Source organism: Aquila chrysaetos, chromosome 3 (assembly GCF_900496995.4).
Source record: "Aquila chrysaetos chrysaetos chromosome 3, bAquChr1.4, whole genome shotgun sequence".
Taxonomy (NCBI): Eukaryota; Metazoa; Chordata; class Aves; order Accipitriformes; family Accipitridae; genus Aquila; species Aquila chrysaetos.
In genome coordinates this window covers 58,419,909-58,708,266 of record NC_044006.1, presented here as the reverse complement: position 1 = coordinate 58,708,266, position 288,358 = coordinate 58,419,909, and the positions used below count along the sequence as shown (strand labels likewise).

The 288,358-nt window shown below is 38.5% G+C and overlaps 3 protein-coding genes across 9 annotated transcripts in view; 2 read left to right on the top strand and 1 right to left on the bottom strand.

Annotated features, from left to right (window-relative positions):
- Positions 1 to 106,583, top strand: part of DNAJC1 (DnaJ heat shock protein family (Hsp40) member C1) — a 114,386-nt gene extending 7,803 nt beyond the window's left edge. The window contains exons 2-12 of the mRNA XM_030009927.2: positions 32,719 to 32,820; positions 33,641 to 33,687; positions 40,264 to 40,429; positions 41,325 to 41,422; positions 42,476 to 42,569; positions 52,498 to 52,588; positions 62,324 to 62,490; positions 90,956 to 91,075; positions 104,251 to 104,299; positions 104,791 to 105,272; positions 106,367 to 106,583. Coding sequence (XP_029865787.1) covers positions 32,719 to 32,820; positions 33,641 to 33,687; positions 40,264 to 40,429; positions 41,325 to 41,422; positions 42,476 to 42,569; positions 52,498 to 52,588; positions 62,324 to 62,490; positions 90,956 to 91,075; positions 104,251 to 104,299; positions 104,791 to 105,272; positions 106,367 to 106,435 — 1,485 coding nt within the window. The 3' untranslated portion in view covers positions 106,436 to 106,583. The remainder of the gene's footprint in view (positions 1 to 32,718; positions 32,821 to 33,640; positions 33,688 to 40,263; positions 40,430 to 41,324; positions 41,423 to 42,475; positions 42,570 to 52,497; positions 52,589 to 62,323; positions 62,491 to 90,955; positions 91,076 to 104,250; positions 104,300 to 104,790; positions 105,273 to 106,366) is intronic.
- Positions 106,584 to 112,646: 6,063 nt separating this feature from the next.
- MLLT10 (MLLT10 histone lysine methyltransferase DOT1L cofactor) lies at positions 112,647 to 245,601 on the bottom strand. 7 transcript variants are annotated; one of them, XM_041122678.1, is made up of 21 exons: positions 245,583 to 245,601; positions 244,817 to 244,985; positions 240,992 to 241,071; positions 224,420 to 224,474; positions 211,053 to 211,162; positions 204,679 to 204,782; positions 202,068 to 202,161; positions 199,959 to 200,054; positions 186,703 to 186,798; positions 179,110 to 179,365; positions 176,653 to 177,219; positions 150,365 to 150,543; positions 133,431 to 133,548; positions 132,044 to 132,116; positions 127,357 to 127,511; positions 125,293 to 125,481; positions 124,792 to 124,880; positions 124,305 to 124,666; positions 117,514 to 117,616; positions 116,517 to 116,729; positions 112,647 to 114,291 (listed from the first exon to the last, which is right to left on the bottom strand). In XM_041122678.1, the coding sequence occupies exons 2-21, from the start codon at positions 244,983 to 244,985 to the stop codon at positions 114,223 to 114,225; spliced, it is 3,177 nt and encodes a 1,058-aa protein (XP_040978612.1). In that variant the 5' UTR covers positions 245,583 to 245,601; the 3' UTR covers positions 112,647 to 114,222. The 7 variants fall into 7 exon arrangements, with proteins under 7 accessions (XP_040978612.1, XP_029865780.1, XP_029865782.1 ...); XM_030009920.2 differs by lacking the exon at positions 245,583 to 245,601 and adding an exon at positions 245,073 to 245,359; XM_030009922.2 differs by lacking the exon at positions 245,583 to 245,601 and having other exon boundaries at positions 112,647 to 114,274; positions 244,817 to 245,358.
- Positions 245,602 to 260,730: 15,129 nt separating this feature from the next.
- On the top strand, positions 260,731 to 268,144 carry SKIDA1 (SKI/DACH domain containing 1). The gene is given in 3 exon segments (XM_030009926.2): positions 260,731 to 263,838; positions 263,841 to 263,969; positions 263,971 to 268,144. Coding segments are annotated over 3 exon segments (2,547 nt in total). The 5' UTR covers positions 260,731 to 263,190; the 3' UTR covers positions 265,741 to 268,144.
- The last annotated feature ends 20,214 nt before the right edge of the window (positions 268,145 to 288,358 follow it).

Below are 288,358 nucleotides of genomic sequence, written 5' to 3'. Positions count from 1 at the left end.
GAAACTGCTGTGTTTGGGAACCCAAGAGAACTAACAGTATACAAAGTGCTGTGAAAAGGATAAAACAAGCAGTCTTGAATTTTTTTTTTTTCCTGTCTGCAGCAGCAATAATGTTTCAGCTCTTCCTCTCTATACTTACCACCTCATTAATCCTCTAAGGATGTGTCCATAACAGCTTGATCTTCAAATTGCAGAAATAAAAAATGGGCTATTTTTCTTCCCAGAAGTTCTGTGTTTGACCTGTAATTCATTGAAGGGAGTGACCAATTTATTGGTGAGGAATGGTAGGTAACCTGTGCTGGTGGTCTCTGGTGCTTACACAAGGCTGTATGTTTTATGCTTGTTTCAAATTCATCTTCTTTGCTGAAGTTCTCATGGATGTGCCTATGTTGGTATCTAAAACAGCCATATAATTAATCTAACATACAGTTTTGTAAATGACTTGCTAGTGGGCTTTTTACTACTTGACTGCTGTGGATTGTGGTCGTCATGTTTGTCTGTAAAGTTGTGTAAAGAAAAATCTTAGAGGCAGCCTTAATTTCCTTCTCTTGAATGATAAACCTTTTATACTCCATCTAGAGTCATTTTACAATTAAGATTAACGTGGTTTTCTAATCAGATCTAGAGAAGACTATAGCTTTAAGGGAGACATTTGGAGGTATCTAGGTGCTATTTTAACTTTAAGTACTTGGTAAAATTTAAAAAATAAAATGAAAATTCAGCATATAAAATGTTCCCTAGTTGGGTTGGTGTTACTTGTGTTCTCAGCAGAGCCAGTAACAAAGAGCCTGTGGTGCTGTTGTGCAGCTGAGTCAGTTAAGAATGAGAGTATAAGCGATAACAAAGGGTTTTTCATCTATAAGAATAGGTCTGATATTAAAATGAATAAAAGGAGGAAACTAATGTATATCTGGAATGTTTCGGTTTTCCACAGCATCCTAATGGGCTAAAGAAATTAATGCGGCATATGAAAATCTGCAGTTTTGCTTTTGATGTGCTTGTTAGTGTTTGTGCTTTTGCTTAGCCATATGCTGTGCCTGTTTAAAACTTTTGTTTCTCTCAATTTTGGGTTCTTAAACAGTAGTAATTCCCCCCCCCCCCCCCCCCCGCAGCCTAAAATTGTTGTTTTGCCCTCAATTATGAGGAGATTTGGGGTTTCTGTGTCTCTTGCTTCTTGTTCGTTTGTCCATCAGCCTTGTTTAGATGTTACTAGCTCTGTATACAAGTGATTTGTAAACAATCTTATGTACGTGGCAATGTGTTATACATGTGGTGTATGTTACAGTTATGCAAACAATAACACAGTTTGAATGTAACACTTTAAAGCAGGATTGTGTATTACTGGGCTCTCATCTGATGGATCACTTAAGTGCAAATTTCTTAAATGACCTGGCTTGCTGGCCTTACAAACTGTTCTTCCTGATGTCAAACAAACGAGCAGTGGATTGAGAAGAAAATTCATAAACAGTCTTTCATCTCTGCAAGATCAGAAATTCTTCCTTCTCAGTGTTAATCTGGAAAACTTGTGGAGAAAACCAGAAGGTGCATAGGAGCTGTTAAAATAAAGTCACTCTGCAATCTTTCTCTGACTAAAGAGAGAAGGAAGAACTAGGGGAGTCTTGCTTTTATACATGGGCTGTCATTCTGAAATGCTGCCGTCTCCAACACTGTAAAGTGCTTTTGCTTGTTGAAGGAAGCATTCGGTGCTGATGAGGACATAAGAAAGCTGTGAAGTAGCCTTATTGCACTGATTTGGGGTGAATAGCTTCTCCTTTAAGGGCAATAATTGTTTTTACCTACCCCTGAAAATAATTGCGAATGATTCTGTAGTCTGATTGGTCAATGTTTTATTAAATTTCGAACTGATTTAAAGTAGCTTTTATATTTAATAATCACCATTTCATAGTCAATGATTCCTATAGTGTTCTTTTATGGGGTATAAATGCTGTGATGGGAGAGTAGAAGAGCTGTATGCCATTTAATTTTGTGGCAGTTTACAGTCATATTAGTAATTGCTTTACTGGATGTTGTGTCTAACAGTGGCTACTACAATGTTACAGTAGGAAAAAAAGAAAGTCTGTAAAATTTCATCCTATATGGAAGCCTCTTCCCATTTCCTACTAGGAATTATTTAAAATCTTATTCAGTGGAAAGGAAGTCTTATTCAATTCAAGCACTTCTTTCAGTTGATTAAATATTTGAAATAAACTTGTTTTCCAACCTGAGTCTACTTATCTGTTGAATAGAAAGTATTTCTTCTTCTGCCAATTTGTAACCTGTGTGGTTTGTAGTTTCTGTTCTACTGAATGTTTTCCTCTTTCTATTTCTCCTTCAGTAGCTTTTCAATATTACAAGCTAACCGAGCAACATTCAAAACAAAGTAGTGAATTAGAATGTTGGACTGTATCTGTTGAGAGTAGTATTTCAACAGTTGAAATACAGATTGAGGGTATCAGCCACTTGTTTCTTGCAACTTAGAGTGGTGAAAGAAAAAAACCTCTTTTGTACAAAACTTATGTACTATATTTAAAGATTAGGTATAACTGACTTACATTCATGTTTAGTTACATAGTACAGAGCTCCCATGCTGGAATGCATCAGTAGTCCATTTAGTAAATCTTTTTGGTCTTTGTGTTTTCTGTTTGAGTAATACTAGGAGCTTAAACAGAAAGCTGTGCTAATTTGCGGGGAGGGGGGAATCCTCTGCTGGACAGATAGACACTAACCTATCAATGAGTTACTGACTAATTTCCTCAATCATGATGATTTATGCCTTTCACACACTTATACTTACCTTTCTTACCTACAAATGGGTATGATTTATAGACACCTTAATTTTCTGATGGATTTGTGGACCACTAGTTAGTGAACTTAGATTTAAGGACAATAGCTGAAGTAGATCAGTAGCTTACTTGGTTTCCAGGGCCCTGTGATTCATTGGTTGAAAATCACTATCTATCTCCATGTAGTTATATATTCTTTTGATCATTGTCTCTGTACAGGTAGATACTCTTTTGGTCACTGGAGATACCTACTTCTGATTTCTTTTTAAATTGTTATCTTTTCCTGAGTCGTGTCATGCAGCATGGCTTCTGAAGAGGATTTATTTTTTGCATAAATATGTATCAGTTAAGAAATAATGTGATTTTTTTTTTTTAAATGTTACTTGCAATTGAGAATACTGAACACCCTTGCCTTGTCTTGATTGCAACTGTTTAATAATAGTCTTGTATTGTGTCTCAAGCAATGGATCCTGGTGCCTGTGAGGCCCTGTTTCCACTCCTTGGTCATCTTGGTCTCCAGTTAGGGCACCTTTCCAAGTCACCCACAAGCTCCTTGGATGCCTTCAAGGAGTGCTGGATGCTGTCAATGTGCTCTCACTGGTTTCCACCCTGGTTTCTTTTTATTTATATACTTCTCTATAACCCTTGCACTTTTCTTAAATAAAAATAATAAAACAAGTGGCAATAGATGGTGTTACTTGAGGAGAGCATGTGAACCTAGCCATGTTTTGTGGTCCATTTGCCCCCTGTACCTCTTGGCCTCCACAGTTTTTGATCAGTAATGTTAAAAGATGCATTCCTGGTGGTGCCTTTCAGTCAGCTGGTGCTATACAGTGGGTTTGGAGAATGGTTAGCAATGTGTCTTGGATCATTTAATGATTTGTAATTGCCAGCTCCAAGCTCTGCTCTGTGTAGGCATGGTTTAGTTTAAGGCAACAATCTTACCTACATTGAATCTTCTCTCTCATTTTTTTTGTCACATCACTTGGTTTGGCATTCCCTCGCTAGTGTCTGGTATGTACCCAAAACGTATAGTGTCACCTATGAACTGTGAGATTTCACTGCATGCTCTGCTCTTCAGGTTGTCATTCAAAGTGCTGAATAAAGCCAGTCCCAGGACCAATCCCACAGCAGGAGACCTTTCAGCTGCCTATTCTCTGCCCTGAAAATTAGCCATTAAACCTTGCTTTTTGTATCCTGTTCGCTAATTTTCTATTTGTAAGACTCTCTCCTCCCATCCTGTGGCAAGTTAATTTCTTTGATAACCTTTGGTGTGGAAGCTAGCCAGAAGCTTTTTCAAAATTGGACTGTACTGTGTCTGTTGGACCTCCTCTCTCTGTCCTCACTGATGCACACCAATGACTCAGCTGGGTTGGTGAGGCGGGGTTTCTCTTTGCAGAAGCCATGCAACATCTTGTCCAAGAGACCACATTTATCCCTGCCTGCAGTGACTTTATTTTTATAGCCCCTACTGCCTTTAGTAAGGATGGATGACAAACTTTCTGGTCTGCAATGCCCAGGATCTCTTCTGGGGTTTTTTTGTGTGGATGGGAATCACATTAGCAGCCTGCCCAGTCCCTGCTGGCAGTTTTTTGCAGTACTGGGTTAACTTCCTCACCTGCAGGTGTGCAGCTTTGTATGTGAATTTGATTCGGCAATCTCAGGTGAAAGCCATGGTCCTGGTGACTTCTTAGCATTGAATTTATCCATTTGGAGTAATGTGTCTGTATATTTATTTCAAGTTGAATTAATTTCTCTTGACCTGTCTACTGCAAAGAATGTGTTGGTGTGGGAATCTCTTGAACATTTCTAACAGAAAGGACTGATTAAATGAATTATTAAATTGCACGGCTGTAGCTTTATTCCTGAATGAAACTTTTGATACTTTCATCATCAAGCAGGCTGTAGGTAGCATCCTGGTTTTGATTACATTTAAAGAAATAAAAAGGTTTTGAAAATCAAATAAATTGCCATTCTAGTTTGCTTGGACAAATACAAAAGTCCATATTAACAAGTTAGAAAGAAGTAGTCAACGTGGGTTTTTAGCTATACATTCCACGAAGTCTACTGGAACTGTCACAAAATCCACCATGTTGCTATTGTAGTTATTGATCATTAATTAGAAAGAAGAATAGCTGCTGTTACACAGTTTTCCTGTTCTACTAACTGCTACAGATGTATGATTAAGCACATTTTATAGGAGCTTAGGCCTCTAACTGAGATATCCAGAAGGAGTTCAGGTATATATCATCTGCTTCTGGTCACTTTGCTTTAGTAACTAGCATTAGCTCTGTAACATCTCAGTCTTGGACAATAGTTCTCTTTTCAGAAGGTAAAATGGAGGACTTGGGTTTGTATTACTACTTGAGTTAAGACTAAGCAGAGTTGGTTTGTGTCTGTGTCGTCCCCCCCTCCCCTCCTTTTGACTTATGGTTCCTTTATACCATAGTAATTTTGTGGATTTATTCATTCCCCAGCAAAGTTCTTACTGTGATGTATTTAAGTTTATTGTTTTGGAAACAATGAGATTATTTTACTCTAGTTATCCTAATTTTGATGGTACTACTTACTAGCAATGTCTTTGCTCATTCCTATTGGTTTAAGCAAGATTTTGGTATTGCTTTGTTTCAGTTATATAAATCACTATGAAAATGTCAAATCTTGTGTTTTCTATCGAATGCTAATACTGTGAGGAGAAAGACATGACAGGGTTTTATGAAATGCCCTCACTTTTAGAAGTTTTTAAAAGATAGAAACTTGCCAAAATAAATTTTGTAGCAGGGAACTTGTTTGAAATTCAGGAACTTTAAGTGAACATATTAAAGCTAAAAGTTGTATTGAATAAAATGTATTGAATTGCAAGGCTTTAGTTCTCTAACGTACAATCAGTTTTCTTTTTCTGCTAGAGTTGATCTGTTTATTGTTGAGGGACCTGATAAACTTATACTTCTAGGTACTATCTAAAGTAATTAAACCCTGTATCTAATCCTACCTGTTGCTTCCATGCTGTGCATGTGCTTTGACCAATGTCAAGAGACGTGAATTCAGGGTAGACTTTGGCTCTTCGCTAACATCTACATATCTGAAGTGATGCACTGAGAAATCAAGTTTTAGAACCCCCAAAAAAAGAGCAACTAGATAAAAGTATGGGATAATGAAAGATTAAATCAGACTTCATTTTCTGGGAAGTCTAGTTTTGTAGGTATGATGTATTGGGTGCAGAGTTCAGATGGATAATTTCATAGGAGAGGTGGTGGTGGTGAATATTTCCTATTCTGAGCTACCTTAACAGTTGGACCTAGGATTGTCCTATGTAGGCTCCGATTTGTCATAGCGTGACAGCAAATTGCAATATATAGGTGCAATTAGACAATATTTAGTGTTGCAGCTGATTTTTGCCACGTCTTAGCTTTATCTTGATTTTTGTGTAAAACCATAATGTTTAATTCTATCAGTCTCTGAAGATGTAAGTTTGAGTAGACTGTATTTAAATCCAAAATGTTTAGGTAATACTATATTCTCCCCATAAAAGGGATAGAGTTTGAGAAATGCACTTGAAGTAAAAATCATACCCTAACAATAGAGAACTTTAATCTTGATATTACACTTCCTATTTTAAACCATGATGTTTTAAAGTTTTCAGCACAAAACGTGTTTGCATTCATTTTGTAGTATTTGAAGTCTAGAAAATAAATTTGGACACTTTGTTTAAAAAGTGCTTTTGCATAGTTTGCCATTTTGCATTGCAGAATGTTGACTTCTCTGGTAAATATGTTTGTGAATATAAATGCTGCTTAAAGACTGCTTTTTTTTTTTTTTTTTCCCCTTCTTTTTTAAAGAAAACTTGTCTGGTATTTAGAGAACTGTTAACAAGGGCATGGTATCTTCTTAAATTTGCGACCTAAAGAAAGCAGAAGGCTGTAAAAAGTGAGTTTCTTCACTTCTGAAATATCGAAGATGCATTCCCGTAGCTTTTGTGCTCTTTTCTAACAGATTAACTTGAAGACACTGTCATTGAATTAACGGTATCCCATTATTATCAGGGTATTGGTTATCCTGTCTGCTGTCATGAGATATGAGAGCCTTACATGACAGCTGGTTAGACGTGATCAGATTGATATTATGGCCAGCAAAGACAGTACTGGACTGGGATGGTTTCTGAAATTGATTCCTCAGTCAAGATAGAATTGTGTCTTGATCAGGTATTCAATATTTTGCAGTCCAGCTAAGATAAATATACAGAGTATTTCCCATTCCAGCTGCAGAAGAACTTGCTATTAGCATAAAACCCAACACCCCTCCCAACTTGCACAAGGGTTGCTTGTGGAGTCCCAGACTGTTTGGCTGTAAGCCTTAAACAAGTACATATATTGCAGTCATTGCCATTCTTCATCTGAGTATCAGGTTTGCAGGACAATTTAGTAAGATAATTATTTTGGTTATTCTTAAGGGGTAGCTTGCTCAAGCAGAGGTGCCTTTTAGACTCTCCACTGGTAAGGGGAGAGCGGATAAAAAAAAAGCATGCACAAAAAACCCACTCCCCGCCCCCCCCCCCCCCCCCCCCCCCCCGCCAATTTCTTTTAACAGATTTGGGTATGAAGGTAAGAATGGCTAAAGGGATGGTATCTGGTATAAGTTGGCAAAGCTGGAAAATAAGATTTAAACTTTCATGGTAAAAACTTGGCCTTTTGTCCTGTTATGTAATGAGACCAGTATGCCATTTAAAGATGAGATGGTATGAGTCCTGAAGCGGTGGTCAAAAGAAGAAGGAAAGACTCCCTGAAGGACATTAATTTCTCAGATACCCTAAGAATAAAACATGAAAGAAAACCAGTGTGTTGTGAAATGTGGGACTTAACTGATTCCCCCACTCCCTAATATTTGCTGGGGTTTTGTGTGACTAAATTAATATGCAAGTTGCTAATTTCTATGCTAGGCTATGGTAATAGTATTTGAGGTAATTGTTCAGTCTAGAAAATGCTGTTCTGACTCTCAGCCCAATGCTTGTGCTCTGGGATCTATGGAGCGTCAGTAGTAACAGATTCATACGCTGGCAGTAGGCACCTTAAAAACAGGACTCATTTTCACAAGGACCTGTCTTGTAATGATTTGGTTGAAGAAAAACATCATTACAAGAGATGAAAAAATGCTCTAGATGAGTTATACTAGTGTAAGATCTATCACTTGACTAAGTGAGTTACAGTGTGGGATAGCACTTTGCTGAGTCCCAACACACTGGCGAGAGGAAAGAAAGCAAGAGAATGTAGTGGAGCCAGCTTGTGCTTGAAATGGCAGGTTACTCCAGGGAAGTTTCTTATGGTCAGTTTGATAATTGCCTAACAGGCTCGAGCTCTTTTGTATTAAATTTTTAGGGTAAATATTGAATTGGTGATTTTAGCAAGAATTATTGCATGTGCTCTGGTATAAATGTTCTGAAATTGTGTTTTGTTTCAAGCATCAGTAATCTGGAAAAGGTACTGCAGTTGCTTATATAGCCCAAGGAAAGGAGCCAATCTTCAAAAGAATCGTTGCTGATCTTTTGATGAAATTTTAAGTTGCGTCTTGCTTATTATGCTGTTCTTCGATATTTTTGTTTGTTTGTTTTTGTTTAAGTTGGACCTTGGTAGTTTTATTTGGATAAAGTATGAAAGCCTACCCCATTTTCTAACAAAGCCGGGTCCTGACAATGTGTTGGATGAGTTGATCTTTAATCTCTAGGCTATAGCCTTCCTTCTAGAGTCCTAGTGAAATTCCCATCTTGACAAAGGAGGGCAAAGGCAGGTTTCCTTCCAGCTACTACTAGAATGAGACACCTGTGGCCCAAAAGAGGAAGCAGAAACTTGCCGTAGACTTCCTGTGTATTTTGTTTTAGTTGCTCTTCATTATTTCCTTTACCTGGAAAAGATGCAAACAAATCCTCAAAATGAATGACCAATGCTGATTTTTTTTTTTTTTTTTTTTTTTTTTTCCTTCTACATCTCTCTCCTCCTCTCCAGGCTTCACAGCAGATCTGTTTAGACCTGCCTATCAGGGCTTCATTTTCTAGATTAATATTTGGCAACAGGTTTACAGTTTTCACTAGCTATTAGCAAACTGAGCATCATGGAGATTCCCTCCCCCCAACTAAATCCCTGTCTTCAAATTGTCAGTCCTAGAATAACGATGGAGGACAAGACAGTTACCTAAATGGCTTCTTGTTCTTTGCTATGCCTAAAGCTTTTTTTTTTTTTTTTTTTTTTTTCTCCTCTCTCCACTAAGACAGCATTGTTGCTGGGACTGCACTGAGTGTTTTTCTTTAATGAGGGCAGTATATAGGGTCCCTGGTGGCCACAGCTGAGAATTGCTGAGCTGACTGTGATGCTTGAGTATTGTTAGGGCTTTGTAAATACTTCTTAGGAACCTTCTGCATTGCAGTTCACGGAGGTTGTCCATGCAGCTCCTGGATCTAATAACAATTCTCTCTTCTTTGATGACACTTTCCATGGCTTTTGTGCTAGAATTTTTTGCTGTTCTAATTTTCAGAGGCTGAAAGAGTGAAGAGTCTGACAGTCTTCTGTGTCCTGCTCGAGTATATACTGTACTTTGTCTTCCGATTCCTGTTTTTCCTTTTTTTGTGCCCTCATTAAGAACTATAGTTATCAATCAGGTATACTATACAGGGATATCTGTAACTTTTAAAACACCCTTTCTCTGGTTACTTTTTCTTATCAGTGTATTTGACACATCCTTTTGAGAGATCTGCAATCAGCTTGAACTACATGTAATCATGTTCGAGAAGAAAAACTAAGGATTTTCTTTTTTTTTTTTTTTTTTTTTTTAAATCTCCAATGTCTTCTACTTCTGTCTGTCACTCAATCTTCAGTCCTGGAGGTCATCTTTTCTCTTCGTTGTATGGTTGGCTTGTTTGTTTTTAAAAGTATTCCTCCTGTCATCAAATTTTACCGTGGCTTTCACTGCTCATCATAAATTCAGTCCTTTCTTTCAGCTCAGGAGCTAAAGTGGTTGTATGCACCCTGGTTAACTTACATTTCAATTACCTCAGGAACAGCCTCTTTGTCTAATCCCTATGCTTTCTGTAACTAAAATGACTGTCTAAAATAGGTTTTGGCTTTTCAGTTGGACCTCGAGATTGAATTGCCAAGCAACAGGCAGTTAGTGTTGCCTTGAGCTTAAAGCTGCATGTGGCTTTAGGCTGCATGTTACAGTCCCTCCGTATATTCCCTTTTTTTATTCTTGCCTTTTTTAAAAATCCTCACATACTTTTGTTGTTGTTGCGGTTTTGTGTTGTTTTTTTCTTTTCTTTGCTTGTTCACTGATCTCTAGGCCCTTTTTGTTCGGTTTTTGGTCTCTTCTTACTTGTGTAATTTTTGAAGATCCATTTTTACTTTTGCATGTCAGTATCAGTCCTATTCTTCCTTTCCCAGCATTGCAGAAGAAATAATTGTGCTAAGTTTCATAATATATATTTTTATTATTTGTGGTTTTCTTAAGTAATTCTCAAACAAATAGTTGATGTGATCTCAATTTCAATATGTAGGTGTTATACCAATGATGATTTTGAAGGAGGATTTTTCACAACTGTGTTTGAAAATTGCTGGTCTAGAAACAAAGTGTCTTTGGATGAGCAGGTTGGGTTCCAGGCCAAGCAGACACAGAAGTTGGATCTTTCAGACTGACCTTTTCCAGCTGGAAAGTTTGGTTGTCTGGAGGTTGCTTAGCCAATGGCAAAGTTTTAGCAGACTGCTTTGTGTGAGCCTGCTTTTCAGCAGAGAGCTGGCTCTGCTAAGTTAGAAGTAGGTAAGCGGCTACCCAGTACTTAACACAGTGCAGATTTAACCTGCAGACTGGTAGACACAGGATTTGATAGAAATAGTTCAATAGTTCTTTCCTTACCAATGAAGTATTGATAAGGCATAAAATATCTCTGGTATAGAGAATATTTTTTTTTCTGTTAATTTTAATCTGATAACTATTCCTTTTTCCATTTTTAAATTTCTGTAACAGAATTTGAATTCTTAAGCTCCATTGGAGGTACTAGTCACTGTTCTGTCTAACAGGACAACAACCAAGAAGTCTTTGTACTTTATCTTCTGCCATGGGCAAAATACCCAATTGGAATAACTGCTGAAGAGAAAGTATAGTGAAATAAGATTGTGTGCATGGAAGAGCAGATAGAAGCAGTTAATGCAATTTCACTGTATGTATGCCAGGAGGTTTATTTTAGAGGCATTCCTAGTCATGGTGAAGACCTTGTGGGGTTTCTGTAATTTGAAGTATTGTATATGGGAGTGATGGGTGACTGTGGGAGTAGTTGTACCATAAGTCACTCAAGACATTGAAATTGAAGTAATCAAGGTCCTGCAGCCTGACTCCATTCTGCTGTTACTTTATTAGTTCTTCCTATTTATTTGATGTAGACAAACCCTCCCAGTTTTTTGGTGTGTTGTGTGCTTGTTTCCCCATAGGTCACTTCTGATTGTAGAGCTTTAAGACTTCTCCTGACACAACAAATGTCCACAGTTGATTACAGCTGTGGAGCACAAAGGGAGATACTGACATAGCTGCATACTTGCTGCATTAGACACTGCTGAAGAGATGGGCTGCTCTTTCGCCCTTTCTTTTGACATACTGCCAATAGGCAACACTAAGTCTGAGGAGACGTTTGTGCTGTTCATTCTAATTATGTTATAGAATTCCTCCTAACTGCCAAATTCAATATTTTTTAAGTGTTAAGTGTTACATATATTACTGCTTAAAAATTCTTTTATTGTGATACCTTTTTGTTCTAAATATAATGTTGGGGAATATGGATGTAGATTTTTATTCTGTGCAATTTGAAGTAAAAATGAACCTTACAAAAAGATACTTGAAACCATTGCTGAATTTATTGTGTGAGGCTTCGTAGTGCTCTGGAGTAGATATACCAGAACTTCAATGAAAAGAACCATAAGGATTTTCAGTATTCAGTATTTGTAGTTGTCTCTATACTATACTGATCATTTAATCTGATTATTGAGATTTCACATTTTTAAGTTCAGTTATGGTTTCTTACCACTTGATGGCAGTGAAGGAGCTAGTGTTGCCAGGCAAAGGTTCAGGGCAAGAACCCATTATGAATAACAAAAGAGGAGGTACAAAGGAAGCCTCTGACATTTAATATTGTTCACATTTCTAGGTGATATTACATATACCACAAATGACAGTAGAGGAAGAAAAGCCTCTAGATGGAGCTTCAGTACTTCCAATGGGGGAGAGATTTTTATACTCAAGTGGTTTGCTCCTATTTATAATAATTATTTCAAACAACAACTTTCCCATTTAGGAATGGAATGATACCAGACATAATCAATAAGTAATATCAGTGCTTCTGCTATTATAAACATACTATACTTCTTGAAAAGCATGCAATTCTGGCATTTTTCTCATACCTTCTGTTCAAATCCTACAGCATCTCAACATTCTTAGGAATTCTCAGGTATTGTTAGAAATGTGCAACGTAGATTAAGGATCAGCATAATTATTCAAGCTTTTTAAAAAAAAGATAATTGGATTTTACTGGTGGGATAAAAAGAGAAACTTGAAAAATACTATTCAAATTGGAAACTGCCCTGCAGTATTTATTGTTTTGCACGGTCTAGTCCCAGTGAAGAAGTGTTTGTTGTAACATTAAATATTACAATGCACGGACGTGTGTTTGAGGCACTTTATTAGTGAAGGTTCTTTTGCACTTCCTACACCCATGTACACCTCTTGCCAAGCTGGTATGGGGAAATGAACCATATAATGGCCCTGCTATAGTAATTGGCTCCACATGGGTGGACTCTAGTGCACAGACAAAACCTTATTTGAAGTAATTGGTGCTTTGTGTAGGTACAAGGGTCTGTACATGCAGATTTATTTTGGATCCTGGGTCAAACCTTGGCATTAGTAAAGGTTTCAATTTCATGCAGTGTCTTTGACATGTAAGTGATTTTGAATGAGTATCAAAAACATCCATGCAGATGATAGCAAGCAACTTGATTGAACTTGTTTGTTAAAAATACACATAGCTAATATTTTGCAGTTATATTTTTGATTGAATACTAAATAAAGAACTTGGCTTGCTAAGTTTTGTGAATATACAGCCTGTTACTAATTTTAGAAAATATCAAAAAAGCAAATTATAAGTTTCCATAATTATGAAATATCTTGATCATTAGTAACATTATTCTATAATAGTTCTATAACAGGCAGTACTACATAAACTCACAGTTGAAAAGAAGTGAAAATTTACTGGAGTTATCAAATATTTACTTTGGTTTCAGATGCCATTCTTATTTTTAAAAAGAATTTAAGCGTATTTTTTCCAGTATTAGCTGGCATCTGTTAGCCTAATTGACAGATTGCTGTTGCTGGTTTAATATAATGGCAGCCAGAGCATACTTATTGGGCAAAATTCAAGTTTATCTTATCAAATAAGTATCAAATATGTATTCTGTCTAGTGCTAAAAAGAAAGGGTTAGAAGACAGAGTTGAAGATATTGCAGTATTTAGAATGATCGTTTCAGCCAGTGGAGGCTCATTTGCTGGAAATGCCCTTGTGAGGTTGTAGCATTTCTTCATCTATGGCATTAGTTTGTTGTGTGGCATAAAATGGTATTGAAATGAGTTTCTTGTCAATGCTGTTTTGACTAAGGTTTGTTAGAAAACAACGAAATTTTACTTCATTACGTGATATGGGTTGGCTGCATTTATTTTAATGTCAGTGGAAAATCTTAGCTACTGTGGTGCAATGCAATTTTAAGAGAACCTAGTGCAAGCTTTTCCAGCTGCTACTATTTGATTTAAAGGAATTTGAAAGGTACAAAGAAAATTATCACGGCATTTGGAACATGAAATCAATTTGTTTTAGGAAGTTAGTGTTAATCTTGCTCTGTTTGCTTGCCAGGCTGAACAGCATAATTGCCAAAATTCAGATATGGGAAGAATATGTATATTTGTGCAAAATAAATTTTATTCCTCTAGGTGACTGCTGAGAATTTTAGCAAATGTAACTTTAAAAAAAAACTGGTTGGTTTGTTTGTTTTTTTGGTTTTGGGTTGTTTTTGGTTTGGTTTGGTTTGGTTTTTTTACCCAAGTTGAAAACTTATCTAGCTGGTGGGCAATTTATTCATTCAGGGATTTATGTTATATGACTGCATACAATTGTTAAACCTTGTGTTCAAGAAATCACTTTTTATAAAAGAGGGGGGGAAAAAAAAGGCTGTGGGTGTAATGTAACTCTCACTTCCTGGAGGGTAACTAGTTTGTACTAAGTAGTTTCTATATTAATCAGTGCAGTAGTAGCAATTCCCCAGAAGCAATGTGTTGTTTTTATTTCTCCTTATCTGGTTAAGAGTTGCAGATAATAGTAAAGGTCTCAATTTCTAGGTTTCGTCTCTGTTAGTCAGCAAATTCATATGGAACTTTTAAAAATCCTTTGGCTTTTTTTCTTTTACTGTGCTAACACTTGGGGTCATTTTTGCCCTGAAATTGTCTCTTAGTTATATCTTTATATTAACTTTATCATTAAAACTTTGAGTTTCTTTAATGGCATTACAGAAATGTTGATGGCATTCTTATTTATCCTTGACTGTGGAGCAAATCTCAAATGGTTACTTCCTGTTTGGGTTGAAGGAACAAGTGAATTCTTGGAAAAGGCATAAAATTGCACAAATTAGCAACCAATATATTGAGTAAATTTCCTTGAATATTCCTGGATTCGCTACTGATGTGTGTTTTGAACAAAAAATTAATGCTGTATATGTAGGTAATAACTAAATAACTTTGTCATTTAAAAGTAAAAATGTAAAAATGCCCTACCAGAACTGAAGACTTGATACTATTGTGGAGTTCATTTTTTACCATGGCTTACTTTTTAACAGTGATGGAAGAGTCACTAATTAAAACTACTGAATTAGTGAAAATAATCAGAAGTTTCCTTTCTGTGGAGAGTTCTTATAAACAATTTTATTTTACTTTATTAAAGTCATAGAATCATAGAAAAAAAGCTGATAGAACTGCTCATATAAAACTGTGTAATGATTCACATTTCTTGTTGTAATGTTTAGTGAGAGCAGAATAAATAAGTATGAAGAACTTAAAATTGCTCATAGAATTAACTCTTCATGTTTTTGTTTTATTTTGCCATAAAAGAGCCTTTCAGAATTTGAATTTCATTGTGTTGCAACTCATTAATGCAGTGAGCAGCAAGTTTTTTGTTTGTGTGCCCTTATTGGATATTCACCTAAATTTCATACCCAATTAAAGATTTCTGGAGATCATTCAGTAAAGAAAGCAAAAAAAAATTTTTCCTTTTTTGTTGTTTTATCACTAAAGCTTTTTTACTTCTTACGTATGGTTTTGTTTGTACCTTATGTTAATAATAACGATTAACTGAACAAATATTCTTGACTTGTAGTCTTTTAAAAATATTTTTCTTTTCACTTTTTTGTACAAATATTGATATAGAAATATGGAAACTAATTATAGTTGTATCTTGGTGGACCATATCCAAGTTTCCTTTTGTTGTTTCTCATTTTTGAGAGTTGTTTCTCTCCCCTAGATCCCTGCTTGGTCTTATCTAACATTATTAGTTGAAAAGAGGCAGGTGGTAGTGAAGACTTGTTAAAGTCTTTCAGGTGAAGGAACATTACATAAAGTATGTATGCATATAGATTATAACCTATGTGTTGTGTGTAAAGTCCATCTAAATTAAGATGATTATGGAAATTTTCCTCATTTCAGTTTTTCATGGAACGCTTGCTATGCTAAGAATCCTTTATAAACAAGACTCTTTCATGCAACTCTAGATCAATATAAACAGAAAGGTTTTCTTTGGTAAGATAAACTGTTCTCCATATGTAAAGTTGTCTTGCTTGTAAAGATGCCTGTAATTTTTCAGTTCATATTTAAGTCTGACTCTAGATCTATAAATATTATTGAATAAAAACTTGGTGTGCCTGTCAGTTTATTTGGGAGCATAATTCTACCAGTGTTCAGGCAGCAGTCACATTTAACTCCCATGTAAATACATGCATGAGTCCAAGGATTCCTGGAAACTTGAGGAGTTGGAATTTTAATCTTTAAAACTGTTTTTAATTGCATGCAAATTTTGATTGCCCCATGTGGGAATAGTATAGTTCTATATTTTAAGTTATTATTTTATTTTTACATAGTGCAGGAAAATGACATCAAATATAAAATACATGAAATATTGTTTAAAAAATACAAATACTTAGATTCTTGTTCTTTTTTTCTTTCTTTAAGAAAAGACTTGGATTATTCATATTTATTCAGCTTGATGGAGTTTGTCTTCCAGGGTATATAAGGCTTTTTAATTCTCAGACAAATATTTTACATTAAATGTGGTGATAAAATGAGATAAAGGTGATACAAAAGTATTGCAAGTACATCTTGCAAGTATGTCTTATATTGATAAATGCTAGCAATGCCATTCACATAAGCAAAACAGTTCTGGATTATTTATAACTTCTGAAAATGTGCCTCACAAATTGTATTTCAGCAAGATTCCAAGTAATTTGGATAAAGAATGGTTGCAGTCATTTGTGGTCTGAAAGTAGACATCTCCATTTGTGCTTCTGGAGAACCCATGTGTACAGAAGTTCTACTCAATTATTAAGGAGGAACTTTGTTGTACCATAGCAGAATTGGTAATTAAAATGCTTAGCCAGTTTCTTGTGTGGCTGCCACTATTTTTAGAATCTCATTACTTTCATTATACTTGAGAGATTTTGCAAGGTGCTGGGTCTTGTTCTTCTTTGTCTTAGATGGTAAAAATACATATGCCTTGCAGAAAGTGCTTGGTAAATACTTCTGGGTTTTTGAGACAAAACATACACTTTCCTGTGAGAGAATCAGTTGCCTGGACACTGCGTGTTTCAGAGCTGTCCGTCTACACCTGGGCTCATCTGCTTGTGCTACATGCAGTCTCCTTCCCCTTCCTAATTGATGCACTTAGTTTACTGATTTCTCCCTGCCCTTCTAAAATGATATTGCATATGCTGGCTTTTAGTTCTGTGTGGATACCAGTCTACTATTGCATATCTCTCACAAACGTTACACTTTTATTGTTTTAAGGAATAATCCATTTTATGTTACATTTGTGTTAAGATTTGTAATTTGAAACGGGCAAGCTGATAACTAGTCAGATCATTCTGCAATTTAGTGGAGCCTGTTAGAATCAAAATGATTCTTCAGAGAGCTGGGGTTTATTTGAAGGGGGGGGGGGGGGGGCGGGGAGAGCACTGCTTGTGAGTTAGTATTATAAAGCAGGTCTGCATTGCTTATGCAAATATTTTTTTCCTTTTTGAATCTACTTGTTTCTCTGTCTTTTTGTACAACAGGCATGTACCTTACTATTGCTTTTAAAGACTAGTAACAAATTTCCAGGACTGCATACTGTAAAATTAGGGAATGTCAGTTTTCAGAATGTCTCAAATCTTAATTTGGTTTCTTTGTGCTTGTTCATTGTGATGATTTTTAATTCACTACATTATATTCTACAGGGTCTTTACTTATTCAGGCTCAGGGAGAGATCTGGCCCCAGTGCAGCTTCAGGCTTATGTATTGAAAGAGACTGTTGTCTGTAAAAACTGTTTAACCTGTAGATGTTGAGGGTATGTAGAGAGTGGGGGAGAAGATTGCAGGGGAAAAAAAAAATGGTTTCATGGGCAAGCTAGTCAGACGAAAAGTGCCCTTGAGGATTGGGTTCTGTTCCTCTCTCTGCCACAGAATTCCTGTGTGATGCTAGGCAAGTCGTTTAAACGAAACTTTTCCCAAGTGGTGACTAATTGATTTGAGTGCTCTGCAATTCTGGTTGCATAATTTGAGATACTAGGGGTTTATATGCAGAAATGCTGAGGGTTTGCAGCTGCAGCTGAAGTCGATTAAAGTCTGTGCCCTGAATGTATGGAATGTTGTTTGATACTGAGCACTTGGCAAAATCATATCTGAGATAAAATTAGCACCTGAGATTACTGCAGATTTTACCTTAATCTGTGCCTCATTTTGCAATCTATAAAAAAAGGAAAGTAATGCACGCTTGTCTCAAGATATTATAATGGTGAATAATATTATTGATGAACTCTGATGCCATTGTGCTGGGCTTAAAACAAATAACCATGGCTTCAAAACGCGTTTGAACAGCATGCAGCTAAGAGCAGATGAGGCCACACATGAACAAATGTGTGGAGAAAAATACTGAATAGCTGCTCACTGGGTAAGCAGTCATCTTCTATATGTTGTATAGAGACAGAGTGGCAGGAGTAACGACGACAGATTGTAGTTCCTTTTCAGCGAATCACCGAGTTCTTCCCAAATCTCCTTTACCTGTTCAGAAGACTCATTATTGTCTGTAGCATGTATTATCTTTATCATGTTTCTGTTATCCCTTAATTTTTAAACTTACAGTTTATATTTTAGACTTAATTAAACTCAAATCTTATCTTTTAACAATCTCATTTTTTTAAGAATAGCTTCTCTTGCTACTTTAAAAAAAAAAGGTACCATCCTCTCTCTTGAGTCAAAGAACAAAAATAGAACTAGACCAAAAATTTTTACCCTTTTGGTCTGTTTGCCAACAGTATGCTCTTTGTCGACGTTGCCACAGGGTGTACAGCTTCCACTGCTGGCATCTGCCTAAAGTTGGCTGAGGGTTTGTGTGGGACTAATTGGAAGAGAGGAGCTAGACAAGGACTAATTTTAGTTCCTTTCTTCCTGCTTCCTCAGTTTCTTCACCCTGCAGTAAATATTTCTTTTATTTTGTCCAGGGGTACTTACTGCGATGTATTTTTTCAGAAATAATTTTGCAATATTTCTGCCACCACTGTTTTGTGTTTGGGTTTTTTTTTTTTTCCTTCCAAAAAAGACAAGTTATGAGAGGAAGAAATTGCATCTGAATCCTTTTTAATTTCTTGGATTTGATTCCCTGGCTGGGTTATGAGACAGAGGGAAATGTGGCTTTGGCCTATTATTGATGCTTGTAGGCTTTTCAGTAACAGAATGCTTTTTTCCATGTAGTAGCTCGCAGACTTGCAGTTTCAGTCCTTTTGTCGCCACCTGTGTCAAAATACTAACTATATTCTTACTTGTCTGTTGATCTTTGTTTTAGTCTTGATTTTATAACTTGAAAACTTGAGGGAGAACCCACGTTAGGATTTACGTTTCCTTCATTTAAGTCCTGTGATCACAAAACTTTTCCTGTAGCTTTTGCATTTGAAATACTCTACATTTGTCAATGTTTCTACTTGAGGCAGTAGGACCACAGTTTTTATCTTCTGACTTTCACTGTTATCTTTGATGCTGATAATCCTGTAATCCCATGTTGAGAGGCAAGTAAATGAATTGGTAATAGCCACTATCTTCTGCAGTCAGTTGGCTGAAACAGATTTCTGGTAGCATAGTTAATGAGATGTAACCTGTGCCAAGTTTTTATTGCTGCTCACTCAACTGCTGATTCTTCTTTTTCACAGGCATAGAAGGAAGCATACTTTTCCCCTTTATTTCGGTCTTTTCTCCTTTTGCAGTGTTTGTGTTGCTACCAGCTCTGCTCACTCAACTTTGTAGTTCCTGCAGTTGGCTATTGCACTCTGTCCTTCTCTGTAATGCTTCCAGACTGAGGAGCTATCCTTAAAATACAGGTGTCATAAAAAATTCCTCTTATATGTTACTTCTGCTTGTGATGGGGAGATGAAGGTGGGGATGGAGGAAGCAAGAGATCTCCTCTTTTCAGCTGTCCAGTTCCTACTCTGCTGTCGTGACTTGAGAATAGGTCTCTCTGGGTGGATGAGAGTTGATGGGAGGCAAATACACTCCATATAACTGCTGCCTTTTAATACCAGTGGCTGAAGAACTGACCTTACATTTGCCCCTTTACTTATTTTTCTCTCATGAGCAGGGAGCATTCCCCAATCTGTTTCACTTGTGACTTCAGAGGGAATATTGGGTAAGAGCTATTATTGTGCCTCTCTTAGCCCTCTGATGGTGGTGGCAGGCTACTTAGCTTCCCAGCAAAAAAGGCTTGTTTTTGCTGAATTATTTTTACGTCTGTGTAAGGGGAGAAGCAGGCACACACATGTGTGTGATACCCACCGCCTTTCGTAGTGATGAGGTTGTTGGGTGTTGCACTCACCTAACTGAAGAATGCTTAAAGTAGATCAGGAGAAGTGTTTACCTCACGCTCATCTTCTCAGCTTTTCCTCCTTGTGCAGACCTGCCCTCTGTCTCTTCTAGACTTGTCTGGGTTTTCAGAGCATCTGGTTCAGCTGCAGCCTTGCTGTGGATATTGCTGTGAGAGCAGAAGCTTGGCATGTGCTGCCTCTACCAGCTGTTCCCTAGGCTGCTGCTTAGGGGAATGCCCTGTTGTAAGGGTCTCCCCATTTGGGTAGAGTCTGTCTTCTGCTCTTCTTCCCACTCTTGCAGGCCAAGAGGGAGGCAGTTGATGGATCAGTATGATTTACTCCCCTCCTTCCCTGATGCAAACAATACCTCCAAGGTAGCACTGGAAGAGAAGAGCAGTAACTGCTTGCAGGGAATGGCTTTATGAAAAGCAGGGAAGTGATCTTTCTGCCTCTCAGTTGGGCCTACATGGTTCAGTTCAAATGTTTTGATTTGAAAAACATAGAGGGCAATTCACAGAACAGCATGCCACTGTGTATAACAGTATCTGCCCACAGCTGCCATAAATCTTGAGGTGTAATTGTCTTAAGGATTATTTGGCTCATTCTCACTAGAAATAATGTCAGATAAGCATTTTTAGTTACTATAATACCAGTTTTCCATAAAAAAAATGCTAGTGAATGGGAAGGGCTGTCTTCAAGTCCGTTCCATCAGAAGTCATTGCATATATGTGGAATTTTTAACATGGGCATGATTTTTTAAATTTCATTTTATTTAGCTTTCAGTTGCTTATAAATTAATTTTCTGTGTGAATTTTAATTGATGGTTCCTAATGCTAAACATAATTTCTTTATCCAGGTACCTTTGAACATTGGCTGGCTAATTTATGGCTCATACAGACTCGGGCAGGTTTGGTGAATAGTCTTTTGGGATGTTAGTGTCCCCTGCCTTCTGCCCTGGCCCTTAATCAGATTTACCATGGTTTATGCCATCAAACTGTGACTTGAGGTGGTCAGGCAATGCTCATCGTTTCAGCTGACTTTGTTAGGAGTGTGATAACTTTTAGCAAAGTGGTGGGCCATAGTAATAGGTAATCTGTTAAGGTTATTGGAGTTTAACTGAGATGTTTGTTAAGTTTCAGGCTGGGTTGTGTCTTACATGCAGAAATTTTGCTGACGCTGGCATCTGTACTACAGAGAGTGATGGAGGGCATTCCTATATTCTTCAAGGAGGCTATGTACTAACTCAGCAGTGAATTACTATATAGGTAGTGGCATGTTACAACCTCCCTGAGGTCTTCTGAGTCCCAAGGTAGTAATAGCTCATTAAAATGGTAGTTAATGAGTATAAAGGGATCATTATGCGACTCTCCTACATGGCGGGTAGGGCTAAATCCTAACTAGTTTAGTAGAAAGTATTCTAAATAAAGAGGGAATGAATTTGATAAATGCTGCTGGTAGTTCTTTATAAACCTAGCTATTTAAAGCAATGCATTTGAAAAAACACTGACAGAAATACATTTTGAATAAATTAATACACGTTTGTAAATGTGTTTTAGGGCTTTCAGAGGTATTAGTATCCTATACAAACTCAAAGTTATCTTAACATGGTTTGTAATGAAGCATCTTTGGTTAAATATATGCAGCATTTTGCCACTTCTGATCAGTTGGGTTTGAAGTTATTAAAAAAACCAAATTCTTTTCTTCCCTATTTACTTAAATTTGGTTTGGTTTTTTTGTTTTGTTTTGTCTTGTTTTTTTAAGATCTCGAGATTTGTAGACATTTTCTGTTACATATGCCAAAAATAAAGGGTGGAACAATTTTTCCTTGAGGGAGGAGGAGAGTAATGTTCTGCTAATATGACTTCATTTGTGGAAAACATAACCACCTCACACATGAGATTTTCTTTTTTATACCTTTCATTTAACTACAGTTATTTTCTGGAGAAAAGTATTAAGGATTTATCCAAACTGAACAATGTGGATTTTGTAGCAGTGAGATGAAAAACATCTTGATCTTAGTAAATGCTTCATGTCTTCTTCCAGGTTCTAGAAAGACAAACAAACAAATGCAAGAATGCAGACTCAGGTACACCTAGATCTCAAAGCTCAAGTTCAGTGGACAGGGCTATTTTTAAGTGTCCTTAAACTAAGAAGAATAACATTACTTCTACAAAATGAGTCCTTCAGAAATATTATAGTATGGTACAGAAGCTGGGTAAACAGTAGGAAAAAGAGAGTGGAAGCAAATATAAAATATATTAAATGAATATATATAAGTATATTGTAAACATAAATATATATAAGATTTTGAGAGAGGTGCTCCTCCTTTCTGTCATAAATGAAGAAATTATAACTGCTGTGCCTGGATATGGTTTACTACAGCAGCTCTACCATATCCTCATTTAGGTGTTTGTTGCAGGAATTAAGTATGTATTTATAATGAACCAAATACAGACCCCATTTGTAAAGGTATAGTATAATTTTTAAAAAGTTTTATTGATACTTGTAGAAATTCCTGCTTGCTTTTCTTGGTCAGTTTAGTCCTTATTTTCATCTGACATTCTCAAGGAACCTTGCTGATCATATCTATTCCGTATTATCTTTCAAGGCTAAAGCTTATAACGGATGGAGGAAGTATTCTAAACTCAAATTATGTGGATGACTTATTAGTGATCATCTACTACAGGATGACTTTCTTAGTAGTTCAGAGTAAATGCTGTGTAACAGTAAAAATAAGCCTAATGCCTAGCAGTCCAAGTCCTGGAGCAGGGCCCCATGGGACTTCAAATTCATAGTAAAGAAGTGTTTCTGCTGCCTCTTGATACTTGCCACTCCTTTCAAAGCCCTTTTAGATTTTGTGAAAATCTCATTGACTCTTTCTTTTTTGGCATGAGCATCTGTCATCTTCAGTGTGACGAGAATACTGTCTTTCAGCCAGGACCTTTTAAACTACATAAACAGATGCAGTACATCCAGTTGGAATATTTTCAGAGTTATTATTAAATTGATCATCAAAAGGATATTTAAATTCTCAAATACAGGACTGTTAGTGACCTACTCTACCCTGCTGTGACAGAACCAGTTAAATCTAAGTCACGCCTGATAAGTGTATGTAAGACCTGCTTGTAAAGGAGACTTCAGCAGTCTGTTCCAGTGATATGCTAGTGATGCTTCTAGGAAGTTTTCCCGGTAGCTTTACTTGAATCTTCCTGTGCTGTTATCTGACTGTTACGGCTTAGCCCTGATAGATCAGACAAGGCAATTATTCCACTTTTCTTTACAGCTATCTCTTACATATTTGAAGATGTTATTTCCTTGTGCCAGCTGCCTTTTCTTTAGTCTTAGGTCATTCTTGTTCTTTCAGTTTCCCTGAAGAAGTCACTATTTTTTTCCTCCTAGACCTCTTATTCAGATTTTTTTGCTTATCTTCTGAACAGGCTTATAGCTTTCTTTAACTGTATTGTTTGAACTGGACGCAGTAATCTGCTGAGGTCTTACAATTGCTGTGTGAAATGGCATGGTTGCTTGTTGCCATACTGCTCATGTCACAGTGGGCTGTGCTGCACAGAAAGGCAACATCATGTCACTGGCTCATGCTCAGCTTGTGATTCACTGATCACTTCTGCCTAACTGCTTTTTTCTATTCTTTGTTTGTGTAGTTGATGAATTCTGTCCAGATGTAGACCATGAGTCTTTCACTTAGGAAATAATGTCATATTTTTTTACAGCAATTCTCCAATTTGTCTGGACCTTTTAAAATTCTAATTCTCTTTGACAGCATCTTTGTGGGTTTTCCCAAGTTAGTGTTAACTACCAGTTTAATAGTGATTCTGTAATTCAACTTGTTGGTTAAAATACTGAATAGCAGTGAGCCTGGGACAGACCTCATAAAATCCTGTTTAATACACCTTTTCATTTTTGACAGTTAGATCCTTTAACTATTTAAGGTATGATTTATTTTGTTTCCAGTTTGTTTTGTGCCTGCAAGAGAAGCTCCATGATACCGATGTTTTTCTCATTTGTTTAAAAAACATTGTGCATTAAAAACATTACTTAAGGTATTAAATATCACTGTCTATTCATTCAAGGCTTATGTAACAGCTTTTATGTAACTGTGTTCTTAAAATGCTTTGTGAAGTTGAGCAACAATTAAAATATAAATTAGAGCATTGTATAAGCGTATAGGACTGCTGGGGACATACACTTATTTACACATGTTTTTGTATTAGCGTGTGTGTGTGTATATGAAAATATATATGATGGATGTGTGTGGGTGTATGGGCATATAAATTGGTGTCCTTCACTGCTGATAGGGCTGAGGAAGTTGCTAATAAATAGCTAATGTTTATTCTGAAAGTTGATGCCTGCGAGGATTATTCACCATGTAAATGTTGTGCTGATTCATGAGATAACGGGTAAATTTTTGAAAACTTCTGTGCTGGAGTTAATTGTTCTCTGTTGGCTTCTTATATGGATTTATAATATTTTCTTATCAGCCATACATCCTATATCCAGTCTCTCATATGCCCTTTCCTCATTTACTGGACATCAGAAGGGAGGGTAACCTTTCAAAAATATGAAAAGGCTTAGAGCTTACAAGACAACTAAAGATGTAGTCACAAAAGTGACAGCAACAGTTCAGGTGACACAGGAATTCAGTAATTAGTAGCCCAAGTGTTTGCGGAGGGGGGGTATTTTTTTTTTAATTTATTTTGCTCTCTGGTTTTCTTTAAGACCTAAGTCTGTGGTCATTAGTAATCTCATTCCAAAAAATTACACTTAAATTGAGATCTGGGAAGCAGTTATTTGAAAAGACAGGCTAGGTGTGTAGGAGTGTGTGGGTCAGTAATGTCAGTTCTGGTGGAAGGGTGTAATGAGAACAGGATAAGCAAGAGGAGGAGGTAAAGGCCTGGTATGGATGTAGCCTTGCTGATTCTCTGATTTCCTTTAATTCCTTACCCTCTGGAAAGAAGTTGAAAGCATACTAAAGCTGAAATGTAGCAAGAAAACTATATAAACAGTCAAATAGCAGCATATTTTGGCCATTATGTTGTAGGAAGGGTTGGAACTTGTCAGATCCAACACCCCAAAATCTTCAGTGCCTTATACTGATGCTCCACAGTGGTGGGTGTGGACTGCATTCAGCTATCCTTGGGTATAGTGTCACCTCTCTTGTAAATCAGGGGGCTGTGCTATCTAGCAGCAAAGGCATTGAGCAAGAAATGCACTGCAGGAGACGCCACATTTTGTTTTCCCTGTCAATGTGGACTGTAAAAGCAGTGGTCTTTCTCTGTAGCAATTTAGGTCCTGTGAATATGTTGCAGGATCAGGAATTTTGTAGGTAATATTTTTTTAACTGGGAGCTGTAGACTGGAAATCACTGATGCAATAGGCAGATTTTCAAGAGAACTCCCTAGAAACAACTTTCTTTAGCCTATAAGGGAATACACACAGGTATATATAAATATGTACAACTATCTATACTATAAAAAATATATAACATTATATAAATATGTAAACACTAAATGTAATATGTAAAAAATGGAATAAAAATAAGTATGTAATAGTGTTCCTGGAAAAGCATGTGAAATAAATACAGGATACATACTCATTCCTTCCTTTTGAACTACCAGAATGAAAAACTAAATGGAAATAAACTATAACAGTAGGCAGGATTTCAAATTAGTCAGTGTTGGCTTGAATAATGTCATTAGTTGTTGTTTGATTGCTTTTCTCCAATTTGAATTTGAAGAGTAATTCTAAAAATGTTGAGAGTTGGTGAGTGTTCTTAGCATCTAGGAGACAAAGCTCATGTTAAATTATAACTTCTGGTTATCCATGACAGTGTTCTCTTGGGCAATCTAATTTTTCCTAAATAATCAGTTTCTGAAAATCTAAGTAAAAAAGGTAAAAGGCTAAAATATTTTCAACAGAAGAAAAAAATTACATTTAAATACTGTTGTTCAAATTGGTCAAGAAAACCTAAGCCTGTGTAATTGTGCACGTGTGCTGAGGAGAACACTTTTTTGGTTTCTCAAGCATGAGGCAGCAGAATTTTCATTCATTTGGCACACTAGGCTGAAAACAGAGTCTTCTTTCATTTGACACACTCCCCTGGAAACAAACATGCCAGTGAAGGGATTGTGCCAGTTATCAGAAGCTCACAGGAATACATTGTGCTGGTTTGTATTCATTTTCATTTCATGAATTGCTTTAAAACTTAGCAACATAAAAAAGCATTAAAACACCTTTTTAGCATTATTTTTAGTTCCTACGTATTTCCCTGCTGTGCTGTTATTCAGTTTAAATCAACGGAATGTTGTGACACACATGGCTCAGTTTGCAGCAGAACAGGATCTCTCCTCTTGCCTGGGTATACTTGGAGCAGTCATCTGTAGAGAAGCAGCAAATTTGAGTTTAACTCATTTTACATCCTTGAAAAAGATGACTGTCTTAGAAAGAAACTCAATAAAAATTAAGGGTAAATTGAACAAAGGCTATGCAGCAAGAAATTTAGGCCAAAACCCAGCTGGCATCTGTTAACTATAAAAGTTCACAGATAATGCTTGGTCTTTTGGGAGACACTTGCTTTTCTTTTCCTACAGCTATATTCTTCAGGATTGTCAGCAGGTCCTTCCCACCTCTGGAATTTGCTACAAGACTCTATTTCCCTCATGGATGTTTTTCCAAGTGCAAACTTGGCAAACTCAGGTGTACTTCTTGGAATTAATTTGGTCATGGGAACTTAAATTAGGACCAGGTTGCAGTGGATGCATGTGAAGCAAATATGGGAGTGGTATTTTAATCAAGTTTGATGTGGGTGAAGATTCATTTACTTCCTAGTCTTGTGCTGTTGCTGCTGTTAGAGGAGCAACCATGTTAGACATGGGTATGTTTGCTTTATGTAGCTGTTGCTTTTCCTCCTGGTGCTATTGAGCAATTTTTGTGTGTAGAAACAGCATGCAGGTGTGATTCCACCCCCCCCCCCCCCCCAAAATTACTTTCTGAAAAGGTGTTCGAGGAAACAGGGATGCTTGTGATTGTGCACAGAAGATACGAATTGTGACATTTAAGGCTATTGGTACTGATGGTGGGAATTTTATTGTTTGTTTCTAAGAGAGTCTCATTTACTTTTTTAAATTTTTTTTTTTTTTTTTAAAAGGGTACAAAGTCTAGAGCAAATGCGAGCCATTGAATTACACAGTTTTGGTGGTAAGCTGCCAGAGTCATAATGGCCTTCAAGCAGTTTGAAGAGGTATGTGTCAGCCTATGCTGAACCAAAGTGGAGATGAGAATCGTGTTGGAAGAAGGGTCACAGCTATATGGTTTCCATCCTAAGAATTATGTAGAGAAGGGTTATGGAGCAACAGTGGTTGCTGTTCTGTACCCATATGAGAATGAGACACTTAGGAGGCGTCACACTGTGTTCCTTGATGTTGCTTAAGGAATGAGGACTGTGGATATTTAATTGTTGGCCTACAGTCATGTTTGTTTAGTCTCTGACACTGATGGATATTAGTCTTCTGTGGACTTCACAGGAAAACAACCAGGTAGAAGGTAGCAATGTTGACAGGATGTTTAACAGACAGCTGTAGCTTCTGTCCAGTTATCTGCCCCTGCTTGTTTTGTGAATTTTTGTGGGACAGCCTGTGCATCCTGCAGTTTCAAATCACAGAAGGAAAGTATCTGATTGTGAATTTATACAGCTTACTTTTTGTTTCTTTTTCTGTACCATTCTGCTTCAACTTGTATACCTGATGGTTACCAAAAGGAAAGTAGTGACTTTATACCCCTTCTTCTACACAAAAATTCTGAATGGAATATTTTGTTGAAGAAACCATATACATTTGAATTGCTTTTGAATAAAAAACCAAACCCAAACACAAGAGTTATATAAGTTTGATTTATAATTTGGGAAGACTGAAAAAGGCCTCATGAAGGTCTGCCTGTGCTGAGGTTATTTAAGATTCACAGTTGAAATACAGTCATCTGGTGCTCTGTGCAATTGTCACTTTTGGTTGCCACATAGCTTCAGTAACATGCTGTGGAAAATTCTACACAGTTATTCAGCAGCACTGTAATGAAAGAAATATACTGATGTCATTCTCTTTTCACCCATTAACAAGTGATTGGACAAACTGCAAGTAAATAGAAATGTGATTTCTATCCGCCTACTTGGTCCTCTGGACCATGTGCCTTCCCATTGCTAATAAAGATAATGCCACCTATTTGAAGACATCGGCAGGCATATTTAAAACCCAAGATGAATTGAGCACATTTAGTGTGTTAGAAGCAGTTGCTAAATTGTAAGTAACTAAGTCTTGTTGTATAACTGCATTGCACTCAGGGGAACAATTTAGGTTTTGAATTGTATATGTTGGTAAGTGAAAACTATGTAGACATTGATTATTTTTTTCCCCTTGACCTAATCACTGTTTGCCTATGGCAATATCTGATATGTTATGTGTTCACCAAGAATTGTCTTGGGACCACAATGAGGCTTTTTTTTAGCTTCATTAGTAATCATAGTTACATTAGGAATAGAAGGCAATGTAGTAATATACTTGTATTGTACTACACCAGTTTTTCTATTTATTGTAAAGGTGGAAGTGAACTCTGTAGGTGGGAATTTGTATAGACAGAGGAGGAGACCACATTTGAATCTGTGTCCATTTTCAGCAAGGATTTAATTAAAAAAAAAAAAAGGAAGGCAAATGCCTGTTTAGAGTATTTATTTTTTTGTGTAGTGAAAAAATCCTTTGTTTCTCCTTATGTATTTGTAGTCTAATGATAGAACTTTTTTTGGTAATACTAGAGAATATGAAAATGATGCTGAATAAAATAAAATTTAATAATGTGTTTTTCATTGTCTGAATTGAACAAGCTGCCAAAAGTAAATGACATAAATAGTGAGAAGAATGTTTCCACTTCTCCCCCACCCTGGGAACCGGATGTGTATCACTCTTTAGACAAAAATTAAAAATTCTAACAGAGTACCTTAAGAAATGTGTTTAACTTTTGACATATTGTTGATTCCTTCAAATGGTAATTTTTTTTTGTGTGCTAAAATACTTGTTTGTAGTGTCAAGGATTATGCGAAAAAGTGTAAAAGATTGAACTTTTAACTTCTACCTAGAGGTCATGTAACTAGACACATGGACACTCTGCTTGTACAATAAAGTGTTAGCAATTAAAAAATTCCTACATCAATACTTGCATATTTGCATGCATAAGAAGCCAAACTGTGGCCTACCTAAATATAGACTTGCAGTTTCATATTTGAGAACTAATTCTAGCACAAAACACCTTTTCCTCCATTGACTTGTCTACTATGTGCATTTTTTTCTAGCTATGCAGCTGACAGTTGAGCAGTTTTTATTTTAGCTTAGAGCATTCATTTTGTATTATCTTTTAATATAAGTGCTTATATTATGCTTTGTTTTTCAAAATATACACAATGGAGTATTGCCTTTTTTCTTCCTCAACAGCAGTGACTCATATGAAAATGGACTTAGATGCTGCATGTGGAAGTATGTGCTGTTGTTGCAGTGAGACTAGTTCTCAACTTGTAAGTTAACTGGAAACAGGTGTGTAGGGAGATGTTCAACTTTGGAAGTATGATGGGACAACACTGCTTTGAAAAGATAGTTATCAAGAAATAGGGTGATGCTTTTGATGTTTGTATCCACATGAGGGAGACAGTGTGACAGGCTCGTTTGCCTTAATTGGTGGCAAAACTTGCCAACCTGAAGCACAGTGTTGGAGAAATCACTGAATGCACTAGCTGTCTAATGTTGCCAGCTCCTTCTGCTGTTAACTGATATGCCTATACAGATTTTATTTTTCCCTCCTTAAATGTAACTGAGATCGAGATTTCTGAATTGTAAACGAAGCCATCCAACACATCTTCTGAGCTTTTTCTTTAAAACAAACAAAACCTTAGTGTGGTTATGGCTTTCTGTCTCTAATCTTCGGACTTCTGCCCTAGTATGTAAAATAGTATATCAATCTGTAGAAAACACTGACTCTTAACTCAGTGCTTTGTTGCTCAGCCTTTATGGAAATGTTACTGAAGGTGGCTAACAGAATCAGTTAGCTTATAAATGAAAGTCTCTTAGAACAGCTGACTTCAGTATGGTAGATGTTTCTTCATTAGTTTGAAAATAATCATTCTTTGTAACTTATTTAGGGTCAAACACTGCTAGGAAGTTCTGTAGTGATGAGAGGCTTTTCTAAAAAACCAACCACTTTTGTTCAGGGCAGCTCTTAGAGGATCTGGAACCTTGCCTGAAGATGCCTAACATTACCCATAGGTAGTATTAATTAGCAAAAAGTTTGGAACATACAACATATTCCTGTGTTGTGTTTGACAGTACTGTGAAGAACCGATTAGCAGGCAGACTTATTGTTGCTTTAGAAATTTATATGGACCAATTGTAATTAAATAATTTACAGCAACATCCCATATTTAATTACTTATCGGTATTACTGTCCCCTTTTCAACCTTTTAGGGGCTTAATTACAATTAGCTGATATGTTCATAAAGATCACTTTCATGGTTCAGCTAAAACTGTGGCCAGTAAACTCTTTCCTGATTTTTATTTGGTATAGTAGTGTTGAAATATTGTATTCTGTTTTGAAGACAAGCCCACATTGTTTATGAAGTGGCTGACTGGGTTGGTGGATGAGGGGAAACAAAACAATCTCTAAATTATTTCTGGTAACTAAGATGAACACTCTGGTTTTGTGAATTTATAATTTTTTGTTTCAACTTCTCAATGTGAAGCAACGTAAATATTTAAGGAGCTTTATTCTTTCAGAGTTGACTTGGGATCTCTTGCTTTGCTTAAGCATGAAACAGGTAAACTGTCTTTTGTCCAGATCTTTTACACAAATAATCATGCTGCTCCCAAATAAAACTAAGGTTTAAATTGTTTGGATACAACTGAAAGCACTGTAACTTTTTTTTGCTTGTTTGTTGTTTGAAGTAAGTGGAAGAATACTGTGGGACAACTCTTTAATACGCTTTTATCAGGTTTTTAACTCTTCATCGGGAGTGTTCCAAAAATAATACCGAGCACATCTATATGCGTGGTAGAGAAGGAATAAGCTGTGGTTTATCGCAAATACACGGTCTGGAGGTACTCGTTCTTGAAGTTGTCATGGTCTCAATCCCTAATTTTTAAAAGATTTATTTACTTTGCATTTTCACATTTATTTCATATAATTGTATTAAGTCTACATCTCAAGAATTTAATGTTTCTTTGTGCTTAGAATAGATATTTCATCACTGTCTCTTCCTTCCCTTTAACCAAGAGTTAAGAATAAACCTATAAAACAATGTCAATATGAAGCAACTCACTGGCAGTAATCAAGCTGGAAGCAAGCTGGTACTTAACCAGAGGAATTCTGCTTTGGTGTGCACACACCTTAGAAGTAGCTGTTGGAAAATTTAAAAATGAAAAAATGCATATGTGGTCTTTTCAGGAGAAATCTTCCCTGTGAGTAATAAAAGCACCTTCCTTTGACAGACAAGAGACTATGGAAACTTTGATCTTGCATTAGGGGATAATACCAGCTTCCTTAAAATACAATTTCAAAGTTGAATTTTCTCAAATTCTGCATTTTTCCCTACTTTATCCTTTTCCCCTTCTCTTCCAGTCTTTCTGTAATATTCACTTCTGGCCCAAATTTGTATACAGCATTATTATAACCTCATGTTATAAAACTGAAAATTTTGAAATGAAAATAATGATTTGTAATAAAAAGCCTGACAGACTAATTACAGTATTGCATTAATTATTATCTTATTTCAGCTCTGTTCCTCTCACAGCTAATTCAGATCTGCGTTTTGGTGTTTTTTAATTCCTATTGACACTGTAATTTTGAGAGAGAGAATATACTGGGGAACAATATATATAAAATTAAGAAACAAAAATTGTCAGATAAACAGTTGATTTCTAAAATGTTGCCTTGGACATGTTAATAATAGAATGTAAGTAGTTCTGTTTAAATGTGATACTTTGTGGATCTTCTGGTGAGTGTAACACCTATATACTTTATAATACAACTCAAATCTTTCATTTCTGGATATCTTTATAGCATGTACTAAATAGCGGTCATTAATTCAGAAATTTGTGCATTGTGCAGCTGAGTTGGTACATCATTTTTTTGCATTTTACGATCTGAGTTTTATTTTTTTCTCCCAAAATATGTGCAATTCTTATAATGATTAAGGTATAGATTGATGTCAGTGCTACAGTATACCTTCAAGACTGCAATTTGAAGCTACTTTAGAAAAATACAATTCTTCAGACATGGTGAAGCTGAAGTTGAATGGAAGTCCTATTAGTGGTGAATTACATGTAAATATTAATAAGGGAAGAGTTCATAGCAAGTCCTGAGTTTGGGAAATTGAGCATGATAATTTGCTGAAATGACATCTGTCTTGAAGATATGCAGATGCAATAATTTTCAGTTTTTATTTGAACTTTTAAATGGTGCAGAAGGTGCCTGGGTTAGTTTTTAAGCAAAAAAGTGTTTGGAAGTTTGGCAAATATAATTGTAATGGATGTATGGTAATGAAGGAAGTTAAAATGAAAGGTGAATTGGACTGAATGACTGTTCAGGCATTTAGGCTAGGCTAGTTGCACGGCTTGGTTGTTAGACGTCTCAAATTACGTTGCCTTAGTTCCTGCACTTGGTTGGCTGTCTTCACATCTTAACAAAGTTCTGGGAATTAGTTTCTGACAGTTTGCTTTGTTTTCCTTTTTCAGGATGCTTCAGCTGCAGACATTCGGAAAGCATATCGAAAGCTTTCACTGGTTTTACACCCAGACAAGAATAAAGATGAAAATGCAGAAACACAGTTTAGGCAAGTAAGTGCAATGTGTGGCAATAAAAGTTCTAGGGAAAATAGAATCAGAATTTTTTATGATTATGTCATTTTAGTAAGAACAATGGTATACCTTCGAAATTACCAAGTTGAACACTGAATTACATTTTTCCTGATGTAGCTAGATTAAAAACAAGTACACTTTTTTGGAATTAACTTGTTTGAATAACTCAGATTTAGTGTTTACCTGTATATTAAAAATAATTTGAAGATAATACTTAGACTTACACTCTGAGGAGGAAAATACAGTTTGCACTTTAGATAAGACTGTTTATAAATAGCCTTTTCAAAAGCAATAGGGAAAATTTCTGTTCAGTTCTCAGTGTAAGTCATATGTAGGCATAATTTAATGAAAATAATTCATTTTAGTTTTTGACTTTTCACCTTTTGAATCTTTACAGAGTGAAACCGCAACTGTTTTAATTAGCTCTACCTTTAAAAATATACTTCTGATGACTACATACAGGCTACTTAATTTCAGTAAGATCTTTAGGATGAAACAAATGATACCTTTTGTTTTTAAGGTGGAGGTGAGACAAGACTTAGTTTGACAGATATGAGGAGGGGAAAAAAGTCTTTTGTAGGAGTTGCTTGTTTGTGTATCTGATGAAACTTTGTATATGAATATGTCACTGTTTCTCTTACATACTGAGTTTGCTTCTTAGTGTTGTAGGGAAAAGTGAAAACTAGCAAAGGTCATTAGTTGGCAAATGTAAAATATGATACTACTATTCAAACTTTTTAAACTCAATCCTAAAGTAAACTCTTTTGTGTGTGTTTTCCTTTTTCTGTTTTTGTTTTAGTTGGTGGCTATCTATGAGGTTTTAAAGGATGAAGAAAGGAGGCAGAGGTGAGTTAATTTGCAAAGGTTCTTAAACAAAGCATGTTGAAGTCCTGTTTGACTTAACTGTAACTCTTCAGTGATTTTTTGCATAATTTAAGTTTGTAATTCCTATGTAGCTGTTTAACTAAAGATTGTATGTGTATTAAAGGGGAAGCTGGTGTGTGTTTTTGTGTGATATGCTGGTTATTCTCCTTTAAAACTAGTATTTTGAAAGAACTTTAAAAGCTAGCTGTTAGTTGGAGCAATTTTTTTAACACTTAACAATATATCACTTTTTATTGAGTTGTGTCAATTATCATTGCTTGTTTTATTAAAGCTGTGGTTGAAAATGTAGGTCACTGATTCAACTGTCCATTGTATCTCACGATATCAATAAAAGGCTTGTTGCATGATAGAGATAATTTCCATTTCCAGTGTGTCTCACGATATCAATAAAAGGCTTGTTGCATGATAGAGATAATTTCCAGTGTGTCGTCTTCAACATTGTTTTCTGTTGTTTAGTTCACTGTTTTTTCTTTCAGATGTATATCTATACTGTAAACTTTGATAAACATAGCATAATTTTTTTTTAGTAAATGATAGCTGTCCTTGCTGGTTCAGGAGCAGGTCCAGCAGTACCTGAAGGGGATAGGATTAAGAACTGAAAACCAGGGGCTGATTTGCTTTCTGGAAGACTATTCTGAACCTTTTTTTTCTTTTTCTTTTCTTTTTTTTTTTTTTTTTTTTTTTCCTTCTTTTAAGCAGATGACCATTTAAACTAATGATTATCAGGAAAACTGGGACACTGAAAGAGTTTTGTGTTGGGGTTGAAGTTTTAGTAAATCATCTTTTGGCTTACAAGTCTTTAAACAGGGCTTCACAAAGACATTTCTTGAAGGGTTTTTGGCTTTGTAGATGTCTTGGTAGGAGTTCAGGTTTTATAGTACAGATTATCTACGTTTTGATAATCCTCTCTTGAAGTGTCATGAAAATGTACTTCATAGAAGTACTTTTGGAAATTTATATATTTTTTTTGTTTCATGTCTCACAAGAGAATTTCATTGTGAAGTTCTAGTCAAGGGAAGTTTAAAAAAAAAATTGTTAGTTAAGTGGTTTCAGACCACTTGAAAAGTGAGTTATCCCCAAAATTTCACCACCTTTTTGTTTATAATGTTGTTTACATACAATTTGTGGTATTGCCTCTCTGGAACTTTAGTTGCAGCATAGAACTTCTAGGAATTTCCTTGCAGCTGTAATAGCAGCTTTTTGCATGGAACAGTGATGCAGTAGCTTGTAAAAATTGTTTTTAAGCCTTGTATACATTACGAATGTGACTAACTTACCCAACTTGTTTGTGAGAATATTGTTAATTAGTGCAGCATAGTGATTACAAATGAGAACTTAAAGTAGCAGTAGATAGTTCTAGCTTAGATTGATTTCATTGTCAATAACTTATTTTGTACATAGACAATGTTGTATTTTTCTTGCACAGTGTGGTTGATACTGCTTCTACAGTTGATTAAATAGAAATGTAGTGGATTAAATAGTGTTTACCTTCAGAGAATTTTCTGGAAATAATACGCAGAGTTTAGAAATAACGTGTAGAGTAGCAGACATATATGGCCTCATTGCTTTGAGAAAACCTTTATTGATCAGATTTATTACACAGTCTAATGATAAACTCTCAGTTGAGCTTGTAAATGGAGGGTGGTCTGTCCTGTATCCTGTAAGGCATTGTTGTAGCATGTCTTTAAAACAAGTCTTAAGTAAGTGTGCTAGGAGCGGCTCCCCCTGTAGTATTGTTTCTGTTGTAAGGTAACTCACGGGTTTCTTGCAACCGTATGGCAAAGGAAAGGGGGGAGTCGTCACTTTTGGGGATCTTCCTACTTTAGATGTTGATATTTGGCTATGTGTTGAGTGAGGTGATGGACCTAATGGAAGAGGCTCAAAGTTTACTGTTATGTGCATGCACTGGGGAGAAACTATGCTGCACCCTTTGTCTCTCAGGGCTTATCAACTCAGTTTTATCCTGATTCCAGAGATACTTATTTGGGTCTGCTGTAACAAGGCTTTCTGCCAGATTTCACCCCCCACGGCAGTGTGGTAGTTTTTATTTCTGAAGTAACTCAAAGACCTGATGGGATGAGATGGAAATTAGTTTCATTTCTTACAAATTAGTTGGTGAGTAATTCTGGCAGTTTAGCTGGGAATCCTTTCACAACTGGATGCCTAAATGGTTTGAAGCATGGGATTACACAACATAAAGAAGTGAGCTGCAGGCTTCTGCTTCTGTACAGTGAAGTCAGTTGTACCTGCTTCTTACTGTTCATCTCAAAAGTGATGTAATCCAGCATTGGTCCTGGTATGCGTACAGAGAGTGGAACCGGTAAAGGCAGGAACAAGGTCCTGCACTGTATAAGTGAGTGATTAACTCATTTTGAAACAATAAAACTGGGTCTAATTACACCCTTCCTCCATGTCTTGGTGAATGTCAGAGGTGTTAATTGTTTGTGTGCGTGTGCAGAAAGAGCATTCTAAAAAGGCAGATCTGTTGGCCAGCTATATGTAATTACTTTTCTAAAGCTTCTGTATTTTCATATTTATCAGTGAATTTTTACTTTATCTGATAGCAGAAGCCTTTCTTAAAATATTATAGTTTCTCTACTGACAATTATAATACAGGGCTTTATAATTAAAATGTGGTTTGCTTTTTTGAGAAAGTTATATAGTTGCTGGTGAAGTATACTAATATTATTAGTACTACTGCAGAATATAGTAATCTTACTGTGTTAGTACTTTTCTTTTACACACTGATACATAATCAAAACATTCTGATAGTCTAACATTAAACATACATGCAGCATTGTTTAATGTAGCAGTGTTTAACATTAAATTAAACATACATGGAGCAGAACATAATATTTTATGTTTTGTATACACACTGCAGAGTGTGTGAAATTCTACAGAAAAGTTTATCTTTAGGGTATGTAGAGATAGGTGCATTTTCTGAAATACACTTTAGGGCATTTATTGGTAAATCAGCTTGATGATGATAAATTTTATTAGCCTTTGATTATTTTTAATTTATGAAAAAGTAGATAGTTTTAGGCATTTCTATTAATTATAATTAGGCAAAAATCTTAGATTTTAATTTCATTGTTTGTTACCATTTTAAGGAGCCTTTTTTACCTACCAGGCCTATCCTCTATAACAATATGGGCTTGATTACAGGAAGCATTTGCAAAGGAATCAAGATATACTTGTTTAGAGTAAGAAAGGTGTTTATCTTAGCTCTCATTATAATTAAATGTCTGTATTCATAGGTATAAATTGTTCTGGCTGATGTTGCACTGGATGTCTTTGACAGCTTGAGGAAAAAAGACCCCAAAATAAAAAATGCCAGTGCAGTCTTCCCGTAGTTTAGAATAGACCTCATTAATTCAAGGTTATAGTATATAGACTATATCAGATCTCTGAAATTATTTGAAATATGAAATGCAATGGCTCTTTTAAATGGAAAAGTAAATTATATTAAAATAGATGATACTGTAATTAGCTACTACAGTTAATGGATATTTTTTTTTTCTTGCAATGTAGTTGATTCTACAAAGCTCCAAAAACTTATTTCATGAAACTTTACAGAAGAATGAAATTTTAGTAATCTTGCAATTGGTTATGTTAGTACAAGACTAACAAGTCTTGTATAGAATCTTGCGTTTTAAAATAAAGATTCAACTTAAGTTATAAATGGCGATTTTTTTGTCTTTTTGTTTCTGTACTGGTGCTTTGGGGTTTTTTAGCTTGCTGACTGCTACATTTCAGATACAACTCACAGGCATACTCATATGTCAAAGGCTTGGTGCATTCTGTGTACATATGTCCGAGGAAAAAATACTGCAGATGTATTTTTCCTTTTTTGGCTTGGTTTTTTTTTTTTTTTTTTTTTTTTTTGCTTACATAGGGTAACAATTAATATAGGTTGCCAAAAGAAGAATGCTTTGTAATTAAATTTTGAATGTAGTTCTTGATGCACATGGATGAACTGTCTTTCATAGTTAATATAGGCTTCTATAAAGAAATTCTCTAATGAGAAACTTGCTTTTAATTAAACCACATCCTAAATTTGGAAATCAAGATTTAAAAATTATGGGAAGCTTCTGAGTTTCAGTAGGATCATTTTCCAGTTGAAAACCTAAAAATCATTGATATCTTTATTTTTCAAATACAGAGCTTAATTACTATTGAAAGCAGTGATCTATCTTTTAACAGTATATATTCTAAAAAGTGGGTTATAATAGAAGCTATCTTCCCTTAAAATGGCCAGTCGTGTGAGTCATAATGCTCATTGATAGTAAAATCAATAGAGCATTGATTCTGAGACTTAATCCTTGGAGACTGTTGTTCAGAACAGCGGACATAGCCTAGTAAATACAGAGTGCTGTTTAAAGTGTTTAATGCAAGAGACTCTGCTGTCTTAATTTATTTTTTCTTAACAGATAATTTATAATAGAACATGGTTGCCAAATGTTAGTTTGCAATCTTGTTTTACATATTACTATATTATTACCATTAGCATATATGGACCTTATTTAATCAGGAGCCACATTTTCAATACATCAATTAAGAAGCCTTAGTGCGTAAGAAAGTCGAATGCTTAATAAATTTATAGTAGTATTAAAAAAAATTATTCTTGATTCTACATATATTTCTCTGAGGCTTTCAAAGGAAGAGCATCTTTTGTGAAATCTTATCAACCTAATTTATTTTTTAAATGGTTTTGTTTCTAAAATATTTTCATGTATTCTAACAATAAAATGCTTAGCAAATGCATTATTTTTTAAATGCTAAAACTTCTACTTATTTCTTAAACAAAAAGTAGTTGTTTACATTTTGAAGTAACACCTTAAGCAATTTTTCTGAACAGAGTTTGTGTTAAGGCATTAGTAGTTAATTTGTTCTGACTTACTGGGAAAGGGAAAAAGTTATTACTTCAAATTTTACAATAATGGATATTAATCTTAGTATTCTCATAATAGTAATGGAAGATAGAATCTTGTAATATGAATTTTACTTCTGGTAGCATTGAGAACACTGCAAAATCCTGAAGTGTTAAATCTTTTGCACAGAAGTAATAGTGCCAACTTGAACAAATGTTTTATCAGAAGTCAGCTTTTCTAGATGTGCTGAATTAAAGTATATTTTTTTTAATTGAAAAACATTGCCTCTTTCTGCTTAAAAAAATGAATTTGCTTGTGGAAATTTTTTTTAGTACATCTCTAAGGTATCAATTTAATAACTATCAAAGTAGCTAGTGCAGTTGTTGCATTTAAATTGATTTACATGTCAAGACTGGCAGTTTAGCAGCTGCGCTATTATTCCTGGATTGGTCAATTTACTTGAGAAAAACCTACTACTGAGTTCTACTGACCTGCATGACAATATAGGCCCTATTTCTATTCCTGTAATTAGGCCTGCGACTAACTCAGAATATTTTTAATTAAAATATTTTGGTCAATGTGTTGCACCAAATTAGGCCTTTCAGTGCAGATTTAATTCTGGAAATGGTGTGATTAGAATGTGTAATGAGTTGTGTTCAATTTAAGATTAACAGGTTGTGCATCTTGAACATACAGGTTTTTGAGTTTACTGTAGAGATTTTTGTTTGAAACTTTACTCTGAAAAGTTAACAAATAGAAAAATCTGTTTTGCATGTTTGTGGTTTGTTTATTTTGAAGTTGATGGTAACATACTGTAAATAAAAGAACCCAGACATACTAAGAAATTTCAAGACATTTGTGTGAAGAAAAACTGTCAAATTGTCATAAAATTGTTTTTGTACAGTTAGTAGTGTTAGTAAAAATTAAACAGTTTTAAAACAGATTGATTTTGGAGACAGCTTTTCAAATAGAAAATCAGAATTGTCTAGCTGTGGTGAACTTGGTTTTCTAACGTCAAAATCAAGCCTTTAACTTAACATCCATTCTGTGTCAGGTATGAATTTTAAGTCTGGCAGCGTTTTTACCTAATGGATATTGTGCTACTAAAGGACAAAACAAAAGCAAAAATCCCTCTCCCCTCCCCCAACACTTGTGCTTTTAATTTGTAAAGAAAGATGTCTATTGTTTGAGACTTTTGTTCTTTGCTACTTATTTAGTAGTTTGTTGTTTGTTATTTACTTCTATCATGGAGACCTGCCCACTGCTTACAAGGCAGGTAGAACACATATACATTTCTAGAAGTCTGTTATTTCAGCAGTGAATGAACTGGGGAGGTGGGGGTGGGGGATGAAGTTGGTGTTGTAGGAGCAATCAAATTACTTTTTTTTTTTTTTTTTCTTTTTTCTTCCCCCTCTCTTGCAAAAGACTAGATACATTTCCCCAGCGTTTGGTTCTGGATTCTGTTAGTTTCCAGATGCAAGCCTAGCAGCTGACAAAACAAGGCATTGCTCTATTAAAAAAAAGAAAAAAGAATTACTAAATGATCTTTTGTGTGTTTATTATTCAAGCAGTCTGTGGATTATCATTTGTTTTGTTTTATAATTGGATGGTTTGGCTTATTTCATTTTTAGCTCTCCATGAAAGCCTGTTATATTTGCTACTGTAGGTATGATGATATTCTGATCAATGGACTACCAGATTGGCGACAGCCTGTATTCTACTACAGGCGGGTGAGAAAAATGAGCAATGCTGAGCTGGCATTACTCTTGTTCATTATACTCACAGTGGGTCATTATGCTGTGGTTTGGTCAATCTACCTGGAAAAACAGCTGGTAAGTATTGGTAATAAATCAAACTTGCTTCAATTATTAGTATTGAATTTCCTGCAAAAGTTTGCATATTATAGGGATCTGTACCACTTCCCCTGTTTTGAATTTGGATTTTTCATATTTTAAAAGGATTATATTTAAAATGGTGATAATTATAGAATGAGATATTCAACATATCAGAAATAGTAATCTAAAAACTAATTTTTCTAGAATTGGTAATAAATAGCAGGAGATGGTTCTTTGGTTTTTAACTGGAAGGAGGAAGAGGAGTAAAAACTCTTCTATCATCTATTAATGCAGAATCATATGCTACTGTAGTTATGTCTATGGTTTTCCTAAATGTTGTTTAAAAATAATCAGTTTTTATTCATTTAAAAGTCATACTGGCTTTGCCTTTGTTCTTAGCTAAATGCTTTTTTTGGTTTGGTTTTTGTTAACAGGATAGGCGTTGGTAAGCAGCATAAACCACGTTATTTTTAAAATTTTTTTTATTTTTTGTCATATAAAAATTTGTTGCACTTAGTAGACTAGGAAAAAACCTAAGCACAATTTGAAAAATATTCATACATTAGCATCTATTTACTTTTTTTATTTTCCACTGCATTATTGAAGTTGATGAATGAGAAAGGAGGCAAGTTGAATGCTTTCTCCTCTTAGAAAACTTTGATTGCTATGGAGATACACATGAGTGACAGAACTGGACTTCATGTGTGTTTAAAGACTGGATACCATGGCAACAGTTATTGTTAAGATAGATCATTTTACTTAATCATGTAGGACCCCTAGATACATTTGCATAAATGCTACTCTACTGTTTACCCTTCACAGAAGAGTCCCAGTAACATTTGTGGTTTACATGTTAATGATAACCTGTAACCGTAGTTCTTTCTACATCAAGGATGAACTGCTTAGCAGAAAAAAGAGGGAGAAGAAGAAAAAAACGGGTGGCAGGAGTACAGATGAAGCCAAACTTGCTGCTCTAGACAAAAATGAAAGGTGGGAAGGAACTCTCTTGTTTTCTGCATTTTAAAACATTGTATCAGCTAGTGGTTTAGTTTATCATACTCTCCTTGCATCTTTGAAATATTTTATGAGAAAAATAACTGTATTTGTAGTAACAGCCATTGCTGATATCAAGTGTGCCTGTGTAGATGCATTTTCAGGTTTTCATTTGTAAATAAATGCGTGGTGTTCATTCAGCAGATCAACAATAATTGAAAGATTAAGGCTGAATTAATGGTATGTGGCTTATAGAAGGGTACTATTTCTGCAAGTTGATTTTAGAAGATTTTAAAACTTTTTCCATCTTTGAAGATTTTTGCCTTTGATTGCAATTAACAAATTTCAATTTATTTAAGCTTTAGTTTATTACCATACCAAGCAAGGAGTTTTAATGGGGTTTTAATGCTTGTCTGATTTAATGCTTTTTATCTGATTAACTTAAAAACAAGTGTGTTGGTAAAGGCTTCTAACACCATTGTTTGTTAAGAAACACATAGGGAAATAGTGACTTTCAGGACACTCCAAAAGATACCACCATTTCTTCTATTGATTCATAGAAAGAAATAAAGGGTTTAAATAGTTCACACAGCAGGGGCATGAACTGGATCAATGCAGGATGGAGATCAGAGACCATTCTGCCTGTCGTCTTTCCTGATGACATCAGTGAGTAATGCTCCAGTGAACTGCAAATGACATTAATTTTTATGTATTGTTTTGTTTATGCTACAGTCTTCATATCTGGTTGTCAGCACTTTTGAACACTTGGTTGAGGCTTGAGGGGTTTTTCTGGGTTTGGTTTTTTTTAAATTGAAGTGATAATGTGGCTTAGAAATTTATTTTCTTGAAGAAGAGCCCCTTTTAAAATACAGCAATGATTAGAAGTTAGATGTTAGATATTTTGAATTAAATATTCAAAATCTGTCTTTAATATTATGTAGTTACACATTTTTATAGGCGTTGGCAAGTGCTAATCATCTTAAAGGATAACGGGAAAGTTCTGACTTTATGTGGCAGTAATGAAAAACTTACAATTTTATTTGACTGCAGAGTACTGGACAAACCACAGTGGCATGACTTACTTCCATGCAAGTTGGGAATATGGTTCTGTCTCACTGTGAAAGCTTTACCTCAGCTATTCCAGGTAATAGTAATGATTTTAAGTTATAAGTTATATCACTTTATTTTTCTTGATCATGTTGTTATGCATAATCAGATGTATAGCACCTGTTCTTAGGAATTTTTTGGCTCAAGCACACACTCTGTGTGTGTGTGTATATATATATATGCACACACATGTATATATAAAAAAAATTACTCTTTGGAGGCAAATTTAATATCATAAGTTCATCAAAATATGAATATTTTAAATGGTTATTAATCTTAATGTGTAAGTAATTCAGCACCACTTCCTGTTAGGCAAAACTACAAGTATAAATGATGGGAGAGGGGTGATATATATACATCTAATCAGGAATAGCAATGTCTTTTAAGCGATCTGTTAACAAAAGTATTTTTATCTCAGATAGGCAAATCTATGTTTTCATAGCAAATATTAATGTCATTTACATTTGGGGGAACAGTGAAATTACTTTTTCTGATTAGGTAAGCTTTTTTTTTTAGTCACTGGATAATGATATAAATTGATACCTGAAATTACTAAGGTAAAGTAACAAAGGTATGTTTGTAACTGATAAACATAAATGTGGCAGACTTGCCCACAGTTGTGGGTTTTTTAATCCAATACTATAAACTGTAAAATTTAGCTGATATTCAGCCAGTGTAAGTATTATCAGATGAGTTATCAGAATAACTTTTTTAATATCACATGCTCTTTCTTTTAACTTCCTTTGAATACACCCATTTGTTTTTAATACCCTTGTCACTGCTAATGAATATGGATCAGGGAATGCAAGGTGGATTTTACTTTGGTCTACCGAAATATTGAGTATTAATTCTGAAGTATAGATAGTATAAACGGCATCAATGTTCAATTTCTGTCTGTGTTCAAGCGGGAAAAAGCATATAATTTGCAGTTAGCAAAAAGCTTGTAAAAGTTATAAATTCAATAAAGTCTGGTCTTTCAGCATCTGTTTTTATAGCCTTTAACTTTTCCTACAAAGAGATGCAAAAGTTAATATCTCTTCCTCTTTTAAAAGTTTCATCAGAACTGTGTGGCTATTTTAATAAAGAAACCTCTCTTTCTGCAAGTTTTTAAAGCAAAAATGATGATGCTAATTAAATCAACTGTTGTATCCAAATTAAGCTTTGATGTTCATCCCTCATTGAGGTGAGTCAGATGGAAAAGAATTAAGTTCAGCAATTGCTGTTGCTGCATTTTTGAAGCTTTCTTAATAATTATAGTACTTTCCTTTTGCCTTAATTGCAAAATATTCAAAATATTACAGAATATAGTAAGATTCATGAAAATCTTTCTAAGCTGTCATTTTCTCATTTTTGTGATTCTAAGATAGTCTGTTAAGAAGTCAGTATAACAGGTTTCAGATTTGCTGTTCAAAAAGCAGCTCCTATGTCTGCCAGAATAGGCAGAAAAGATGAATACAACAGAAGTGATGTTTCGTGCTCTGTAGACACATAGCCAATACCTCTTGTGGTGGATTTTAAATCCATTAAATTAAGGGTAGTGGGGAAAAAAAGCTATCCAATAACTGGTGGAAAGTTGGAGACTAGCAAGTGGGGATTTGGTGGCAGGGGAAGCATGATGTAGAGGAATTCAGAGCAGGAAGGCTTTGGAACAAGGAGGAAGCAAAGAGATGGGGTTCTAGAGTAAATTGCCCCGTATGTAAATTACACTACTGCTTAACTCCAGGGTTTGTTTTGTTGTTGTTTAAGATGACTTGCCAATTATGTAAGTTAAAATGCAATAAAATATAAGTAATCTTCAATATTAGGAATATTCATGATTTCAGGTAACTGAAATAAATTACTATAGCTTATTAGTTAACAATACTTAAAGAAGTATTACCTCTTCTGAAGAGCATAAGAGCAGCAGTGACGTCATGTTGGAGGTGTTTTCTGAAATGATAGTGCAAAAGGTACCTTGTATGTTGTAGCTAGCTGGACAGACACACCTCTGGGCTCTTTTTGAGTTATATTTAAAGTTTTAGCAAGTTCTGCCTTAATTGCAATTATCAACATATAAGTAAAGCTACTTTTTTTGCCATATGATTATACCCTGGTACAGAGATCCCGTTTTGCATATAAGTGCTTTTCTCTTCAATAATACACTAACATAGGCTTGAGATTTCAGAGTATTTCAGGCTTCTAGTGTAAGCAGAATCACTAGGGCAGCTTATCTAGAAGATAAGACTCCTACAGATACAGAGTAGTGTTATTTGTACTAGTTACACATGCAAATTAATTAACAAGGTGTTACAGTGGTTGACATAAGGATGGCTGCTACAGATTTTAGTTGTTTATTGAGGTAATCTAAATGATTTCTTCAGTCATTTAAGAGCCAACAAATTATTTTCAAAGTTGGCTGTCATTCATCTGCAACTAATGCAATTGTAGATTAACTTCTAAAAATGCATCCATATTTAAATGAACCCCATTTGCGACAGAAAAGGGTAAGAGTTAGCAATACTTTTAATTAAATGTTGCTTCTGCCACTGAGTTTTTCAAAGCCCTGTCAGTGAAATAGCTGAACTGCTTCCTCAAATTAAGGAAACAAAACCACATGCCTGTGTACACAAGTTCTTCCTCAAAGGAAACTTTATTAAAAAAACAAACAAACCAAGAAACGACAAACACAGAAACAAACCAACAACAACAACAAAAAACCCCAACAAAACAAACAAAAAAAAAAAACCACAAGGAGAGTTCAATTTAAACTTTTTGCCAGTTCTTGTATTGATTCCTAAAAGGAAAAACCTAGCATCCATCTCGCCTCCCATTAGTTAATGTGAATATTCCACTTACAACAGCTCTGTCTGAGGATTCGGTTGCTGAGCTTCTGCCCATGCCTGGCTCTCATTTATCCAATTGAGTGTCTTTCTCCTACTTCCCCTCCTCCTTCAAAATGTCAGATTTCAGAAGGAGGCACTTAAAATAATTAAGGTGGGCCTTTACTGAAGAAAAATGCTTTGTTTGCATGCCCTTGTGATGGCCTATGCCATTTTATTGTAGTCTGCATTTTATGTCAAGAAACTGGAAGAAAAATGGGTGAGAGGAGGATGAGAGAAACTAAAAAATGATTTTTTTTTTTTTTTTAAACTGTTGACAATTGTATTTTGAGAGAGACTACATAGGTCCTTATATCCATGCATTTAGTTTAGTTAAATTTGGGGGTGAAAACAGCATCTTTACGCTTGTTTGAAGAAGTGAAAGGAAAAGAATACATAAAATGTATCATAAATCAAATATCTGTGGTGTGAAATAAACATTAAGTGGAGTGTAAATTACATTGACTATTACCAAGTTTAATTCTTATAATGTAGGCTCAAGAAAAAGATAGAAAAAGAATGCAAATTGTTTCTAAGGTCATTTATAGTTTACTCTTTCATGAGAATGACCTGGAAGAAGGCTATATATTTAAAAAAATAAATAAAAGAAAAAGGGGGAAAAAAAAAAAAGAAACAAAACTCCATTAAAATGCTTATTGGAACTGAAAATTGTTCTTACAAAGAAATAAACCAGCTAAATATAGTGTGCAAGAATTTCAGTTGAAATGGTGAATGTAATACAGCATAGACAGTTGTGTTAAGTGTACTTTTCTTTTGTGGGAGAACAGTCATATGTAGATTGCAGTTTATTCCCAAAGCAGCTGACTAGAGTTTTTTCTTTGGATGTGCAGACATATAACTTCAGAAAAGTGGTCTGTCTTAAATATGTTAATTATTCTTCACAAAATATTTCCTTCAGAAAACTGAAGATAGGAGTGTTCGTTAGTATTCCTGTCAACTACTTTTCTTCCACCTTGATGTGGTGAAGCTTAGCAATGAATGTCTTTACACCAATTTCATTAATGCCAGTCAGTGCTAGGAGATTTTATTAGTTAAATTATAAGCCTGCTGTTGTCCTGAGGGTAATGAAGCAGAAAGCATTTTTGTTTGTTTCAGACAGAAATGGATTCTTGTTAAGAAAATAAAGTTTCCTATTATCTTGTATCTATAGTAGTGTAGGTGTAGTGCATATACCCCAGCAGTGAACTGTTGGAAGAACTTCTGGTGGCTTGCCAGTAATGAGAAGGCAGTTCAAGCTCAATACGTCGTTGCACTGGATATAACCTAGTGAGATTATCAACAAAGCTTTCAATTACAATTGAAACTTTTGTTTATAAAGACCTTTGTGTAGCACGAAGTGAATTAAAACAAAAAGGCCAGTAATTTATTTTTATGTAGACTACCAGATGGTAATTACTGTAGCTGATTTAGTAGCCTGGAATAGATTCAAACTAGTGACCCAGAGGTGTTTAATTTCTTGGCATTTTTTCCTCAGGTTTTCTTTTAATCCATGATTACATTTCAACACCTGTTTAGAGATGGTTCAGCTTTGGCCGTAAACGGATTGGCAATGTGTCATTAAACTGAAGAGGCTTTGCCAGCAGGGCATCTCCTTTGGCAAAGTTAGCTTTTAAGCAAGATTTGATTAGGTCAGCAAACATTTATGTGGGTTATTTTTGTCTTCACATATGACTTTATATAAAATCATCATGTGAGATTAAAATAAAATTTATTGCATTTAATAACATATGCCTTAAAAAAAGAGGGTTTTTTTAAAGGGATTTATTCAGGTCAGTAAGGTTAAATATCTCCTTAATTCCCAGCTTTACAGGGTTTTGACGTGTTCTGACTTACTGTACAGCACCAATGTTGATATAAGTTGTGGGGAGCGAGCAATTGCAGGATGTGTGGCACGAGTGATTACCCATTTGCTCTGTTTCTTGCTATTTTGCAGCTGTTGGGAGAACCGAAGTAGGGATGAAGCTCTTGACCCTGAGGTCAATAAGAAGCTTAGAAGCAGGTCAGAGGAGAGTGGACAGTAAAACAAGTATTCTGGGTGTATACAAGTGAGCAAAAATAATTTGTGTCTAACAGGGTACCGTCTGAGGCTCTGGAGACAAAATGGGCTTTGCTGCATAGTAAAAGTTTTAAGTAAACATAAGACATTGAAGAAATTTGCCTTTAATTGCCTGCTGTTCTGTGGCAGCCAATTTTGTTCAGCTCCTTCAAATCACTTACTGTATGCCTGCGTATCCCAGCACACACGTTAGAGGAGTGTAGCTCCAAGAGTAGCTCATGTGTAGGAGGCGATACTGGCTCTCAATTAATGATACTGTTCTGTTGTGGTATGAGGTCTTACGGGGTGTGAATGGGTCCCAGGGAGGCCTTGCAGCATTGGCCTCAGTTCTCCCTTCTGTCTGCCTTTGTTTCACCACTGTGGATGTGGAATACCCAGCAGATACTGCAGTAGCACAGCCTGCTGCTGGTCAGTCACCCAGTGCCTCCGAGGCTTGGGAGCTACGCTTCAACTGCCCACAGGCTATACACAGCTGAAGAGCCTGGCCACGCTTGGTGTTATTCCAAGGTCAAAGCATGATTTTCTGTTTATAAAGGAGGAAGTAATGCAAGTCATATTTATTTATTAGTTTGCCCTTGAGTAAACACGTAAAAATGCCAAAGAGAAATATCAGTCATAATGTTTAACTTTTTTTTTTAACATTATTTCTTACCGTATTACTAGTTTACAAACTCATCAAAAGAGTGTTTTTGCTGTGGTATAATGGCTGGCATTTTTATTGAGTAGAAATAGCAAATTGAAGGTCAGATGTTGCAGTAATTTTAATTTGACTCCTTTTTCTCTCTTTTTTTTTGTACAAGTGGTACAAAAACACTGTAGTCAAAAAGACAAAAAATTAGTTCAGGAACTTCATACAAAAATTTCTCTTTAAGTCTGTAGATTGATTTAATAAGAATTAATGCAAAGAAAATTATTTCAGCATACTGATTTTAAGTATGCTTGTGGGAAAGTTTCCAGTTAACTGTAAATTCTGAGGAGATGCATTTTGTTTGTATCAGTCCCTCACCCAGGTCACTAAAATGTGAAGCTGATTATGTCACAAAATCTGGAATGAAAATTCACATATGGCCAATATAGCAAGTTGTTTCCAATGATTGCCTTATTTCTCCTAATCTCTAGTCTTTCTGAGGTAGACTAGAAAGCCAGGAAGATTAACTGGAGGGGAAAAAAAAAAAATTCACAAAGCAAACAAACATGCAAAACCATATCACCCTCCCCAAAAGTCACGGAGAGGCCGGAGTGACTAACTCTTACTCAAAACTGAAATTTTTAGTTCCAGAATTAGTACAATTTGAATAAATACTGTATCTGTTGATTTAAAAATAACAAACAAAATAAAAAAACACACACACACCCAACCCCCAACCAATACCCCAGACCCCCAAACAAACAAAGAAAAAAACCCTTAAAAGTCCAGGATCAAGACTTTCTGTACTTCTGCATAACTCAACTTCAGCTTTGGCTTGGCAACCTCAAATTTATTGACACGAGACAATACTGATATAAAGAGGAACTGAAATACAAGAATTTTTCAGTATTTGTGGTTCTTATTTGTGGTTAAAATATTGAAATTATGTTAATTAAGTGTTTGTTGGGTTTTTTTTTTTGGTTGGTTGGTTTTTTTTATTCTGCAACACTTTGAAAGTTTTGGTTAAATATGAGGGAAATCACAAGAATATCCTATATGTGGCAGTTGAAATATAATTTAGAAACACTAATAGCAGGATTTTGCATTTCTAATACACTTTTTTTCATTCTGTTCCTTTTTAGAAAATGTATATTTAAAATCATATATAATAAATGAGTATATATTAGCCCTCTTCATTATTCTTTTTGCTTAACTATGAGCATGTTGCTGCTTTAATGGTGAAGAAAAGTAATATATTTGTGTTGATGTTCTTTTTTGAAAACTTCTCAAACTCCTGCAAATGAGAACAAAGTATTTCTGATTAGGTAAGCTGGAGCTTTTACTTAGAACAGTTCCAAGCTGTGTATTTGTGTCTTTCCTCTGTCCCTTTCTACTCCCTGAAGGGACAAAAATGTTGCTTTTCTTATGTTTATTACCTATTGAAGGTGAGGTATACATCAGGTATGAAATTTTGATGTTGCACATGTTTTCAGTTGTTTGGGGAAAGATCCTCTAAAAGAAAAATCATTACTGAATCTTGGGGAAGGAGCAGTAGATTGGAAGAGGCTGTATCTATATTGCCAGTGTTTTTAGGGCCCTAAAATGTTTGTATTGAAGCAAAATGACTGCTTAAATTTATCACTTTGGAAAAGTAAAAAATCTGAACACAAATCTGTTTTGAAATACTCTTACTACCAAAACTGAATATGCTTGAAAATGAATAGTCCTGTTCAGACTGATACTACTGAAAACTAAAGAAGAGTAAATTGAAATGTGCTTATTTATGTTAGGGCAGGAGTCGTCTTCTATTTTAAACTCTTTTCCAGTGTTTTTTCATTTTGATTTATAAGGTCTAATACCCATATAGTTTGTGTCTGTGGCTAAAATCTTTACTCAGGTATGTCTTTTAATTTCTCTTTGCAACCTGTAGAGCCTTTTCTTATGCTTTTGAAAATCAAATCCCTCCCACAAATCTTCAAAATCCATTTTGATTAAATTCTTTGGTTGTTTTTTTTCTTTGCTTTATTTCATATGTATACATTTTTATGTGCGCTTTAAAATGTGCAGTCTCCCCTTTTTTTGTGATTATGGTATCAGCCATAATAAACTGTGATTAATAAGATAAAAGAGTAATGTTGCCTTTGTTACCTGCATATATTACTCCATTTGCAGTGATAATCCATTTTATATCTATAAAGCAACAATACTACTAAATTTCATTTACGTGCTTCTGACTAGTTTTCTTTGTTGTTCAGCTATTGTGTCTCATTTTCATCTGAGCCACATTTCCAATTGTTCTGTGATTGACATGCTGGAGAGATTGACAGTTACCCCCTAGTGTCTGCTGTCTGGAGATCCCACAAGCAATAATGGATTTTACACCAGAATTTAGCATCAAATATTGGCTTTCAGTGTCAAATGGGTTAAATGTAAATGCTGGTTAATTGTAGCCATTTTGAAATCATAGCCTTAAACAAAGGCATTTTTTGGATATCAGTATGTCTGAGTCCTGCGTATGCCACACAGCCCAAATGTCTCAAACTTACAGCAGAAGTTAAGCATTACACTTATGGCTGTTTCTGTTTCTTAATGAAGCAAGTAGTCCAAATCTGGAGAGTACAAGGACGGTTTCCGTATGTGGTAGGGAATTCATATTTTGGGTAAACCAAAAAGAGAACCAATGTTGATCCTAATTTTGTAATTCAATGTTCTAACACAGAAACTGAATGTTTCCTCAAAGCCTTTGTATCTGCTGTTAATGGTAGTTCTCCTCTACCTACACATGTTTTTTTTAGCCCCAATTGTACTAAAATGACCAAATCCCCCCTTCCCCACTCCCAAAACCAAAACTTTAAGCATGTGAGATGCTCTCATCTGTTACATTCCAGCAGCAAAAAGTTATGTAAACTCTTTAAAATTTCTTCTGTGCGCAGTGATCTACATAAACCTGGCAGAGGAACATAACTTCCCATTTTCCATACCCAAATGTAGAGACAAATAGGGAGTAAGAAGAGGTATTTTGGAAGGAGATGAAACCTTACTGAACTTTTGTGGGAATTTTTCGGAGTTGTTCTTCAGGCATGCTGACTTATATCAGTGAGATGTCTCCAAAACATTAAGAAGTTCTGCTCAGAGCGGGATCATCATTCTGTCCTATGTTTTCCCACCTCCCTCAAGTATCTTTGAAGGGGTAGGTGCCAGTATAATGCAAATAACAACTGTTGTGTCGTAGTATCTTTGCAGGAAGCAATGTTTTTGGATGACTTCTACCATTACAGGCAGCAGCAATGACTGCTTAACTCAGTTTTTATTTTCAAAATTTATTAAGATGTCATATTTCATTTTTAATGAGACCAGATTTTGTTCAATTTTTATGGGATTATAGTTGAAAATATAAAAATATTTACTGATGTTTTACAGTACATTGTACATTAAAATTTAAATCACCCTTTATATGTAAAAAGTGGGACTGTTAATGTAATAATAAGAATAAAAATGTTTTTGACTGTAAAGAACTAAAATTAGGTTTATCTAATGCTATAATTAATATCAATTTAGTACAGTACATGTTCTTCATGCTTGGAAATGAAAAATAATAATTTGTCTATTTCAGCATTTCTATTATAGATTTATTGTTTTTGAATGAGTATAGAAATCTCTTAAACTGGTAAGTGAGAGTAAGAAAACTCTCCATACCTCTTACTTCAGCAGTCTGGTTGTTCATATTGGAAAGTTTTCAATGCAAATCTATAATTACTAATTCATCAGATTTTGGAAATGTGTACCTTATTGTGAGATTTGTGGCAGGACTTCTAGTTTTATGTGTAAATTTGACAAATAGATTTCAGATTAGAATCTAGTCTAATCCTTGGAGAAAAAAACTTAATATATATTTTCAAAGTTTTAATAGCAATGTAGAAGTTGATTTAAAAGGGGGGGGGGCAGGGAGCAAGTTGGATTTTGGAACTTGCAGTTAGTGTTGTAATGAGTTTACACTAAGACAACTACTGCCTAGCAATTGCCTTTGTTTGTCCCTGCACACACTACTCTAATTAAAAACTTTTCTTTCTTCCTTGAACTTCTAGATTGCTGATATGAGCAAAGTGGGTATATGGCCTCTTACAAAGCTGTAGGTAGCGATCAGAAATGTTTTTCTAACCATTTTGCTTTTCAGGTTGTCAATGATCATTATAGCCTGTAATATCAATGCTATTACATTTGAACCTTTATTACACAAAAATTCTACATTCTAAACAAATACTTTTATGCTGAAAATTGCTGTAACTCAAGGAAACAAGTTATCTTAATTTTTTTTGCAAGGTTAATTGAGAACTTAAAATAGAGCCATTGCAATAACTTGTTTGTATAAGGATGCTAATGCCATTGCAACATTTTCTTAAAGGATGCCAGACAATTATATGTAGAATATAAAGAAACAAAAATGAAGGCGAAAGAAGATGCCCTGGCTAAGGCTGAACTTGAAACACTGCAGAGTGAGTTTTTACCACTGTCTTAATAAACAAAGATGTAATATGATATACCTACTACACAGGATGTATATGAACAAATATTTTCATAATTTTCTAAAATACATGCTTTAGGTATTTCTGTACTGCTGTTAAATTTAAATAAGCTTTTAATTTTGTGACTAATTTTGCAGGAGGCTGCTGGTTTGTTCCTATATAAGCATAAAACACCAGGTGATAGTTATATCATAGCAACAAAAGCATACTTTGCTAGAAATGTTGCTTTACAGGAGGGGGAAATCTCAAATGTATAGATCTTGAAGCATACATTTTTAAAGTGACCTCTTGCATTTTGAGCATTCTTGTATTCTCTTTGTCTGTAAATATTTTTTAAAAATAATGTTTAATAATTCTTCTGTGCATATTGAGTTGATTTTTGTGTTAGAAATTGAACATAATTTGAATTTCCAAAAGCATGGATGCAGACTTTGGAGATGGATTCATGCTATTGTTGAAATAAATGCCTTAAAGTCTTTGCCTTTTCTGGTCTTTTATGAGAGGGTAATTAGCATTTCCCTTAATAAAGTATTCAGAATAATTATAGGTGACTTTTCCTTTTCTTCTTTCAGTTGTTTACTTTTGACAATGATTAAACCTACCCTCTTCTGAAGACAATTTTAAAAGTTTTTTTTTGTCTGTGTTTGGATGTGTGCTTGCTTTATTTACTGTACTTAAGTGCATGCTTTTAAGTTCCTTTATTCTGACAAGTGCATTGAGTGCCCTATAATAATTTACTAGCTTTGAGTATGCATAAGCCTTTAGGCATTTAAAATACAGCTGCATTATATATATTTACAAATAGCTTAATTTTGTAAAATCAGCAAAGAGATCCAGTTTCAGTGATAATTCCCAACTTATCTGTAAGTGAATCTATTTTGAGAAAATGGATAATATTCAGCACCTCAGTGAGCATTGTGGACCCAGGCCAAATCTAGCAAAAATAGTGCATTTAATGCTTGTTAGGGAGGCTTGCCATTATATTTGAGATGCCTACCACAAAATGGGCCCTGGAAAAGGGTCTTGACTCAGGTTATTAAGAACTTGTTAAATTGTCAGATAGTAACATACTGCCATTGTTCAAAATAGCTGGCATACACTCTTCATTGAAATCTGTGAACTACTGTTTTAAAAGGACTAGTTTTTGAAAACAGAAGTGCAAGTGAAAGTATCAAGTCATTAAAATTGTAGTGTGCCCCTTCCTGTGTTTCACTGAAAGACCACATGTGAACTTTCCGGTATTTCTCCTCCGCCAGGTGTCACATGAGAGTCACTTTTTTGTGTTACCTCCAGTAGCAGTGCCCACATGTGAGAGGTGCAGGTGTGGCACACGTCCCCCTCCAGGTCACCCCTGACCTCTCAGAGAAGCACCACCCTGTCCCCTGTCATGCTACTGGGTGCGACATGGCGTGGGACCCCCGTGTCTGCCAGCTGACGCGAGGGCACTCGTGCGACCAGCGGCCAGTCTTTACCAGACTCACTGGCTGGCATCCTGCCCTCCCTTGGTAGGCTTGCTGGCAGGGAGCAAGAGGGAGGATTGAGAGTCACCACCTGTAATTAGCAGAGTTTGAAATTTGGCATGGAAGTAATTTGGTCAGCCATAGCAGTGCTATTGCTGGGCAGCACGTGAGCTGTCAGTTACTTATTTTTAAAAGAAGATAGACTCCCAAGAGAAGAACAAGAGATACATCTATGTTACTATAGGCAAAAAAAATTATGTAATTTTTTCCTGAAGCTTGCATGCAAAGTGTCTGTTAAATTTGCTTATTTCGTTATATTGTTCTGTGTTGTCACTTCACAATTAGCATAGAAAGGTTGTAAATCACCAAATGTGCATATTGTTTGTCCCCATTCTTCTTAATTTTAGAGACCATCCGTGGAATGCAAGTTCATAATAACAGTTCCATCTATCTAACTGAGTAAATGTATCTCCTGCGGATTAGCAATAGCTGTTTTACAGTGCTTGTTTTTTCATGACCTAATTGGTAGTTTATCCCCATGTCTATCTGCTTTCCTGCTGAAATTGTGCTGTATTCTGTAGGCGGCTTGAACTAAAACCAGAGAAAGGTACTGGAGGCAGAAAATATAATTTGCAAAGTGGGAAAGAGAGGACAGTATTGAGATATCATTAAAGTGCTATATTTGTTAAGGAGTGTGAAAAAGTAATTTCTTGGTAGGTCAATATTACACACAATTTTGATTTATTTTTCTGTCACTTTTGCAGTGTTTCTTATCACTTCTCAGTACATTCAAAACTGTTACTACTACCTTAGTAAAATATAGCAACTTTACAACTTTACCTTACAAAACTATAGCAACTTACAATACAGACCTTATGTTTCTAGGAAATGTGGTTTTGTGTGGAATTGCAGATAACTGGGTGTTTTATGTAAAAAAACAAAAACAAAAACCCCACCCCCCCCCCCAAACCAAAAAAAACCCAAACAAACCAAAACAAACCCCAATTTGCCTTACATTTTCTGATGCCCTTTTCACATGTAGATATCAGAACACAAAACTTATCTTAAAATTAAAGTGCTTTAATTAATAAACTTTCTTCTAACTTCTCCCTCTCCTGTAGTGTCACGCATGCATATAATCCCTGCATCAGGAAACGATTCTGTAACAGAGAGCCCTGTTCTTTATAGTCATGGAATGTAAAAGAGAGTATGTATTAACTGAACTGAGTAGTCATTAAACTGAGAAGACTTAGGCATATATTGTCAGGACAGATGAGTCTGCCAGTTTTTAAACTGAAATTGCAAACTTTGAGTAGTTATAACGACAAATTCTACCAGCTCTACTGGTCATCTTCTGGCATGGAGTACTTCTTTCAACCACATCCATTTGGGGGGAAAACACATCTGTTTTTCTTTCTTTATACTTAGCCTTGGTAGTTCTCTTACTTTCTGTTCTTCTTATGTTTGTTTTCCCTGACCTTCAATATGAAGACTTAAATTTATTTTTAAAATATGTCTTTTTAAAGAAATAGCACATGCTAGATATTGCAGGTGAACTTTTCACTGGCATCCCAGTTACCAAACATATTTGCATTGTAAATCTAGAATTCTTGCCCTGATGTACAAGGCATCTGGAACAATCCATGGCAAGAAACTATTTTGTTTCTGGTTATAAATGATGTTGAATAGTACTTATTTGGGGGGGCGGGTCTTCATCCCCCATCTTCAAGCTTTAACTGAAACACGAAGTTACTAGCCCTATGGCTGCATGACTAGCCTTCTTTCTGTATTGGGCCTTTATGATGGTATTTATAGTGGTATTTATATCTCTGTATAGGGCTTTATAATAAGACATGCCTTCCTTACCTGAGTGCCTGCCATGAAAAATCCAGAGTGGTAGTGAAACCTTTAACACATTTGATTAAGTTTGGTTAGGCTTGGTGGTTCTCCCTTTCCAGACAGCTTGGAACATAGCATGTTGCTTGGGTAGCTTTTTATATTTTATCATGAAACTTAGGGATAGAAGACATCATTAGACCATTTCGTATAATGGGTTTATTTCAGACCCTTACAAGCGAAACTCAGTGAAAAATACTGATTCTCATGACTTGTCTTGTATGGCTTGTACCAGTGATGCACTTTAGCTTTTAGCATCTTGTTATGCAAGTTACAGTATTGATCAGAAAACCTTGAGATACCTTCTGTTCTTCATGGTTTTCTTTATATAAAGCATTTCTTCAGCCCTTAATTTCTGTGGATTTTCTGTACTCTATTTAGTTTTCCAATGTAGCTGTAAGTATTGAACCCTGGGTTTGTATACAGTGTTCTAGCGTTTGTCATCTTCGATTATAAAAATCATGTTTCTTCTCCTATTACTGTTCTGTTTACAGAATCACAAGTTCCCTTAGTTCCCATTGCTCTGATAGCTCATTTCAGATCGCTTGTCCACCATAACTGCAAGCTCTTACATGAAAGGTTCCTTGCGCACAGTCACTCCTAAGTGCAGATAAGGCCTAAGGTCCTTAACCGTGTAATGTTCAAAAATACTTCTGATTTGATTGGTTCCAGACTACCAGCCAGTCCATATTCCTACTTCTTCCTGTATTTCCCTCTTCACTATAAACCATTTTGACCACATTTATGTAATCTAGCACTATACTGAAGGTAACTTTACATTTACTTCCAAATAATTGACAAATACCTTGGATAATTGTGTTTAGTATTAATCCCTGCCAAAATGCAGTGTTCACATTCGGGCTCAGTAATGATTTGCTGACAGGCAGGTTCAGAGAAAATTAGTTCATATAATACATGCTTTTTTGGTTGGTGTGGGTGTGAATGTTCTGATCACTTAATTGTTACCTCTGAAACCTAATTATGGCAAACTAAGTATCATCTGTTTCACTGATTGTTTTGGCAGGCCTGCTGAAAGGATTTTGAACCTGCAAGCTTGTGTGCTTTTTCCAGTTGTTTCAACTAGGCTATATGATGCCTCTCCCTACGAAACTTGCTTCAGATTTTATGGAAAATATTCCACTAACATACACTGTTATGAGGCTCATCTGAAAGAGGCATGCATGTTTCATTATAAGTTTGTTGGAAGGCATTAGCTCTCAAATATTGGAGGTTTATTTCTAACCCTTTCATGTTATGGGGATTAGAAATTTGGGGGCAAGAGGAAGTTTTGGGAAGGTTAGATACTCAGAGAAACACATGAAAGACATCAAACTCTACAGCTTATGAGAAGTTTTTTTGTAGTTGAGAATATATTCATCACTGAGCATGTTTTTTAGTCAGTGTGCTCAAAAATAAACTAGCCTCTAGGTCTCAGTACAGCAGATGTATTTATCTGTCTCTGACTTGCGATGCATTCATATAAAACTATTGATTTTATTATGAGTACAGAAATGTATATGTTTAAAACATACGAATGTTTGCCCCATATTTGCATTAATATTGAATATAGTTTGCTCCGTTTTTTCAATAGACTGTCAAAACCTTAGTACAATTTTTCCCAGACTTTTGGGTTTAATGTATTCTATCTGGTGGTGGTGTACATGCAAGTGAATTTTTCTCTGTCATGTTTTAAACAAATTTTAATGCTGTAAATGCTTTTATTGTCTTTCATAGTTATGTAGGTAAGTGAACAATGTTGAAAGAAAGGGAGATCTCAGTGCAGTATCTTCCTGACTTTGCAAAAAGGTGATTGCTGTCTACCTCTGCATGTGGTCATATTTCTTGCTTATCAACGCATGAGATACCAGTCAGTCTGTCCCTTTTCTTTCTGTAATTTTTTTCAAGGCATCAGTGTCTCTTTTGACCATGTTTTCTGTGAAGTCTCTGATTTCTTGTTTATGCTTAAAGCTTAGAAGCCTTGCAGAGAGAAGGAGCTCCAGCTTGATGTGTCATATTTTCTTTGCAGCACTTGTTTTTGTTTTCTTTTGCTTCTTTCAAGATGAAGTGGTCATTTTTTTCTGTGAAAAATTCTCTGAATTCTTTACATTTACATCAACTGCTAGGTAAAATCACTATGTACTTTTCTGAAAACTTTAAAATATTGACCTCTGATATTTATTATGGAAAAAGCACCACTGTTTTATTACATGGCACTCGATCCAAAATGCTAGCTGATCCCTTATCTTCTCAAAATGACAGCTGATATATCTTAAAGCAAATAACCACTAGCCAGATACTATTAATTCTGCCACTGATAAACTTAATTTATTAACAAGGTGGAAGGACTAACAAGGAAGGTCAAAGTATCTGATTATGTGCAAGTAATTCATCAAACTTCAAAACCCAGATCATGGCACCATAAACTAGTAAAATGTATAGCCAGTACTGGAATAGTATCGGAAGCCTTTAGAAACAAAGTACTGTACTTTAAGAGAGTTAGCTAATTGTTATCTGTTAAAGTCTAGGGATCCCAGTGATAGGTATGTTTATAAGCTGTTCAAACATAGGGGACAAATTATATCTCCTTTTTAACTCTTAAGTTGTTAAATACACAGTCAAATTTAGTCTTCTGGTAAAGAACTTGATAGTTCTAAAGGTGGAAAATACTCATAGAAAATTAGTATCCTTGCAGTATGAATTCAGCAAATGATAAAATTTCTTCTGCTACAGAAGGACTAGAACTCTGTAGAAGTCTTAAGTCATGTAAAATACTGATCATTTTACATTGGAGTGGTAGATACCAGTTTCCATAGTGCTTACGATCTTCGATTATCCATTTACTTTCTGCTGTTGTGTGTTTGTTTTTAATCTATTTAGTAAACTAGAAAAGTTACTACACTGTAATTTGGCAATTACAATACATAATGTTCCCAGAAAATAGTAGTGAGAGTAAGTTACTCATTTACCCTATTGAGCTTGAAGTCAGGTGCTGGTTTCACCAGGACTGTTTCCACTGCGTTTAGTTGTATGAGCATCAGTAACTCTGGTCATAGTTAAGGTCCGCTGGATATTGGTGCCCACATAGGGCATAGTGGTCTGATTGGGTCTCCAGTGGACACTGAGTAGGCTGTCACAAAACTGGGAGGAGCCTCTGAAATATTTTTCTGTGTGTTTTTCCTGCATTTCAGTTAGGTTTATACAGAACAATATTAGAACGATATTTGAGACTGAAGGAGAAAAATGCATTTTAAAAGCCTGTTCTATTATAGTGGATGGCCACATAGTCTAAACCCAGCACCATTAGAAGATGACACTAAGTATTAAAGGAACACTTGGGTTTCAAAACTGAGTCACAGCTGCAGTTGTCGCTACTGTCAGCACCATCGAACACGTCCTTGCTTTAGGTTGTGGTGGTGGTGGCAGCACTGGCTTCCTGGCTGTCTGTCAAGCCTTAGCAGATGTAGGGTTCAGCTGTCTAGACATCATCTACTATTTGGAAAACCTGATCCTTATTCTCTTCAGGGGAAAGCACCATGTCAGGTTGGAAGTGTCTTTTGGGCTGCCAGTTGAATTGCTGATAATTAAAAGATAGCATGAAAGAGAGAGGTTTTCTTCCTAGGTATATGCTGTGGACTTCTGTTGTTTGGGTGAAATAATTTCAGTGATCTGTTTTGCTTTGTCCTTCACCTGAGAGAATGACAGTGCTTGGCTGCCTTAAGGCTTTGTAGTGTACATCATTACTTCTGAACATAACTTCTGAACTTCCCCTATCTAAAATCCTTTATGAAGTTACCATTAAACCACTGTTATGTGCTTTCCTATTCTAAAAAGTAGTTTTCAAAAATTCTGAGGTGAAACTGGGTTCTCAATGGGTTTTTGGGAGCCCTATGTCAAGGGTGCTGTGACTTCAACTCTTTTTTTTTTTTTTTTTTTTTAATCCTGGTTGAGTGCTTGTTTGAGGTTGTACAGCCATCTTCTCTAGGTGGGATCTCTCATTCCTTTGATAGTCAGCAAACAGCAGGGTATGTTATCTATGTTAGGTCTTCCTCTCACTTAAGTGCCTGAAGAAAGCCTAGATACCGTCTTTGATACCTCATTTTAAAGTGGGGTGCAGTGTCTTCTGAAAATACTGTTACAAAATTACTCCTAAAATTACAGGAAGAGCCTAGATGACCTATTTGCAGGCTAGGCTTTTCATTTTTAAATGTTAGATGCATTCAGGCTTTAACTATTTCCGTATTTGTAGAAGGAAAATTAGTAAACAGTAGCTGATGGGGTGCAAGATACAGGAAAATCCGACTGTCTTGGTATGTCTCCACTGTTAAGTAATTTCAAGTGAACACACTCACTGTGCTTGATTATTTTGCAGGATTGAAATACAGTAGTGGAAATTGTCATTTAAGATAACTTCTAGAATATTTTTGCCAGTATATGTGTTTGCAGTAAATAGCTGTTGAAGCCATTTTTACTTATCCTTGCAGATCTTAACTCTGACTCCAGAAGCTATTATGTATGCCAACTTTGGACAAAAATGAGATAATGGATAATATGTGTGATTTGATTATAAAAATTAATTTTTGAAATAGACAAAAAGAATTTTGCACCAGTATTGTCTTTAATAACATCTGAACAATGAGAGAAATGCTGATTAATGCTTTTGGGCTTTCTTTAGTTTTGTTTTTTGGGAGTATATGTAATTTCATTATATTTACTGTGCATACCTATAGAAGGTTGCTAAAAAAATTCCAAATACAAGCTTTTACTTAATATTTCATTTACTGAGAGTAATTTGACAGTTACAAGCAAAGTTAGAGATTTTTCACAAAAGCAGGTCTCTGCACAATGTACGTTTAAAAGTTTAAAAGATTATTAGTCATTCTGTTAACTTTCAAGATCTGTATGAATTTCTTGTTCTTCTTGAACTTGTGAAAGGTGCTACAAAACTGTTCATTCTCCATTTATTGTTTTCTTAAATATTCAGTTCCTAGGAGTTTGTCAAGTCTGTGGAGTCTTTTCACTGTGCTGTTTCTGCACATACTGTTACGAAAAGGAATTCTGCATCAGAGTCTGTAGGGAACAGTCCTTCTGTCCTCTTTAGGAATTTTTTTAAGGAGGTTTTCATGAAAAACAGACATTTCTCCTCCAATGCTCAGAAAAGTATCAGGGCATGGTTGCAGAGGCAGATAGGCTGAACTAATGGCCCACTGCTGCTGAGAAGTGTGGTTCTCTTTTTCCTTGCCCACCACCCTTAAACATCTTGGATTTTTTTCTTTTCATTTGAGCGCAAAGGAGTAATTTTCTACTAGATTAGTGAATTGAATTAGCTTGCTAAGTGGGTGGATGACTGTTGAAGCACAAATAGAAGAGAGGCACACATAAGCACACAGTGGAGAGTGGAAAGGTGGAGGCAGAGTATTACTTTCCTCTTTTGGCTGCAGCCAGCCATTGATCAACTCTTTCGGTTTGGTAGCATCCTTAGGAGCATCCAATTATTGAGAGTACAGCATATTTTTAAAACAATGAGGAAAAAACAAGAGACTCCCACTTGGCATACCTGAGGTTTCTGGATGCTTTCCGAGTGTTCAAGTTTCTTTTTCTGATCCTTATCCTCTTGTCTTTCCTAAAGTTCTGGCAATTTTCAGTTAATCTTAAATCTTTTGAGATCATCTTATATAGCGGATATGTTTCCAGTTGCTGGGGTTTAGGTGGTGGTGGTTGTTGTTGTTGTCCCTCCCTCCTGTCCCCTAAGTTTGCTGCTCCCATTTAATACCATTTGAAGGCCAGAGAGCACAGAAAACAGTGATCAGTTTGAGAAATTAGGGCCAACATTTAAATCTTCCTAAATGCGTAAGTGCTATAACAGAGCTATTTGTAGTTACGGAAATCTGAGGACAGAGAAACTATCTATTGACTCAGAAGCTTTTACTCAGCACAGCTGACCATAAAGTAATACAAAACTGTCTAAAACTCACCTTTCTACCTTTGCCAGTTTCTTTGAAGCCAGCTGGACTTTTGAAATCTTTTAACAGCTCCTTATGCTTTTGCCTGTACTAATCTTAATTGCCAGGTGGTGTAGCAGTGACCAGAGCTAACTCTGATTTTGAGGGACTCCTCATTTGGCCCTTTAAGGCAAAGTTCAGAGGTGTTAAGTGGGTGTATTGCTATTTATTTTCATAAAAATAAAATTATTATGCAAAACTCTGAATTCTCTTTTTAACAAAGAAATTAAAGCCCCTTCCTCAGTGGAAATTTTAATCTAGCATTAAGAGTTGAGGAGCTAAGCCTGCTTCTGAATTATACTTCTCTGCAGTATTAGTAGCATTACTACTTCTTTTTTGCTTTTGTATAGAGGAGAAGAAGCCTAAAGTCAAGAAACCAAAATCAGAATTCCCTGTATACACTGTTCTGGAGTCAAGTGCGTATATACCATTGTATGATCATGGAGCTTCAATTGAAGAGGTTGAGGAACAGATGGATGATTGGTTGGGAGGCAGGAACAGAACACAAAAAAAGAAGGTAAGTTCAAAATCTTTCATGTTGTTATATATTTTAAATGCTGATTCATTTGCCTGCCTCTTAAGAAAATGGAATATTGCATGTATACCACCACAATATTCATATAGCATTGAAGTCTAGAGAAGTATTAATTGTCAGGCAGAGACATAATGGAAAAGGTTATATCAATGTTCAGTGTAATTTGTGTAATGATACTAGAAATGTTCTAATAGGATGTGGTTGATTAAAATATATGAAAGCTCTCTATGGTTTCTAATATAAATACTATCCTTGTTCACTAAAAATTAGTAGAACATAATGCTGTCAAGTTTTACGAGGCTTGGTTCTTTCTCTTAATTGCAGTTAATAACATTTTGCTTGCAAGAATAGATTCTTCTTTATTAAAAAAAAAAAAAGCAAAGGCAAAAGAAAGAAGAAACCTTTGTTTCTTAACATCCAGGTGTAGTGTCTTTTGATTATGGAAATGCTTATGCACCTTGTGCATTTCGTCTGACTTAGGGAAGGTCCTAACAATTCAGCTTAGGCCTATTGTTAAGGCTCTTTCTACTTAGAGGTAAGAGTTCTTAGTGGCAGTTAGTGTAATTATCTTCTGGTAAATTTTATTAAAACATACTGCCTTGACAATGTATAGTTTTCATCTTAGAACTGAGATACGCAGGTGACACAAGAAATGTTATAAATCGGTCTCCTGACTTGAAAATCTGCCTTGCTTGGAAGACTGAGATGGGAAGAATGTTGTGTTTGGAGTGGAGTTAGGGCAACACATTGACTTCAGTGTCAAAATAGTGGAAGAAATTCCTGCTGTCATTTGTTTGATTCCTCTGTGCTGCAGATTTGCTTACTCCTTAGTTGTTTTTGAGCCTGTGAAAAATACTCCCTTCCATTTTTAGCCAGACCTAAAATTTTTATGAGAACAATTTGAATTTTGCATAACCTGTTTAATCATCTACTGCTATTTGATTCCTAAGCTTCACAACTTCCCAGTTGTCAATTGTCTCTTGCCGTTACTTTTATCTTTCTGTATTATTTAGTACATCTGCATTATATTTACTTTTATTTTTTGGTAACAAATTCGTTCTGCAAATGTGCTTAGCTTTTGACTTCTGTGTAAGGGATTGACTCTCTGAATCCGTAAACACTGGAGCATATTTTCACACGCTTGGAGAAAGTAAGAACTCAGGTCCTTAATTCTATAGATGAGTTGCCTGGGAGTTAAGAGTACAGTCATTGCTTTGTTTACCTTAACTCAAGAAGCACCTGTGGACTGGATTCCTGTTAGTTGCACCTCTGTGAACCAGCTTTGTCTACCAGGCTGTGTGGGCAAATGATTAAAGGAGAAAAGATGTATGTTTGTTTACAGTAGATTGGGTTGGTTGTGTGCTTGACTATCTGGATCCCTAAATTCACTTTCCCCTCTGATGGAAATTAGGTCTGTCTTTGGATTTCCATGAAAATGAAGGAATTGAATAAAACTGTGCCTATTCCATCTATAATTTTGCACCTCCTGCATAGAGTATATAGAAGTTGTGTCTGCAAAGACTGCTAAGAGAACAAGTTGTAGGTGCATCCTTTCAGAAACAGGAGTCACAGAAATTAAAACATATCAAAGAACTGTTATTAAAAGATAAGTAACTTGTTTTTCTACACTTACACCTGGAGGTTCAGTATTGCATCTCATCTCTTTGATTCATGAGTTTATTTTTTGAATTATATTCTGTTACAAATGGGGTTAACATTTTAGGGACAAGCAGGCAATTTGCAGGTATACTGTCTGGATAAAGTGTTTGACCTGAACAAACTGTGATGAGGTGTGCTTCCTTTCCTTGACAGCTAATATGTTACCACAGTGCAACATTGACATTTAATACAGTAGTGGAGAGAAACAGATTCATAAACTGTACAAAGAAATGGAGAATATATGTTACTGGCTGTAGTAGCTTGTAGGAGCCATTTGTATGTCAATATGAGAAAGTCTGTGTCATAGATGTGTAATAAGCTCACTGGGAAAATGTTTGTACCACAAGTGAATTGTTCTGAACTGTCATTCAACACATTTTCCATTTTAGAAAGATGTATTTTCACATCATAGATGTGAACTGGGACAGCATTCCTCTTCTACCTCCCTCTTCTGCTTCTTGCATGGACATGCAATAAAGCGGTGTGTAACATTCACCTCTCAGTTCCGCTTGTCTTAGGCAAAAGTTACTCTTTCATAAATCATTTTGCCATCAGGCTTTGTCTTGGGATTGTCATGCTTCACTCATGAGAAAGCTTGTTAGCTTTTTTTTTTTCTTTTCTTTCATTATAGCTCAGGGATGTGGACCATGTACAGCCAACCAGGCTTGAGAGCAGTTATCTGTGTGGAAAGATCAAAGTAGTTTGATAAAGTAGTATGTTACTATGTTGTCCATCCAGAAATAAGGAAGTGGAGTTGCTGTCCCTGATGTTGGTATCCTGAGCGTAGATGTTTACAATTCATTTCATATTGTTCATGAACTGCTTTGCACTGTTGACATTTGTACTTTAGGAGGTCCCACTAATCCATGGACTAGTGTTTTGGAAGTGCTAGAGTGCCCAGTTTGATAAAAATATAGATTATATTCAATTGTTAGGTTGAAGTTCAGTCCCTATGATTGGTTGGTTTTTGTTTTTTTTTCTACTACATGATGATATTTGAATACTCTGGTCCCTTTCATTTTTGGTAGGGTTTTTTTTTTGGGTTTTTTTTTTTGTTTGTTTTTTGGTTTTTTTTTGAACGCTGGTGTAATGGCTCATGGGCTACTGTCCTTATTAGTCTGTTTACTGATGTTTCTTCCAGTTGGGAAGAGTACATTTGCGCTCTTTGGAAGAGTGAATTTGGAAGTCTAAGGTTATGAATTTAGGTGCATCAAAGCTGTATAAAAGAAAAATTCAGATTTTTATTGTTCCATCTGCAACAGGAATCTGGGTATTTTTTCTTACAGATATTAATCTAGGAAGTAACGTTATCATAGACTAAATAGCTATGTAAAGTAGATTTGCCAACATGGAGAAGATAATGGCTTTCAGAAGTATCTGACTCACCATTGTTTCATTAAGGTTACATACTCTACATTTTATTTGTACAGCAAGTGTGTGGCTTTGGCACTGCGGAAAAATAAAATGACAATTTTCTTCATAAAATAAATATTACTAATTATTGATGATAACTGGAATTCTGTATTTTGTAAAGAAAAAAGGATATTTGTGTTTCTGTCAAGGGTTTGATGGGTTTAAATTTGGTAGTTTCAGAGGCCAGTGTCCTGGGTTTCCAAAAAAAAAAAAAAAACCAAAACCAAAAACCTTTTGTTTGCTAGCCTAGAAAGATGTAAGTTTTTGCTGATCTTTTCAATATGTCTGATAATTCAGGAGGTGTAAGAATAAAGTGCAACTTGGAAGAAGTTAAGCTGTTGGATATTGTAAAAGAATAGAAGAAAAAGATAAATGTTGATGTAAAGAAATTGGTCAAGAAGAATTGGGCAGAGAGGCTGGAATTAAGATTAATCATGATCTGGGAATAGCTTTGGAATAGAATCATAGAGTAGTTTGGGTTGGAAGGGACCTTTAAAGATCATCTAGTCCAACACCCCTGCCATGAGCAGGGACATCTTCAACTAGATCAGGTTGCTCAGAGGTCCAACCTGACCGTGAATGTTACCAGGGATGGAGCATCTACCACCTCTCTGGGCAACCTGTGCCAGTGTTTCACCACCCTCGTGAAAAATTTCTTCCATATATCTAGTCTAAATCTACCCTCTTTTAGTTTAAAACCATTATCCCTTGTCCTTTTGCAACAGGCTCTGCTAAAAAGTTTGTCCCATCTTTCTTATAAGCCCCCTTTAGGTACTGGAAGGCTGCTTTAAGGTCTCCCCAGAGCCTTCTTTTCTCCAGGCTGAACAGCCCCAACTCTCTCAGGCTTTCCTCACAGGAGAGAATGTTCCATCCCTCTGATCATTTTTGTGGCCCTCCTCTGGATGCACCCCAACAGGTCCATGTCTCCCCTGTGCTGAGGGTTCCAGAGCTGGACACAGTGCTCAGGTGGGGTCTCACCAGAGCAGAATAGAGAATCACCTCCCTTGACCTGCTGGCCATGCTTCTTTGATGCAGCCCAGGATACGGTTGGCCTTCAAATAAAATTAATAATTTGCTTCAGTGTTTATTGAAGATGATCTTCAAAGTAAAGGTTAATGAAAATTGCTTGGAAATGAGACCTACCATCTCTAATGGGGAGGTAAAGTTTTAATCTCAAATTCAGAAGACTTTGTAGGCTAGTCCTCACCCCAGAATTCATGTAAAGTATCATCCTTACCGAAGAGCAGACATTGTTCTTTTTAAGAAGGAAAAAAATATATGCAACTGTCACCCTATTAAGTGATCTAACTGTCAGTTCAAAATGAAACAGCAGCAATGTAAAGGTACATGGAAAATAATATAAAATGCAATTCGGAGTACCAGTGTGCGTTTTAGATTGGTCTACTAATTTTAATTGATAGTTGCTTAGAAACATTTGGGTTTTTCCTGTCTGGTGTCTGAATATGATATGGAACATGTTAATGTGCTGTTGATTACTGTTTCCATAGGGTTTAAGTATTGAAGTAGATAAGGAACAGGCTATAGAGAAGAAAACAGCTTCCTTCTTAGGCAAGGTAAAATGATCTACCAAGGAATGTAGAAAAAGGAGTGTTTTCTGATTTTTCATGAGGTTACATAGCTGGCTGAAAATGTGCTTATAGTGTAGTTATTCTTCTGTCTTAGTTTGAGAACACACTGTTTATGTCCCTAAGGGGCTTGTCTTGCTATGTTGTTACTCTTTACTTAAAACTGAATATTAAAAGAAAGTGAGCTATTGGGAGATATTCAGATAATATTCAGTATTACAGAACTGAGAGGTAATCTTTCTGCATTTCTCTGCAGCAGTGATCCATCTACCTTTAGGACTTTTTGTATAGTTTTGATCATTGCACTTTTCAGAAAGAAAGAAAAATTAACAGAAAGACTAGACCAGCAATAAAAAGAAATTTAGAAAATCATATTTATGAGGAAAGGTTAAATAGATGGTGCTTTAGACCAGAAGAGGGAAGCAGTTGGGGAATAACTGGGCGCATGTTTTTTCCAGTCCATTCCAGGCTGTTTTAAGTAAAATAATAATCATTTATCATTACTTACTACCTTTCATAAATTTGGAGAGAAAGAAATATTGAATTTAGTTTGCAGCCAGGATGTTTAAATTGAGATTTGGGAACACATGTCGGGGGAAATGCCTAACTAGAGCATGTTACCTAGACCATTTATGAAACCTTCCTTTGACCATCTATCCTGTTCTTAAACTCCATCTCTTGAAAATAGTGTGAGCAGAGTCAATTGTATTTGAGAGCATGGAAATGAAATAATGAGACTCTTGAGGGGTTTTTTTCTATATAGAAAATCATATACTTACATAGCACTAAATTGCATATTCATATAGCAGTGTTTACACTATACATGCAAACTGCATGATTACGAAGCTGAGAGGAATTACTAAAAGCTCATTCTCATGCTGATAACAAAGCTCTTCAAAGCAAGTACTGAAAAAGTTTATTTCTAAAATTATTTTTGTTTGTATGAATGTTTTGTTTGAATATTTGTACTTCCAGATTAGATCTTCTTTCAAGTTGTTAAGAGGAGATAAGTAGCTTAATTTATTTTGCTTGAGCTTCTGATTTTATTTTTTTTTTTCTTTTATCTGTCACCAAAAATTGACTGGAAAAAGTGTTCCGTGTATGCTTGTTAGGAATTAAGGGAAATTTAGAGGGAATGTTACCATGGGCTTCCTTGTAGGTTGCATTATTTTGTGGCCTGCATATGTTGTTAAGCCACTATTGCATTACTTTGTAGCCATTTAACCCTTTACTGTTGAGCAACCTATTATGAGGAGCGGGAAGAAAAAAGAGCAAACTAGAGGACATGTTTTGTTACATCTGATCTTGTTATGTCCTTTCTAGAAATATTCATGCAAGAATATATATTTACCATTTCTGGAACCATTCTATTGATGAATCATTGCCAAGTAATTTCTCTCCCAGTGGGATTTCTCTCATATTCTTTGTTCTGGTTTGATTTTACATGATTTGTAACACACGTTGTTTTCCTGAGAGTTCATTGTTTATGTGAATAATGTTGTTGTTGCATGAAAATCTTGGCCCTTGAGAAATCAATGGGAGATTTATCGTTGTCTTCAGTGGGAGCAGGATTATAATTCCTTTTGGTTTACAGATTCCTCATCTTCTCCCACTGGAATCTCTTCTTCATTCCATATCATTATTTGACTCATTCATCTCTGAAGATAGAGTTCCAAGTTCTACCTCAATGAGGGGTGAATACTTTTGACCTTTTGATATTTGCTTGCTCTGTAAAGGGGAGATAAAGGTGGAGAAAGACAGTGCCTGATCCCTTCCAGCTGGACCAGATGTATGGATAGAAAATAATGTTTCTCATTATTTTCGTTTTTCATGTTATCCTGCGGCACTTCTTGGCATTTGAGTGTTTTTGATATTGCGGGAGCACCTGGCTTGATTTTACTAAAGCAGGAGTAGTAAAAACTATTTCTGTGCGCAGAGCTTGGGAGGCTTAGATAATGTGGATCTCCTGCATTTGGTACGCTACTTTTTACTCTTAAATTAGGATTAATAAAAATACTGTGAAACTAAAGTATACGTAAGCATTGTTTTTATACGATTTATTGGTAGATGCTGGAAACTGTAGCTACTATTTTTTCCAATTGTTGAACTGTAGGCTGTGGTCATCTTGTACTGAACTCTTTTCTGGTTAAAATGCAGTTTGTGTTTTTATTTTTCTCAGCCTGGGCCATCAAAGCACTGTGTTTCATAGATAGGATATTGATAACCAAGTGAGCTTTTTAATCATGAAGGTTTTATTTAAAAGTTGGCTGTGGAACAACAATATAAAATACCAACTTTAAATGTACCAAAGAGATGTCTCTGCTTTATAACATTAAAAGACAAAATGCTATACAAATGCTAAATTATTATGTTGTTAGTTTAAAAAGTATAGTTTTGACAATTAAATCTTAGTCATCTTATAATCTTGCACATTTTGTAATTGCCAGCTAGCCTGCCACCTGCTCTCTTCTGCCTTGAATCTTTCCACATCTGTGCTGCTTTGAAATCTGAGTATGCTTTTTCTTTAGTAGCAAATAACATGGTGCTTGTTCTAATCAGACGTCATATGACGGATTACCTGAATACAGTTTCCAGGCTTTTAAAAAATGTTAATTCCTTTAAGCAAGCAGTTTGTATCTTAGCAGGATTAAGGTGCTGTGTAAACCAGATGTTTTAATAAATTGGTCTTTAAGGGGAAGGGTTATTCTAAAACTGAAACAGTGTGCTACCTGAGGTCATCTAGTTTTGAAATAACTTTAATTTTCTCTTTCTAAGCAGTGAAACAAATATGATATCTGAAAAGTGTGTCTGTATCCTAAATCTCTTTTATTCCTGGGACAGGTACAAGTAAGCAACTAGCAGTCTGACGTTCTTCATGGTGTCCTGCTAGTGTGCCTCGACCCTGACCCAGAGAGATTGCTATAGGTCGAGAAAGTAAATCATTCTGTGTGCCCATTGAATTTAAGGCTCTATATTGAGACTGCCAGCAACCATACCTGTTAGTGTCAGTTATGAGCTATTCACTAGGAGCTAGTCTAAGCTCATAATACATTTTAACCTGAGCTCCAAACTCTCATCAAATAGTGATGACTTGGAGTCACTATTGATCTGGGCCATATTGAATTTAGTAACCCTGAGGTGAAAATCTCAGTATTCTATTACCAAACTCTTCAGCAATGTAGTGTCACTGAAAAGACACTTCATTTAAAAAAAAAAAAAACCAGCACCCAAACCTCTGTATTAGGGTGGTACTGGAAGTGTTAAGTCAGAAGACTCCAGGCTTTGCTGTGGTTTATTATGCTTTGTGTCACTGCAAATGTTATGGACTCAGCCTGACTAGAATATTGCGTTTTGCATTTTAAAATAACTCTACAGTTTATGTCAAATAAGTAACTCCTACAGTTATCATATTTACATTAGTTATTAGTATTAATGAAAAAGCTACTTTTTTCCTATATACATACCTTTTAAAATAGGTGTTTAAGTCTACCTATATAATATACTAGGGCTCCTGCCTGAGGTCAGTGAACAGGTACAGAGCAATGTATACATGTTTCTTCTGTGTGACAGAATGATATTGATAAAATATTGATGATAACAGTTGGGACAGTGTGGAGAAGGCACCCTTTTGTTACATACTGTGTTTGTGAAGTAGGGAACAGGACTTGATTTACCAAAACAGTACAGGCACCTTAGTTATTCTAAAATGTTTGTGTAATTTTTTTGTCCCATACATATATATTAGTGATTCTATTCCTCCTTCTCTTGCTCTTTGCTAGTCACCAAGTCAGCCTAATGAACAAAAGAAAACTAGAAAAACTTTGCATTTTTCAAGTATAATACTTAACAGCCAATGTTTTTGTTGGTTTTATGGCTAATCTTTTTTGTTTCTTTATGTGACTGTTGAACTAGAGCAGCCTATTTCTAGAAAATTAGTGTATTTAGCATATTTTTAGCCAATTGGTGTATTTTTAAATTTTGTTTAGAAACAATACATATATGTAGTCTTTGAATCATCTTTCCTTAAATGCAGACAATTACCTTCTTTTCAGTCTTCTGTCTTAAATATTTAAGCCTCTATGGACTTAACTTTGGACTTGAATAGCTTTAAGGAGAGAAGAAATGTGACTTTTAAAAAAATACTGTTTTTAATTATTGAGTTTTCCTTGGAGAGGATGACCCACATCTTTAAATCTAGAGTAAGACCTCTCTGCTTTTGAGCTGTGAATATCAAATCATTAGGGTCAGAAGTCTGATTTCATCTGCAGTATTAAACATGCAATGGTTTTAATCCTCAGCTTTTCTTAAGGAAGAATAAAGTTATAGGATGATGATGATATATTCTTTGACTAGCATCTCAAGTTGGTGTTTTCAGTGTTATGGCAGATATACATCAAAGAACAAATTGTATTTGTAAATAAAAAGTGAAGAAAATAAATTCTCCTAGCGATGGATTCAGAGAAGATAGTTGTTATGACTGGGACAAATGCCAGAAGTAGTAAGCATTGAACCAAGAGTTATGGAGTTTTGCCTAAAATAGGTCAGGAATATAAAAAGACTGTGAATAAACACTAACTGAACAACTGCTATGTAAGAATGTGCAATTTGTGTTTCCTTTTCTGCCTTTCTCTCTTCAACCTGTTAGTTAGGTTGGATAGGTTAACAAAGCATAGGAAACTTTATTTCTTTATTTATTCTTGTATTTGCAGAAAGTAATGGTGTATTTATAGAACATGTAATTCAAAAATATTCTGCTCCCAAATGTGCCATGCTCAGGCCGGCTAGAACTAGTTTGGGTGGAGAGGTGTTGTAATCTATGCAAGCAGGAAAGTCATGCTATGAGCCTTTAAGGAGAATATTAAAAAGCATCTAAATGATCCAGAGAAATGATTTGATATGACAGCCAGGGAAAAAGTTTTTTGGAAACAGTATGTTTCACTGCACAACCAAAATTCAGTCTAGATTGCAAAGGAAACAGCCAAAATATATATTTTCCTAAGGACATTTCCTAAAGATAGTAACAATATGTTATATAAACACTTATACACTAGTTAAAAAATTTAAAAAAAAAATCAGCCATGCATATGTATTGAATTAAGGCCATACAGTTGACATTTGCCTGATATTTCCTGATCTTGATTGAGTTTTTAAACTTTCTGTCTAATTAAATATAGTAGCATAGGTTCTTGTCTTGTACAGACAAGAAGAATAATACACTGATTTCAACACCATGCCATAGATGCTGTGGTGTCAAATTCTAGCTTTCAGTAGTTTTTCAACTGAATCTGTATTCCAGAAGTGATTGATGTGACTTGCTGCCATAAGTCAGTTTGACTGCTTTTATATGTGTGTTTTCTGTATGTAGTCCTCAGTTTTTTGAGTCTGTCAGTTGAAAACTACCCAAGAATTCAAGTTAATTGTGCAAAGTGTTAATCTGTGTGGACAAACACATAGGGTTTTTAAAATGCAGTTCTGTGTCTGTACCGGGCATCACTATAACCTCTGTTTAGATACCTGCCTGGGTCCAAACTAGGCTATATGGCTTCTGTTACATTAACTTTCATAACTCAGCTTGGACTTCTTAATTTACCTCAGGTCTTGAGTCCTGTTTCATTTCTGAGATTGACATGATAGTTGTCTATCACAGAAAGACATGGTAGTTGATATAAGAGAAACCTTGTACCTGTGAGGAGAAACAGGAACTTGATCTTTCCCAGTCAACCGTTGAAAATCTGACTCTTGTCATTGGGAGTGTCTCTTGCATCCTGAAGCTGATACCCATTTTACAGAAATTTGCAAGAAGCTGTGCAGTGCCTTTGTAAATACTTGTCTTCATTGCATTGTTTTTGTCTTCCTCTCAGCCTAGGAGAGATGTAGGAAAACATCCAATGTGACTGCTCTGATTTAGCCCAGTTGGGGTCAGGGAGTGGTGGAAATCCTGATTTTCCTTGGCAGTGCTCCCTCCCTGTCACCTCCCCAAACAAAGTTACTCCTGTCTCAACTACAAAATGAAGAGTAGAGAAGTAGAAGGAAGAGACTGTAGTTGCACATAGAAGGGGTAGAAGCTGGAGGAAGGTGTGAAAGCTGGTTAGTCACTGTGACCTTGCCCCACTTTCTCCTGCCCACCCAACAGAAGGGAGAGGGAGCAGTCCAGTGTTGACACAGTGTATCCTTGGAATTTTTCCAATAAATGAGAGGCAAGGGCGATAAATGACCCTGAAATGGGATTTTCACAGGATCCGCAACTTAGGGATCAGAAAGTATTTGCAGTTTATGGCACCAGCTTCTGTAGTGCAGTTCACTGCTGCTCTTTTCGTTTTTTCAATGTAAATTTGAAGTCTGGACTGCTGCAAAACAGTTACTTTTCTTGGTATGAGTTTAGCTATTTTTAAATTGGAGAATGAAGTTAGCTTCAAATAAATCTAGTTTTAATTTGTACATGTAAATAAATATTGATGTTTCTATATCTTATTTTCCAGACAAACCAATTAAAATCTGGTTAGATTCAGCACCTTGTCTTCTTTCACAATGCGCAGTGCTGCTGCTTTCCTTTCCTTCCTGAGGCCATGACTATAGTGGAGTTTGGTCAAATTTATTTATAGAAATTGCCCAGAAATTGTAATCTAGGGTAAACTTCAGCAACTAAAAATAAACTGAACAATGTGAGAGATGTTTGGCTTCTCTTATCCCAGTAAAGATAAATATGTAATCCTGCCTTGCCAAGGAATGATTTAATACTACTGATATAAGTATTTTGCCACTTAAGAATTTTCAGAGAATCTCAGTCTAGTTATTAGCCATTTTCTGTATAGTTTTTGACAGGCAGGATGCAGTCTTGAAAAGATCACCTTTAGTCTTCAAATCCTCAGTTCAGCACACTTAAACATGCAACTGTGTTCCATTTAAATGAAGAGGAGTTGTGTCCATACTTGAAGGTAAGTTGTATTGGGTTTGTGTGGCAAGGTTTTGGTAGCTGGGGGGCTATAGGGGTGGCTTCTGTGAGAAGCTGCGAGAAGCTTCCCCTATGTCCAATAGAGCCAATGCCAGCTTGCTCCAAGACGGACCTGCCGCTGGCCAAGGCCGAGTCCATCAGTGACAGTGGTAGCACCTCTGGGATAATATATTTGAGAAGGGGAAAAAGAAAACTGTGCAACTGCAGCCAGAGAGAGGAGTGAGAATATGTGCGAGAACCAACCCTGCAGACACCAAGGTCAGTGAAGAAGGAGGGGAGGAGATGCTCCAGGTGCCGGAGCAGAGATTCCCCTGCAGCCCGTGGTGGGGAAGACCATGGTGAGGCACGCTGTCCCCCTGTGCCCATGGAGGTCCACGGTGGAGCAGATATCCACCTGCAGCCTGGGGAGGACCCCACGCTGGAGCAGGTGGGTACCCAAAGGAGGCTGTGACCCTGTGGGAAGCCCACGCTGGAGCAGGCTCTGGGCAGGACCTGTGGACCCATGGAGAGAGGAGCCCACGCTGGAGCAGGTTTGCTGGCAGGACTTGAGACCCCACAGGGGACCCACACTGGAGCAGTCTGTGCCTGAGGGACTGCACCCTGTGGATTGGACCCATGCTGGAGCAGTTCATGAAGAACTGCAGCCTGTGGGAAGGACCCATGTTGGAGAAGTTCGAGAACTGTCTCCCATGGGAGGGACCCCATGCTGGAGCAGGAGAAGAGTGTGAGGAGTCCTGCCCCTAAGGAAGAAGGAGCGGCAGAGACAACTTGTGATGAACTGACCGCAACCCCCATTCCCTGTCCCCCTGCACCGCTGCAGGTGGGTAGGTAGAGAACTCAGGAGTGAAGCTGTGCCCGGGAAGAAGTGAGAGGTGGGGGGAAGGTGTTTTAAGATTTGGTTTTATTTCTCATTATCCTACTCTGATTTGATTGGTAATAAATTAAATTAATTTTCCCCATGTCGAGTCTGTTCCACCTGTGACGGTAGCCAGTGAGTAATCTCCCTGTCCTTGTCTTGACCCACAGAGTCTTTCGTTATATTTTCTCTCCCCTGTCCAGCTGAGGAGGGGAGTAGTAGAGTGGCTTTGGTGGGCACCTGGCATCCAGCCAGAGTTAACCCATCACATAAGTACACTTTAAATTGGGATGCAAATTATTTAGACTGAACCATTCTTTATGAAATGCTACTGGATATTTTATTACTTAACCAAACCTGCAGAAGAGGAGAGCACTCTTAATTATGGCACAATATGAGGAATGGTGCATTGCAGTTAAGGTTTGTTTGTCATATTGGTGATGGCATGTCCCCTAATTTCCAAAAGGCAGAATTTCTTAAATATGGTGACTATCCTTGAGATGTAAATTGTGAAGGAGTGGAGGTTCTCCTGTTGTTTGCAATTGAGTATTGTTCTGTGAAAGGAAATTCTGTGTTTTGCTGCAGCCCTTGGACTTTCACAAAGTAAGCATGCCTTTACAGCATGCATTTACTTACAAAAGTAGCAGTTTTGATCTGTTGTATAGCATCAGATTTTTTACATAGACCTCTTTAGGGAACATTACCATTCTGACCATCCAAAGTTCTCCTACTCATGTTCTTTTTTTAATCATGAGATAAACTGTGTGCCTGGATTCATTATTTTGTTAAAACACACACATGTGAATGCAAAAACCCAAAATACTTCAATTTTTACTATTTACTAGGTAATTCACATTGGAAATCTGGATTGCAACAGCTCCATAAAGAAAATAATGTCAACAGAGAATCTGGGTAGTAAGTTAGTAACTTCTAGTGTGTGTGTGTGGCAGGGGGGAGGGGTTAACTATGCTGGTCTTGACTGGATGTCTACCAGTATCAGCAATATGTCGCTGTCTTGGGCTTTTTCTTTATTGTCCTTGTTTGGAAGATTTGCCCAGTAATGAGAAAGTGAGTGTAGGAAGAATGAGACTGACATTAATGGTACATTTTCAAGTGGCCATAAATTATGGGAAGGACAAGCTGTACATATGAGAAAAGCAAAGGCTAACTTTGATTTTTAATTAGCCCAGACTTTGTGGTTATATTTGGGAATTTGACAGGCAGATTCGATGTTTATATGTTAAGCAGTTTAAGTAGTATTGCCCTTATTTTTAATTACACATATACTATTTCATGATAATTAACAATTTTAAAATTTGGGTTTCTTTTGGAAGTGAATTGCTTGAGGTTGCCATCACAGATCTGTGTTTATGAATTTGTGAAAACTTCTCAGATTTCCTCCACCCCTAACGTGTTATTACATGACAACTTGGACTGTTGGAAAACAGAACTGAAAATTTAGTTTGGCATGGGCCATGTACATGATATTTTCCAGGCAGCCCATTTAGGGTCCTAAATGCATATTGTTTCTGTTGCAGGCATATTCTGGTGGGACAGTAGATTTTTTTTTTTTCTTTCCTTTTCTTTTTCCCCCTTCATAGCCAAAATTCACACCTGCCTTGAGCCATGTCAAAACATCTGTTAGGTTGTAGGCTAGATACCGTTCTCTATTTTTGTTGTCTACCAAAGAGAACTTGTATATTGAAACCAAATTTCCCAGTTTTGGTATTCTGATTAGCAGAACTTTATCATCTTTGGACATCTTGTCCACTTGGAGAAGGGTGCTGGATTTTTCCTTTGGGTTTTAACATACTGGTAGACCTAACTTGATGAGCCATACTTAGTATAGAAAAAAATATTTGAATACCTCTGGTGGAGACAATTGCTCTCTAATTGTGCAGTATGTTTGTGCATTTTGGGCATACAGAGTACCTCCTGCATTCGAGTTAAAAATTAAGATTAGAATATCCAGGCTGTTTTAGGGAATTACTGATTACTGGCAGAACAAGATAGCACTGCCAGTGAAAGAATTTAGTTGCATTTGATGTGGAAGGAAGAATGTTATTTAGACATTAACTGTGGTGTTGAAATACTTCTGATGGAAACAGTTGAAACTATATTATGGAGGAAGGCAAGGGACAAAAAAACCCAACTGATTTTGGATAAGCTATTCAAGGTGAATGAAGGTAGAAGAAACAGGTTGCCAGCAACAGACCAAGGTAAAAAAAAAACCAAAAAAACACCAAAAAAACCCAAATTCAAAAGTTATTGAGATAAGGTCTCTATCTTATGATGCCAGGAAGCAAGACAGAAAAGCTGGACAAAGGACAGAAGAGGCAGAAGAGGACAGCACTGCAGAGCAGTCAGTCATCAGGATTAGCTGTGTAGTAATATCTTGTTCATGATGACACAGTCTGTGAGACTGAGGATGGTTTAGTGTATTGAATGTTTTTTAATACCATATGTTAATGTTTTCAAAATACCTGTAACATGCCATGTGATACTGAAGTGGATTAAAGAAGAGTATACAGTCCAATCTATAACAGCCCAATGCTGTTAAATATTTGACACTTGCTTAGTCTGCTTAGTATTTCATGAGACAAATAATAACCTTGCAAGGAAAAACACTCCTTACTAATAAAGACTAATCATATGCTTTAATGTATCTGCATGCCTTTGGGCTCATCTTCTCTGGTGAATTTAGCAGCATGCCCAAAGATTTTTAATGTATCAAGTAATTATGAAAAAAGTTGCCACCTGCAGTCTGTTGAGAACTTACTACCCTATGCGCTTATTTATTGAAGTTTTTGGAAGTTATAAAATTCTTTTCCTAAAGAATCCATTGACCTATGTACTCTAGAAGATTTGCAATTTCATGTTCTCTATCAAATGGAAATACTTTTCAAACTGCATTTAAAAATCCAAATAGAGTGGTGTTTTGAGAGAGAATTAAACGAAAAACATTTATTCTTTTTCTTTGGGAATTTGTCTCCACATTAATGTATCACAGGCCAAACCTAATTATCTATTCAACCTATAGTTTATTTGATCTGCATGCCTGAGTGTCCTACAATCAAATTTACTGAAGAGCTTCTCACTTTTTTTCTGCATTAAAACAATTGCCGTGAAGCAGCTAACAATTAAAAAATAAATGAGTTAACACTTTCTGCTAAGTGCTACCATTTAAGTTGTAATATGCAATTAAAAACTACATTTTAATTTCTGTTCAATTACATTAACTTAAATAGTAATTTTAGTGCTATATTTGTGAACCATTTAATTGTGACATTTTTCCTCTGGCTTGCATGATGGAAAAGTAGATTTTATTTTGAGAATGCGGAAGAAATAACCTTTTTTCCCCCTGTGGTTTGCTGTAATAACAAACAGAAAAAGACAAAATTAGCTGGGTTTTGTGTAAATATGATGGAACAATTTAATTTCAAAAGCCATAAAAATGTCATAATTTGAATTATTTCTCATGTTTTTGAAAATGATCTACTTCATAGGAGGAATATTCAGGTTGCTTTATGGTAGTGTAGGTAGGTACTTGAAACATATTTGGTCCTGTTAATGGCTATAGGTTAAAGAAAGCTTCGTATTAAGTCTAGAATCAAAGCCTAGTAGAACCTGAAGTGTGAAAACATTAATTGTAGAGCAGTGACCTTTTTCAGGTGTGTATTGCTAGAGACAGAAGCTTTTTACTACTTTTTGGCTTTAGCTCCTTTTTTTAAAAAGAAAATGGTATTTGAATTGATGCATTGCAAATAACTAGTTAACGTATTTTTATGTCAATACTAGAAGGAATTTGCTATGGAACAAACTCCATATTAGAATGGATTTTTTTCTCTTCCCCTCTGAACCCAAGTCCCTCCAGGTCTTTTTAGCATACTGAAAATCACTCAGAAGCATTCTCTAACTTCCAGCCTAAACTTATGGTAAATTAACACCTGAGCGCTCATGTTCCACTTCTGTGATGTGTTAGTCTGTTACGTTCATGTAACTGGGTGTAGGGGTGTGAACAGGATCAGAAAACCATTCTGGATTATACAGAACAAAACCTGGCCTAAAAAGCATGTTTGTTTGGGTTTGTATTTCTAAAGCTAGATCCTCCGTGTCTCTGGAAGGACATTATTTCATCCATTTGGTAGTATCTTCTGCTTTTTTGATCTCTGAATAACACTGGAAGTTTATAGTCACCCTTCTGCCAGTAAACCTGGCTCTTTTTATGTCTCTTCCAGTTGATGAGGTTCCAGCTTATGTATAAATGGAAAGGATCATGCGCTTTATTTAATGCTATCCCATTTGTATTAGCAGATTCATAAAGTTCTTAGTTATGCGAATCTTTGCCAAGAAACAGAATGTTAAAATACCGTTGTTTTTTTTTTCTGGTGTCCAATCTTGTTTTGTGAAAATTTGTATTTTAGGGCTGGAATGAACCTTAAAATAACTAGTTGTGTTTCCTCCTGTTAAAGAAGTTCAGGTATTGCAGTGACCTGTGCCTTGAACCTCATTTTGTTGAGGACACAGAAGCTTTGCTACCAAGAAGGGTTCTTAGTATCATTTAATTAGACCATTGCTGGAGAGGTCATCGCAGAACAGTCTTTCTCATAACTCAGTATCTTCCATACAGCAGTGTCAACATGACTGGTGGATCTGCCTAAGAAAAGAGGAAGAGTATAATGTAAGAAAAAATATACTTTTTTCTCCTGGGATTTTCAAAGTTTGATGTGAGCGGGCTAGCAGGAGAAGGATAGCAATAAATTACGTGATGAATATGTACTGAGAGATGTACTAGGAAAACTAGCTCCTGAAATGTCATCCCTCGTACCTCTGAAAACAAAACTCAAATTTGCTAGAAGTGCAACAGCAGATTATAGGAGGCTGTTCCTCTGTGTATATGTTGTGACTGCACGGAGGAGTTGTGGGATTTTGGATGCATTTCTACACTGACTTTGATGGATACCTTTTTTTTTTTTTCCCCTCAAGCCACGTAGAATTTTAAGAAGTGTAATTTTGAAAAATCTTTTATCTTTGTTAAATGATTTCCTAACCTATAAATTACTTATACCTTCACCCAAATTTAACTGTTTTAACAGGACTTTGTGATTCAGGATACAAGAACGTGATTCAGCATGTAAGAATAGGCACAAATGCGAGTGTCCCTCTGAACATCAGGAAACACTTTTTTTACTGTGAAAGTGACTGAGCACTGGCTCAGGTTGCCCAGTGAGGTTGTGGAGTATCGCTCCTTGGAGATACATATTCAAAAGCTGTCTGGTCATGGTCCTCAGCAGCTGGCTGTAGGTGGCCCTGCTTGAGCAAAGTGTTGGACCAGATGACCTCCAGAGGTCCCTTCCAACCTCAACCATTCTGTGATTCTGTACTGTTAAGTGGTATGCATTTACTCATTGACTTTAACTCCATTCTCAAAGAGTGCAAGGGTAATGTCAGTTTTAATTGACTAAAAGAAAGTATTCTGAGAGAAACATCTTATTAATCAAATAGAAGTTATGTCTTTCCTGATCAAGGAAAACTGAAATAGAAATGATTCTTCAAAACACCTCTCATTAAAGAAAGCCGGGGGTAGGAAGTTCATTAGTTAGCTTAGGCTTCTGATACTATTTGAGGACTGTGTAGGGAGTAATTATTCTGTAACTTTAAATGAGGACATTTGCACTCTAATAACTTAGTTCTCAGTTTTGTGTCCTTTTCATATATGCTCATTTTATCTGTGTTTTATGGAATTGTCATTTTTATCTGTGATCTCTTCAAAATTTGTGATCACGAAAGGGCTTCAGTATTTCAGTGAAGGCAATCAATACATGCTGCCTTTATAAGAGGTGACAATAACATCTTTAGAATGTAGACATCCATGGAAGATTTTCTTTTTTTATAAGCTAGTCAAAAAAAGAAAAAATGTGAATAAATTTTTCACAAGTGCCTAAATCACTGAGGGAGTAACTTTTGATTAGAAGTCAATAACTTTTACCTAAAATTATCATTGGTTAGTGTAGGAAATCCAACCGATTTGTTTTGTTTTTCCCAATAGAGAACAATTTTTTTATTTATTTCTTGTGGAGGTAGATTTGCAGACTACTGTATTGCTAGCAGAGCTTTACTTTAAATCTGCTATTTGTGCTGTTGTAACCAACAACAGCAATCGTAGGTGCTGGTGATCTTCTACTCCTGTAGTTCTGAAGAGAGATCACCGAAGAATTCTTCCCCCAAACCCCTCGTAAAAACAAACATGGATGTTGTAATTTGTTATTTCATAGTTCTTTGGTGGGTTTACTGTGGCTGGCTGCCAGGTGCCCACCCAGCTGCTCCCTCACTCCCTCTCCTCAACAGGACTGGAGGAGAAAATAAGGTGAAAAAGCTTGTAGGTCAAGGTAAAGGCATGGAGATCAAGTAATCAATCACTGTCACAGACAAAACAGACTCGACTTGGGGAAAATTCATTTATCGCTAGTTAAAGTAGAGCTGGATGGTGAGAAACAAAGACAAAACCTAAAACACCTTCATCCCACTCCCCTTGAAGTTGAAGGCTTAACTTTACACCTTCTTTCCCAGTTCCTCTCCCTCCTCCCTGGTCCCAGTGGTGCGGAGGGGATGGGGGATGGGGTGTTTGGTCAGACTGTAACAGTTCCTCACTGCTGTTCCTTCCTTCTCATGCTTTTCCCTGCTCTAGTGTGGGACCTCCACAGGCTGCAGTCCTTCAGGATAAACCTGCTCTAGTGTGGGGTCCTCCACAGACTGCATTGGGGATATCTACTCCAACATGGTCTCTTCCGCAGGCTGCCAGGGAATCTCTGCTCCGGTGCCTGGAGCACCTTCTCCCCCTCCTTCTCTGACCTTGGTGTCTGCAGGGCTCTTTCTCACACTTTCCCTCATTCCTCACGCTGCTGTGCAGCCTTTTGCCCTTTCTTAAATATGTTTCCCCAGAAGTGCCACCAGCTTGGCTGATGGGCTCAGCTGTGTCCTAGAGTGGGTCTGCTGGAGTCAGCTGGAGCTGGCTGTGTCCAACACAGGGCAGCCCCTCACCTCCTTCCAGGGAGGCCACCCCTGCTACCAAAATCTTGCCCACAGACACCTGACTAAAAATTCTCACTTTTCCTGTGCTATTTCTAAAGATTTTTTTTAATAAAATACTGAAGTGTTTTCATTCTTTTTACCTCCCCTGTTTTTCCAGGTGATGTAGCTTTAACCAGATGATTGTTCATATCAATGACTAGTCATTAACAAGTCATTAGTTTAGAGCAATTTCAGCTCTATTGACAAGAAAACATTTTTATTAAAGTAATTTAGAGATTTTTTTTTGAGGTGTTCTTGTTCTGCAAAACCTGAAAATTACTGCTCAGCATTGCTTTCTTCTACAGATTCTTTATGAAGAACTGGAGCATTTTCATGGCTCTGAATTCTCGAAGTAGGAATAAATAATGAGTAGGAAAGGGGGGGAAAGATCAGCTCTGAATGGCTTTGTGTAATTTGGGGATTTACATGAAAAAAGGTGGAAAATAGACACAGAGAAAATCTGTAGAAATTACTCAAGGGTTGGAAGTGATATCTACTGATACTTGGAGAGTGACCTTTTAACTTAGCAGGTGCCTTCATGGGAGAAAATACTTGTTATTAAAGGGATTGCTCAGTCTGGGAGGAAGACACAGAAAGGCCAATAGCTAGAAGTGAAAGCCAGAGACGTTGGAATGAATCTAGTATAATAGCAATCATCTTGTGAGCATGTGTCTCATGCAGTGCTTCATTTTTAAGTCACTGTTTGCCACCTTTTCTGTCAGATGACCGATTACTACTGTTATTCAAGTGTCTGCAACTTTCTGAATATTGTCATAACTTAAAAAAATTGTCTTACTGCTTCATGTAGCTGGTTCTTAACTTGATTTATATTTACTTATCAACCTCCTCCCCTGCTTTTTGTCTGTCTGCTAGAACACAAATTTTTCAGTGTTAAGGTATGGCTTATTGTAAGTCTAGGAATAGCCTGGCAGCACCATGTAATACTGCCAAAGGTGGTGGTGGGAGAATCTATTATTCACTCAGGCTTCCTGCTGAGGTTAAGTAAGTGATATATATATATATAGGCACATATAGAAGCACAGCTTAGGAATGAGAAAGCTGAATAATAATTCCTTTTTGACCTGCATTAGCTGTGAAATGTACTTGTAAATACAGATTTTAGTTGATGTTTCTGAATAGATGGCAACTGGTTTTGCTTTCCCTAGAACCTGGGGCAGCTGTTACATTCATGTTACACATTTACAGAACGTACTTGCATTTTGGTTTCTAATATGCTTAAACTCTCAAAGTAAACTTAGATTTTTATTTTTTGTTTTTAATGTTTGAAAATCATCTATTAATATGCAGTTAGGATGGGTTGACAGGCTGCTTGAAGTTTTAAAAAAATTTTGTCAAAAATTGTGAATAGTCAATATGGTAGCCAGTGGAAGAATCTCAAATATACCCATTTTACTGGAATTAAGCTATTCATGTCTCAGGCTGAAAAGTGAAGATAGCTGCTTAATTGGGGGAAAAAAGCTTCAGAAAGGGAAAGGCTTATGCAAAAGAGCATAAGATTTGCAAGTCAAATGCAAATCCAAAATAAGATAAGCCCAAGAACAAAAAATTATTAATAATTATTACTTTTTTCTAAATAAAATAGATGAAGGAACACTGCCAAGGATTTTGTTAAAGTAGTGGATGATCAAAATATAAAGCAGTTTCAAGAAGATGCTAAGGCTAAAAGTCCTTTTCACCCATGTTTACTACAAAGGAGTTTAGGGAATTTTTGACATCATGTATTGAAGGCAAATGGGGAGGGAGGGAGTGTTTTAGATTGAAGCATTCATCTGAAGTTGATAAATAAAAAATTGCTTGGAACAATGATCTTTACCATTAGTTGACTTAAAAAGAACTCTAATATTAAATCCATTTAATATTGCTGTTAATATTTTAGCAATTACTTAAATGAGCCTTGAAATGAGAGATGGAATTAGGATACCAATTTTTGAGCTTCATTGAGGATTCTAGGAAGTATGGACTGGTTAGCATGAATTCCATACTGGGTAATTCCTTGAAATTATGAAATGAATGATAGTATTAGGTGTGCAAATTTTAAAATAGTAGTAAAAAGTCAGTGCGAATTTAAAGAAAAGTTATGCCTTATTATTAGAGCTTTACAATGTACTTGGATTTGATAAAGCTTTTGACATGTTCTGTCAGCAAGACTTCTTAGAGAGACAAAGTAATGATAAGATGAAAGGGAGGATCTTTAATGTTTAGTCAAAGAACAGAAAACAGATACGTTTTTGTTATTGCAAAGTTTCACTAGAGGAGTTTCATGTCTATCTGCAAGTATCTGTTCAGTACTGGAAACGGTCTATAGTGTGGTTAATTGCAAGGGGTGATGCAGAATTATTCAGGGCAGTACTAATTGAAATGTTTGTGAAATCCCCATTCTGAAACAGCCAAGTTCCAGAAAAATCTCTCCTGAGGTGTCCTGTCTTTTCCTATGGACTCTCCTACTGCATAAAAATTGTCTTCAACTGTATGCTTAGAAATTAAAGAAACCACACTGCTTACTGGTAGTGTTGGTGTTTGTTGTTGGTTTGGGTTTTTTGTTTTTTTGTTTTTTGTTTTTTTTTTTTTTCTTTCTCCCTCCTATATTATGTATAGAGCTGTAGAGCAGGGCAGAAATATATTGGACAGAGAAATGGAAAGGTAGCAGGGTATGGTGAGAAGTGAGAAATTGAATGTGTGTAGAAAGCCAGCTTATAATGTTGATTAAGAGCAAAAATGGGATGCGGAGGGTGGACAACTTCATCATTGGCTTTATAACAGAAATGGATGGATTCAACCTCACGCTTAGGAAATCCCAAATTCATGTTAGGGGCAGCTGTGAGGGAAAGAATCTCTCTGTCCTGAAACATTTGCTGCTGCATGTGGTTGAAGACCTCATCCTGAGGCAGATGAAACTTCATGCTTCTGTTCTTAGGTTCTCACCCTTCTCCAAGAGCTGTTGTCTACTTATGTTATGTAAATTGTTTAACATTTTAATGCTTTTAATGCTGAAGGCATTCCTGTGTGAGGAATACTATAGACAAAAATGATTATGGATAGGTTATTATCTTGACAAGCTTACGTTATAAGTGAAGATAATTAGTTGTATCTTCATATTTACATGTAGTTGCTTTGAAAAATTCTAAAATTAATCTCTAATGTTCTTTTAGACCTATGTAATATATTGTTGAAGATTAAATTAAGTTACTGGGACCAGAGGATATGCAACCTAGAGTTCAAAGGAAATTTAAGGATTAAATAATTTGATTAACTGTTTATTTTCTTGGGTGCCTGAGGACTGAAATGGCAAATGTGTCATTCTATTTATTTATTAAGTTGTCAGTGGAATTCAGGGACCTTTACAGGCCTGTACATCTGACATCTCTTTAGGGAAAACTACCAAAAACTGAAATAAAGAATACAATTAGTGAACCAGGTAAATATGACCTGCATGGAGTCCTGAATATTGCTTCGGTAAAGGGAAGTCCTGCCTTAAACCTTCTGGGCTTCATAGAAGGATTAACAAATATGCAGGGAGAAGGTAATCTGATTGATAAAGTCTGCTTGATTTTCCAGAAGGGTTTAACAAGGCTTGTAAGGAAAGAAAGCAGTCATGGGATAAGAGGAAGGATATTTTCCCAGGTAAATAATTAGTTAAAAGATGGGAAATGGAGAGTAGGAATAAATAGCTCTTTCAGATGAGCCTTGAGGTGAGAGAGTTTATCAACGGTAGCGTTATTTGGAATAGTGAAGATGAGAAGAGACACTGAAGAACTGCAGAGTGATCTTATGAGTTTGCTTGAGCAATAAAATGACAGAAAAATTCTCCAGTATGTAAATACAAAGTGATGCAAAAGTTAATATAGTGGATGACTGTCCTAACTTCATGCACAAGATGATGAACTCTGAGCTGCTAGTGATACTTGAGGAGTGAGATCTTAGGAATTACCAGTGCTGGCTTCACTGAAAACATCAGCTTAGGATCATTCCAAAAACCAATGTGAATGTTAGAAATTGTTAAGAAAGGAATAGAGAGCAAAACAGAAGAATCCTTATTCCACTGGATAAACTTATGATTAATCCTGCTGTGTGCAGTTTGGTACCTCATTTCAAAGACGTTCATTATAATGGAATTGCAGGTGGTTTAGAAAAAGGCATCGTGGGCAGTATTATGCATAAAATGGCTTTTACATGAGAGACCAGCTGAGTAGATTAGGACTCTTTAGCCAGGAAGAGACAACTTATAGGGGAATATTATAGAGGAGATTTTGAACAAAGTTGTAAGTGACATGGAGGTCAGTGGACATAGACTATTTGCTGGTTCTTCACTCAAGGCCAAGAGCTAGATGTCATCAAAGCTAGCAGGAGCCAGGTTCAAAACAGACAAAATAAGGTGGTTCCTTATATAATGGGTAGCAGATGTGTGCAACTCCTCATGAAGATGATGTTGCAAATCCAGAATGTTTACATAGTTTCAGGGGAGATTGGAAGAAACATTGAAAAGCAGATTCATTCAGAGTTACTAAATAGATAAAATATATCAGCCTAGAGAAATTCCTTGAGCTGAAAATAGTTGGAGTCTGGGAAAATATTAGGGGAAGTATAAGTAACCTATACGCTTGCCTTCCTTTTGCTCTTGGTATCTGCATATGGTCCCTGTTCTTTCAGAGCAGAGTGGGGCTGGAAACGACGAATGATAAACACAATCTTTCTTGTTATCACAAAGTATGTAGTAAAGTTTTCTGCAGCTGCACTCCCTGAGCACAAATGATGAGCTTACTGGCCTACCTTGACCATTGCTCTGTAACAGCATAGCTGTCTTTGGTTTTGTTGGCTCACTTAATAAAAACGGTACTAGTGGAAGTTGGATTTGAGTAAGAGCTTTGAAGGAGCAAAGGGTTATATGAACATTTGGCTTTGAATATGAGTTCAGATCATTAATACCCTTTAGCAGAACTTTAGAGCTTCACAAGAGATCTTTAGAACTGTAGCATATCCTTAGTGTTCAGCAACAGCTGGATCACAATGCCAGATGTGTATTAGACTTGATAAAACAAGACTGACTTCAGACTTCTTATAGTTAAAGCAAGACATTTTAAGAATATAGAAGAATATTGGAAGAAAAATAAGACATTATGGGAAAGAAATTAAATCAGGAAAATTTCTACATTCTGTTCCTACAGTTACTGGATAGAAACATCGCCTTCTTGTAGGTTAAATGTTTCGTCATTTGTGTAACTCTGGGATTTTACTAGGACCCTTGTTCTACAAATTTTTGCACAGGTATTTTTAAATAGATGCTGCCTCACAGTTTAGTTGCAAGGTCATGGACTAGACATGCTCAAATCAGTGAATCACCAAAATTAGATGAAGCATAGCACAAAGTCCTAGCTAGATTGAAAACATTAGCTGAACTTCCATACAACAGTGATTTTAATTCAATCTACAGTATATTGATGACAGGAAGAAACGGTCTAAAGCTAAAATTTAATCTAAAAAATCCAATTAACTCATATTGTCAAGTCAGTATAAATAACTTTAAAAGTTTCTTTACAAACTCTCAAACAATAGCCACTTCCCAATTTTATCAATAAAAGGGTATATAGTTTTATACTTATTAATGTTAACAGGTCTAAACAAGTCAGACTGTTTTCTTGAAAACAAATGCTTTGTTGTCTAAAAATTTTCTTTTAATGTAATTGAAAATAGAGTTGCTCATATTAAAAAAAAAAAAATCCTAATAGCGTACAGCTCTGTCATGCTGAAAGAGGTGGTATGGAATTGCCAAGTGCAGATGCACATGTAAGAGTGATGCTAAACAATAAACCACATTGATATTTCATTTCTGTAGAAGGTGCATAGTGGTTTGGGTGAACTAATCCTTCAATATTGCCAGCTATGTATAATAAAACATGTTAAAGGATTATTATTTATGGGAATGCTATGAATTTTTTTATATCTAACACTTGTAACTTATTTTCATTTTAAAGACTGTAGACCATAACTCTGTACTTTTAATTTTGTATTCAGTATGGGGAGTTAATCCCAGAATGGGGCTTTTTTGATGCAAAATCTGAATGCTTGTGTAGTAACAACAGCTGTCTCCTCACCATGTGGTGTCTTCCATTGCTTTACTGAAGAGATGAATTTTGGCCCAGTGTTTCAGTAATATTGGACACACATGGTTTTAGGTGACAAAGCAGTATGTTTATGCATTTATTTGACTCTCACAGTTACAGTTGGCTACAGATTAGAATGGGGAGAATACATTCACACCATGACCACCCTCATAGCTGCTTGTAGTAGTTGGATCACAGTAGGCGCTGTTGCATCTAAAGACACAATTAACTGTTGCTGAGGAACTGCAAATTCACAGAAGCTCTTTTACAGCTTTAGCAGTTGAAGGTGGATTTTCTAAAAGCTTTTTCAAAGATTTTTCAAATTTATAAATGTTTTAGATCATCACATTCTAAAATTATTGTCAGCTTGAAATAAGATTAACAAGTTGATATTTTAACGTAGCTAATGAATTCTTGTGCTGTGAATTAGCTATGTAATTAGCTACAGATCTACAGAATGATTGTAGTTTTGTCCATTATTTAGGAAGATAACCTTATGAGTTCTCTAATATTTACAAATTGTTAGTAAACTTGTGAGCACCTAGGAAAGTCAAAGCTTACTGAAAAAGTCTGAAAATAAAACTTACCAGAAAGCTTCCGATGCGTACATCACTGAAAAGATGATCTTGATTTCTGTGTGTAATTGCTTAGATATGCTTTGGATATGGTAAGAGAGAATAGCTGTGAATTTACTATTAAGAAAAAAAAAAACCAAACCAAACCAAACAAACCAACAACAAAAAAAACCCTCCAAAACACCAACAAAATGTCACAAAGTTTTAATACAAATTAAATAAAAAAATTACAGTAAACTGCTTATTAGGGCTAATTTTGAGGTATGAAATTTGACTAATTTTTGAAAAAAGGCTTTTAACCAAAAATCTTAGAAGAATTCATCATTTAAATTAGTGATGAAAATTTTTATAAGTAGAACATTAAGTACTCCAAATCTTCCCTTCTAAAAATCTCTGAGAAATATTTTAGTACAAAATATATATATATATGGAGTACAATATAACAAATAAATAGAGTATATTAACTTGTTTACTACAATAGAATTAATAAGGTGTTATGTGGAGATTTTCTATGCATTTATCGTTTCTTCTGTAGGCCAGAGTGTAATTGTATGATAATGCATGTAATGTATGTGCGAGATCTCTCACATACACACACACACACACACACACACACACACGATTTAAGTGTCTTGCATTTGAGTCATCATAGACAATTCATTTTATACTTGTATTAAAAACTATCCGAATATGAACGTCTGAGGCTTTCAGCATGGAATAAAGGACTACGTGGATCCAAAGTAGGACGATTGATGAAATCCTTGCTACTATTGGCTATTATTTACTGTCTTTTAAGTGGCAGGTTGTATTTATGCCAATTTATCTGCTTCAGGGAACACTCTTGATAGCAGAACAAAGTGAATAAAAGTAGTTTGCTTTGCAAATGAATGCAAATGGTGGAGCCTTTCGGGAAGCCCTTTAACAGGAGCAATGCACTTTGATTATGAGTGAAGCTGCCATTTGGACATGGTGAAAAGAGCACGCTTGAACCATTGATTGGGGGAGACAGTAAAAAGTCAGGAAGGGCCCCGTTAAGCTTGCGGTGCGGCAGGCGGATGTCAGTGTGGTTAGAGCACAGTGGGAGAATGACAGGCAGGATTAGTGTCAGGGAGAAGCTTTGCTGTAGTTGTGGAGATGGTCCCTGGGGTCACTCACCTCTGACTGTTGTTCTGTGCTGATGGCTCTGTAATGCAAACTGCTTGATAGGTGCCTGTTCATTATCGGAAATGGTGATTAGAAGAGGTATGTCATAAAGAATTCCTTAAAAATAAATAAAATGGCAAACTACTGATGGTAACAAACGTTTGGCTCTGCGGTCGCTGCCAAAGATGCTGTAAATGTCAGAGACGGTCACTGCGTCTTGCCTTCTGAGGCAAGCGTGACTTCATGCCTTAAACTGCTGTACTTGTGTGTTCCTTGCTCTGTTCACCTCTATTTGGCCGTTATGAAGACAGTTATTTTTAACAGATTGTCTTATGTAGTCAGAGCAAAACATTTTTATATCTTTTGGTTATTGGGTGATAGAAGCATCCGGTTTGGTTTTGTGGCATAACCGTGTTTGGGGCAGGGGCGGGGGGGGGGGCATGTGTGTTTGTTTAAGAGTCTTAATTGAGTATCAGAATCAACAGATTTCATTCCTGAATCATCCCAGAATGCTAAAACATAGGATGATTACAGTGAGAAGAAGCTAAAATGACTGTTCTGTTTTATTTAGAGGCTTTTTTAAAATGTAAGAACAAGGATATTTTCTTTGTCTCTGCTGAAAAATCTTACATGTGCAATTAAATAAATGGCTAAAATTTTGCATCTAAAGCTGTGATTTAATCTTCCATAAAAGTATTGTTGCCTTTTACCTTTACTGCATTTTATAGTGTTATGTACATTGTATAAATGTTGATAGAAATTAAATGTGTTAGTGTGTACAATATACAAAATGCATTTTTTGAGTTTTAAGGATTTTTTTTATATCTTACTGTTGGTCTGTTGTTTCCATGCATTTTCAGCAACAGCACAGGGAGATGGTAGCCAGCTACTTGAAACTATCTCTCTCTCTCCCTCTCTCTCTCCCCCCTCTCTCTCTCTCTCCCCCCCCCCCCCCCCCTCTCTCTCTCTCTTACACCATTTGATTAATTTGTTTCAAGGTCTTTTCAGTATATTACCTCACAAAAATATGTCCAATATCCTAGTGTAATGAATGTTTTACAAATGTTTTACAGGCACCTGAATGGACAGAGGAGGACCTCAGCCAGCTGACAAGAAGTATGGTTAAGTTCCCAGGGGGGACCCCAGGTCGATGGGAAAAGATTGCTCACGAATTGGGTCGATCAGTGGCAGATGTGAGTTCACTCAGATTTGCATTGTATAGAGAATGACAAACCAGAACAAGACAGGCAGTGTAGAAGGCAAACGTATATGGGGGCCGACATTGTCTTTTGAGAGGGACTACAATCCTTTTAGGACCTGGAAGTGAACCATTAACTAACTATGCTAGAAGCAGATGTCAGCCAGTTTCTCCCTCCACAATTAACAGCTGTAACTGATCAGCTGGACGGGGGATTCTGGTGCTTAAAGTCCTGAGCTACTGTAACCCAATAACAGAAAAACAATGCGCTTCGGGTTTTGTAGCAACCTCCTTTCGCTGCAAGCAAATGTTTGTGTGACTTGGTTAAAGATTACATTTCTGTTTCAAGCCAGTCCTTAAAAGATGTAGATGAGCTAATGGTGTTTAGACAGGTGGTTTCCATTAATTAAACTGAAATATCTTTACAAACTTTAAAATGAGTTATACATATGACACCAGTTCAGTCCCTTTTTCTGGATTATAGCATAGTTAATAATGATATTGTGTCAAATGATTAATATCCTTGTTAATTCATATTTTATAGTATTGTACCAGATATCAAAGAAAGCTTGTACTTACAGATTTTAAGTGTTAGGATCTTAAAACCCTTAGGGGCTAGGCTGTAAAAGACTTTTCCTTTTCAAGCAATAGATCACTAGAACATGATGTAGTGTCTGCTGAGGACCATTTGAAAGCCCTTTCAGCTGACCCTATTTTATAGGCTCTGGAGAGGTTAATGAGAATAATGTTCAAATCTGTTGATGTACATTTTCAGATTAGATGTTCTATATTTATTATATTTTGGGAATTATCTTAAATAATGGGAAACAAAGCCTCTGGCTAGTGTGAAGTATAACCCATTATAGCCTTCTGGGCAATTTGCATACTTCTTAAGTGGTTTTTTTCCCCCGTTGATATAATCACAAAAAGATATTTTTAGAAGTTATTTTTAAAGACTTAATGCATCTATACAGTTCTGTTACATATACTAGAAAACAAGCCATTTGCATTCTTATCATTTTAGAACAACACATATTATTTGCAAATAAGTAGATGTAAGGAAGAAGTCACTAACCTGCTATGCAAGTGATGAAATTAGGTCTTTTTTTTGTTTGTTCTGTTTAGTCTTGTTTATCATACTCCTTGAAGTATTTATACTACTGAATTGGAGTGACTTTATTAAGAAGGTGCTACATTTTACTAAGCAGATATTAACAGCAAAAATATTTCATATGGCTTGGTAGTACGTGGTATGCATGGGAAAGATCTTTTGAGATTGCGTTGGAAAAACTGATTAATTTGCTTGATACTGATAATACAGACATGTGATAGGTATATGTGGAACCATTCCACAAAACTAACACTATCTTAAGATTCCTTTTGCACCCATTTTCTGCTCTATTCCTTGATGCAGATGTAAAAACGGTCTTTATTAAGAATCCTTTGCGTAATATATTTGGCCACACATCCAGTACTAGAAAGAAAAAACAAAGCTCAGTTGCTTCTTCCATTAGCTGAGAAGTCTTGAGCAACATGCTTTTCGTTTCAGTGAATTGGAAAGAGAAATGAAAGAAAGGCTTATGTTCTATGAGCTGTCATTTTCTTGTATGAAAAAAAGGAATTTTCAGGGATTTTTATTTGGGGAGAAAGGTCTGCGTGTAATCCTTTTTACTTCCAGTGACCTCCAACTCTGATTAATATAAGTGTTCTCCACACAAGTTTTTACTTCTCTAAAAATTTCCAACCGCTGATAATGCTGGGTCAGCCTTCCTGGCACAGACTACATTAGAGTTTCTGTTACTTTTATCATTGCATTGCATGGAGTTGCAGCAATTACGTTTTAAGAGGAAACGCTTAAACAAAAGCTTCCTGGAAACTTCTCTGGATCTCAAACTGTTATTGAATCGGTATCAGCAATGCTGAAACTGGGAACTACTTCAGATATATCTATTCAGCTATTAAACAAGATGTACAGCTTATCCTTTATGTTTGTTGAAGGTGACATAGAATAGCATCTAAATTTACAGCAAGGATTCTTATTTTGCTTGGGCATCACCATAGTTGGATAAGAAATGTTACGCTAAAACTGCAGGAAAGACTTCTGGTTTTGTTAAACTTTGTGCAAGAAAAAGAGGTGTTTGCATGTGCAGGCAGCATTTGCTGCCCAAACAACTGTTCCCTGTTTCCACTGGGAGAGGTGCAGGGAGATAAGTTTTGGTGTATGAGGTGCTGTTTTGAAAAAGCTTGTGTAGCAGAGTTTGGGAATCCCTTGCTTATAGCTAATTTAACATTAGTCAAGCCAGAGGGAGTTTGAAGTGTGTATTATTTGGCAAATACACTAGGTCTTAAAAAAGAAAAACATTCAAGGGCAAATTTCCGACATTTTCTCTGACACAGGAAATACCTTTTAAAAACTTGAGACCACTTTCTGCGTGTTTTCTTCTCCTGTAAAGTATCAAGAGCAGTAAGGCTTGCTTTTCCTTTCACAGTTAGAGAACTATAGCAGAAAGGATTGACATGGTAACAGTGTGCTTGTTTCCATGAGATTTTAAGCATTCAAACCCTTTTTAATAGTAGATTAGCTAAATAGGTGTTAATAAAAACAGTTCAAAGTCATCCAGTCCAAAATGATCTCTCCATTGTTGCTTCTGTCTCAAAGCTTTCTTCCTCAGCAAAAAAAGGTTAGAAAAATATTTCAATACTTCTTAAAGAATAAGCTGAAACCATTCATATATACCAGAAAAGCATCAGTGAAATTCACTTCCTCTACCCCAAAGAAATTCCATTTAAAATTGTCTTAAACTCCTTCCTTTTTAAAAAAAGTAAATTCTTACATCAAGCTATATTCATTTCCACTGGCAATTTTTAAGGAGGATGAAGTGACTTGAGGAGAGTGTTCTTGGCTTTTATGAACTTTTCAGCTTCATGGTGTTGTTTTAACTTAGTTTTGTGGGTTTATTTGTTTTGGAGTTGTTTTTATATATTTCTGAATTTTCCTCCTGCCATTATGTTAATGAGTTTTGGAACAGTATAAAGGGAAGTGTCTAATGCTTGGAGCTTTAATACTGCTTTTTCACATACAAAGAAGGCCCCAAAAGTTTGTGTGTCTGACTCATTTCCAGAGAGATTTGTTCAGCTTGGAAAATTCTTCCTTGATTTTGCTAGAACATGACTTTGATACTCCAGAATCTGGTGAGCACATGTAAATCTTACAAAGCGCAGAGGAACTGAAAGTATATTGGAAGATGAGTAGAATTCAAAAAGGTCAGGACAAATAGGAAAAATAAGATGCAAAAAATAGGGTAAAGTTAAAGAGGCAATATATGCAAGGACACATAGCAAGATGGTGATCAGGTTCACAAATAAAAGGTGCCAAACTGGCTAGGGGTGGCTCTTAAGCAGGAGGAATGTGGGGATTAGCGGACATAATGAGCTAGATACAAGTCAACAAACAGCAAGTTGTTGTGAAAAAGGCAAGCATCTTACTGACAATATACAAACAGAGGAGGGTAAACCTGCATCTACATCCTTAGTTTGTGTCTAGTTTTCAGTATTGCACTTAAACACGTGATTCAATATGAGAATCCAGATGAGAATGAAGAGAATAATAGGTCTCTAAGTGTGACCTGCAAGGAAAGATTGTGAAGGATTTAATTTTGTTGAACTGAAATAAAATATGAACTGAGGATGTAAGTATTCAACTACATAAAAAGAAAACTGTAAAGAGGAAGGGGCTTGTGCACTTGTGTATTAGTTTTATAGGGCAAGAAGTAATTACCTCAAATTTTATCACAGGCTGCAGAGTTGGACATTGAGGGGCAAAGAATTACAGTGGAGATGATAAAGCAGTGGAATAAGCTGCTGTGGACGCTCTGTATTTGCAGGCCTTTGAGAACAGGTTACACAAACATCTGCAGGAAACATCAGCAATGTAGTGATTCTGCCTGAAGTTAGGTCGTTCTCTTCATATGGTCTATGATTGGACTAGCAAGTGTAAGCTATCTAGGAGGAAAAGGGGAGGAAACAAAACCTTCCCTACAATTGGAAGCATGTGTGAACTAATCTTAAAAAAATGTAAAATTAAAGCCAGATAGTCACTATAGTATACCTTAGCTTGACTGTTCTCAAATTCAGTAATTCCTAACAAGGTGTTCTTTGAGATTTTTTTTCTTTTCTACTACTATTCAAATTGGTGGTTTGTAGACATTTAAGTTTGTTAATTGTTATTTCCCAAAATACTGCACAAATAAGGATTACTGTAAGGCCCATTATCCAAACAGGTCCAAACAGGTACTTCCACACAATGTGATGCAGGCCACTGGGAAAGTGCCAGCCAAAATCCAACAACAGCCAGCTTTGTCCATGCTGTAGTGCTCCTGAGTTCATTCAGCTCTACTGTTTCTATTTATGCTGCCTCATGTGATACCAGCATAAGTATCTTTGCAACATATTCCTATGCTTTTCAGCTTAGAGCTAGGTTAAGCTTGCAACTGTGGTGCAGACATACTGTAAGAAGGCTTATGACTTTAACTTTTGTCATGTTAAATACAGGATATGTTTATCTTGTCTCTCTTCAGGAAGACATCTTTTAACAGCCAATGAATAATCAACCCAAAATAGATGAGGTTAAGTTGTGCTCATTTTATCAGTATGTTTAATTATTTAAATTGCTAATTGTCATTTTAATATGTGCATATTGGGAATTTAGCAATCTTTTCCTGTAAAGATGATTTTCAACTGGCTTAGTATAATGAAAACTTACTGCTTTCACAACTGAGAGCTGCTACAGCTCTTTAAGTAATTTTTATTGCAATTGGCTGGTGTTATAAATTAGATTTTTAAGTATTTTGATTACGAAAGGGAAATGGAGTTCAGTTAACTCTAATCAGGATTCCTGCCTGCTGACCTGGTTACCTGTACCACTGCTCTCTGTCATCCTCTAAACATCTGTTCTTTGACCTATTTTCCTTGCTGAATTTGTTGCTCCAGGGTTAGTTCTCATTCCTGTCCTCCAATACTTAAGGAAATAATTGACCTTTTAAAACAAAATTTAAAAGTTATGTTTGAATTTCCTAAGCACTGTGAACACCCTATAATGTCATATAAATAATGAATGGAATGGAGTTTCAAGGCTACTATTTCTGCAAAAATGATATTGTTTGATTTGACAAATGCTAAGCCTTACAAAGATTTATAACAATGATTGTCAGCTTTTGCTGAATTCAAAAATTTAGTAAAAGCACTTAGATGTGAAATTATAGAAGTATATTGTACTTGACAATACCTACCTTTATAGATAAAAAGTTTTAAAAAAATATTTGCTGAAAGGCATAAATTAATTTCAGTAACTACAAAGGATGTTCAAATTGTAAAAATAACAGAGGAAGTAAAAGCTGTCTGGCATGCCAAACGGACTTTAATGTGATTATTAGGTACAGGTTTTTTAAATTAAAAGCAAAGAGATCTCAGATTTCATACTTGTGAAGTAATATCATTCACTTGTCTTACAGGATTTAAACTGATTCTGTTTGCTCCTGCAGTCACTAATCTCATGCATTTGTGTTGCAAAAACAGACTGACTGGAATTTGCTGCCTGTATAGAAAAACACTAAGGTAGACAGCAAAACAATAGACAGGTGGCTATATTTGAGCAGACATTCTGAATTATCATGAAACCCAAAAGCATAAGGTTTTGGGGGTGTGCTTATTTTGCGGTATCTCTTGTATGTCCAAACAACAGTTTCAGCCTTTAAGCCTGACTGCATGAGTTCATACTCATTGTACTTTACACGCCATTCTAAACTAGATTTCTTATTTTTGACAAATGCAAGCTCTTTCCCTTGCCAGCAAAAAACCATCTGTACGAGAAATGATCCGTATGTAAAAGTTCATTAATTTATTAGGTTTTTTTTGCTTCTGGAGATTGTTTTCCTAAGTCTGTTTTACACTTCATTTTGTACACTATGTCTGTGTTAATTGCTGTGCTCTCCAGTTGTGGATATTCTGAAACATTCACCCTTAGCAGCTTGCATATATTTACGTAATCAATAGTTCTTCCAGTTGCTTATTGAAGTATAAAGACCTAGCTTTGGACTGAAGTCCAAAAGAGGTTATGAATATCTAAGATGGGATTTACGTCGTATGTAGGTCATGTAGATCCCTCAATCTGAGAGTGAAATCTTCGAAACACTTGTCTAATCCTACAGACACACCAGAATGTCTCTGTTGATACTTGGAGGAGAGGAAAAGGTGGTTGCTGTTTACAATTCCCTCATTGTAAAAAGTTTTCCTCTGTGCAGTTCTACAGTTGCCTCTACCGTTTTTGCAGAATTGGGCAGCACAATGCATCTTACACCCAAATGCAAACGGATTGACTTCCTACTCATAAAGCATGACCAGAGCATTCTTCTCACTTAGAGGAGAAAATTTTTTTACAGAAGACAATGGGACACCAACTTTTAACTGAAATAGATGGCTTGTGGGGTGGTCAAACCAGTGATGCTGCAACTTTTTAGAGGGGCTTGAATTAATGTAAGATCCCATATACATCCTGGTGAGCTGGGTTTGAATTCCATTGCAGAATTCAAATCTTCTGACTCTCAGGAAAGGTAATGCATTTTGCATCAACAGTCAGAAAATAAGATGCCCAGGCAGTTGTTGCAATGGGCATTTGAGCCAAACTTCTCTCCTACATGAGTGCCCATAGTATTGAGCTAAAGACTTTCAAACATGGGCTTTAACTGACAGAAAAATAAAAAAAAAAAGCATAGTATGAAGACTCCAGCATCATGACAATTCTAGTTGCTGAGTTCTTCCTCTTTCTGTGTCCTGAAAAAAGGAGGAATTCTGCTGCTGCTTTGAATTAACTATTTGGGCGCTTAAACTGGAGAGAGGCTAGTGTTCTACATCTGGTGATTTAGGCCAAGTTTGCCATTTTTGCAGGCCACATCTTAAACTGCTTCATAATTAAGCTCACAGTTGTTTGGGGGATTTCTGTTGAGGTAGTTACCTCTTCTCCATCGGGAGATAGTGGCAAGGTTCAGAATCACACATGGCTTCAAAGTCTGTAACCATAAGAAAACTGTACTGTTGCCAGCTGCAACTGGTTGGTCTAAGCAAATTCAGTTAAATTCGTAATATGTTTCTTAGTTTTTTCAAGAAAAAAAGTACAATGTCCTTAAAATACTCATTTGCTATGTTAGCATTAAGTTCAACATGTCATTTATGCAGTGGATAAAGACTAGTTACGTTACATACTTTTGGGAAAATTGTTAACAATCTACTAAGCAAACTGTTACAAGCAGTGCCAAAACAAAGGTGCATATTTGAAATATTTCAAGAGATCTAGTAAGTTGCAAATACTTTCAAAAATTGAGAATGATTTAGCGTGATGCCTCAGTATTTGAAGTTTCACCAATCTGTTAAAACTGGAGGACAATTTTAGCAGCCCTTTTAGTGTATGTAAGGTAAGGCAGTTTATAAAGCAACGAATTTTGAGTCTGTCACATGAAAATAATGGGTCATTATTGTTGTCTGACTTGGGTCAAACAGTTCTTGATACAATTGTGGTTGCTATGAAAAAGGTATTTAGATCTAGAGTGGAAGAACAACTCAGTGCAGCAGGTAGTATTTTAGTTTTAAAGCGAGAACTTCAAGTTTGGCAATTTATTCTGTGCTGTTCTGGAAGGTTAGATCTGCAAAAACCTACTACTTTGACAAAACCAGGAAGGGGTTAAAATCCTGTGTCTGGCTTGCTTTTATGAGAAAAATGTGATTATAACTCAAATTAGCCTCAAAGATTCGAGAAATTCCTCATTGCTGCGTATTAGCCTCAACTACTCACAGGCTGTCTCCACATTGGTTTTTTCCATAATTCCACAGATCTTGGCATTTTTGCATGACATAACTAGACGGAGAACATGCAGGAAGGTAACAGCTGGGTGAACAGAACACTGCTACTGGGACAGCAAATTTCTGATAGTTGATGCTGAGAAATTGTGGCAGCTTTAGTAAATTTTTTAGAGAACTTCTGCTCAGGAAGATGCTAAGAATAGTAAACAACTTTGTCAGAACCTCTAGTTTTCAGTAGCACAGTAACGTATCATCCTTCCTTGCAAGAAGGTTATATACGTTTGGGAAGCCAAGCGACATGGGTTATTTCTTCCTCTACAAACCCCACATTTTTTTCTCAGAATGTTGTCAGAACCCAAGAGATTTTAATTCTGTAAGTATCTGGTGCAATCCTAATCAACAGAGAAGGAAGGTAGATTGTTGCCCACAGAAGATTGCCAGGAGACAGCAAAATGGGAAGACTTCAAAGCCCTGTCGGTGTGTGCCCGGCAAAGCTGGGCTGGTTGTGGCGCTGGAGGGGTCAGCTGAAGTGATGGGCTGGTGGCTGCTGCGGTGGGAATGGGGAATTGCTCTTCATCTTCTGCAAAAGGGCTGTTTCTCTCTGTTTGGCATCAGTAGAATCACTGTACCTGACTTTAGAGAGTTTTCCCTCTAGATCTGTCACAATTCTCTGCTTTTTTTTTTTTTTTATACCTGCCTTCCCTGCAGGATGAAAAGTAGAAAAGTAGCTCTCGTTCATGTGATAGCAAAATTTGCTTTTGCCTGTGCTACTGGGACTCTTTTAAGCTGACTCTCAATAATTTTTTTTTTTTCTCCTGTATATCTCTGAGGCATCGATTGTCCCATCTGAAAGAGGTGGCAGGTGTAACAAGACTAACAGATTAACAGAGTAACAAGAGATTTAACATCTGGATGGTCATGATGAGGAATGTTTTTACTGCTAGGCATCTTGTTGAGTAGCAACTAGTCTTGTGATCTGGACTAATTGTCAGCAGTACAGGAGGCAAGCAGCTCTGTCTGGCTTTCATTGCATAAAATCATCCCACTAATCGCGCTTGCTTTCAATAAAATCTTTTTGTGACTGAAGAGCTATTGAAACTGAATTCAGAAAGGAGTTCTCAGAAGCAAACTGTTCCTGTAGCTTCTTTCTGTAAGTCCCATAGTAAAATGGTTTGATTTCTACTTCAGCAATTTGATTGCTTGCATCCAACTTTTTTTTTTTTTTTTTTTTTTTTTTTTGGTCGACTTTCTCTAAGAAAATCTGTTTTACTGTGCATGTGATCACCTGACTTTATTTGTGACTTCTGTTATCCCTGGTGGACTACAGGGATGCCTAGGTTATTTGGGCATAGAAACAGCAATGTTTAAAGTTGATTCCTATAAAATAATGCAGTGTGCCTGTTGCAGGAATATGAGATCTGCCCTCTTCTGTTTTAAATCAATTTCACAGCCTTGATCCTTACTATTCAAGATGTGCCCAGACCCAGGATTTCTTAAGGGCTGGCTAATACTCTGGTGAAAGCTGTTGTCAATACCAGCAGGCTTTTAGCACAACTTCTCACAGTCATGTTAAAACTCATAATTTAATATACATGAAAACTGTAATTTTAAAGCATTATGCAGGAACAATCAGCAATAATAACTAGAAGAGTAATTCTACAACTGCTTCATACTTTGAGTAACAGTATTTCCAGGTATGTTATCTGTTACCTAATGAAAAAGTAGTATTATAAGCGAGTTATTATAAGAAGTTGAGTAGAGAAAGCAATGGATTAACTTACATTGCATGACTTAGCGATTTATTTTTTTTAAAATCACTGTTAAGAACTAGCTAGTAGGTAACACTACTCATCACTGGAGAGGAAATTTAAATTGATATTAAGGATGTCAGAAAGTATGGAGGGACTGGCAACAGAAGAGTCTGCAAATTTGAGTGGAAAGAACAACGATTAAACTCAAACAGATCAAATTGAAATACAATTTCGTATGTTCCATAGATTGGATTGCTAATAATCCTTAGCAGTTTAATACTGACATGTTATGATTCTTGCCCTGTGTCAGCATCTTTAACGGCAATGACAGTTGAAGCTGATGGACAAATAAATCTTAAGTCTAAATAAGTGATACCTGAACTCTAAGTGAAAAGGGCTGGAGTAAACATGAACTGTACATAGCACCTGGAAAAGGACTTGAAAAATCATCTGTATGAAGAAGAAAGCTGACCAAAAAAAAAAAAAAAAAAAAAAGAATAATAGACAAATAATCTTCTCATGTAACCTGTGAATGATGATAGTAAAGCTGTGAGTAAGAAGCTTGATGAGTTGTCATACTTATGTCAACTAAAGGTGCTTGTTCAGTGTTTGAAATTGTAGATTTTTCAATATCTAAACCATACACACAGTTGTTAATTCCAGCTTACCTGGTGAATGTTCAAATTGAAAGTCCATCAAAGTATGGACAGATATCATAATGCCTTCAAAAGAGAAAGTCTTGGAAATATTAGATGTGATAAATGGAGTAACTTACTACAAATGCTACACCTGGGTTCACCAAGTTATTATGGCTGAAGTTATCTAAAATAAGCTAACCTATGGCAAGACTGTTACTTCTGAACTTTTTGCATGTAGGGGGAAATGTGAAATGCCATTAGGATCTAGGAATAAACCCTATTCCTTCACTGTTCTAGTGGAGAGGACTGGTTTGGATTCCAGTTCAAGTAGATGTAAGATGCAGCAAAATTTGTATCTGTTATGGGTTACCTACACTAACCTAATTTGGGAACGTCTGTCTTGTAAAGAAAACTTGAATCCAGCATATTGATTTGCACCACTTCCAATGCCAAGTTTAAGTTGCATGTGTTGTCTCAGTTTGAAAGATAAAATGTGATTGCCAACCTCTGAAAATGTCAGAGGCTCAACATGGAGAAAATCAAACATTGGCTTTGAGGTAGCAACTCGGTATAACTGTCTTTGCTTGCAATTTATTCTGCTCTATTGTGTTCAGGGAATCTTTTCTTCTGTCTTTTTCCTGCCTTCTTGGCCTTATGAGTAAGCTGCAAATCTTGGAAAGAAGTACTTAAAAAAATAACAAAATGGTTTAGAAACAGTTTTTTTGAATACATGAACGTACATAGATAATGCCTTGTCATATTTGCAATGAATCCACTGCATCATTGCCGTAAGCTCTAAAGGATCAGCTACTTGTTTGCATGACAAGTTGTTCTCGCTCTTTTCAAAATAATCTATTATATCCAGTTTATATAACATAATTTCTATTTAAGAGATGCATAGCAGGACACCACTAACGATCGATTCTGTTCAGCAGTCAAGAATGGATTCCCCTCCACTCAGCTTTTTAAAGCATTGGCCCTATAGAGGCACTCTGCTAATAATTAAAATGGAACGCGAACATTTTAATTTGGATTATTTTAGGCTATAAACTCTTCAAGGAAGGCAATTTCTATTAGTGGATCACCTGTTTCAAGGAGAATCCATCCTGCTGTTTCAAAATCAGGATCACACAGATCACAGACAGAACTGTTGGTGCTACTTAAAATTATCTGTTCATATTAGTATTCTGAGATTTCGCTTTGAACAAGTAAAACTTTATCATACTGCAATGGTAGAAACTGGAGTTTTCTATGCCAGATGTCTACCTCTGGGTAAAGGTTTTGGTTAATTAGAGTTGGGATTTTTTTGTTTGTGGAATTTTCATTTAAACTTAATCATCCCAGGAAATGAGGCTTAGTTTGTAGGGAAAAGAGGCCACTTTCCCTTGTTAAGTCTTGCTGTCATTTTGTTAAGGAGATCCACCACTTGCCTATTTTTAAAGCAAAGTCCTGCAATTTCATGGGCAGAAAGGTGGGTGGGAGGAACCAAACAGACTAGACTACAAGCAGATGGTACCAGAGTATTTTAACTAGTGAAGTACTCGCTTATGAATCTTGTCATAGAACAAAAGTCCCAAATCTTTATATTTTTTTCTTCTTCCAGCAAATAGTTGTACAACCCCCTGGCAGGTTTGTTCTCTAGTGCTACTCTATGCAGAGGATAATTGTTATTGTTAACATTAATTAGCTAAAACAGCAGAGGTCTATGCTGTGGCTCTAAAGGCTGAAATTATTTGTATTGTGGGTAAATAAGATCTCACATGGAGGAATTTCTGACTTTGTATTTTTTTTAATTTTTGCTCTGGGCAGCACACTACCAAGTGCCTTATATTAAACAGATCTTAACATCTGAAGTCCCAGGTTCAGATAGCAGGAAACACAGGTTACCCCATCCCAGGCAGTATCGGTTCTGATTCAGTGCGTTGCCTGTTCACATTTTAAGTTTTATTTGATTTGGGTGACTCAGACTACTTGATTTCAATTTCTAGCTTCTTCACAAAGACCTCATATTCAAAAAACTAAAATTGAATCTGGTATTCATAAAACATTTTCAGTAATAAGTGTGTATATTTCTTTGAGTACTACGTTTTAAGATGCGTTTATGTGGTACTTGAATTTTGGACTGTAGGTCATTTGATATAACACAGATGCCAAGTGATTAAAAGGATCTTAATTTTATATGAAGCTTGTCATCTTTGTTATCTATAGTTAGGTCTAGAAATTAGGAATGGGGAAGCTCCTCATTCTAGGTGGGGAAAAAGCCTGGTTTTTTCCTTACTTAGAGTAAAAATGACAATGCGAAATCTGGTGTTACTTTTCTCCCAGGATGCAGATTCCAGTATACATGGAGAGGCCGAAGCAGGCAGCTCTCCATCCTTTGGATTCTCAGTAATAAACTTTAATCCTGAAGTATCAGGACTTAGGAGGTGTTTTTGCTGATCTTTGGCAGTCAAACTGTTACATTTTAGTTTGGGACTGAATGCCTGTCCATTAGCGTTCTTCATCATCTGGACTTATGTGGGTTATTTCGTTCCTTTGTTCAGTATTGAGAAACAATATATAGAAGATAACTCATTTGTTTCCTTTTCCCCCCTCTCCTTGTGGTATTTTTAGGTTAGAGAATTAGGGTTTAACAATGACAGAAAATAAAATTTTAATATCAACTGTGATGTATTATGGTGATAGTAATAGAAGTGTGTAGCATTGCTTACATTATTTTAATAAGCTAGGAATGTTTTAGAAAGGACAAAGTCTAGAAAGTTTCTTTTTGCCAGTTTGGGATCCGTATATGAACAAAGCCTGCAGAAGAACATCAGCCTCGCCGTATTTAATGTATGTTCAATATTGGTATTTTGCAGTAAGCTGCTAATGAATTCTTCTATAGCCCAAATAATGTAATTTTTTAATATTCCTTTGTTGTTTTCATGCAGGTTACCATGAAAGCCAAACAACTGAAGGATTCTGTTACATATACACCAGGTGTGTGCTCCTAGATCCTCACTGACGCATATAAAAAGCACTGTATTTGGATTACAGCCAAACATACAGTGCATTTTGTACCTTTCGAGGTATGCTTTGCAGAGAGACTTTTGCAACCTTGCCTTACTTTGAGCGAAGAACTCATGGGTATTCTGAGGGAACGTTTCCCTTTAGCTACATCCTCCCAGGCTTTCTTATTCAGTTTATTGTGGGTTTTGTTCATTTGTTCAGGCTCTGTTGTGTTATGTTTGTTTATATCAGTGTGGTAACTTACCAGTACTTCACACATACCAGATAAGCTCGTAATTGGCAAAATTCATTGCTTCATAACAAGTACCTTGATTTCTTGATAAGCATTTTTCTTAAACTCTTAATCTAGAAGAGCTTTTTTCTCCTCTCTGCATTATTCCAGGTACCTTTTATTTGCGGGCAGTTCCCTGCTTGTTTGTGGTTTTATTTTTTTAGAAGTGTAACAACAATACTTCTAACAGGTATCATTAGGCTCTCCGAGCTTAAAACGCTGGCCCAGAATTCCAAGAATGTCAAAGTCAACGTGAATTTGCCAGACCACATAATCACCCAGCGAGAAAGGGAGGAGGAGGAAGAGGAGGAAGAGGGGAACTACGATCGTATCCCAGAGCAGAGGGATGTCCAAACAGATCAAAAGGAGATCACTGCAAGTGAAACTAGACACCGCAAACGAAAAATTGTCAAAGCACCTGAAATAACTCTACCAGCAATGAAAGAGGTACCAGAAGAGAAGGGCAGAGGAAGACGCCAGAAAGATTTTGATAACACCGAGCAAGAGGAAGAGAGTGATGATGAGAGCAGAAAAAGAGAGAAAAGCCGTGCCCCAGAAGAACTGTGGACTCAAAATCAACAGAAACTTCTTGAAATGGCCTTGCAGCAGTATCCAAAGGGAACATCGGATCGCTGGGATAAAATAGCAAAATGTGTTCCTGGAAAAAGCAAGGTATGCTTAGTTTTGTTGGAACTGTAGTATAAATTGGGGGGAAATGTATTTTCTACCAGTTTATGATTACCTTATGAACTGAGGGTCCATGCAGAAAGGTGAGGTCTTTACTTAGCCTATCAGTCCAGACATAATCAACCTAAAGAGCATTACTGTCATGTTTGTTGTTTTTATTTAAAACATATTTTCATTTAATTCAGTTTGTTTCATCTATTATAGAAAATGTTGAAATACCTCCTGTTTCATTTAAAATACCTACCTCTCCTCTGCCTTTCAGATCTTCAATTGCAGGACAAATTAGATTTTAAAACAAATCTTGATTCAAAGTTAGTAACCAAATGTTGATGAGCTGCTTTACTTATACTTTACAATACCTTTCTCAACCCATCTCAATGAACAAACAAAATAAGTAATCCATCTACAAGTGTTAAATGCTCAATAATCTATCTAATGTTCTTTTTTGTAAGTATAATCTTTTTAAAATAGCCATTTGTCATTGATATAGTTTGTCTGTGCTAGATTTCATAATATTTGTGATAGCTTAGTTTGCTTGCTTCAGTCATTGTAGCTGCAGAAAATCCTAATTTTATTTGTGCCAAGCACAGTGTGAGAAAGCAGGAAATGTGGGTGGGGGATTTGAGTGTTTCTCTGGCCCTGAAGCTGTTCAGCAGTATCTGGTGTCAGTGGGTGCTGTGTTAGTGACCGTAAAGTCTTATCTTACCTATCTGCAGAATAACTGGTCTGAAATAGGTGTTACAATACAACTGTTTAATAATTGCTTTTCAAGTCATTGTCAAGAAGTACTGGGCAACTGTTTTCTTGGGTTTGTGTTCTCTTTAAAGAGAGAAATTATCCATTAAGAAATGTAAATTGCAAGTTCATTTTTCTAATCTGCTCTTCACTAGACATAGATTCTCCCTCTGAAATTCAGTGCACTACTTTAAAAACAAAAACCAAAGCAAAACCAAAAAGACCCCCTAAAAACCCACACAACCCCCAGAACCTAGCTGCTCTTCTAGAATGAGGTAGCATGTATAGAGTTAAAGCAGAACTAAAATACCAAACTTAATTAACACTTTTGTTTTTCCTTTTAGGAGGAGTGTATAGCAAGATACAAGTTGCTTGTTGAACTGGTACAAAAGAAAAAAATGGCTAAAAGCTGAATGTTCTGAGCAGAAGAGATGTAGCTGATCTTTGTCAAAATGGGGCTTTAAATCTCATGTGCAGGAAATTGCATTTTTGTACCTCAGTATTTCTATACATCATGTGCCTTAGTAAAAGAAAATATTAATAAATCTTATACCATCTCTACCTATTTTGTGTGTTGAAGAATGAAGGTGTATTTTTGTGTTGGAGAGCTGCTTATGCGGATGTGTGATAACAATGTCTTAAAAATTAGTGGACCTTCAGGGAAAACCTACACTGATAATTGCATACTGGAACTGGTAGGTTTACAGCCAATGAATATACAGAATATAAAGAATTTATATTTGTTTTGAAAGAGAGAATTGATCTGAAACTGTTAAGCAAGTATGAGAGTAATGGAACTCTGGACTCAGAATGTACTGCATCTATAAATCCACGACCATATGCTTATAAGCATGTCTGCTGCTACGTGAAATGTCTAGTCATTCTAGCAATATTTTGAAATAAGTAGTATTTCTAATCTTAACTTTCACGTACATTTATATGCACCTGCAATATAATACCTTTTTCACTAACCCTGCAGACTCATACACAGTGTTAATTTGGTAAAGTTGAAATGGGTAAGAACATTAAAGGCTTTAATTTCTTAATTAGAAATTAAGATATAAAAGGCATATGCTTCATGACCAGTTCTGAAGTTCAGAATAGGACCTAAAAGCTAACATTATTGGGCTAATAGTTCTCATATTGGGGGTGGGGGGGTGTATATGCTGGATTCAGTATAGTTTGATTTTATATTTGAAGCCTAGGTAATAAGGGTTGTTAATCCTTACTTGCTATTTTGTTTTTCATAATTTTGGAAAAGTTATACAAAGCTTAAAATGCTGGAATAAAGGGTACTTAATGGGCTGTAAATTTTATCAATAGATCACAGCAGTGACCATAGTCTTTTGCAAGAAATGTCTAGGACTTGCATTTTTTTTAGAGTTATTTAACACTCAAATTCTGATTTAATACCAGGATTCTAGCAAGTTTTGGGGCTTTAATTCAAAATGAAAATGAAAAATCACAGGATCATGTATCTGAACTCAAAATTGGAACTTGGTGGCTGAAAATCTCCGTTAACTTTCTGCCATTTACATGGTTGATTTTCCCCAGTAACTGCTTGCCAATTGTGTTGCTTCTGACAGATCAGCATTTCAACCAGATTTTATCCCATTCCCATAAAACTTTAAGGGAGCAGTATTTAGGGAAGATAACAGTGTTCCATATGTGTTCCTTTACCAAGTGGAACATTTTGGGGTTTGGGTTTTTTTGTTCATATATAAAAAAAATTAAGCTTAGTCAGTAGAAATAATGATATTATGGAAACTTTACTAGACACAAAGTAATGCATCTAAATTTTGTTTCATAGAGAACGTCACAGGTTAACTGCATTGGAAACAACATATTTAGAAGCTGTACTATGATCTGTGTGTGCTAACTGATCAAATAGTAATTCTGTGCTACTAATGCACCTATGAAGGAAGAGCCTTAAGTGAGATCAAGTGAGATATTTTCAAGAGATAGCAGGAAATCTTAACTTTGAAAAGGTATTAGTCATCCAGAACACTCAAAGACAGATGACTGTAGCTATAAAGCAAGGTAACTGAAATGGTTAGGTGAATTGGTGAAAATTAACTTAATGGAGCATTGATGTGGCTGGGGTAGAAGAACACTACCGAATGGAGATTTATTGTTCATGAAAAAAATAGACTGGCAATTGGAATATTTCTGCTGTTTCAAAAAAGAAAGCAAGTAACAGGAGTGTATAGCCTGCGAGGATAAAAGAGTCATCTTTCCTTTCCACTCTGGATTTACAAAACTTCGCCTGGAATGGTGTTTGGTATATCACACTTCAAGGAAGGCGTAGACTATCCAGAAGAGAGCAAAGACAATGATCCAGAGCCTATAAAGCCTGCTTTGCTAGGAAGGACAGAAGGGATTGTTGGTATTTGCTCTACACGAGAGAGAAAGAGGGAAATCTTCAAGTATGTAAAAGGGGAGCCTTGCACTTGTGTGATCTCTGCGTCTCCCTGATGCAATTAATACAGAACTGTTGCATGTCTGTTGTGGCTATGAAGAATAATAATGGGCTCAGTTTGGAGTGAGAAATAGTTTAGTTAGATATTGGGGCAAAAAAAATCCAGTGGCAAATGTAGTAAGGTCTTGGGAGGACTTTGATACCTTTATCATTGGAAATCTTTAAAAACTTACATGTGTAAGAGTACCTGCTTAAGACTTGCACATATCACTACTGTGTATGTGGCAATAATTATGTACTGCCTGCCCAACACCTTCAGCTTCTCCCTGCCCTGGACTTTCTGGATGGGGTCGAAGGAAGAAGGATGGGCACAACTTACTGGTAAGAAACTTTTTCTCTTTTTTTGTTTGTAAGAACATTCACACTTTAAGCAGTGCTCCTGACAGTTTATCTGAAGGAAGATCCTTAAGGATGGGCAAAGATTGTACATGCCATTCTGTCACACTTGTCAGGCTAAGTACCTGAAGAGATGGATGTCATTGTCTAATCACAGGTGCTGCTCATGCCTGGATGGAAGTGAATTGATGGACTGCATCCTTATTGCTTGAAGAATCAAGCTGCCTGAAAGTAGGGGCGAGCTGGCTGTGTAAGAGAAAGGCATTGGCCTCTTCCACAGTGGAACTGCACCATGAATTGGTGGCAGTTGGGCCCAACTGTCTCACCGTCAAGAACAGGGACGGTTTTGCAATGCACAGGTGGGTTATTTGGGCCTGGAAGGGTGTTTCACGCTGAGTAGTCTGGCAGTGTAGGTCTTGGGATGAGGAATGTGGTGAGTCAGTGTCCAGCATCAGTGAATCTGATCTCTGCAACCAGATGCTCAGAGATGCCTGTTTAGGAGGGATCCTTCACATAGTGATGTAGTGAAAGCTTTGTCCAGGCCTCATTACTTCATGTTTGGTTCCTCAAGGGCCAAAGGAATTGGCCCAGCCTAAGCTTTAGCTTTTGTGTTTGGCTGCAGGGAGGAAGGCAGTATGGGGTAGGAGTCCAAGATCTGCAGGGCCTCTCAGGGTCCTCTCCTGGGGGTGCTAGGTGTCTTCTGGATGATGAGACAACTGGCCTTTTTGGCAGTAGATCTAGCCTGTCATGACCGAGGTCAGATGTGATGCTCACTCGAGGAGTGGTAAACCAGGCTTTGTTTTCTCACCATTCTGGTATCCACCACCAAAGCTAGTTTTTCTAAAACTTGCTGTCCATGAAAGTCAAGGTCACGCTAGGCTTTGGATTTAAGCAGCTTCTTCCAACTTTCATTCTAACACAGAATGCAGATTTCCTTTAAGTAATGTTAATAGTTGCCTGCTAGCAAAATATTTTTTCTTTCCTGGGCAGTTGTGAGCTGTAGCTCAAAGTGCCTTTTGCACTATAACTTTGTGCATGAAAAGGTTTCAGTCTCAGAGGGTCTATGCTGAAGCTTCTGTACTGTGACTTGCACCCAAATGAGTTGGAGCCGAGTCTCTTTTGAGCATCTTTGCACATCCCTGTTGATGGGATTAGGCAGAACACTATGGAAAGGGGCATTTGCGGCAGGCTAGCCAGGGAGGGCAGTGTTACTGTACAATACAGTCCAAGTGCCAAGTTATAAAGCATCAGAATTTCATAAAATTACAGCCTGACAACTATACACAAGTGGATGAGTAGAATATGATTGAGATGCTATAAAGGTTAATAGTGCTCTAATTTAGGCTAGGTTAGTTCTAGAAGACAGACTAATAGATGTTGTTCTGCACTGTTCTGTAGCTCTAAATGTTTGGACTGTATTAATTATTCTCAACTTTATAGCTGTCAGGGTCTGAACTAATTATAAAAAAAAAAAAAAAAGCTGTTTCAGGGAAGATTTTGCAATGTGACCTCTTTATGAGATGACAATAGAAACATTGAGTGTTTGACTTACTTTAAAGGACAGCTCTTTTAGGCAGAACCAACAGTGAGATTTTTTAGTGCAGTTTATGAAAAACAGGCACCAGAAAATCAGTCAGTTAAATGCCACACAATGCTATTGCTGGAAGAGTAGCTCCTGCTAACACAGCTTGAATGGCTAAAGTTGATAAAACCAGAGTTTGAGAAGTCGTAGGCTGTCCAGAATTAGTTGGCTCCTGTAAGCCATAAGGTGTGTTGTCATTGTTGTCAGTGAAGCTGGATTTTGGTGAAAAAAACAGCAGAAATTTCAAAAGCCTGTTAACACAAAACTGTTCTGAAATGCAGCACATTTAGTCTGTGCTGCTCTTGTGACACTGAGCCCAGACCAGTTCCCAACACATTTGAGGGTAGCTCAGTAACCAGTGACTTGGCTGCTTTGGCATTCCACAGGGAGGGCAGTATCGGCTTCTGCTGAACTGGTGCCAAATCAGCCACAGACCATCATCTTTGATGTCAGGATCTGCAAAATCATTGAAACAAGGTTGGTTTTGCCTGCATCTGGCCCTCTCACATGATGTCATCGCTTTCTTTAAAGGGCTAGTGAATTGGATTTTTGTTCAGATGTCAGAACTGTGCTTTTCATTATTTCCCTGCTGTTGATTGTTGGCCCATCAGGACTGTGCATATGGTAAAATATCCACTGCTGTCCTGGGCTTCTGGCACCAACCTCTTAACAAACTGAGATTTTAAGAATGTCCTGAATTTGACATTTTTCACTAGTATTTCCAACTTTGTCCCTTTCATGCTTCTCTGTGTCTTACCAGGAGACTGATACCAGAGTTTAGGCAGTCCCTCTCAAAGAAACACACAAGGAAAAGCAGGGCTTACCCCTTTTACTGGTTTCTGTGGTACTGCTCCAATAGGAGCAAGATGATGTCTACCAGGTAAAGTTTTTGGCTTCAGCTTAGGTCAGTGAATAAAGCAGCAGTAACATAACCTTCAAGTCCATGACACCAGTGGAAAGGACACTCAGGATTCCCTGGAGGCATCGTGCTGGTGTGCATATTGGGCTTTTCTTCCCTCCATCTACAGGCCTAGCAGTAGGAAGTGTAAGTCTAGTGGCCCAGCATATATGTGCTATATACTCTCCCTTCTTAGCACTGACTAACAAATAGCCAATGCCCAACAGAGCCAGCAGAAAGATGGTACCCAGTTCTAGAGCTTATCTAGACAGTGTATAGGTTTAGTGAGTAGAAATGCCTTGTCTTCTGAGCCTCTTCACCTCATAGCATGAAAGTCATCAACTACCCCTAGGAATGCAGGGAATTTTTTCTAGCCCTGATGACCAAGGAGCCACTCAGCAGGTAGGGGTTAGCAATGCCCCTAGCTGTGCCAGATGATGTTTCACATTCCCCTGGTGTTAGTTCTGAGCTTGCTCATTTACCTTTCCTCTTCCAGGACTCCAGTTTTCCCCCATTTGAAAATAAAACAAAAATACTCAATCCTCAGGATTTGAGCAGATGGAATAATATACAAATGGCATAGGCCTATGGCAACACTATCCTCCTGCTGCTTGTTCCAAAAGCTAGTCTCAGCCCAAGGCTGCACCTGACTAGCAAGGGGCTAAAAATGGTGAGGAAGCCATAATGCATCCCTTGTCTGCCAAAACCTGTACTAGCACAAACCTCACATTTTATCTTCAAGTCACAGTACAGGAAGGGTCAAGTTCCTCCTTGCTGCCTGGGAAATAAAAGACCAGGAGTTCAGCTGTGTGTTTACTAACCCTTCCATGGACAATAAGCCAAATTCCTGGAAAAAACATTGAGCTGGTGTTACAGAAAATACAGTACAAAAATTACAGCAACAACCAAAGGCCTCGATCACCTCAACACAGGCACCATGTAGATAAGGAACCCATCCCCTCTCCATGGAGTTCTCTGTAAGTTGTTTCAAAATTAACTGGGGCCCTTAGAGAAACAGCTCATTCCTTGTCCTGCGACTTCACAGTAATTTCTCTCTGAAGGATGAAAGCAAAAAACTCTGACGTCAGACTATGGTACAGGGCTGCAACTGGACATTTGCACCCAGTAAGCAAAAATGTCCCTGGACAGTATTGCAGCCCTACCAGTGTCTTGTGAAAGCAAAAATTTACATGAGAAACATTTTAAAAAATTTGTTGTAATAAATTTTAGTAGCCATGTGCAATTGAAATCCTTCCTGTCATGTGATGTTAATAGAAATATTCAATTCTTCTACAAGACTCACTTTCACACAAGCAGTATACAACTATAAACATTATTAAAGTTTATTAACAAAAGCTTTGTACATATCTTTTCATACACTTGGAATTTTACATCTAGTCAAAATAACAGCACATTTCCATCTTACCTTTTGTACAAATTGTTACAGAATATCCACCAGTGGGTTGAGTAAGTAAAATAAACCACTGGTTTACTTTTGTAAAGTATCTACAAAAGTGATTTGTGACATTTTTAAAAAATTCCCCATAACATATAAAAATAAATTATTTTTACTTTTCAATTAAATCTACTAATTAGAAATATTACAAATCAAAATATCAATGTTTTCTTATGAATTCTTCACAATACAAAACAGATTCACAAAACTTTATTTACAGAAATGAGGTAAGAACTGTGCAATGTTTAACTAAGAAACATATTGCAGAATTAACATGTTCTTCCAAATAAGTACACAGTGGAGGTCTAATTACAGCTGGGTCTTTTCCTCTAATAATTCCCACCTTAATGTTGATTAGTGGTCATTACCCCCATTTAAACTATCCTTCACCATACTGCATAGACTCACGCCATGAAATCAGCTACTGTCAGAAGTGTTGTAACACAAGTTCACCCGTTTCAACCACTGGTAAATTTTAGTGGGAAATATTAACTCACTTTTTTGGTAATTTATTAGTGAAAAGTGACCCAGGTAACAATCTGCCTGAGCTATCTACAGTGGTATAAACACCTCTAGTAAAGGCAGAATAACAAGGCTGCTGGTGCAACACAGAATATTCCCGCTGCTAACAAGGACATGGCTAGTGCATGATCAGCTGTTTGCAGCCATTTCAACAAAATGGAGGTAGCAACAGGCACTTGGTTTAGGCCAAACACTACACATACTTCTTCCAGTGTGGCCTTCTCATCTGGTAAGAAAACTCTGTCACTGGAACCAAACAGGTTCCTTTAAAAACCTCAGAACTCTAAACCCTACACCAAAATTAATAAACTTTGGATTCCATACTGTAATTCTTACTCAGGAAAAACTCCCAATATATAACAACAGGAATTTAAAGGAACAAAAAGTTCAGAAGTGGATTCCCTTATGAGTCAGGTTTCAAAACAGGTGCATAAAAAAGAAACGACAAACATCAAGTCCCGGCTGCCATTACAAGCTTAGTCTAAAAGGATATATTGCAACTGCAGCAGAAGATCAGACTGGCTAGGGTTGGAGAGGGTTTGTTTTTTAAAACTACTGCTCTGAAACCAAAGTAATGCATGATTGCAGACAGTTTACTAGCCTTTAAATTTATAAGATTAGGACTGAAGAGTCAAGTGTATGTTTTTCTGTGGTTGAATTTGTACTTAGTACCATCATATCGACAAAATAATTATGGTTTGCAGAGTTTTATCTACTTCACAGTCTGAACCATTAAAAAGTACGTCCATTTTAGTGCAACAAGAAAGCAAATGAAAGCCTACCAAAAATATCCTTATGAAAATTATTAACCTTTTGCTGTGCAGTAGGAGTTCCTTGTTACATTTCTTCAATCTGCAGAAAGGAAAACTGCAGTTTGCAGCCAGATGAAGTGCTATAACAGCAGGACATGCAGTTCTCAAGTATCATTCAAATGTCAACTCTTCTCTGACGCAACTGGTCCAGTTTTATCATTGAGCCTCTGTGTAAGAGAAAATACTTCTAAAAATCAGATTATAAAATACAGAGTTAAGTAAAATTAAATTCACACAAATGACAAAGCTGATAAGGCACATTTAACTAGAGCTATCTAAATAGTAACTTCTGCACTGTAAAGAATAATCATGTATTGTAGAATTAAAAAGTGGGAAAGGAAAGAGTAATTAAAGGATGAGTCCTACACTGAAGCAGCTCATACTAAGGTCATCACACCTGGCATTAGAAAACACCAACTTGGTTTCTACTTTCATTCCAACAAGACTTGCTGTTCCTGGCTGTTGGCCTCTCCTTAGAACTGCATGACGGTCAAGACAAATACCAGGTGACCTCTGCTACATTTTATCCACTGGAGAGGGCTGAAATCTACACTTCATCAGAATAAAAATACAATTTCCATTTTGCCCCTGTCACAATTATCTTTGTTTCATAAATTGCTACAAAGCCATTTCCTGCAAGTACTGAACAGGACTGAGCAAAAACCTCATCTCATTCACTGAGCATTCAGAAATGCTTGAAAACCTGTTCCAGCTGGAAATGAGATTAAAACATTCAAACTTTTGGCAAATAAAGAATTTATTAGAAGTTCTTTTTGGATTAAAATAGTTCACCAATCCAATGCAATCTGTCTCAATTCTAACCGTAACAGAAAAAAGAAAAAAAAAAAAGCAATTTCAAAAGAAACATATTCCTAAGGGTTTTGTTCGAAAGATGTTCTGAGATTTCCTGGAATTGTTTAGAGCTAACTGTTATAAGAACAAAAACTAAAATTGTAACAGTGTGTTTGTAAAATATACTAGTGCTGCCTGGTCACGCTGTCCAAACCTAGTAATAGGCATTTCAAAAAATTCAAAATAAGGTCACATATAGAATAATTCGTTCTGATGCAAACCAAATATAGGGTCTCAATTCCATTCACTACTAATTTTTAGAAAATGAGGGGAGAGAAATTTTAAACATACTAGAACAAATTGTGAACATTTCTAAATGAAGGCAAGGCACTGAGCAAACCCCTGTGATAGAGCGCTGCCGCTCTGACAGTCAGTGACCAGGAAAGAACGTGATCTTACCGGAGTGTGCAGTTTGCAGTGCAGTTGCAACATCACAACAACAGACCAAACTGGAAAGTGACAACGACCATGCACAAAGCTTAATAAAAGTAAACGCTTGTGTTTTAGAATGGAAGGGAGCTGTTTCCAGGAAAACTGTCTTGAAAATTCATCATTTATGTTTTGTGACTCACCTTATGTTTGGGAAGTACCACAAAAGCCCAGCTGCCCGAGTCCTCCTCCACCACCGTGCCCCTAAAGTAGCTAAGGGCTTTGGGGGTGGGGAGCAGAGAGGGGACCAATATCTAGCCCCACACTCTTCCTCTGCCTGCTGTTGCAGACAAGCTTCCCTTTTTTCACTACCACTGCCATGTGATGTCTTCTCCAAGGAATACTGGAACTTTGTCTTCCTGCTCCACTCATCCTTTGTTTTTACAAGTTCCACATGCTCCTTCCCTTCTCATCCTCTCTTACCTTAATTGTATGACCCTTAGAGAATGAAGCCTATTGTCTGAATACTTAAAGAAAGAATTCCTGTCTTGGGGGTGGAGGTTACGGGCAAATGCTGAAGGCAATGGAACATCTTTGCCAGAAAAATCTGTCTTGTTTCCTTACCTGTCTAGGAAAGGTTTTATTACTCTATCAAGCAAAGGAGTTGCTCAGCCTCCCAGTGTACAGCCTCATCTTCCCACTCCAGAACCAGGATACACATAGACCATTCTCCTAATATATATTTTGCCTCCCAGCAACAGGCTCCTCATCTCTCAAGTCATCAACTAATCTCTGCAGCTCCACAGTGCCTGAGGCCTGGCCAGGACAAACTCTTCAAGTAAGGTGATAAAAGGAATGATCTACAAAATAGTGGACACAAAGTTGGGGAAGAAGGTTGGGGTGAGGAGGACTAGGCCTGCAGTTGTAATTACAAGAGGAAGGCAAGGGTCACTGTATTGGTGTCCTGATCCGAGGAAACGGGAGTGTGCAGTAGACAGGTTAGGTGTAAGTGACTACACGTTCACAGAGTTCTGAACCTCATTAAGTGCAGCCCAAGGCTCAAGAAAAAGAAAATAAAGAAAAAATCCACCATCCTTGAGTTCTGAATACAGGCACATAACTTGCTGCTTATCTTTTAGTTACCTTATGGAGGTACTACATTGAAAACGAGGTGAGAAATATACTTACTGTCACCTTCTGAGCTGCGTTATCTCCGTGAATTGTAAGGAATGGGTTGGTGGTAGCTGCATTAAGTGGTGAGGCCTGTGTGCCTGAAAGTAAGTTGTTTATGGGTATCTGTGCTCCTCCAGTAATCTGCAATTGCTGTACTTCAGACTGATGGTGTTGGTGGTGGTGATGTTGTTGCTGTACTAATTGATACAAAAGGGCCTGATGTTGTTCCTTGAGTAATATGAGGAGAGGGAGGAGGGGGGGGAAAAAAAAAAAATCAAGAATTAATTACTGAAAAATAGCTCCTCTCTGGGTTCTTGCTTATCCAAATCTTCAGTCAGTGCAACCCTTAACCTAATCCCAGCTAATTTAGGTTACTAATTAGGGAACTAATGAAGTTCCACGAGACTGTGGGAAAGGGAAGAAAGCGCCTATAAAATTTCCTGAAATCAATAGCTCCACAGAAGTTCAGCTAACCCTGCTGGCTTCATCAGGCCTGTATCAGAAGAAACAGACCTGAGGAGAATATCAAACCATGTTTGTCAAAGTACTAAAACTACACAATTAATAACACAAATAGTTAAACCAGTTACCTAATGGCCTATATGAACGCTGCAAGGCAGAGCAAAGACAGCTCATGAGATGACACCCAAAAATCTCTTCTAGAGTCCTAGTGGAATCAGAGAATAGCTTAGGATATTGTTAGAATCCATACATGGTCCCAAACTCTGCTGCCCACAGCTGATGCTGAGAGAGACAAGCCACCATGTCCACATGGGACAAAATGGGACCGAAGGCACTAGGCAACGATTCTTCTAGCAATACCCACAGCCCAATAGTATCCTGTAATTTGGCATGACTATCATCCAAAAAGGTTGAAGCAACTGAAAAACTAAAAAATTATCAAAACCTGTAATATCAAGTTAAACACATTTCTAGTATTTATATTAGGCTGAGGAGTTTATCCATGCCTTAGAATATAACAGGAATAAATCATAATTAACTGGAAACTTACTGATGTGAGTTGCTGGGTACTTAGTAGTTGCTGAAATTGCTGGTGTTGTTGATGGAGTAGAAGTTGTCTCTGTTGGTCAGGAAGTAATCCTAGTCCCGAGGCACTGTAGGGTTTGACAGGGTCAAATATTAAATAGTCTGTCTGTCCAGTTGCAGTTTTTGATACATACTTAGACATTACCACCACCCATCTCATTTATGCTGAGCAACAGCAACACCTTGCCTGTAACCTAAGTCTACTACATGCACATTACTTTAAAATCAGATAATTACCATTTCTACATTTTTTTCAAATACTTTATACAAAAAGGCCACATTTTATAATATGACAGCTCTTGCCAACCTTTAATATTTAGTTCATTAGCATTTACTTTGTCTTGTTTTCCTTCTAATTCTCATCTTTTGCTATATTCAAATCTTATCACTATTGTCTGTACCTTGTCTGTAATTTAGCAAACACATTCAGCCTTGAAGTGGGCCAACTGATGCTGCCATGGAATGAAGGAGGCTGCCTCTGCACTTGCCTACTACTTAGCTCCCAGTCCCTCTTTTCATGCCTACATAAAATTTTCTGCAGCTATTTAGGAAATTGGGCAGTGTCCTGGTTTCGGCTGGGATAGAGTTGATTTTTTTTCTAGTAGCTGGTATGGTGTTATGTTTTGGGTTCAGTATGAGAATAATGTTGATAACACACTGATGGTTTCAGTTGTTGCTAAGTAGTGTTTAGACTCAGTCAAGGATTTTTCAGCTTCTCATGCCCAGCCAGCAAGAAGGTTGGAGGGGCACAAGAAGTTGGGAGGGGACACAGCCAGGGCAGCTGACCCAAACTGGCCAGAGGGGTATGTGATGTCATGCCCAGTATATAAAACTGTATAAAAGCATGCCCCCAGTATATAAACTGAGGGGAGTTGGCTTGGGAGGGATCCCCACTTGGGAACTAACTGGGCATCAGTCGGCAAGTGGTGAGCAATTGCATCATGCATCACTTGTTTTGTATATTCCAATTCTTTTATTATTATTGTCATTTTATTATTGTTATTATTATTTTCTTCCTTTCTGTCCTATTAAACTGTTCTTATCTCAACGCATGTTTTACTTTTTTCCCCCCTAATTCTCTCACTCATCCCTCTGGGTGGGGGACAGTGAGTGAACGGCTGTGTGGTGCTTAGCTGCTGGCTGGGGTTAAACCATGACAGGCAGGGAACTGATCCAGCTGACAACTGGTCTGAAAATAAAGGGTTTCTTCACCTATGCCAGTTCACTGCAAGAACAACAGCATGAACAAGGGTGGGTTTGGAACAGAAGACCAGGAAGACAACTGGATTTATTCTTTCGGTACTAGTTTTAGCTTTTACTAGTTTAAAACACCCATTGAATTATTGTGTAGTTTCATGATAGGTTTACCCTGCTATTGAAAGGTTAAGTATTTCCCTTTCAGCTGTACCTTTCTGACCCCTCCCCTTGCTCTAGGTCTTGCACAATGAGCTGCATCTCATGGGAACTGAGCTGAAACCTAAGCCAATACAAAACACACTGAAAGATTATCTATTAATGTAGATGAGGTTATTGTGTGAATTCACAAGCACTAGTACCAGCAAGAAGGCATGCATGCGATGACCAACAAGATGACAGGATTGCTAGGTGTGATTGGTAGTAAGGAATTAAATTAACTTAAATCAGCCACAAATCCGCACAGTTAGGCTACAATCATTTAGCTCTTCAGGACACACAGTATTTGCATATTGTAGCTGGGCTCTGTGATCACTTTGACATTTACTTTGTATCAACCAGCCAGTATGAAAATACCCATAGCATCACCATTCTCTACTGCTGGGACAGGGCAAGCAACGCAAACTTTGTTTCATACTTCATTTGATGGCCTCAATGCTATGGGAAACACGTGCTGGGCTACACTTATTAGCTCCTATAGGGAATGGGAAATCTATGTTTATGGAAAGTTTATGGGGCCACATGGGATCAACCAAAGGTACTGAGGCAGCTGATGGAAGTGCTCACCAAGCTACTTTCCATCATTTATCAGCAGTCATGGCTAACCGGGGAGGTCCCACTTGACTGGAGGTCAGCAAATGTGACATCCATCTACAAGAAGGGCCAGAAGAAGGATCTGGGGAACTACAGGCCTGTCAGTCTGAGCTGGTGCTGGGGAAGGTCATGGAGCAGATCATCCTGAGTGCCATCACACGGCACATACAGGACAACCAGGTGATCAGGCCCAGTCAGCATGGGTTTATGAAAGGCAGGTCCTGCTTGACCAACCTGATCTCCTTCTATGACAAGGTGACCTGCTTAGTGGATGAGGGAAAGGCTGTGGATGTTGTCTACCTGGACTTCAGTAAAGCCTTTGACACCGTTTCCCACAGCATTCTCCTGGAGAAACTGGCTGCTCATGGCTTGGACAGGCGTACGCTTCGCTGGGTAAAAAACTGGCCAATAGCATCCTGGCTTGTATCAGAAATGGTGTGGCCAACAGGACAGGGCAGTGATCATTCCCCTGTACTTGACACTGGTGAGGCAGCACCTCAAATCCTGTGTTCAGTTTTGGGCCCCTCACCACAAGACAGACATTGAGGTGCTGGAGCGTGTCCAAAGAAGAGCAACGAAGCTGGTGAAGGGCCTGGAGCACAAGTCCTCTGAGGAGCAGCTGAGGGAACTGGGGTTGTTTAGCCTGGAGAAAAGGAGGCTGAGGGGAGACCTTATCGCTCTCTACAACTACCTGAGAGGAGGTTGTAGCGAGGTGGATGCTGGTCTCTTCTCCCAAGTAATGAGCGATAGGACAAGAGGAGATGGTCTCAAGTTGTGCCAGGGGAGGTTTAGATTGGATATTAGGAAAAATTTCTTCACCGAAAGGGTTGTCAAGCATTGGAACAGGCTGCCCAGGGAAGTGGTGGAGTCACCATCCCTGGAAGTATTTAAAAGACATGTAGACATGGCACTCCGGGACATGGTTTAGTGGGACTTGGCAGTGTTAGGTTTACAGTTGGACTTGATGATCTTAAAGGTCTTTTCCAACCTAAATGATTCTATGATTTCCCATCATCTACTTCACAACATTCATTACTATCACTTCTACTACTCTCCTGGTCCTCAAACCTCATCAATGGTCTTTCTCCTCAGCCAAAAAGTCAATTCTACTGACCTTGTCCTGTGCAAGCCATTTTGCCTCCGATTATTCTTGCTGTGCTGTTTTTTCCCTTGTATTATACCCTTTTCTGAAACTGCATAATCAGAACTGCACATAATATTCCAGGTACGTACACACCAAAGATTTAACGTAACAGAACACAAAATGGATAATGCCGTTCTGTTTATTCCCCAATAACTGCTAGCAATATTTGTTTGATTGTTGATGAAAGCAGAGATGACACTTCACCTATCCAAGGAAACTCCTAGTTTTTCCTCCTGAGCTACAACAGCAAAACTCAGGCCTAACATAAGCTAGAACTGCGCATGTGTTTGACTTTCAAACGATGACACTCATCGATTAATTGAAATTCCTTAAAACAGCTTTAAATTCAATTGTATAAAAAATATTTGTAACAACTGCAAAAAATAAGTACCTTCAGTTTGACTAATATTACCATTATTTTCTTCTTCTCTTTACCTCACTTTTTCTGTATTCTTCTATACTGGAATGAATCTTCTCCACTGTTTTTTCATTCTTTTACCCCATTCTTTCTTTTTTCCTATGTCATGTTTTATCTTTGCACTTCTTTTTTCTGCTGTTGTTCTCCTTTCTCTTTATCTGCTCTGCCCTCCCTCTTGCTCTGCATTGGCACTTGAACGAAAATACCCTCAGCCAGCAGCTGAGATCTAAGAAACAAAACCTAACTGCAAAAGACAAAATGCTGCAGCTCCTGAGCTTTCCAGAAGAGGCAGTTCTCTGGATTTCACCACAGAGCTTTCTCTAAACCAGATCAGCTTAGAATGTAAATTTAATCCTTTTTAGCTTCTCATTAAAAGGTATACGATCAGTCTGAAACTCTCGATCCTACAGTCTTCTCTGGTTGTGAGAACATAAAGAAACAATCCTATCTTTTTCCTCAAATCACTTAATCTCCCGGTTGCTAGCAATCTGCATTAATCCATCTTTTTCCCAGAAAAGGATCGACTATTTTTCTCTGCCGAATGAATGTAGGCTCTTTTACCTACAGTTTGAAACTCCTCCAAACAGCAATGTGCAAATCAGTGTTTTCTCACCTCCCCATGTCCCACAGTTAAAGAGCTCACAGGAATAAGGACAATATGCATAAAGAAGTCTTCATGTATTGGTGAATAATCTAGCTATTTTTCAAATGAAACTGTCCGAACAGATTCTGAAGCTTGGGAAGTTACTGTAAGTAGCAACTTACAGGAACATCTGGGAAGTCTTTTAATTACAGAACAACACAAAAAAGTTAGAAAGTAGGGCTGAGTTCTTATGTGGCTTTCCATTGTCTTGTGAATAATGATTTAAACCACCTCCAAACTTGATCACCACCATACAATCTAAGCAGGTTCAGAGAGCTCACAATAGCATGATAGCAAGCCTCCATGCCTGCCTGTGCTTGTTACCATTTAACCTTTCCACTTACTCAGTTCAAAGAGTAGTGATACCTAGAGGCATTTAACATTAAAGAAATAGTCAGCTAGTTGCCACAAACAGCATTGAACTAAGAGTGGCAGGAACAAATGGTGTCCCATACAGTTTTAGAACCAATAATCTCAGCCAGTAGAAAATACTTTTTTTCCCCCTTCATTCAAAGTCATCCCAGAGCCTCTTCACAACTTAGTTCCAGTAACAGAAGTTTTTTCATATTTTTCACTGAAGCGTAATGGAAGAAACAGGAATGAGGAATGTACGTGTCATTACTAAAATATTAGCACTGATTAGCATTAGTGCTTGCTCGGCCTGAACTTTTTTCCTCTAAATACACAATTAGAAATACTGAAAACTCACAGAAAATGGGGGCAATTGTGAAACACCTCAAAAGGAAGGGGGCCCAGCAAATCATCTGGATGAGCTCAATAAAGCAGAGAATTGTGTGAAAAGTGCACTTTAAAATTTAATATAAACATTAATTTTAAATTAGTGTTATTGAGGGACCAATGCAGAAAAAACAGAAATAGAGAAATGGAAATGTTGGCAGAGTTGTGCATCATAAGCTTGTTGTAGCAGAAAACTGGGAATCATTGGAGTATTCCAGACTATGCTAAAAGTCAGAATGAGAGCTTATGAACAGGATACTAGTTGCAGTATTCTGTGTGAACTGGAATAGCCTACTAATAGGCTACACACTCAAGAGTTACAGCAGTTCTGATGGCTATTAAAAAAAAAACAAAAACAAACCAACCAAACTTCTGCAATACAGAGTCAGAAATAAATAATCTGTGTATTAACAAAATCATATGAGAAAACAGCAGCATGACCAGTATATTTTGGCATTACCTGAAAGTGGAATGCATTATACAACTAGTTAATATTATTGATTTTGTCTAGTATTTCTCACTTTTCCTCATATTTCGTGTTTTCAGCAAACCTCTGATACTCAGAGAAGAAAACTTTTCATTAACAAAATGTCTTTTGTTTAACCTGTGATATTTTATGTTCATATATGATATAAACTATGAAAAAATATAACCTCCTCCATAAAAATATAATAGCACATGAAAACAACAGGATACACTTGAAAGTATCAGGTTTTATGAGCCTATTGAAGCAATACCACACAATGATATGGTACACAAATATTCAGGAGCTGCCAAACGAACAGCAGCTCAGAAACTGGAAAAAGAAGCTACAAAACTAGGGATCCCTTGCATCATTCCAATCACATATGCCTTTTTTGGTGGGTAATCCACCATAATCTCCAAAAATAAACTCTACTTAAAGACAAGTAATCCACTCCCTATTTGCAGGCATTTCTTTCTACATAGAACTGTAGTTCTCCTTCCTAAGCGAGGACAATACAAGGGGTGGGGGGAAGGGGAGCAGGGAGAATGACTTAGCCCAGGCTCTGCTCCATCCCAAAATACTTCCAGACCAAGCAGTCCATTCCCCTCCCTGGAAAGCAGATGTCTCCTTTTGTTACCCATTTGCCTTGCAGCTCAAGCAGCAGCAGTTTATGCTGCTGAGGATACCTGGTGTTGGTGAAGGGCTGTTACAAATACTCAAGCATAGATCTTTTTATGCATTTAAGGGGAAAAAAGAAAAAATAAAATCCTTAGGAACATCACTTGAAAAACTAATTTTGTTGTCTTTGGAGTCAGATGCAGAGAACTGAAAACACCATGCAACTGTATTACTACTTTGATTAGTTATGCCTATTACACCTTTAATTACATGACCATATACTGTTCTCCTTCTCCCCCTCCCCCCTTCTTACTGCAACAAATGGTAGCTTTTCCAGTGCTCCTTTAATCCTGGAAGAACAATTGGCAGGACAAAGAATATTGTTTTCTGAACTAAAAAAAGAGCTGAAGCACATTTACATAACTACATTTGTTTGGGAATGTGACTTGATTAAAAAAACAGGAATAAATGGACACAATTCATATGGACACAATGGACATAAATTCACAAAAGCTAAACGGAAAACATCTCTTCTTTAACTTGACTGCTTGTGCTTCCATTAAATGCTTTCTTACTTTCATTCACAGATCAGGAGCAGAACCTAGTTTGGCAATTACAGGCTAACGAAGAAACAGTACCTTTTGAATAAGACAGTTAAAAATATAGCTAAACTAAAGAACAGCAGGCGCTATCAGGAAATCATAAAATCAGCAAATTCCTACCTGTTATTTAATGTGGTTGGCAGAGGATGCGTTGCACTGGGTGGCACAGTTGCATGAGTGAGAGGAGAAGGGTTCTGCGATATTGTTGCTGGGGTCTGAATTACCCCATTTAAAGCCCCTACAATTCCATTGATTGCCAGCTGGCTGGCTGGCAGTGCTCCAATTATTCCACCCACACCAGGCACTGCAGGAATGGTGGAGGTTACAGTCTGCATACCACTAGCTAGTGCCCCCACTGTCACACCATTGACCTGTTGAACTCCTGTGACTCCTGAGCCTTGCTGAGCTGGACTCTGCCCAGCAGGTGGTGGAGTGGAAAGAGCTGATGAACTGCTGGTGCTTTGTCCGCTGGAGGTTATCTCCTGGTGTAAAAACAAACAACAAAACCCCCTCAGCTGCATAAAATTTCACCTAACAGCACAATGCAAGGACTATGAGGAGTTAACTTGTAACAAGTTTAAGTTTAGAAGAAACAAATAAAAATTACCTGATTTAATACAGGAAGAGAATTGTCTGGTAAAAAACTGTTTCCCAGATGAGGGCTTTTACTGCTGTTCAAGGAATCAGTGCTAGGTGCTAAAGTAATTATTTCAAAAAAACACATAGTGGTTAAATTTCTGTAACATGTAAAAAGATTCAGAATAATTACTTCAAAATAATGTCAAAGGTAAGCATAGAAAATGTAAAGTCAACCTTAAAATCATTGCTGAATAGTAAAATATTAACTACTTGGTAAATCAATAGATTCAAACAGATGTGCTCCAGACTGAAGTAAAAAAGAAACCGCACTGGAACAACTAGTAATGTCTCATATAAATCTTCCAATTGACTTTTAAACATTTAAACACATCAACAAATACTTAGTCGATATTCATTTCATTCTACATGTATATGCATCTCCCATCAATGGCATATGTGGATGAAATAGATATTTCATATCAATACATGTTCGAATTACTTTGACACTTTAATACTCTCCTCTACTTACCTGCTTGTACTGGAAAGGCATGTACTTGATGAGAAGGGCTAGGATTTGAAGTTATTGTTGGAAAGGGCACCGAAAGCTGTGCATTGAGTAGCTGAAGCCGCTCCTTCTTAGCTGTTAGATTCTTTATCTGTTCTTCTAACCGCCTATTTTCAACCTGAAGTTGGTGTAATGATTTAAGCATTCCTAAAACTAAGGTAAAAATGCATATGTTATCTTTCATAACCACATTTAAAGAATGAATAACATCTTCATTTTTTTTATTTCTGTGTTACAGTTTGAGACTAGCATTAAGTCATATGTAAAAATATAAATAAAATTATTACTGAGAAATACATTACAGAAATTTGACTTTAAGTGGAAAGGTTTAGGATCATTTTGTGTAATTTAAAGTGCAGAAAAAAGTACATAGCGTGTGATAGTAATTTTGCAATACATCTACACCCTGGCTTAAATACAGATGAAGCTGCATCATTAGGTAGGGCTGACATTAATTTTAAGGAAACAGCAGTACCTGATAACTTATCCCCAAACCAGAATATAAAAATCGTATTATTTTAGCAGCACAGGTTAATTGCATAGTTGGGAAAAATCTATTTCAACTGCAGTATTAGAAATTTTAAACATTATCAAAACAGAAAAAGTTTGACAAATATGCATTTAACTAACAATACAGCCAACCAACAACATTCACAAGTTTGTGAAAAGGGAGGTTTTCTGCTTTAAGGCCTTGTGCAGTGAATCATAAACTTACAGAAACAATGAAAAAAATGTCATCCAACGTGAAGTTATAACGACACACCTTGTTGGGAGCAGGAGCTCTCATTTGCTTTGAGCGGCGATCTACAAATCACCCAGCAGGGAGCACTGTGTGAGCACTGCACTTACCACCCCTTTTTTTGCAGAAAAAGGGCATCATCTTCTGTACTAACCTGATTTTTACTAAGCACAGTTTTCTCAAACTCCGATTTGGTTTCAGAACTTGGATTTCCCAACTAGTACTAGAGTGTGACTGTAAAGCCACAGGGATAGCCATTTTTTTTTTTAATTCTAAATTGTATTTGTTTAACATGACCTCTGGGCCTACTACAGACATAAGTCTACTGGCATAGGCACATCTGGTCATTTCCCAAGGATTTAGCTTTTATCCCTCCTCTTCAAGTACATACAAAGGAACCCTCAGTGAGCCCAAATGAGATGCAATAAGACTTAGCTAAACCTGTCCTCCAGCTATCATGTTTAAAGGATTATCCCTGCATGAATTTCCTCACAATTAGCATTTTTGTCGGGATACCATTCATAAAAATACCAACTAGATACCACTTTACACTACCAACGAGAAGAATATGTTCAGTAAAATATAACACAAACCCTAACCTGGTATTAAAAAAAAATGGTTTTTAAACGTATTCAATCATTGTCTTTGATACTGATATATTGTTGAATATGGAGATCCAAGTGATCTACTTATCACTTATGCTTTTAATGTATTCATTCTTGAACTATTCCACTCTATTAAACCTAACTTGAAAAAATAATTATTTGCTTGTTTTGAGAATTTCATGAGAAACACAGAACATAATAAACATATGAAAGCCCAGTAGGACACCTGCCTAACATTTTAAATATTTTTTAAAAACAGCAACAGAAGTAGGCAGTTTAGATTTTAAAAAATGAAAAATGTAACGATTAAAAATTATTATGCCAATTTATATCACACAATATAAAGCAAACTGGGGAACTGTGCTATACTATTTACAGTAGTGGATCTAAGAGTCCAGAATTCATTTCCAAACTCTGCAACCGACCAGCTGGATCTACAAGTCACTTCCTCTTGCATGACACAATTTCCCCATCCATAAAAATGTAGATAATTATAGAGAACTCTCTTGTAATCTACTGAAGCCATGTGCTGCATTAGGAACTATGTTACAATTATACACGACAGTTATATTTCTATTCACAGCAGAAAATAAGTTTTTTTTAAAATTCTTGGACAACTACTGAATGGCAGTTCTGAACAACGCAGTTAACAAAAGCAGTAATAAACAGAATGTGAGTACTTACTGTCACTAGGGGTGCCTTGCTCTAACAAAAACTGTTGTCCTTCACTCCATTGCCTCTCCAGAAGCTGTTCTATGCTGGCTGCTACTGGGGGCAAATTTTCCCCAGAACTGTTCCCTGATTGATCATAGCGAATCTGCAAGCTGCTTACAGGGGATCTGTTGAAAATATTGCAATTCATTGTTTAAAGAAAAGGATGGAAGGAAATATATTAGTAAAAGGCTGTTGAAGTTTCTTACCTTATATAAGGCCTTAGCACCTACATATCTTACACTTCCAAGACTAAGTTAATTCATCAAAATCACTAAGAAACGCTGGTTCTCACTGCCAAGGCTTTAATAAAAGAAAGATGTAGTATTTCATAGCATGATAATTTATACTGAGAAAGCACATACAGACTAACATAATACCTAACTGACAAACAGCATTGTATTAAATTATACAACACATACTTCTACAGCAGGAAACGACTGTATATGGATACATAGAGCAACTGTCTTGGGGGGGGGGGGGGGGGGGGGGGGGGTGTCTTCAAAACTTTCCCAGAGAAAACTGGGAAAATAAAAACAATTTATTAAAATCAGCAAAGTAATGGTACTTCCACACAGAAAGGCCATATATAATTCCACTGCCTAACTTGTTCTAAAAAGAATCATGTAAAACCAGATTTTTGAGCGACTATGTGAAAATATTACTTCACAAGGGACGCAATGAAAGTTGAACTTATCCTCTGTCTGTCCTGTGCACACTTAATATACTTCCTTTTTTACTCATGATCACACATAGTTCAAAGAATAATCCCTTTGCCACATGTCTTTTCTCATTCTGGAGAAAATTAAATATTCAGCACACAGCCACTGAGAAAGCTGGCTACCCTGCAGGTCCTATGAGAAGGCTTCTTTTGCACTGGATGGGGCAAAATTTAACCTGTGAACAAAACCAGATGCTCAGTGTATTTCTGACACAGTATTCTGGCCTCACGTATGCATGGTCCCATTGCTCGTACAGGACAAACACCAAAGCCTGCTAAAAGCTGGATAGTGCTTTTGTTTGTTTTGTTGTTGTGCTGTTTTTTTAAATCAACTCCAGTGAGCTTAGATTCAGGTTCTTATATATTAGTTATTACTGCAACTAATAACTAGTGGTGCCATCAGAGGTTCACAGCTGTACTGTTCTACATGCAGTGCAAACTTGCCAACAAGACCACCATAGTCCCAGTACCAGACAACATATAGAGCTCAGGAAATCAGTGTGTTAATTATGATTAGTGTAATAAGCAGTGGTCACAGCACATTAGCTACCTAACGACTGTCAAGCATTTTGTAGGCACCAGAGCAAAGCGATTTTTATGAGAAAAGATTTTAAGTAGGTGACTTAAGAGCTCTGTAAGTATTTATAAATAATTCCTCTTTTGCATACAGAATAAAAGAAGAAAAAACACTTGTTAAAACAAAAAGCCCTGATGAATGGGTAACCAAGGTAGTGTTTTTTGACAAGAGATGACAACTCAACAGCGTTTAACAGTTCAGCACAGACATGGCAAAACCAGCCTTAAAACTAGTTATTTACATGATGTGCTGAAGTGATAAGAAGGAAGGTTTATGTGGAAACATTCTGAACAGATGTACTACACCACACAAACAAGCCACTTTAAAAAAAAAACAACAAAAAAACCCCCAAAGCAAAACAGAAAAAAAAAAAAACCAAACAAAACCAAAACCAGAAAACAAATACAGAAAACCACCATACGACCCCCACAGCAACTTCTTTCTCTGTATGCATGCTTCTGAAGGGCGCATAACACTACTCTAACAGATTGCACCATTTGAATTATAAATCACCAACAAAATTCTTGCTGGTCTTAGGACTGTTTCCTATCAATTTCACAAAGGTAGAAAGAAAGCAACACATGACTGTATAACCTCTGCAATCCTTCACTAGAAGCCTGTACAGAAGGAGAAAAAAAAAAAAAAAAAAAAAAAAAATCTAGATTTCCGTGTATCACAACATTAGTCAATCCATTGTCTTCCAGCTGAACCCCTACCTCATCCATTAGACATGATACGGTTCCTATATACTAGGGTTGAATCCTTATTCCAAATAGTATTTGATCATAGTTTCCAACAGGATTAGAAGTGTGCTGTATGTACAGGTCTGATGCCGTCACTGAGATGGGAATCCCTTGTTTCATGTTTTATACCTTGCTTACTTTTGCAACTGTTTTTTGTTTAAGTTTGGGGTACAGTTATTCATACTCTTATAGTATTAACTATAAGCAATACTGCTTTTAGATACAGGCATAGATATGTATTTCAACACAGGTATTACATAACACATTTTTAAATCCAAGATTAAGTATGGGGTAAAAAAAGTTTAAGTGCTACCTTGGGAAAAGCAGCAATTGCTTTGCAGAACAGAAACAGCTCACATATAACCTGGTATATTCATATTTCTTATATATATTAAGATTTTAAATATGACAGCTTAAACATCAACCACTTTGGCTATATAGGGGTACAAAGATACAACCACATGAATTTGAAATGACCATACATCTCATTAGACACACGTCTTCTCTGAAGAGCTGCAATTGGCTGCATCATCAACAGCAAACAATTGTTTCTGCAAGTGTTTTTATTTTAAGCAACTATTTGAAAATTACATGGCTCTTTCGGAGAAGTGTGTTATTTATGTATCTCATAAGCTTCAAAGGGAATGGAGTCAGAACTTGCAGAAAAATAATTTTAATAGATAAAGCAGGTAGCATTCAGAGTTGCAAGGTTTTCAGAGAGCAGATTTTTGAAGTTAGCTTTTTATTCCCTAAAAGCCATATTTTAAGTAATCAGAGTTACTTATTTATTTAACTGGGGAAGGTGGGGAGTCATCTACACATTTTAGAAACATCGACATACATGTGATCTTTCTTATCGCACAAACCAGGGGTGAAATCTGCTGACTACTGAACTTAATTGAATGGGCAAGTTTTCTGAATTTTTTCCATGCTAGGTATTTCAGACTAAGTTTTTCCGTCTTTCAATTCTGGAACTACAGCAATGATTTCTCCTTCTCCCTCCCCCCACCTTTTTTGGCTTGTTTTTGAACAACTCTACTGCCAGACAAAAGCTACCTGCTCTTTGCGAAGTGCTACAGTTTCCATACGCTCAAGGAAGCTCTGCAATTGTGGACTGAGGTGCCCGTTGTATCACTCAGTTCTCCTTTGCCATCCCCATCAAAACCAGCTGAAATTTGACCATGTTGTAAGTACCCTGAATATACACTCCGTAGAAGCAACTTATTTAAGAAGTTAGCTTCCCAAATATTCTACCTAGAGACAGCCTGAACACAACTATGGCCTACTGCAAATTGTTCAAAGACCATGCCTTTGCATATTAACTGAGAAGGCACTAAAACTTGTAATTACAACAACATGTATGCATAAGAGGACTACTTAATATCTAATCAAAAGTTCTGGAATTTCCTAATTGTTGAGCATCTCCCTTTGCAAAATTCTCCTAACTTACTTGTCTGTATATATACAGACATGTTCCTTGTTTATATAAAGACTTATATGCTAATGTAAATATATGTATTTATACTGAGAACACAGTCTAAACTAATTTGTAAATACTCTATTTATTGTTTTAGAAGCAGCACGTATTGAAAAGCTTAAAAGCCAGTTCATGACTAGGTAATAACTCCTAAGTATTATAATGGATATTCTTACCCCATTCAACAAGAAGACTTTTGATTAATTAAGGAATATAATACAAGATCAACAACACCAGGCATGTACATTAAATTATCTAATTTGGAGACATTTATTATAAATTACTGTAATAAACACATGCTGTAACAATCAAATTCATTGTTACAATGCTGTATCTGTGTAACTACCATTTTTTAGCTATCCTAAAATCCTTTTCAAGATAAAATCCCCATGGTTAGTCCCTAAGTAACAAAATAGGAGTAATGACACTATAAAATCTAATTCATATGGGATCCAGTATGGAAAATAAAGCCCTTTAAAAAAAAGATTGACTTAAAATACACAGAAAATATTACTGAAGTATTTAAAACTCAATATTGAAATTTTAACAGCGAGTATTGTTTAAAACAAAACAACGTGATACAATTCCAGCAGAATTCTTAAGTCAAACTTCTGTAGTAGAGATGAACTGCAGCAGAACAAAAAAAAAGTACTTTTTTTTCCCACAGAGATTTGTTGCATGTTTTTGAAGTGGTGAGGGAAAGGGAAAAAAATATTTGTTTGAAATTTTTACTGATATTTAACTTCTCAGACCATCTTACTCCTGTAATTGCTGTAGTCTTTAAGTCTATGGGATGTTGAAATTTTTGCAGCTATGACTAAAAATATGATTGTGGTAACAAATCTGAGGAGATAAGTAGTACATGTTGATTAAATGATAGATAAATCCCCCTAAAGCAAGTCTCCATTCCTTAAGTCCTTCATTTGTAAACCTAATTTCAGTTGACACAAAAGTAAATTTCGGCACATTTTTAGCTATCTGGACATATTAGGGATTCCATATGTATATATCTCCATATCCATACTACATATATATATATAGGCTTTTAAAACACTTATGTATTACTAGTAAAAAAGACAGTGAAGTTTCCAAATCTTAAAACATTTCCTCTGCCTGCACTCTCCAATGTAAATAATGCTTACCGTGGTGAGAGACTTCCTCTGGGTGAACCTCCTCTGCCAACAAGGCTGCGGCTATTATCTCCAAGATCTTGATCTGCAGTGTAAATATTTCACAGCTGATAAATCGACTCTTCTTAGATAAGAGTTTTAAAGCTGATGTAGGTATTTTTAAAATACCTTAAATCTCAACTTTTATCTGTAGTTACTGCTGAAGAGTGAATACGTAACTAGTTTAAGATTGTTGAACTGTAGCATGTAAGGTGTTGTCCTTACACATTTCCGAGGCTGTACCAGGCCATGGATTATGTTCACTTCTTTCATTCCTTTCAGTTTTACAGCACAGAAGCGTGGTTTGCATTTGCAGTACCCTCCCCTCAGCCACTTTTAATTTGTACGGTGAAAGTAATGAATCACAGCTGTGGACAGCTAATCTGTATGCTTATCACAGCAAATCCTGATGCTCTGTATTTTTTTAACACTTTGCATCCCAAAACAACTCATAAAATACATAACGTATTAAACATACTGCTGCCATCTAACAAGCACACGTTATTCTGCAAATACACTGAAAACTTTATGAAAGCATATAATTCACTAATTCCTATTTATAAGCAGAAGCATAGGAAAGTCCCTTGCTAAAAAGGTAGTAAAACAAACAAAAAAGGCCTCATTAAATATACGAAAACGTTTTGCTTGGAAGGACTCAAAAGGGTTATTTTCCCTATGGCCTCTCAATAAAATAACCCTATCTGCCCCCTTCAAGGTTGCCCTCCCCCTATTCTGAGTCAAGTGACCTCCGACCTCTTGGAGGGCAAAGACATGACTGATCCATTCTTGGTAAACTGCTAAACTCATTCCCTTCCCCCAAACAGGCATGACTACTACGACATGTCAACAAATCCTTACGGAGGGAATGAAACAAAGCAAAGCCAGCGGCTCATTAAAACTGTAGAGGAGAGCCAATGGTACAAAATGCCAATCGGTAAATATTCACAAGATTATTAAATGCTGCAGAAGTTCTCTAACAGGATCGCTTTCACACGAAGTTGTATGTAATGCAATTTCATGAATTATGCAAATAAAGGTTTAAACTATTCACGACAAAACCCAGAGCTGTGTTACTCTCGTTGCAAAGAGCCCCGAACTGAACACATCAATCACAGAAGTCACAGGAGACATTGTTGCATTCCTGCCTGCTGATGGCTCTGCTTAAACATTTACATTTCAGACACAAAAAAAAAAAAAAAAAAAAAAAAAAAAAAAAAAAGAAGAAAACCCGTGCTGTTCTGCAGGACCACTGAGAATTTACCAAATGCTGAGCAGAACTCAAAAATAAAATTTAACAATCTTTTTAAAAACACTTAAGTCTGTGAAGTTGTGCATTTCTCACCAGCAGCGGGAAGCTTACCTGCTTGGCTGTTTTCAGACTGAGCTATAAGTGCTGCCATTGCTGAATTTGGATTCAGCCTATTGCCGTACATGTGGGATGGAGGCAGACTGAGAGAAGATCCAGGTAGGGTGTTTGCCTGCAAGAAACCAATTAAAACTTGAATCGTTTTTAAAAAGGGGGGGAGAAATTCTAAATGTATTTTAAAGAAGCCTTCCTAATGCACAATTACTAATTTTTTTAAGTTGAGTCTTTTTAAAAAACTGAACGCATGTAAAAGAAAAAAATATTATTTTCCATTTTTAAGTACAGAAATAGAATTGCAGTACTTTGAGAATATATCAGGATTTAAAGTGTGTTTTAAGTGTCATTGGCAAGAACTGTTAATTTAAAAACCTTCAAATAAAAAAATTACTGCAGCAAATATTAAAAATACCTAAATTGCATTTTAAAACAACCACAGTGTAGCAGGATGGGGAGACTTCCTTGCAATCCTTAAGTATGCACTCAATGCTAGGACTTAGTAGCATGGCGACCATGTGGTTATCCTACTAATTATTTAATCTTATTAAACCATTTACAAAATAAGGGCAGGTAGACAACAGATGTCTCACAAATGCTTGGGTTCCTTACATCACAAGCCGGCTGTGGAGGTCAAAAGGTCCAACCTTCAGCTCTATAGTTTAACTACACAGAGCCATATTTCCTTTGCTCGACTCCATCATTAGTAAAACCTGCACACTATTTTGTTACTTCCTATTTTGATAGACTTGGAAGCCTGGTGTTTTTTTGTTTTGTTTTGTTTTTATTTTAAAGAACGCAAACAGCCATTACAAGTATGTTTTCTATACAATAGGGGGCTCACCGAATCACAGCTTTGCCCTGACCCCATATAAGGAACTGTATTTTTGGCAGTTGGCCAGCTCTACTTATTGAAGAGCTCCCAAAGTTTGTGTTCATTCATGTTGCTAACCACAATTCTGAAGGTCTCTGCTGGGACTTGTGCCAAACAAGCGAAAATGAACCCTTAAACAGATGAAGCTAAGGAGGCTGGCCAAAATCTTGCATAATCCAATGCAATAAAAATACCTTCTTCCTTGGCTGCTTATGCTTTTTCCCTTTCGAAGAAAAGATTTGTGTCAAATGCTGAGTCGCAGATACCGGCAATCAAAGAAAAAAGGCATGGCTGCTTATTAAAAAGGCATTTTCCTACCTGATAAAAAAATTATTTCAGAACAAAGAAAAGACTGGGGGGGGGGGGGGGGGGTGGATATCAAAGATACTCAACCTGTATGATCACTGGTTTTAAAACAAATCTTTTAAGAAAATGTAAACAACCTTTACAAAGGAAACTTTTTTTGAAAAAGGAAAAAAGAAGGTGAACAGTAAGGAACTCAATTTGTGGGACATTTTGACATGTATAACTGCACACAAGAGACAGGGGAAACATACTGGTTATTACAGCAAAATATTACAGAGTATAAACTATGTCTCTGGAAAGAATCACACACTACCATTAAGTTCTGGCTTTCAGCCAACATATTAAACTTGATGAATAGACTTTTATGAATTCACACAACTGTTTTCAATGATGCTTTGTTTACTATATACTGGTGAGAAATTGTGCCTGATACTTACATTCTTCTACTGTCACAAAGTTAGAAAAAGCCACAAGTAATTACTTAACAATGACCAGGTTTTTTTTCACTTTTCAGTTTAAAGGTATGTGCAAGATTGCTAGACATGGAACCACAGTTTCACTTCAAATCTGTCTGTTACTACTTTTTTTTTTTTTTTTTTTTTTTAAAGAACCACATGTCTTTAGTAGAATTAATCTGAATTAGTTGTAAGTCTTAAAAATAATGCAGGTATTTCCACCTACCCAGGTATAACAAGCTTCCAGAAATACAATACATATTAGTACCGTGACACTTACTGACAAAGGCAGCAATATTGCAAAGTTCCTGCTGTTTTCCTTAATAAATGCCTATAGCATGATTCCAACTCAACTATTATAATTCACTAGCAACCTTCAGCTGTTTTCCTCTCAAAACCAAAACAAACTTCAAAAACAATGTAGTTTTTTGACAAATCCTTTCACCAAAGAAACCTTACAGAGTGGAATATTACAAGATTCAACCATTATTTGCTTCCATATCTAAGAGACAAGACTAGCAATATAAAAATCTCTATATACTTTATTTAAATAAATTGGTTGAGGTTATGAATTCTACTAATATAGTTTGTGCTTTTTTTTTTTAACTGCAAACACCAGGTCTTATTTCTGTTTAGTTTTAGAATATTTCTATAAAAGATTTTTCTTAATTCTAGTAGGTGTACTGCTCTTGTCTTACACAGAAGCTGCTGTGCTTACTCTCACTCCATGTAATTCACTGCAAGGCTGCTTAAAACTGTGCAATAGCAACTATATATTAATTTATGATGGCAGGGCAGCTATAATCAGCAAGGAGAATTCATGTTTATTTGACTGAAACATGCCCAAATAGCTTTAAGAACTTTCTAAAAGCATCTAAGTATCTTGAAAGGAGTTGCTAAAGTCTGTTGAGTAACCATCACATCACAAAACAAAAGACATCAAAGGAATTAAACAATGTTTGCTAAGTGGATTGATAGATCAAAAGACTTAGCATGATTTAAACAATATCTAAGAACTTGAGATTTTTCACAAGTGGTGGCTCACCCTAAACTTAACCCCTGTTCATACTTTAAAATAATAGTAAAGGTGTCCTACAACAAGTTGGAACTACAACACTTATAGTGCCATCATGTATCCTATGCAACTCTCAAAGGAAAAAGTCACATTATGTTCAAGTAAGCTGCAGGTAAATAAAAAAAACTTTTAAAATACTTTTTTTAAATGGCAATGTAAAATGACAAGAATAACGATTTGTGAAGCTTTATTATGTATGCGACAACTTCATCTGACAGGAAAGTAGAGGAGGTGGAGGAGTGCTACATTATTTAATGGTGAAATAGGAGCTTCATGTTTCACTCACAGTCGAAACAAGCTGTAGCAAGCATTTATTAAAAATGCACAATCATCCTGTCAATACATATTAAGGTCACAGGACTGAAACGTTCTAAAATGCAGAACTTTTAAAGCTGTAGTATTCTTTATTTCAACTGGTTCTATTCAAACAGTCAACACAAAACACAATCAAAATGTATGAACTAATAAAATAAAGAGACTGCTAAGTATTTGTTTTGAAAAGGCTGCAAATTTTCCTGAAAAGATTTTAGCAGAAGGATTTAAGCCCATCTAGAGGTATGTAATACACTGCTTTCATTTATGGCATGTTCAATAAATCAGTAAAGCAATAAGCAGCAGAGCAGCACAGAAGGAAGATACACTGTAATTCACGGAATGCCCGAGTGCAATAAGAATAAATGATTCGTATTTGATTGATGCTTAAAAACACTTCCTCTACAGCAAGAAAGAAAGTACAAGTATATTCTTCTAATTAAAGAACAAGACTTGCAAGTTAACTAAATTTAACTCATATGTATAAATATTCTCTGAAATATATAAAAGTTTTATATTTGTTTGCATCACTCCAAAATGGTATTTTACTGTTACAGTATGACTACAAAGTTTCCCAAGTTGACAACTATTTGCATTCATAACTGGACATTTACTTAAATTTCCAGGGGAAAACAGTTACTTCATTTCAAAAGTTACATGTTCTTTAAGCAAAAAAAACAAAGGGGAGAAAAATGAGACAATACTTAGCTATATGCAATTAGATTAGGTCTCAAAAATTTCACAACCTTTGAGCATGCCTATTCCCCTGTTCCTTTCAAGTTTTATGCTATGAAATATTTTCTGATAACAGGCCTCATTTCTGTCTCAGCTCCACACCAGTAAGGTTTTAATACTCAGCGTGTGATGAGAGATGAAACCAAGTGTGAACAACTTTCAGGTCCCATGAGTAGGCTGACTGTTGAAGCTGTCAGGTTCAATTGCATCATTCCACATTATTCAATGCCCCAAACTGCTCCCTAATTGTTAGGGGCTTAACATATTCAAAATCATTGTTTAGGCTAATGCTGAAATGCCTACAGTTGAGTTTCCATAAAGAAAGGGGAGGGATTTAATTGTAGTTAAACCATTACTGAACTCTCCACCTTTCATGATAGGACAACAAGGATGGCTGGAACAACCAATTCCAAGACAGCTTCTTAATCAGTTTATATCCAATCAACATCCCTTTCCCCCTCTGCTATAAAAAGAGTCATTGCTATATTGTAGCTTTGCATTATATTACGATGCTTTACAATTAGTGATAGATCACCTAATTACCTACTTCAGCCATTATCTATTTGTCAACAATAATTTCAAAGGTAATTTTTATTTCTTGTTTAAAATAAAAACATTTTATTGCTCCTGCACTCTCTATATCCCTTTGAGTACCAGATTAATGTGGTTGGGGTCATACCATTTACCACACTAGGTTCTTCATCACAGCATGGTGCTGTGATACAAAGCGTAAAACTACCCCTTGCTCCTATTAACATGAAGTAAAGAAATCAAGAGCACTATGTATTATCAACAGCTACTTCTTATGGCCAACTACTACTGAAAACAGTATAAAAAAATTTTGATGCAGGTGAATTTTAAAGATAAATGTTCTGTGAGCTATTCTGCTACGCTTCTGAGAAGATGTTACTAATGCTTTCCATGCAATTGTCTAGCTTTGTGCAATATGGAAGGTAATTCAAGCACTAGACCAAATATTAACATCAGCTTACTTCATCTAGAAGTCACTTTAAGCTGATGTATTTTGGTCAGTGGCAACCAACGTTTATCTGAACAATGTACTATTGAAAATAACATAAAAATTAGAACCTGCATTGCAATTAAATGAGCTTAGATATTCAAACTTATTAATGCTATATACATAATGATAATAAAAAGTTGATAATATACATACATATAAATTAACTGCTTTTCTTGAGAAGTAAAAAGAGCTGCCTATCAAGTGATAGCAGCAAAAGCAACCTGGCCTTATGTTTCCTAGCTTAACTTCAACTAGTAAAGAAAAGTGATTTTTATCCTAGAATTTTTAAGGCCAGTTAAGCTATGGGGAGCATCTAACAGTTGGCTTTTCTTGGGTATTCAATGCAATGGGAAGAATGTGCTATTGCTTCCTTTTATTCTTTCAGTACTTCTGGTACCATCTTTAACTTCATTTAGGAGATGTGGGGTAACCACTGCTACACATCATCACTTGCCTTCTCTGAATTCTGTTAGCTGTTCATCTGGGATGGCAATACACACCCACAGAAGGGTGGTCAGACTGCGGTTAACTGCAGCAATACAACCAAATTTCTAGGAAGTCCAAGAGGAAGTTCTGCCACATCAACAGCTTTTCATGCATCACTTTTTCATGCATTCACAAATACGGAATTTGCTTTGAAATCTTATCTAGACCTTGTTTCCAATGAAAAAAATTTCCAAATTCCTGTTTATTTTCCTATATACCAAGAAATACAGATGGAACTGAGGACAACACAAAAAATCCTTAATAAAATGCTGTTTCCACTTTTCTTCTGAAAACCATCATATAACTTTTCAGAACAACTAGTACAATACAAAATAATATTAAAATGCAGCACGATAAAAACTATTTATATATTTTAACTAAACCCATACTTTCATTTACACCTTTTTAGGTGTTTTTTTTTTAGCTTTCATAGCTACAAGCTGAACATAATTAATTTTCAAGCAAACTATCTATATCAACTTCTTGACTAAAACAGCCTACAGCACTATTGATGACTGAAAACGGAAAGCGTACTTTTTACAGCTAACCTCACGTCACCTGCTATGATACATATATCATCAACGGGCATCAACCCCAAATACCCACTTTTACTCATTCATTCTACGAAAGCAATAGTGGGATTGAAAAGATAACCCATCCCATACTACCAGCATTACCATCCAAGCACTCTGAAGTCCTTAAAGTTTGGGGTTTTTTTTAAAAGCATATAATCAAGGTGGAATTTTACAATAAATGTTTTCATTAACTGGCTGAAATAAAAGAATTAACTGAAAAGCTTAATTAGGAGGCTGGAAAAGTTAAAATGAAATCAGAAAAAAGGGTTTGTGATATCTTAGAATAAAAAAAGCAACTTTTCAATCAAGAGCAGCATTAATTACAAATGTACAAATTATTATAATTAAAATCTGTCAGGAAAACTGTATACGTGACATCTAAAATCATCCTATGGATACGTTATTCATATCATTAGTACTTTTTATGTTACTAGCAAAAATAAATACTTTGAACTTCAAGCAGTAATGAAGACTCTTGCTTATGAACAAGCAAATAATCAAATACTGTCTTTGAGAATCAATTGTTTTGATTAAATGTACAAATAAATCCTTCAATTAAATGAAACCATCTAACCTTCAAACAGCAGCACTCAAATATTTTCCAAGAAGGGCATGAATGAATGCAACTGGGAAACACAGTGGGATTTGAAAGGCAAAATGAAAAATTAATGGCACACCTACAGAAACTAATTTATACCTCTGCCCAGTGTACAACAAGGGCACATCAAGTCATTAAAAACCACATGGGTAGAAGGCCTATCTTCCAATCATGTGAAAAAGCTATAACCTCAACTGTACTTACCAGTTTACTCATCTCTTCCATGTTAACTAAGCTCAACAGCATATAAAATTTTAACCAATTAAAATTTATTTATAAACTAGACACAAAAAAGAGACTTGTACAAAAGCTTACTAGAATGCTACACCATTAAGAGGCCTTTTTTGTTTCATTGGTTTTGTGTTTGGGTTTTTGGTTTGGTTTGGTTTTGTTTGTTTGTTTGTTTTTTAAAAGGAGGCTTTACAGAAATAAAACCCTGGGATTCTTCCACCTCCCCCACAAACCTAACTGAAAACAGAGCTATCATTTTGACACAAATCCCTTTTACCTCAAGTTTGTTCCTCCATCCTTTCTATCTACCTCTGTCTCCATAGCACTTAACCTGTATGTGCTCTACATAGACAATGGAAGCAATATCTTACCCAAGAATCTGTTTTCCTCAAGAACATTAACCTATATATCAGGAATCACAATTTCAATCTCATATTAACTAGCAGAAAGAATGACTTGATTAGAAAACAAACCCAGTATACCCATATAGTAATCTATTTTCTTCACCTGAGTATTCCAAAGAAAGCCAGACACTCATAATATGGCAAATAATGGATCTGAGAGGAAAGTAACTACTTTCCAGATCATCTATAATTTCAAAAACAGTAATAATAAAGAATCAGCCACTATTCACAAACATTGACATTTTAACTTTCTAAAAAAACCTCAATGGTCTTTGCTATTTAAGTGATGAAACAAACACCTACAGTAGCAGAATTACTGCTGTATAAAAATGCTTGCAAGATTCTCAACATCTTATATAAGGCCTATAAGGACACCACCTCAGCAATGAACTTTGCAGCTTGTAACAAAGCATATACCACGTAAACTTGAAATCTTTTTCAAGTCAAACCTAAACATTTGGTTTCATCTAAATATTTTTATTTATTCTTTCCACTGCATACAGACTAGAAAATTTCACGTTTTTCACATTCAACACCATTACTATTGTCTCAGGCAGCTAAATTGAAGTAGTGCTACACTCAGTTCAACGAAGAGGTCAATGTGCCTCAGTTGCCTGGAGACTGATGGTTGCTACAGCAGCACCAGATAAGCCAAGCTAAATAAGCTTCAGCTTGAAGGCAGAAAACATTTATTGCTAGACCGAAACATTGATGCAGTTGTCTCAGCATGCAGCACTGCGCAAAATCATGCAACTGCCTTTCAGACTACCAGTATATTGCATAAGTCCATGTGAAGACAATCTTACTGAAGCAAGAGGAAAATACAAAAAGTAAAGATTTTAATTGAGCTAAATACTAGATTACTTGCAACTATGATTCCTTTGTTCTTCTAGTTGAGTCACATGTTAGAAGGAATTTTCCCCCTGGCTGTAAATTCTTCCTCCTTGCTACTCTCCTCCACCCCCACCCCAAAAATCCTCAGTTAGATGGAATGAGAAGAAAATTAGATTTTTACCCATTTTGCCTATAAGTAACAAGGAATTAAAACAGCTTTTAAGTGACAAAAAAGAAAACTTAGATGGAAAAAACCTTTACCAGCATGGTTCTTTTACATTTTTAATTTTGCAAGACTCTTAAATTTAAATGGCTGTGACAGAAATACCATTTAGTAGTTTTGGAAGGAAAGTCACTATTTTACATTGACATCTTACACCACCATACCGAACCCCTCTCTGTCTACAACATACTGAGGGATGCATTTAGCACACTTTCTAAATCTACCATTGCTGGCAACTTCCTGTGGCAATGAGTCCCAAGGATGAGCAACATATTCTATTAAGAGTGATTTCTTTTTGTTCTGGATGTGCTGACTTTTCCTTTTATATATCTTTTTCTTAAGTTGTGAGATAAGGAGATCAGAGTAATTTCAGCATCCAAACAGTCTGTGATCCATGTTGATATTTTACCTTTGACCCTGTGAGTGGGAACCTCTTTTGAGAGATCTTATTATCAAGAGGTGTTTTGATAGTCACAGAAAATGTTAATTGGTTTTAATGTATCCACCATTTCTATTGATTAGAGAATTCTAGTACCGCAGTAAAGATATGATTTCCTTTTTCTGGAACCTTGCTGCTTAAACCATGCAGTATCATGCTCTCTAGATGTTTTATCACTCTCTTTTTAATTACCACTCATATTAAATGTAACAAAAATCACCTTTAGAAAGACAAATACAGAAAATACAACCAAACTGACCCAAAATTTGTAAAATCTGGTACTTTTATGTTGGATCTCAAAAAAGAAAGAAACAAACAAAAAACACACCATACACTATATGGCAATGTATAAATTGAACTTTAAAAAATGAACTAATAGAAGTTACAAAACGTACTGTTTATCTGCACGAAAGATCACTTAACTCTAGATTACATCAAATGAATTAGTACTGGCAAAAGGAAAAGACTGGTATGACCTGATGTCATGATCACCAGAGAAAGCATATTTTGGAGAAATTTAGCAATTCATTAACATATTGTCATAAGCACTGTCTATGCTTTGTATAAATGATTGATTTCTAAGGGGTGACAGGTTTTACCACAAGGCACCCACGCATTATAGCTTTGCAGATAAGCGGCAGAAATCTATACTATCTGCACTCTGGACTTCATAAGAGCTGTTCTGCCATTTAACATCTCAACTATTTCTATATTAAGAAAAAGACTTCAGGAAGTGGCCTGAAAAAACGTACAACAGAGCATAAGGGCCTTCTGAAGTTATGGAAATCATCTCTGATTACATGTCTAATGTAATTTACCATAATTAGGATAAGTTTGTTTGCACTGCAAGAAAGGATTATTGCTTAAGTAAGTTTGTTGAGATCATTTCAAAGTCTCTAGTTTTAAGTCTTAAGATGTTCTGATCCAAAGGTGTCTGCAAGAGTATTACGCTAAGTTCTTAACTTCAGCCATTACACATAGTTGTGATGTATACCTTTGGGAGAGAAGCAGGAAGCTCACTTAAGCAGCGAACCATCTACTGCAGGTTACTTGAAGTCTGAGATTGTCACATCCGTCACATCCCAATGTCCCAGAACTGAGGGCAATTTGTCTTTTTTCATGTATTCATTCTACTCCCCAAAGAAAAGTTCATTAAACACTGACAGCTAATATACCTGCCAGAGACGATGGCCCAGAAATCCCCTTAAATGGACTTACACTTTCACCTGCCCAGCTCTAGCAAACTTCAGATGCTTAACCTGAAACTCTCCTCCCTTCTTCACATTTACTTTGAGATGAATATCTAATTTTAAAAGAAAAAAGCAGGAAACATTATGTTCTGTTTCCCCGTCTTGCTCAGAGAAGTGGATGGATGGAGGAGTATCTTCCTTGGCCATACTGAATTTGAGAATAGGACATCCATAATTTTAGGCTACAACTGCAAACACAGCAGCAATATCAATCAGGTATGTGCATTTTACTGTCCTATGAAAATGCCCAAATCCCCCTTCTGAAGACTTGCAAAAAACCCTCTCAACTTGAATTTTCAGCAAAGACTACTTGTTGAAGAAGTACCCTTAAATTCCCTCATAATTCCACCCCTGTTTTGGAAGGTATAAATAAGATTGCTCCTAAAACTGCTCCTAACTTCTCTGTTGATAAGGACAAGAACTCAGAGTAGAGTTCCTTTTTCCTGTATTTTCACTTACTTTCCCGTGAGTGCCAGAATAGAAAAGAAAAAGGAGGAGAAAGTTCCCTTGATAGCATGCAAAACGATGAGCAGACTTAAACTATGAGAAAAAAAACCCACTAAAACAGGAAACCAAAACCAGTGTAAACTAGTGATGTGGATGAAAGAGCAGGGGACTACAGAGATCCAAAATTAGGGACTAGGCTAATTTAGAAAGTGAGACAATAAAAACCACAGGACAGAAGCATCTGAAAGAACATGTGCCCTATGTTCAGAATCTGAAAAGATCTCATGATTCTTGAGCTTTCACATTCCTCTATTTTTAACAAATAATTCCAAATCTATTGAAAAAAAAAATAAGCCTTATCTCCCTCTAAAAGCTGGATCAGACAAAGGAGGATAACCACCACTGTATGAATGCTAAAGAAAACCCTGCTGTTTTTCTACTGCTCCTAAGGGGAGTAAAGCCAAATGAACTTCAGAAGGGATAATAGAAGTGATTAAAGCAAACTTATTTCACTTAGAATTGCAACCGAGTAGCAGTACCTACCTTCCCAATTATCACATCTCCACCATGGAGGCAGTAGTTCATTACACTATGTTGAAGTGGACTTATCATGCCATCACAAATAAATCCTGGACTAAAAAGACTAACGAACTGCAACTACTCAGTTTCCCTGTCTCTGTGCAGTTACAGATACTTCTTGTCCTTTTCCTTCTCTTTATTAGCTGCTTCTGTGGCAAAGGAAGCACAGTGCATAAAGAAAGAGATGGCAACTTAGGAAGAAAATAAAACAGAAGCTGCAGAGGAAGAAAAACAGCTTAAAGAAAAAAGAAGAATCCACTAGCAAAAAAACATTTTTCCCTCTCTCCTAAGAAAGAGAAAATAATCTTTTAGATTGTATTTGTAAAACAGGTTAGTGACAAGTATGTGCAATATTGCTTGAAATTGCCTCCCAGATGTGCTTATTACAGTCACCAAGAGCACAGATACCATCGCATGGGAGAAGAAAAAAAAAAAATCATCTACAAAGTCACTATTTGATCATATTAAATTTCCAGAATAGAAATAAATCCTGAAAATTTCTGAATAAACTGACCACTATAATGTGAAGACCATACATTACTGAATCATATGATACCAGCACCGAAGTCCTACAAATGTTTAAAATAAAAGGCTGTATGTCTTAGAAGAAACCACTACATGCTATTTCCACTCCCACTAAAAATACTACTGAAATAAGATGACAAGATACTTAAATGCATATTTTTTTAAAAGAAATACAGTCTGAGAGATGGCTTTAATAATCAATGACTGGAAGAAAACCCAATCAAAAACCGTTACTTCCATTTCTACAGTCTGATCCTGTATTCTGAATGTAGAGACCTCAGAAACAAACAGCCACAAAGCAACAGTAGGGTAATTTCACTCATTTAAGTAATCAAAAAGAATAGACAGCTCAACCAATTTCAATCTCAATCTCGACCAAAGTAGCAAACATTTCATTATAAAACACTAAATCTACTAAGTCAAAATAAAAAAAAAAATTTTTTTTGAATCTAACAACCACCATTTCCTGATGAGCGGAAAACAAATCCTGCTGTACAATACCAAAAGATACTGAGGCACTCAGATCACCCCTTTTTTTACAAACATATATTAATCACCAAGAATAACTTACCAGAAAGAGAAATACAGCAAACTGTTACAGAACAACTTAACAGGCTGACAACACGTTTTTGTTATAATTATGAAACACAAGGAAATCTTCGAGATAAAAACTGAGCATAGGACCTCAGAGTGGTGCAACTTGTGACTTGGCTTAACAGGGAAAAATTAAGACAATATTCAAAATCCACATGCAAGAAAGTGATTTTTCTCAACAACAGAGCACACGTTAACATTCATGCAAAAGTTAAAAGCATGCTTCTGAGAGAAAAAACAGTAGTTTGGGATACAGTAATTTGGTGTTACATACAAAACAGGCAGTAGTGACAAACACATCAAGAGGATCATCAATTCATAGAAAACCAGGATAAAATATTTGTGTGGGCTGTACCTTCTCTCCTGTATTCCTTTTTTCCTATATTCTTGCAATTGTTAAATGCATTGTTATGCTAATGAAGCCTCGCTGAATTAAGCAGCATAACCTATCTGAGGCTATGCCCAAGACATATAAAAAAAGAGGAACAGGATTCAAAAAAAATCTGCATTTCCAGCAAGTGGTGTTTTTACTAGACCACTGATTCCCACCTAGTGAGGAACACCGGCATTTAAATTCAGTTACAGCACAGCATGGAACACAAGCTAATAATCTCTTCTGGATTTATTAGATTGGAATAAAAATTATGAGTGGCATGAGAGAGAAGAAAATGAGACACAAAAGAAAAGGTGATTGCAACAAGGCCCATAGTGTGTTTTTGTCTTAAAAAAACAAACAAACAAAAACCACAGTATGGGAACTATCATGCTAGACAATAGAATGAAAGAATAAAAATCCAGGATTTTCAAGTTGGGTTTTTTTTTAGGCTTTAAAATCAGCATTGTTTAGCTGTTGAAGGAAAAAGGAGCATTTGGGGATTTTAATCACTGAAGTTTTATATGGGCATAGCAGTTACTGAAAAATAACAAAAGGCACAGTAGTATTACCCAATTTTCTCATTTTAGGACAGTTGCTTTCAATTGCTTGCAAGTTTTCTTAATACTATAAACAAAATTTTCTGTATTACATGTCTACCATAACCTCCTAATCAAGAGGGTTCAGCCAATTTTGAGACTAATTCTATGGACATTTTTTCCCCCCAAGACTTTCTCCTTAGAATTTCTTAACACCCTTGCTTTAAAAAAAAGGATGCAAAAAAAATCCATAAAAAACTGACAAATTTATAATGTCCCCAAAATCATAATTACAAATGCCCAATAAAGATCTAACAAAACTTAACAGCTGAAATCTTAGAAGAGTGCACCTTAGCAGCACATCTTTAAGGCTATTCCAATTTTTAGTACTGTTTCAATTGCATGTCTGCCATCCTGACCAAATAGCTGAGCAAACAAGGTTTGGTCATACTTGCTCTCTTAACTAATAGTTTAAATAAAACCTATTTTTTTAACTATTACTTTTTATCTGCTATAGAGGCACAAGCTTACCTTAACTTATAACCATTGTATGTACACCTAGGATCTTGGTTGATTTTCTTTTAATTGGAAAACTACACACAAAAAAAAAAAATAATATATATATATATAAGCGCAGTGTTACTTGAAGGCTTTAATGGTCAAGAAGTGGGTAAACACCGAGAATACATCCACAAGAGCCCAGTAAGCAGACAAAGCACTCTGATGAAACTTGGCAGAACTGAGTAGGTAAACCCTAACCCTTGAAGTATAATCAGTCATTTATGATAACTGCATGAAAAAAAAAACGGTTCTCTCAAATTGGAGAACAACTGCATGGTAAAATAGGCTCTCTCGACTGAGTCTCTTCAAACACTAGCAAGGACCTTATGAACTGAAACTGAAAAAGACTCCCAGAGTGCAGGAAAAACAAAGGCACATTACAGGTGGTTGTCATGATTTAGTGTGAATCAAAGACATATCCAGCAGGGAGACCTGCTTGGTACTTTCAAGACTTGAAAGTTGGGAAAAAGCATCTAATCTGCCTGGTACAATGACAGAAGTAGCACCAATCCTAAACCTCAACCACGACATGAAAGCACTTAATATTTTAAAATTCACAATAGACATCCATCTTCTTTCTCCACCATGCTAGAAAGTACTCTGTGAATTCATTTCCCCCATGAATGAAGAAGAACCGTGTCCATGGACCTTAAAGCCAACTGACTGCTCACCTCTTGCCGCTACAGCTTCTTTGTAGGACGTTTGTCTCAAAACTGATAAATCAGCAGGGTAAAAAAAAACCAGAAAGGTGACAGCTAAAGCAATTTAGCCTCAACTGGAAATTTCCATTGCCTAGCTCTCAGATGTTACTGGATGCCAGACAGAAAGGAAAAGTGCCAGTCTAACTGCAAATGGTGAAGACAGGGAATACAGAAGGGAAAAAAAGATTGGGACAATAAATATAGGTGCCTTGGTTGTACAGCATAACTTAGAGACATGTCATGCTACACAGCTTATCTTAGCATGATGTTTGCTTGAAATATCCATGCCTGTATAATGGTTCAGATGATGGAAGGACCAAGTTCAAATTTATGCATTGACACCATTGATAAGAAAAAACAAAGACTATGTCTTTACCAATTTCCAACTGGCAGACACGAGTTACCAAAGTGTAGTCCTAGAATCATTGAAGTAGCACAGGACTTTGTTAATTCTCTATGCAAACACAGGACTTCCCTTTTAAGCCTGTCAAACAAACTTCTCACCATTTCAACCTCCCCTTATAAGTTCAGAACCAAAAGACTCTTTAAATGGTAGCACCTGTGAATAAGATCGTGACAAGTGAATCTATGACCGCTTGAAAACAAGTTAGGTATGGAGGTAAGACACACTACTCCTCTGAGGGGGGAAAGACAAAAAACCCCCAACACATCTCCCAGAAAACAGAGCCAAAGGAAGGACAGGAATTTTAACCACTTAACCTAAGGAGGGCTCTCCAGTTCAGCTAAACACTAAGAGAAAGTGCATCTCCTAGGGTATACTTCACCTTTTTGTGACAACGTGAGGGAAAAAATACTACGGTATTTCTGCTTCTGCCTGCTAAATATGGGCTCTGTCCCATAGCTTTTTGAATCTGCTTATCCTCTGGCAGTTTTAACAAATAGAAGTGATGGTGCACAATTCTTACTTATTTAACTTCTCCATGTCAATCATGATTTTACAGACCTTTATCTTATCCGATCTCATTGTCTCTTTTTTAGCCCAAGAGTCCTACACTATTTACTCTTTCCTTATAAAGATGTTGTTCCTTGCCACTGTTGACTACCATGGCTCCCCTTTTACCTCTTTTGATATCTACTGTATCTGTTTTTAATGGAAACTGTCTTTTCCCTTTAACATTAATTTCATTTGCCCTCTTACCACCTTGTCAACAGAGGCTGGTGAGGTCTTTCAGCAGTTTGAGACAGCTGATCTTCATAATAGCTCACTGCATAACCTAGCATAATCAGCAAACTTGGCTTCTGTTCTTCCTCCTTTTCCTAGATTATTTATGAATATGTTGAGCTGTACAAAAGGCCACAAGGCTGCTCATTCCAAGACTCTGATGGTAAACCTCTCCACTGTGAAAACTGAGCATCTACTTGTTTGGGGTTTTTTAAATCTTTTAATCTGCTACTCTGCTATGACACAACCTCTCCCCTTACATCCAGACTATTCAATTTAAGTGTCTTCAGTGAGTTATGGTGTGTAATATTCTTCGGGAATTTAAAAAAAAAAAAAAAAAAAAAAAAAGGGAACTAACTCCAATTGGTTGTGATTTCCTTTCACAAAAGCTATGTTGGCTCTTTGCCAAAGCATCATATTTTTAATTCATTTCTTTAACATAGTTTCTATCAATCTGTGCAACAGAGATGTCACCCAATTTGGGGTGAAACTGGCCAACAGGTTCCAAAGTTACAAAACAGAAGTCACACAGACAACATTGGCATAATGAAGCCGTATTTCTTTAGGAAACCAGTCCAGAAGAAGAATTATGTAAAAATATGAACTACCACCTATAACAACAGTGCTATTTGATATTGAAATGTATTCTGTGTTGGCCTACACATAGTATTTCTGCTCTATATGTACTATATATACATGTGTGTGCATGTACACAAACATAATTACGTATGTATTAAGCTCGACTTTTAATTCTTCAGGTTTATATCCACTATCTTAAATCACTGCGCTTATATGCACACACACAAAAAGATATATTTGATACGTTCATTGTAAAACAGATTCTCATCAGAAAATGAAAAATACAAGAAACATGAAGTATAAAAAAAATCATGTCCAGTACAGTATTCCTTCATACTTACACTCTAAACATGGTGGCTCTCTACAACTATAGACTTCGTACTCTCTTGCCTTAATAAATGCAATCTTGCCCAACTTAAATTCATACAAAATACTACCATAAAGATATTTTTCTGGTTCATTAGTTCGACTATGTCACCCTTCTGCACTCAAGTGCCTCCCTTATCCCTTCACCATCAAATATGAACTTCCTATCTGCATTTGTATGACCTTTCAAATACAAAACTATAGCATGTATATATGCTATACAGCCTTGGCCACCTCTTTGCCAGGGCTAGCCTTACTTGTCCATTTGTCAAATCTCCCAAATAAACCCCTCTGTTCTTTAACTGATACCAGCATTTTTGCATGAAACATGCAAAACTTCATGTGTTTTCCTCTGTTAAATCCTTTCTTAAAAGATGTTCTGATAACAGATGTTGGTTAGAGCACTGATAAACCATAACCAGCATTTATGCTACTAGTCATAATATAGTCATAATTATTACACACTTGCACAGACTATTTTTAAAAATCTATGTGCTCTACAAAGATGGGACTATGTAATATTATGGGGAACTTCTAGCCACTATAATGTTTTCACAACAAATACAATTTTTATTCACCTATTTTCCAAACAAATCATTGTTTCTTTTAACATTGAAAATAAGCAGGTCAATAACAGGTTTGCTATCTTAAACCCTTGTGATAGTTTACCTGAGTTGCAGCAACAACAGTAGTTATAGAAGGCGCAGTTGAAGGTGATAGAGCTCCCACTTGCTGCAAGTGGCCTGAAGCCTGCTGAGGTAAATGAGAACTGGAAACGGGAGTGCTAGATCCTGAGCCAGATACTGCATTTGGAAATGATACTGCTACATCATTGCTGCTAAAAATACCTGAAAAAAATTACAAAAACGATTACATGCATCTCTCTCTCTCCCCCTCCGTTTTCTAGTAACCATGTAAATATGCAGTAGAAAATTAATCACGACAAACAAGATCACTTAATACATAATGCAGAAAGCTCCTGTGTTGAAATTCTAACCATGCTGATTGATCAAAGTGCTCTCGTCATTTGACATTCTACAGTTCAGGGAACACAGACTGATTCAGTTTTAAGTTTTTGTAAAACATGTGTGATAAATCAAATAATTATGTGCATTACAAAGTGCTTAAATATTAACAGTAGCAGAATTTTTGGCTAAAATGCCTGCCTTCAACTGAGTCTGCTATCAGAGTTCGTTCTTTCAATGAATTACAGTAAAAAGTAAGTAGATAAAGAATGAAGTATTGGGCTATATAACTAAACATACACAATACAGATGAAAAAATACTTTTTAACTTTAAAGTAAAATGTTTCTAAACAACACACATTTGTCCAAAACTGTAATTTTGGCAACTAAGGATTGGTTGTGTATTTTCAAAAAAACATTGACAGCAACTCTGAGGACAAAGTACTCAGATTTGCTGGTGGAACTGGTAGTATTCGTTTATCACAAACTAAAACTCCATCCGTGATTTATGAATGCTTGACTAACATTTCTGCTAGAACAGCCAACACGTAAATGACTAAACATGTTAACATTAGTCAGACTTGTACGTTAGCAATTTAAATAGGAAGAGTTCATACCCCTCTGTGAAGCCATTACTTCTGTTCATCTACATGCAGGGTAAAGTTCATTATATAGGTTGGGAAAAAACCCTACTGACCAGAAGCCCAGGACAAGAAGTAGTACCTGTCTATGAAACTGTTAGGCTCCACGTGCATTAGATAAGTGAGCTGTCAGCTGGCCAAGGAATATCAAGCATGGTAGCACTGAACTGCAGTTAGAGGAAGAGTGCCACAGGGAGTAAACAGAAGTAGAATGAACATGGTTAGATCAAAAAAAGCAACAGAACTGAAATGCCAGTTAGAAGGCAAAGGGTGGAGCTAGTTTGTCACTCATACAAGTAATGATTTGAAGAAGGCAGTGACAATAAGAAGATACGCAATGTTAAAACACCACTCGCCACCCAGCAATCCCTCTGAGCACAGGCAGTCAAGGGAGACTAACATCATCCAAACCCACACATAATACGCAAACACTGATGCATCTTAAATTCCCTGCCTCTATTAACTGTCAAGAAAAATGGAAGAGAAAACCAGGCAGACCCAGTAGAGAAAGAAGTATGGAAAAAACAGCTGAAGACACATTCCAACACCACTTTCTTCCTGCCTAAACAAGGTTAGTGACTTCTTGTCATCTTCTCCCCAATCTCTTCATCATAGCACAATTCCATCCCTACTCCACTTTTCTACTGACCTTTGTATCTTTTTCTATTTAGCACACACCTTCCTGGGTCATCTTCCTCTCCTTTTTTTTTTTCTGTCACCATCCCAAAAATCTACAGTTATGGCATTACTAGCAGTTAAGATCCTTAAAGTGTTCACTTTGTTATGACCCTTCTCCAATTATATCTTCCTCATCTAACTAGACAGTAAATTCTATGGAACTTGCTCTAGATGTGTCCCTATACACCACCAAAATGAACACTATTCACAAACCTTGCTACTGAGTCTACTCTTAAATTACAAGCACAAAAACTGAAATATACCCCAGGTCCTCAAAAGAAGTTTTTACAATCTGCTTTCAATCAGAGATTTCAAATTAATAAAAAGGATGAGATTTTTGATCCTTTATATTTTGAATGCATTGAAACACTTAAACATACAAAAATTCTTGAAAAAGAGGAGATTCTCATGCAATTATCTGTCTCCAGGAACTGTGAATTTTAAGGGTAAAAATAATGAAATATCACAACAGTTATGATTAAATCATAAGAGCTTGTAACCACAAATGCTATAACTCTCATAAAATGTCAATGATAATGAGTGGAGAAAACAAAATTTTTTGTGAGAGTCAAGTAGTAAAAAAGAAAGATGTTTTGCCAGAAAGATAAAGCCACTCCAAAATTTTAAAGCTATTGTAGATATTTTTCTTAATTTTTTCAAAATCTTACATATTTAATAACTGCAGAGCTTCTGCTGCTTCTACTTTAATGATAAGGTTTATTCTTCCTCTTAAAAATAAAATTCTGGAATACAAGCAGATAGTTATAAAATCACGGGCATAAAACTATGTCAAAAGAAAGACAAGCAGTAAATCAGTTTTCCACTGGAATGAGGTAAGTTGTTATTTGTTGCTAGCAGTAGTACTTGTAGTAGTAGTATTAAAGACACTCACTATTTGTTGCTGTTGCAAAATACAGGACAAATATGACCTGTCTGCACATTCTGGGCTAAGTTATTTCCATTTAGCAATACCTTACTTAATACATAAAGTACACCCACCTTCTGGAACTAGTCATGCAACCAAGATATTACTCCACGCAAGCATTCGAATAAGAACTGTATGTTGAACATACAAATAAATCCTTGATTTTCACACCATTTCAAAAATATCTGTATAAAAACTATGTGCATATCATATTAGAAAGTCAAGAAAGTACATATTTTTAAATGTCTCAAACATATCAAGTTGTCCTTTTGGGGCTTTGGGAGACATAAATCACTTTCTGAATCAGGAAGGAATAATAATGAAACCTGAACAAATCACTATAAACCACATTAATGTTTAAAACAAACAAACCACCTTGAAGTCTTTGCCATGTTACTGAAAGGCCAAATAGCTATAGCTTGTGATGAACGGCATTGTGTAATTTGCCAGAGACATAAACAGCATGGTTAAATACAATCTTCAGCATTTTAGACAGAACACAGTTCAACTGCAGGTGAAAATGGGCGTGTAACACTGTTCAGGTAAAGTTTGACTGTGCTTAACACTGCTAACATAGCTGAAGAACATGGTTTCAGGTTCTGACAGATAAAATGCATGTATAGCCTGCATTGCTGGAGTGAAAGGCTTAAAAAAAAAAAACAACCAACCAAAAAACCCCAAAACAAACACCCCCCCCACCCCCCCCAAACATCTCTGGACAACAAATAACTGCCTGCTTAGCAGAAATATAGTACTATAGAGCAGGGAACACATCAGATTATGCAAACTGGAAAAAAAACTGTTTTCTTTTTGCTGACAATCAATGACAAAATAGATAGAGGAAATAAAAGAACTTCAAGAATAGTGAAAAACAAAATAGCCTCAAGTCAGAACTAGCTGTGCAGCAACATACACCAAGCGGCACACAGAACAATTTTAGTGATTTTATTCAAAAACTCAAAAATAAATAGTTCCATGAGCAGAAGAATTAACAAAACAGATTTAATTCTGGCTTTCAACAGTGTTGCATCTCACAGATGACCTCAACGCACTATGCTTTCCCACCACGATTTCTGTATCTAGCTATGAAATCCTCAGTTCTTTTTATTTTGTATTACTACAGCCCCTGACGTTATTCACCTCCCTTACATTCTCTTCCTATGCTGGTCATTGCCTAGTTCAGCAGGAGACAAAAACAAGCAGTGGTTACTCTTGTAGCCATACACTGTCCATCCCTATTACAGGAACTTACATATTTTAGACTCCTTTGTCAAGTTTGCTTGAAATTGGACAACAGGCTCAAAGCTTACTGTGGGCCAAAATCAAGAGAGGCAACATTTAGACTGCTTTCTTAGGAAGCTAGGAAAATATTCTCCCTACCGTAAAGCTGTATTTTCTTTCTTAAGTCAGTAACTTGAAACTCTTGCAATTGTGAAAAGAGGAAGTTATTAGAGATATCTGTCATAAGTTGCAGATCCTAGCATTTTGCCAAAACTTAAGGAATAAGCAGAATATGGTCAAAGAGATTTATTTTTTAAATGCAAACCCGCAACCCCACAAAAGTTGCACAGAATCACAGAACCCTCCTACTTGGGGGAGGACTGACGGACATGGGGCAGGGGGGTGGGGACAACAACCGCAAAGGGACTTGTAGTAGAATTCACAGAAATAAAAGGAAATTTTGAGTTACATGAACAAGAACTTCCTTTACAAAAACGGAAACTATATATATTTTCAGTAACTTCACTTCCTGTGGTGATCTCAGAAAGTCTCCCCTAAAAACATGAAAACTTTCTATACAGAGCAAAATGAAAAAGTGCCTTTGAATGAAGCAGTCCATTAATTAGTAACTAAACATGTAGAAAAATTGATTAAGTTTAGCTACACAAGAAGTAACATATTCTATTCCAGTAGAACATTAATAGTGGAAGAAATATCCCACTATTTGTTATTTTGTAATATGGACATAAGCTAAAGTGAACCTAATACTAAACACAAGCAAACAAACACAGGTTATTGTGACACAGTTGTCTAAAAAGAGAAGAAAGTAAGTTGTGTTTGAAACACCCAAGCTAGCAACAGGATTTCATTTCAATTCATCTGAGATAATGAAACCATAGCTTGGATGCTAGAGCCAACCTGTTTCCTTCATGAAGAAATCTGAAATCTAAGAATCAAGTAATCAAACTGTTTTCCTGCTGCTGATGAGCAAAGTGGCAGTTTACTTTCAGATAGGTTTCTACAAGACTCTGCAGTAACAGTTCTAGGGGTGCACAGAAATGATAGTCACTGATCTGCAGCCTGATAACAAGCCAGCATTTCCCTCCCTTTCAGTGACTGAGGGTCCTTTTTTGATGGAGGTACAGCAGCCTCTGTCACAGATCAACAGTCAATGCCCTCCTTTCATGAAGGGCATTGTGTGTTCTCTCCATGATGAGGTAGAAGGAAAAAAAGCTCCCAGACTCAAAGTACGCAAAGAATACACACTGCTGGGACTGCAGGGGAAGAGGGACAATACAAAATACAAGTACACGTTTCCAAAATGGCACAACTACTCTAGTTTCATACCTACTGACAGAAGGCAGACTGCTGTAATCATTCCCTTTGGAAATACTCTATAGATCAGATTTATAGTCAAAGACCAAAATACTTGACAAGAACCTTCACACAACTGAGGAACACATTTTGGCATGGCAATATCATATATATGACGAATCAGTGACCTAAGAACAAGGTCATATCTTCATATATAGCAAAGACCTGAAGTCTGCCATCAAACTCAATTAAAATTAACCCCAAATCCTTGACAGCTCAGCTAGCAAAAGATGTTTAGTCAATCTCTTCTGCCTACTCCCATTCCTATGTCCATGATCCTGACTGTACAGCTACCTACAGTCATTCAGAAATGTATTCAATAATGGGTTGGGGGGTGAAGGATCAGAACTGATCCATGTAGCTACCAAAATGGTCTACTCCTCTATTCAAGCTAGTCCCACCTGCTACAGTGAACAATGTTATTTTATACTTGATCCCACGTTCATTAATGACCATGCATGTCAGCAGTGTTACAGAATTCACTCTTCAATAAACTGTAACAGTAAGGAATACATATACCAGCTAACTAACATGAAACAACACGTATGAGTTGCTTAAACCAAGCTCGGTCAGTATATAGTCCTCAATTAGAGTATTTTTTTTCCACAGGTAGGCTTTTGAGTACAAGATTTCAAAACTGCCTAAACCACTGTCAGAAAGGTTACAGCTTCCTGGTGCAGTGTGCCTGCTCCTACTTTGAATTAATCCAAGCTGCTACAGGTCTTAACACTACAGCCCTCCACTGCAGAAGGGCTCAAACCCATGTTTTTCATAGCCCAGCCAAGGTGAATTTGCTCTCTGAGAGGTTTGAACATGACACAAGGAGACAGATGAATGACACGCTGGACTAGGAACACAGGGGGAACTGTATTGTTTTTCTAGCCCAGTATATCCATCTCAAACAGTGACCAACAGCAGCTGCACAAGTAAAAGCACAAGAAAAGGGCAAGCATGAAGTAATACTTTCCTCAAATATTCTCCCAGCCTCTAGAAATCTATAACATACAGACCTTGAGGAATGGTCTTTGTAATTATTAGCCTTAAATTTGCTTCCAACCCTGCCCCAATGAATTTCTTCCAATCCTTTATGAACAGTTGTCCATGTCCCATGGCAAAGTTATACCTCAGTTAAACTGTGCAGTCCTTTTTGGGGGGGTGGGAGTGGAAGGCAGGGATGACACAGGGACAAACCTCCTTTCATTTGTTTCCTCCAGATGTTCTGATTTCCCACAATAGGTCCTTGAGATGCTTTATAACTGTGTGTTTAAGATTCACATATATAATTAATTCAACTTTATGAAATAAGACACATTAAGAATTTCATGCTTCTTCTAGACTGATTCAAGAAGTTTTGAAGTACTCTTCTAGAATAAGAGCAACAAGATGAAGAGCTCCATGATCATATCTGAGACACATATGCTCAGAACTACAGGAAAGACCTGTACTTCAAGTGTATCACAGCACAGAAAGATCTTTGCAAGAAGAAAGAGAGTTAGACAGATATGGAAGAACAATTGATAAATAAAGATCTTAAGTTCTATTTAGACGTTCACTTTTGTCATAGTGAGCCAAGACAGACAAGCCTAAGTTGCTTTAATATGACATACTAATAACAAAGCAGTTTTAGGCTCTGTTGTGGTTTCAGCTGGGATAGAGTTAATTGTCTTCCTAGTAGCTGGTACAGTGCTAAGTTTTGAGTTAGGTATGAAAAGAACGTTGATAACACTGATGTTTTCAGTTGCTGCTAAGTAATGTTTAGTCTGAAGTCAAGGATTTTTCAGCTTCTCATGCCCAGCCAGTGAGAAAGCTGGAGGGACACAAGAAGTTGGGAGGGGACACAGCCAGGGCAGCTGACCCAAACTGGCCAAAGGGGTATTCCACACCATGTGACGTCATGCCCAGTATATAAACTGGGGGGAGCGGGGGCAGGGGGATCACCGCTCGGGGATTAACTGGGCATTGATTGGCAGGCGGTGAGCAATTGCACTGTGCATCATTTGTATATTCCAATCCTTTTATTACTACTGCTGTCGTTTTATTAGTGTTATCATTATTAGTTTCTTCTGTTCTAGTAAACCATTCTTATCTCAACCCACGAGTTTTACTTCTTTTCCCAATTTTCTCCCCCATCCCACTGGGGGCGGGGGCGGGGAGTGAGCGAGCAGCTGCGTGGTGCTTAGTTGCTGGCTGGGGTTAAACCACAACAGGCTCACTAAACAAGTATTCCTGAGTAGGAGTATGACACTTGTGATCTACATTTCTTAATGATTTCCAGGGAGAACATGTGTTTGCTTAAGATCTCCAAAAACCTACCATAGCTTCAAACCATTCTTACAGCAATCTATCTCAGTGCTGAAATGGTGACTCACTGGAAGCACTAGATTCCTCTTCACTGTTAACATAATTAAGTCTTTTACAGGAGTTTCTGCTTCAAAAATTCTCTCTTTTGGATTCCAGTGATCTGAAGTTGTTGTCTTTGAAGACATGCTGCAGGATGCTCAACTGAGCCAGGATTTTCAAAAAGCAGACACTAGAGAGGCTAACAAATAACAACGGCAATTCTGTTGTGATTAGTTATTTCTGGTGGGGGGAACAGCTGTTGCCCAAATTGACATAGCTATCATTAGGAACAATTAAAGCTTTAAAGTGGTATTCTAGAAACTCAGGGACAGGTAGTTATACTTAAGGCTGTAACATTTGACAATTGAACAGTAACACTCCATTATTCAATGCTCTGAAAAAAATGTGCATAAAGGAACTATTTCAGGATAACTTTGTAAGTTGCCCTTCTCTTGTTCTTCATTTTTTTAATTTATATAGTTTAGCAGAGCACTACTGTCCCCATGCTTCAATACAGGCAGATGCCTTTTTATCAACACTGTAAAAGTCTGCCCAAATTGGGCTAGATTCAAAAATTTTAATTCATTCATGCTCAGTACAGATTCTGTCTAGTTTAGTTTATCTTGTTAAAAAAATCATACCATATATACTAAATTTTGCCTGCACTGATGCGGAGGCCAAGGCTACATACAGAACTGAAAAGTTTCTTTGGAAATGTGCCATCTTCTAAAGCCAACCAGTGCTAGGACTGGCACGATGGATGTCTGTTCTGTGCTATGACTCTCCTCACTGCAACTCACAAATTGGCATAAGACGGAACACGCAAAAACAGAGACCTGAAAACAGGAACAGGAGTAAGAAATAAAACAGACAGAAGACAGAACAAGCAAGAACAGAAGTAGCCATAGAAAGGCTACAACCAACAACTACAAATTACAGCTAGCTCTAACAAAAAACAACAACATTTAGGTCATCACTCCCCACAGTCTTTTTTTAAAGTATGCACTAAAATCCTCAACAAATATGTATGTCTGTACCCCCTCCTCCTGCTTTCCAGTGGTAGGCCCATAAAAATGATGCAGAAGAGATAAGACTTCAAGATCAAGTCAAAAAAGTTTGACTGTAAGGTCCAGATTAAGACTGAGAACAACAAAGCACAAAGTTATCACACAGCAAATAGCAGTGAAAACTTTACATCTCTCAACTGCAATTGTTCAGGTTTTTTTAAACAAGTTTTTTAAGAAGTTGGCCATAAAACTGAGAAACAGAGCACTGAGTACTGTCTTTTACTGGCAAAACTGCAGTGTGCCACTTCTGCCATGAAGTGTCTTGACTCCTTTAAGACGGGTATCTTCATGGAAAGATACAGCTTGCATAACTCCATTTTCTAGTCCTCTTTAACTGTGTTCAAGACTTGAGCTATCATCTTTGCTCCTTTACACTTTGTCGGCACCAAATTCAGCTGACAGGCTTCGACCATCACCTTTATACTAGCATAACTATCAAATGAACCTCTCTGCTCCAAACTTGTGTTTGTCTCCACTCAAACCAAAACTCCCACTTTTTTTTTTTTTTTTTTTTTTTTTTTACTTTCTTGCTGATGTGCAGCCAACTTAAATTCAGTGCAGTGAAAAAACAAGCTCCTGATACACTGTCTCCATCAAAACTCTTACAGACAATGCTGAGGACTATAAGAGTCATTATCTGACTCATAATCTGAATATGTTGTTGGAATAAACAATCTTCCTATACTTAAATATTTGTCCCAAGTTTAAATACTTTCTCTTCATCCTATACACACATGGCAAGATCTTTCCTTGCTATTTATATTATCAAAATTTCTACCTACCCTCATTGATTTCACCCACGTATATGCTTCTGCCAAAACAAGAGCATGCAAAAAAAAAAAACCTGCAAGATTGGGGAGAAAAAAAGTAACCAACCTTAAAATCTTACTTTAAGAAACATGGAAAGGTAGATAAAACACAGCACCACCACCCAAAAAAAAAGGTAGATGAGATGATAAATCCTGTCCAAACACTGTTCTAAAACAAATAATGAGTGATACAAAGCATTATTATTGCCTGACAAGAAAGAATACAACATTAAGTAACCACTTTCCTCTATACTCTTTCAACTTCTATGCTGGAGTTAGGAATACACAATCAGTTTTTTTTAAAAAAGTGCAACGTGGAAATAAGTCATTGCAAATAGCGTTCCATCAATTTCTCTTCTGCACTCTTTCGTGAGCCTATACCTCTTCAACATTAAACAGCAAAAAGGCTCTGCTTATAAAACAGCAGAAACTCACCAAGTCCAAATTCAGCACACTTTGTCAGATACCCTTCAGATGTTTTATTTTTGTTCAGAAAAATGGTGAGCTTGCTTTCCTTCATCTCAAAGCTGGTTCAGAGCACTGTATACCTGGGAGAGTGAGAGGGAAACCCTATATCAAAAGGAAAAAAGCTAAACCTATGTTACTAAAGCAAAGCAAATCTAGAGAAATTTCAATATTTCTCACCACGTGTAGACTATGAAATATAAGTTTAAATAAAAATATAATTAATATTACAGTAAGAGACCCACCACTATAGACATCTGCATAACAGATGTAATTTGTGGCTCCAACAGTGTGAAAAGCAGAAGTCCTATAAAACCTTAATGATTGCTAGCTTAAAATGCAAAGAATTTCACCATGCAAAGTTTAAACATTTAAATTCTTTTGCATATGCTGAACTTCAATTCAATATAATTTGCAATGCATACAGCACTGCTCTTCCAAAACACACATACACCAATAAGAAAATAATTCTATTTGGCTGACACTAATGGATAAAAATTTCCAATTTTTATTAACAGATCACCTGACACCAGTTAAATAGTACATTGAGAAATAAACTTGATCATCTTCAAAACTAGGCTCATGAGAGGGTTTTAACTGTAAATATTCCCTCCTAAATCTTTCAGTAACTGTGACTATAGTTATGATTGTTTCCTACAAATGAACAAAAGCCTTGAAAAAGTAAACCAAGTTCTAATTTAGTAAGATATATTTCACTTCCACTGGCTATGAGAGAATACAGAACTAGGGGTACAAAGCCAATACTGAATACTAAAGGGAAACAGCAATTAGATACATTAAAGATTCAATATTCCTCCCTCTGAAATTGATAGTACTGTTATCAGTGACACAAATGGGCAGCATTGGGCTGTCAGAACAAAGAATGGACAAAACAAGGCTACCTTCACATGCATTACTTGTAGTAATTTAAGTAGTCAGGAAGGCAAGTGGGAGAATGCCTGAGGTAGACACCACTATAACACACCTATGAATGGAGCACAGAAGAACAACTAGAAACACTATTCACAAAATTAAAGAAAAGAGTCTCAGAACTGGAATAAAACTGTTATCATTTTACTGCATACATACAAAAAGATCATAAAAAGAGAACTGAGGAACTATTGACCTATCAGGCTCCTGCAGACAATCTACAAAGTTTTCACTCAAGTACTGAACAATTGACTCACTGCAGACCTGTATTTCACCCAATCCACAGAATATGCAGACCTTCAATCAGGCTTTTCCACAAAAGGCTACCCTTTGTGATAAATGAACCTCTGAAAAAGATTCTAATATAACTTACCATTATGTATGGTATTCATCAACTTCGAGAAAGCTTTTGAGTTAGGAGAAAAAGGGCTTCATGTTAAGATCATGTTTAACAGACACACAAAAGAATATATGTATAGACAGGAACTTCAGTGAACAATAATATACCTGAATACATCTTTCTTGTATTAGAGCTCTGATCATTTACAGTAGCTCAAATTTTAAAATGGATTTATTTCTATGCACTATAATTTTTTACTTATATTTCTTTTATCAGTGTTTGTTAGCTTTTAAATGTCGAGTATAAGAACATTCTAGCGCATGCCAATTAGCTGCATTCTAAAGCTACTATTGCAAACAAAAATTCAAGTGCTTCCAGCGACAATCAGCCTTCCCAACAAAAGACTGATTTTAATTTCATTGTCCGTAACAAATTTAGAAACTTAAACTGAAGCTGCCTTGCTAATTTTAATCACAAGGCATCTTTTTTTCTTCACTGACAGATTGAGACTAACTCAAGCAATCAAGAAGTTTAACAGAAAAACAGTTGTGTCTCCTGGACTTTAGGGAGCTCAGTTGAAGAACTCGAATGTGTAGGGAGAAAGACTGTCCAACTAGTTGTACACCAAAGGAGATGCTCACATGAACTTCCTTTATTTCAAGGGCTGGGGTTTTTAGAGAATATTGATCTCCGACCATTGAGTGCCAGAATACACTCACATCCCCTGCTGGGTAGCTAGAAGTGTCTGTAACTCAGCCTCTATAGCAACACAAGACTTTTACGCCCAGTTGCAGAGTGATGGCAGTCATGCAGATGGCCCACCTCTTCCACTTATGCCACCAATTAATTCATACTTAGGATAATGACCTCATGACTACATAATTGTTTTAGTTTCAATTACTAGTTCACTCTTTCACACTACTAATGAACAAAGCCCTCAGCTTACATGTCTGGTTTGACAAGATGATCGAATGAATGATTTGGCAGGTGAGAGTGTGGAGAACACCTCTGTCATACTTCCATGGGTGAATTTTCTACCTGCATCAGCCTCTGAGGTCTGACTGTAATAACAATTTGTGTTTCAACAGGGTGACTGTCTTTTATGCTTTATTTTTCTTTATTCTTCCCACAACTGGTAACTACTAAAGACTGCCGCCATAAGCCATTTTTTAACTGCCAGAGTGTTCTGAACATCAAGATTCCAAAACAATGAATTAACAACAAAAGAAAATTTAAACTTTTGTCATTGATACTAGAATATTACAAAACTAATGTAGAAGTCATTGGGGGCGGGGGGGTAGGGGGGGGGGGGGGTACGGAACAAAAAAAACCAAAAAACTTGCCTTTTGCCTACTGCCTAAACTTGAATAACTAGCCAAAGTTACTTCCATGGAAAAAAACTTTTAAAATTTAGAATATTTTAATTAAAACATTACAGACCAAGTCTGTGCTGTAAAAAAACAAATACTAATGGTTTTTAAATTTTGTGGTAGAGAAAAAAAAAACCCACAATATACAAAATCCTGGATGATTCTTGACAGAAGTGGATTCATTAGTTAAAAATGAAACTGATAATTTTAATTAACCTTCTCAACAGTTTTCAGAGAACTAACAACAATGTACAAAAATACACTTATAATCAAAACTATTATTACAAGTTTAAAAAAAAGTCACTAAAACACACAGAGTTAATATGTCTGGGATCATATACATTATACTGTTGGGACAAATTCTGCCTAAGGTGCAGAAGACACAATGCAACTGCTGTCTGCCACCCTTAAGAGCAGAATCATTTTGCCCACACCTACTCTCCACAGACTTTATTTGATTAAAATTGTATCAGCTTATTCCAGTTACGCTCAATTTCTGTGCACAAGAAATAGGAGCCATTTTGATCCACCACAGCTTTCGATATTAAGGCAAGTGCCTTTCAAATGTAAGGAACTTTTGGGTAGGGTTTTGGGCAGGCTTGGGGTGGGAGTGTTTTCATTATTTTAAAAAAGCTCAGCCCTAGACTGCCTGAAGCTACACCTTTAGACTTTGTTTCTTTAAAATTGTACCACACAGGAACTACCCTTAACCCAAACCATCACATGCTTTGTATTCCCAAGCATCACTCGGAGCTTTCAGAAAGTTTTCAAGCAGAATACACTAGATATGCCCCAGTGAAAAATTTACTACTACAAGATACACACTTCATAGACAAATAAGGAAGAGATGCAGTTAAAGAGCTGACAAAACAATTCAGTAGACCTAGTCGGCAACATGGGGTTAAAACAAGCAGTTGTCTAGCAACTCAAGAAGATACATAAAAACAAAGTGGGAGAAACAAGTTGCAGTAGAAGCCCTTTTAACTGCAGCTACTAAATGTGGAAAAAAAGTCTTTTTAACAGTCGCAGTATACACAGTCCTTAAAAGAACAGTGCCAATTCCAGGACACACAAATTATCCTTTCATAACCGTGCTCATAAGAATGAGCTTTTCACAATAAGCATGTGCTACAATGCAATAAATATGTAAGAAAAGGATTCACCACTTTGATTCTTACTTTGAAAGTCTCTTTTTTTGGAATGCTTAAGATTCCCAATAGGAAGGAAAAAGACTGTCACACAATGACCAGAAAAGATAAATACAGTGTTACGAATTGTCAGAAGGGAACAGAGAACAAAACAAAGAGCATAGTTATGCCACTTTAAAAATTCATGTTGCACCTGTATTTCAAATACTACCTGCACTTCTCAAAAAAGGATATAGTAGCACTAAAAGAGTTCTGGAAAGGGCAAGGATATAGTATGAATGACAAAAAGATATTAAGATATCTAGCTCTAAAAAGGATAATGGGGGAAATTACAGAAACTTATCAATTATTAATACTGTAAAGATGGTGAATATTTTTAATGACTATTCACTGTTTTTAGAGGAGTGTCAGAACATAATCAGCAAGAGCTGCAAACAAAATACATCCTTTTACAATACATAAGGATATGAAACTCACTTCTCAAGTTTCAGATATTAACAGCATAAATGGTTTCAAAAATTATTAGATCAATTCATGGAGGAGATCAATAGCTACAGATACCCAACCTTGAGATGAGATGCAAGGAATCCTAGTAAGAAAACATCCAGTTTAACCTAATTCCTTTGAAACAAACTAACACAGACCTCATCCAGTTAAATGATGAAGGACCAACACTAGATCAGCCCTCCTTGTGACTGAAGGAGCTAATTCTAGACTCCCCTCAAGCCTCAACACAGAACAGAAGGAGAACTGTTCCCCTACCACTATTCCCTTCCACACCCAATAAATCAGTAGAAGGCAGATGAAAAAAGGTGTTTTATTCTGGAAGGAAAAAAGAGCTACTGTCTGGGTTCCTGGTATAACTGCCTCTATTGGCAGCTACCTCTTTCCTGACTTTTCTTGCACTTAAGTACCCTCCTAGCCACCTAGTTTTCTCCTACAATGTACAGCCAAGCTATTGAAGTCCAACATGCTAAGGTGTCAAGAAAGGTTAGGGATAGTGAACAATAATCATATATGCCAAAAAACTACATGCTGTAATAGCTGGACTTCACATTCATCGTTTTCCTTTATTTTCCACCTCTGCTGCCTTACGCACTTTCCTCTCAGTCTTGGCTGAATCCTTCCTTTCTTCATCTAAGCCTTATGGTAGCTGCTGTGCTTGCTTTAAAACCTTAACAATTCTTCTTGCTTAAAATCAGTGCTGCTCAGGAAGACTTTGTTGCTTCCAGCTCATTCATTTCAATTAGTTTCAAAATATCTCAGAATTGACTACGTATTAAAACCTACATCCAAGTCATCATCCTTTTACTGTTCATTACGTGTTTTTAAGGGAACCGGTTATGCATACAGAAACTAAAGTTAAATTCTAAGCTTACCCACTACTCCCACAGCAGAAAAAAAGGCCTAGTGACTTTTGCCCTTGAAAGGATGTTATTTGCTGTAACTAACCACTAAATCCTTCAGATTAGGCATTAGTCCATGACAGTTATCACACTTAAAAAAACCAACCAACCAAACAAAAACCCCCTGCATTTGAGATTCTTATGTGAAAGCTAACTATATTGGTGGCTTATGAGTTGCTTTTTCACTTGTTTGGGAGGATGGAGGAATAGGGTTGGGGTTTTTTTTTTCGTTGGTTGTTTTTTTTTAATTTATTTGGAACCTCTAGTGAGTCTTACCAGGAAATCCTTCTTGTAAATGTTCAAAACAAATAAACAATAGGAAACAGATATAAAACCAAGTCAAGTCCAAACGATCTGATAGGATTACTCATGCATAAGGCCCAGACACATGTTCATACTCTTCAGCTCTGTTTACAGCTTCCATGTATCTCTTCTCAAGTTTCTAGAGCTATACTGGTCCAAGACCATAGATGCTTGCTCTTTTGGACAAAAAATTCCAGTTTTTTCAAGTTAGGTAGTCTAATGAGAACCCTCTTCAGACACTTTTTACCACTGCATATAATTCTCCCTCATGAAAACATACGCAGCAAGCTAGATCACTGTCAAAATTAGTAGTTTTCTTAATGCTATCCTTATGGCCTTCTCAAAGACACCTTACATATCTACCAGATCTGACACCAAAAAATGAAGAATTCTACTTAAAAGCTGAATAAAAAGTAAAGAAAGAACAATATGAAGTAACGAGTTTGCATCTAAACTAGGTGTTAAATTACAGTTTAGTTTAAATGGACAAAAAATTGACTTTAAATTCAGGATCAGACATGAAGTAGCTTTTCTAACAATATAAAATAGTTTGTTTCACTTACCATTTCTTGCATTACCACCACAAAAGCCCTAATTAGAATTATTTCGCCAAGTAATCTGACAGCACACTTTGTATATCAAGCTCCTACAACACTTTTTCAGCGATGCCTAATACTCTTGAAAGAGAGGTTTATTTCAGTAATCTTCTGGAAATACGGTGTTGGTTTATCTGTACCAACTTTTTGCATTTTATTTATGCTGGGGAGTTTTATTAAAAATGAGCTCACATCCAGGTGGATCAACAAAAAGATCTTGCAGGTTTTAAAGGCAACCTTTATAAAATATCAGAACTGCCATACAGTGAAAAGGCGCTGAGATATATTCTCATTTAGTGTAGCTAAGATGCATCTTTACATCTAGACAGACACTGGATTCCACAGTTTCCCTTGTTTACAGTGTTCTTAAATACAAAAGCTATTGAAATCTTCAATTGTACCTGTAAAGCTATCCCAATTGGTTCCTGTCATTTTAACTAGAGCTAGGCATTTGGATTGTCATCAACCACAGCATATGAAGCTACCCGGGGACTGCCTGACTTCAAATATTTCACTACAGAGCAAGAATTGCTGTGGGACACGTGCCCCAGTGTTGTACCAAGCAACACACACAGTACCACACCACAGCACAGGCTATCTAGAGCTTTAGAAAGCTACTGTTCTTAGCCCTATCACATCCATGCAACCTGTTTAAGAAAGTGAACTAACTTACTTGCATAAGAAGGAAGCATAGGGAAATGTGGAGCTGATAATCAGGCACTTGGTCTGATTATATTTGTTTAAGAACAGCATAATATATGTTCCTATAAGTATAGTTCCTATACATCAGCACAGGAATCTGTCCACTTAAGTCTTAATGGATTTGTCCCCAGGCAACATCTTTCAGTTAAAAGCTCATTTATTTTAAGGTAACTAGTCTTCTTTATACCACTACATTATGTTAGCATTTCTATTTAAATTTTTTGCTTTCTTTTTAGAACTTTACCAGGGAATCTCAGAAATTATTACAATAATCAACAACAGCTCTAGACATCAGAGCCTCTTCTTATCTAGAAGTTAGTCACCTGACCATAATCCTGAAACAACTTTCAGTCAGTTTAACTTCTGGTACTGCAGCTCTTCACATCAAATAAATGGAAAATTTTAATGCAAAGTACATTTTCTTCCGATTTTAAAAACATGACTGTAGTGCTATCACCTCTGACTGACAACAACAACAAAAAAAGAATTTTACCATGTGAATTGGACAGTCTTCAGAGGGGCAAAAATGCTGCAGATACTATCAACACATAGAGATCACTTATTTTTCAGCTACATTTGGTTTCTGAAAGACTTTAAAGTGTGTAAGATCTGAAAAGTACAATTTTCAAGGAGGGGTTAAAAAAACCCTACTGCTCCTTTTACAGTCAAGCCTCTTCTTTGCCCTTACACACACACACTTCTTTTTGTTCCCATGTCACCTTTAACAGATTTTATGGAGTTAAAAGACTGATTGCTATCTTGCATTTGACTTACAAAGAATGCCGTACTCTAGTAAATTGACTCCAGATGCTGAAAAATGTTCACACTCAAAAGATGTATATTTTAATTTAAAAGGCTATAGATGCAAAATTATTATCAAACTAAGGGGGTTTTTCAGTCTAATTTTTAAAGGAGATCCTAAACAGTTGCAAGTAAGCAAACAACACCTGTATCTCACTTCATTTTCCATGCAGCAATAGAATTTCATTTAAGGAATATTTCCTTGATCTTCAGAAAAGGGATACACCTCTAAAGCAAATATCAATTTCTGCAACAAAGACATCTGATAGGATAGAAAACTTAATTGCTTCAGAGTGTCTCCTTGTTCCCCTGCTCTGTCTATTTTAAATTCTAATTCTTGCTTTTATAAAAAGAGCTAAAGAACTAACATAATTGAAGCACAAAACTGGAAGTTTCAGTGCATTTTCCCTTTCTGCCTTTTTTTTCTTTTTTAAAATATAATAATGATAACGCCATATATTTTTACTCCATGTATCTGCAAAGATAATCAACCCCTGGAAAAGCAGGCAATTTATTTTGTTCGCTATGCAGGCAACAATAACAGCAAAGCTGTCAGCTAGATCTCATCCATACAGTGTAGTTTACCCGGATTACCCAGGCCTAAAATAAGTGAGTTTTTATTAGGAATTCAAACCTAACACTAAATATATACAAGGCATTTCATAGGCTTATGGGTCAAATACAATCTAAAAGCAAACAGTTTACAAAAAGCTCATAGACTTCTTTGAAAACCTTCCCTCACCAAACAGGAAAAAGTTATAGCTAAATTTGAAAATTCGTAAGTACAACAATTTAAGAAGCCTTTAAGCCCCCCCCCAGCTCATTTTCTTCTCTGCCAATAGAAATACAACTAACAAAGAGCCAATGTATTCATACAGATATTTATTATGTTTCTAAAAGATCATATTTAGATACCAGTTCTGCAAATAATTCTGTATGGGCAAAAATATAGACCTACATAATTTATTTTATTAAATATGAAATTCATATGTGGGTAGAAGATTCACAAAGGTTGAATAAAAACAAGATTTCAAACATTTTATAATTAATTACATCTTTTTGCTCAGCTGTTTAAATTATTATGTCTTTCTGCTGAAATAAGTAACTACCAAAATCTTTATTTTGTTTTTAAATGAAAGACCTAAACAGGAACCCAAGAAAATACACATTCCCTTTCCCATATTAATTTGTGTTTTGCTTCCTTGGGTTTTTTTAGACTCTGAAATGTATTACAAGTTCATAATCTAAACATACTATTTGCTGTTGACTATCAGAGCATAATAAATAAATAAATAAATGATGATCTGTTTTGAAATGTAACTAGAAACTAATGCCCAGAGTCACACCATAATTTGGGAATCTAGCTTCAAGTACATAATCTTCAAAATTTCCATTTTAACCTGACAGACACTTACATTCTCATACAACAATTAACTAGTCAGCTAAAATCTCACTTCCACAGCTGCCAAGATCTTCTCCAATATAAGCAGGCCTAGGCAGCTTGACATGCAAGCTATAACCTAGTTATTAGAACTTACCTTCCCTTCCCTGAGACATTTTTTCACTTCAGAAAGTCCTCACATCTGTTTTCACTCAAAAAAAAAAAAAAAAAAAACCCAAACCCAACCACAAACAAACAAACAAACAAAAAACAAACCCCAAAGAAACCCACAATTTTTTGAGAAAGGGTAACTTTGTTTTGTTTTAAATCAAGTTTTGTTTCAAAGCAATGCTCCAAGAGTTTCTAGTCTTGCGACATTCACAGGGGAGCTGATTTGTATCTAATGCACGAACCACTGCTTCCATGGAAAGTCAGGCAGCCTGAAGACTTCAAAGGTGGAAAGGCTGAACATTTCTTGTTTTCAGCAGCCCATCTAATTAGACACTATAGGTCTGTATTATTCTGTCAACATTTTTTTATAAAAACAGAAAATGGGGCAATTACCAGTATGCAGTATGCAATTACCAATGAAAAAAAATATCTGGACCAGAAATATTAATTCTTCCTGTATAACAATTATGATCATGCTTTTAACCATTTTTGTAAACTGAAATAGTCTCAAATTAAAGGTATTTCAGTCTATCAAAGAGCTTAAAAATCTCTGAAAAGGATATTTTAAAAATCTTGATCATTGTATGACTCTTCTCAACCTTCCTATATTCATATTTTAGGAGGAAATTAATACCAGAATTAAATATAGTACTCTGCTACCTGCAATACCTATGGAATAATTTCAAGTGATATAACTTTTCTATCCCTTCTTGAAATGAGTATTACAGGAATGACAATAGCCTTTTTTTCCCTAAAGCATCTCAATATAAGATAATGTTCAGTTCTCTATCATTATTCAGAAGTTTTTCATAACTGTTTTTAAAACACATCTCTGTTATAAGGTTCATTGTTCAGTATTTTTTGTACAAAACTTTCTTAAAAAAAGGAATTATTATTAATTACACCTGAGTACATTTTTACTACATTTTTAGAAACCATCATGAACCCTCTCACAGCAAGCAGCAAAGATTTCTTAATTTCTTCCCAGTCTTTGATAAAAGCATAGAACATACCATGTTGGGAACTCATTTCTGCAGACCCATACTGCCTGACAATTCCCTACTAACTACTGTATTTTGGAATGCATTATTTGCCCAGTTACAGTCCATTTTCTATGCCAAACTGATGCACCATGCTGATTTTTCTTTTAGAAATCAAAGGGATAATACAGCACAGAATTAGGTTCATACATAAGAGCCATACAAGAATCTCTGCGAGCACATCATTTGATTCTTAGCTCTAGAACTTCCCGCACCTGCAAATCCAATAAATATACTTGACTAAACTGTATCTTCTAGGAGACATATTACCTCTAAGTTTTCAGAACCATTACTGAGAATTGTTCAACTATTACTTGCTCTCACTTGATCATGCTTTACCTTTTTTGTTAGGTTAAGGATAATTATAGTATCAGTTTTCAGTTCCCCATATGATATCCACAGCCAGATAAACTCACTCCTAAGCTTTTCTACAATAACGTGCTTTTTCCAGTCCTTGAATCCTTCTTGTGGCTCTTCTCTTCTTTACACACAGCAGATAGCAGAACTAGATACAGTATTTGAAGACCAGATGCACTCTGCTGAACACAGAGCTACCTTTCTCATTAGTTTGCTGTTTATGCATTCAAATTAAACACAGCTCAGCACTAGAAGCTCAGACATAACTGATTATTCAGCTTTATCCTTTTTCTTTTCAGCCTTTCCTTCCAAAGACCACCATCCTTATCCTGGAAGTACACATACATCTTTCTTAGATGTAATCTTTTACTTTAGCTCCACCAACACAACTCTTAGTTTGTACTGCTTACCAAGAGATCCATTTTACCTGACCTCATACCCAGATTTTTTCAGAAATTGCATAATTTTCCAATAACTAGCATAAGGTTGATAACTGATGCACAGGGAAATAACACAACCCCAAAGTAAACACTTTGATTTAATAATTCCCTGATCAAAATTAAATTGAGACTTACCCATTAACTACATTTAATGCAAAGATTTACTGACTTCCTATCATTACAGGTCTTTATTTAAAATGTTATTCTGTATCAATTGAAACATAGACATCTACTATACCACTGCTTTTATTAAAAAAAAATACCAAAAAAAGTCCAATAAGTTATTTTCCATAACTCACAATAACTGTCATTAATCATTACATCTTTACATCTCAACATCTTTCTTTCTTGTATCAAACATCCTAATTACATAACTATCTGCCAGTCTCCTACAACTTCACAAGTTTTAAAGACTCACTGAAATTTAACATTGACAGTCTAAAAACATGAAAATATGAGGTACTCATCATCAGGAAATGCCAATTTATTACTTCTGGCTGTAGCTGCTGCTAACACCTGTTTTAGTTAAGAACATTGATTGGGGAATCCATTTCATGATAATCCCCATTTTCATAAGCTGCTACTACCTCATCATGTGATTTCTTCCCAATTACTTGATGAATGTCTCCGTGTTTTCTACACCAACAATCATCAATTTTAACATTTTAATCCTGTATCAAACCAACACCATTTCTGTTGAGCCTCAAATATGAAAAATGAAATTCTCTACACATGAATTTTTGCCTCGTGTGTTTTCTACACCGTTTACTTCCTCCTAAAAGGTCATTAATATCTATTAACATCAATTTCTTCCTTCTATCTCCTCTGGAATACAAACTGGCTTTTTAACACAGCAAGACTTCTTTTTCTGCTTTGGCTTCTGGGGCACCTAGCAGATAAATGTAATAGCACAAACTGTTTCAGGATAATTTTTAGTAAACTCTTTCTCCCAACAGATTTAGCTATTAAGTCAAAGGCTACAGGAGTTTAAACATAACATCATAAAGATTTAACACAAGCTCTGAGGGACTCGGTATCTCAATGAGAATGATTTCAAGTTACTCATCTACTTTGAAGCTGACAGTTCTCTTACATCACCAGTATGACAGCTTAACAGTAAGATCATCTCCTTGCACAGGAGCACAACACTTGGCAGAGGCTTCGTCACTGCTTGAATCAGAAGAGAAAGGAGAATAAAATATATGGACTAAGCTGAAGCATTTAACTCCTATATAAAGCTGAAATTTGACTGCACAAGACATAAAATCAATCCAGAGGGGCCTGTACCAAAAAACATTAAGCGTTTCTAAATCAGAGTTTGAAATATTGCTATATTACAATACTGGGTTTGGATATGTCCTTTATTCCAAAAACTGTCTAGTATTACCAACCAGAGTATACCAAAGACTGGTCAAGGGTCGAATACTTATGATGTAGAGATAAAAATGTAGGAAGACAAATTATAAGGTTGCCTCAATTGTGACAAAGGAATTCCAGAAGATGGGCACAGCAAGGGTGCTGAAAGAGGCCCAGTTTGGAATTCAACCTTCTCCAGTCTTCTTAGGGAAAAAAAGAAATGCTTTATAAGCTCCTGTAGGGTTTACAGTACTTGTAAGGGCATAAAATCAATTATGCAAAAATTTAAATATTGAAACAAATGATCCCCTGAAGCCCTAAGCAACTGAAGCTGATACTATACAATTTGTTGTACACTTGAAATCAAGAACAGAACTGGGAAAGACAGAGAAGCATCCTTATATGCTTGAAGCACCGTAATTCTTCCAGCAGCAAGTATCTATGCAGAACTTGGAAGATAACTGTGCAAGAACTTTAGCTACCATAAAACAGAAATTTCAGTTTACTTCTGACACTTGATTGCTTTGCATTTTACCTTGCTGCATTATTCCACAAATGTTAGAAGGTACTGTACATCACATAAAATGATTTTTTCCCTATTGCTGTGGGACACGAATTCTCAGAAAGTTCTTCACACACTGGAGTATACTCCAAACAAAGAGGGGCCAGAGTCTGCACAAACTGCTTGACAGAAAAATACAGAATGTATGAAAGTTATTTACCATAACAGTTATTTTGTTCTTCCCACCACCTTATTAGTTTCTGCAGTACTGCTGAAATAAAGTGCAAGTATGGTAAAAGAAACATTTGATCTTGGAATCTACTACTAGCAGAGGTAAGCATTGGGACAAGATGCTACTCATCTCTTCCAATCCCTGGATGAAGGTTTTCTGTTCTTTAATAACCATTGTTGTGAAAAGAAAAAAATAAACATCTTCAGCAGAAGGGATCACCGCTTTACAATACTTCAGACTAGAAATCTTTAAGTATTATTCCCTAGAAGGATGCTGAGAATTAACTTGATCCTGAAAATACTAGTGTGATTTAGAAAGTTAAACAGCTCTATAAAATCGTAGAGTTCAGATGAAACCCTCCCCCATTAAAAAATTCAGATCCTGAAATCACTCCAAAGACCAGTCCCATTTGGGGGGAACTGGTATCAACTTTATATAACTTCCACTGACAACTGACTTATGTCTTCTTAGACAATAAACTTACAGTACTTGTGAATTTCCAGCAGAAAGAGAAGCATGGTTTGTAATAAGCTGCTACTGGCTAAGGAAGCTTTTCTTTCTTTTAACAGGAACAGATGTACTAGAAAAATGTTAATTTAATATAAAAATTCCTTATCACCCTACCAACCAAATTTTATTTCATTTTTTAAAATAACTTTTCATTCCTTTGAGTACACTGTTAAAAGTGTTACCTATCAGATGATAAATACATTTCAGAAAAAATTATAAAGAGTGTTAAGATTGGACATTTAAGTGCTCAAAATTTTGAACGTATCAGATTAGTTGCGTGGCAACTGTAATACAACCTGAGTGTATGCATTGTAACAGCTTACAATTACATGGCCTTACTATTCATGGTACATCTCTGCTCTTATTAAGCAGGAAAACAGAAGTTCTGTGGACTGGAAAAAAGTTTGGAGAGGACAAATATTTTCACAAAATGAGCTGAATGTACTTATTCTGAATAAAAGTTTTATGGAAGACATTTAATTATGCATAAATAGCACATGATGAATCTACGTCACCTTTTAAAATAAGCTTTCCTTCACATTTCATCTAATTTGAACATTAATTATGAACAGGATTATCATACATCTGAAGTAACGATTTTCATCATTTTTATGGATTTCAACAAGTACTCTTAAGAAAACAGAAAAAAAATGGTAGCTTAAGACAGCTGCAGTTAAGAAGGTTATTTAAAAAAAAAATTAGGAAGAGATTTTTTGAAAAAGTGCCTTAAAAGCTTTGTTTACTATGTTCTAACTCATTCCTGATTCTGCTTCTTTGAAGTAACAAGGCAATTCCAAGTAAGAGTCAGTAAAAAAACTTTTTGGCTTGACTTCCCCTACATTTTCTCTCACTACATTTACATGCACAAACTTACTTGGGGGTTTGGGTCAAATTGTTTAACTTCACTTGTCGGATTTTCTTACTGGACAATATAGACACATTTCAAAGAGAAACATCAGCATATCATACCTGAGAAAATGTATGTTTCTGATAATACTGATAATACTCATACGCCCTTCCTCATTGTAACAAAGTTGTAAATGGACTGCTAAACCCAGAAAACGCTTATGATGAAGTGAGGAAAGCAGCACTAAAACCATAAGAAAAAGTGGAAATCAGGAAGAAGAGTACATTAAAACAATATGCTCAGACTTAAGCAGAAGTTTCTGGGTAAATTTAGAGCTCATGCTCGAAGGCAAAGACATCCCATCTGTTTTTGTTTCTTTGGGTTTTCTGGTTTTTATTGGGGTGATATTGTTTATGGATATTGTTCATTCGTTTGTTTTTCATTGGTATTCTTTGGCACCTTCAGAAAATATCACTGGTTTAGAGGACAGGTCTAATGCTGGCTAGCAAGAATCTAAGTATGCTTAACAAAGGTGAAACTATAGGCTGAATATCATGATAAAGGTAATAAAACCTACCCGGTATTTCCATCCATGCATTTCAAAGCTTTTTACAAAGAGAGTTTAACATAATCACTGGCATTTTATAGATGGAAGAGTGAGATGTAAAGAGGACAAAGGAAGCAAAGATGGACCTGGCCAGGGAAAAGCCTGTTCTAGGAGCTGAAAAGACCAGAATACCTAAGACAAATATAAGAGGGGAAACATGGGTCATTCACTTCAAACCAAGGTCTTGTAATTCCATCTGTTACCCCAACTACAACAATACATAATCAACCTCAAAGGGATTATAAAGCAATACAAAAGTTCATACTAAAATAATCAGAACACTGATCTATACCTGTTGGATGATCTCTGTCCATAACAGATACGAGGTTGACATGTTTTTAAAACTGCATTTTAATCAAAAAGATGGACAGTGAACTAGGAAGTTTTGTCACACACCATTTCTCCCTATTGATTTCAATGCAGGAAAAATATTTTTTTAATATAGCTGCCACCTGCCTTGTTCTGAAACAAATACAAAGTGTTTTGTTTCCTGAAGCACGTATATTTTTAAAGTATCTCTTGCTTATACATGAAAATATACACTATAAAAGCATTAAACCCTGCCCACAAGCAAATATTTAAGTTCCATTCCTCTTTCCCCCAAAAAAAGAAAAATTAAGCAAAAAATCCACTTGAACAACAAAAAGGACAAAATTTCAAAGTTACAAAAACAAGGTGTCAGATAGTTTGCTATTTTTTTATCAAAACACAAAGGTCTCGAAAGAAACTTCAAAGCAACAGAGACTTTGGTAGATACAGTATTCTGCACGGTCATTCCATACACAGGTTTACTGGGAACAGAAAGCCTCTCACTGCACATAACATTTAGAACAGAGGAAGAACAAACCAGCCAATTTCAATTGCTAAAGAGCACAGAAGAATATGAAAACGTCATCCAGCTACACAGGGGTCCAGATTCAGAATATCCTTTTACATGTTTAAAATTATAATTGTCCACACAGACATTCTGATTTTTAGTTAAGTTAAACTGGGAAAAAATAATTGAGGGACATACTCAGCACAGCTGACATGCTTGAGTACTGGTTTTGTTTTCTCTATGTAACAGAACATATAGACAATATAGCCTGTATAAACTATCACTTATTTTAGCTAAACCTGTCACACACAATTGCCAAAGAACCTACTTTCATGCAACTTATTTTTCCCCCTACAGTCTCAAAACCTGCATTTATATAGCATATAAGTCAATACACAGGTCAATCTACTACAGACACCTACAGCACAGTGGCACCTATACATGGAACAAAACTTACTCTTCCAACAGTCATATTCTAATTTTTACTTTTTTTCCACAATGCGACTTTCAAGTTTCTTTAAATGATACTCTGTTCTTGAGAAGCATACTCAGAATTACAACTAAAATAATTAAAGACATATTTTGAGGTAAGAAAACAAATCCAATAAATGCCTACCTGAACCCACTGGAGATGAGCCAACACTAAGACTTTGTAAACTTCCATTCCTGAGCAAAGTTGGAGATTTCTGAAGACCAGAACTTGTCACACTTCCTGCAGCAGATGCCACAGACGAAGTTGGGGAAGCAGAAGAAACTGAAAGATGGGAAATACTTTCTTGACTTTTATTTCCTTTGGGTCTACCAGGCCCATGTTTACTTTGCTTATTTCCTTTCCGTTTCTTCTCTGTCACAGTTTCTTCTTCTATTCCAGAAGTTTGAGCTCGTTTGTATGCTGTAGAAGTAAGGCTTGAATTACCTATGTCTCCAGGCGAGCTGTCAAAGTTTTTAGACTGGGAAACAGCCGATGATGAAGAGAGACCAATTAAAGAAGTGAAACAATTGACACCCCCTTCTTGACTCCCAGCCTCTCCTTTATGTACATCTTTGGTTGAGGAAGCCTGTTGAGAATGCGTGAAACTGTCACTTCGCAGATCTGTGTCTGTAAAACTCAAAAAATCCTGGGGAGACTGAACTGAACTTCCAGAAGATGACTTTATGCTCCCAGGAGTGCCCAAAAAGCTTCCTAAAAAAGAAAAAAGAAAGAAAAAGTACAATTTTTTTTTCCTGTAGTTGATGAAAATTGATGAGAAAGATTATACCTTAGAATAAAAACCTTCAAAGTGCAAGGACTTTATGAAAAGTGTTACCAAGAGCTAAAGAACTTATTTTTAAGATAATGCATTGCTTCTTCTACTGATATTCACTCTGCTCGATCTGATTCTCAGATTCCTATCTGAGATTCAGATTTGAATTTGGGGCACAAACAAGGTGAAAATGAATAAAAGAATAACAACTTTGCTACTTGGGCAACTTCGACATCCCTCGTGTTTTGAGGCCACAACAAACACTTGGTGCAAGTCAGAGCAGGTATTTTGAAACATACACATATATAAAAAGAAGGCTGATAGAAATGTGCTATGATCACGTCTACACTATGCCTGCAATCTTCCTTACCATTCTACCTAAATCAAGGGTCTGACACAGGTCAAGGGAACAGCAATTGCACTTAACTCACCCTGGCTGAGGAGGTGTTCCACAGAAGAGGTATTTTTCAAAAGGACAGGAGAAGAAGTAGAAAAAAGTGTATAAAATTGGCATTTTAAGACTTCTTTAGCACTGTCAGAGAACCATAAAGATCTTTTGTGTAATGGAATTACATTGCTTCTGTAATATTTGGAATGCAGTCATTTAATCACTGTGTTAGCACACACAAGGTGGAAAATGGAGTACACTTGGGAAATACATCTACTTTCACTGAAATTCAGTTATTTTATATGGGTGGGTGCATGTGGGTACTGTTTTGTAGAACTCAGACTAATGATGACTATCCTGTCAAGAAAATACTCCTAAATACAACAGTAGGTATTAAAAAAGTCCTTTAAAAATTAGGTTTTTATCATTAGTACTCCATTAAACGTTATTAAGAATTCCATTTAGAATATGATTTACATTAATACAGCAATTTAAAAATCATAAAAACATTGTTGGTTTGTATTTTAAATAAGTTACATCAAGTTCACTTAATGCAGCTTTAAAGAAAATACGTATACATAGTGAAGATCTATTTTGTCATCTGCAGTGAGCAAGATTTTTCTTTAAATGCAGGATTCCAGAAGGCAATTTTCAAAGTTTTGAGAATAAAAAAGAAAAACCAACCAAACAAAAAAACCCCACACTTCCATTTTTTTTTTTTTTTCCCCCAAGTAAAAAAGCTGGAAATATTGAAGGAGTTCTAGACAAATTTAGAAGTGTTCACTGCATAAATAAACTCAAAGGAAGAGCAACATCATAAAGCAGAAAGGACAATCAGCTACTACATACCACAGTGAAAATTATGGAAAAACAATTACTTTATAGAAGGTCTAGTTTGCTGTGTTTCAAAATAACATTTTTCTTCTGTTTATGTATTTCAATGACAAAAAAATAAAAGTAAAAAGGTCTTTCATCTTGAAGAAAATGGTATATTTTAAATGTCTGCATCTTGAAAAATTATTTAGGGGCCACCACATCCTATACATTAGGTAGTCCAGTTTTGTTCTAATATGCACTAACTAAAAAACATTAGTATTATTCCCTTAAAGAGCTAAGAAAGACCCCTAGACTCAAATTCCTACGTTAAATTTTACCCCAGACTAAATTTTAAGCACATAAACTTCTGGTTTTAGCAGTTAAAGAGACTACCTTAATAGTCTAAACAAAAGCATCAGCTTTGCCCTTTAAAGATGCACGACCTTCTTTTTCATGTTATGACAATAAAGACTTTTTCCCTGAAAAAAAGGTTTCCCCGCCCCCTAAAGTGAAACAACATTCTCATTATTGAGGATGAAGTATGAACTACTTTTTAAGTTTTAAATATGTAAGATTTCCAATTCATGTCAAAGCAGAAGTCATGTTACAGCATAACAATTAATACCTTGCTGAAAAGGGCTAGCTGCAGTCACAGCTGATCCTGGATTTCTTCCAGCACCAGGCTTTCTTCCCCTCTGACCTGAGCTGTGACCTGCAGACTTCTTCCCTTTGCTCTCTGACCCTCTAGCCTCTGAAGAATCTTTTCCACTTGAAACGTGTGTAGAAACTTCCTGGAAATTTGCATTTGTAAATCGAGCTGTGGTATCTTCCAACCGCTTCAAGGAGCCTGACATGGAGTTGTTGCTAGTGCTTGTGTATGTCTAGCGTTTTGATAAGAGAGAAGAAGCAAGAGAAAAGAAACAGTTAGGTCACACAGAAAAACATAACAAGAGAACTGTTTAAAAGAACCCATTCTTTCAAATAAACTTAGATGTGTTCAAATATTAAGGTAACTGGCACCAGCAGGAGTTACATAAACTGAATTGTCAAGATTTTCAACAAACAACTGAAGTGCATAAAACCTCGTTTTGTGGAAAAAAATGCATAAAAATAATGTCAGCTTTGGCTGAAATTTTTACTTCACTGAGGTCAAGGGATTAATCTCAAATCTATGGTTACACAGTCTTTATATACTATTTAAACAGGATATTGTTATTTTACTGCTTAAAATTAAAAATTAAAAATAAAAAATGAGACTTTAAATGCTTTTCTGAAAATACAATTTTTATGCAGTTTGTTTTGTCAAACTGGAAACATTGTTCCATCAGCAGTGGAACTGATGAAGGCTTCAGAACCTAAGAACTTGCATTTTTAAGACTTTATAATCTCAACACTGAGCCAAAATCAACTCCAACAAGCCCAACTGCCCCTTATGACTTCACTTCCCATCATCATTCTAGGATTCCCTGCCATCTGAACCATCCCATTCAGCCAGTACCTTAATTATCATCAAGTAAAGACGACAAATGAGATCTAGTTGGCCAAGACCCATGCAGGAATGACTGGCTACCTACTACAAACCTGCTGCCTGACAGGAAGGAAAAAGCATTAACACACTCTTGAGCTCCCAGTGCAGATTTATTCTTCAACTCACACTCACCCCCAGGAACTTTGGCCCTTCTCCTACACCCATAAACTCTTCACAGGGCTTTCAAAAATTTTATCTTTAGGCCTGTTATTCTTCCATTAAATTTTGTCAGAATTGTTCATATTGGTGAACAATAGTCAAAATAGGTTCAGAGAAAGTAATGAGGTAGGCAGGGAAACTCCGTGCACAGCATTAGGAAACCACACAAAGGAATAATTGTTTTCATAATTAAAAAAAAAATTGTTGCGATAGTAGAATTTTAATATCAGAAGAAAGAAAATGAAAGCAAAAGTAGGAAAAAGGAAATAATATTCTACTTTTATACTCAAAACAGCTAGTAACATAGCCTTTTGACTGTATAAAACTTCTTCCACAAAAAATACGGCTCAAACCTAGAATCTACTCATCTGTTCAAAACAAGCTTAGTTTGTTTTTCAGTTCTTTATAGAAAAGAGTTTAAAATAGTATCTAAATTTATCTCCATTAAAGACCACACAAACACATGTCTCTTAAAATTGAGCATATACACACATTTTCTCTTCCCCGACTGTGATGCTTGCCAAATTTAGGCCTACAGCAGAACATTGCTTCATCTTTACATATAGCTTTGTATAGCTGGTAGAAAAAGTTTTCCATAGTTTACTAAAACAGCTAAAACATTTATATAGAACTTACTTTTCAGTTGCAAATGCCAGAAGACAACTAAATATGCAAGCTTTGAGGAAGATGAAAAATTCAATCTATTTGCATATTGCACTGTATGAATTATTATTAACTGCAATAAAAATATATTATGGATTTTCTGAATAACAGTGAAGAAAAATCAGTTTAAGTCTGTTAGAGTACAATGTTAAAAATAATTTACCTCAAATTCATGTTACTATACTGCTAAATGTTTCTAATGAAGATGGCACCAATTCTAAGGTAAGTTTAGTAGTTAACTTCCTGAACTATTCCAGTCCACAAGTATGCTCAATTTTCCGGAAACTGATGTGTGACTCAAGTCAAGTCAAGAAGCAGTGGTTCAAATTTGGGTCATTTGAAGAAAGGGTCTCCAGACATGCCATAACCCAAACCAAAAGTCAGGCTTTTTCTAGAATCCAGGATTTTTCCTCTTACCCAAAACCTTCCTTTCCCAATTCTTATCTCCTATCCACTCAGCTGAATATTAATTGCAAGGACAATTCTCTATAGGTATCGACAATCATAGTTTGATGTTATCTAGTACCTCTTCCCCATTACTGCAGGATTTATTTATTTATTTATTTTAAAGGAAAATAAAGAGCTTAACATAGCTTTACAGACTGGCCAGGGCCAGGCAATGACAAGCAGGCATTAATTTGCATGTACCATGCAGAGACTTGGTTTGACTGCAAGCCTGAATCCTGCTCTTAGATTTTGGAGCACATGCATGCACATCACAGTTCTGCTTTTGAAAATTTTGCTCCAACAGGTATTTGCATTTCAGAAGGTGCTGTAAAGTATACTGAAACCTACACACTTACTCAGAATATCTTGAACACTAATATGATGCAATATACCCTAAGCAAAGCAAAATTGGTATCATTTGGTCAGTCCTTTTTTTTCCACAGTTTATATTCCTTACTTTAAGGAGCTAATTGCAACAAAGTGCCCTAAACCAGATACACATACATCAATTGCTTTGAGAATCCACAAGATATGCAATAGGATTTAAGGTAAAACTGCAGTACAAACTTTAGATTATTAAGCTAATTGGTTCATACAATAACCTACACACCACTGAACAAACTGCTTTTCTAAAATGCTAAGTTCTAAAAGACAAAGGCCTAATAGAAATGTCTCAGAAAAACCTTAATATGCCATGGCAAAGTTATATTGTTCATTTGTTTTGGATTTTTTTTTGAGGTCAGGAGAGTGAGTGTGGTAGGGAGCAAGGATCTGAGGATAGAAGCAGAACACCTTTGGTTAATTACTGACCGACTTCAGCCTCTGCAGCCCACCCAAGCTTACAATGCTGTCCCCTCCCAGCACGTGCTTTCTAAATGGAATACACTACTCGAGGCTCCCCCCTTCACTGTTCACGCTGCAGTCAGTCATTTTCCTTCATTTCAGTACAGACATCCCCCAAAAAGGAGATTCCCCCAATGCTGTCACCCAACTCCATTCCTTTGTTTATCTGGGAGGACTCGACTATTTCATGAATGTTAATCCTGTCCTCAAAAAATGAATCAGTATTTGCTAGTGCAATTACCAAGCTAACTCTGTATGTACCAGGGTTCCTTTATGCTTCCCATAAACCAGTTTGCAGGTTTTTTTCCAAAAAGCACACTTTCACATTGCCGACTTGGTGCACAGAGCACTACTGTCATTTTTATGCCCCCCGTATATCACTCTGTGCACCCTGAAGAGTTATACCACCCATCTGTAGCAAGTCTTAAAACTGCTGGGAAAGCTTTAGATTTACGGTAAAGGCATAGTAATCATTCTTGCTATATACAGTACGTCCCAAGGCTTGAGAAGCTGTTAGCCCTAATACAGATGTATAAGGTGGTACTCTTACACAGAGAAGGTGTCCTGGTTTCAGCTGGGATAGAGTTAATTTTCTTTCTAGTAGCTGGTATAGTGTTATGTTCTGGATTCAGTATGAGAATAATGTTGATAACACGCTGATGTTTTCAGTTGTCGCTAAGTAATGTTTATACCGAGTCAGGGATTTTTCAGCTTCTGATGCCCAGCCAGCAAGAAGGCTGGAGGGGCACAAGAAGTTGGGAGGTGACACAGCCAGGACAGCTGACCCAAACTGGCCAAAGGGGTATTCCATACCATGTGATGTCATGCCCAGTATATAAACTGGGGGGAGTTGGCTGGCGGGGGATTGCTGCTCAGGAACTAACTGGGCATCGGTCAGCAAGTGGTGAGCAATTGCATTGTGCATCACTTGTTTTGTATATTCCTATTGTTGTTGTTATTGTTATTATTATCATTATTACTTTCTTCCTTTCTGTCCTATTAAACTGTTCTTATCTCAACACACAAGCTTTACTTTTTTCCCTCATTCTCTTCCCCATCCCACTGGGTTATCATCATCATCTCTACTACTACAGATAAAATTCAGTCAGCTGTACTTTCTGTTTGCAGTATCTTTTATTTGGTTACTGACTTCAACTTGAATGCAGATACACTGTCTTGTGTATCTTTGTGTACATCTGTGTTTTGGAGTTTTGTTTTAATAACACACACACACACCCAAAAGGACAACTGCATTTTTCTAGACCTGTTAAACCACGCATATTTAACTCTCAATACAAGCCAAAGCTCAAAATCTGAGACAGAAGCATTTATGAGGACTAAATATAAGGCTGATGGCTCTTCCCAACTAAGAGGAAGGCCAGAAGAAAAAGTAGAGAGAGAACTCAAATTCCTGTTATTTTAGTCCTTCTTAACACATTCTGTATCTATGCCCAAAAATAAAAGTGATAGATTTGTTAGTACATTAATTAAAGAGAAGTTAAGAATTTCTTGTTTCAAACTTTCAAACTTAACTGATCCAAACTAAGCAGTGTTTACTGAGACATTACAGGGATGCACAAAAATGCCTCTCAAACGGCATACTCTTATCTCATGACAGCATTTGGACTGGAACCTCAGTAAAATTTCTTGGAATTAAATTTTGCAGAACAAACAGGCGAGCCAAGTATACTAACTCACATAATGTAAATCCACAGTTTATTCTGTAGCCTTTCAAGAATCTATCTTAAGCCACCACTCATCCAGATAAAAACATGCTTTAAGGCACCACCTGCATAAAAGGTCACTACCGCTGTTATCACAAAGGATTTAACTTCTTTAAAAAGGAAAAACAAAATTCATTTCAAATTCCAGTTCACCCCACAGGAACAACATGGTAGCAGAAATTATTATATACCATGATAAAATAATGTATGCACTGCAAAGACAGACTGCGGTGAAAAGACATCAAGTCCAAATCAATTCTGACAATTCTATGTAAAAGGACACACAAAAGTAAGATATTAATAACATATTAATACAATATTCTGACCCAAGTATCTATCTCAGAAGAAAAACAAAGCTTGTTTTATTACTACAATTTCAAATTTTTTAGAAACACACTATGGATTTATAACCTAGAAAAGCAAATGCATGTAAATGGTGTCAAAGGGAGTTAGGAAAAAAAAAAATTAAAAGATAACTGAAGGAACTAGCCACAGAAAAAAATCACTTCCAAATATTGAGTAGATACTTTTTCAAAAACAAAACAAAACAAAACAAAAAAAACCCCACACTTAGTAATTTCATTAAAAACAACTGAACACCAATTTTCCTGACATCTGAAGCATTATAAAAGAAGGCAGAAAATGAAGCAGATGGGTAGAAAATAAACAGAAGATGCAAAAGATTTTAAAAAAACCCTAACCTAAAAGGACACGTGTTGATATTTAAACTCCACAATGACTACTTCTGTTTTAGTTTAATTCAGTTATAATTTTAGTTCTAGAATTATAGAGAGTTTCTGTTCTCGTCAGTATCTGCTCTAGCTCTACCTTGCTACTAACCATAGGAGGGCTTTCTTTTGTAATGTTATCTATTTAATGATTCTTGAAACTATAAAGAGGTGAGGTTTAGGTATTCAAAAGAACATAAAAATATCTAAAATGTTCCTATTACAAAACCTACCAATTTAACTACAAAAATATATTTGACCTGCTATACATACATACATAGTACAATCTCGATTAACAGTATGGCCAACAACTCAGCAAGATTTTCATTCTTTACTTGGATTAAATAGAGGTCTGCTAAAAATGGGATTTTACTCTTGTTCACCTTAAACTGTACACCACTGAGTCGTAAACCTTGTAATTAGGAAAAGTCTAGGGAGAACAAAGCAACCAGAAAAGAGGTTAGCAGAAAAACAGAATTGAACTGCATCTTCAGCATTGAAAGCACATTCTAATAGGCAGGACTCAAAAATAACCAGTATTTAAATATATTTTCTTCAACTTTTACACAAATATACAGTAATATCACCTTTTGTTAAAACTTATGATGATGATTAGATAATCAAAATACAAAAGGGATGCAATTCAAGAAAGGTAAGATGATACATAGCACAAAACCTAACAAAAACTGTAGAGTTTAAAGGAAAGTCGCACACAAGAAGCCTCTTTTACAGGTTATGAATTTTACGCGTTTTCTGAGACTCAACAGGAATATGTTCAGGACAAATTAATAAAATGAAATAACAAATCACATGGACCAGTCAATACTATTCGAAGAGTTCTACAACTTCATTTCAATAAAAACTGTCACACTCACTGATTGCAATGTCTAATCGCTCTTAAATCAAAACAGCAACGTGGCAAATTGACTAGCTTTTTTTTCATGTGTTTGTTTTGTTTGGGTTCGTTTTTTTTTAAATAAAGAGTTATTGGGAGTTTCAGAAAACCACTGAGTAGTAATAAGTCTCACTTGACACAACAGTTTCAAAAAGAATACAGGAGAACCAGAAACGAGACTAATTTATCAGAAGCACAAGTCACAGATAATGGGATGTTAACAGGTACGCATCCTCAAGTTAATAATCCTACTACTGAAAATAAAGAAATATCCAAAACATACCAAAAAACTAACTTTCTTGGTTGCGATTCTTGAAGTTGATACCACTAGTTGAGGGAATACTTCCAGAGACTAGAGAAAGTTGGTATTTCAAGTGTTTTACCCTGTCCTGACAAGGTCTTTGTGTACCATATGCAGACAGACACATTTGTTGAATATTGCATCTCAGCAACCAAACTACATACAGTTAACACAAGCTTCAGCATCTTTGCTAAAAAACCAATGTTCTACATACTGATGGCTAATTAATTCAAACCATGATTCCCCAACTCAGATGTCAAACATTCCGACATGAATGGGACAAATGTTTTCCAAGTTTGAAGTCAGAAAACCCATTTCTCAATACTGCTGTCCACTCTGTAATGTCATCATTAGTGTCATTTTTTTGGTGGATAGCAAAAGCAATTCTTGTGGAGTACAATGAGTACTCTCATTATTTAACCCTCTGTGTTGCCCGTTGAGTTAGGTATTTGCTAGCACATTAACAGGAAGGAAAGACCACAGAACCTAATGGAGCAGACTGCTAAAAAGGCAATGTGATATTACAAGTATACGAAGCATGAGCTGTAATTTCATAACTACCAGCTTAAATGCTTACAGGTTCAGTAACAGCTCAGTAGACGCAAGTAAATTTCAAAGGTAAGTTTTTCTAAAACTTCTCAAATTATTAAACACAAGTCAATGAAATAAAATTTACTGTAGTATCAGTGGCACCTGATTGGGGTCATTAAATCACTCACTATTCAATTATGAAACTCTAAGCCTTTCTCCATATGATAAAACCCAAAAGTATTCTAGGATTTTACATTACAGGAAAAAATACCAAGTGTGCTTGATCATTATAGAATCTATGCCATTATAAAGCTCCTGTATATACAGTGGAATGATTACATCATGAAATTTCAACATAAGTAATTGAAGTGGAAGAAGAGGAAAAACACATTGACTTACTTTCTCTGTGGTTACAGTAAGAGATGGAACCAAGGATGGTGAGGACTCCGACTGCTTCTTATATTTTTGCTTGTGTTTATCTTTCTCTTTATATTTCTAGAAGTTATAAAAGAGAATATAACCTAAGTTCAACTTCAACTTTAACATAACCCATTTTTCGTAGAATCAAGCGTTATCAAAATTTGAGACAGTAATAATGTCCCGTGCTATTTTAATGGAAACAATATTAATTGCAAATCAAGTATTTATATTTGCTTTCAAGTACACAAACTGAAATTCTTCAATTATAGCCAGCACTTATGAATCTACTGTTGTTGATATTATCTATCTTCCCAATAATCAATTAATCAAGAAAATAAACTGGATTAAAAACAGAGACATGGCTTCTGTTTCAGAGATCTTCGTGCATTTCTCACAGAAGATTTCTATCTTCCTACATTTCTGCAACTGCACATTATTTTTTGTTGGGATACTACTGTAAACTTATGCAAGGTTTTAGCTTTGGCTCCCCTACTGACATCTTCATGCATAAAAATGTGAAATTTGATTTAGGTTCCATTCCCAAAAAGGTGTTTACAGTTTACATACTAAATAAGTATCTTCCATGTTAAACTGAACAAAATACCAAAAGTTATACAAGTGTGCTTTCTAGAGGTTGAGAAAAAAAATTTTTTTTTCTTTAAACACAACATGAAGCATTGGTAGTGTGAATGAAATTGTGCAAACAGACAGAAAATAATTTCTTAACCCAGACCCTTTATACTACAAGAGAAGTCTTCCATACTGGTAGAAATCAGTTCTTAGAGGATTACAGAATCAGACCCAAACTGTAGTTGTTTAAATAATTCAGACAAATACCAACAAAATACGAGTCTGACAAAATTAACAATTCAACTTAGAATACAGAAGTTCAGTATTTTTATCTATTTAATCAAAAACAAGTCTAGACAGTCACTTTTTTCCTTAGCATCATAATATGGTTTATTTACACAGCCAATGTCAGAAGATGCAGAGAAACTGCATGTGTGAGAGAAAGTTACTTGTAAGCTACTGGCACTCAAGTATTTTGCTGCTTTAACTATTTATTGGTGGAATTTCTGTGTACTCGCACAAAACTCAGTAGAACAGTATGATCTATGGCTATTTATTCAGAATGGGTGCTTCAAGAGAAAGCTACCAAAAAAATGCATACATATGGATTGACACAAGGGGTTTAAAACTCCCATTGAGTGGCTTGAAAAGATGAGGAAGACAACTTAAAATGTGTAAGTCTGAATAGCCATATGAAAATTCAGTAACTGTTTCGAATCTTAAAAATTATCCATGCTGATCTTTCTCTAACTAGCAAAATGTTTATCCAGACTTTCAAAAGAAAACATAATTTGTTCAACAGCAACTGCACAACCACTCTCACCAAGCACCAGGACAAGATGTAATACATGCATACTCTATTCAGCTATCACCAAGTATCAGCTTTCTATTTCAGTCACAACAGAAGAAATATCAGAAACTTATTTTATGGAATCAGCCTGAAAGATAAGAGAATGGGTTCTCAAATTCTCTGATAAAGTAGAATTAGTTAATTGACAATCTAGATGCAAAGCTGAAAGCAAAACACATTTATCTCTACCTTTATGAACTATAAATAGCAGCTGACTTACTTAAAGATCACCTTGTCTCTAATCAGCCCCAAATCCATTTAACTAAACTTGTAACTTAATTTTGCCAGGAAGGAAATACAGTTTAGCCAAGAAAATTAATAAAGAAAGCACCAAAGCTATCTTCACCAAAATATCATGCAAAAATATACTTGCTAGAATACAATATGTAAAGTCGTTTTGTTTCTTCTACACTTCTGAAAACTCAAAGAAAGGTCCAAGAGAACTCTTCAAAAGGGTGATGGAGATTTCTAGGTTTGGTTTTTTCATACGCTGAAGTGCACTTGGTTTTTTTTGCCCCAGTGTGCCACTTGGATAGAAGTATGGAGTTTTTCCTTTCATAAAAAGTGTGCAGGTGTCAATTACAACAATGTACACCATAAGGTAGGATTTCAATTGTTTAAATCCTAATATAGGCTTGTTGAGGGAGTTTTAGATCAGGGAGGTTGTTTTTGTTTTCTTTTGGGTTTTTTTTGGAGGGGGGGATTGTTTGTTTGGCTCTTTTTAGACCTGGAAAATACACATTTGAAAGAAAAAAAAAAAAATATGGAGAGGAGGGATTCAAATGCACTGCACAGTCTTTTCAATAATTTCTTAAACATAACAGTCCCAAAAGTGCCTATCCTGCCACAAAACAAGTATCAAGAGAAAACAGAAGCATCTACACCAAGATTGCCACATTACCCATCAAATCTGTTGATCCAAAAGCCTTTTGTCAGTGCTAGTTACCCAGCTTACCATATCATCAGCATCCATGTGTAGATAAACTTGAGAAACAATTTACTAAAATCTGAACAAGCCTCAAGAAGGAAGTTATGAAAAGGAAATCAAAGCCACTACCTGAGTTTCTTTAGCTTTCATTATTTTACTAGGAAATTCAAATCACCCTAAAGAATTTTTTTTGTTTATAATTTTGGAGCAAAGAGGCAATGACTTTAATACGTTTTAAGATGAAACTTCACAGCAATATAAGTAAACAATAGAAAAACGTTTAAATGAACATGTTTTACAATCTCTTCTGTTGACTTTCTAGTGTTCTTTTACTTACAGTGTTAATTTTGTCTGAAAGGGAAAGAAACATAGAATTCTGATCAAAGTAACAGTCAGGAGGACTTCAAATTAAATTCTGTAATGTACTGAAATCACTTCGATAGTAGTCTCAACAGAAAAGGATGGATGCGTCAAGAAGAAAGAAAGAGGGATACAAGAACAGGGGCAAGGGAGGAGGCATAAATGACCAAGAGCCTAGAAAGAATATGCTTTAAGTTCTGTGAAGTGAAGCATCAGAAACCACATCAAATTCCTCTCCCAGATCCAAAATATCAACACAACATTTGCCAGGACATCTTACCAAGGTTACAGCTTACCAAGCAAGGCCACTGGAGGGGTACCCCACCCGAAGGCCTTTTGCATACAACAATCTCATCCACAGGAGGTTTGCTGTCCTTAACTCTACATTCCCTTCTCCTTTTAGGTTATACCTCTTCTAACAAACTCTCCTCTTTTTTTTCCTTTTCTTTTTTCTTCCTAAGGAAAGTTCAGAAGTCCTACTTCTGAATGTGAATTGACTCCAGATGCAAATAACATCAAAGAAGTGGAGAACATCTCACTGCAGGAAAACCTTTGAAATGAATGCTCAGGTTTTTTACAGTGATATGGATAAAAATTTCAGCAACAACCTGCTGAGATGAAGAGACTTAGCTCCCACAAAGTGACTCCTTGCAGTTGCACCCTCTTCTCACCATAAAGATGCATACATAGCATAGTAAGATTTCTGAAATAGCCACTTTTGAATCCAGAAAAGGAGTAACAGAGGGACATGAATTCCCACAACATTTCACAAATACAACAGCTTTCAGTCAAGTCTGTCTCAAAGGACACACAAACTAGCCCTCTTCCCTACTGTCAGAAAAAGAACAAACAGTTGGCCCTTTACAGACAACTCACTGCATGCTTCACTTTTCTAAGACTTCCTCTGATCAGCCAGGCCTCTCAAAAAAAAAAAAAAAAAAAAAACCACAAAACAAAACCAAAAACACAACAGAGCAGCAGCTCACCAAGATAAACATCCATCCAGAAAGCCACATGGAAACCCACCATTCTAGGGAAGGTAATGATATCAAGTGTCTGACCTTTTACAAGCTTTACTGTAAGGAAAAAAAGGGCAGAAATTACTCTTAACGAGGACTGAAAAGAACATTGCTAGTAAGTGAAAGCTAAGGGACCCCTGAAGGCCCGCAGAAGCCATGTATCCCATTTATTTACTCAGACTTAAATTTTTTAAAGATTTGTAGGCATGAGTTCAGATGTTCCAAATACCTGTATTTTAAGATAGTTGCAGAGCTGATAAATGCAATGCTACATTCTGTAAAAACAGGATTTAGCAGAATAAACATTCCAAGAAAGAACACATTAAAAAAATACAGGGCCAACTACAAAATTGACAAAGGCAACTTCAGTCTTGATTCACAAATAGGGTAGCTCAACAGACCAGATTCAGGCAGCTCCTGAAACCTTTCTTACTTTAAGAATAGTAAGGCGCAATTGCCATGCAGCCATTGGGTAAGCAGCTGTAACATTATTCATCCTAAAACTTGAAGTGCCCTGATTTATGATGTAGCTAAATACCAATACAAAATACCTAGAGTTCATATGTCATGATTAATCAGAAAGCTTTATCACTAGGGTTCTCATTTTGGCTTTTGCTTCTCATCTAAAAAATTATGTAATACCTTCTTAATTCCAATAGCTACAGGCTGCAAGATAAGAAAACAAATATGGTGCAAGATTTCTGGAATTCTATAGTACCTTCTGTACATTGCTCTCTTGTGGGGCAGGGGTTAGAAGGGTGGAGAAGAAAAAAAAAGCACATTTTGATTGCTCCTATTTCTTCCACAAAGATTCAATCTACAAAATTATTACATAGTAGGATTTCACAAATACAGTTTGTTTCCAACTCTTTGTTTTTTTAGCTCATTTACACGTTGGATCACTCTAAAGATCAGCACTTGCTCATTCATTTTCTTTAACGTAGTTTCAGAGCAAACATTTATCAGACTACTGAATGAAAATGTCATCTCATCGAAATATCAAATTAAGGATACATGTAAAATTTTATCTTAGCTCTGATCTGTTATCAACAGCATAAATGTTGTCAAATCTATCTTTCCACAGTTTGGACCTCAACATCTGGGAAGACTGAATAATGCAAGTGAATGATAACTTTTCCAGTACAGATGGAATGGATGAGTTCAGCTTTTCTCTAATGACATTATTAATTCATAGTATTTCCACATGGAAGTATCATTTAACTTGTTGAAGGTATTTACACTTATCTGCAATTCATTTTTTCCTCAGGAACACACAGCCTTCTCCAAAGAGGTTTCCACAGTACTTCATTTCATTGAACTACATTCTGAAGTTCTCCATTTAACAGTACACTGTTACAAGGGGGGGGGGGGGCAGTTTCCTGATCCCTCTCTCACCTTTCCCACACTGCTTAGCTTGTCAGACCTTCTGTGTGCCAATTCAAACTGCTAAAACAGCAGCAACAAAAACCAAAGTGGATAGTTTTCTGCTGTTTTAGTGAGCTAGGTTGGTTCACTGAAGGAGCACAAGAGATGGACAGTAACAAGGACAAGAAAAGGTAGACGCAGAACAGAGCAAGAGCTCACCTGCCCAAGGAACAGGAGACTAACTTCTGTTCTGGAAGAATTAAAACGCATGCACACTATCAGCAAGCACCAGTGCTTGGCCCTTCAGGCAAAACTGCTTGGGCTGACCTTGAAGTATTCCATTTTTATCCCCTTCTCTATTACAAAAATCACAAACACCCCCCCCACACTACCTTTGGTTGTCCCAAGTATTCAAACCTTAACAACATTTTCAAATCTATTTTCCTTAGTGATTGTTGTAAGGAAAATCATCTGAATTTCTAAATCACTGATTTTTCAGCCGGTGTTTTTGACTCCTTCAAATAATTCCAATGTATCAGAATGTTCTATTAGCACACAGTACTCAGATTGGTGCTTTTGTCATTTATGGATTTTCTGCACTACCTTTCTGTCACTGAAACTTATAAATCCAGAACTGTCACCATCACAACTACCATCTTTAATAGAAAGCCGCGCATAGCTCTTGCTAATCCCCAATACAAGACCTGCTTGGCCTCTTATTTGTGACTAGTAGCTATTAGTAATATAACCATAACAATTCCAAAATGAAAGATGACCATGGTCCACAAGTTTAAAATTCAAATCCTAATTTACCTCGTTTTGACAAGAACTGCTCTACTTCAGTCATTCCTCTATCTATCATTTTATATAGTATAAACCACAGCAGAAAAATTAAATGCAGTAGCAGCATTGCTGCAGTCACAGTAATAAAAGGATATAGTCTTGGGATAGTTTACAGGGAGAGGTGGAACACTACTGTCAGCATTATTCAAACACATACATATTCAGCTCTAAGCACAAAACTTGTTCTTAAGTACCACTCCTTGATACAGTTACTTAAAAGACTCAAAACCCTCACTTCAATACAGGGATAATGGTCAGAATTTTAACTGTCAACAGTAAAAAGACTCAAGAATCAATGATAAAAATGCCAGCCAAAGCTTCTATTAGGTACAAGACCAATGCACAACAACTTATTCAGAATAAGCCACTCTTCTTTTGATATTTAACATTAAAATATGCTTTTCCTGTTATTTACACAGTTCAATATTAATGGTTAGTAATTGATACCCAGTGCTAAACAGTTGAGTAGCACTTTATAACTTCAAAAATGGTGCAAGGTTAACCAAATCAAGGCAACTATTTATTTATTGTCCATGCTCACCTTCGTCTATTCCTATAAAAACTTCAAGTATTTAAAACTTTAAAATATATATTATGTTACATACTGGGAAATGCTCCACTGTCTGCAAGGTAACTTGAAGATACCCATCAAATATGTCAAGAAATAGGCCAACAGGACGGCAAGCAAAAGGAATACCTTTAATTTTCCTGGCTTAGTTAACTTAACATTGCAGATCACCTTTAACTGCATATGTTCTACCAGTACACAAAACATTGTACCTGGTGAACAGCATATACATACAACTTTATAAAGAAGTATCAAGATTACCCTCTAGAAACTGTTACAAAGTCAACATAAAGAACTAATCTTATATTAATCTAGGATCCAAAGCAAGGAAAAAGAATATCTTAAAGCACCTTTTGCTTCTACATCTCTCACAGTTATAGCTACAGAATTGAAGTGTAGGAAGATACATTGCTCAAAAAGAAACAAAAATCAAGCAGTAACCTTAATAACCTATTTTTAATGTTCACGTGTCATCTAGTTTTCAAATTAAGACAACATTGCATAATTCTCTCAAGGAAGAAATGTTCATGTTTCTTCAAAGTTCAGCTTACCTTTTACCCCACTTATTCAAAAGTTACTCTCCTCTATCTTATAATGTGGCAGAGTACAAACACTGAGGAGTTAAGTAAATGATGCTACAATGCACTGAACTTGTAGAAAGATCAAAAGTATAATCAGACAAAAAGTCCTTTCTTAAAATTTTGTGAAGATATTGATGAAACGGAAGTAATATGTAATAATAGAATAAACAATACATAACAAAATAAATAAGAGTAACACCCAATAATACCTCAAGTATATCATAGCAATTTTTCAATGAAACAGAAAGTCTTTTGGTCAATCCCTACAGACTAAAGAAGACATCTGGGCTAACAATGTGCTTTTCTTTAAAAAACCACAACTCTTCTTTGACGAGCACAGTAAGAACTTACTACAGTAGAGATCTACTCAAAATCCTGATTCCCCCAGTACTGCTCTAGAGGTGCCTATAAAAACCACGGTGAAGTAGCAGCTTCATGAAAGAAACAAATAAATAACAGAATTTCCTCAGATAAACATTGGAGGATTTTGCCACCCATGGTATTTCAGCTTTACAGTCTACAAAGACAATTATTACTGTTACTAATCACTATTATTTCATGCACAGGTTCTGCTGGGGTCAGGTTTTGAGTTTGTTTTCTTTCATAGTGAAAAGTAGAAGACTAAAATGTGTACTTTGAGGGGAAAAAGGACAGCTGCAACTAATGCAGCCTTATAAAATTCTACATTTTACAGAGTAGTTTTTAGGTTTACCTGAGGTGGTGCGTTTGTAATTTTGATCTTACAATATTTAAATAATCCCAGGTGCCAAGCTTAATACTATTATGAGGTTTTTGTTACGCTAAGATACACTAAAAGCATTAATATTTTTTTACATAATATATATGAAGTGTTACTGTAAGGTTAGAAAAATAGGCAGTAGTCAAATCAGCAATTCCATGATAAGCATAATTGAAACAGAAATTCCTACTTTTCCTCTTACTAAAATAAAAGAAAATGTAAATAAAAACAAACTTATCTGCTTATATAGCTCTTCCTGACCTCCACAAGAGATCATTTTGCTGTGCCATCTACACCAACTGGTGCCAGTTCTAGTAGATTACATGCAGTTGATTATCAGGCTGACACAGAATACAGCACAAGTTAACACAGAACATTAGCAGACAACAAATCAAAAAAACATATGCCACCTTTGCTCTTAATCCTGCAGACTTTAAAGATATGTATTATTGAATATACTCAGATGGAGTAGCTTTCTAATGAAATTTTGTTTACACAGTCACACTCTATCAGTCTTCCCAAATAACTAGACTTTCAACACAATTTGACATGAAGTTGTATGTTAAAAAAGGAAAAATTACACTCCTACAAAGTCAGTGAAGAACAGGTACCCAGAAACAGAAACACTACTCATCGGCACCAGCAGTAAAAGACCACAGCATGAAGTAACCTGTTCAAACACCACACAAAAACTCAGTCCTAGGAAACAGGAACCAGGTTCTGCAGCCCATAGATAGATATTAAAGACCATCTATACACTCAGCTACATATGTTATATATAGTTATTGACCAGTTTTTAGAGGCGTTTTAGAGCCATTCTTCTTTCCCTCCAACTGAACAGAATTTGGAAGAAGTCAACATGGATAAGCATCACCATTAGCATCCATACCACACAATTCCCATTTGAAAAAATACTTATCTAGCATTACTTCAATCATTAAAACTGAAGTAATTTCAAAGTGGTTGCAAATTTTGCTTCATACATCAAGAACAGTCGAGAGGATTAAACAGTCAAATCTATTAAACTGTTTTAAAAAAAATTTAAAAATTAATAAAAATGCAGTGGGGTACTGCATTACCGAGATGAGTCTGGAGCTTTTTTCCCTAAAAAGTTACAGAAAAACCTCAATGTTCAAATAACACCATTAAGTTTATGAAATGAGGCAATTAACAGAGGAATGACATAATTAGAATTGCCTTTGCAACGCTCTGCTTTATACAGTACTATAAATTGAGTGTTCAGGACTAAATCAGAAATATTTTTTCTTTTAAAGAAAAAAAAAAAAAAAAAAAAGGAAACCATTGCTTACGCAGCTGAACGGTAACCCAAAGAACTGCAGTCTGTTCCGATTTTTGCAACAGAATCTTACCTGATGCACAGCAGGTCAATTTTATCTTTTCAGTCGGTTATTCAGATAGTAGGGAATATATAATGAACACTTGATCTGAGTGTTTAGGACTTGATTTGTAACAGCCCCCACAGAGCATTAAAATACATCAAAAAAGCATCAAGCACCTTTCTCCCAAATGAAATTCATAGACCTGACATACAAATGTAGGCTCCTTCACAACATATCGGGAAAATCTGAGCAGTTCAGAACACAGTTTGCAAACCAACACATAGCTAGCCTACAGAAACTTTCACTGAGTAGAGGTGTGTTTTAAATTTTCCCTTCCCATGGGCCTAACAACCAAACTCACAGCTACAGCGAACATGCTGAATGTCACACACTGCCTCAAACTCTTTCTTCTTAGATGTTCAAGTTTCTTTCCTCAAAATCAGAGAAGGTGTAACGTTTCTTTAAGAACAGGACAAGCAGCAAGAAGATGCCCATACTGAATTCCCTTTGGCCAGTAGCTCAGTGTTTAGAACACTTGCCCTGGCTCCTGCATTTTAGGTTCTCCTCTGACACTCTTCAACTTCTGCAATAGTGCCCTGGGGCTCCTCGTCACTGTTTTGTTATTTTTGCCTTTTCAAACACCACTTCTTACACATTTGCAGTCTTCAGTCATGAGCCCATTTTTGTTTAATTTGCATCATGTGAGCCATCATATCAGAGAGTTTTAAATTTCCCCTTCCTGCTCAGTTCAGACCAAAGCACTTCTACTAGAAAAGGAATTTGTGTAATTCAGCTGCTATATAGTAGTTACTTACTATGTAGTAAATTCACATTTTTCAAAAGCCATAAACATATAATGCTAGTAAGCGTGCCTAATTTTCACATAAATGGCAAGAAACACTTCCTTTACACACAAAGGTCAATCCCAGACATGTTTAGTTCCTTCTTTAGTCCCTTCCAAAGATAAGGCTGCCAGGAACATTAGCAAAGCAAGGTATTCTTCCACAGCCTCATGGTGGCCTAAGTTTTTCCCCAAAAAGCTTGAGATAAACACCTGGGCCCTGAAAAAAGGGATATTATAACAGGATCTCAAGCAACATACTACCAACCCTACTATGAGTCACACAGCCTCATCTCTAATCATTTCTAAATAACATCTCTGCCATAGAAACTAACAATACTTAGTGCAGCAGTAATCAGAATATAACTAAGCTATTTATTCTGTAGCTTCAAATTCTCATTAAAATTAAATCATACCAAAGGTCTGTTGGGTTTTTAATTATTACACCCTTATATATTTGCTATTGGTTTTGTAAGCACAGTGCCCAGAAGAAACTAAATACATATTATGAAAACACATGCTTTCAACTCTGTCTGTTTACAAAAACGACAGCTACCCATATCAATGTTTTCAGACCAACCTCTTATTGCAGAATAATATTTTATATGCAAATGGATAGCTTTTGAGGTCTGAGCAATAAAAATGGTTCCAATCCTCAACTCATACGGCTTCTGCTCGGCAAAAGGGAAAGCTTTAAGGATGCCTAAAGATTGGATTATCCAAATTTCCAAAGAACAGAGATGAAAGATAAATTAGAAACTGGGGTGCCCTTACTGAGGGGGAGACACCACTGTATCTGGGAAGAAAGATATATATATATATATATATATTTACTGTAATATGACAAAAGTCTAGATTCCAAATGGATTTACAGAAGAGTAAAATATGGAAGTGACGCTAAAAAATGATCTTACTCCTCCAAGATACAGTGTATGTTTGACATACTATATCAAATAAGACATCACATGCAGAAGGTAATAAAATTTACCAAGAGAATGAGCCTCCACATCACATACAGTTCTTTGACTGAAGATTAGTATTTTGCAAAGTACAGGTCATTCTTTAACTACAGAACATGTAAGATTAAAAATGCAAAAAAAAAAAAAATCTCAGTAGCCACAAAAAGTTAGGCAACTAACAGCTTTAGGAAACTGCAACTTTTTTCACCACTTGGTGGTTTTAACTAGAATAGTGTTTTGTGATTATATAACATATAAAGCAAATTAAACTTGATAAGCTAACATGCTATAACATGCCATGAGAACCCCTGAATGTCAAATAATAGGTTAGTGCTTCAAACTGCATTGCTTCACTTGGTATTACAGATCATGAGATCTTCTGGATTACCATGTTTCAGTTCATGAAAAGTAGAAGAAATTTTAATATCCTATTTCTAGCAAACTTCAAGTCACAGAAAAAGGCCAAGACTTGCAAAGGCAAGCCACAACATTAACTGTTTCTAGAAAAAGATCCACACCAATACACTTCCAGAGCAGGAGAAGCTGAGGAGCTAGGAGAAAAAATAGCTGATACATTGGCTGAACACACTCTGTTAGAAAGTCCCTCCAAGTATTCCCTGAAGATTTTACAGGTATTACAACCTGAAAAAGCATACCATCTCCAGTCAAAGTCATTTTAAAATAAAATAAAATAAAATAAAATAAAATAAAATAAAATAAAATAAAATAAAATAAAATAAAATAAAATAAAATAAAATAACACACACAAACCACACAACGAACAGCAGCAACAGGTTTTTTGCACTGCTCGGACATACGAAACTGAAATTGAGCCTCATGCTCAAACCTCAAAGTTTCTTCAAATTCAACTTCAAAGTTTTGTCAATGCGAGTAAAAATCCATGCATGTATTTTGACAAAATATGACCTGAAACAGGATAGTGGTGGAAAAACTAAGCAAACTAAGAAAAAAAAACATGGCAAATATTGGTAAGGTTTTACCTTGCAGGTAATTTCTGTAGACTGTAATTCAAGATTGTTTTTTTCTACCAATGTGTTACTAAGAAAAAAAGATTGGCCAAAACCCCATACTTTTATTATTTTAGTCATAAATTTAGATTAAGAGGTACAACTACATCACAACGCACACTCTATTCTGCATTACCAGATGAAGATGGAACTATTCACCTATGCCATTAACCAGATCTAAAGACACTTTTTAGAAGATTATCCAAGAACAATGGAGATCAACATCCATCCAAAGTGGAAGTGAGCTTAAAAACCAAATCAAATATTAAGGAGACTAAGGGTCTGAAGACTGACATTGTTACTCAATTTCCTGTCACTATAAATATAGTTCCTTCATATAATATACATTTGGTGAATACATTCTTTGAATTCAATTTTCATGTAATGATTTTGAATAATGCAAAACTAAGTCTACCCACACCCACAGAAAAGTCTATTAAGTTAGTTGTACAGGATGCATGCAGGTGAGCAGTATTGCATGTATTCTCACAGGGCTAAAAAAGAGCCAAAGCAAATTTGCATTATTGTGCCACTGTCTGTTATCACCCTGTGTTGAATTTAGATGACAAATTTCCCATAGAAAACTATTAATCTAGCAGTAATAAAAATGTAAAGTAATAATCTTTATAAATTTAAAAATTATTTTTAAAAATATGTAAAGTTAAATTGTTAAAAGAATATACCAACAATAGAGATTAACAGCCAGTTATGTTCTTTGTACCCTCACAGGAAGATTCCCAGGTGAATGACAAGCTATTTTGCCATCACAATGGGCTTGACCACCAGTACCAGTGAAATGTGTCAACAAGAGATGTCAGTTCTTTGATGAGGAGAAAAAGATATAACAGGTTGAAACATAAAAAATTAGATGCACCTGTTTATCAGCACACTTGCTATAATGTCTACCCCTGTTTTTCTATCCCACCTAGTCAAAAAGGCTACACAAAGAAATCTCAGAAAACTAAAGCAAAGGAAGCTGCATGGACACAGCCTTCCCAATGGATACGTTTCAGTGTGTATCCCAAAACCAATGATAAACAGGAATACGAAGGTGCATGTACAAATGCACCTGAAGATATTTCCTTATTGGACCCTAGTACCTCTAGTTTATCACCTGTGTTATTTATTATTCAGTGCTTCAGGAACAAGATTTCCTCCACGCTTTTCAGCAAAAATTAAATTTATCAGAAAGTGCTACTATTAAGCAGATGTGCCACATAATTAGCAACGACAAATCCACTTACTTTTTTCTCCTTCTCATGATGTTTATCCTGAGAGTGAGAGGAAGAATCACTTAAACTTTGATCATATGACCTATTAGATCCCCGTTTGCTCTTTTTCTAAAAAGAGAAAATATATTTATGGATAGAGAAAAGGAACCATTTGAATAAATAAAAAATATAAAGCATTTCAACTGATAAGATGCCTTACTGCTTGAAGAGAAAAAGACTTCAGTTACTGCAAAATCGACAAATTACTAACACTAATAAAATTAACAAGACTACCCAATGTATACCAGGAAAAAAGCCTATCCTTGTATCAACTTTTACAACTTCCATGAATTTGCAAGATATGCTTTCCAAAGAAATGTGATACACTTTTTAAAGGTTAAAAGATGCTAGACATATTTTCAAGTTTTCATAACATAAAACAGAAAAGATGCTGCTCAAATGAGTAGCACATGAAGCCACAGTGCTAGCACTGCCACATGCTTGAAATGCATTGTGAGGTGGCTGTTTTATGGCTTCATGATTTATTATACAAGTGACCTGCCTGCAATATTTTCATTAAAATGGGTTAAAAAAAAAGGATACAGAATGCTGTGGTCATGTATGCATTTACAAGCAGCTGATAAAATTGCCTGTATTTATGTAATGTTTGAGCGCCTAGTCCAGGACAGAAAATACTTAATGCTAGGCCAGTGTTCAAAATGTTTGTTATTTTATCATAGCTGAGGTAGCAGTATAAAGACACTTCAAGTCAGTGCTTTGCCCACCAAAGTTTTCAGTGGTATAGTAGATATACACCACCCACCATCTTCAGTAGTAAATAGTAAACACCGGTATTTACCAGGCATCAACAGTCACAATAATCCTAAAGAAACACTAAAAAAAACGATCTTGCCAATCTTTACTGTTCTTACCACTGTAGTTTTGTAATGGAAAGCTAACTAATTACATGTCAAACATAGAGTTATGTCTTTATCATTAAACTTGCTTTTTAAATAAACATACATGTTCTCAAACATAGCAGCACTGAACTTTCAAATCCACTGCATAACAGTGTAAGAGCTTGCCTTCACTGCTAGGTAATAGACCATATGTGTTCTTTTTGTATACTTAGCTCAAGATAATAATAATAAAAAAAAACCCTTAGCTTAGTAAGGGCCTAGAAAGCCCTGACTTATCTTCATTATGAAGCAAGCTTATCAATATTCACAAGAGCACAGAGCTAACCTCACCAAGCTAATCTTCTAGAAAGCTGAAACGGTTCATTGGCCTGTGTTTTTACCTCATTGCAACCTTTTTGAAAGTCACCTAAGTATTCACCTTTTTTAGCAGTGAAAACAAGTAATCAGCACATTTAACTATATTTACAGCAGTATCTGAACTTAAGTCTATTTATTTTAATTTTCATAAATCAATATTCATAAATAACATTTTTTAAACATCAGTAAGTCCTTCAAGTCCACACACACACACATACACACAAAGAGGTATCTGGACCTGTCAAACTGATAAGAAGCGATAGGAAAGACTCCAGAGGTCTGATCCAAAACCTACTGAAATAACTGAGAAATTTCAAAGTTTTTTGTTTGCTTGTTTGTTTTTTAAAAATCAAACGTCAAGTCACTTCCTTGAGGTTGTGTTTGAGAACTTATAGGCAGGGAAAAGCCACTGGCTAGACAGTGAGAGAACAAGAGGGGAGGGAAAAAAAAAAAAAAAAAGAAAAAAAAAAGAGTAACAGAAGCAGAAACAAATTGAGGGCTTCTTTATTCTCTAATATACAGGATAACAAATAATACTTTCTAAATTATTCCAAAATGGACTAAATTCCTAGAAGCCACCTAATCAAATAGCAAAAGAAAACACTACAGACACTTCCATGAAAAAAAAAAACACCACTAAATGTGCATGCTATTTCTGGCAGAGGGGAAAAACCCACACATCTAGAAAGTAACCACTTATAAAAACATTTTCAGCTAGTACTTCTGTAACTGTGATTAAAACATTGTTTTAATGAAGTACAATCTACTTTGAGCTACATGAAAATATTATTTCTAGTGTTAATAGCAATTCAGAGTCAAAAAATAAGTCAGTTACATTTATTTATAGAATTTCACAAATACATACCAGTTTACTAAAATGGTATTTACAGTAGCCACAGTATTGGACGTTATCTGCACCATTGCCTTCTTCTTCACAAAGAAGTCCTGCAAACTGTGCACTAAAAATAAACCAAACAACATTCAAGGAAAGCAATTTTACATCAGCTTGTACTACAGTATCACAGCTGATAATGTACGGATACTTATATCTGCATTTAATAGAAAAGATTTCCACACAAGTGACTTCTAATGGCATGTGAGCACATAACTGACCTTTGCAGCCCAGTGAAAAACATGTATGGTTTAAACTTTGGCCTGATGTCTTTTTCATAGTCTTTAAGCCACTGACACAAGCTTATAGCCTGAAAATCCACGTTTATTATGCAGCTACTCCCACAAATAAATAAACCAAGCAATTTACAATGATTCTTAGCTCAAATTCAAGCCAAAAATTATCTATGGAAAGAACGTTTTTAACAAAACCATACTGTAGATCCAAAGAAGAAATCTTCTGAAGTTGCATACATCCTTCTCTGCTTTGCCAGGAAAAGCACTTTTTTTTTTTTTTTTTTTTTTTTTAAATAGAGCTTCAATGACATAATAAATCAAACCATATTTACTGGTTTAAAAGACTGTGGCAGGTTCATTTCTTTTTAAAAGAACAAGACTTAAAAGTTTCCTTGCCTGGGCTAATTATTACCTTATTCTACTACATTTTTTCAAATCAAACTTGCTTTCACCATTTGTAATGTTGATTTATTTTCTTTATCAAAACCAACTTAGACATTGAAAAACTAAATATTCATTTTCCATATCATGTTCATTAGCATAATAATGCAATGCTACAGTCAAAATGATGCACGGGAGTATTTAAATGAAGGAACAATATATATAAAGCAGCTTATTTTCACTGCTTTTTAAAATGACTTTCCCCTCACTTATACATGATGTTCTTGGGCAATCCAGAAATACTGCTTGCTAAATACGTGCACACCTACAGCAGATGCCAACTACAGAAAACATTTAAGAGGATCTCTTTAAGTGAAGATTTATCGTTCTAAGCTTGCCATACAAAACCAGATGGACTCAAGCTCATTCTTCCTTAGACATTAGTTTTGTTAATCCAAAATTGATACGCCCTGCCCTGGATCTCTGCCTTCTGTAGCTGTCACATTTTTCTTCCATTTTTCTAATATTACAGAAGTCTTTCAATATCCTCAGTCACAGTACTCTCTGGCTAGATACCATTTTATAGCACATACCTGTTTTTTTGAGAATCAAAATATTCTAAAAATTGGTAAGATAAATATTTTACTTTTGAACCTACTTCTCATGTTCTTTATGGCATTCACTGAAAATGGGATTTTGGAAGAAAGAAAAAAGATGAAACGGACTCTTGTATGCATCCAAGTGTTTGAAAGAAAAGAGACCTTTTCATCCAAACACTTGGATGTATACATTTTTTCATATCTGTAAGTAACCTCTTTACATGGTATACACGCTTTGAGGAACACAATCCATTTTCACCATAAAAAGAAACTTGACATCGATCACATCCAATGAAAAATTAGATGCTTATGAAAGAGTTAAAACCTGCCAGATAGTCAAGTAATTAAAAGAAAAAAGGTCACCAAGAAATCAGCGTCTAAACTACAGAATTATATCCTTTAAGATCTGCACAAGATACTTGAAGTATCACTTGACTACACTGAAGAAAATACATTTAAGTAATTTAAGTAGATGTGCAAATACCACTTCCCTGACTGAGCTGGTCATGAAGCAGCATACTGGCACACCCATAAAATAGATGGCTAAATCCACAGATTATGTAGCTAGACAGTCTGTGTAAATCTGCTATCTATCTATGGCAAAAAAGGTTCAGCTGAATTTGAAAAAAACAAATAATGCCTGTGAATTTTGGGGTGGAACTCCTTTTGCCTCCTTTTACCTGTTGACATGGGGTTTAAGCTAATTATCCAGCCTCTTTTAGAAAACCATAAATTCGGACAAGCATCTCCTGAATGCAAGCAAACCTAAATATCTGAAAGTGGAATTAATCAGATGGTGGACACAGCTGTTTTTCTCCAACAGGTATACATGAAACCTAAATGAATAGTTCAGGATAGTTGTGTACCATTTAGATAAAACCAGTGAGGTGAATCACACCCAAACATTTGGAAATTTATACCGGAAGGAGTGAGTCTAGTGCATTTTTATGTGTAGCTCAATAGTTTTTCCCACTGATTTACCAAAAGTAAACATCAAATCAGTTAGCAGGTGAACAAACCATGTCTTCACATTCACATATCCTATAAAATATCATTTAAGAAAAATAACGTAAGACAAAAACAAAACAAACAAAAAACCCACTAAACCTTATTCACAGGAGCACACAGCATTTAATACAACTCAAGGGGTATTATCAGACAGCTTTTGCAGCTCACAGAAATGCGTCTGCTGCCACTGCCATATTGTTAGTAAAAACTCTACTACAATAAAGTTAGATATTTCTACACAAACTACTTTACTATATTTCTTTACTCAGAAATACACTAAATAAAAGAGTTTATTCATTACATCGTGTGCATCGATTCCTTCTGGAACATCAGAGATGTTAAACAATAAAATATACTTACCACGTTACGTGAAAAGCTTGTCGACATCCATGTTTATTACATGTCATACAAGCACCAGTGGCTGCTTTACTTTCTCTGCCTTGTTCATCACAAATATAGCATGTCTATCAAAGAGAAAATACTTAACATAAGAAGCATACAAATAAATTCTGTGTTACTCACAGGAGATTCTAGGGTAAGAACTACTGGATTTTGCAGCTAAGCTTATACAAAAACTTCTTTATAAAAGTCTAATTATGTTTGTTTGCAGAGATCACCTGGTAGACACTTGGGAGCTGTGTAACACTTCACCAATGCTAAAGCAGTACAAATACTAATTTACTTAAATTCTATACCACTATTCAACCAGCCAAACAGTTAAACAGCCAAAGGTTAATAGTATTAGGCTTCAAGGTTTTCCTTGCTTTCAAGTTTGTGTTTATGTCCTTTTAGGTCACAATCATTTTCACATTCATTTAACATTACCTGTATTGGTGGCATTCAGAAACATCAAATTAAAGTGCCTAATGGTACAAGATACCATATGGTATACATGCATAGATCTACAAAATTACATACAGAAAAACTGAAAACTTAAAATTGTATTTGTACATTTGGTGTAAAGAATTTGCAGGAGTCTCATAGCATGCTTCAATATTCATATGATGCTCAGTTACCTTTAATTAAATATGGTGTTTAACAGAACTCTGCTTTAATTTCAGCATGACTTGGACAGCCCCATAAACATCTTAGAAACTAATCAAGCAAGAACCTTCTGTAAACAAAGCTTAAATTAGTATATCAAACCCATTTCAGCCTAAAAAACAAGCTAAAATTAAAACAACCTGTCTAATACCTGAAAATGTTTTCACAGCATTTCTGTCAATTTATTTGTTTTACTGGGATACTATGGCAATTTGTAGTATTTTCAAAATCATTCTCAGTAAAATGGAAGAAAAAAATTAAGACAAAGAATCCAAAAATCTTTCTCATTATTAAATACTTTTGGTTTTTTTAAACATGTGTCAAATAAACATGGATACATGGTGTATGGAAGCTCACTATTATACTAGACATCACTACAATCTCTCACCAGCATTTCAGGGAGAAACATCAGGCAAAACTAAATCTCTTTACATTTTTTACTGTTCTAATTACTGAAATGCCATTTAGAGAGATTCTATCATATCACATTTATGTGCAAAATTTAACAATTTAAGAATAGATTCTTAATGAAAGTATCGTCCAGCATTGGGGCAGTCAAGTGTCTGTTTTTAAATGAGAGAGAACCTTACTGAGGTAACAAACATCAACAACACACTGCTACCTCTGCAGAAATCTCATTACGAGATCTCAGACGAGAAAAGATAAGCTTTCCCCCCACCCCCAAAAAGAATTGTCTACATTTAAACTGTAACTGACTTATTGCAGTTGTATCACAACCTCCCTTCAGTGAGGCAAGAGAATGAGTAGAATAATAAATAAAAAGATCATCAACCATGGGTAGTAGAAAATAACAGTATAAGAAAAATGGACCAAGATACCACTGAAATAAAAAATAAAAAGTATATAATGCAAAACCAGTGTTACTTAGAAAGACATGAAAATGAGTGAAATTCTGAGATCAGAACAGCCTTTTACAGAGGTATTTAGAACAACATTTAACATGAGACGTCAGCTAACTAAAGCATTTTTGTTAACATGCAAGAATCTAGGGTAGGTGAGTCATTCTTGTACTGTTTCCACAAGACTTTTAAAAAGCATTAAACCAAATAGCTAATATATCCTAAAATCATACCTATATCCTAACATTTGAAGGCTCAGAAAGGGGATAATCCTACTTAATTCTTTGCCTTGCTCCCTTTGTACATCAAGGTAGTGCATACAGATAATTCAGTTGTTTGACAGGGTCTGAGACTAGTTGCTTTTTAGCTTTCCATACCATGACCTGACGCATTTAGATTTTAGGAACAAACAAGGTCATGATCTATCAACCTCATCTTAGTAACTATATTAAGTGTAAGTAACTTCAAAAGTAAGATACCTCTATAAACAGAGAGTTCAACAGACCCCATAAAACTGAAGCTCCAGTTACTGTTCATTTTTTTCAAAGTTTTGCCTTAAGATCTGCAATTTTTTTCCTCACTGAAGCTCAGAAAGAAAACTGATATAAGCATTCCATTTAGTAAGGATGTAGGTCCTGTTTTTCAACATACATACTACATTTAGGGTCTCTGTTTCAGGACCCCTTAAGGCAATTTACAGTAAAATGACAACAAACGACCAGCTACATTACAAACAAGTTTAAACACAACATGGTGGACTGCCTACCGATTGTAACAAGCTCAATGAACTTCTTTCCTTCCAACAATAGCCATGAGAAGTATAAAACCTGTTTCCTAATCTTCCATATGAAATGAGGCCAAAGAAGGTTCATCTTCCCATCCCAACATGGACGGTAAGTTCTCTCTAAAGCTGAGTTTCTCACACTTCTACCTTGTCATACTTCTACCTTCTCTCAGACACACAAACAATTCCAGAAGCCCGAGAACCTTTATCTTTCCTTCACTAAGCAGAAGAACGAAGACTTTCATGCACTTACAAATCCATGCAATTGCTACACCTCCTCTGAAACCTCTGGAATGTGGAAGCGTAAAACACTGTTTCCCACCACCTACAACAGCGCTGCTCTTCAGAGCTCTTAAGGGAAGAGAGTACTTAGACTTCTCCCAAACTCATTGGAAAACAAGCAAAACATTACACAAAGCTTTTGACTCAGCAAGGAAATTTTACTCAAAAAACGCAACAAATACCTTAGTTTCTTTAATGGCAAAATATACATTTTGCAAAGCTGCCTTTATGTTTCTGTCAATATTTTTCCTTCAAAGGTTCAAAACATAAACCTTCTTTGCAAAAGCAATGACAGAAGGCAAGATGAGGCAAGAAAAACCTTAAAAAAAACAAAAAGTAATCTGAGAAATAGTTTACTCATAACAGCTACCCAAAAGCATTCCCTGCTTACAGAATCAAACTCGGGAGTTGTACAGAAACTTCTCGTTGTAGCGGCAAGTACTGAAATAAAAGTTTAACAGCTGCCTTTACTACTAGGCAGATCAAGAAACTCCAAAAGCACTTATTTTTTAATCAGTTCTTAAAAGAGATTTCCAAAAGCAGTAATTCTATTCAATTAGCACATACTTTCAAATAAACCTGAAAGAGACAAATAAAGCTCACATAAAATAAATAGATATTATCCATGCATAACCATCCAAGGAATAACAAACATCTACTAAATAGGAGAGAAACTACTAGTCCATTTCTTTTTGGAAGCAACTGTGTAAGAAGAGCTTTCCTGTTAGTTAACCCACTAATCAAGTCATTTAGTGGACTCATTCTGTAATGTGATGGCTTTTATCCCAGAAGCAGGTAAGCTTCAGGGAAATAGCAGTCAAATGTCTTTACATTGACAAGCCTCATGCTTTGGTGTCTGCTGTGTTCCTTCTTGCATTTAAGATTACTGTACTTTGTAATACTGCATATTTTGCAGCGTTCAATAAACAAACAAGTGCATAGTAATTAACTTACACAGGTTTTTCTATCTCCTGGCAAAACTCTAATGATGTTTGTCTTTATTTTAAAGACTACAGTATAAATTCTCCCCTATAGTAATTTTCATTGGCCTATATTTTCCCCCAATTCCATATGCTAGCATTCTATATGTATCCAGCCACACACACAGAATTATGTAGGACTTCACAGGAAATAAAATCTTTCTTAAAATCATCCTATTCCAACCTGAGCTGACACAATGAAATTAGCACTAAGCCTCTCTAAAAAGAGAAACAACTATAGTCATTTTTTCCTAATTACATGTTTACATTTGCTCACAATGTGCAACAAATGTTTTAAGAACTGTTTGCCACATTTACTTCTCAAAAAAAAAAAAAAAAACAAAACAAAACACACAACCCACAACAGCTTTTCTTTCCCATTTCCTCCCAAATTGATAAAGTCAGTTACATGCTTTACAAAGTTTCTGATCTAAAAAAAATTTATCATTTAAATATACACAATTTATATTAAATAGAAAGGAGGGTGGGCAGTGCAATTATTGCAGGCTACCTGAAAAGGGAATTAGTAGTTGTATTGGTTTGGGGTGTATTGCTCAAAACTAGCCTACTCGGGAACTGGTGGCAGTTTAGCCTCAGCAGTACCAAACTCAGCACTGGTTATAGATTTATCAAAAAAAGTCGGGCGAGTCCCCTGTCAGTGACTGCCTCTTAAATTCTGTGCTATTACAACTAGACTGCTGTTGGCAGTGAAGTTAGATTGGTTTTAGGAGGTTTGCTGCAGCAACTGCACTATAGGCATTTCTTTGATTCCCCTGAAATCCACAACCTCTATCTCCCTGAATCAAATAGACCAAATAAAGACAGCAAAAGCTGAGTTCTGTAAAAAGAGAGAACAAAAAATAATTTGCAGGCTAGGGGTGTGACCCCAAACCTTGAAATTCCTGATATGTCTCATTATATTTTATAATATACTGTAGTGGCCTGTATGAAAGTACTTTTAGGCTGACTTGACATGGAAAATAGGTCTGAATTGGAACACCCACCAAAAACTCAGAAAATTAAGAGCTAGACGACATCAGAAACTATCTACATGACCTGTATGGCACTAGTAATTCTCTAACAAGCAAAAAAAATCATGGTAACTACAGACCAACAAAATGCAAATTGGAATTTTAGCAGTAAAAAACAACTATACATCATATATTTGGAACTAAAACAGTTCAAGTAAGAAGCAACTTTAGCTGTAAGAAAAAGGAATTAAAGACTAAAGAGAGGGACCAACAACAATGGACTTTGTGAGCAAGTAATATTAAGACACAGGGTACATTTTTTGACATTACAAGGATTTACACATCCAATATCAATTACCATCAATGGAAATGGTGCAAGATAAAACAAAATTCAAAGCATTCCACGAAATTTTTGAAGTACATTAGGGAAGAACCACTACCAATAAAAAAAAAAAAAAAATTACGACTACTGCTCAAGGAAAAATGAGAAAACAGATGTGTTCTTGGCCCAGAGTTGAGGCGAGAGAGAAAATCAACTCATCTGCTACAGCAAATCTGTACTGCTTTGTGTCCAAGCACAAAAATTTTATTAGTTCTGCACTTAATCTCACTGTTGCATGTTCTTGCCAATGCAGAAGGAAACCAATAGTGAAGAACCAATACAGATGCTCAGGTTGTACATAATGAAAAAGCATGAGAAGAACCTAGAGTTTGACTCCCGGCTTTTCAGATACACTGGTAAATGCAATGGGCAAAACATACTGACAGCAATTGTGAGAATCTGAAATAGACAAGGAAGACCAAAGTATGGCGGGGGGGAGATAGGTAAGGAGGGCAGGATGCAAATAAATTGGAGATGTAAACGTGGGGGGGGGTGGCAGCCAGGGAAGAGAGGTCACAAAGCCAACATGAACAGGACTGGTTTCCCTGTAGGAAAAACACAAGAGGTAATGTGTGCCTTTTTTAAATTTCTTTCTTTTATAACACAGTCTATTCCTCTTTTACTGCAGTGTCCACGAACCACCATAAAGTAAAAGAAAAACTAGAGGTAAAAAGAACAACACAAGAAAAATATGTAATAAAACTAATCAGAAATTCAGACAGTTTGCTGGCTACAGAAGGGAAAATACAAAGGAGGATGTAGTTAAGTCTAGTAAGGAAGAGGTAGCACAAGTGAAACAAGTAGAAAAATGTAACTATCAATATAGAATATTAGTAAGTTACTATTACATTGGTTTGCGCTCTTTTTTTTACTTTTCTAATTAAAGTCTCACCACACTTATTTAGGAGCAGTTCTTCTATAAGCAAATAATCCCCCTAAAGTGCATACTGTTTACAAAGGCAAAAGTCTGCAAGCTTTTGCCTTAATATATTAGAATAGCTTTTCTTCCTAAAAGAAAAGTTCATGAACACGTTTATGTTCACATGGATACTTAAACCAGTAGGACCCAGTCATAATCAATAATAACATTTCAAATAAGCTGTAATAATATTTTAACCTATGGGAAGTATTTCACATTCATTTCAAAATAAACTGTTGTTCAAAGACCACAATATTTTTAATTAACAAAACAGTCCCTAATCCATAAAAAATAATGAGACATCGCAGATAAACTTACAGCTTAATTTAATAATGTAGCTTTCATAATTCTTGAATTTATCATAAAGTCATAGCAGAAAACATACAGCATTACTGCATACATTTATCAATTTTATATAAAGTGCATTTTAAGAAGTGTAGTTCTACATTATTAAAGCTCACAAGTTTTAAAATAAATACATTAGATATAGATAAAAAGACATATAATTATACCTTATTATAACGATCATGAGGAACAGACTGCAACACGATAGGTTCCATTGTAGAAACATTTGCAAACTGCACCTCGGGAATGTACAGAGCACAAACCACATGAGCCCAACCTACAAAAAGTTATAATTGTATTTAATTTTAATGTTTTCTAGAAGCTCAAAGGACATTTCAATTATAGTACAAAAAATCTTTTACAACACTTTTTTCCATGGACTATTTTAACTGTTTAGAATATTACAGACATAAGTTACTTAAGTCATGTTTACATTTCATTTTATATTATCCAAAGTTTAGATGACCTGTAATACATTTTTAAGTTTATTCAGTGAAGAATTTATACAAGTAATACTCCATGATATCCAAATACTAATGATTTATACAAACAGTGACACACAAATGGAAAAGCAGGTCATTTCTTTGAATTTCTTGGATTAACATAGTCATCGTGTAAAAGCTATGCAAATTTCTGCAAAAGGGAAATACCATCTGAACAAATCAGTATTCATGCAAGCTTTTTTATCGTAGAAGACTTCTGTGTATACTTTTTATTTAAACAAAGTCATTCTAATTTGACTAGACTCATGTTTTCTTTCTGTAGAAGGAAATCCCAACACACAGACCCCGACATCCCCTCTATTTCTTTTCCTTCTTTAAAGGTGTGGCCAAGTAATTTTTTCATAGGAATATCAACTCCTATATCCAGTCCTGTTCTAACTCATTAACTTGGGGTTATCGATAAATGTTTAGTTACTTATCATATTGTGCTTTAACACCTTTCAAGAAGTAAACATTCCTAATTGTCTGACATTTGGTTGGATGAGGACAGGGGGAAACACCAATTCAGAAAGAAACCTACTAATTTTAGGCCTTTTTTCAATACTAAGATCCTGAGAGTTGTCATTTTGTTTCAGTGGAGGACAGTTTGCCATAACTGCATATTTAGCAGAAGCTGCTATATAGCTAACCCAACATATTAATATACTGCCACTAATAACATTAAATGGATTTTAGATTACAATGGATTATAAGAGTAATATCGCATACTACAGACCTACGTCATCTGAAAATGAACTTGGTGTAGCTAATCATTTAGAGTGAATTCTGTTCTTCCCCAAGAGGAAAACTACCATCTTTTGTCACAAGACTTTCAATGCACCTTAAAAATGATTGTGCTTTCCTCCTACCCAGGCTTACTTCTACTAAGGACATAAAATGACAGACTTAGATAATTAGATAATCCCACCATACTGTCTCACTGCAGACCTTTTTGAGTTTTGTTTCCATCTTGGATTTTCTCTTTTTCATTACTCTACTGAATCTAAAGGTTCTTAATTTCTTCACCCAACTGTACTTTGACTCTTAAACTGAGCTAAACAAAGTTGTACTTACTTACAGTAGTATTGTTGAGACTCTGGAATGGTATTTAGTATCTGGAATTGCCCACATGCTTTTTATTCTTTTCTTAAAGCACAAATCTTTTCTAGTTGCATCCAACCGATTGGTGTCTGCCCTCCCCATTTAGTAAATTAGTAGTTATAATTTGTTTAGAAAATGAAAAGCACACACACAACTGTTATAGTCAACATTCACAGTCAACATAACATATATCATTCTACTATTTCATCTGCAACTAAATACAGTATCTGTGCTGCTGCTTCATTTTATTCAGAAATAGTTTGTAGAATTATTCCACACAGAAAAAGCATGAGACCAATAAAAGAATAGGGAAAAGAAAGTATACACTGTCAACTTGAGCTGCTTTTAAAAACTGTTCCAACAGACCATTTTAAAATTATCATTAACAGACAGACTGAAAAAAACTATAAAAACCACAGTCGTCTTTTGTTTTCTCCTCTACTTGAAATATCTTCAGGGAGTAAGTGTTTATAAGGACTTCTCTAAGACTTGCTAACTGCCCTAAGCTGGAGTCATCTTACTAAAGACAGATAAATAAATGTTAACATGGTGTTAATGGTGAATATTTATCTTTAAATCCCCTCTCAAAAAATTAACTCAAATAGAAACACCATTCATCCAATAAAGCCATTAAACCAGTAGAAGTGACACTGAAATTTTGAAAAAACCCTTCTACAGTGTTACACATAAACAGATGGCAAAAGCTTTTACTTCAGATGTAATTAAGCCTGTACTCCAGTTACACTTACTTATAATGAAAAATTATTATGTAAATATATAAAATATACTAGAGACATTAAAAAAAAAAATCACTTTCTAAGCCAACTGAAATTTAGGTAAGTATTTTCACTACAAGAAACCAGTTTCAGAAGTAACTTTAACTGAATACTACTCCATCACTATCAAAAAAAATTAAACAATATAGCCAGAAACCTACAAGCTTAATATATTCTGATTTCCAAAATATAGAGCGCACATCCAGAATAGCTGTAGGCAATAGCACACTTTCATCTTTCATGAAAACAAAACCGGTATCTATATAATGAAACAAATGAAGTACCACAGCACTAATACACTTTTTGAACAAGGGGTCAATAAGAGCCCAGGGAATTGAGGACAAGGGACCTTTTCCATTGGTTTCCATCTGGCATCTTTAGATCCCAGATAATCTGACCCTGCTGAAAAATCACAACCTGTCCAATAAAAATTTAACCACAGGGGAGTTTGCAGCACCCTTATGTTACTAGCCTCAAATGCCTACATCACAAAAGAAGCCAAACTCCAGCACCAGCTCCCACTAGGACTCAGAGGCCCCATACACAATTGCTTAAATGTTCTTTTGTCCAAAGTTTCACCAGTGAAGAAATACAAAATTGTCAGAGAGCAACACCCAGCTCACCTGGAAGAACCAAAAGAGGCAGAGGTTCACCAGCTCTCCCTGAAGAAAGAATAAAAAAGACGTTTCTCCATAACAAGTGTGGTTAAGGACTGGTTGCCTAAAGGTGCTGTGGAATTTCCATCTTTAGAGAACTCAAGAAGGTCTGTAGATGCCTCCACAAACTTTTAAACTTAAGGGACGTCAAGAAGATTCAGTTTTGCCATATAAGGACCAGATAGTAGCAGAGGAAAACAGAAAAGGAAGCAACCAACAACATCTTTTTCCTAAACAAAAAAATACTAGTTACTGTCGCTACAAAGAGTAAGCATGGAAGTAAGGATGCCTACAGCCAAAGTTAAGTGTGATAGCTCTCTTCTGTCTCACTGATGGAAGAACGAACTACTAGCATACAAGCAGACTTTACTTTTAATGTTTTCTGCAACTGAGAGGGCTCTTGTCTATATAACACAGCCAGAAAATGCCTCCCCCATCCTCCACTGCTACTTCCTTCTCCTTTAGACAACTACTCTCAGGCAGAGCACAGAGCTCAGAATCCTAACAGAATAAAGTACCTATTGCCATGTTCAGAGTTAAGTGCTTTTGTCTACTGTTTCTTACTGGATGACAATTGCCTATTTTGTCTGCAGAGATAATGAAACATTCTAAAGAGACAGCCATCCAAACTGTACATACAGCCAATAAAAGAAGCAAGCATTTATAAAGTTATATGATATTTAGGACTACATTAAAATACATATTTTTCAATTAAGTCCATCTAAGCCATAAGGATTGCACTGTAAACTTCCTATTCAAATCACTTGCTACATTATTCTTGCGCAACTATCAACTTCATCAGCAACTATACTTTTTCCCCTCTGAAAAAAATCCATCATTAAATCCAGTCCTTTTGAGTTTTCCCAATGTTTATGTGTGAAAAATACTGTTGTATAACCATGCTTTAGAGTTTAAAAAAAAAACTCCAGTAGCACTGTTCTACACATTCAATAACATTTTAAAAATTCTCACTAGTTTCTGTTGGAACTGAAATTATTTTATCACCATCCCTCTTCACCCAAAACACCGCTCAGAAATAACAACAGGATACTCTGACTTTTCTTAGTTGTTCTCCAAACTTAGCCAAGAAATCATGCCATTTTTCAGATCACTTTTGTTCCAAATGAGTTTACTAAAACCATCTGTATAGACCATATTCTTTACTATTTAAATCAATGATAAGTTTCTATTCACTTTGGTTGTGCATGGTTTGCATCTAAACAACTGGCCACAGATTTATTACTATTTCTTTTAATTTTACTTATAAAATTTACAGTAATTGCTAACAAACTCTTACTACTCCTACCGAATTGCTTATACTGAATTTACTTTTGCTTTCATCTCCCTTTCAGGACAACATTAACTGGAAGGGTAGGCGGGCCACATCTGTTTTTGCAAATGCAGGTACTGGCATCTTGCAAAATGCTCTTAAAATTTTCCCTATCCTCAGAATTATTTTTTTTTTCTTATTTGACTTACTATTTTTCAGTCTTTGAGAAGGTGGCCATTTGGCATATGTGCTTTCTCAATAATAATATTTTTACTAGACAATAATGCCTGGCTTGCTTGTTTTAAAATAAACTTAGACTTTAGCTTAAAACCAAGAAATTAAGAAATGTATTATAAGGATTCAAATTAGCCATTCTTATCAGTGCATTCTTATCAGAACTGCTTTCTCTGAAACTGCTGGAAAAAAAAAATACAGCAGGCTAGCAGATTCACTGTCTCTCTTGCTTTAAACGATCCAGTATTCTACAACAATCAATGCCTCCATCCAGAAATTGTAAAATGTCATCAGTTTTTGGTTATTACTTATTAGAAACAACTTACTGGTGACAGCCAAATTAAAATTAAAAATATTTACTTCAACCATGCTTTCAAGTCCAGTAGCTTTGGGAAATGCTGCTTACCTTTCAAAAAACAAACAAACAAAAAAAAAATCCACTGTGCTTTCTAAGATAACATCACACAAGTGTAAGACATTTTCCTTTGAAGAGATCTTAGGAAACAACTTCAACCAACATTAAAACAACATCGAAACCACATATGAATCAACCCCAAGATCTACTTTGATAACAATAATAATGAAAACCATTTTATCCAATATCAGAAATTGAAAATTCATGCTGAAAGGCCTTCAGAGTTTAAATACGTCTTATGAAACTTCCAGCTTTTCATCTGAGTCCTTTTTTTATTTTGATTTATCCCTCAGAAAGACACACTACTGAGTTTTGCCAATTTTTACGTTTCGTTCTGGCATGCAAAATGTTTAAATAGCAGTGTAGAATCCATCCAAATTTCACCAATCTTTCACTGAGATTTTTATTTCAGGTGCCTAATTTTTAACTCAGTGAAAACCTAGCAGTACATACTTAGCCTGGTATATTTTGAATATACATTATTCATTAACATTCAGAGTAACAAATCTCAGGGTCCAGAACTCTAACTGAAAATAAATAGTTCATCTGTTATCCCAGTGCAGCAGAGAACAGGTAACTCCTAACAATTTCACCATCAGCAAACAAAAGACCATTAACAACAAAGAACTCTGCAACTAGAAGCAAACCCTACCAAAGTAATCTAAAATTAACAAAGAAAAACCAGGAAGATAAATAATACACAGTACATTATCCACCTAACTACACTTTTGCCTTTACAACTACTGTTTAAGTGTTCAAAACTTGATTCACAAGCATTTTCACCATAAATAAACTCATAGTACTTTTAAATCATCTTCCAGTGCAAATTTTGAAGCCTTGCTTTTACTTCATAATAAAGTAACAGCAACACACTTATAATCCATCCTATGACCCAAATCAAGAGAAGCCCACCTACAGCTTGTGAACTAACAGACACAGAGTAGGCACTACACTAGGGCTACATCCCACAATCAATGTTGAAGCATGCTGCAAAGCAGTAACAGACTGTAGAGGCCAGAATCATGTAGTCACACCAGCCATAGTGCCAGTTTGGTCCCACAAGAGAGCTCCAGGATGTCATCACAATCTCCTAACCGTGCACCAATTCCAGAGTAAAATTTGTTTATGCATTCTGCGTAAGTTCCTGAAGAGTCCGTTATAATAAAATAAAATTTTAATTTTAAAATATAATAAAATTTTATTTTCTTTATAACTACAGCTTACTCCTAAACCAAGTAAATGTATTATTCTAGCATGGAAAAACCTTTCTGTTGTTGAAATGTTAGTTTCTTATTAGGGTTGCTCCATGCTGTAATTTAAGGATACACCTCAATCCATTTCAACTGTGGGCTGTCACTAAAAGGTAAGGTCTCACCTTACTCTTCACTTTCAACTGTATATCCTTGCCCTCTCCCTGTAATATAAGCTTGCCATGTAGCAGGGCAGATAAAATTTTATTCACCTGATTACTAAACTTGTGGGAAAATAAAAGTTTACCTTCCAGTAAGATCAGTAAGTTGGTGCAATCCACACTGAGGTCATATGATTACCATACACAAAACCACCAGTGCAGAAACAGCCAGTCATGGGAAAACCACAGTCCACTCCTTTCAGCAGAGGTCAACAGCTGTCCTAGATTACATGAAATTGCACCCTCAGTTTCCACAACTATCGGGTCTGCTGACTGACCCCAAGACTCAGTTCTATCTCCTCTGAAAGATGAATCCAGCAAAGATGTACTGAAGACTGTTACTGTTACTATTTGCCAGAGGGTAAGATTAAGTACTATTTCAGACCTTCAGTTAAGTGTTTCTTCATTAAGGCATTCCATACACTTTTGTTTTTACCCTGATCTTCCTTTCCTGTAAAGAATAAAATTTGCAGAAAAGATATCTGTCAGCTTAAGTTACTGTCTTTTCCCTACCCCAGTAAATACAGTTTTAGTTTGCTATAGTTAATAGAGTACTATTCACTATATTGTTTGATCCACTCTTTTCAAAGGTAGATAAAAAGAAGGTGCTCACACTAACCACTATAACTGTCACCACTGTGGTTGATAGTCAACCTTATCATTGGTACATAGAATGAAGGGACAACAAACTCTCCATTTATCAAAATTTGTTCCTCAACTAAAGAATCAGTACATAAGAAAAATTCACTTTGGATCATCATTCAGCAGCACAACAAATAGTTTGGTTTTGAAACAGGTACAGATTACATTCCACTGGTCCACTGAATAAGCTAATAGCTTTAATAATTTTATCTGGCATGCTACAGCATTAATGAGTCTCATCTCCCTCCCTCAAGAAATCCTTTTATACAACAAAAGGAAGAAATGTCATATTTATCTAAAGCTCTACAATTTTTTCCTAGTTATACATTATGATTACTAGCAATATAAATAATAAATATACACTAAAGAGTATATGGTAATACGTATTTATATTAGTAAAATATTTTTAATCGTTTATCAATTTTTACTGTCTTTCACAGTAAAAAAAAAATATATACACATACAAACTCCTGCAAATCTGCACAAAAGGACCAGAACATTTGTAGGTAACAACAAATTAATATTCTTGCAAAATGTGTACACCTGAATGCGTACATATGACATTATACCATCCACATTCTTAAACATTAATGCCAAGAAAACTCATCAGAACAATAAACCTGACGGTGAGAGCTGCTGACTCTAATAATAACAACAGGAATAGGAAAACCTAGCATATAATGTTTTTACAGACTTGGGAGATCCCGACGCTAACCCAGGGGATGGGAAGAGGGCCTGGACCATGACATAAAACCACTGCATTGTTAGCTGGCCTTTTCCCAAGCAGCTGCATGAAAGAAGTCTTGGTGAAAAGTCACACAAAGAATGCTGTTACACAGCATTCCTGATCGTCATCCAGTGGAATCAGATTTCAAAGTAACAACTTGTACAGCAAAATCAAGCCTTTTCGGCTTACAGAAAATTGTAGACAAAGATTACTGTAAGAAAACTATTTAAACAGAAGATGCACAATCTTAGATACAACTGAACAATTTGCTTAAAAAACAGACCGCATACTCAGTATTATGAGAAGATAAAAGAACTGGGATTCAAAAAACTATAATCAGTTCCAATGGTCATGATTTTATTTCCTCCTCACTGAGTGTCAAAAACCCAAAGGAAGTTACTGCAACAGTTAAGGAAACATTACTGAATTGAAAAGGACCAGAACTGTCAAACAGCCAACAGTTCTCAAGTATCTTCAAACAAATGCTCACTTGTTGCTTTTCTTTTTAAAAAAAAAAAAAAAAAAAAGTGTTTATATTTTGTCCAATTACTAATCCACATACAGAGCACAGAGCTGAAGGAAAATTAATCTCTCTTTCAATAGCCTTCTTACACATAAGACAGCAAATCAATAAGCAACTCATATACATATCATTTTTTCTCATTTTAAAAAACTTTTATATTCAGTCATGTGTTTAAAACCACAGTAGTGCTCCTAAATGAACATGAATACCAAACTTAGCAAGGAGTTCTGTCAATAAACGTATTCAAAGAGAAAAGCTCCTTTTTCAACTCAATCCTGCTTTTCTACTTCTACTATTGATTTTAAAAAATAAGTAAATAAAACAAAAACCAGTAAATAACCTAACAATTTATACAACTGCAGTCTCTGAACACTGAAAAAGTCCTGTTTACGTAAAAACAAATTCCACAAAGTCTGCATATAGGGAAGACTATTTTTTGTTCACAAAACTTAACCATAGCTGTAAGACAGCCACAGATAATTAGGCAGCCAAAATATTAAAGCATTTTCAAAGCTTATTCCTAAAATTTCTGCCAATCACGCTGATCATAACTATGCAGTGTCCCACTACTCTTAACAAATGAATTAAATCAAATGTGCACCTAAATACAGTCAACTCTTAATAATCCTTAGCACAGATAACCCACTACCAGATAAGCCACACCATGGATATTAGTCCAGGCTAGACTCTGCTAAATCCAACTGTATTGTTTCCAAGATCTGTGCAAGTGCAGGAGCAGAATGACCATTTTTACACTGCAAAGAGACTGAACAAACACATGCAACCAGACCTTAGCTGCTTCTGTTCAGGGTCAGTTCAGGTCTCTGACAATGGAAAATACAGGAGGGACACTGAAGCAGACTAGGATGTATTCTGCTCAAATCCAGACAAAATTATCTCTTTAGGCTCGCTACAGGTTCTGATTACAGCAACAGCAGCCACCATCTCCAAGCCAAGAACAGGCAGGCATCTGTGTACTCTCCAGTGTACCAAAAAAGGTTATGAGCATCAAAAAATGCCATTTCCACTTGGCGCTTCACATGAACTCTTTAGTCCTTCCAGATCCAGACACTGAAGCAACCTGGTGCAGAACCATGTGTGTGAGTTTCCAACACTAAGTAGAATATTTCCACAGCACTGTCTAGAAACCACTTGGCTAGTACAGTCACTATTATCTTGGATAACTGAACTTCCCCTATCCCACTCCACCTCCAATAACCCAAATAACCAAGAGTTAACTATGGCTTTAAAAATAGTTAATGCCTCAAAAATGTAAATTACCCATGTCTTCTGTTTTCAGAGCAAATGCGAAAAACAGTGCACTCAATTTTAAGAACATTCTTCAGGGAAAAGCCTTGCTCAAGTCAATACTTTCATGCCAACTTCAGGATCTGTCCTAGTTTCAAGGTGGTATGAATGTTCAGGTTAGTGAAAATATTCTGTAATTAATGAAAAAAAATTGTACCAAAAAATGGTGACCCATAATTACATTAGTAGTCTATGTTAGGGAACACTAAACCATGCTGTAATCATTTTGCAGTCAAGAGATAACATGGCATTATGTACAGTAGATTTGCTTCTCTAAAATTTCACATTCAGCTCTGGTAAGGATCATTTGGAAGACATATAGAGAAGGGGAAAGGGATGGTCAGTTTTCTGTACAAGGAATGCCCAATCAGTCTGGGCTCCTTCATCCTGAAAAGGAGACAAAAGAAGAGTGTGACAGAGGTCTATAAAGCCAGAAGAGGTATTGAAAAGGTGAACATAGAATAACTGCTCTTTGTCACTTCCTATCACTTAGGAAGTGCCAAGTGGCATCAAATAAAACCATGAGGTAACAGGTTCAAAACAAAACCAGTGTACATCTTGACACATCAACTGCAAAATACCTTGCCACACAACATTATGGACACTAAACCCTTATACAGAAGTGGACACATTAATAGTGTGATAGATTCTTCTTCCATTAAACATAAAAATACCATCTCTGGTTCAAGAAGTCCCAAAGCGTAAAAACTTGTAGGCTAGGAAAGTATTCTGAGAAGGCATACAAGAACTTTCGCAAGAATCTAGTTCATACTGGTAAAGAGAGTGGACAAAATGTTGTTTGGCCTCCATTACATGCTCCTCTCCTCTTACTATCTCAGGCTGGCACTTTCAAGTTCTGTATAAGATCCATGACAGTACTGCTCCAAGAATGCTGTACTTACAGTAACACTGAAAACTGTAATTCTGTATTTGCTATAGATACTGGAGAACCTAACATTAAACTTCAGCAACCGTACCGATAAGCACAACTAAGGTACAGTAGATGTCTCCAACCACAAATATAAAACCTAAAAAGCAAATCTAAGGAAGTGCTGGTCTCCAGGAAGTCAGATAAGTAGTAACAGGCCAGTAAAAGGAAAGGGAGAAGGAGGAAGAATGCATACAAAGGAACCTCACGTCACCTGGGGAGTGGGAGGGACAAAAAAAGCCCACAACTCACGAACACAACCACAACATACACCATCAATACTATTTTCTAGTCAGTCAGTAATACTTAAAAACAACACAAGTTTGATTCCCAGACTACTTTGTCTTACATATCTTATAGTGCCCCAGAGTTCTTAAAGGCAAGATAACACCATTATATAAGAGCTGTAAGATTAGGCTGCTTTCAGTCACAGTTGTGCAACTGACTGAAGACACCTAACGTACAGGCTGCTGCTAAAAGAATAGTCCTGGCCATTGCCCTATATCAGCATTAGCATGGTCAGATGGGTCATGGAACTGATTTCATTTAGCTGAAAAGGAACCCGGGGGAAAAAAAGAAGTTTTAAATGCTAGTACCGTCACAAAGGAGGAAGAAGTAATGCATAGCAAGAACCCTCCCTGCAGTAACAGCGTCTTACTGCAGGTTAAGAAAATCATGGGCCCCTATAGTAAAAGCTCAGTAGACCAAAAAACATTAAGATTCCTGACATAAAAGAAAACACAGTATCTTCAACACCCAAACAAAACTAATTTCTTCACATTATTAAAAAGCAAATATCCAGAAGACAGTTACCAAAAAAAAAAAAATTCTCTACAAGAGCAGCAGACCATGTATGAGCTAAGCTATCTGCACATTCAAAACAAAAACTGCACTGGTTTTCTGGCTACAAAATGAAGTTACTTGTTGCCAGAAGGCAGAAAGAAGTATAACTTCATATCAGTGACATAAAATCAGTAATTTCTTCACTTGTTCTGAAAAGCTAAGACCATTTTATTATTTTTATACTTACAGAAAGACTCCGTAATTACAAATTTCTAAAAGGGGGCCCTTACAAGGTTTTATCAGAAATACTTGTTTCAAAGTTTCTTCAGGAATACCTGCATCTTTTTATCATTTCCCCTGGCAACAAATGGTGTAACAGCAGTAAAAAAATTCCAAGTATTAACCTACTGCAAATATAATTTTAAACTTGGCAAGCCCATTACATGACCTTCAACAGTATTTCCTTAAGTCTGAAACTCTTCTGGCACAATCCCTTGTTTAGGCAACTCTTTGAAAGGAAAGCTTCAGGTTAAGAATGTAGATTTCTGAAATGCAACACCAGTCAGAGTTCATTTTTTCCAAGGTTCACAACCTTCTGTAAAGCTGTTATTTAAAGGACATTTGGTCCATAAGGTAGAATTTGCTGTATTCAATACCATGGACAAAATCTATTATTGAGGCAGGGACATTTCCAGAAGGTGAAGTACAAATTCTTAAGCCTTCTCTACTATGAAATTTTCACTATGAAGCTTTCACTGATGAAAACAGTTGGTCATGGAATGTATAGTAGGGACAATACAGTTCGTACAGCATAACAACTTTGCTGTTTAAACCTCACTTTTAGACAAGAATTCATAATTAAAATTAATACAGCTATAAGAGAGATAACTAATAGGATACTCGGATCTTTGATGCACACTGTCAAAATATGTTCTCAAGACTTTATGCAAAGAGTTTCAAAATCACCACAGAGAATAGCAAGGCATTCTCACACACTACTTTAAGTATAAAAACAGAAAACACTTCAGCTACTTCATACTTCACAAATTTTACTGTATATTTCAAGAGGTTTGAGGCTTTCCTATTACATATTTCCTAAAAAAGCAAGTGTCCAGCTGCCATTTCTGTTTGAAAGGAAGAACAGTTTTAAGGCTGAAGTACTGGGCTGGCACTTAAGATGGTAGTTTCACTGACACACAGAAAACACAGACTCAGTACAATCTCCCAACACTCACAAATGACACTAAGTTCACTAATGTGTTTGAGATAAGCAGACACTAGAATGGTGAACGCTAGAGAGTATACTGTACGTTGCAGTGAAAGTGTAGACAAGGGAAAGGGTAGACCAGCCCCAACACAAGCAGGCCCTGTGTTCCTGCAACTCAACCGCAACAGAAATAGCAAAGCTGCATTAACATCAAGCTAAATTAAGATATAAATTAGTTAGAATACTACATATGCAGCATAAAATCTCCAGAATACAATTTACATAGACTGTTCAAATTAAATCGATGAATCTTGATCATACTTTCTCCTCTCGCAAGAGAAAGGGCTCAGTATCAAAATGATCAGGCTATTTACAGATAGACAATGAACAGGAATTTAGAAGTATCTAGTAAAGAGGGAAGAAGGAATTCCAGAAGTGATTGAAAAGTTAATTGAAATTTTTCACTCATATCACCCAGCTATTAGTATAAACATAATCAAGACAGGATATTCAGTGGTGACTTTCTCTTAGCAGTTCTACTCAGCAGGAGCAGAACTGATGATAACCTGAATGATGAAATTGGAAAGATGCAAAGGACAGGTAATCACTACTGCAACTTTTCAGCTCTAACTTCTTTGTTACAGAACCTATTAGTAAATCAGGCATGAAAAAGCTATTCTTTGAAAATGCACTGGTGCATTCAGTCTGGGCTACAGACATTAAAACTCCACTTTCCTCCGTGAATGGTGCACTTTCAGCAGCTTTCTATAAACGTTCAAACTCCACCTAAATACACATAAAATTTATCCTTTTTACCCATTAAAATCTTATGTTAAAATGCAGTTTCTCCTTCATTGTAACTTTTTTTCCTAAAAAAAAACAACTGATTGATGTTCTCAAATTAAATTCAACCTAAACTGGACAAATAAAGGTTAGTGTAAAATAGTCCTCTCTTTCCAAACCAGCCAGTGTTTTCATTTATGTTTCAGATCCCTATAATTTTTTTTTTCCACAGACTTATTTCCCTCATACAAAATAAGAGAGTTCACAAAAAGTAAGAATAAAACTTACCCCCATTATCTGTTCTCTTTAAAGCACCATCCTTATGAGGGCATAATTCACATCTCTAGGAAAAAAAGCAAAAATAAAATAAAAAAATGGAACGATCATAGGAGCATTGAAAAAGAAACCACACACATCAAAACTGTTAGCTGACATTACGGAAGCAACCATTCTTTACAAGCGAATGGGTGTGTTTTCCCTTAGCCTTTACTTGAATACGAATGTTAGTTTGTCACAAACACAAGCTTTCTCCTCCAGATCGTGAAACTATGATATATATTAAAGCTACTCACAGTTCTACCTCCAAGTTTTTATTCCTGGATTCCACACCCTGTAATTCTGGAGACAAGCCTCCAAAAGCTCCTCTGTATTCACCAAGGTGGTCAATCACAAAGATGTACCATGGATATAATCAGCACAGGTGCACACACCGTGGCTGACTTCACAGTCTCCACTGACTCTCACTTACCCTGAGAGACCACAAACAATCTCACTTCCTGTCTCAGAAAAAGGAGGTCAGAAGTTGACTCATCCTTGAAATTCTCCAAGACTATATGTCTGGAAACATGCAGTTTGACATCATATTCTTCCAACATACACCAGGATCACAACAGTACAACCATTCTGCTGTCACTGCCTCTATCAAGTTCCTAATATCAAGTTTATCTCTCAGTGTCCTAGAGCAGTTCAGAGATGACAGAAATTGAACAGGTTTGACACACGTTCCACTTCAACTGGTCTAGATGACAGGCAAAGGAACACCATTACAGCAGATCCTATACCTAGGAATCACCTTATTAAAACCTTGTGTATTGCCAAATTAGGGACAACTCAAAGCATATCAATCTAACAAGCTTTTTAAGAAACTGAACAGTCTTATCATCAGATGCAAACTTAACATCACATCCTTCAAATGGAGAGGGACATCTGGCATCAGTACAGATCTTCTCTGTGTTCCCTGAACAGTACTATTCTCCGTTACCAGATAAAGGAGCCTATGATGCTAGAAGTGCCTCAGATTGTCCAAACTTATTTGAGAAATGAGAAATTCCATTCCTGAAATTCATATGGCTGAAGTATATCTTGAGGACTATCTATTCCTCTTAACCTGCAAGAAAGTTTACAATAGCAGCAAAGAGACTTTCACAAAGGGTAGAATAGAAAAGTTCTTAAATTATTTTTGCTCAGTGCATTGGTACAGACTGCTGCACACAGGAAGAAGAATCTTTAGGATTGCTGCTTTTTGTCTTTTGCTTCACTCATCCCTCCCTCACATTCACCCATTAAAATGATCAGCAACTTATTGAAAGGTAGCATTAAGCCTATGGTGAAATTTAGAGATAAAAGTGGTTGAAAACTTCTGAACCATTCTGTAAGCTGCCTGCAGACTGGGAGCATTACAACTTTTTTTTTAAGTCAAGGTTATAAGGACTTCCTTGCCACTGAAATGAACTGGTAAGTTCATTTTAAACAAATCCTACATAAGCGGTATGTATGTGAGCTGTATCTTAACACTCCAGCTCTCCAAACACTAAATACTAGGTGCTGAGAGATACTCAGTAGCAGTAGGTTCATTTCACAGTTTAATTCCCCATACGCTGAACCACATTCTCAAAGTGAGAAGCCTGGTATATATTGATGGTGACAGTACAATAAAGGTTGTTCCCACCCCAAAGCTGCCAGCTGGCAGCTTCAGGCCAGTGAGCAGAGATGATATATCTACCACTGAGACAAGGTAAGCTGTTAAAATAGTCTACCTTGCCCCACCTCTGCAAGCCTGTGGAAGTTTGACATACATTTTCACTAGTGGCAAAACCAGTTTAGGAGGTTTTCTTCCTCCCTTCACCTCTCCCTTATTAACCTCTCCTTCTACCACTCCCTCAGCTGCTGACCCAACTATCTGTAGGGGTACCCCTTAAACCAGATCAATTAAATGGAGTGAAATGAACTTTTTTTTTGTAACATTTTTAATTCAGGTCATATCACTGATACAATTTAAGCACAATCCCACAATCAGTTGCATCAGCAAAACTGAAGGCGGTGAGCCATAGCATTAGTAAGTAAAGAATTAGCAAACTTCTTGAGCAAACTTTACACAAAATTAAAAAAATTAAAGTGATCACAGGACACTAAGCGGCAAGGAATTGAACCAGTCTGTTATGCAGCAGAGTTAAGCATCCTCCATTCAGTCTCATCAGAGCTCAGTTTCAACTAACTTCTTTTTGTCTCATATCTCTAATAGGACTCAGGTCCATTAGGTCTTCCCTCATTACTCCTCTGCAGTCCTGGCTGCAACCAGTCAGAGAAAGAAAGAAGACAGAAAACTAAAGTGGAGGAGGAAGCTCTGACAGTGGAACAAAACTTGAGTGCAGGTAGTTCTGCAGAGTATCCTCTCAATGGCAGGGAGCAGTGTGCCTGCACCCTGCCCTCATAAAGCTGGAGTTGGGCAACTGTGCAGAGATACTTGCACTCTGATGACACAGAGCACTTCTGGTGCCCTGAATTCTGGCTACAATCTGCAATAAAGTAGCACCCTAGTAAACTAACACACCACACAGTGACCCCTTCTGCTTCCCCCTCTAGATAGCGAGCCTAACTCCTTCCCAGCCTCCACACTCTCAGATTCTGTCACCCATTTCTGCTCTCCCAAGTTTCAATAGGCACCCCATAGGAACATCAGTAGCTTTGCCAGATGGGAACAGCGCCTCATCCCTTGATACAAGTAACCAGAAGAAAATTTTTCCTTTTGTGTGGTTTTTTTTTTTTTTTTTAACTAACACTTCATTACTAGTTCTAAAATCTTTCTGAAATTATATATTGCTGTAAAAGTGGTAATTTCAGCTGAGAATTTGCAAAGTGACTGAAAAAATCTTAGGTACTTTCAAAATGTTTAAATACATGTTGTTACAAAGGATTCTGTAGGAGAAAGGAAAGGAGATAGTTGGGGTGTATATGTACCTCAGAAGTCCAGTTACTTATAATTTCTTATTTGAATGTTTTTGTCCATGTAGTGTCTCCTTCTTCCAGTTTACTTATGGATGGAGCTTGGAGTTTAAGTGAACAGCAACAGCCAAATCTCACTACTAAATGCCACATCACATACAACTTGTATGATGGAATAAAGCTTTGATCTCTGCAACACGGGATAAGGAATAATCTGACCATCGGTACGGATGGTCAGACGGTCTCTAATATTTAAACACACAGACCATGCCAGAGCTCTCTTCTCCAGTTGTGCATTTTAAGTCTTAGCTCTGGCAAAGTATTTCTGACACAGATTTATTGTCTGAGCATTCAAAAATATTGTGAAGAACTATTAAACAAGTGGGGGGGGGGGGGGGCAGAGGGAAGGGGTAAGAGGGGCAGACACAACACCCACAAGACTTCACAGCATAAATAGGGCAAGCTGCTGTGACTGATCAACAGGTCAGATAAACATCATCAGGTTAGACAGTGCAAATGTGAATACTAAAGAGGCTGACTGTGACCCAAGAGAATAACCACATCCTTTGCTGTGCTGAAGGGCTCTAGTCCTATAGCAGGGAGGGGCACCAGTGCGTGTAGTGCTGTAGGTACAGCCAGTTGGATTAGATTTGAAGAACAGGAGTGAAAAGAGACACAAATACTGGCTGAAGGAAGACTGAAGTTGTAGCAAGTGACATTGTCCCTTCCCTTCTGTCCCTACAGAATGTAACATGGGTATCTCATTTTTGCAGCTCTTTGGTGGAACAGACTAAGTTCATGGATCTAGCTTCTGTACAAGCAGAATTCAGGTGAACTCTCAGCAGGAACTGCTTTGGACTATCAGGTCTCCTGCAGAGGACTAAAGTGAAACCAATCTCAAAGTTCTGCAGCTGGAACAGTCTGACAGTGTGACTGTCACAACTCACTTCTGAGCTACATAAACAGCAAGTTAATTAAGTGAAAGAAGACTGATCGTGTAACCTTAGCATCCAGGCAACTTGAGACAGCCTGGGTCTGATGAAAAGCCCACTGCCTCCTGAGGGGTCTAATCCTTAAGAAGTCACCCAGGAGAGACCTAAAGTGGTCAAAAGCATGGGAGGCCCACGCAGAAGAGGAAAGAACTGAATTTTTTCTGTCATTATTAAAAAAGTAGAAATAACCAAGAAGAAATAAAGAACAGTAAAATTAAAAAAACAAACAAACAAAAAAAAAACCCACCAAACACAGAGGTGTCCACGAAAGATACCCAGCAGAAAAAAGTTCCAAGACCAGAAGACTAAAATAAGAGAAGTAAAGAAGGAGCTAAAAAAATCCATCTTCCTATACTTAGTTACAGTCCAATTTTGCTCCACTGCATTGTGGCACAAAGTTTTCTCCCTCTATTTTAGATAAATATGCTTTTGCATTTTAATCAGGACTAAGAGCTACCTTAACCAACAGTAGATAACATTAGACAAATCTAATTACTTGAGTCTTTTTGGTTAATATAACTCTACCAATTTTTCAACTGGAAATGGAGGAAAGGCATAGAGAAGCTGATTTAATCCAACGGACTATATATGTTGAAATGAAGAGAAGGAGCAAAAGACACGCAGTAGATACGGAAGATAAAGAGAGATAGCAACAAGACTGTACAAGCAGGAGAGGAGAAAAAAAAGAATAGTAGGAATATAGCATTGTTCTTCCCTCAGGGTTCTGTAAATTTGGAGCAAGTTTCAGAAAGCATCATCTGCAGACATCCATTATATGCTGTCTCTTGTTATAAGAAAACAAAGGTCAAAGAATTCTTGTGCAAGTAATTTACTGAATTCTGGTCCAAGCTAGGCCAATGTAACCATTCACCTGAATAATGACTGTCAACCAAGTAAAGTCCTGCAGGACTGAATTCCCAGCATTGCGATGAGGCAATAAACTGTGTGTCTCAATATGACCTGTTAACCTGTTAAAAAACACAAGAAGATCTACAGCAGATTAAAGAGACCACAGTTCCTAAAAGTTAGCTGAGTAATCAGGCTGCAGTTCCAGCTGACTTTACTTCAGGCTCACTTTAAGCTAACATTACTGCGCACTGCTGCCAAAAGATCATGAGCCATCCCCTGCTGTGTACTTTCTACTGCCTCCCTTGCTCTGGCAAAAGCATTCATTTAACCATATGGAAATCCCAGTCAGCAAGCTAAAAATAAAATACTTTTTTTTGCAGCCAGATCGCTTCTTTGAGCCTTCTTTCCATAAGGCCATATGAACAACAATGCCAGACAAAAAACATAACAGGAACACAGATAGGGAGTAGGGCAAGGATACAACCACTCTGTTTAGGACGCAGCATCATCTATGCCGTCTATAAGTGAGTATGGAATTCCAACCAAGGACATTAAACAACAACAAAAAAAAAAAACCAACACAACCAAAACATCACCACACCAACACACAACCCCCCAAAAACCAAAACAAACCAATCAAAACCAAAAAAACACACACCGCACCTGAAACAGACTAATTTAATTTCATTAGTAATGCAGACATTTTTCTTGGGCACAGACCCAAGCATACTTATTAGGCCAATTTTGTTTTGATATTTCCCTGACATTCATATATTCCAAGTTTTTTAACAGGCATCAGCCATATATGCAAACTGTTTAGTTTACAAGCTTATTTTCCCTCCCAAGCTGTACTATACCCAGTATGACACCTATGCTTCCAGAACAGTTTTTTTATCCAAGTACATTTTGATCACAAAATTACTGTTTCATATTGCTTGACAACAATGCAAAAAAAACCCCAACACACCAGTATTTAACTGAAAGGAACAACTTTAAGAGATTGCAATACATGACCCTTAAAGTTACAAATAACAAAACAGCAAGTTACTCAAAATCAGCATCACAGCCCTTCAAACCTGACACTCAGTCTCTTTCAATCCTTTCATCAACAGGAGTTAAAACTTGACAAAACATTTTATTCTACTGCTCCTGTTAATCATTAATCAAACAGTAGACTGGTTAAATCCATTTGGTTTTGTTGCGAGTTCTAGTTCACATTTTCGTGAAAACAAACCCTGCACACACTCCATCAGATTCTTATGACTTTCTTAAAATTAACCTAGGAGAAGAGTGTCAGTTACCAAGAAGTCATCATTTTATTGCTTTACTGCTGAATTTGCTTCCAAATACATCTACTTTACAGCACGTCATGCTACTGGATATTTCTGTATATATCAAAATGCAGTAACTCAACACAGTCCCCAAAGCACATGGACAGATTTACAAAAGTAAGCAAAGCAGTTGATCAGAAGGTTACTTTCTAATCAATGGCTTTCCAACTGGCAGCCACTGATGCTCTTGGCAACCTTGTCTCCCATTCATCAGTAGTTGCGGAAGCCTGCAGCACAGCAGACTGCGTCCAGGTATTCATCGCCCAAGCTCTGTGGTACAGCCTCACCTACCTTTACCAATATTCCATAACATTTTGCATCACCCTTGGGTGTTAGCAGAAGGAAACATACAGTAGTCACCTCTAATACTCTTTATCATACCCTAATATGATCTTTCCCAATCCTACAGACTTTGAATGTGCTAGATAGTTTTATATACTACTACAGATAGTACAAAGTATCTTAATATGGGTTAAAAAAATGGTTTAGAAGGGTAAAGACATCCATTTTGGTAGTTATTTCAGTTAATGTAAAACAATTTAACACTGGCAGGCACATACACATTGCTGTCAAAAACCTAAAAATTTGGTGGGGGGAGGGTATCTAGAAAACAGCTCTGGATACAAAGTTGATCACAAATCATGTTTAAAGTTTCAGTTATACCAATGCTGTACATATGTCATCCTACCTATATGTAACTAGTTGAAGTTCTTTACTCACTTTTTGGATGAAAAATTATCTTCTAAGCTTGAAACTTTTTTGCTATTTATTTTCCTTCTCCCCCAAAGGGTGTGAAATTCATATTCCATCTTCTCCAGAGGAGAGAGTCTTACATTTTCTTATCTTCCTTTTATACTTTTCTTTCTACACCTCTCTTCCCCCTAGTGTTCTGGCCCATTTCTTTGATGGGGCAGGGCAGAAGTGTAAAAAAATAAACACACATACATTGGAAGGGAAACATGGAAAATAAGAAAAATTCTGTTTTCCCCCTAACAAATCTGGAAAAATTTGGGGTCATTTTAGTGATTAGTTTGTGTTAGATCCAGGCAAATATGGTACTGAACAACCAATGTAAACATAGCTCCCTTTATAAAGGGACACCATATTCTAAAGACACTTACATAAGAGTGTACTAATTACACCACAGACAACTGGATTATACTTAACAGAAAACCTAACTCAAATTCAGCTAATCAGAGCTGGTATCTACAGAAGAACAAATGCCTTAGAGCCTACAAAGAAACAGTTTTTGCAGGATTAGACAGCCAGAAGAATTAAAACCCACAGATATTTGCAGAGTGGTGCAGACCAGTATACTGGAAATTTAGATCTTGGCATAAATTCTATCAATAGATGAGAATTCACAGGCAGGCAGTACAAAAACAGACCCAGCAACAGGATGCGTACCAGACTGACCACGTCTACATCTGCTGGCAATAACTTACCCCAGCCCTCAGAACCCAGTGACATCTCATTTTTCCATTCACCCCTTCAAACTATCTTCTATGAAGCAAAACCAATACTGTCAACATACAAAGACTAATCAGAGAAGACCATCCTCTCAGCCCCTGAAGCCTCCACAAAGTCCAATAGAACTCACAAGCATTTCCAGATGCTGCTGAAATTACTGAACCTCTACTCACACCAAACTTAGGCTATCTATTCATATCAAATCCTTTTACTCTGATATTTTACCAATCTTTTCTTTGGTATTTTTTCCTTAAAATCAATTAGGTACTTTGAAAATTCCCATTAAAGTTTATTTCTGATTTTTTACACCCATGCTTTACAATACTTGCCAGTGTCAAAATTTCATTTTTCACTTGCTCACTACAGCAAAAAGGAGGAACTGCATAACCCCTTTTCCAAAAGCATCTATAGGAATACATGGCCTAGCCAATAAAAAGACTGCTATCTACAAAACCAAATTCACATTTCTTATTTATCAGTTTCTAAACTACAGCTGGATAGCAATATATCTGATCAATAGTCTCAACCTGCAGTATTTTAAGACATTACTTACAAACCCACAAAATACCCACCTTCAATATTTTGATTTAAATGGCTCTATAAATGATAGCTTGCAACCATGCAAGTATTTAAAGCAGAAGTCAGCAAGTAGCTAACTACACAATTTTTCAACCAAGGTATCTGAAGAGAAGCAAACTAAAGCTCCAATGTTTCCAACCTACGATTCACAACAGACTCCAGTATTTATAAGCCACAATGAAGAACCAACAGGAATCAAAATATCTTCTGCCCCATTCAAGAATCCCCAACTGGCTGACACCACTAATAGAGCAAACGAACGCATACTGTCAGTACTTCTCTTCCAAAGTGCTATGTTCTGCAACTTGACAACTTAAGAAATTAAGTCATCTCCATCTTCAAATAATCATTTCCTGATGCTGACGAATTTGCCAAATCTCTGCCCCATCTCTATTCAGTCATCTGTCCCAGGAGAAGGTGAGAGCTTTTTTTTTTAAAGCAGACAGTTGACAGGTAAAAGAAAAACAGACTGACTACCTGAAGCATTTCAGGTTTTACACCTGGATAAATTAAAGACACTCGACCTAGTTCTCTTTATCAAGCCATCAGATAAAAATATATGCAGATTCAGTTAGCTCTGTCAAAAACATCTATTACAGATAATAAATTTACAGACTATGACAAGAAGATTAGAGGCACTCAACATGCAAATCAGCTTTCTTCCAAGACCATCCAGTCAGTATGTACTACAGGTGACATTTAGTCATACTTTTACTCAATACTTGTAAGGTAACTACTAACGTAGAGTACAATGTAACATGGTGATGACACACAGCACCTATCAAGACCTGGCTACTCCAACTTCAGAAGTCCAAAGCCATAAACCTCCCACTACATATTTAAGTCTAGTAAACCCTGCTAGATGTTGCAGGAATCCAAATTATAAACATACACAAAGTTTACAATTCACAGATTGATCTCTAATGGAAAGCATCAGAAGGCTGTGAGAAATACCTGTCATGTTTGGCTGGACTTCCAACTAAACATACAAGCTTTTGTTATCAGGCTGAAAGTATGCTACTGACCCAATTCAATCTAGCTGAAGAAAACACAGTATGCAATGGTTCACTTCAGTGTCCTCCTGCAACTTACTGCAGCTATACCCTAAAAATTCCTAGGTATAAAATGCTAGCACGCACTTTAAGTAAGGCTCCTTGAGGCTGAGGAGCTCCTTGCTTACTTTAGAGACTTCTTCTGCCAGTGGTTTAACAGTCTAGCAATGAAATGAATAGTCAAAAAACATTCCTGCGTGAAGAATTAAGCAATTCCTGTAATGGAAAATGTTTTGCTCTAGCGTCACTTTGGTTAGGAATTTTGCTACAGAACCTTTAGAGCATTTACTAAAGTACCTGTTATATTTTTACCTATTAAAAAATTATTGATCAAGTGCTTGTACCTGAGTGATAGAACACTGCATTTTAAAGCCTGAATACTCTAAGTATCCATATTTAGCATAATGTAATTATAAATTACTGCACAAAGAAGTGTACATTTAGGTAAACTGCAGCTAATCAAAACTGAAAAAAAGTATAGCAGACTTTTTCTGTCACAATGAAGTGCTTCAAGTAAGTTTATGAACTTAGCTGTGTATTTAGAAACCGAGTAGCAAGGATGCATACAAGCCCGGAAAAATGCAGCACACAAAAAAAAAAAAAAAAAAAAAAAAAAAAGGCATGAAGGCAACACAATCAGAAATAGCATTAATACTCCCACTTTGATAAGCACAGTACACAATACAGTGCATAAGGTTCAGTTCACCAGCTGGAGTGGAAGATGCAGAGAAACTATACTGCACTTCTGCAGCACCTTCTGCCATTTGTACTCCTAACCTTGATGACCAGACACTATGCAACCTAAGCAATTCTGTCATCTTTTGAGTCACAGTAGAATAAGGTTATGGGTCTGTATTCACTATGTATACAAAAAAATTCTCAACAGGAAAAAGTATTTTCTCCTACTCATGAAATGCAAAGCAAACAACACTCACCCATCTATGTAATGGACAAGAAACACAGATGACTCAGTCAACAGCATTTCAGAATAAAAGAAGTTTCACCTTTACCACAATTATAACAGAAATTCCCCACAATCATTCCACTCTCCTCTCTCTAGCTCTGTTCAGTTCATGTTTCGCCCATTACCTCTCGCAGTTACTACCCTTATCTCGAATTCCTCATGCCTCACGTTGGGCACCAAAAAGGACTGTGGTGGGTTGACCCTGGCTGCACATCAGGTGCCCACTAAAGCCCCACTATCACTCCCCTCTCCTCAGCTAGACAGGGGAGAGAAAACATAACAAAAGACTCTGTGGGTCAAGACAAGGACAGGGAGAGATCACTCAGCAATTACCGTCATGGGCAAAATGGACTCAGCTTGGGGAAAATTAGTTTAATTTATTACCAATCAAATCAGAGTAGGATAATGAGAAATAAAACTGAATCTTAAAACACCTTCCCCCCAGCCCTCCCTTCTTCCTGGGCCTAACTTTACTCCCAGTTTTCTCCACCTCCTCCCCCTGAGCAGCGCAGGGGGACAGGGAATGGGGGTTGCGGTCAGTTCATCACACGTTGTCTCTGCTGCTCCTTCCTCCTCAGGGGGAGGACTCCTCACCTTCCCCTGCTCCAGCATGGGGTCCCTCCCACAGGAGACAGTCCACCACGAACTTCTCCAACCTGAGTCCTTCCCACAGGCTGCAGTTCTTCATGAACTGCTCCAGTGTGGGTCCTTTCCACGGGGTGCAGTCCCTCCGGCACACACTGTTCCAGCGTGGGTCCCCTGCGGGGTCTCAAGTCCTGCCAGCAAACCTGCTCCAGCATTGGGCTCCTCTCTCCACAGGGCCACAGGTCCTGCCCGGAGCCTGCTCCAGCACAGGCTTCCCACAGGGTCGCAGCCTCCTTCGGGCACCCACCTGCTCCAGCATGGGGTCCTCCCCAGGCTGCAGGTGGATATCTGCTCCACCGTGGACCTCCATGGGCACAGGGGGACAGCCTGCCTCACCATGGTCTTCCTCACCATGGGCTGCAGGGGAATCTCTGCTCCGGCACCTGGAGCACCTCCTCCCCTCCTTCTTCACTGACCTTGGTGTCTGCAGGGTTGGTTCTCGCACATATTCTCACTCCTCTCTCCGGCTGCAGTTGCGCAGTTTTCTTTTTCCCCTTCTTAAATATGTTATCTCAGAGGTGCTACCACTGTCACTGATGGGCTCGGCCTCGGCCAGCAGCAGGTCTGTCTTGGAGCCGGCTGGCATTGGTTCTATCTGACATAGGGGAAGCTTCTTGCAGCTTCTCACAGAAGCCACCCCTGTAGCCCCCCCGCCACCAAAACCTTGCCACGCAAACCCAATACAAAATGCTGTGCCTAAGTATCTTTAGGCAGACTTTTTATCCCAGTTATCCAGCTACAAACAAACATTCACTGCCTTCCAAACTGCATAGCCATTCATAAAAGACAAGACTATGTTGTTGAGGTTTGTTTGGGTTTTTTTTTATTGGGGAGAGAAGGGGGAAGAAGCAGGAAGATATCGTTAATAAGTAGCAGTTTCTCATATTTATAAAAGAATCTACTAGCAATTTGTATTTTACAGTCACTTTTCCTTCTCTTATTTAGAAGTCTACTGTTCTACTGCTGTGTAAAAGCCACACAAACAACAAAAGCACACAGGTCATTTTTTCTGTTGTATGCTCAAAACTAAAGCAATTTTTCTACTACTTGTTATAGTATTCCTAAAAGTAGTTGTGCTAATATTCTTATATAAAATGTCCTTTAAGGAAAATTATGGATACACATTAAAAAAACATTCTTTTCAAAATTTAAGAATTATTTCAAGAGCTATCTTCAAAGAGAACGGATAGTATATTAGTCCTGAATGATTTGGTGGCCAGTATTTCAAGTTGAAGAAAAAAAGAAAACAGCAAGTTTTCTTCTTCTAAAATTAAGTTTAGTTCACCTCTATTGTGACCATATTTATCAATGTGCATTCTAGTTTACAGATACAGCTGTAATAACCATGCCAAAACCGATTCTAAGCACAGGCACAGAGATCCCATTCCCCTGGAGGCAGCCTGTTGAGCCAGAGCTGTCAGAGCTCTGATCACCAACCTATCTGCATATCGAAAGACTACAGTCCTGTTTCTGCCTTCTTTGCCTCCTTCTGTTTAGGCAAAAGGCAAGTAACACTATACCTGTGGTTGTTTCATACTACATTAATGCTGGGCATGGGGTGTTAAACTATGGATACAACATACAACTCTTATGAGCAGCTCTGCAATAACAAACTTGTATATGCATGTGATGAAAGATTTTTTTAAAAAGGGAATTTGGAGAGGAAAACTACAACTGTTGTTACATTGAAGATTTTTAAAAAAATAAATAAAAATCTCAAGTATTCACACTGTGGATCATATGTGCAGCAGATGCAGGAACAGCTCAGGTCTGGCAGGATTACCAGCAGGAACCTATCACTATGAGAGCACAATGTACCTGAACTGGCTTTGGAGGTAAACAGTATAGCTGCATTTCTACAGCTCTGAATCCTAAAGTATTAAGTACTGTATGATCTAAACTGACTCTGCAATGACAGTCTTTCTGTCTCTGCACCGAGCTCCAAGAAACACATGTCCAAGTGCAAAGACTCCAGTTACGCTAGATTCAGCTGAGATCCAGATGAATACTATCTCGTATCTTATGTGGCTAGCTCCACAGGGACTCACAGCCTCCTCAATACATTCCCCATGACTAAAATCCAGGTGGCTTATTAGACAAGCTGTAGTGTCACACAAATGTGCGGACTCAGTTCTGGGCCAGTACTGCATTCAACTTCATAAGCCACCCCCATCAAAAAAAACTAACACAGCAATGCCAAGTGGAAAAAACACCACCTTTATGACGTTAGAGTAATTTGTACCAAGTCCAAACTGATTCTTCTAGATGCAATGACAGGCTTATAATATACATATTCGCATCAACAGCGCATTAATTCACTTGCAATGCTGTAAGCAATCTTACTTCACATGTACAAGCTGAGCTGTGCTCGAGGTAGTAAAACTTCTGGAATTCATAACACTGAAGTTCAGTACTGAGATCTCCTGGTCTCTCTGAATCAATATGGACTCCCAAGGACCAGCATCTACACATAGCTAATAAGCCTCACCAAGCTAACTCTTTCTGCAAATGTCAAATGCCTCTGTGCTGCCTGGTATCTCTATCACATGGATTATTCCAGCTCCTTCATGATAAGCATGAATAGTAGTAGCTTGTAGTAAACCATAAACATATTGTCTACTTATACCCCACTATATACTATAATTAAATCATTCTTAGAATAAGATCGCCAAGAAGGATGTTTGGCACATAACAGAATGATGGTGAAAAAAGTCTTTTTGAATAATAGTTGTACCACAATTCCTAAACTTAGCTTCTCTAGTCTCTCTTTGGATACCAGCACTATCAGCCCCTGGACAGCATATATGCACCATCCAATTTCCCAAGCCATGACCCAAAGTCCCTTACGTACTACACCATACGTATACATCCTCACACAGACCCTAATATTACTTTTTCCTGCATCAACACATATCTGCCCTGCTTTTTGATTGAGAAGTTCAGGTACATCTGAAGACATCACAAGGGGCCACTATGCAGGGTAGTAACTGCTGGTGCTGATGCAGGCAAAGCTGGGAGTAGTTGCCACCCATCTTGAAGAGATTCACATTCCAAGCTTACCATAGGTCAGCTAAGATATATTAACTGATTTACAGAAAACTAAGACTTTTCAAGTAATAGTTAAAAACTTACACAGTGATTGTAAAAAGTGCATACTGGGATTACAACCTTCTATTTATTATGTACTACATATGTATCGTTAGAAGGTAAGTAAAATAATTACCAGACACCTCAATATGTCCATTATACAAACAGTCAGGTTTACAAAAAATCACAGTTTCTCTCACACACACCAAACCATGACCCTGGTAGAGCCAAGACTCAGTATGACTTGTCAGGCATGGAACTGTGCTTTCCAACTAGTAGCTGACCATTCAAAACCGAAGACACTGGCTACAACCTCACTATCAAAAACATACAAGTCAACCAGAAAGGAGGCTTGTGGGGCTGAAAAAAAATCAGCCTTCACTGACAAGCAGTATGTACCATCTTAGTGGGACCACACAAAAGAAAGGGAACACAGCAGACATCAGTGTATAACAGTTGAAAGTATAGGGGAAGACAACTGCTCTAACCTGCTGTTAAGCAAAGTTCTCTGGTGACCCACCTACTTGAGTTACATGCTCCTGAGTTAGTCTATTTCTTTCAGGTGTTAAAGCAAGACTAACTTCAGTGCAAGCAATTAACCCTAGTCTCTTATCAGAATGGATTTATTTGCCCAGTAACTGCAGCTTAAAAAAAAAAAAAAAAAAAAATTAAAAACACACAACGGAGACAGCATGACAAGGAGGTTTGCTTTTGCAACTAAGTGTGTTAAAACTTCTGTGTCTGATAAACTGGTTACAATAAAGTTCCAATTTTCATACTGAAGTCAGAGCTTCAATTTAGTTTCTGAATGTTAAGGGCTTCTCCAAGACACCGCAGAGAGAGCCACCATGTTTCTAACTGACTAACATACAACTAGTTGTTAAAACTTCAACTGTTATCAATGTGTTCTACCTCATATGCAATTACTTTCACTTGAGAACCACTTAAACCTATGCTATATTACAAATAGGAAAGGTTTGGGGATTTTTTTCCAAAACAAGATCACTAATCAACTTGTTGAACTGTAAACAGACCCCACTAGGCAGAAACAAAAACATAACTGAATTCTCTGCCCGGTATATTAAGTTCATCACTATTCCATCTTAACTTCAAACAGCGAAGAAAAGCAGTATAATGCCTATCAAAGATATTCTCTTTGGTAAACTCAAGAAATTATCAGAATGCAGTGAGACATTGTTTTATTTTAGAACTCAGTACAGTTCTCCTTCATTCCTTGTGTCAGGTGAAGCCAGGAATAACTATATCCTAAATTCTGATGAGAATTCCCTATCATGCACCAGAAAAATCCTCCTTCTAGCCACTACCTCTCTTTTCCCTCCTCTGTATTTTTAACTTTGCTGTCAACCTGTATGTATCAAACTCAGCAGCATTAAAAAATCATACTCTTGAAACTTTACATTGCTGATGGTCTTCCCAGGAAAAGAAAGAAACAGCCTTTCTTTAGAAAGGGCATCTGTTTTGATTTTCTGTTGACAAATATTTGGAGAGCACACAGAAATTAATCCGTTCTTGCTCCCACCAACAGGTCTGCTTTGGAAGGGGTAACGAAGTCTAGGTTACTGGGACATTATGAAAACATTAGTGGCAAGTTGGGAAAAAGTAGAGGAACAAGATTCTGCAGCCCTGTACCAAAAATTCACACAATATTAAGTCATCCTATCATTTCTATAGTACTTTATACTAGAAAAGGAAATAGGTACAGTAAACAGCTCATGTAAACACTCTGCCAGTCACTGACAGTAACTGAAAATTTGGTCTCAGGCTCTTCATTTGTTTTTAGACATGAAAGTTAGAAACAGTTTACACACTTCCCTAAGATGCTGCACCACCTTCTCTTCCAATTTTTATATGAAAAATGTTTTCAGAGGCAAAGGAACAGCTTAGTCTTTCTAAATACTGTCACTTCACCTTTTGCTGGAAGACAAACTAAAAAGTGCCAAGTAGTGAGAAATGTTACTCTCTTTTTCTAAAAATGCCTGACATCATGCAGTGTGATCTAGAAACATACAAGTCCAACCAAAAAAACCCCCTTGTAATCAAGGAAAAAAAAAAAAAAACCAACAACAAAAAAAACAAGAAAAGCATTGGGGTTTTTTGTTGCTGTTCAGAAGGTTTATCTGAATCCCCAATTTTTACCATAAAAAATTAAAAAGAGAAAGAAAATGTTTCTTCAATTAGAAGTATCACATTCCAAGTAAGCATTAGATTCTGAAATTAAGAACACTAGTTATTGGTTAAGTGTTCTAGACTGAAACTTTCAACTGGTAATCTAAAGTTGCTGTAAAAGAAAATTGGACACAGATTTTATTTCATCCTCATACCTAACTATTAAGTGTTAAACTGACAAAATTACACAAAACCCACACCATAGATAAGAAGAAAATAATCTTTGAAAAGGTTGGGAAAGAAAAAAGTAAAAAAACACCAAACCACTAAAAAAAAAAAAAAAAATCAAACACAGAAATTGTCAGAATACTTAGAGACAGTTACATATTTCCACTTTAAAAAAAAAAAAGGTCTTTCTGAATAGCATCTAGATGGAATTATGATGGAAAGCTAAGCTATTTTCTACTATTACTGGGATACTTGGGTAAATATTATCCACACAAGCATTATAACTAGCATTACTTAATAAACAAAGCACATACCACTCTGGCTGCTCTTTCCTGAGATTCACACTTCCTGCAAAACCAAGGTCCAGTGGGTACTTGCACAATTCCATAGCAAGCTGTTTTGAACAAGACAAAATATTTCAGCAAACATAAGCAGCACTACAGTACTACTAACATGAATGTTATAAAAAAAGCTTAGTATTAGTTGATCTCACATTATTTTAATAAGTCAAATTGACATCTATACATTGCACATGAAATCCTATCATGATGGTACTAGAAATGAAGTACAACAAGCTTCCATTTTAAAAATTTATGCAAGATTTGTTAAATAAACTTGTTAAATAAAAAAAAACTGATTAGCTTGAAAAGTAATATAACCATTCAGAAGCAGCAATGTTTCATATGTGATCTGTTTTGCTATTTAATTACCAGCAAAACAGGTAAAACACTTCACAATAACAAACATCCATCATTTATAGTAAAGTCTCTTTCAAGAGAAAACTAAAAGCAACTAACAAATCTGAGTTTGTCATAAGACATTATTACACTTAGTTACTATCAAGTTCTCTTAGTCTTTCTAAGTAAAATAACTGGTCTTAAGTAGGAAATCCATAATAAACTGAACAAAGATACAAAGTTTGCCTTTTTTCCCCCCCTGAAAATTCATATGGAGCTGTAAATACAAACTAAAGGGAGGATCAGGGCTAGGACTAGCTGCAACTGTAGCCCAACTGTAGCCAGGCTACAACATAAATCCTTAGGAAAGAGATTTTCAGACATGCAGATTTCTCTGCAAGACTGTCATCTATATTTTTATGGTATATAAAAAAACCAAGAGTTTGATAAGAAATTCCACAGAAAAAGAGTTTAGTAATTTGGCAATACTGTTCATGTTTGAAATGCACATATCAGGAAACTTTAAGAACTGCTGAGGGAATGAAAATACAAGAACACAAGTGCTGTGAGCATATTCTAGTGTCTGTATGGGTTTAACAGCTAATAACAAACAATCAAAAGCCATCATCTTTTTGCTTTCCTCAAAAAGATAATCCTGAATCTGACATCAAATTCTTAATATCTCAATTCCCAACAATCATATGTTACTTAAATAAGAAAATCTGATTTAAGTGTGTAACTAGAAAAAATAATATATATATGATAACTTAATAGTTAAGAGGAAAGCTGAGATTAAATTAATATCTTCTAGTATATATACAAAAATATGACTGGTTTGTGCTAGACTGAAGAAGAAAAAAAACAACAGTAATGCAATAGTAGTATAAAAAACATCTGGCTAATACACCTTTCCTTCTACGCAGGAAAGCCAATTAAATAATTTCCTATTATATACACATGTGTAGTCATATTAAGATCAGTTGTCAGATTTTCAAATACATTATCCAAGTACTGACAGACCAAACTACCTTGATAAGCCCTTTCTACTGTACAACAAAGTTCTTTAACGTGAGAAAAAACTTCTTGGTTTTGTTGCATCCATATTAACCACAGATAAGGGGGACTTTGAATTCCTCTTTAGAAATTAAGGGGGAGACTTTAAATGTGCAGTCACACATTTAGATTAGCAAGAGACAGTGCAGAGTAAGAAACTAATTACAGAATGCAACTCGGAGACAGGGCTGGCAATTAGATCCAAAGGCAATATGAGTTGGGCAAAGATCAAAGTTGAAGTGAAGTACTTTTGTATATGCAAACATTAACAGAGTACACCTAGAGCCTAAAAGAGTCCACCACAGGTTTGTGCTCTGATACACTGTAATACTGTTTATTGAGTTCCAGGACTTCCTTTGGTTATACTTCCACTACTACGCAAAGCTGCTTTAAACACATGAAGAGATTTTGTCTTCCACAACTTGCCAATGACTTAACACTTGGAAAGACCGTTTCCCCTGAACTAAAAATAATTATAATAACAAAAAATGCAGTTAATAATACGGGTAATACTGCTGTCTGAAGTCCAAATAAGGACTACCAGCTTTAACCACGAGGACTACTACTTTTACTACAGAAAGACTACAAAAATAGTGGACATGATTCTTCTACCACATTCATTCACATGACACATCAAATCCAAAACATAAAACATCAATGATACAGTAAATCAAAACATACAGTTCTTCTTTTCTTAAGACCTCTACAACAGCATCTGGATTTAGAAGAAGCAGTACTTTGCACACGTGCTACCAGATTCAAATTCAGATTTGGACTTGACCTTAAAAAAAAAAAAAGTTGAATATTCTTGTACCCAATTTACTGAAGTGTGTCTCTATATTAGGAATACTTCCTAAAACAGACTTTCATCATTCCTACTATTTCAGCTCCAACTGCTGCTATCATCAAATTCTTTCACTGAAAATATTAGCAAGGCTCTAGATGCAAAGGAAGATGCCCAAGATGATACAAAAGTAATAGCTGGTTCAGGCATGGCTTCTAAAAGTACTCGTGTTTTAGTGTTCTTCATGATCCTAAGATTCCACAAAAGCAGAATTAACTTACTGGTTAACATTACTCAGCTCTTAAGACAACAGAAAACTGATTCAAAACCAGACTAATTTCACAGGTCCTGTCAGCTCCCCTCTGCATTCTATCCAGCATTAACAAGAATAACTGAATTCTTCTGCAGATCTCCTTAAATTATTATTATTCTCATTATTTCTCGTCAGTTTACAAAGGAGCATATACCTGAAACAAACAGTTACTATATCATCTGCAACACAATTTAAGACCCAGCATGAGACACATTAGTAGTATTTTCACATGTGCTAGGCATTCAGACTAATGAACTGGATTTAGGACTTTCTGTCTCCTCCAATTTGTTCACCATCTAGAAGGAGTCAAAGAGCCAGCCACGGAGTTCATATGACTGCTTGGGAGTTGACACATGTTATCCCCTATTTCTGCTACCATAAAACAAAAGTCATCATAACTTTCTTTCTTACAATGTAAGCAGCAGAATCCAGTCTCTTCCTCTGCTCTCACAAGAAGGGTCAACCCACTGACAGAAACAAAACAATCACACATAGAGGAACATGCCAGCTCCTGAGCTGAGCTGTAAACCAACCAACCAGCCTCCACTAATCCAAACAAATCCAGCATCAGCCACTCCGACTAGCACCCTCCCCCTGCAGAACCACAACAGGAAGTCTCTTCATCTACCAGGAAACATCAGCCAAATGACATTCAAGGAAAGGCAGGCAGAGGAAGAAATCACATGACAGCTAAGTCTTTCCTACACACCGCTCACTCTCTTCCAATCCTAAACCCTCCTCGTCTACTGGCTGCCCCTCAAATAATTTTTCTAACTTGAGAAGGGCAGGGACAAAAGGGATTGAGTACAGGAAGAAAGAAATTCAGCAACAATTGCCAGAACAGAGATTCGTAAGAAGTTCCACAAAGAAGGAAAGTAGTTTTAGGTAGTCTTTGGACTGCTGCAGCTGAGTTTGCCAACAGGGTGCAAAGGTGGACTGGGAAGCACAGACGCAGAAAAGGCACAAGGGGAAGAGGAAGAAAAAAAAAAAACCTGGAAAGACGGCTTCTTCCTTTCTCATAGCCATAATATAGGAAGCCATAATATAGGAGGTCTCACATGAAGGAAAAGACAGACAGACTGGAAGGATAGAGGATGACAGGACTGGTCAGACCAGAAAGCACATGGGCATAGAAACAGGGAAATGGGCTTCATGGGTGACAAGAAGGAGCTGGGAGGGGGAAGGGAGAGAAGAAGGGGAGAAAAACGGCCGGGGGGGAGTAGGCCCAAGGGAGGAAGACAGGGAGCATCAAGAAGGAAGTAGCAAGGCTTGAGGCCAGAGCGGGTGAGCTGGCACTCGCCTGCCTACTCACCTTGATGCACTGCGACATTGCAGCCGTGCCCGTCGCAGTAGACAAGCGGGTTCTCGGCCCAGCCCCTCTCGTCGGAGCACACGCAGCAGCCGCCGATCATCTCCTTCATGCTATTGGAGAACTCGCCCTCCAGTGACACAGGCAGCAGCAGCGGCTCGCTAGAGACCATCTAAGGGTTAAAAACACCGTCGTCAACAACACACACGCACACACGCGCTCTACCCCCTGCCTGCCCCCTCCCCCGGCGGTGTCTCCCCTCAGTCACTCAGCCGCCGCCGCCGCCACCGCCGCCACGGCAATGATTTAGGGCCCATGACCGCCGGCTGAGAGCCTCTTCTCGCCCCCGCCCGACCAACCGGCCAGGCTGTATCAGTCACGCAAGCAGGCAGGGGCAGCCCGGCGGCGGTACACTGAGGAGGACACCACACAGCAGGCAGACAGGCAAGAGAGCGGGGCCGGCGCGCAGGCGCACTGCGCGCCCCCGCGGAGAAGGCCTCAGCCTGGGCCTCCTCGCGATGGTTCACGAGCCGCCCATGGAACGTGAGCCGCGGATGAGCGCGCGCCCCCCCCCCCCCCGCAACGGCTCCAACCGCCGCGCCGAGAGAGCGTGCGCGAGCGAGCGGCGCCCCGCCAGGACCGCGCGCCCGCCCCTCGCCTCGCCTCGCCTCGCCTCCGCGCCACCGCTCTCCCCTTCACTTATGGCCCCGGCCCGGCCCCCGCCCCCCCCCCCCCCCTGCGGCCGCCCTCCCCGCTCGGCCCGCCCCACCTCGGGCTTGCTGCCACCTCTCCTTCCCCCGGTCTCGCTCCCCCCCCCCTCCTGCCCTAACCGCTCCTCCCCTCCGCCGGCCGGGCCGCGCCGCGGGGCAGCCCGTGCGAAACCGCCTCCCTTCCCAGCCCGGGCGAGCGTTAGACGGGCTTATTGCTGCCCCCCTCCCCTCGGTGCGTGTGGGGGGGCGGGGGAGGTGGCAGACATGCGCCCCGCTCCCACCCGCGATGTCACTCTGCTCATGCCCCCTTCAGGAAGGCTGGAGGACTCGCCCCATTCCCGCCCTCCTCCCACCCCGCAGAAATCATTTTTACTATCTTGTTTATTTTCCCCCCGATGTGACTGCAGGACTAATCCATTCCCGCTCCCAACTTTTATTATCCCGTTTATATCCCCTCGGTGTACCTGCAGGACTAATGCATTCTCCCTATCGCGCCACTGCCCTGCCCTCAGCGCAACTTTTACTATTTTGTTTATTTTCCCTTCAATGGGGCTGCAAAACTAATGCATTATTAATCCCGCTCTTTCTTCTCCCCCAAAACTCATCGTGTGGATGCAGCGCTGCCTAGCTATTGCTGCCACAGCAGCGAAAGTGATGCTGAATAGAAGATATGACAAATAGAGAAACCAGGGAGGCCACAGACACAGAAAAACTAACACGTTCTTCAGCACAGCTGTTCTCGACTTTTACTCAGAGGTGGATATGCCTTTCTAGAAGTTGGGCGTTCGGGGGTTTTTTAGTAAAATAATTCTGTTTTTTCGTTTAATTAAAGGGGAGGGGAAAAAAGGGGGAGGGGGGGAGCTGAGGTGGTCAGCAGAGAGGAAAATCTCAGGCTATTCAATTCTCCATTGTAAGCAGGTATGCCTGTAGCAGAAGGAACTAATAGCGGTGATTGTTAGGAGCACAGAGAAATTAAATGCAGCCTTGCAAAATTGTGCTCACTCGCTTGCCCTGGGGCCAGCATTTGTTTATTTATTTATGTATTTATTTATTATTTTATTTAGTGTTGGGCAAGGAAGATACAATTGATTTATCTTTATTATCATGCTAAAAGGCAGAGAAGCAGAATTTCTGCATGGACTATATTTTTTCATGATGATGTTGCAAGGCCAGCTTAGTTGATACGGTATCTGTACAAATCACTATTGAATTATGTACATTCCTAGACACGTGGCTACCTAGACCTATATATATGCAGGTTATATTTTATACATTGTTAACTAATAAAACATCTGCACTTGTATACAGGAATATGAAGAACTGCTACGTGGAAGGGAGAGGTGGGATGTGCACAACTCTCTACCCCCTAGAGACATCTGAGTCTGCAGTTTGTATGCAGGATATCTTAGGTCAAGCTCTTTTCTCTCCTTGAAAGTTTTAAGTGAAATTATTTAGATAGAGGAAGAATGGAGGGCAGGCAAAAAAGGAATGATTAAGGTGGCTTCCTAGATGAAGGGCCAAGCCAAAGAAGCGAGTAACGCAGCCATTTGAGACACATTCTAAACATTTCTCTGTAAATATATGTTCCAATATCGCTGAGAGTTTAGAAATTTTTAAGGCACATGTAAAAAAATGGAGGCGGGGAGGGGACTGGAATGTAGTATTCTTCGGTTTGTGTAAAATCATTCAGAGATTGCTCTCAAAAAAACAACCCTCCCCACGCCCAAATGTCCTATCTCAACACTGAAGAATACAAATTTGAACATAAAACTATTTACATTATAAAACATACTTACAACACTATTTTTATTACTTTAAAAGCTTGTAAAAAAATACCCTGAAAATTGCAGGTGCAAGCAATTACTTTGTAAGGAAATAAAGCAATTGATATATCCTGGTGTTTTAAAAAAACGCAAATTATTTGAAGCTTATAGATACAGTGTCCCAGCCCTTCTTCATTCCTGTCAAGAAAATGACATCTAATTTAAAAAGCATTCTCAATGATTCTGTTAACCCTGACCAAAAAAAAAAAAGAAAAGTCACAGTACAGCAGCAAATCTGTCCTTTATTTCCCTGACAGGTAAATTAAAATAAATATCCTTTTAAAATGAAAATATATTAAATATATTTTAATTTGTTGGATGAATTTATACATTTAGTAAAACTAGTATTGTAAAAAACAATTGTAAATTTTTCTTACAGCTTTTTTTTTTTTTTTTTTTTAATTCATTTAGAAGGTCTTCCTGCAATGTCGTCTTTGAAAAGCAACTAGTACAATTCCCGGGTCTCTCTTTTTTTTTTTTTTTTTTTTTTTTTAATGTTAGCTATTTTAAGGCTCAATTTTTAGTTTTATAAAGAAGCATCACCAAAAAAAAGAAAATTAATCACTTTGCAGCAACATGATTAAAGCTGCACCATGGCAACAAGAGTATATTAGTGAAAAACCTACTGTATACTTTTCAAATAAAAATATTTTAATCTCACACCATGTAACACATGAGCTCAGTATTGAACAGCCTGAAATTTTGCTTTGGTCAAAATTCAGTCAAGCCTAATACATGCAATTATTTAATGAAACATTTGTTGTCTTTTTATGGATTTCTGTTTAATTCTTTCTATAGAAAGAATGTACATGGACTGAAAGAAACTCCATGACTACCACCTTATGGTATTGTGTAATATTTGATGGAAAAATTTAGATAACCTCTTGATAGTTCTGTAAAACAATCATTTAGAGAAGACCTTTGAAATGCAAAATAGGAAAAGAAATGCATTACCACTAAATAAATACTGCAAACACTAAGCCTGTAACAGCTATGGAATCAGAACATAAAATCTTGTAGCATATATGTTCTTATGATTGTAGTATTTAATAAGGACTGACATGACACAGAAGGCCAATCTTCTTTTTAAAGAAAGAAGCCTGTCCTTCTTATAGTGATATATAAGGGATTAAAATAATTAGAGAGGAATATAATTCAGTGAGTAAGAATGAATAATTTCATTGTTAATCTAAATGCAAGGAGAAAATCCAATTCTCTTAAAAGAAACCTACAAAACCTAGGAAGTAAACAAGGAGATAGATTATAAGAAACATACAAGAAGATTACATGTTTTCTTTTTTTTTAGATTTTAGATACTTTTTCAAATAGAGTGAATGTGTAAGTGACAGAAAATTACACTCTCCAAATGCAAATTGTTTTTCAAAGTTTAAGGAATTCCTCAAGAAAATGTTAACATACATTAGTGCATAGCACTTGAGCTTCATTAACAAAAATAAAGAGGTATTCACCTTAAATTTTTACTACAAAATAATCAGTTCCAACAATAATGCTAAGATTTTTGAATGCTTGCTTTAAATTTCACCTTTTTTTTTAATAAAACATGCAAAATCATATCGTAAGTTTAGTGAATAAACCAAGGCACTGAACAAGAAAAAGTCTTTCATTTACAAAACCACATTACCAGTTGGATATAATCATCAGAAGAATGAATTCCAGGAATAACAGAAAAAGCACAGACTTTCTATAAAATGCATACTATATTAGAAAACATGAACTGATATTGGGACTTGGAGCTGTAGGGTGGGGAAACTCACTTCTTTCCAGAAAGCAAATTTCTCATAGAAATTTCTACTCCATTTTCAGATTGTGTCTTTGTTGAGAAAGCTTTGATCTTTACCTATGTGCAAAAGGACACATGCTGCAGCTAAACAAATGCAACTGAAAACAGGAAAATTGCAATAACTTAGTGATACTCAGTAGGTAGAATAATACATCTCCAGATTATCCATTTAAAATACATTGATGCTTGTCTGCCTTTTGTTTATGTGGGTTTAAATCATTAACAGTCTTCACTGAAATACATTCTAATAGTGCGTATTTGCTTCATTTCTGGAAAGGGAGCAGCAAAATGGTCACTCTACACAAAATAAAATGCGACTCTTGTGTGTTGACCTTTGCACGTAGTGTGTTTTAAATGGCAGTCTGCCTTAGATCCAACAAATTATTTCTATCCATGTTCAGTTATGAAGGATATAGCATGTCTACAGAACCCATATTAAAAATGCTTATGTATCTTTACATGCTAACCCTTAAATTATACTAAGAAAAAGTTTTCTTTTACTTCCTATTCTTTAATATACTGCTCAAATCTGTATTTTAACACCTATCCAAATGCAATGTACTGGATAATTTAAAAGTTTCCACGTTTAACATGTGGTCACTTCTTGATCAGGAGTTTGCATGCTATATATTTACATGTTATGCAAGTACAGGTAGCAGCATCAAAGGTCATGTCAGTGCATCTCCTGGACACCATGCCTCTTCATATGTTGTGCTATTTTCTTTTGTGCAAAGGTAATTACAAATTTTGTAATTCTTTAGACTGCAAAGAAAGGGGGAAGTAATTCTACCAACTATTGTATTCATTTTCTTCCTTTAAATTGTATTATCACCTTTGGAGACTTTGGTAAATTCCACTTAACTAGCAGCAATGGATAAAATTGGTATTCAAGTACTGCTTCTGTTACTAATGTTGGCATTTAAATGTTAATTTCAGATTGAGGTTTACAGTAAACATGAAACAAGGGATTTCCTTTGAATGAACAATCTCAAACCAAAATTCTAAATAAAGGAATCCTAGCATAGGATGTTTTTAAGCGCAGTGATTATTTCCTTTTAAAGATTTAACATTCCCTAAGTGATAGAAGTTAAAAATTTAAATGTGACAATTAATAATTCCTACATTAGAGGCATTTAAATGTTAACCACCTTTTTATATGAGTCAAGTCAAAGTAATGATAATTACAGTATGCTACAAAAGAACCTGAAATAAACTTCTAGCAAACCATATTGAATATTAATGCTCTATTAAGCCCTGAAAAGCTGCGTTAGTAAACTCTGGAATTCAGATTATATGCAACTTAAACATAACGCAGGGCTTTTCTTCAAAGAATACTTCATTTCAAAGTTTGGATTTTTATGAGGTATGTATTAATTCATTGGATTTTTATTAAATACATTTACATAGCATCACTCCAAAACTAAGCCTCAGATTACTTTTCTTCTAGAGGCATATCTCTATATAGGATTTGCTAAATTAACATTCCATATAAATTAATAGTCTTTTTTCATGTTTGTTGTGTTACGATCAGCAGTGTGACACTGTGTTGTGTCCCAGGTCACATTTATTTGATTTCGATTTAGGAATGGTATCTGTACTACATATTAAATACAAGAAACGACATGCTGAATTTCCCATCAAATATCCTAAATACAGACCTATTTTAGATGGATTTGTATAAACAAAACACATATATCTAATATAGGCGTGGGAAAGTAAAACCTGGTTTGTTATATGCTAAAGCAAATTGGAGTAAATCAACCGCATCCGTGGGCTGTATAAGCAATACTACTCTGCTTTTCCCAGTACCATTTGGACAAAACAATGTTACTTTTTTATTTAAAGTGTTTTCTTCTCAACAAGGGGCCACCACTTCCCAATCTCAAAAACACGCCCCAGAATATGTTAATTAATTGTATTGTGTCTCTGAAAGAAAGAGGTTGCCAAATGCAATAAAAAAAAAAAAAAGTCTTTCGACCAGTGAGCTCCGTTCCCACTGCTAGTTACCATCTAATTTCAATTCCACATATATATACATAGATACATTTCCTCTAGGTACGACTTTGACCATTAAAAACTGTCTAAGAGCAAAAGTCTAACTTGACCACATAGGGTGTATCTGGGAAGCTTAACATTCCTGGCGAATTAAGTGCGCAAGCCTCGGATCACTTTTTGTCAATCTTGCTATGGTACTTCAGAGTCGGGAATGTGGGTAATTTTTATATCGTGGTACTTCCCAATTAAAAATAACAACAATGCTCCTTTGTGAAAAAAACTTAATATATGAAATATGTCAACACATTCCACACAAATAGACAATAAAGAGCAATGAAGAATGGCAACAAATGGTCTCTCCCTGCCTTTTTTTTTTTTAATCTTCCCTTTCAATAAGATAGTTTTCAAATAGCGATATATTGTTTTAGTAAATACAAGAGCATTAAATGTCCTTCTGAATGACACTTTCTAAATTTGTAGTTACCTTTTGAAAATTGCCAAGCAGCAATCAAGAAAATGCATCTCCGGAATATTCAAGTAGGAGAAGTAAAACAAAACAAAACAAAAAAACATCTTTCTTTCCTTGATCTTAAAGTTCATGCCTTTAGATATTACCAGGGTGGTGTTTTCCTATTAAATATTACTTGCATCTTCAGCTTTCGAATCACATGGATGCTTTTTACCATCTAAACTGAATTGAGCTTTTATTTGGAGGAGTCCCACAAAAGCCTGCAAGTTTACAAAGAGTGAAAGAGAAGTCCCAAACTGTTATTATCTTAAACAATGACTGCAAGCATGCAACTTCCCAAGTGTGCATGGGGGGAGGAAAGTCACTTCAGAATTATTTTCAGCTAGGTGATATCTATAAACATCATCCTTTAACTTCTCTTACTTGCTGCTTACGATCTATGCAAAACGTTAATTTCTTGGCGATATATTTAATTGTTAAAAAAAACGTAAAAATCTAGACATCCCTTCTAATCTTTTAAAATAAATTCTCACACACTCGGAGATAACTTGCTAAAAATAATCACAGTTCTCCTAGAAAGGATTTTCTTAAAATAACTAGTTCTCTAGAAATTCTTTCCTCATCACAAATATAAGCCCCTACCCGTTTTAATTTAATCTTCCAGAAACAACATACAAAGACATATTTTTTCCCTTAGAAGATCAATGGCACTTGTTGGAAATTTTCTTGAATATCAAGTTAGTCAATTCTTCCTCTATGTAAATACACGACAAAGTTCAGGTCTGAAATGGCGTACCAAAACAATTTCTAATTTTTTTCAGGGAAAAAAAGGAGACAACAAACACCTTTCCTATAAAACAAATCTTTAAAAATCTCGAACCAACATAAAACAATCACTTGAGGGGAAAAAAAAATCCAGACATCATGGTGCTTACATGAAAAACAGGGTAAGATTAATCTTCATTTTTATAAACAGACCATTAAGGCGAGTTCCTTCCAAAAGTCTCTTTGCCTACATTTATCATTCCAAATCCAGTGGTTCGGAGCAGTTTCTCCCGATTTCTTTAAGAAGTCCTGTTCTAAAATCCACCCATAAACAGATGTTACTTTATGCACAAATCCACTGCGGCAGTGGGGTCTGGGTCTGGGTTTTTTTGTTGTTGTTGTTGGTTGGGGTTTTTTTTTACCTTTCCCGTAACACGTGAGCTACAGCCTCACAGGAGCTCCCTCAGTGGATGGCACTTCTAAAGACTGCTCTCTACTTATTTACCCGTTTTCTCGCCGGACCCCCCCGAGCTGCTGCGTGCGAGCACACCCGCTTGCGGGGGGCCCGGCGGCGCCGGCGGCGGGGCGAGCGGAGCCGCGCGGCGGGAGCTCTTCTCTCCTTCCCTCGCTCCGGCCGGGCAAGCCCCGCCGGCGGAAAGCGGCGCGAAAAGAGGCGGCCGGGGAACAATGGGGAGCGCCTGGAGGAGAGGCAGCCCGGGCTGCGCTTCCTCCGGCCCCGCCGCCGCCGCCGCCGCCACCCGGCCCCGCTCCCGCCGCTTCCTGCGGCCTCGCACGCCGCTCTGCCGGGGAGCGCGGGCCGCCGCCGGCGGGCTCCCGCCCCGCTCTCTTGCCTGGCCGACGCGGCCCCTCCATGTTACCTACGGCAGCCGGCCCGGAGCCCGCCCCGCTGACGGGAGACCCCGCTCACCCTTGAAATCCCCCAGGCAAGCCTGCCAGTTCAGCGCCGCGCTGCCGAGGGCGCCCACGGATTTACTCGCTCAGCCGCTCACCCCCAAACTCTCCCGCCCCCGGCGCGAAGCGGTGCCGGAGGGGCGAGCGGGGCTGCCCGGCTGGCCCGCCGCCAGCCCCGCTCCCGAGCCTATCCCGGGGTCGGCGGTGCGGGCAGGCCGGCCTATGGGAGCCCTCAGCCCTCCGCCGGCTGCCCCCGACCTCCTGCCACCGGCCCCGCGCCCGCCCGTCCCCTCGCATGCCATGAGCACTACCAGCAGGAGAGGAGGCAGCACTACAGACGCGCCCCGACCCGGCCGCTGCAGTGCTTGCTTCTTCCCTTCAGGGGACGGTGCTGCGCACAAAAGGCGGCTCAGCATTGTTCTCTTCCCTGACCCCCAAATCCCCTTTTCCCCGCCGCAGAAGCCGCCGGGAGAGGGGAACGGGAAGGACCGGCAGGGAGGACGAAGGCGGGGAGAGGCCAACCGCCCGCGGCGCCGGCCGCTTCGCAGGCTGCCTCGCCATCTTTGCCTTTCCCTAAACTCGCCCTCGTGGCGTGCCCGCAGCCCGCCCTCGAAGCCTACCTGCCCACGGCAGCCCTCCCGAGCCAGCCCAGAGCTCCGCCGGCGCCGGCGAGTGGTCCTGCCCCCCCCCCCCCCCCCCATCTGCCTGAGCTCCTTCGACCTGCTGCCAGCCTTGCCGAGTGCGCCCGCGTCCCTCGGCCCCGCCGAGCCCCATGCCGGGCACCGCGCCCCTGCCGCCTTCCCGCGCTCCCCTGTCCCCCGCCCGCAGTTAGTGGGGTCTTTCACGCGTCACTTCGCCCAAAAATCCCGCTGAGGCTGCCAAGGCACCTCTCCGTGTTTCAGTCACCACAGCCTCCTCCTCGAGTTTCCACGTGGGATCACCCGCTTCACACACCCACGGGGGAAGGAAGAAAAAAAAAAACCCAAACAAACCACAAAAAAAACAAGCAGTACCAACGCAAGGTATTATTTGAGCGTTTTGTCCTCAAATTTATGCAAAGCGTACTGCTTTTTAATCTTGGTCCAGAGACCGAGCGATATTTCAGCTGCGGCGCTGCCCACTTTGCCGCCCGCGATCCCGAGTCCAGCAGGACGGCACGTTTCTGGCCGCCACGTTAAAAACACCAGATAGCGGAAAACGAGACACTGGGATCCAGCGGAAAACTCGAAGCGTGTGAGCGAGAGAGTGGAGCTACAACACGACACCAAGGAAAAAACCACGGCTTGATTTAAATAATTGCATAATATTAGGATTTAACTTATAAATGTTTACATTTGTGTGATTTGATTAATGTCACGTTTGATTTCCTTAAAGCCACTGACAAGGTACTTTAAAACAGGAGATTAACGTCTACCGGTAATATTCAACAGGCAAATCCTCTTCCCGCCGCCCCGTCCTCCCCCCATGCCCGGGCAGGTGGGCACCTCACGCTCCCCAGCTGGGGAGGACTCGCCCCCCTCCAGCCACGGGGGCCCTCCCCGCTCCCACGCGTGTCCTGCGGGTCTCGGTCCTCCCACACACACCGCCCCCACCCCCGCACGTGACGGTCACGGAGGGGATTCCCCCGCAGGCGCCCTCCCCCTGGCACCCCGCCATCCTCTCCGGGGTTCAGCCAGCCTTTCAGTGCGCCTCGCCGGCTCTCCCCGCCGCCTCACGCCCCGCGGCCCGTTCAAACGCCGCCGGGCCCCGCCCCCACCCGGCCGTTACCACCACCGCTGCCGCCGCCACAGGGACACCCCAGCTCCCGCCCCCCCCGCCCCGGCGTTGGGCGCTCCCTGAGGCGCCGCCGCTCCCGGGTTTTCCCGGGCTGGCGGGGGGGGGGGGGGGGGGGGGCGGAGCGGCGGGGGGAGGGGAGGGCGGCAACGGGGAGGCTCGAGCGCGGCACGAGCGCGGCCGGCGCGGGGAATTGTGGGTAGGAAAGCGGTCGGGCGGCAAAGGAAGCGGCGGGCGGGGGGGGGGGGTGAAAGGTCAGCGGCCGAGAGCCCCCGCGCCCGCGCCAATGGCGGGCGGTGCCTGGGCCGGCGGGCGGGCCCCGCCGCTGCCGCCGCCGCCACCACACGGCCCGGCCCGGCCCGGCCGGGCCCGGCCCGGCAGCGCCCTCCGCTTCCCTCACGGCAAGTTGGGACTGCCGCCCTCCCCGGCTGTAAACACCGAGCGTGCGTGTCCCGGGTGGGCGGCCCGGCGCTCCGCGGGGGGACGGGTGGAGGCCCGGACCTACCCGCCGCCCTTTGTAACGGTTTGCGGCGAGGCCGCGCGCCCGCCGGCCCCGAGCTCTCCGCGGAGCCGAGCGCCGGCGATGTTCGTTTGCACACAACCCCCCGCACCCCCTCTTTGATGCAATTTATTCGATCTGCGAATAATTGCAGATTTTTCTCTTCCCCCCGCCCTCCGCCCGCTAACCTCCGCTTCCTCTCCCGCCACCTCCTCGCCGGTTACCAGGGAGATCCGTCCCTCCCCGGCAGCGCCGGTCCAGGCGCCCGCCGTGCCTGGGGGGAGACCCCGCACACAAAGGTCCCGGCTCGGGGCCGCCGGGGGTGCCCGGGACGACCCCGCTCCCGCTCCCACCGGCCGCGGTTCGCCGTCGCGGGGACTCTCCGGTGAGTTCGGAGCCGTGAAATCGGCGACTGGAGCTCGCAGCGGGCACCGCTGCGGCGGCGGTGGTCTCCGGCGACAAACGGGGGATCATTCAAATCGCTCCGTAACTTTTGCCCCGTCCCTGGCACCCCCGCCGCCCAGCCTCGGAAGGTAAAGTTGAAGCGAGTTCCCCCCGCCAGCCCTTTCGCAAGGAGGCTCGAACGGAGGAGGAAAACGTGAAATGTTCACACGGAGAAGTGGTTCCCTTTGTTCTTTCATTGTTTCTACCCGAACTGGCGGATACAAGGACAAACACTTACCTTCTCTCCTTTTTGCTCCAAAACACACACGTTCCCATCAGCTTTAAAATGCACGGTCCACCTTGGAAGCGGCTACAAATGTCGGGAGAGTTTGTATTCCATTCTTTTTCGCTCTCTGCTCTTTTTAGCGTAAGATTAAGTTGCCGAGCACGTTGTTGCAAGCTGTAGCCCCCCGCCTTAGTGAATGGTCACGTTTAGGACCCTCCAAGTCCATCCTAATTCTGCCAGTAGAATTGAGGGTATTGGAGGTCTAAACTTTCAAAAGGAAAAGGGCCTGCGTCTATCTAGCAGACCTGAAAATGCACTCCCTTCCTCACTCACTTCCACAAAATGGATATAAACGTTTCACCCCAGACAACTCCATGAAGTATACATTTTAAAGCTTGAATGTAGAAAAGCTGTCCCCTCAGCTGAGGTAAGCTAAAAGCAAACTGGCGTGAAGAAAATCTACCTCAGTGGATTCCGCAGCGGGAATCCTCTCTGTCTGGAGTTCAAAACAAACAAATAAATAAGAGCATCATGTAGAAATATTAAGCGTAAAGTTTAAAGGGAAACAACCTCAGAGAGGAATGTGCTACCCAGGGTGGAATGGAGGATCGCAGCTTTTCAAAGTGTCCCTTTTTCGCAAAAATTATTGCTTTTCATTTTTCCCCCCGTGCGACCAAGGCAGGGGAGAGGAACCCGTTTTCTGCTTTCTTTGTAGTCCAGTTGGTGTTTCGCACCCAGCCACACAGGCAATCCCCCCCCCCCCCCGCCCCAAACCTTGCTTTAATCTGATTATGATGAGATTTGCTGATACAATGAATATTTGAAATGATCCTTGTGTCTTAGTGAGCGGGATGCATTTTCAGGCTCCCGTTTCCAAGGCTCCCCGCCGCAGAGGGAAGAGGAGCGGTGGGGAGACCCCGGGGCCCCGGGGGGGGGGGGGGGCTGTAGAGGTGGCAGCCCCCTCCTCCAGCGCCCAAGGGCACCGGATTCATTCAGCCCAACTCCCCCGGCCGGTGGCTGGAGCGGGATCCTTAAGTGCCTTTTCCCCCACGCATCATCACGCCTTTCCCAATTGAAAAATAAACAAATAAAAAAAAAAAAAGAGAGGATGCAGGCGACCCAAGTAATTGTGGGACCGGGAGTGCATGTTGTCTCACCCCCCTCTCCTCCTCCCCCTCCCCCCCATGTGGCCTTAATAGCAAACTGGAAGGCCGGTTTATTTCATAGGGCCATATTACAACCAACAAGGTAAATAAGGAGTCGTTGGGGGGAGAAGGAGGGTGGGAAGGAGGGAGGGAGAGAGGGGGGTGGGAGAGAGGGAGGGGGCTATTCTTTGATAGCTTTTAATTGGAATTGAAACATTCTGGGGCTGTAAACATTCTTTATTTATTCAGCACACATAAGCGGGCATTGTTTTATCACCATCGTAATTACGGTGTCCTTTAAACTGGCTGATAGCAAAGGAGATAAGGGAATGCGCCTGTAGCTGCAGATCAAATCGCTGGCTCTCCCCTCTCCCCGGGTCACCAGGATCCACACGGTCCTTGGAGATGAGGAGCGCCGGAAGATTGTGGCCTGGCCATCCCTTACGTCATGAAAGTGATTTGTACCACATTGCTAATTTGGTGCAATTCATAACCTCCTGATCTCCTACGTTTGCAACTGCTTTTCAGTTTGCAGGGTATGTTTTTTAAGATGTGATTCCCCAGTGCAGAAATTAAGGGTGATCACCTATGTGCAGGAGAGGATCTTATTTCCCAATGTTTGTTGCTTTACCTTTGTCTAATTAAAAATGCAAACTTTTAGGATCCTTTCAGAACAAAGCCTCACCAAATCCCCTTTACGTCCAAGGATTTGCAAATTTATAAAGGCTGCATTGAATTCAGCATGGGTCAAGGGGCAAAAAAAGGGTAGAAGGTCACTGCATTTTGATTATGGGTCAGTAAACAACATGGCATGTAGTATGTGTCCAGAAACTCCTGCTAAAAAGTGTTTTAAAACTACCAGGAGCACCAAACTCAAGAAATAGTCTTAGCCCGTGGTGATTATAAATTGCACAAAATTCTAGTCTGCAAGTGACACCTCAGTCCCCACGGAAAAAACACAACTTAAAAAACACTTAGCAGAACTTTGCATTGCTGCTTTGTTTACCAAAAAAAAAAAAAAAAAAAAAAAAAAAAACCACCAAAAAAAAACCAAACAAAAAAAAAAAGACGAAAAAAAGTAAAAATGAAAAAAAAAGAAAGAAGAAAAAAACAGCGACCCTGAAACTCCTAGGCATAAGTGTTAGCCAGGTTATGATTTTTTTTTTTTTTTCCCAGACTGATTGTTGGCATTTCTTTGTCCTACACATTTAGGAGATTTAGTTATACATTCTGATTTGTTGTCATACTAGAATTTATGGCAAATTTTAGGTACTACAGTTACTTTTGGCTGACTTTAAGATAGCAGAAGGATCCTATTATACTGTTCTTTGACCCTATTATATTTATGTTACTGGACTCTTTGTGCTAGCCTTTAGCTGCTTTCTATCTGTGTCCTCCTTGAGCAAAATATCCCCAGCATTATCTAAAAGCAGAGTATAGGGTTAGAAAACCAGTTCTCATTTGAAATATATATTTCTGCCCAGTGTCACGAAAGCAAAAGGTTTATTTAATGCTTGTCAATACCTGAAGGCATGGTCCAGCACTTAACAAATAATAATAAATAATAATAATGCTCTAATAATGTGGCAATCCTAGTGTGAAAATGCACATGACCTCTTAGGTTTTCCCGAAGATTTTCAAAAGAATTCTCCCCATTAGTGCAACCGCTGGTGGACATCGCTGTTGCATTTCCCAACGAAACGTTTAAAAGACTGTAAATGGTGTGTGCATTACTTCATTGCAGAAGGAAGAGGTCAGGCTGAATTGCACTGATATTTAAACATAATCATACTATGAAAATAAATCAAAACATCACGTAAAAGGAGTATTTTAAATGTTACACACATTTTCTTTCTGGAATGACGTGGTTAAGCACTTCCCCGCGAGCACATATATTTTAACACAAGTTTACAAAAATGAAAGTATACGATTTCCAATAAATGGGAATAGGTCTACAGCGAGGTATTATGAATATTATTTTGCTCTTTCTTTCCTAATGAGGTTTATCCTTCGGTGAGACAGCTTCAAGACTGAAATACTACTGACTATAGAGTGTAGATTGCAGATTGCACGCTACTCAACGTGAAAAGGAGCACGTTTGATTGATAGTCTCTGTGTGTGCGTGCGCCTATACACACAACTCTCTGTATATGTATTTGGCAAAACCGGGCATCTCTGGGCGTCCTTATCTTAAGAAATGCGAGACAAACACCCATCCCTTTAATCATGTTCATCTTTGATCACCAGCGAGGGTGACACAGTCCACAAAATTAACAAAGAAACTCCCTTGCTTTTGAGAGGGAGCGACATATAGATCTGGGTCTGCACACACATGCACAACGTACACACGGACACACGAACACGCAGGCACACACCCCGGCTCCCAGTAAGTAAATTATTGCATAACTTTTCATGTAATTGATACCAGACACCTTTAATTTTTCATTTTCATTCTTTTGGCCAGCTTTCACATTAACAATCTAAGCCATAAATGTTGGTGGCTATTGATCGCAATCCCCTGTGTGCGTGCAAATCCATTTTCAAGTCCCCTGCCTTTAATGTGCGTGTGCGTGTGCAAGGGGCCTCCGCCGGCTCTTTATCAGGATCTTCCCCCCAGCCTGCTTGAAGACGACCCCGGATACACAACGTGTGCTGATGGCCAAGGGAAAGCACACACACGCACACACACACCCCCACACAAAAAGGAAAAAGAAAGAAAAAAAAAAGAAAACCAACACAAACAAACGATGGAGAAGTAGAGAAACAGAGGTCTCCGTGCGAGATGCGGAGAAAGATATGCAACCGAAAGTGTGTGTAAGTATACGGTGGGGATGTGTAGGTTGGGCGCCTGACATTTCCCAAGACTTCTGGTGGGTTTCTCCCTGTCGACATTTGGCTCTGCCTCGACCCCCGGTGCTCATGGCCGCACCTTTCGGGAGATGGAGGTTTGCCGAAGAGCCGCCACCAGTTTTTAACGTTTGGTAGCGCCGGAATTGAAGGAACAAAAATAATGCATTTTTAAAACAGTTGCCGAATCCCACTGCCCGGCTGTCACCGGCAGTACGTGGGTGCGGGTGCCCGTGGCTCCCGGCGTGCGAACGCACGCGTGGATTTACACGGGAATCCACCCCAGCCGAACTACCTGGCAAATAAAGGACTTTTCAGCCCACCGGGGCTTTTGGTAACGTCTTCTGAGCAGCTTTCTCGGAGTTTACTGTTCCTTTGCTGTTGACTCCATAGCCTTAACCTTAAAGCAGGGGGAGGAGAGCAGCGGGGAGGGGGTGGGGGTGTTGGCAGCATATAAGTACATCAGGAGGAATTTTTAAACGACCTTATTGTCTCTAGCTCTAGAAAGACTACGATGATTTCTTTTTAGCGCCAGCAGCTGTTTTCTCTCGAAACTTTGCTTTCAGCCTGAGCATATACCAGGGTGCCTCTCACCCGAGCCAGAAAGAGAAAGGCAAGGCTGGGGGATCCAGATGCAAGGCGAGGGAAGGCGAACTCCGCGGATGGTCTTAGCTGTGCCGAGGCATTGTTCACTGCTGCCTCTCGGTTACGTTTAAAGGCTGAAATATCACGAGATCCACTCAATGATCCTTTTCTAATTCGAGGGACAAAATGTAATTTGCTCTAGCTCTGCTTTCTCGGATGGGAATGCTATCCCCAGGTTTCAAAGGGAAGAACTAGGCATCGCGGTTCGCGCACACATGGATTAAGTTGAACAGCGGCGATTACATCTGCGCTGAGAGCAACAGTAGTCCAGGGCTGACTTTTCAAATCTCAGCCCTCCGAGTTAGAGGCTCCCTTGAATAGACTTCCTCCATTCCCGGATGCACTTCTCCAAATTCCCACTTCTCTCTAGAATTCCTGCGAAATTGGGGGCTCGCCTGCATTTCGCCTTGGCATGCAAAGCTGCGTTTTTGCAGAGTGATCATGCGCTTTATTTTAGCTGTACCTGACGGGGTAACACGAACTCCACGCACCATATTGCCAATACGCGGAGTGGATATTGACGTTTGGGACTGAAGATTTTTTTTTTTTTTTCCCTCGGTCGATTTTTTGCCAAGTCCCAGAAATATGAGATGTCTCATTAATCTCGCGGATATATCTAATTCTGGATGTGCAGTGATACATAAAAGTGCTCGTGTTTGTATCCAGCGGAACACTGGATGCACGGCAGAGATTGGCGATTTTTTTTTTTTGCAGCGCCTAACGTGCAAACCGCAAGCATCACTTTAACGTGACAAGGGAGAGGCATGCAGCTATCGCAACATTTGCGAAATCCTCGTTCCTGACACTCTCATAATTTAACGTTCCTAAGAAGAGGTTAAACCTTCATGCTGCTTCTTCAAATTGATTTTAAGGGGCTGCTATAAATGGAACATCAAAAAGCTGCGGCAGGGCTACTCCGAGCGGAATATGCAAACTGCGAGCCAGGAGCATCCTAGCCCGTTGCAATATCGTACATTGTGTGCGCCAGCACTTTTTTGTTATTACGTAAAGGCTCTTGGAAGCACCTTGGATATTTTACATTCTCCTTTCTCTGCTGGAAGCAATCAGCACGCAGGAATCCTGACGTGGGCTCTGGGACTATAGGACATTCCAGCTCGCGATCCAGCACGGTTAATCGTGAAAAGTGTATACATTTCTGGCTTATCTATGCTTTGTTATGGGTCTGACGTGAGCCCACGTCCTCCTCCCCCCGCCCGCAATATTACAGGCAGAATTTCAGTTAAAAGTGTTACAGTATCACGGTGCGGGAACCCGTGATATTCAGACAGGAAAATAACCTTAGTCCCCGGCTGTAAAAAGCTAATTAAGCAGAAGAGGAAAATCAAGAGAAACTCGAAAATGTAAGTATTCCTTCTCGTTAACAACCGAGCATTTAACTTTGGAGCCTCAGAAAGGGAAATACCAGGCTGTTCTGCACGTTTTCGCTAAGCTTCATTTTCCACACAATGCAGAATAAAATGCTAGTTTAAAGCGGCTACGTTACCGAAGGATTTTCCATCGCTACGATCAGACTTACGTCCTTTAAATTCACGGCATGCACAAAAGAGCAACGTTTGTCCAAAATGGGCTAAAAATATACGAAGCGATAGGAAAAAAAGCACACAAATCCTTCCTCGGAAGCTAGCGACGAGGAAGTCTGAGAGGTCTGAGTGTGTTTGAGCTCGGATTGTTTAATAGAAAGATTTATATACTAACTGTATTATTTACTTTGGGAGGGGAGGTGGCAGTATAAGGGTATGCTAATTAGTGGGAGATTTTTTGGGGGAAGGGGTGGAATATCAATTTTTATTGCATCACCTGTCAGGAGTGTCCAATCAGCGTTGGCTTTAGGGGAATTAATTGATGAAGGTGTCTCCGGACGAGCTCACTTCACTCTGTCATTTTATTTGTAGCTAAAGCAGCGGCGGGAATAGCAGCTGCATTTCTTTTCTCTTCCTCCCTTCACATTCCATTATCATAGTTTCCAATGGAAAAGCAGGGAATGAAAGGGAACAGGTACTGATCTTCAGCAGCAACTTAGACAAACACTTTGGCAAACCTGATTTTTAAGATTATATATTGATTGTAGCCTCACGGTATTTTTTTAATTTATTTTTTTAATTTTGTCTAAAGTTTGGCACTTCATTCACCAGGAATAACAGCCTTTGTTATATTTTATTAGCAGGATGCCTTGAGACAAATACAGCATCTGGCTGAGGATTGTGTGTGTGTGGCTTTTTCTTTTTTTTTTCCCCCCCCCTTTTTTTTTTTTTCCATCTCTCTCTCTCTCTCTGCAAATGCTGGGAATAATTTAATTCACGAAATGGGAGACCTGAAGTCGGGTTTTGAAGAGGTGGATGGCGTGAGGCTCGGCTACCTCATCATTAAAGGAAAGCAAATGTTTGCACTCTCCCAGGTTTTTACAGACCTGCTCAAAAACATCCCGCGAACTACCGTGCACAAGCGAATGGATCATTTAAAAGTAAAAAAGCATCACTGCGACCTGGAGGAGTTGAGGAAACTCAAAGCCATCAACTCCATCGCTTTCCACGCCGCCAAATGCACCCTGATCTCCAGAGAGGACGTGGAAGCCCTTTACACATCCTGCAAAACCGAGCGGGTCCTTAGGACGAAACGGAGGAAAATAAGCCGGGCGCTGTCGACCACCGACCTCCGGCCGGAGCTCGCACCCACCGACCCTTTCTCCGGCTTCTGGAAGGAGAACAAACTTTGGCTGGGTTTGAATGACTCTCCCCGGCCCCTGCTGCCCATCAGGAGGAAAGCTTTGCGTCCGGGGGACACAGCCTTGCTACCGGCCTCTCATCTACCTCACATTTTTAGTAAATACACTGGCCACAGCTACCCAGAAATCGCTCGGGCGCCTTGCAAACCCCCCGTAAACTATGAAACGGCGCCGGCGGCGGGCAGCTGCGCGCCCCTCCGCGCCCGCCGCCCGCCCGCCGCCCGCCCCTGCCCGCCGCCGCCGCGGCGCGGCCGCGGCTCCCGGCCGCCGGCCCCCCGCCCCTGCCCGCCCGCTGCCGCCGCCGCCGCCACGGGGCGGCCGCCGCCGCCGCCGGCGCGCTGGGCCCCCCCGGCGGCGCCCCGCCGGCCCCTGGCCGCGCCGCGGCCCTGCCGGCCCCGCGGCGCCCCGCGGCTGCCGCTGCCGCTGCCCCGCGGCTTCGGGCCGCCGCCGCCCGCCTTCCCCGAGAGCGGCAGCAGCGACTCGGAGTCCAGCTGCTGCTCCGGCCGCGCCGCCCACGACTCGGACTGCGGCTCCAGCCTCTCCAGCTCCAGCGAGGGCAGCTCGGAGGAGGAGGACGAGGAGGAGGAGGAGGACGACGAGGAGGGCAGCGGCGCCTCGGACTCCAGCGAGGGCAGCTCGGAGGAGGAGGAGGAGGAGGAGGAGGAGGAGGAGGAAGAGGAGGAGGAAGAGGAGGAGGAGGAGGAGGAGGACAGCACCTCGGACTCCGACTCCAGCTCCGTCTCCAGCCAGGTCTCGGTGCAAAGCATCCGCTTCAGGCGCACCAGCTTCTGCAGCCCGCCCGGCGTGGTCCACGCCAACTTCTTGTACCATCTGGCGGCCGCCGCCGCCCCCCGGCCGCCGGCCCCGGCCCCGGCCCCGGCCCCGGCCCCGGCCCCGGCGGAGCCCGGCGGGCTGCCCGCCCTCCGCGGCCCTCCCGGCGGAGTCAAGCCGGAGCTGCCGGAGGAGTGGGGCCGCCCCGGCTGGGCTCCCGCCGCCCCGGCGCTGCGCTGCTCCGCCGGCCTGGGGAGCTGCTTCGCGGAGATAAGAGATGATAGGGTATCCGAGATCACATTCCCACACTCTGAATTTTCCAATAATGCCAAGAGTACTGACCTAACAATTAACTGTGTTGCAAAGGGGGCCTCTTCACCTAGCCCAAAGACAAACAATGCATTTCCACAACAAAGAATACTCAGAGAGGCAAGGAAATGCCTTCCAGCAACTACTACACACCGTGCAGATAACAATACAATAGCTGCTAGGTTCTTAAATAATGATTCTTCATCAGCGGCAGCAAATTCAGAGAAAGATTCCAAAATCCCTCATTGTATTGAATTTGCCACGGATTTGCCCTCTTTACAAACTGATCCTGAGGAGGATGCTGCTTCTCCAGGGGCAGCAGCAGCAGCTGAGCTCCACTGCACTGATACAGGCAATAAGGCATTGCCATTCCTGCACAGCATTAAAATCAAAATAGAGGACAGCAGTGCGAACGACGAGTATGAGCCTGATCTTACAACACATAAGCTAAAGTGTGAGTGCAATGATACTAAGGATGAGTTTTACGGTGTGACTGAGAGTAATAACCAGGACGCTTTATTAACAGCCAAGGAAGATTCTGCATGCACTGAGAAAGAAACCACTTCCTTAAACCCGCTGACTCAGAGTCAGGTCCTCTCATGCACTTTAGGTACTCCAAAACCTGAGGATGGGGAGTATAAATTTGGAGCAAGGGTGAGAAAAAATTACAGGACACTGGTTTTGGGAAAGCGACCTGTACTGCAGACTCCTCCAGTCAAACCAAATTTGAAATCAGCTCGAAGCCCACGTCCTACAGGTAAAATTGAGACACATGAAGGAACACTGGATGATTTTACAGTTAACAATAGACGCAAAAGGGTAGCCAGCAATGTAGCATCAGCAGTGAAAAGGCCATTTAATTTCATGGCAAATTTTCCCTGTCCACCATCACTAATTATTGGCAATGATGGGGATTTGTTGCCAGCTTATTCCTTAAACACCACTAAGGATTCCCAACCACCTCACAAGGCCCATCCTGTATGGAAATGGCAGCTGGGCGGTTCTGCAATACCTCTTCCACCTAGCCACAAATTCAGGAAATTTAATTAATAAAATAGTATGGAAAATATTTTCTAGAACCACCTTTAACTTTCTTACGTTTTTTAAACTCTGCAGGATGGTTTGTACAAGCCCACTAATGCTATACACACTTTTGGAATCCTGTTTTATCACATTGTGAAGACAGAAACTGGATTACTATTTTCTTTACCATTACAACAGTGGTATTTTGGTTTGTTTTGGGTTTTTTAATTTTTTTGGTTCTGTTGCATTTGTTTTTTGGTTTTTTTTTTTGTTTGTTTTTTTTTGTTTTTTTTTTTTTTTTTTTTTGTTACATTCCACAGAGTACTTCAGGCTAAAGACTCAAGTTAAACTCAGTTATTATGGTAGAGCTGGAACACTTTACTGTTTAAATGCTAATAATGCACCAGTACCTCAATTCAACTGCTGCAAATAAATGTCAAAAGGTTGAATAATAAATATTAGAATGAGCCATTAAATTTATGCACTAGATTTCGAAAATGGAAGTCTAACTGTTAATTCAGTTAAAGTTTGTTAAGTTACATGGTTGCACAGTAAGGGTTCACTATAATTCAATGTGGCAGCAGCCTACTTTTCGGGAGCTTTGTTTTCGGGTGCAGGGGTGTCTTTTTCGAAGAGCAGTTGCACTTACTCCTTTTTTCTCTGGTTTGGAAAGGCTGGGGTCCGCCTGCGACCCCAGCGCTGGGAAAAGCTGCCTCATCTGAAACCAGTAAATAAATGTGGAATTCTATTTTTGGTAAAAGGGTGTGTTTTTACTTGTACAGCCACTCTTTGCAATTGGGAAACCTTTTTGTTTCACCCAGAGGTCTTAAATAAGGTTACTGTTACCCACTAATGTCATACTTAAGTTGTGGTCTGAACATGCCCCTTACAAACTTGCAAAGCAACTAAAATATTTGCCCGGCCAGCAGTACAATTTATGGTCCAGCCCCTCACGCTGGCTGGAGGAAATAGCAAAGCAGTAAATACAACACAGAAAGTGAAACGAGAGGCCGTAAGTGGAAAGAATACACAAAATGAGAAGACCGTGTTATTCATAGCTTTTTGGCACCAAAACTCAGGCGTTTCAACCGTGTTACACTTCCCGGTTCTAACCTCATCTCTTGAAATTTGTTGTCGTGGGTTGTTTTTTTTTTTTTTTTTTTTTTTTGCCATGCCATCCTCTCTATGTAGCAGAAAAATTTCTACTGCACGTGACAATCAGAGGCAATTATCTATATTTGCACTTAATATCGAAATAGTCGAACAGGCAGACTTCTAGAGTCTAGCCCTCGGTAAGACATGCTGGTATAATATATTGTGATGATGGAAGCAGTAAATCAAAATTATGGAAATTTGCACTGTTGAAAAGCATGCTTTAGCTTTATTTTCAATTAAAAACACTGTTTAAAAAAATTTCCTGATTCCATACACTTTGAATTATTGCAGAGTTATCCGTGGTTTCCTCTCCGTTTGTAAGTTCACTGTTTTTATTTGGAGGAAATACGCTTCAAGAGGTTAACTGTTTCCCTCCCTCCCCCCCCAACCCCTCGAAAAGAAAGGGAAGGGGGGGGGGGAAGAGAGAGAAAGGCTGGAGGCCGAGGTGGAGGCAGAGCTGAGGACGGGGGAAGGTCTCTCTTGTGGGGGGAGGACGGGTACAGCAACTCTGAAAACAGCCTGAAAAGTTTGCAGCTTGAGAAAGGCAGTTATAATTGAGTTGCTGAATCAGCAGAGTTTAGGATGAATAATTGCTGGTTTCTTTCTTTGGATTAGCATTTTATTTATACTAGATCATTCCCAAATGAAATTTTAAGGATTCCACTCATCGATCAATCCCGGGAGAATAATTTATCGTAAATCAAAAAAGGAAAACAAAGCAACAATGTAATGTTTACTGTCTGACTCAAAGTCAACATTTCTGCTGGCAATCCACTGCCTGGGTTTCAGTTTTTTAATTCCTGCCTTTTGTGATGCCCTCTGCCAACCTCTCGTGTCTCTAAATATTCCAAGCAGTCACTAACTGATTTCAGCTCTGTTTACTATATCCACACCGTAGTTTTCCTCTCATTGTAAAAGGCCTTGTCTAAGAATACCTGCAGCCAAATATATTTAGAAAGAGTAAACAATTGCCTTTCAGTGGAGTTACCCTTCCCCCCTGCATGCACACGCACACACACACGCACACGCACACACATCACTTTAAACTGCCAATTGCAAAAGGTGCATTGCATACTTAACCGCTCTGCTGAAATTACAATGGTCATGAAAAATCTGCTTACTAAAGTTGTTCTGAGATGAATGTTTACATTCGTATGTTTAGAGCTGCACAGATTACAGCCTTATTTCCAGAGAACTGTAAATACGTACAAAATGTACTGCTCAGGAAAGCCCCCCACTCTGTTAGAAAGCCGTGTCTGCTTGACAAAGGTCTTCCCTTGACCAAAAAAAAAAAAAAAAAAAGAAAGAAAAAAAGGAAAAAAGAAAAAAAAAAAGAAGAGCCAAAAGCTACAAAGGTGCAATATGCAAACTTGAAACCTAAAATTTCGCCTTGTCAATTAAACAACGTATCACTTTCAAAGTAACTCCATCCCCTGACCCTGTTTACTTCCAATTAGAGATATGCTGATTTGGCCAGGAATTGTAAATTACAGAGGTGCCTTTTCAGGTTCCCGAAATAATCCTGGGAGAGGGGGAGGGGGAGGAATAAGCATAAATTTATACCAAATAGGCTCTGTAGAGTTGAGGACGTGAAATATGGCGCCCAGCCCTGCCAGCGGCCCGGCAGCTCCAGGCCCGGGAGCTCCAGGCCCGGGAGCAGGAGCAGGGCAGGGAGCACCCCGGGCCCGGCACCCACCGGGCACCCCCGGCAGCCTGCTCTGCTGGGCTCCCCGCCACGCAGGGAACATCAAAAGGCAAGAAGTTAAACAGCCAAATAATTTTCACACGTGTACACCTCAGTTTAGCGCAAGCCACTAACAAGGACATTCGTGTTTTTACTACCGTTGGAGAAATTAGCCAGGTATAATAACTCACTAGGGGGAAAAAAAAAAAAGGTATTCTTTCCAATTCTGGTATTTTGGTAACTGTTTCTGATGGCATTGTAATTATTATTGCAAGCAGAGTTCATAATCATTTCAGCCTTAATAATGTAAAGTCATATCATCGAGTTACGTAAAAATAACCAATATTCTCCCATAAAGGTAAGTTCTCATAATGAGGAAAACCAAAGGTTTTTCAAGTGAGCCAGGTTACCATTTTGTTGCAATGTTTACAGGTGATAAAACTTAAAATGTATTAGTAATGAATCGCCACCATTTTCCAGTTCCTGGTGTACACAAAAATCAACAGAATTTTCTAGAGGAAAAAGCAGCTGAGGGAAGCGCGTGTACTTTATGGACTATACTCCATAGGTATTTGCCACAAGTAGAGTTCACCAGTAAATTTATTGGAAAGATTTCTGCTGCCAGATGGAAGACAAAAGGAAGTTTTGGACTATGTTTAATTCTCTAGAGCATTAAAAAGGGAACACGTGTAATGCCTTCAGCAACAAGGTATATTGCCTTAAAAGATGTAACTTGCCGTTTACAACAATTTACTTCAAGAAGTGATTGTTCTATAACCTACACTTACTTGACTACAGTGGGATAATCTCTTTGCCGGTTGTTTATTTAAAACGCCACTACTAGCAATAATGCAAAATAGTGGTAGCTGTTCTGTGAAGTTTTCTGTTCAATCAATTCACTTGGTGATTTTTTTACATGGTTTCTGATTCTTTTTCCTCTAACAGATTTAGTTGCCAATAAATTAAAGTTTCTGCAGAAATGAGAGCAATGCTATCATGTTTGTGTTTGTCACTGTTCACACGTGCGAGTGGTTGAGGCAGAGAGGGGTAAAAAAGTGGCATTTTCGACCCACAGCGGTAATCTGCAGGAAAATATTCTACATACGCAGTAGGTTAGAGAATGCGAAACATGGATAACGTTGTTAATTGTGGTTTTTATGGTTAAGAGGATTGCTGGAAAGAATATGCAATGGCTCATCCTGGGATCTCTTTGGTCAGCTTGGAAGTACAAAAGGAGGGCGAGCGCCTGAAAATGAAAAGCCCTGGCCAGCAAAATAAGGAGGGAGGCATTGGGATCTACCTTGCTGAAGTCATGTTTGCAGACATGACCCGTTCCCCTGGTATTTAGCCCTGCAACCGTGCCTACAGAAAGCGCAGTCTAACAGCTCCTGGGCCAAGCGCGGGGCTCCTGGTGGCAGGGCGGCCAGGGCTCGCCAGTGAGGGCCACAGCCTGCCCGAAAACCTTTCGGGAAGGGACAGCTAACCGGTTTTAGGCCTTCCACGGTGCATTTTTTTCACTGCGCTGATATAATTATTTGCCGTGCCCTAGGCCCCTCTCTCTCCCCCTCTCCCTTTCACTCCGAGGCGGCCTCACAAGCCCCCGCTTTAAAAGGCCCGAGATGTTTTGCATGAAGCGCTCACAATAGGGGTTGAGAGAATTGACAGTTTCAAAAACAAGGCGCCCTGTCCTTTCCAGATGCCGAGGACCCCTCTCCCGCACCATCTCTCGTTTGCTCCTCGCTGCTGGTGGCTTTATCCTTAGCATTGCAAATATACGGCAACAGCTGTGTTTGTAAACAGGGGGGAGGCCGGCGGGAGCCCCGCCGCCGCCGGCCCTGCTCTCTGCTCTCCTCTGCTCTGTTCTGTTCTGTTCTGCTCTGCTCTGCCCCGCTTCGCGCGGCGCGCTGCCTCCGCTGGCCTCCGCTTTGCTGCCTCACCAGCCACCGCCTGGAAATTAAAAGAAAAAAAAAAAAAAAAGGAAAAAAAAGAGGGAGAGGGAGATTAAAAAAAAAACGAAGGGAGCGCAGCCGGGGCGCGGGAGGAGCGGCGGCCCTCGAGCGGCGGGCCTGCTCGGCGGCGGGGCGGCCCCTGCGCGGCGGGCCCGGGGGACAGCGCGCCTCGGGCCGCCATCTTGCCCGGCGCCACACAGCCTCCCCCTGGCACCCTGGCCCTGCTCCCCGGCTCCCGGAGCGGCTCCCCGCGGCCGGGCGGGGGGGCGGCGCGGCAGCCCGCGGGGCCCCCGGGGGCTCCCGGACTTCAAAGCGGCCTCTCGGCGGGGCCGCGGCTCCCAGCCCGCTCCCCCCTCCGGTTCCTCCGCCGGGGCATCCATCTTCCCCGGCTCTCCCGTGGCGCGGCCCCGGCCCCGCCGCCTCCCGCCCTGCCTTCTCCGTGCGCGGGGGGGCCGCGGCCGGCGAAAAGCCACGGGGGTAAGCCCGCGGTGGTTCCGCGGGGCCCTCGGGGCAACTGCCGGGCGAGGGGCCGGCGCGGGCGGCCCCGGGCCGCGGCGGGGAGGCGGCCGGGGAGCCGCCGGCGGGGCCCGGCGCCGGGGGAGGCCTGGGGGCTTCGGGGGAACGCTTGGGGGCTCCGGAGGAGGCCTGGAGGCTCGGCGGAGGCCGTGCGCCCTCCGCCCCCGCGGAGCCGGCCCGGGGAGCGGGGTCAGCGCGGAAAGTGCAACAGGGCTGTTTGCTCTTGCGTCTAAAATGCAGTCGGGGCTGTAAAGCGTGTGAAATTACGCACTGGTCTCTTAAAGAGTGGCTAATTTATAGTAAATAGCGAGGGCTTTGTAAATGGCTTTATTATGTTGTTTCTTGTTAATTGTTGAGAAAATCCCCATTGTTGAGTGTGAATGGCTTTATGGGCTAACCCGGTCTCCGGTGCAATCCAGGGGCAGTAAATGGCCGCTCCGCTAATGTGGCCCGTAGCGAGAAGCCGGCACCAGCCGCGGTGACCTTTGGGCGGCGGTGCCGGAGTGCCCGGAGTGCCCCGGGCCGGGCCGGGCCGGGCCGGGCCGGGGGTGCGAGGCCGGGCCGGGCAGCGGGGCCGCGCGGGGGCCGGGGCGTGCGGCGGCCGCGCTAAAATGGACGCCCCGCAGGCAGCCCCTGCGCCGGGCGCGGCTGCAGCTTCGTCCCCTCGGAGCGGGGAAGCGCCGGGACCCCGGCACGGGGGTTACACCCTCCCCGCCTCCGCCCCGGCTTCTCCCGGCCCGGCAGCCCGGGAAGCAGCGGCGCGGCCCCGCGGCGGGCCCGGCCGGCTCTCCCGGTGCAGGGCCGAGCCCGCCGGCCCCGCCGTGGCAGCGCACACGTGCAGGGGCCGCTCCCCGCCTTTGTTAGCGGCCGCGCTGCCCGCCTGCCCCGCAGCGCCCGGGGTGCCCCTGCCCCGCCGAGGGGCACGTCTGCCCGGCCGGGCGGGCGGGGGGCGCCCGGGCAGCGCCGCGCTCCAACGCGGCCCTCGGCTTCCCTCCCCCCCTTGGACAAATAAACAGGAGCCAGCACCTCCAGCCCCTGCTCCCCCCTGTCCCGGAGGGGCGGCGGGGGTGGGGAGTGGGGGGGTAAGGGTGCCGCAGTAAACTTCCCCAAACTCCGCATCGCGGCCCCCCCCCCGGCTCCCGTCCGCGGGGGGGAGGCACGCCGCCGCTCCCGGCGGCCGGAGGAATCGGGACGCGGGGGCTCCCCCGCCGCTGGAACATAAACGCCGTTTCACCGAAACGCCTCCCGAGTGCACGTGCCTGCATATTGTAAAATACAAATCGCGATGAAATGTAAATTCCACTCCAGAAACTTATATTGGGCTATTCTCTTTCCTGAAATCTCTCCCCCTCTGATTTCGCTATTAGGAGAAATCCCCCTGGGTTTAAAGCACTTGTTTCACGGATTTCTGTACAGCCCACATCTGTTGACTTCCCCTCTGCAGGCAGAGGACGTCGCGGGTCTCCCGGCGGGGCCGAGCCGCGGAGGGGCCGCCGCAGCCCCAGCCCTGCCCCGCGGACCGCAGCGATTTTCCAAACTGCCTTTCGGGATCGGGACTGAATTGCAAACACGTCAGATGCACGGCTCCCTCTTCCCCAGGACTTGCGCTCGCAGCGCATTTCCAGGCTGATTAGTAGTGTCGGAGCAGCTAGATAGGGCTGTACAGTCCATTTCCCTCAAAACAGGATGTTTCCATCAACCTGCATTTGGTTTTCCCCAAAGAGCAGCGGAGAGTTTCGCTGGGAAACACGTCCCGCCTAAACGCTCGCCTTCAGCTGCCACCCGGGTCACTTCACATCTTTGTATGATATTTCATCCTGTCATTCCCCTTTCTCTACCTTCCCGGGAAAAAATAAACAAACTAACAAACAAGCAGAGCCTTGGAGAAGCCGTTGCTGAGGGCGAAGCGCCGGGCTGCCGCACCGGCAGCGCCCGGCGGAGCGGCGGGGCTGGCGAGCCGCTCCCTTCGCCGGCCGGGCCGCGGCTCGGCCCCGGGGACCCCCTCCCCGGCCTCCTGGTTTAGCTTCTCGTTGCTCCCCGAGCAAAGCCCGTGCTCTTCCGGACCACCTCCCGCCCGAGCAGCGGCTGCCGCCCCGGGAGCAGCGCCTTTGCTGGGATTTCCAGCGTCTTTGTGCGTTTGTGGAGGTGCGTGTGAACGGGGCGGCGAGTGTTAAAACTGCCACAGAACCTGTGCGAACATATGTTTTATATTTACCCGCGATGCTTTTGTATTCCCGGGATGCAGGGGTAAACTGCCCAAGACAATAGCAAACCCAGAAACATTATCTGGTAAACTGCATGAAAACAAGGAAAAAAAAAAAAAAAGGGGGTGTGTGTGTGCTCCCTTTTGGAAAGGATCGTTTCCATTTTCGTGGACGTGACAGTTTGCGTAAGGGTAAATAGCGATAACGTGTTATTCCGTGTACAGTTTTCCAGACCATTTGAAAAACTTTACTGTGTTTGCTGCGGATGTTTGAAGTAGCCCACTGTAACCAGGAGAAGGATTTTCAGGTTGTTTCCCGCTATGACATAATCGTCCCCGTCAAAATCTGGCTAAGTTCGCCGGAGGGAAAAAGATGTTCATGCTAAATGATGTGGGAGAAGAAAAGAGAGTACGGCGTTTAATACGTGCTATAAAATAATGTCAGATCTCCCCGGCTGTGATCTCGCAGTCTCTTACATTTTAGGGGAAGTTTATAAATGGTTACCTGGGGTTTACAAATTTTGCTAGTAAAATCTCATTAATTCCATTATGATTTCTGTATCCTTCCCCCGTAAAGGGGCCTGTAAAATGTATTAATTCTACACAAGCCCTGCCATTCATCAAGCCCGCGAACATTTGGATTGCCCTATCTCACTGCGTAGAGGCCGATAAATAGAAAGGCTCTCCAGATAATCGCTGATATCTCTTGTCCTCCACGCAGAGCACTTGGTGGTATTTGTTCCGTCCCACAAAAGCGGGCTGCTTAAAGAGGCTTGAAAGTAGGTGAACTTTTTAAAACACACCTGAAAGTTGGGTATCTTTATACGTGTTTGCATTGCTCGTGGGGCAACAAGGAGGATACCCGGCAGCAATTGCTCATCAGGGGACTTAAAAGAGGCTCCTGCCTTTCCCGAGGCCTTTCTGCCTCCCTCCCTCCCTCCCTCCCTCTCTGTAAACACCAGCGCACAGATGCGGCGAGGGCTCCCGTGAAAACCCCAGCCCGGAGCCCGGCTCCTCCGCCAGCGCCTGCGGTGCTGCATTTGTTCCTCCGGTTTTCCGCGGGAGACGGATGACAGCGGGTTTAGGAAAAAGCTCCGGAGGGTAATTGAGAGTTCAGCGGCTCCCAGCCCCAACGCCGGCACAAACTGCAAGATCATTTTGCTGTGGCGTCGTGCGAGCTGCTCTGCCTTCACAAAACCTGCAAACCCAAGGGCGCCTTCCAGACAAAATTTACTGCTTGTATTTGGTTTAGCAACGTCGATGGCGTCTGATCATTTAGAAAGACGAACTACATAAACATCTGATAGTTTGTATTAGAATCAAGCACAGTGACAATTGCACAGAGCTGGTTTTAATTTTATTCCGAAGTGTTTACACATCGACATATGGTAAATTTGTCTTCGCTGAGAAAGTTAAGAATCAATAGCGTTAATAGCTTTGCATAGACATGATAGCGATTAACATTTCTGCATCTCTACCGGCCCAGGGCTCCTGAAGATAAATGCTTGGGTGCTGAAAGAAGAAGGGTTTTCCATTGAAGATTAACCGGCTCTGCCCGCAAAGGTGCTTGGAGGTTCCTCGCAGGCACCGCCGAATTCAGCAGGACTCGCTCTCTCTCTGCTGACGGGTATGAAGAAGTAGCAGCGCCCTTGCTCCGTTCTCATCTTTATTTCGCAATGCCTTTGCCCACCAGTACCTGCAAAGCTCACGCCTGAAAAAACAACCGGCGACTTCCCGGCGAGGAGACCTGGTCTATGATAAAAGGCTGGAGCCTGGTTCCCCCTGACTCCGACTGGGATGACAGCGTTTTCCAGGAGCCTCTCTCGCTCCCAGGGAAGCGGGAAAAGCAAAGCTGCCCAGCCCGCTCCCTAACTCACGCTTTCTACCAAGGTGCCGCAGGTCATTTAGCGTACTCCCTGGTTTTCCCAAGGGATGTCCAGCCACCTCCAGTCGTAGCAAGACGGGATGGCAAAAACTCGGTTGTGGCGGGACATTTTCTAGATTCGAGGATGTGCTCCCCAAGAGATCGTAAAACTATGTATTTATGTATATTAACCCCCCCCCCCCATACGCAGGAGACATCGACATTTGCAAAGGCTGCTAATGCAGCAATTTTCCCCAACACTGACGGACTATTATTTTTAATTTTCAGGTGTTGCTTTAGGAAGATCATGAAATCACGTAGAAACTCTAAGCCAAACCCAATCCACAGATGTCTATGCACGTCTGTAAGTCAAACAGGTCAAATATTTTTTAAACACGCATTTACCAAGAGAGAGGAAAAAAAAAAAAGGCATCTAAGCTGGAAACCTGTGGGGGCATAACAAAAGGAAAGAGGCCAGAGAGAAATATCCCACAGTGGATTACAAGGTTATGGGACAGGTCACTATAGGAAAGTTAAACAAAAAATGAAGGGTACATTATATAAACCTCATGTAATTAAAAAATAGTTAGTTCCAATGTTGTAGTTATACCCTCAGATATTTGTTGAGTTTGTTGATCAAGTGCCTGTGAATTTATTGGGAGTTTATTCTGTTAATATACCTTTATTTACCCGGCGTTTGATTTTTCACATAATTAGAAAACTGACCGCAGCCTTTAATGACTGTGTATTTAATGAAGACTATCATTGTTTTACACCGCAGACAAATGTACAGAATGAGCTATTATAGGAAGGGACGTAGTCAGACAAGAAACAAACCCAGCCTTACAGAGAGAGGACTCTAGGACAGTAATATATTAAATATTGCAGCAATCGATTTCAATACCCTGAGTGGACACGGGAATAAAAATTCACCCCCAAGATGAAACGATTAGGGATTCTTTGTTGGGAGGAAAAAAAAAATGCTCCCCCCCCATCTCCTTTTTGTTCAGGTTGGAAGGGGGCCGGGCAAGCATCTTTCAGGGTCTCGGGTCCCGGTTTGGGATATAACCCGAAAGGTTACCCGCATCTCAATGGCGTTTCTCCGTGGTAAAAAGATGGGTCTTTGTCCGAAGAGAGCCGGATTAAATATCAAGACCGGCTCCGGTGCGCGGGACAGGAGCAGCCCCCCCGCCCCGGCAGCGGCCCGGCGGAGCGGCTGCCGTCCGCGGCGGGGCCGCCCACCGGGCCGCCTGGCTGGGGGCAGCGGGGGTTTCCCGCAGCCGGGACCCCGGGCCGGGCCGGGCCGGGCCGGGCCGGGCAGGGCGGCGGGGGCTGGCTCTCGCCTCGGCCGCCGGGGCGGCGGCGGGGGGGCAGCAGCGGGGGGAGCGGGCCCCGGTGCCGGCGCTGGAGGGGAGCGGCACCGGCCCGGCCCCCCCCGCAGCCCCTTTGTAGCCAGGCCAATTAAAACGGCACACAAAGCTGCGCCCCAGCCACCCTCCGCTCCCACCGCTGCCCCCAGCCCTCTCTTCCCTTCCTTCCCCGCATATTCCCCCCCCCCGCCACGGCTCTTCTCGGCTTTAATTAATAATTAAAAGGCGGCATGAAAATTAAAGAGGGCGCAGAGGAGGGGCGAGGCGTTTCCGCGCCCCGCGGGAGCCCACCTGGGCGCTGGGGATGGGCGCGAAGGTGGCCGGGCGTCGAGCGGGGCTGCCGGGCTGGGGTCCCCCCGCACCCTCCGGGCCACCTCCCTCCTCCTCCTCCCTCCTCCTCCTCTTCCTCCTCCCCGGGGGGTGCCGGGGCGGCCGCCCTGCGCAAGGCTGTTGGCGGTAGCCGGGGCTGAGGCTTGGCAGGGCAGCGGCCGGGGGCTCGGGTTTGCTCCGCTCCCGCTCGGCTGCAGGGGAGAGGAATTACAGCCCAGAAAATGTGAACCTGTTGACTGCCACATCCCGAGTGAAAGGGCCGGTAGTCTTTTACATTCCCAAACCTATGAAGTTGGGATGCCATCGCTGGGCCCCTGGATTCACCTGTCACTGCAATCACTGCCCCCAAGCACTGACAAATATTCACAATAAAAGAGTGAAAGGGTCTCTTAAGGTTCACTGATTTGTGTGTAGAACTTTGGAAAACTGCAAACAAGCGAGAAAAATTGTCCATTCTTGTGAAGGGAAATACAAGTTTGCACTTAACCGTTCGGCGACAAAACCCAAGGACTGGCCAAAGAGCCGGTGACATACACTGTAATCTCCATAACAATTTCATTTCCTCTCTTCCCTCTCTCCCTCTTTACTGGTTAGCAAAGGGGAAAATCTAAAGGTTTAATCCCGAGGAAAGCTTTCCATTTCTTCCCACTGCAGCGAGAAGGGCATATTGAGAAAAGCCAACAGATCCCGAACAAAATGGAGAGGGAAGTCCTGGGGCTCTGCGCCGGCAGCGGCAGGCTGGGAGCATCCAGCCAGAGGACACATGCGAGTCAGAGTGAAATAGAAACTGGCGCTATTAAATTTCCTTTTAAGTGTGCCTTTGGATTAGTTGTACACGGAATCTAGTAATTAAGGCCCTTCTCTTTAGAGAAAACCTTTTCGGTTTCGTATTCCAGTGTCGGGCGTGATTGCTGCGTGCTCGAGAGAAAAAAAATAAAGGGCCGGTTTTTCTTTTGAGCGCAAAAAGTTGCTGCCACATAAGTGGCTTTTACTAAGGACGACATTAAATTGTAGGGTATTAGCAATAATCACCCAGGGATCTGTTTTACACCGTCTCAGGCCTCAGAATCTGCTGTTCCCGTCTTGCTGGGACCAGGGAAAAGGGCTTCCCGATTAAATTCTGCATTAATAGAACTTGGCAACCGGCAACAAAAACCTTGCTTAAGTGAAATGAAGAGACAAAAGGCACTTTAAATGCTGAGGCTGGGGGCTGGGGAGCTTATGCCACTAATTTTAAATGAAGACGACGTTCATGCCTTGCAACCAGTGGCGAGCCCGTGCTTAGGGTGGGTGAGGGATAGCACTAATTCTCCTCCGGGGCTCGCTGCGAGGCTCCGGGCAGGGCTCGCCGCCCTCCGCACCCTCCCTCGCCTCCCAGGGACGCACCCAGGTTTACATCCGAGACCCGGGAGACCCGCAAAACCCAAACCCCTCGACTCCCAGGAGGAGCCGCCTCCACCTCGGCTGCCCTGGCGATGGAAAAGAAGGGACCTCAGCTCCGTCGGCTGGGGGGAGCCCCCGGCGCCCGGGGATGGCGGGAGGGTGTGTGTGTGGGGGGGGATGTCCCCACGCACTGCCCACGAGGAACGCCCGAAACGGGGCGTTTCCGCGACCTGCTCTGGGGAAGGTTGTGTCCCCCCCTTTGAGATGCGGGGGTCGTTTCCCACGGGGACACGAGATCACAGAAGCCCCTTTCCGATGTCCATGAGCCCTGTGCTGCGCGGAGGGCGGGGGAGCGGGGGTGTGGTGTGTGCAGCTCCCACGCGTGTCCGCGGGCCGTGTCGGTGTCCGTGTCTGTGGGACGGAGCCTCCTCCGGCGGGGTCTGCGCGGAGCGGGGCCGCAGCCCGTGGCGGAGCCGGCTCTGGGCGCGGAAATAGAAATGTAACATCTCTCCAGACAAATTAATTTTTGACGGATTTATGGCACGGTTTGCTTTCAAGATATTCATTGGCTCCTCCGAGCTGTAATAAAGTCCAGGGTGCAGAAGTATAAACACGCACCGTCTGCTCGGCGGAAACCCTCGAACAGTATCTGCCAGCGAAAGATCAAGACACTTTGTGCATTTTCCACAGATAATGCCCATATTCCGAATGAGTGATCAGAGAACTCCGGTATTGTTAAGTAAAATGAGAGGAAGGCGAGTGACGTGGGAGTCGAACAATGGCATTTCTGAATCAGTTTGGTTGATTGACATTTGGGGGCTTCATGACCCGAGGGAATAGGACTCATTACCGTGAATACACCAAAACATCAACCGAGATTAGAACTCTGGATCTTTTAAAAATCCTATTTCATTCTAAATTATAGTGGGAAAATACCAATTCTAAGAAAAAAGAAAGAGAGAGGGAAGAAATTACTCCTTTATGCTCCTTTAATTGCTCAAAGCCCCCAAACAGAGGAAGAAATAACGTTAACATTTTAGGCAGCATTTAAGAGGAGAAAATTAACTTTACAAACTAAAAATCTTGCCGCTGACAGAACACTGAATGCGAGGAAATACATATATTTCTGGGACCTGCAGATCTTGCGCCGAGCTGAGATGGAAATAGGCACACGGTGCAGGAATAACTTAATAAGAAAGATACTTGACAGATTGATATGAATAACTAATTACATATTATTCCATTTTCCTTTGCTACCCTTTTTATATCCCAAATCCTCAGGAAAAGGACAAGTAAGCGTGAGGGGGAAAAAAAAAACCCAACAAAACATAGAAGGGAAAATAAAAGGGTGAGGAAAAATGTGTCCAAACCAGCCTGGAGAGGCAATGGCGAGGGGTGCCACGGGATTACTGTTTGGAAGCCCGGCTGGCTCTGAACAAAGTCTATTTCTTACAACATTGGGAGGGGAAAAAAAAAAAAAGAAAAAGAAAAAAGTGGGGTGTGTGGCAAAGGATGGCAAAATCTGTGAGAGCCGGTGACCGCCCTTCCCCGGCAGAGCAGCCCCGGCCGGAGTCAATGGCCGTCTCGATTTGCCCATCTTCAAAACTGTCCCCGGATCCTGACACCGCAACCACAGTCCCTGGGTCCAGCACAGGACCAGCGTATTTTACATGTAGGTGTATTTACTCCTTCCCATCTTTAGGGAAATAAATGCTCACGGGGTTCCTCATACAGGACGAAGCTCTTAACCAGTGACGATAGGAAAGTGGCTGCTAGGGAAGGTTGCCCTCTTATCAAATTTTCGATCAGTTATCAGAGCTGAGGATTGCTTAGGAGTCATCGCTTCGCACAATAGAACCAAGGACGGTTTCATTTATCCGGCGACCAGAAATCCAAATAATTAGGATCCCGGCAGTCCTGCCAAATTAATGTAGTGCTTGCAGGTTAAAAGACAGACACGCAAACAAACCCGGTGATCATCTACATGTTCAGTTATACATTTACCAACACGGCCAGTGACTCAGAGACTCCGCACGTCCAGATATCATCTTTATACGGAGACATCTTGGTTTTAATTAATGACTGCTTTATTCTCATTACTCTCGAGAAAAATAGGGGTCACGTCACATTAAAATTAAGATTATTTTAATTTATTTAGACTCTTCAGCAAAAAGCAGGCTAATTATATTTCGAATTACGAGGGAGAGGCAATTTAACTCGTTACAGAGTTGGAACAAAGGCACGCCGCCCGGTAACGTACACCGCTGAGCTCGGGCGAGGGAGGGAGCGACCCAGCTTTTCCCCGTGTTCTCTGTAGGTGCCATCCAGAGGGATGAACCGGGACAACGTGCTCAGGCGGCACCGCGCCTGTCGCCCGAGCCCCGGCCGAGCCCCGCTTACTGCCGGAGACCGGCCGGCACCGGGACTCGGGCGGGAGAAGTTAAACCTGCGCCGCTCCCGCCCGCCTGCCCACCCCCGGGGCACGGCGGGGAGAGACCGCCGCCCGTCCCTCCCCGGAGCGTGCCCGGAGCGGGGCGGGGGTGGGCTGCGGGGGCAGCGGGGGGGGCGCGGCGGGGCACGCTCCGCTCCACCGGGAGGCGGCGGCGGCCCCGGCCCCGCACCTGCGCGGGGTCCCCGCGGGGAGCTCCCGGGGGAGGGCAGCGCCCCCGGCCGCCGGGGGAACAAAGGCGGCGGCGCGGGGGGCGCCCGCTCGGCCGCGGCGGCGGGTGCCCGGGCGAGGCGAGGCCGCCGGCTGAGGGGCCGCCCCGCCGCCGCCGCCGCCGATGCCGAGGCCGCGGCCCCCGCCCGCCGCCGCCGCCAAACGCGGGCCGGCAGCGCCCCCTGCAGGACGGCGGCGGCGCGGCGGCCCCTCGGCGGCGGCCCAGCCCCTTAAAGGGGCAGGAGCTCTTAAGGTGGAACGGGCGGGGAGCGGCGGCGGCGGCGGCGGCGGCGGCTGGGCGCGGGGAGTCCGTGTCCCGCCCGACGGCGGCGGCACTGCCGCTGACATCCTGAAATACGGTCGGTGCTGCCGCCGTCTCCGTCCTCGAAGGCATCGCTGGTTTTGCGGTGCGTGTCAGTGCTGCGCGGAGTGCTCCCACGGGCGTGATTTTCCACGCGGGAGCCGCGGCCCTACCGCCCGGGCTGGATTAGTCGGGGTCAGCGGTGCCGGGGGCAATCCCCGACGCCGGCTGCGGCGGGGCCATCCTCGAGGGAGGTGCCGGTGGGGCTGCCTGGGCTGAACCGGCCCCTCCGGCGGCCACAGCGATGCTAACGGGGTCCGGCCCTCGGCCCCCAGGACTCCCGGCGCCCGGTGCTTCGCTTCATGGCGGGGACCACCCCTCTCGCTCCCGGGGTACGGACGGCCCCCGCCGCCCACGCACCGTCCCTCGGGACCGGCGGACGCAGAGCGCTCCCCGCCCGCCTGGGAGCACTGGCCCCGGGTGGGGGGTAGAAGAAAAAAAAAAGGGGAAAGCGGGAGAAAAAGAAGTGACGCCTCTTCTAGTTGTCCTGTCCCAGGGGCGAGGCGAGGCGAGCTGTGCCCGCCGCTCCGCGCCGCGCGGAGCCGGGAGCGCGCAGAGCTCCTGCCAGCCCCGGGCAGCTTTAGCGCGGGGTCCGGCCGGCTGCTAGGGTAGATGCTCTGCCACGTCCCCGCGGTCCCCCCGCGGACCCGGGCACGGCGGCAGCTCCCTTTAGTGGGAGGCGGGGCGGGGGTTGCGCGGGGCGGCGGGCCGACCCTCCGCGGCTGCGGGACGGGACGTTCCCCGGCAAGCTATTGCCGCGGAGCGTCCTCCCCTTGCCCCGCGCCACTCGTCTCTAGAGCAAACCAAATAAAGTGAATTAAGAAAAAAAAAAAAAAAAAGGGCGGGGGACAAATTCCCTCCACCCCCCACCCCGCAGTATTTTGCAGCTCCCCGAGAAGGGCCGTGGGGCCCCGTCCCGCCCTCCCCGGGGCAGCGGGGGATGGAGGCGCCGGCGTGCGCGGTGCTCCGCCGTCCCCTCCCCACCCGTCAGCCTCACCGAGCAGTGATTTTATTCTGCCTCTTGGGGTTAGTGACAGCACGGAGCGTCCTCCCGGAGAAGCCTCCGAAGGGGCTGCGGGGAGCCGGTGCCCGCGGCGGGGGCGGCCGGGCCGCGCAGCTCCCAGTGCCGGCTCCCCGGCCGCGGCGGCGGGACGGATGGACACCGGCGAACCGCACTAAGGAGACTCGCATCTGCACCCCTTTTACCCTCAAAAAGGAAGCCGAGAAGGCAGACGCGGGAGCCTCTCGGTTGCGCGAGGGTGCGATCGTTGCTCTGAAAATTCAGGGACGAATTTCTCACGTTTCTAGACGGGGGATGGTTTTGTTTTTGTTGGTTTTTTTTTTTTTTTTTGGGGGGGGGGGGTTGGAAACTAATGAAGACACATCTGCATTAGAGCTACTCCACACAGGCCATTAAGCACGACGAGGTTTCCCTCTCGTGTTTTTAAGCGGTGATTTGTGATGGACGCGTACGGCCGTAGTGGCGGGGCAGCCCTACCGCGCAGCGCCGCGCAGCGCCCGTGCCCTCACCCTCACCCTCACGGTGGCTTGCAAGCTCCGAGCCTCCACCGAGCTGGCCGAAATAACAGCGAAACGTTTACAAAACCAAACCTCTTCCCCCCCCGCCCCCCCGCGCAGCAGAACTGGATGATGACGGCTGGTGTGGCGCTGCGCGGCTCTGCGCGGAGCGGTCCCCGACCCGCTCCGCCGGTTCTTTAAAGCGAAATAGCCCAGCGAAGCTCTGAAACGAGGCGAGGAAGGGCGGGCTACGTCCTCCGTGCATCGCCGCCTTATTTTTTTGTTTTCGGCTTGAAGTTTCTGTGGAGTAGCCAAGAAATTAGTGCTGGGTCTCTCCCGGCCAGAGAAGATGCCCGATATTTGGCGTTTACGTATTTAGCTTGCTGGTAGGCTTTCATGGGCGGTAAAGATGGAAGCTTAGAAAGGTAGACGAAAATCCGCACCCTGCCAAATTACCCAAGAGACACAAATGCTGGAGGGGGGGAAGCGATGTTTCAGCCCGCGGTTCAGGCACAAGAGAATTAAAAATAGTACACGGCGATGTATTGATTAATCTAATATTTGAGGGGAAGGCTGTAAAATCCTGAAGGGGCAAGCTGTGCCATGAGAAAGCAACAATCCCTCTGACTTCAGCGAACCGTGTCACAATAAGCCATAATAACCGCGATTAAAGCAGCAGCAGCAAATCAGGTACCTTATCTCCCCTTTTTATCTAAAGCATCAGAATATTCTGTCTTCCCTTGACAAAGGAGCCCTCATCCAAAGCATTTTATTCCCCTTGCCAGAATGAAACACATTTTCCTCCCCAAAGTAAACATAATGCATGTGACTAAAACACTGGTAGGGCCAACAGCGGGGAATTTAACTTTTAAAGAAACCGATCTCTCTCCGTGATTGATGCTGTGTCGCTCTGACAACAGAGAGTGTGTAGCTAATTGCCTCTATAAACGAAAAAGATATTGCCCTCATTTTATCTAACACATTCTTTGTCCGGGGCTAAAACAAGTGTCACAGTAAATGAACATGACTGTAGAGATTAATAGTTTCCCAGCAGTGAAATCTGAATAAGAATCCCACGTTGGCAACCAGTGTCTGGTTTAAACTGGGAAGGAGGTGTGCATTAATTTTTCAGGAGTAGTTTCCCTTCCAAGGATCCCCCTGTGCAGCTACAATCACCTGGGCGCTGCTGGTCAGGGTAACCCACAGCTCCTGTCACCGGGACCTCGAGGACCTCCTGGAGGCCCTTGGAACCCCTCCAGCCCTGGGGACCTCTCTAACCCTTGGAACTTCTGTGGGCAGGGCTTTGGCCACAGCTGCCCAGGCAGACTGGTCTGCGGGCATCCCACCCTCCACCAGGCATCACACAGAAGGGACTGCAATAGGTTTCCTTTGGGTTTCACTAAAGGACAGGGCGATCCTGACTTTTTCTTGCAGAGGAGCTTCAGATGTTTTCTCTGTTCTTTAAGAATAATTTTTTCTTTATATCTTGAAGGCCAACAGCCAGTATTGGGAAGAAAAAGGGAAAGCTTTATAGCAGTATTTATTCAAACAGGTAACAGTAAATCCTGCGTGAACTCCTAACAAAATAAAATTTCATCTTCAGCCAACACCAAAATGTGGCTTCTGGGATCTCTTTCTCACAACTGCTCAGTTTATACTTTTGCTCCTATGCTTTCCCTTACAAGCCATTCCCTCAACTTTATATCCAGGCACGATAACGATGCCCTGTCGTGCAGTCAGTTTTTTTCAAAGGGATATTGAAATTTTGAAGAGCATGGAGTAGAGAGCCTCCCCTCTCACCCTTATGTTTTGAAACCCAAAAGTGTCGTACCAGACGCGCTTGGTGCGTATCTTTTCTTAAGGGACCGGATTGCAACATGAAATACCCTCAAGAGATGGAAATGTGAAGTGTAGAAGGTCTCTTTAACCTAGCAGGAAAACGAATAGCCTGAACAAATAGTTGGAAACTGGAGCCAGACAAATTCACTATGAAGGAAAGCACTCATTTGTAAGACACTGCCCAGGGAACTGGCTAATTCACTGTTATTTGCTGCTTTTAAGCCTTCCTGGAAATTATGCTTTTGTCAGACATAAGTTATTGGACACAATACTGGGTGAAGTGGATGAGATCTAATGGCCAATGTTAAACAAAATGTATGTGCTCCTCCGGGCTTGATGTTTTTGTAGATTCATAGAATTTAACACCGAGGGTCACAGTTTCTTCTTCTGCTTAGTCGAATCTCAGTGACACTGGTCAAGAAGCATGTGGAGATCCTGAAGTGCAGGTACCTTCCCCTGAGCCTGCTGTCGAGTAGTTTTTCATTTTCCTCCAGTTTATCTAGAGTTGTTATTGACAAAGTACCTCTGGAGTAAGGCATCTTTGCATAATTATTTATGCTTCAGGTTTAAACTCTCAAATTCATTCCCTTGTCTTTTTTCTCTAAGATTTTGTCCCCTAGTCCATGGAACAGCAAGCGCATTCTCGGTGCTGATATTTTCCCTGCTGAACCTGCCTTACAGATAGCATGAACAGTGCAGTTATGCCTATTAGTCACAGTGCTCGGCCCTGGTGTTACACTAATTTGGAAAGACTTCCTGCATAGCAAGAAACAGCAGGATTTGATCACAGTCAGAGATCCATTACGACGTGCAGCAAGGCTCTTTAAGGAGCCCTTATCACCTGGGACATTTAAAAACCTCGCTCCATGAGGCATCAGTAAAAAAAACCACAAAGAAACATTGCATTCGAAGGAAGACGGATCACTCGATCTGCTAGATCTTTTCCATCACTGAATTCTAGAACAGTGATTTGATTAAATAGTAATAATAAAAGAAATCTGACAAAACAGAGACAGAATGGGCAGCGAATATTGACTCTTTAACTGCACTATTTTGCAGAATATTAAATTAATGTTCCCACATGATGTCCGGGCATCAATACTGATCTCCCTGGAGTCAACGGTGACATTTCTATTGCCTTCCGTGGAAGAGGGCTATTTATCTGAAGGCGTCTTGATCAAAATAAACACAAGGAAATAGATTGTACTTGAAAATATTTTGAACTTCCTTTTGCTTGATTTGAACAATTGCTTTGGTCCTAGGTTATTAAATCTTGACTTTACCCCAAGAGAGGTTGCTGTTGTATTACTATCCTTTTTCCTTTGCTGCAGGGATAATCAAACATTTCAATAGCTTTCTGTTGACTGTGAGACTATAGTTACTTTTAACCCTTTTTCAGCCTAGTCAAACAAAAATGTTAATGAAAACATCTCCAGACAGCGCTTGGTCAATCTAAATATCAATTAGACTTAAAAAACCCCGAGTGCTCTATTGACGGTTAAAAAGCAGGTATTTTACAGAGAGGGAAATATATTGATGCTCTGTGTACTGAAAAGAAAATCACGTTGTGAAATTTGAGTACTGGTGCTAGGCAAATATACAGACTTTGATGACATCTTCTGTTTTAAAATGCTACCCTAGAGCTCACAGCTCACACCTTGGGCTCACAGCAACTGACATATTCTCTTTTTTTAACAAAATAAAACTTGCTGATCTTTGGATGAGCACTACGGGGGGAAAGTACATCTCTTCTGGTTTACATTAGACAGCCTTTTTGCTGCCTTCTTGTAACCTCTTCCCCCCCCCCCCGAAAACATCCCCACAGTAAGATTCACAGCTGTTTACATGAATGTCTGACTCTATTAGCTGCGAAGGGGGAGAGCTAGAACCTTAACCAGCTATTCTTTGGTTTTAACTAATGTAGCCGTCACTGAATTTTCCCCTTGGTTCCCAGGACAAAAATAAGCAGTACTGGGAAAATGTGGTTGGTTTTCCAAATCTCTTTTTGTAGGATCCTGTAAAGAATAGTGTTCAGAAGCATGCAAGGTATGAGCCCCATAATATTATGTGACCTCTTAGGTATTAACAACGTGCATTTCTATAGTCTTATTTAAGCAGCCAAGTTACAAATAAATACAGGCCAACACAACAAATACAGAGCAAGACTTTACCATCTGCGTCTCAGTATAAAAACCTTCCCCAGTGAGCGGATCATTTACTTTCCTCATTCAGCAATGTAACTCAGCCGCACAATTAGAGGCCCTGGTATTTTAATAAAGTTTCCAGGGGGCGGAGGAGGAGGCAGGGAAGGGTTAAGCCTCGCCTGCCTCCCAGCCCCTCCTGCGGGGGGGTGGTGGTGTGGGGGGGGCAGGGGAAGGAGCGGGGCCTTTCTCTAAGGAGAGAGGGGTGCGAAGGGAAAGCCCACTGCCTGGGTCGGCTCTTTGGTCAGGGGGGAAAACCTTTGTTGTTACTTTGTGTCTTAATGAACCATGCCTTAAGGGTAGGGCCTACAAGAGATTTGGGAGTTTTCCGGGCGGGCAGGGCTCTCCCCGGGCTGCGAGGGAGCCCGGCGCTCCGGAGGGAGGGATGCTCCGGAGGGAGGGATGCTCCGGAGGGATGCGGCCATCCCCGCGCCCCGGCCCCCGGGGGTACGCGGGCACGAAGCAGGCAGGGACACGGCCCCGCAGCCGTCCTTCGGGGGCACAGGTTGTCCCGCCAGCACCGCCCTCACGCGTTCTCCCTCTCCAGCCCACGCTCCTTACGAGCCCGGCCGGCGGCACCGCCTCCCCCGGCCCCGGCTTTCCCCGGCCCTTACGGGAACTTCGCGCCTTTAGGGTCGCCGGTACCGTTTTGCCGGGACGGAGCCGCCCACGCGTGGGAGCGGGGCGGGCAGCGGCGGGTGCGCTTCTCTCGTTTCCTGCGGAAAACCGGGCTCGCCACGCAACCGCCGGGCCAGAAGGCCGGGGAGGCTGCGGCGGCTCGGCAGCATCTTCTGCTTCTGCCGGGGCAGCCCTGCCCGTTTGACCCACGGGCTTAAAAACACGCCAGCGGGGACTTTCCGCCCCAGCCCTCGCCTGCCCCCGAGCAGCCAGGGGTTCCTAAATGGAACTTCTCTCCCGCAGCAGCCGGTGCAGGTCAAACCTGCCCCCCCCCCCCCAGCCGCCCCCCACCCGCGGATGGGTGCCCTCTCCCTCCCTCTTGCTCTTTTCTGTAATACAGGGACTCTCCCCAAACCCACCCTCCTGCCCTTCCACGCAGCCTGTGCTGTGAATGCAGGAAATGACTCAGCAGTACCTGGGGTCCGGTATTCCCCGGGGAGTTCAAAAAACTCCGTGTGGGAAACTAAGGAGGATAGAAAACTGGGAGTTACCTATCCACAACCAAATTCTCCTCCAGAGTCAAAGACAGTGAAACGTATGTAATGCTGAGTCTCAATGAGAAATATTTCCCGAAAAATAACCTCGTTCATTACCCAAACCTGATTCGTGCTTTATGTCTGTCGCTGTTTATAGACTACTGAATCAAGGCTTGTGGGAAAAAAACCCCAACCACCCAGCAAATCTTAATAATATATGATTGTGCAATTAAAGACTGTCTTATAATGTGCTCACAAAAAGGACTAAATTAAAACCACACAAGCAGCCATATGCCAGCATCCTAACTCTTGGGTACCTTTTTTTGTAGGCTGGGTTTTCTAAAGGTGAAACCAATCTCTCTCTCCCCCCACCCCCAAAACGTGGAATTCCCAGCGAAGGCAGCAGCATTCCTCGTTAGCAGGGTCTGAAACCTGAACCTTCAGCCGGGCACCACAGCT

Excerpts from the sequence above, each read along its gene's own strand:
- MLLT10 (XM_041122678.1), bottom strand. The coding sequence starts at position 244,985 with ATGGTCTCTAGCGAGCCGCTGCTGCTGCCTGTGTCACTGGAGGGCGAG. Across the intron at positions 116,730-117,513 it reads GTACCCAGCAACTCACATCA|GAACAACATCAGGCCCTTTT; the intron begins GTAAGTTTCCAG and ends ATATTACTCAAG. Across the intron at positions 114,292-116,516 it reads ACGCAGCTCAGAAGGTGACA|TATTTTCTCTTACACAGAGG; the intron begins GTAAGTATATTT and ends GATTTTTAGAAG.